This window comes from Nyctereutes procyonoides, unplaced genomic scaffold (assembly GCF_905146905.1).
Source record: "Nyctereutes procyonoides isolate TBG_1078 unplaced genomic scaffold, NYPRO_anot_genome, whole genome shotgun sequence".
Lineage (NCBI taxonomy): Eukaryota > Metazoa > Chordata > Mammalia > Carnivora > Canidae > Nyctereutes > Nyctereutes procyonoides.
This window is the reverse complement of record NW_026575125.1, coordinates 78697970-78986327: the sequence shown is the minus strand read 5'-3', so window position 1 is coordinate 78986327 and position 288358 is coordinate 78697970. Positions and strand designations below refer to the sequence as shown.

Here is a 288358-nt window from a genome sequence, read left to right as displayed (position 1 = left end):
AGCCAGCCTGGGGTAAGGTCTTGGTTCAATTTCCTCCACCACTCTGTTTACCTATGCTACAGGCTGGTCTTGTCAGAGGCCCAGCAAACTCATTTATGAATCCCTCCTTCTTGAATCACACAATTCCCTGGATCCCCAGTCCAGCTGCCTGGTGTCTTCACATTGCAAAGTTATTGATGAATTAGAAAGGTTTGAGGTGGATCATCCCCCAGAGAGCACCTGCATCTCAGTAGGGTGTTCACTGCTTTGCCTCAAAGGAGTAGCTTGAGGTCCCAGGGTAGGACAGGGCAGGTTGGGGTGGGGTGATGGTGGACTCCTGCCCGGACAGGGTATTGATTAACAGGCCCTTTCTGTGGTGGGAATAATGACAATGATGATGGGAAGAATAGTAGTTACTGGTTTTTGACTGTTTATACTGACTTTGTGCTAAACATCAACCAAGCAGTCCTGACTCCTCCAAATCATGTTGTGACAATCTTGGGTCATTGGGAAGATGAACTGAACTAAGGTATTGCAACCTGTCACCACATATTTTCTGAAGATTGCACTGGGTAGCGTGCTGTAAGCCCTGCTGCTTCTCATTGCAATGCACTGCAGATCTGCTGCTTATAGCCAGAGCTCCACATTGAAAGACTGTTTCCTCATCACCCCACTTTGTTTTAGGAGCTAGGCCTGGGAGTAAGACTTGGCAGAGGTATGCAAGATGGGGCAAATTTCCTGGGCCCTCTCCCCCATCAACAGGTAGTGGGAAACTGGGACCACATTAATGAACTGAAATTAAATTCCCTAAGCTGGATAATGCCTGCAAGGGCTCCCAGTATAGAATTAATTTGCCCAGGTGCAGTGACAGAACTTACACAAGTCCTGGCATTTTCTTCAGGCCCCAGAAACAGACCTTGTGTGCACACTGCCCACCCTGTGGCTCTTTGCTCACCATCCCTCTCCCTCACTCCTATTTCCCATTATGTGTGCGTGCACACACTCACACATGCACTCACACATAGTCACAGCCTACACACACCTCCCCTCCCACCTATGCTCCTTCCCACTCTCCAAACATAGCCACACCTTTACCCTCTACTCACCCCTCACACACACCCCACACCCTAGGGAAACTTTCTGGTGAGATCTTCCTAATAAATGGGCTGCAAGGACAAAACACAGTCCTCAAGCGTCAGGCCTCAAATAGTCACTGGCTAATAAATGGATTATTGGCCAATATTTGCATTACTTGTGGGAACACAAACAAGACTGTAAACTATTTGATCAATGTTTTTAACTGCATTTTTATCATTGCCAGCAAGAAGAAGGGTAGAAGGTATTCTCTTATTTATAGGTGAGAAAACAAGTATGCAGGGTAAGTGACTTGTCAAAATTATGCCACAAGTTAGAAACTGGACTGGAATGACAAATGTAACCTCAAAGTTCATGATTAGTTTTTTCACTTTTGAATCATTTCTGAGTTGAGAATACTTGGTTATTTGTTCTGTTGGACTAGGAAGATCCAAAAGTTACTGTAGTCTTCCATGCATCTGTCCAATTTAGATTCAAGGTTATCCATCTCTCTTCCAACTTTTTATCTCCCAATAGGGAGCAACAGCCTTCAAAATACGAGGACCAGTCATTTAAGAAATCGATTATTTTTCACAATTTAACAGTAATACAAGGGTATTGCCAATATTTTAAAAATTAAGGTAAGCAAAAACATACACAACCTGTAGTTCTAGCCATTCAAGCACAACGGCTGTAAGCATTTTGGTGCATTTCCTTTTTGTCTTTTTTCTGTCTGCATATGTGTGTTTGTATACAAAATGTGTACATATCTCATACCATATTTCTTGCATTCTAAGATACATATTCTTCATTTCTGAAATCAGAATGCATCTTATAACAGATGTAAAAAATGATGTGCAAATGGCCAGGCAAAAGAATTCACTGTGATATTGTCATCATTGCTTATGTGTGCGCAGACTTAGCTGGGCATAGAAGGCATCTGTTCATCTGATTGTCACTTCAAATGACTTATTTCTGTTGGTAGTTCATCTGATTGTCACTTCAAATGACTTATTTCTGTTGGTAGCACTGCTCGTGGCTAAATTTTTAACTTAAATTTGGCTTTCTCCCTAATTGTCACTTAAAATGTCTCCTTAAAATTACACGATGATGCATCATTGAAATGAAAAATTATTGTGTCTGCAGAAGATTGCTGTCATATGCCAGACAATGCAATTAAAGGTGGTAGAAATTGCCAAATCTCTTGGAATATATCATAAAAATTTCAAAGCTAGGAAAGGTTGGTGTGACCATCGCATGTGTTGTGAGGGACTATTACTCAGGCACTGAACATCTATCTGTCAAAAGCTTCTGAGTGACTTTCAAGAAAATTGATTGATTTCTAGCTAATGTAATTGAATTGGGGAAAAAAAGAAAAGAAAAAAGAAACTATGAGGGCTTTTAAATTTTTTTTGTTTTATTTATTTATGATAGGCACACAGTGAGAGAGAGAGAGGCAGAGACACAGGCAGAGGGAGAAGCAGGCTCCATACACCGGGAGCCCGACGTGGGATTCGATCCCGGGTCTCCAGGATCGTGCCCTGGGCCAAAGGCAGGCACCAAACCGCTGCACCACCCAGGGATCCCCTATGAGGGCTTTTAAAAAATTTTATTTTAAGTAATCTCTACACTCAACTTGGGACTTGAACTCACAACCCTGAGATCAAAATTTGCACACTCTAATGACTGAAAGAAACTATCAGTTTAACCAAACAGGAAATGTGGATGAATTCCCAGTATTCTTCTACATGCTTCAATATGATTTTCTCACATCATTACTGGCTGGAGTTATGAAAAGTAGCCGCATGTCACCACAATATGCTGCTTCACTATCAATGGCCGAAAGTAATACAGAAGAATCTTGAAACTCTGGAATGTGAAGAAAGTTTAGACTCTCCTTTTGGGGGTATTCTTGAAAAAAGAAAGTGGTATACAATTGTATGGATATACATACATTATTCGGCAGATTAAAGTTTAGGTATATTAAAGGTAGTGTTTATTTTCCCCAAAGCTATTAATGAACCAATGTCTTACAATTTATGTCATCTCTGAATTGAAAAATAATAGTTGGGGGTAGCCCGGGTGGCTCAGGGGTTTAGTGCCCAGCAGATCAGCCCAGGGTGTGATCCTGGAGTCCCCGGATCCAGTCCCACATTGGGCTCCCTGCATGGAGCCCGCTTCTCACTCTGCCTGTGTCTCTGCCTCTCTGTGTGTCTCTCATGAAAAAATAAATAAAATCTTTTAAAAAAAGAAAAATAATAGGTGGGCTCACTCTGTCTCTACAGTTTGGGATTATGCTTTTTAACTGAATATATCATAAGCATTTTCAATGTCACCAAATGTTTGAAAATGTTTTTTTAAAATGTTTAACATATGACTATACTATAATTATTTCAACCATTACCCTACTGGACATTTAATGTGATAAATAACATCAATATCATCCTTATCTTTTATCAGGAATTACTCAGTTAAAAGACAAATATTGTTAAGGCTCTTGATACATATTGGAAAACTACATCTCAGAAAGATTTTGCAAATTTACATCCCAGCCTGCAATGTATCCCCATCAAACATGTGGGGTTTTTTTTTAATTGAGAAAAGCCCATGCTAATTTGAAAGGGGAAAAGATACATCTTGTTTTTATTTACAATTCATTGATTATGACCAAGGTTAAATGCATAAAAATACAATTGTTGGCCGTTTACATTTTTTCGTTTGCCATTTACATTTTTTGTACAATTTACCAGTTCATATCCTTTGTTCATATGCCCACTAGGGTCTCAAGGTCTGATATATTTGTTTCTAATAATGCACCAGATACTGTCAGTACCACCCCATATTCCCTTTGGCCCACCTGATTTCACCTGCAGCTGCAGTTTCCAGCATCCTGACAGTCTTCTACCTCAAGTGGATTGTCTCTCTTCTCTACTGAGGCTTTCTCTAGCACAGTGAAAGCTTGCTGTGCCTCAGTCAGGTGCAACCTGAAAGTACAGGATAGTTTACACCACTGGGGCTAATCTTCAACCAGTGGGGATGGAAGTCCATGGATAAATATCACAGACTCCCTGTCTTCCAGTGGGAAGATTCTGAGACATGTTATACATGGTTTCTCAGAGAGTTCCCAGCAGAACTGAGTCCCAGCTGCCCATAGGGTAACTTGCTGATTATAACATACTCATTATTAGCTTTTCTTTCTTCTTTTCTCACTTTGCCCATTCCCTTTTTGTGGTTCCCAAAACTGCCTCCCCAATAAATCACCTGCACCCAAATCCTTTTCTGAAAGTCTGATTTTGAGAACTGAAAGTAAGAAAAAATAAAACAAGAATAGCTTCTATCCACACACTGTTTTACAGCAATGTTCCTTCTCTCAAATCAAACTCCTCAATGCAAATGACACATATGAAAACACAGAATAATGAACACTGTCCTCCTAGTAAACTTTGGAGTACATAACACAGCAATGCAGAGGACTTGGTCATCCAAGGAATGCAAGTTGCCTGCTTCCAAAAGCTTTGCAGGAGATGGCTGGACTCTCAGTGTAGAGGCAAAAATAGCTTTCTGAGTTGCATGGCTAAAGACCAGAGTCTGGACAGAGTGAATTCAAGAAGGTAAAGTCAATTTAGGAATGCTCACATGCCTTTTGGATAGATAGAGACTTCTAAAAAAACATTTGTACTTATATCTATACCTATCTGTCCCCTATATATCTCAATTCACAATGAGAAACACAATTGTTAACAGGTCAAAATGCTTGAGTAGGCAGATCAGTGTATTTTTCTCTGTGTGCAAGTTGTGTGAGGAGCCAAATAAATTATCAAAAGATTGTTTGGTGAGCATAAAATCACAATGAGGAGAGGTAGTTGATCATAAGAACCTCACAGATTAGTCAACTTGAAGCACTTTCATCAACTATAGGGCCAGCCTTGCCAATGAACCCATGCTGGATTCCCTTGGCCAAGATCATTCTTTTGGATGGAGCTGGCTTGTAACAGTAATTTCTTTGCTGCTAGCAGGCCAACCGTTTTCTATTCACTCCAAGCAATGTATAATACAATTAATTTGGTTTCCACTTACAAAATTACAATTGCATTCCAGTTCTGCTTCCTTGGGATTTGTCCTAGATCACCTTGAGCAAAGTTTTGAGAGTTTCCAAAACTTCTAGTCACACATTTCCAGATATCTCTAATCCTAACCCTTTGCAGTGAATTTTACTAATTTAACTATCAGGTGGCAATTTCATTTACTTTTTGTGGGAAGGAGTAAATGTATATAGGGAGCATTTTATAGCTGTGTTGAGATGAGAACTCAACAGATTCCAACTCAACAAATTTCTTGCTTCTTTTCCAACTTTATCTTCCACAATCACCCTGTGTTCCAATAACAGCCTTCAGCTTGCCATTCTCCAGAATGGTCAGTGCCCAGTCTCTTCTCCATATTCCACACATGCTAGAATGTACTTCTTGTCTTCATTTCCCAATGAACTAATCCATTCCTCAAGATCCAGCTCATATATCACTTCCTCTAGGATTATGTTCTTGAACCACCTCCATTCCTACTCCAGCACCAAAGATATGGACTCTTTTTCCTCAGTGTTGCCACAACATCTAATTCAAACTTCTATCCTAGCATATACATCACTGTACTACAATTATTTACATGTCCATTTCCCACACTAGATTATGAGATCTCTGAGGATAGAGGCTATAGTCTTATTAATTTTTATATTCCCAGAGCTTAACATAATGTCTAACTCTCAGTAATACTTGAATAAATGAATTACCCAAAATCCAATAGCTGAGCATCCAAGAACTGTTGTGTTTTGAGAACTTTAATCTTAAAAGACATATGAGAGAAACTCATCATGGGTCATTTAGCAAAGTTGACAGAGAGCTAGGAACTTTTATCATATGCCATATATTCATTCGTTAAATATTTTGTGCCCAGCACTGGAGATACAACAATGAACAAAACACACAAGGCCTCTATTTTGTGGGATTTACATTCTCCTGTGAAGGGAGACAAATGATAAGTACATGGGTAATTAATATAATTTCCAGATTGCAGCAACCATTGTGAAGAAAATACAACAGGATGACATGAAAGTAAGTGATCTAGAAAAAAAATGTTTGTTTGTTTGTTTGTTTGTTTGTTTGGACTGGGTGTTCAGGGAAAGCCTTTTTGAGTGAGTGACATTTGATCTGATATCTGAATAATCAGGAGTCAGCTATTCAAGGATCTGGCAAAGTATATACCAGGCAGAAGAAATGGCAAGTGCAAAGTCCCTGAGGTAGAAAGTGTTTGTGGTTATAAGAACAGAAACAAGTTCCATGGGGCTGAAGAATTTATGAGTGCTAGGGGCATGGTACAAGATGAGTTTGGAAAGGTGGGCAGAGCTTAGGTTGTGTAGAATTTTGTAAGCCACAGAAAGATGTCTGGATTCTATTTAAAGTACAATGGAGGGCAGCCCGGGTGGCTCAGCGGTTTAGCACCGCCTTCAGCACAGGACATGATCTTGGAGACCCGGGATTGAGTCCCACATCAGGCTCCCTGCATGGAGCCTGCTTCTGCCTCTCTCTCTCTCTCTCTCTCTCTCTCTCTCTCTCTCTCTCTCTCTGTCTTTCATGAATAAATAAATAAAATATTTTTTTTAAAAAATAAAGTACAATGGAAAGCCACTGAAGAGTTTTTAGTGGGAGAGTGGTATGTTTTGATTTACATTTTTAAAAGATCACTGGCCTGTTGCAGGGTAATTATACATAAAAACCACGAATCCCATCAGTGATACAAAACTGAAAGCTATCACTGAATTCTGCCATTTAGGCATCACTCAGTCTAATGATACGCTGATACATGAGAGAGAGGGTGAAAAGCCAACTTATAGCTCCAGTATATCCTCCAGAAAGTTAGTTGAGTAGCACCAATTTTACAGATAGTTGGGGAGGTCATGGAAGCCTTTAAAGAGAGATCTTTAAACTAAAGAATGCAGAATCCGGGGATCCCTGGGTGGCGCAGCGGTTTGGCGCCTGCCTTTGGCCCAGGGCGCGATCCTGGAGACCCGGGATTGAATCCCACGTCGGGCTCCCGGTGCATGAGCCTGCTTCTCCCTCTGCCTGTGTCTCTGCCTCTCTCTCTCTCTCTCTCTCTCTCTCTCTCTCTCTCTATCATAAATAAAAAAATTAAAATAAAAAAGTAAAAAAAAAAAGAATGCAGAATCCACTGCAGCTGGATACTTAAAACATGAAGAGGAAAAAAAAAGAGGAAAAAAAATAAAACATGAAGAGGAAAAAAGTGTAGTCTGCAGAATGGCCTAGAATAGGCTACAGGAAGATTCTTTGGTCTACTGGCTTATTTCAACATTAAGGTATTAAGTAGCTTTTAGCTCACTTCTAGTGGTCAATAATCTGTACTGGAAACCCCACTTAAACTCCTAAGCTAAGGGTTAGGAGCTGGAGGAGAAAAGAGCTAAAGCAGGAAGCTATCCACAAAGCTTGGGCTGGACAGAACAACTTCGCCAACTAGGGAAAAATTTTGCGAGGGCAGAGTCATGGTGGCTGTTTTAACCCTAACCTCTCCCCACAAAGAGGTAGGAGTATTGGATAAGAAAGGCAGACCCAGGGCTTATATCTTAGAAACTGTACATATAGACAGTTGAACGAAGAGATAGAGATAAGGGAGATTTAGAAGACAATAAGCAGGAAGGCTGGGTGAATCCTGCAAATTCCCAGGAATCTAAGGTAATAGATGGCCAGATGTACAAGTGATGCTAATAGACAAAGATCTTGCATGAGAAAGAAAACAAAAAGTACAAGGCATTGGGACTGCCTAGACAGAAGAAGTGGGCTGTTAATATTATTTGTTCTCCAAGCATATTTAGAATCCAGGTGTTAGGGGCACCTGGGTGGCTCAGTGGATAAGCATCTGCCTTTGACTCAGGTTGTGATCCTGGGGTCCTGGGATCAAGTCCCACATCAGGCTCTCTGAGGGGAGCCTGCTTCTCCCTCTGCCTATGCCTCTGCCTCTCTCTGTATCTCTCATGAATAAATAAATAAAATCTTAAAAAAAAAAAGAATCAAGGTGTTACAGGCAATGGGATCAAAGCCTAGCAGTCAAAGTGAGAGCAGAGTTTAAAATTATTTCCCCTACTAGGTCCACAAAAATTAAGGTAGCATCCAGGCCTTGGATACAATCAAAATGTCAGGTGGGAGAATTAAAGTTATTTCTTAAAAAATCAAGGGAATTTGGCCTTATGTAGATTAAATTCAAAATATGAGGACCTTATCAAATAACCTGGCATCTATATGGGGGCCCCAAAGAAGGAAAGGGCCTGAAATTGTAAAAGATCCCTCTTCCTGGGGAGAGGATACACTGGTCCCTTAGTGAAAAGGACCCCCAAGAAGAGAGCAGAAAGAGAATTGAATGAAGGAGCTACATGCTGTGAGTAAAATGGCCTACCCAGTGAGAGGAACCTAATAGAAGTGTGTGGGAAGGGCTGATTAATTAACTGACTTGTATGGAGGGATATAATTATAAATCCCCCACAATTCTATTACAGTGACTCCAGTAGGGGCAGCCATTTACTTCATAGCCCTTGAGTACCTGAATCAACAGTGCGTGCAGGGCTCCTTCCCCCTCCATGAGACTATAATCCAAAATTGACTAGAGAAGATTACAGATTGTAAATGAGTAGTACATAGAATTGTACTAAGCCAGGCACATGTGGGATGAAGAATGGAGGAAGAAAACAGTGACCTAGAGGTGGGGAGGCCATCTTTGAAGCTGTTGATTGGCTACTTGGGTGCCAAGGGCGTATTAAGAAATATTCATATCAATTGCAACCCACCCCTACTTTTCAACATATTACAGAGCTCCTGAAGTTCAGGAAATCTGACACCTGGTAAATTGGTGGGAAGGCAGAATGGCAATTGCATTATATGCTGTCCAGAAACTACAGGTTAGATGCAGGACATCTGGGGAAGGAGGAATTGTCATGGTTCCTATAAAGGGACATATCACAAAGGAGTCCATTTTTATCATATTGTTTGACCTGATGTGTTTGAAATATATCAAACTGTCCAACTCTATGACACTTGAAAGGTTTTGGCCTGACAGTGCCTGATCCCTTCAATATAGGTGGCATTTCATTTAGAAGAATATATGACCATTGCCAGAGGAGATATAAAGCTGTGAGAGAGATCCCAGCAGTAGTTAGCCAAAGCTCTCTTGGTCTTTTTCTCAACCTTGGGATGATCTGTCAAGTCTAATTGTATTGTGTTTTCACAGAACCTTTAGTTGTTCTTCCAAAGTGTTCACGGAGGCAATGGGCTGTAGGGGAAGAATAGTGAATTACTTTCAGACCATCTGAATTCTATCAAGTGACACAGCAAGGGATATGAGTAGCTTGACCTCTCCAAGCCTCATTTTGCCCTTCTATAAAGAGAAGTAACAATTCATCTACCTCACAAAGTTGTTTTGAAAGTCAGCAGAGAAAAAATAGATGTGCCTTGTAAACTGAAGTTCACTTATAAATGTGAGGGATTATCGTTTATCACTGCCATAGATCAAGGTCAACAATCTTTTCTTCCTTTTTTGGTAAAGAGCCATATAGTAAATATTTTCAGTTTTATGGCCACAAAAGTTTCTGTCATGTATTCTTTGTTATTGTTGCTTTTAAAAGGCCTTTAAAATTTTAAAACTATTCTGAGCTCATGGGCCTTATGAAACAGGCCAATGGCCAGCTTTGGCCTGTGTCCTATAGAAGGCCAATGTCTGTTCCAGATTATTGATATGCCTTGGGACTGATGATCATCCTCTCAGTATGTTGTAAGATTCCCCAGAAGATCTGCTATCTTGACTATAAAACTGTAAGGATTAACTGAATATTTCCATTTTTTTTATTGAGATAAGATTCACTCAACATAAAATCCTCCATTTTAAACATATTGAAGTATACAATTCAGTGGCTTTGAATACACTCACAATGATGCACAACCATCACCACTATCTAATTCTAGCTTTATATCTCCTCTGGCAATGGTCATATATTCTTCTAAATGAAATGCCACCCATATTGAAGGGATCAGGCACTGTCAGGCCAAAACCTTTCAAGTGTCATAGAGTTGGACAGTTTGATATATTTCAAACACATCAGGTCAAACAATATGATAAAAATGGACTCCTTTGTGATGCTAGCATTAAGCAGTCACTTCCCTTTCCCCCCTCCCTCCAACCCCTGGCAACCACCAATCTGCTTTCAAGGTCTATGGATTTATCTATTCTGGACATTTCATATAAATGGAATCATAATATTTGACTTTTTATGTTTGGCTTCTTTCATTTAGGTTTCAGGGTCCATCAATGTTGTAGCATGCATATATCACTACTTAATTTCTTTTAATGGCTAAATAATATTCCATTGTATGGACATTTTGTCTATCCATTCATCAACTCATGAATACTGGGGTTGTTTTCATTTTTGGTTAATAAAATCATGCTACTATGAACATTGTGTACAAGTTCTTGTGTAGATATATGTTTTAATTTCCCTTGGGTATATACTTAACAGTGGAATGGTTGGATTATATAGTAATTCTATGCTTAACTTTTTGAGGAACTCCCCAACTGTTTTCTATAGTGGCTGCACCATCTTATACTTCCACCAGCAGTGTATGAGGGTTACAATTTCTCCACATCTTCACCAACACTTGTTATTTTCTTGCTGTTTTAATAAATTATAGCCATGCTAATGAGTGTGAAATGGTCTTTCATTATGGCTTTGATTTGCATTTCTGTAATGACTAATGATGTCATGTGTTTATTGGCCATTAATATATCTTCTTTGGAGAAATGTTTACTCAAATCCTTTGCCCATTTTTTTCTGGTGAATCTTTTAATTCATATATGGATAGGTTTATCATTTTTACCAGTTAACATTCTCATTGATATAGGTCAATTTACATTAACCATTATTATATGACATGAAAGAAGCACATGGGAAAATCAAGTAGAACACAAGACTTAAACTTTAAGTCAATAGTTTGCTGTTAAGAAAGGGACACAGAACATAAAGACTCCTAACTCTGGGAAACGAACTAGGGGTGGTGGAAGGGGAGGAGGGCGGGGGGTGGGGGTGAATGGGTGATGGGCACTGAGGGGGACACTTGACGGGATGAGCACTGGGTGTTATTCTGTATGTTGGTAAATTGAACACCAATAAAAATTAATTTATTAAAAAAAGTTTGCTGTTAAGGAAACATACAAATAAATACACTTAAGCAGAAATAAAATACTGTACTCAGGATAACAGCATTGCAGAAAAAAATCTAAAGCTGAAGATAAGGATCTTAATTTTACAGTATGTATAATTACATAATTTATTAAAATTAATACAATTAATATACAAAATAGTGACACAGTAGTCATTAAATTTGATAAGCACTTTACAGAAATGTTAAGATGGCAAAACTATACTAAGCAATATCTCATATCTCTATCAATGTCTAGCTCACTAGTTCAGGCTGAACATTGACTCTCTGAAGCACTTCTTCAGGTATGCAAAAAACAGGACTAACAGGTTTAATCTGTTCTTCTCCCAAAAGTGACAATCCAGCAATTCCAAATAAAGTATGAAAAGGATCTACCATGTCTCCTGGTCGGTCTGCTAATCCTCCTGTTTCTTCATCTTGACATGCTAAAATGAAACTTCGCAGTTTCTATCAATCCAATGAAGCCTTCCAATTATCTTTAGGGAAGCCAACACCCACCACGAATAGCAGACATCTGGTAACTTCTCGGACCTTCCATTGAGTCCACCTGATGGTAACTGTCGTTCACAAAGCCACCAACCGAGTAAATCAGAATTTACTTGATGCAACTGGCTAGTAATAGCCAGAAATCCTGTGCAACAATAGATCTGCCCAGCATGGGATTCAGAACCTGGCCTGCAACCAAATCCACCATCAAAGTTCATACACGATAAAACAAATTCAATTGCCTTTTCCACATTAATAGCGTCTAGCTTCCCCAACAGAGCCAAGGTTGCCACCGCACAAAAAGAGAATCTTGTATCTATTTCTCCCCATATATCTCCAGCAAAAGAACCATCTTCTTTCTGTAGACTCTGAACATATTCCACAACTTTATTTACATCAATAACAATACTATCATACAGAGTAAGAATCTGGGCAGCACGTAGAGTGTACAAAAGATGGGGGTCATGTCTAATACTAGCACTTATTCCACCACACTCATGTTGACATGACTTAATGAAGGTCAGAATTTCTTCTCTATTCATCCGATGTAGTTGTCCCATCAGATCCATTACAGTCAGACCCCAATAGATCCCACTCATTCTCAAATATTCAGACATACAGTATTCATAATCATCTTTCTTGGAGCTATAGGATGCGATATAGTCTGCATGCTTCTCTAACAGCAGCGTGTCAGGTGCATCTGACTTGATGATAACATCCTTCTGCGGTGTGCCCATGACTGAAACCGGAAAGAGCCTTTGCCCATTTTTTAATTGAGATGTTGGTCTTTCTGGAGTTGAGTTATAAATATTCTTTTAAATATTCTGGGTACTAGACCCTTTACAGATATGATTTGCAAACTTTTTTTGCATACTGTGATTTAGTTTTAACTTTCTTGATAATGTCTTTTGATGCTCACAATCTTTAATTTGATGAAGTCCCATTTATCTGGGTTTTTTTTTTCTTTTATTGCTTTGCTTTTGATGTGATGTCAAAGAATCCATTGCCAAATCCAAGGTCACAAGAATTTACACACGTTTTTTTCTAATAGTTTTGCAGTTTGTAGTTCTACATTTAGGTCTTTGATCCATTTTGAGGGGTTTGTGGTGTGATGGTTAATTTAATTTTAATTTTTTAAAAGATTTTATTTATTTATTTATTTATTTATTTATTTATTTATTTATTTGAGACACACAGAGAGAGAGGGGGGCAGAGACACAGAGGAGAAGCAGGCTGCATGCAGGAAGCCTGATGTGGGACTCGATCCTGAGACTCCAGGATCACGCCCTGGGCCGAAGGCAGGTGCCAAACCTCTGAGCCATCCAGGGATCCCCTGGTTAATTTTATGTGTCAGCTTGGCTGAGGCTATGGGAAACCCAGATATTTGGTCATTGTTCTGGGTGTTTTTGTGAAGGTGTATTTATATAAGTTTAATATTTGAATTGGTAGGCTGAGTAAAGCAGAATGCCGTCCCTCATGTGGATGGGTGTGAATAGAACAAAAAGGCTAACCCCTACCCTAAGTGAGAATTCTTCCTGCCTTCAAATTGTGATATTGGCTTTTTCTTGCTTTGGGCATCAAACTGAAACACCTGATGACTTCAACCAGCTTAGCTAGAGCTCCTTTGTCTTCCAAGTTAACCTGTATGAAAGTGACAGTGGTGCAGGTCCTCCTGCGGACCAGATGGCCCCAGCCTGGCCTTACCCATGATAATTCAGTGGGGAACCCCCATCTTACGACACAGGACAGGCAGAAGACAACCAGCTCAATGCAATCCACATCATGTGCAATCACTACCAGCTGAGACTTCTTGTTTTCCACCAAAGTGGTGACAGTGTTAACCCCAGCTCGAAGGACAGGTGGCCTTAGTAGGGACATCCTCTTTTGCCCATAGCTTTTTTTCTGACCCCAGGTCAACAATCTCTGCTTCCTCTCTTGCTTTGTCTCTGGTCTGTACTTGTGGGCCAGCTTAAGTAGTTGAGTAGCTGTTTGGTGGTCCAAGGCCTGGGTGAACTGGTTAATTGCAGGAGGTACTTTTAGATGTTTATAGAGAATAGCCCTTTGCTGCTACAGCCGGATGTAGTGGGGGCATTTGACAAAGTGGGTGAGGTCCCTTTTGGGCTGGATGTCCTGTCCAATGCCAAAATTCTTGGGCCTTTTCTCAAACAGGGAATTGACTACCTTCTTGGCCTCCTGCTTCTTCTCAACAGCAGGGCAGGAGCCATCTTCTTCCCCTTTGCCTTCTTTCCTTTCTGCATCTTGGGTTGCTGGAGGAGAGAGTATCTTCAATCTTTTTCAACAATATTTTGTTAGTTTTAAGCTTACAAATATTGCACCTCCTTGGTTAGATTTATTCCTAAGTATTTTATTCTTTTAATGCTTTTATAAATGAAATTGTTTTCTTAATTTGCTGTTCAGAATGTTTATTTCTAGTATATAGACATACAACTGATTTTGTATGTTGTTCTTGTATCCTGCAACTTTGCTGAATTAATTTATTACTTCTAATAGTTTCTTTGTATGAGGGTTCTTTAAGATTTCTATATGTAAGAACATGTGATTTTCAAACAGAGACAGTTTTAACTATTCCTTTCTAATTTTGATGACTTTTATTTCTTCTTCTTGTCTAATTGCCCGGGTTAGAAACTTCAGTATAATATGGAATAGGACTGGTGAGAGAACACATTCTTGTGTGGTTCTTGATCTGTGAAAGACTAAAAGCTTTCACAATTAAATATGAGGTTACCTTTGGATTTTTACTAGATACTCTTTATCAGGTTGAGGAAGTTTCTATCTATTCTCTTGTTGAATTTTTTTAATCATGAAAAAATATTGGATTTATCAAACACTTGTTCTGCATTGAGATGATAATGTGCTTTTCCAACTCAATATCTTATTTTTATTTATTTTTTAAGTAGGCTCTACGCCCAACGTGGGCCTTGAACTCATGACCCCAAGATCAAGAGTCTCATGCTTTACCGGCTGAGCCAGCCAGGTGCCCCTATCCCCCATTATTTTAATCTAGTATTTTATATTGATTAATTTTCATATGTTGAACCGTGCTTGCATTCCTGGAATCAATCCCACTTGTTTATGTTGTATAATCCTTTTAATATGTTGCCAGTTTTGTTCTGCTGGCATTTTGTTAAGAATTTTTGAATTTATATTTGTAAGGGATATTTGAATTAGTTTCCTTTTTTTATGATGTCTTTGTCTAGCTTTGGTATGAGTAATGCCAGGCTTAGGATAAGGAGATGTTCTCCCCTCTTCTATTTTTTGGAAGATTTTGATGAGGATTTCTCTTAATTTTTTAAACACTTGATTGAATTTGCCAGTGAAACCATCTGGTCCTGGGCTTTTCTATTATAATTATTTCTATTTCTATACGGTGAGTAGCAATGTCCCCATTTTCTCACTTGATTTTAGTAGTGTGAATCTACCCTATTTCTTGATCTGTTTGTCAATCTTGTTGATTTTTTTCAAAGAACTAACTTCTGGATTTTTTTGTTATTTTGTTGTTCTTAATTGTTTTTCTTTTCTCTATTTCATTTACATTTACCCTAATCTTTTTATTTCTTTACTCCTATTTGTTTTACTTTGCTTTTCTTTTTATAATTCCTTATAGTGAAAGGTTATTGACAAGATCTTTCTTTTTTTAATGTAGGCATTTATAGCTATAAATTTCCCTCTGAGAACTGAGATGGGTCCATCACATAAATTTCAATGTTGTGTTTTCATTTTCATTCATCTTAAAGTATTCTTCTTTTTCTCTTGTGATTTCTTCTGTGATCTATTGGTTGTTTCAGAGTCTTTTGTTTAATTTCTGTGTATTTGTGAATTTTCTAGATTTCTTTCTGGTATTGATTTCTTTTTTTTTTCTGGTATTGATTTCTAACTTCACTCTGTTGTGGTATAAAGCATACTTTGTACGATTTAAGCATTTTAAATTTGCTGAAACTTGTTTTATGGCCTGATATATATGATCTACCTTGGAGAATGTTCCATGTACAATTGAGAAGAATGCATATTCCTCTGTTGTAGGGTGAATAGTTCTACATGTCTTTTAGGTCTGGGTTGTTGAGAGTATTTGTTAAGTCTTCTATTTCCTTCTTTATATTTTGTCTAGTTATTCTGTTATTGAAAGTGAGGTGTTGAAGGGGCACCTGGGTGGCTCAGTCGGTTAATCTACTGACTCTTGATTTTGGCTCAGGTCATGATATTAGGGTCGTGGAATTGAGCCCCATGTCAGGCTCCATGCTCAGCACAGAGTCTGCTTGTCCCTCTCCCACTCCTCATTTGTATGTGCATGCATGCTCTCTCTCTCAAATAAATAAATAAATAAATAAATAAATAAATAAATAAATATTTTTAAAAAGTGAGATTTTGAAGTCTCTAACCAATATTGTTGAACTATTTCTCCTTTTCATTCTGTCAGGTTTTGTATCATATATATTGAGACTCTATTAGCCATATATGTTTGTGTTATATCTTCTTGATTGATTGGCCCTTTTATCATTATATAATGTCCCTCTTTATGTTTTGTAACAATTTTTGTCTATTTTGTCTGATATTAGTATAACCACACCAGCTCTGCTTTGGTTACTGTTTGCATGAAATACCTTTTTCCATCCTTTTACTTTCAACCTATTTGTGTTTGGTTCTAAAGTGAATCTCTTGTCTCCAGTGTATAGCTGCATCACAGTATTTATCCATTTCTTCAATCTTTGCCTTTTAATTGGAGAGTATCATCCATTAATCTTTTTTAAAGATTTTTATTATTTATTCATGAGAGGCACACAGAGAGAGGCAGAGACATAAGCAGAGGGAGAAGCAGGCTCCCTACAGGGAGCCTGGGGATGGGGGACTCGATCCCAGGATGCCAGGATCACGACCTGAGCCAAAGGCAGATGCCCAACCACTAAGCCACCCAGGTGCCCTAATCCATTAATCTTAATGTAATTACTGATAAGGAAAAAACTTACCTATGCCATTTTAGTATTTGTTTTTCATATATCTTACATCATTTTAACTCATAAATTCCTATATTACTGCCTTCTCTACATTAGATATTTTTTAGCCTACTAAGTTGATTACATTCTTATTTCTTTTACTATATAATTTTAGTAATTTTTCCTAGGGATTACAATTAACATCTTACCTCATAACAATCTACTTCAAATTAATACCAACTTAAGTTCAATATTTCACAAAAACTTTTCTCCTGTATAGCTCTGTCCTCCCTTTATATTGTTTTGATCACAAGTTAACATCTTTATATACTTTATGCTCATTGACATAGATTTGCAATTATTGCTTTATGTAGTAGTCTTTTAAATTTTATAGGAAAAAAATTTTATGGCTAGTGGAGTTATTAGCCAAAAATACAGTAATACTGAGTTTTATATTTATTTATTTATCTTCGCCATTGCTATTTATTTCTTTATATGAGTCTGAATTATTGTTTAGTATCATCCCATTTCAGCCTGAAAGATTCCCTTTGATATTTCTTATAGGACAGGTCTACTAGCAACAAACTCTCCAGGATTTTGTTTACCTGGGGATGTCTTAATTTCTCCTTCATTTTTGAAGGATAATTTTGCCAAATATGGAATTCTTGGTTGACAGTCCCTTACCTTCAACACTTAGAATATGTCATCTCACTGTCTTCTGGTCTGCATGGTTTCTGGTGAGAAATCATCTGTTTATTGTATTGAAGATCCATTGTATGTGAGTTGTTTCTCTTTGGGTGCCTTCTAAATTATCTTTGTCTTTTTATAGTTTGGTTATAACATGTCTTGATTTCAATCTCTGATTTATCCTTCTTGGAGTTCTTGAGCTTATTGGATATGTAGATTCATATATTTTATTATATTTGTGAAGTTTTGGTCATTATTTTTTCAAATATTCCTTCTGCATCCTCCGTATCTCCTTCAGTGACTACCATTATGCATTTGATAGTATGATTAATAGTGTTCCACAGGTCTCTGAGGCACTATTAAGTTTTCTTCATGCTCCTCACACTATTTCAGTTGTCCCATCTTCACATATTCTTTTTCCTCTGATTCAAGTCTACTGTTGAATTCCTCTAGTGAATTTTTTATTTCAGTTATTAAAATTCTTAACCTGAGAATTCATATTTTTAATAATTTCCATCTCTTTATTCATATTGTCTTCATTTATTTTTAAAAGATTTTATTTGGGGATCTCTGGGGGGCTCAGTGGTTTAGAGCCTGCCTTTGGCCCAGAGTGTGATCTTGAGTCCCAGGATCAAGTCCCACGTCGGGCTTCCTGGGTGAAGCCTGCTTCTCCCTCTGCCTGTGTCTCTGCCTCTCTCTCTCTCTCTCTCTCTCTCTCTCTCTCTGTCTCTCATGAATAAATAAATAAAATCTTTTATTTTTAAATTTATTTATTTATTCACAAGAGCCAGATATCTTTTATTTATTTATTTATTTTATTCATTTGTTCACAAGAGCGAGAGAGAGAGAGACGTGGGACTCGATCCCGGGACTCAAGATCACACTCTGGGCCGAAGGCAGGCTCTAAACCACTGAGCCACCCAGGGATCCCCATATTTCTTGTTATATTTTTAAATATCTGAGTGTATTTAAATTTGTTAATTTAAAATCTTTGTCTAATAAGTCCAATGTTTGAGCTTCCCCAAGGATAGTTTCTATTAATTTCTTTTTTTCTTGTGTATAGACCCTATTGTCTTTTTTTGCATGAAATTTTTTGCTGAAAAGTAGACATTTGGTTTTTTATTGTTCTTTTTCAAAATTTTATTTATATTCAATTTGCTAACATATAGTATAACACCAGTACCCATCTCAACATATACCCCCCTTAATGTCTGTCACCCAGTTACCCTATACCCCCACCCACATCCCCTTCTGCAACCCTTTGTTTGTTTGAAAACTAGACGTTTTGAATATTATGATACGGCAACTCTGGGAATCATGTTGTCTCTCTTTCTGCATAGTTTTCAATTGCTCCTTGTTGTCTGCTCTTGTTTGTTTATTTAGTGACTTTACTTAACTAATTTTCTAAAGTATATTCCTTGTTGTGTATGGCCACTGAAGTCTCAGCTAAGTTCTCTCACTGGTCAGTTAGTGAGTAGAATGTCATGAAGCTCTCCTACAAAGATTCTGCCTCCCAACCCCATTTTCATGATTAAGCATTTGCCTGGATACTATAAACCTTTCATTAGTTTCCAGAGCTCCAATAAAGTTGATTCTGATGTTTTTTGCCCATTTACTCATTGTTTTTGTGGAGGGATGAGTAGTTAGAGTTCCCTACTCTGACATTTTCATTGATATTACCTGAAAATATAATTTTAAAAGGGTGTTATGAATCCTTAAGTGTATGCATGCAGTCCTTTGGATTGGATAAGTCATCAAATAATGGTATCATATGACAAACCTGGATTCAAATCCTAGCTCTTTTATTTAACTTGTTCATTAAATAAAAATGAACCAATTGGGATCCCTGGGTGGCGCAGCGGTTTAGCGCCTGACTTTGGCCCAGGGCGCGATCCTGGAGACCCAGGATCGAATCCCACGTCAGGCTCCCAGTGCATGGAGCCTGCTTCTCCCTCTGCCTGTGTCTCTGCCTCTCTCTCTCTGTGACTATCATTTAAAAAAAAAAAGAAAAAAAATGAACCAATTAAACTGAACAAGTTAAATTGTTCATCTCTCTGGCCTCAGTTTCTTCACCTGATAAATAGGAAGAATACAATTTACCCCACCAGATTATTTTGAAAATTAAACAGTGTAATCTAGCACAGGAGACTAGTAATGTATATTTTCCAAGATACTACTGGGAAAGAATATCACGCTAGCCATTATAGATCATTACCACCTTGGGGAGGCGGGGCAAGATGGCGGAAGAGTAGGGTCCCCAAATCACCTGTCCCCACCAAATTACCTAGATAACCTTCAAATTATCCTGAAAATCTACGAATTCGGCCTGAGATGTAAAGAGAGACCAGCTGGAATGCTGCAGTGAGAAGAGTTCGCGCTTCTATCCAGGTAGGAAGACGGGGAAAAAAAAGAAACAAAAGGCCTCCAAGCGGGAGGGGCCCCGCGAGGAGCCGGGCTAAGGCCGGGGCGAGTGTCCCCAGGACAGGAGAGCCCCGTCCCGGAGAAGCAGGAGCTGCACCAACCTTCCCGGGCGGAAAGGGGCCTGCAGGGAGTTGGAGCAGGACCCAGGAGGGCGGGGATGCCCTCGGGCTCCCTGGGACACAAACAGACACCTGTGCGCGCTGGAGAGTGCGCCGAGCTCCCTAAGGGCTGCAGCGCGCACGGCGGGACCCGGAGCAGCTCGGAGGGGCTCGGGCGGCGGCTCCGCGGAGGGGGCTGCGGGGCGGGAGCGCGAATCCAACAGCGCAGGCCCCGGAGCACAGGGCGCCGGGACACAGCCCAGGATCCGGCCTCCCCCCGGGACAGGCAGAGGCCGGGAGGATCCAGGACTGCAAGGACGCTCCTGCCCCGAGCTGAGCAGATCAGCGGCCCCGCCCCGGAGCCTCCAGGCCCTGCAGACGGAGAGCCCCGTAGTTACTGCGGGAGCTGAATCCAGGCTTCCAGAGCTGGCCACCGCCACTGGGGTTGTTCCTCCTGGGGCCTCACGGGGTAAACAACCCCCACTGAGCCCTGCACCAGGCAGGGAGCACAGCAGCTCCCCCAAGTGCTAACACCTGAAAATCAGCACAACAGGCCCCTCCCCCAGAAGACCAACTAGACGGACAAGTTCCAGGGGAAGTCAAGGGACTTAAAGTCTACAGAATCAGAAGATACTCCCCCATGGGTTTTTTTTTCTTTTTGTTTTGTTTGCTTCCCCCACCCCCTTTTTTCCTTTCTTTCTTTTTCTTTCTCTTTTTCTTCTCTTTTCTTCTTCCTTTTTTCTTTTTCTCTTTTCTTTCCTTCTTTCTCTCCTCTCTTTTTCTCCTTTTCCCAATACAACTTGTTTTTGGCCACTCTGCACTGAGCAAAATGACTAGAAGGAAAACCTCACCCCAAAAGAAAGAATCAGAAACAGTCCTCTCTCCTACAGAGTTACAAAATCTGGATTACAATTCAATGTCAGAAAGCCAATTCAGAAGCACTATTATACAGCTACTGGTGGCTCTAGAAAAAAGCATAAAGGACTCAAGAGACTTCATGACTGCAGAATTTAGATCCCATCAGGCAGAAATTAAAAATCAATTGAATGAGATGCAATCCAAACTAGAAGTCCTAATGACAAGGGTTAACGAGGTGGAAGAACGAGTGAGTGACATAGAAGACAAGTTGATGGCAAAGAGGGAAACTGAGGAAAATAGAGACAAACAATTAAAAGACCATGACGATAGATTAAGGGAAATAAACGACAGCCTGAGGAAGAAAAACCTACGTTTAATTGGGGTTCCCAAGGGCGCCGAAAGGGACAGAGGGCCAGAATATGTATTTGAACAAATCCTAGCTGAAAACTTTCCCAATCTGGGAAGGGAAACAGGCATTCAGATCCAGGAAATAGAGAGATCCCCCCTAAAATCAATAAAAACCGTTCAACACCTCGACATTTAATAAATAGTGAAGCTTGCAAATTCCAAAGATAAAGAGAAGATCCTTAAAGCAGCAAGAGACAAGAAATCCCTGACCTTTATGGGGAGGAATATTAGGGTAACAGCAGACCTCTCCACAGAGACCTGGCAGGCCAGAAAGGGCTGGCAGGATATATTCAGGGTCCTAAATGAGAAGAACAGGCAACCAAGAATACTTTATCCAGCAAGGCTCTCATTCAAAATGGAAGGAGAGATAAAGAGCTTCCAAGACAGGCAGGAACTGAAAGAATATGTGACCTCCAAACCAGCTCTGCAAGAAATTTTAAGGGGGACTCTTAAAATTCCCCTTTAAGAAGAAGTTCAGTGGAACAATCCACAAAAACAAGGACTGAATAGATATCATGATGACACTAAACTCATATCTGTCAATAGTAACTCTGAACGTGAACGGGCTTAATGACCCCATCAAAAGGCGCAGGGTTTCAGACTGGATAAAAAAGCAGAACCCATCTATTTGCTGTCTACAAGAGACTCATTTTAGACAGAAGGACACCTACAGCCTGAAAATAAAAGGTTGGAGAACCATTTACCATTCAAATGGTCCTCAAAAGAAAGCAGGGGTAGCCATCCTTATATCAGATAAACTAAAATTTACCCCAAAGACTGTAGTGAGAGATGAAGAGGGACACTAGATCATACTTAAAGGATCTATCCAACAAGAGGACTTAACAATCCTCAATATATATGCCCCGAATGTGGGAGCTGCCAAATATATCAATCAATTAATAACCAAAGTGAAGATCATTACCACCTTAGCTGTACTTGGTTTCCAAGGAGAAGGTGGATCTTGAGAAAAATGTAACATAGGACAGGTAAATTGGATTAAGCAGAGGAAAGCAACTTGGATGCTACTTCTTATCTCTCTTAAACAACCTGAGAAGTGTTAGAGCACTGCCAAGGGACAAGAGTAGAATGAGAAGGCAGAAAAGACATTTTTACTTTATAATTTTGTCCTAGATTAATCACCAGTGGTCACCACTTATAATTTAGCACCACAAAAAGTCTCTCAAGTACACAAAAAGGCAAGTAGCAAAAGCAAAAGATCCTTTACTTATTACGACCTCGTTTAATTTCCTCCCTTTTCCCTAAGACTTCCCTGAGTTGTTCAATCCACAAAGATTTCTCTATCTTTAGTCTGATTTTTATTAGTGTCACTATTTTGGCATTAAATCATAATTGCTCTATATGTTGGCAGATTGAATTTAAATTAAAAAAAAAACATAATGGAGGATCCCTGGGTGGCTCAGCAGTTTAGCACCGCCTTCAGCCCAGGGCATGATCCTGGAGTCCCGGGATCGAGTTCCATGTAGGGCTCCCTGCATGGGTCCTGCTTCTCCCTCTGCCTGTGTCTCTGCTTCTCTCTCTCTCTCTGTATCTCTCATGAATAAATAAATAAAATCTTTAAAAAAACATAATGGAAACGTAAAAAAATTCATAATTGCTTTTGTATCATTGGTGTTAACTTTCATGTAGGCCAACTCAACTCAGCCTCTACCACCCCTCCCTAAGTATATTTTCCTTGAGAGTATATTCTGACACATATTTCTTTGCATTTGTTATGGCACTCAATAAAGTGTTATGCACATAGCAGATATCCAATAGGCACTTTTTGAAATATCCAGTGTGACAAAAATGTCTATCTTAAAAACTAGATGGAATTTTTCCAGCACCTCCATGTCAAGGCAAATAATTTGAGTGATAATTAGTTTTCTGAGTTCAGCTACAAGCTTTGACATGGTTTGGCAGAAAGCAAGGGTCCTATATAAAACTCAAAATGGAGCAAAATGCTTGACCCAAATCAAAGAAATTCTCTTTCAAGGAGAACCCTTCTGTCTCCAAGTCCTACTACTATCTATTAATGCAGAGTTACCCCCTGCTATATCAAAAGCCCTAGAAACTCTTTTATTACAAACAATTCTGATTTCAAAGTCAAACTTCCCAGCACATTGTGTTGATTCTCCCTCTCAGACCTTTTCAGAAGTAACAGAAATTTTGTACTTGTCCATTCTCCCCAGCCTATCAACTCAGTTGGAGTACATCAAACTATCTTTCTAGTATCCAGATTGTCAGAAAGTGATCATAAATGATAGGGGCTTCTCCCCAGGCTGTTGATTTCCTTACCCTCTTGATTATATAGGGCAACTTGGTTCATTCTACAGAGCTTCTTCCTGCCATCATATTATTGGCCTTTAGTTATGAAAGCTTTTTCCTGGAAAGCTGTGTAAGAGGTTAATGTGACTACATTTTTTTCTCTCCGCAGATTCACTTTATTGGAAACAAACTCTTCAGAATGCTGCTTAGATAGTTATTTATCTTGATAACTTGAAAAGGCCATGTTCATGCTAGAGACTCGGTGAATCTTACCATTGTTGTTTTTCCTATGTCACCTCCCACCAATCTCACCAGCTGAAAAGATCCAAAACAGATTGTAAAAGAGAGTAGGTCAATAGGATGCAGAACTTGGCCTTCTAAAGGGCATGGCTTTTTTCCCAAAATGGTTTGTCACTGGACACTGGAAGACAAGGACATGGATGGCTCTCTAGGACTTTCCATCTTGAATTTGAATGAGCCTGGCCCAGGGTGAATCAATAATGATCTTTACTTTATGCTTTTCATCCACCCTAATATGCTTAGAGTAACATCACTATTAAAACACAGAGTGGAGGGCAGTTTCTTTGTATTGAAGGACAGTCACATTTTCTTTCTAGTTCAGTCTTCAACTCAGCATGTTACCTTAGTAGTTTCTCTGAGACTTGAAGTTTAGGGGGAGAGTGGGGGGTCCACTCTACTATTTCAGAACTCAAGATTGTAGCTTCTCTGGAGATACCTCCTTCATCTGGAAGGACCAGAATACAAAAATCTGAGCTAGGTCCTGGGCATAGGAGAGCCACAGGGCTGGATGGAAAGCAAGGACTGGGCCAGCCACAAAGCTTGGTTCAAAGGCAACCTCCTCTGGGAAGATTTAATGGTTCTTTCCTACATGTTTTCAGAGCACGTAAAAATATTTAAAATACTATTTCTTTATTTTTAATTGCTCAATTAATATACAAATACATTCTTACTTAAGAATTCAAATGATGCCCATTCCTGATCAAAACTCTTCAGAGTGTAGGGATAGAGGGAACTTTCCTCGACATCTTAAAAGCCATCTACGAAAAGCCCACAGCAAATATCATTCTCAATGGGGAAGCACTGGGAGCCTTTCCCCTAAGATCAGGAACAAGACAGGGATGTCCACTCCACCACTGCTATTCAACATAGTATTGGAAGTCCTAGCCTCAGCAATCAGACAACAAAAGGACATTAAAGGCATTCAAATTGGCAAAGAAGAAGTCAAACTCTCCCTCTTCGCCGATGACATGATACTCTACAAAGAAAACCCAAAAGCCTCCACCACAAGATTGCTAGAACTCATACAGCAATTTGGTAGCATGGCAGGATACAAAATCAATGCCCAGAAATCAATGGCATTTCTATACACTATCAATGAGACTGAAGAAAGAGAAATTAAGGAGTCAATCCCATTTACAGTTGCACCCAAAGGAATAAACCTAACCAAAGAGGTAAAGGATCTATACCCTAAAAACTATAGAACACTTCTGAAAGAAATTGAGGAAGACACAAAGAGATGGAAAAATATTCCATGCTCATGGATTGGCAGAATTAATATTGTGAAAATGTCAATGTTACCCAGGGCAATTTACACGTTTAATGCAATCCCTATCAAAATACCATGGACTTTCTTCAGAGAGTTAGAACAAATTATTTTAAGATTTGTGTGGAATCAGAAAAGACCCCGAATAGCCAGGGGAATTTTAAAAAAGAAAACCATAGCTGGGGGCATCACAATGCCCGATTTCAGGTTGTACTACAAAGCTGTGGTCATCAAGACAGTGTGGTACTGGCACAAAAACAGACACATAGATCAATGGAACAGAATAGAGAACCCAGAAGTGGACCCTGAACTTTATGGTCAACTAATATTCGATAAAGGAGGAAAGACTATCCACTGGAAGAAAGACAGTCTCTTCAATAAATGGTGCTGGGAAAATTGGATATCCACATGCAGAAGAATGAAACTAGACCACTCTCTTGCACCATACACAAAGATAAACTCAAAATGGATGAAAGATCTAAATGTGAGACAAGATTCCATCAAAATCCTAGAGGAGAACACAGGCAACACCCTTTTTGAACTCGGCCACAGTAACTTCTTGCAAGATACATCCACGAAAGCAAAAGAAACAAAAGCAAAAATGAACTATTGGGACTTCATCAAGATAAGAAGCTTTTGCACAGCAAAGGATACAGTCAACAGAACTAAAAGACAACCTACAGAATGGGAGAAGATATTTGCAAATAACATATCAGATAAAGGGCTAGTTTCCAAAATCTATAAAGAACTTCTTAAACTCAACACCAAAGAAACAAACAATCCAATCATGAAATGGGCAAAAGACATGAAGAGAAATCTCACAGAGGAAGACATAGACATGGCCAACATGCACATGAGAAAATGCTCTGCATCACTTGCCATCAGGGAAATACAAATCAAAACCACAATGAGATACCACCTCACACCAGTGAGAATGGGGAAAATTAACAAGGCAGGAAACAACAAATGTTGGAGAGGATGCGGAGAAAAGGGAACCCTCTTACACTGTTGGTGGGAATGTGAACTGGTGCAGCCACTCTGGAAAACTGTGTGGAGGTTCCTCAAAGAGTTAAAAATAGACCTGCCCTATGACCCAGCAATTGCACTGTTAGGGATTTACCCCAAAGATTCAGATGCAATGAAACACCGGGACACCTGCACCCCGATGTTTCTAGCAGCCATGTCCACAATAGCCAAACTGTGGAAGGAGCCTCGGTGTCCATCGAAAGATGAAGGGATAAAGAAGATGTGGTTTATGTATACAATGGAATATTACTCAGCCATTAGAAACGACAAATACCCACCATTTGCTTCAACGTGGATGGAACTGGAGGGTATTATGCTGAGTGAAGTAAGTCAATCAGAGAAAGACAAACAGTGTATCTTCTCATTCATTTGGGGAATATGAATAATAGTGAAAGGGAATATAAGGGAAGGGAGAAGAAATGTGTGGGAAATATCAGAAAGGGACACAGAACATAAAGACTCCTAACTCTGGGAAATGAACTAGGGGTGGTGGAAGGGGAGGAGGGCGGGGGGTGGGGGTGAATGGGTGACGGGCACGGAGGGGGACACTTGACGGGATGAGCACTGGGTGTTATTCTGTATGTTGGTAAATTGAACACCAATAAAAATTAATTTATAAAAAAAAAAAAGACTCCTAACTCTGGGAAACGAACTAGGGGTGGTGGAGGGGGAGGAGGGTGGGGGGTGGGGGTGAATGGGTGACGGGCACTGAGGGGGACACTTGACGGGATGAGCACTGGGTGTTATTCTGTATGTTGGTAAATTGAACACCAATAAAAATTAATTTATTAAAAAAAAAAGAATTCAAATGATGCAGAAAAAGATAAAAACCCACTTACCTACCTCCTTGCCCTGCAATCCTAATCCCTTCTTCAGGGTTAACCCCTATTATTACAGTTTGGTATGTCTCCTTTCAGACTTCTATGCACATACAAACACACACACACATATTAAAACATGTAGTGTTTTTAAAAATATAAATAGCATCACAGTATATATTTGATTTTGCAATTTTTTTCCCTTCTTGACCAACCAGTGGTTCTCAAATGTTAGCATACATCAGGAACACCTGGAGGGCTTGTTTAAAACAGATTTCTGGTTCCCTCCTCCAGAGTTTCTGATTCCGTAGGTCTGAATTAGAGGCCCAAGAATGAGCATTTTTCAAAAGTAAGCTTCAGTAAGCTTTTCAGGTAAGCTGAAACCGCAGGTCTGGAGACCACACTGAGAACCACTGCCTTAAACACTTATGCCTGGAGATGTTTTCATGAATACATTTCATTCTTAAAACTGCTACAGAGCATTCCACAATAGTATGTTGTGTATAGCCCTTCTATAGTGTTTATCATGTGGCATTATAGTTAACAGTCTCTTCTGTCATCATTGCCATCCCCACCCCCCACCGTACTCTCAGTAGATTGAACTCTATGAGAGAAGAAATCATATCTTTGGTCTTTACGGCCCCCGTAGCACCTGGCATATCATATATACCAAATAAATTAGTAAAAAAAAATGAATGACCAAGTGATCTGAGGGACTATTTGCAGCTGAGTGTTTATATTTGGGGGGAGGTCCAGTAGGATTTAGGAGCACTGAACATCTTGAACTCTTTCTTGGACTCTAATGAGACACTGATGTATCAGTGGGAAGGGTGTGTGTGTGTGTGTGTGTGTGTGTGTGTGTGTGTGTGTTAGGGTGAGGATAGGAAATGTACACTTGGAGAAAAAACTTGTAGGCTGATATCTATATCTCGCCCACCTCTTTTTCAGCCTTTCACCCCAACCCACCGCCCCCACTTTTCACTGTTTTTTTTAAAGCAGAGGCTATACAAGGGCAAAAGAAATGGCCTCTGTCTGTGTTCAGAAGCTAACAATTTGCTAGTTATGTGTTGCAAAAAGTAGAAATCACTCATCTTGCACTTTAGTACTCTCATCTGTAAGATGGAATGGCACTGGGAAAGGATACTCATTTCACACTTTGAATTTAGCACTTTTCATTTGAGAATCATGGCATTCTTATAGCTTTGGTCCTTATCATCTCTGCCTCGGGCTTGATAGTTTGCTATCAGAGAAACATTTACTACATCATATGCAGATATATGACATATCTCCAGAAGACCTGCTGTATGTTCTTCATTCACATTTCTTTACTAGGGTGTGAATTACAACCCTCTGTTCATTGAATGACTTAAATGAAATCACTTATTTATACTATTATCTACTAGTAGCATAGCACTGTGCTAAAACTTAAGGACCATAGAAGGATTTTAAGATGAGGTTTCTGTTCTCGAGGAGCTTATGATAGGTAGAAAGATTAGACATTTACACATGAAAAATTCAAGTAGTAATACATGATGATGTATGATTTGGTGGCAATATGTATAGTATAGTTCTGTGTTGTCCAATTCCATAGACACTACCACATGTGGTTATTGAGCAACTGAAATGTGAGTAGTCAGAATTGAGATGTGCTATGAGTGTAAAACATACACCAGATTTTGAAGACTTAGAACAAAGAATGTAAATCATCTCATTAAGAATTTTTATATTGATTATATGTTAAAATGATAATATTTTTATATGTTGGGTTAAATGAAAAATGTCATTACATTTACTTCTGTTTTTTTCACTTTTTAAAATATGGCTACACACAAAATTTTAAAAAATTAAATATATATATACTATATATAACACTATATATAAACTATATACCATAGTTTATACAAACTATATATCACTATATACTATATATAAACACTATATAACATATATATATATATATCCCATATTGTCTTTCTATTGAACAGAGCTGGTATATAGATTGTTAAATGTTGTAAAAATTCATAGAATGAAAAGACTAATGAGCTGGGGCAGCCACAGAGGAGATGGGACTCTTGGTTACAAATAATGAAAACTCAACTCAGCTTAATTAAACATGAAAGCACTCACCCACAAAAGATAGGGGTGACTTTATTGGCTCAACTAATTGGGAAATCTACAGGGTATGTTCAGACCTGTAGGATGCCACCTCATTTACTATGTGAAAAGAACAATTGAGCCTCAGACTCATAATGTCCTAGGTAAGCAATCCAAGCAGGAAAAAAAATCTCTTTTCTTTTAGTTTCAATAGACAAGTCCTGAGGAGGACCCTAAATGGCCCAGTCACACCTGTGGTTGGGGGAGGCCAGAGCTCTGTGATTGCCAGCTTTGCTAGTGTCACATTGAGAGAGGGAAGTGCTCTCCAGGAGAACCAGAAGAGAAGTAGAAAGAATGCCCAGAAGACAAAAGCCATAGTTACTATGTCCACTATAGCTAGACTATACATAGGTACATACAATTGAGATGAGAATATAAATATACTTTATATAAGCTAAAATGCTACACAATGCCAAAATCAGTCTTGTATTTTCTTTTAATTAACTTTTTTTCTTTTAATTAAAGTCAAGGAAATAATTTTTTTGTTTTGTTTTGCCTCATGACTCCTCTCTGGCATGTAGCATCTCTTCTCCTCTAGAGAGCCCATGAAATATAGAGAAAAGAGAAGGTTTGTATTGAGCTTAGACTCAAATCCAAATTAGGGGTCAGCCAGTTACTTGACGTGCAACATTGATAAAATACTGCGTCTTGAATCTGTTTCCTCATCTACAATATGAATAGAATAATACCTACCTCATAAAGTTATGAGAATTATGTGAGCTAACAAATGTAGCAGGCACTCCAACTGATATCTCTTCATCACCTGCCTCTTAATGGTAGAGAACATGTTTTGAAAAGAAATGTAGAGCATTATGATAATAAATATTTACCAACCAATCCCTGGATAAAAAGTGCTCTTATTTCTAGTGTTTACCAATTTCTGTGGTATAAATACTCTGACCATGGCAGATTTCAAGCTACCAAGTTGCTAAGCCACCAACCAAGCTAAAGTCACTGAACACAGAGTTGGGAATAGATATGCAGAATCAGCTCTCTTCACACCACCATTACAACTCAGTTTTCTCCTTCAGACAAACTGACTTGTAAACCAAGTCTACTGCCAGACCACTGCCTCTGTCGAAGGGGGAATATAGAACAAGATGTAGACATTATTATTTGCAAATATTGCCAAGGAAATTCTCTATATATATCCCTTCTCTCTGCCTGACTCTTCTGACTACTTCAGATGAATCTCCCATAGCTCTCTCAGCTTTTCTTTGGGCCTAGAAGATAAGCAATTAGTTTGTAGTTTAGGGCAACTAGGCTCCCAGATGAGTGGAAATCTTTTATTGCACAAGTTCAAAATGGCTTTCCAGGCATAACTAGTCATGATGGTTCAACTGAAACAATAAGAGATCTTATCTCAAAGGAATTCCAAAAATTTTTCTTCTCTAGTTTACCTCTTTTAAAAACAAAAGATTGGTATTTGATATTCCTACATACCCATCAAAATGACTAACACAAAAACAGTGACATCACCAAATGCTGGTGAGGATGTAGAGAACCTGGATCATTCATACATTGCTGGTGGGCATGTAAAATGGTACAGCCAGTCTGGAAAACATGTTGGCAGTTTCCTAAAAAATTAAACATGCCACTAACAAACTGTCCAGCAATTGCATTTCTGGGCATTTATCCCACAGAAATGAAAATTTATATTCACACACAAACCTGTGCACAAATGTTCGTAGCAGCTTTTTTCATACTAGTCAAAAATTGGAAACTTGAATGTCCTTTAACAGATGAATATAGTTAAATAAACTGTAGTACATTCATGCCATACAATACTACTTACCAACAAAAAGAAACAGGCTATTTATATACACAGAAACTTGAATAAATCTCCAGGGAAATTGTGCTAAGTAAAAAAAAAATGCCAATCACAAAAACTTGCAATTACATGATTTCATTTATGTAACAGTCTTCACAAATTATAGAGATAGAGAACAGGCTAGTAATGGTTGCCAGGGCTCAGGGATGGGATATGGTGGAAAGTGGAAGTAATTTGGCTATAAACAGCCATATGAGAGGTCCTTGTGGTGTTGGAACTATTTGGTGTCTTGACTATGGTGGTGGATACACAAACCTAGGTAATAAAATTCTATAGAACTTCACACACACACACACACACACACACATACACAAACAGTGAGTACAAGCAAAACTGGGAAAATCTGAATAATATTGGTGGATTATATCAATGTCAACATCCTGGCTGGGATATTACACTATAGTTTTGCAAGATGTTGCCAGTTGGAAAAACTGTGCAAAGCCTACAAGGGCTCTGCCTGTATTATTATTTCCAACTGCATATGAATATACAATTCTGAAAAATTTCAATGAAAAAGAAAGCAGAGAAAAGCTGAAAAAAAAGGAAATAAAAGAAGATCCTGGATCCCAGAATCCTCCAATGTGGTGAAGGCTTTTAATGTATTTACTTCCACCAGATGTGTCATCTTTTTTCTCCATTAATATCTTCACTTAAATGCCTTGACTTTTTGACTTGCCTATACTTTTTGACTGTTTGACTTGACTAGCAATTTGCTACTATGTATTGTGTGCATCATGCATAGCATTCCTTGGTCATCCTCTCCTGTCTCATCTCACATGCTTCTTCTCATATATAGTGTTAATGGCAAACTGCCTTTTTTTTTAATATATAAATCTGGTGACTTAAAAACAACAGTATGCAAGACACTGGCCCAAGGCATTTGTACTGTCAATCTCTGTCTGATCTGGCAGCTTCACTTAGCCCTCTAGTGCAGGCCTTCCTTAAGCTATGGCACTCTTGGGCAGCCCGGGTGGCTTCAGCCCAGGGTCTGATCCTGGAGACCTAGGATGGAGTACCATGTCAGGCTCCCTGCATGGAGCCTGCTTCTCCCTTTCTCCCTCTGCCTGTGCCTCTGCCTCTCTCTGTGTCTCTCATGAATAAATAAATAAATAAATCTTAAAAAAAGCTATGGCACTCTTCTCCGTCTTATTTATATGGAGGCAGTCTAGAAAAGTCATATTTTAGTCATTTTGGAGTGTAGTGATTAAGAACGAGAGTTTAAAAAAAAAAGAACGAGAGTTTTGGAGGGGCACCTGCGTGGCTCAGTCGGTTGAGTATCTGACTCTTAGTTTCGGCTCAGGTCATGATCTCAGGGTTGTGGGATTGAGCCCCGTGATAGGAGTTGGGGGTTGCTGAATGCAGAGTCTGCTTGTCCCTTTTCCTCTGCATATCTCCCTCAAATAAATAAATAAAATCCTTAAAAAAAAGAACAAGAACTTTGGGATTAGACTTAGATTTGAATCAAGGGGCCTTGCCACGTACTAGCTGTGACCTTAGTCTACCGGGTCAGTTTCCTTATTTGTAAAATGAGAATAATAAAACTATCCACCTCATAGGTTGTTGTGATGATGCAATGAAATAATGTATGTAAATGCCTAGCATACAGTAAATACTTGTTGGTTATTATTCCATTACTCTTCCTCTTTCTGCCCTTAGATCTCATAGCATAGCAAAGCCTGTACTCATAGGCTTTTTTGTGTATCCAAGGCCAGGATCCATTTTTCCAGTCTTTTGCTTCCTAGTGCCCTATATGCCTTTGCTACCTTTATAAAACTAAAACAGATGATTGTGGGCCACATAGTAGAAGAATGTGGTTACTGACCAGGGATATCAGAAGGTTCAGTCCCACCCTTGTTAAAGTCCTAAGCCTAGATTCCTGCAGTCTTTTTTAAAAATGTATTAATTTGATTTTGGCCTTCTCAGCCCTTAGCTGGTTTCAGCAGTGTCCCCAACTAGGCCACCATAGCTGTGGAGTAAACATCAAGGAGCTGGTAGCCTTATCCTTTTTTCTGGTCCCACCACATCCTTAAGCCCTAGAGCTCTTCTGCACTAGTCAGATATATGGTTGTTTTACTCAGATAATTCTAGAAAGGGTAGTGGGATAGCTCTTCCCCCACAACCTAAGGGAGAGTCTTTCAAAGCATTGGAGAAAAAATACAATACCAACATTATCACAAGCCTTTCTTTCTACATGAAAGGTAATATATAGTAGGGCAGTGGTTCTCAAAGGTGGTCTTCAGACCAGCAGCACCAGCATCACCTGGGAATTTGTTAGAGATATAAAATCCTGGGCCCAATCACAGAACTTCTGAATCTGAAATTCTGAAGGTAGGACCCACTCAGCAATCTGTGTGTTAACAAGATTTCCACATGATTCTGATAAACACTAAAGCTTGAGAGCCACTGGTGTAGTGGTTAGGAGCACAGACTCTGAAGTCAGATTGCTTGGGTTTAACTCCCGTGGTTCTGTCACTAACTGTGCAAACTTGGTCAAGTTACTTATACTCCCTTGCCTCAGTTTCTTTATCTGAAGAATGGAAATAATAGTACTCTCTCTCTCCTTGAAACTCCTGCTCTTTTTTTCCTCTTGGCTTCCTCAACACTACCCTTTCCTGGTTTATCTTATACATGACCAGCCCCTAAGCTTCTTTTGCTGGTTTCTTGTCCTCTGCTTGACCTCTAAATGTTGGCAGTTCCAGGGCTCAGTCCAGAGGAACCTCTTCCTCTTTTCTATTCCATTATCTCCCTAGATAATGTTATCCAATCCCAAGGTTTTAAGTAGTATCTGTGTGCTCTTACCTCCAAAATGAACTTCTATCTCTTACTCTGACAGGGCCCAGAATTCAAGACATATATATCTCCTTGACACTTCAGTTTGGAATTTTATTAAGCATCTCAACCTTTACTTGTCTAAAACTGAACTCTTGATACCTGACCAGTACCTTTTTGAGTCCTCCTTATTTTAGTAAGTGATCCCACCATTCGCCCAAATCAAGAAACCTGGAAGTGCCCTTGAGTCTTCTCTTTCCTTTTATACCCTACATTCAGACCATCACCAAAAGCTGTTGGCCCTAACTTCAAAATACATACAAAATTGTCCTTGTTTCTGGTTCCCACCACCTTACTCCAAACCTCCACCATCTCTTATGTTGTCTACCTACAATAGTCTCCTAGTTGGTTTCTCTGCTTCCACTCTCACTCTATTATGGTCCATTCTCCAAAACTATAAGAGAGATCTTTAAAACTGTAAATCTGATCACCTCACTCCTCTGCTTACGACCTTCCAATATCTTCTCTGAACAAGTATTAGAACAAGAATGAAATCCAGGCCCCTGACCCAAGGCCCACAGAGGGGCATGATCTAAACTCTGCCTGCCTCTCCATTCTCCTCTCACATGATTCTCCCTGTTGTTCATGACGCTTCTGTCACACCAGCTTTCTCTGTATTTCTCTAACATATCAAGCTCCTTCCTGCTTTCAGGCTCCTGTAGTAGCTATTTCCCCTGCCTGGAACATTTTTCCCTCAGGTCTGCGAATGGCTGGCTTTTTATCATTTAGATGGCTCCAATGTCACCTGCTCAGAGAACCATTCCTTTACCAACCAATCAAAGTAGACCTTCCATCTCAATCACATCATATAGCACTTATCAAAGCACCTGTCATTACATATGTATATTATTATATATTTATGTGTGTGTCATTATATATTTATTTGTGTCTTTATCTGTCTTTTACACTAGAATGTAAGCTCCACGAGAACAGGGACCTGTAGATCTTGTTCTCTGTTATATCCCAGCACTGTACTGGCATACAAAGGGCCCTCAATAAATATTTGCTGAATTAATGAATATTCTCAAATAGTATAGTTCTTGGAAATTGGGTATTTCTTCATCTATATGCTGATGCATGCCAGACATATGTCCCTACATGTGTGCCTATATAAGCTTAGGTTCTTTTTTTTCCTCTAAGCAACTTACAGTTCAACTTATATATTAAAAATGTGTTCAATAAATGTTCATGGAATGAATAAAATGAAAGAATGAACTTCCATTACCTCCTCCCTGTTTCACCTAGTGCATAGATACAAACAACAGTGATGATCCTGATACTTGCTTAGCCATGATATTGCCATAAAAGCACTGCCGTCCAACCGAAGTAACAGGTATAATGGAAGAAGGTAACAGTTAAAGTGGTTAGCAATAGCAGTGATAGAGTGAGACAGCTGCAGGCTAAATGTGGTCCTCAGTGGGAAGTGGAGAAGGCAGAGTGCTTTGGCCACTTCAGTGGATCTTAAACTTTTTAGTAGTTATGAGAAAGCAGTGATTCTGATTCAGTAGGTCTGGGATGAGGGCAACCACCCATCCTAGTTTACCTGAGACTTTTGCAGTTTTAGTACCGGAAATCCAGTGTCTGGAGAAAGCCTTCAATCTAGGGAAAACCTAGATGATTAGCTACCCTAGTTCTGAGTAAGTTATTTTAAAACACTCCCCGAGTGTAAGGAAAAATAAGATGAAAACAGAGATAGAAGCAAACTATAAGAGGCTCTTAACTCTAGGAAACAAACTGAGGGTTGCTGGAGGGAAAGTGGGAGGGATGGGGTAACCGGGTGATGGGCATTAAGAAGGGTGCTGGTTGGGGATCCCTGGGTGGCGCAGCGGTTTAGCGCCTGCCTTTGGCCCGGGGCGTGATCCTGGAGACCCGGGGTCGAATCCCGCGTCGGGCTCCCGGTGCATGGAGCCTGCTTCTCCCTCTGCCTGTGTCTCTGCCTCTCTCTCTCTCACTGTGTGCCTATCATAAATAAATAAATAAATAAATAAATAAATAAATAAATAAATAAATAAATAAAAAGAAGGGTGCTGGTTGCTATATGCAACTGGTAAATCACTAAACTCTACACTGAAACTAATAATACACTATATGTTGACTAACTTGAATTTAAAGAAAACATAAATAAAAATAAAACACTCCCAGGTAGTTCTAAGGCAAGTGGTCCCCAGGCCACATTTTGCAACGTAAGTAAAAGGCTTGGTGGCAGTCCAACTTGCCTTACTAGCTTTGATCTCCACTCTGATACCAAATAATAGGGTTGGCTCAGCCCTGCTGTTCTCTTTCCAACCTTAGCTAAAGGGAACACTTTGTAAGCCTTCAATTGATTCAAGAAGATTGAAAATGCATGGCTAAGTGATTAAAACTCTTAAAGATGGAATAACATTTAAATGCAAAAATTGCTTGAGTACTTTAAAAATAGGGAGAAATGGCCAAATTGTATCACTCAAAAAGTTCTAAAATAATCAACTAAAAGGAACCACTCAGAATGTGAATGGCATAGTGTCATTTCTTCCCAGGCTGCTGACCTCTTCACTTCAATGGCTATGGGCAGAGTTGTTAAGTGATCTATGAAACGTTAACCTTTCTCTCATGGCTGCAGATGCTGTCACTGGAATAAATTTGAATTCAGTCGATGAAAAAGTGTCAAAGGACACTAATCTCTCCTTCTTCAATCATCTCCAATTCTTTCAAATATTTTCTGCTCACTTGTTGCTGTGACTTAAAATCTATTTCAGTTTCTTCACCTTAGATTTAATAGTTAAAGTGTGTACAATTAAGGATACAACGTTTGGTTTCAAATAAGCCAGGATGAAGAGAGCCAACTAGGTAGTTGTAAAGGCATGTTTTCAATATAGATGCTATTTATGGTTTGTGGTATGTGTTGGCAGGCATGTGGAGAAATTGGAACCTCACCTCATTGGTAAGAATGTAAAATGGTGCAGCTGTTGTAGAAAACAGTCTGGCAGCTCCTCCAACAGTTCAACACAGAATACCGTATGACCCAGCAATGCTCCTAGCTGTATGCCCCAAAATATTGAAAACAGAGACTCAAATACTTGTATGAAAATGTTCATTCCAGCATTATGCACAGAAGTGAAAATGTGAGAACAACCCGTATGTTCATTGATGGATGAACAAACTGTGGTAGATATATGCAATGGAATATTACTTAGCCATTAAAAGAAATGAAACCCTTTCATTCAGAGTGGAAATCAGATGCTTGCTATAACATGGATGAACCTTGAAGATATCATGCTGAGACATGAAGGCAGACACAGAAGGACAAATATGATGATTCCTTTTATATGAAATGTCTACAATAGGCAAAGTCATAGAGACAGAAAGTAGATTAAAGGTTACCAGTGCCTAGGGAGGAGGGAGAAAAGAAGAGTTACTGTTTAATGGGTACAGAGTTTCTGTTTGGGGTGATGAAAATATTTTAAAAATAAATTGTTCTGGGATATCTGGCTGTCTCAGTTAGTAGAATGTGCAACTCTTGATCTTGGGGTTATGAGTTCAAGTCCCAAGTTGGGTATAGATATTACTTAAAAATAAAATCTTTTAAAAAAGGCTTTATAAAAAGTAGATTGTATGGGCGCTTCAATAGTTCAGTTGTTAGAGCATGCAACTCTTGAACTTGGAGTTGTGAGTTTGTGCTCCATGTTGTGTGTCGAGATTACTTTAAAAAAAAAACTTTTGGGAAGGAGGGGCAAGATGGCGGAAGAGTAGGGTCCCCACCAAATTACCTAGATAACCTTCAAATCATCCTGAAAATCTACGAATTCGGCCTGAGGTTTAAACAGAGACCAGCTGGAATGCTACAGTGAGAAGAGTTCACGCTTCTATCAAGGTAGGAAGACGGGGGAAAAGAAATAAAGAAACAAAAGGCCTCCGAGGGGGAGGGGCCCCGCGAGGAGCCGGGCTGAGGCCGGGGCGAGTGTCCCCAGGACAGGAGAGCCCCGTCCTGGAGAAGCAGGAGCTGCACCAACCTTCCCGGGCGGGCGGAAAGGGGCTCGCAGGGAGTTGGAGCAGGACCCAGGAGGGCGGGGATGCCCTCGGGCTCCCTGGGACACTAACAGACACCTGCGCCCAGGAGAGTGCGCCGAGCTCCCTAAGGGCTGCAGCGCGCACGGCGGGACCCGGAGCAGCTCGGAGGGGCTTGGGCGCGGCTCCGCGGAGGGGGCTGCGCAGCTCCGGGAGCAGCTCGGCGGCGGCGGCTCGGGCAGAGGAAGAGGCTCCGTGCGGAGGGGGCTGCGCGGCCGGGAGCAGCTCGGAGGGGCTCGAGCGGCTCCGCGGAGGGGGCTGCGCGACCGGGAGCGCGAATCCAACAGCGCAGGCCCCGGAGCACAGGGCGCCGGGACACAGCCCAGGATCCGGCCTCCCCCGGGACAGGCAGAGGCCGGGAGGGCCCAGGACAGCGAGGACGCTCCCACCCCGAGCTGAGCAGATCAGCGGCCCCGCCCCGGAGCCTCCAGGCCCTGCAGACGGAGAGCCCCGTAGTTACTGCGGGGGCTGAATCCAGGCTTCCAGAGTTGCCATAGCAACTGGGGCTGTTCCTCCTGGGGCCTCATGGGGTAAACAACCCCCGCTGAGCCCTGCAGCAGGCAGGGGCAGAGCAGCTCCCCCAAGTGCTAACACCTGAAAATCAGCACAGCAGGCCCCTCCCCCAGAAGACCAGCTGGACGGACCAGTTCCAGGGGAAGTCAAGGGACTTAAAGTCTACAGAATCAGAAGATACTCCCCCGTGGTTTTTGGTTTTTTTTTCTCTTTTCTTTTCTTTTTGATTTCTGATTGCTTCCCCCAACCCCCTTTTTTTCACCTTTCTTTTTCTTTCTCTTTTTCTTCTCTTTTTTCCTTCTTTTTCTTTTTTCTTTTTCTCTTTTCTTTCCTTCTCTCTCTCTCTCTTTTTCTCCTTTTCCCAATACAACTTGTTTTTGGCCACTCTGCACTGAGCAAAATGACTAGAAGGAACACCTCACCTCAAAAGAAAGAATCAGAAACAGCCCTCTCTCCCAGAGTTACAAAATCTGGATTACAATTCAATGTCAGAAAGCCAATTCAGAAGCACTATTATACAGCTACTGGTGGCTCTAGAAAAAAGCATTAAGGACTCACGAAACTTCATGACTGCAGAATTTAGATCCAATCAGGCAGAAATTAAAAATCAATTGAATGAGATGCAATCCAAACTAGAAGTCCTAATGACAAGGGTTAACGAGGTGGAAGAACGAGTGAGTGACAGAGAAGACAAGTTAATGGCAAAGAGGGAAACTGAGGAAAAAAGAGACAGACAATTAAAAGACCATGAAGACAGATTAAGGGAAATACACGACAGCCTAAGGAAGAAAAACCTACGTTTAATTGGGGTTCCCAAGGGAGCCGAAATGCCAGAGGGCCAGAATATGTATTTGAACAAATCCTAGCTGAAAACTTTCCCAATCTGGGAAGGGAAACAGGCATTCAGATCCAGGAAATAGAGAGATCCCCCACTAAAATCAATAACAACCGTTCAACACCTCGACATTTAATAGTGAAGCTTGCAAATTCCAAAGATAAAGAGAAGATCCTTAAAGCAGCAAGAGACAAGAAGTCCCTGACTTTCATGGGGAGGAATATTAGGGTAACAGCAGACCTCTCCACAGAGACCTGGCAGGCCAGAAAGGGCTGGCAGGATATATTCAGGGTCCTAAATGAGAAGAACAGGCAACCAAGAATACTTTATCCAGCAAGGCTCTCATTCAAAATGGAAGGAGAGATAAAGAGCTTCCAAGACAGGCAGGAACTGAAAGAATATGTGACCTCCAAACCAGCTCTGCAAGAAATTTTAAGGGGGACTCTTAAAATTCCCCTTTAAGAAGAAGTTCAGTGGAACAATCCACAAAAACAAGGACTGAATAGATATCATGATGACACTAAACTCATATCTGTCAATAGTAACTCTGAACGTGAACGGGCTTAATGACCCCATCAAAAAGCGCAGGGTTGCAGACTGGATAAAAAAGCAGGACCCATCTATTTGCTGTCTACAAGAGACTCATTTTAGACAGAAGGACACCTACAACCTGAAAATAAAAGGTTGGAGAACCATTTACCATTCAAATGGTCCTCAACAGAAAGCAGGGTTAGCCATCCTTATATCAGATAAACTAAAATTTATCCCGAAGACTGTAGTGAGAGATGAAGAGGGACACTATATCATACTTAAAGGATCTATCCAACAAGAGGACTTAACAATCCTCAATATATATGCCACGAATGTGGGAGCTGCCAAATACTTAAACCAATTATTAATCAAAGTGAAGAAATACTTAGATAATAATACACTTATACTTGGTGACTTCAATCTAGCGCTTTCTACACACGATAGGTCTTTGAAACACAACATCTCCAAAGAAACGAGAGCTTTAAATGATACACTGGACCAGATGGATTTCACAGATATCTACAGAACTTTATATCCAAACTCAACTGAATACACATTCTTCTCAAGTGCACATGGACCTTTCTCCAGAATAGACCACATACTGGGTCACAAATCGGGTCTGAACCGATACCAAAAGATTGGGATCGTCCCCTGCATATTCTCAGACCATAACGCCTTGAAATTAGAACTCAATCACAACAAGAAGTTTGGAAGGACCTCAAACACGTGGAGGATAAGGACCATCCTGCTAAAAGATAAAAGGGTCAACCAGGAAATTAAAGAAGAATTAAAAAGATTCATGGAAACTAATGAGAATGAAGATACAACTGTTCAAAATCTTTGGGATGCAGCAAAAGCAGCCCTGAGGGGGAAATACATCGCAATACAAGCATCCATTCAAAAACTGGAAAGAACTCAAATACAAAAGCTAACCTTACTCATAAAGGAACTAGAGAAAAAACAGGAAATAGATCCTACACCCAGTAGAGGAAGAGAGTTAATTAAAATTCGAGCAGAACTCAACGAAATTGAGACCAGAAGAACTGTGGAAGAGATCAATAGAATCAGGAGTTGGTTCTTTGAAAGAATTAATAAGATAGATAAACCATTAGCCAACCTTATTAAAAAGAAGAGAGAGAAGACTCAAATTAATAAAATCATGAACGAGAAAGGAGAGATCACTACCAACACCAAGGAAATACAAACGATTTTAAAACATATTATGAACAGCTCTATGCCAATAAATTAGGCAATCTAGAAGAAATGGATGCATTCCTGGAAAGCCACAAACTACCAAAACTGGAACAGGAAGAAATAGAAAACCTGAACAGGCCAATAACCAGGGAGGAAATTGAAGCAGTCATCAAAAACCTCCCAAGACACAAGAGTCCAGGGCCAGATGGCTTCCCAGGGGAATTCTATCAAACGTTTAAAGAAGAAACCATACCTATTCTTCTAAAGCTGTTTGGAAAGATAGAAAGAGATGGAGTACTTCCAAATTCATTCTATGAGGCCAGCATCACCTTAATTCCAAAACCAGACAAAGACCCCACCAAAAAGGAGAATTACAGACCAATATCCCTGATGAACATGGATGCAAAAATTCTCAACAAGATACTAGCCAATAGGATCCAACAACACATTAAGAAAATTATTCACCATGACCAAGTAGGATTTATCCCCGGGACACAAGGCTGGTTCAACACTCATAAAACAATCAATGTGATTCATCATATCAGCAAGAGAAAAACCAAGAACCATAGGATCCTCTCATTAGATGCAGAGAAAGCATTTGACAAAATACAGCATCCATTCCTGATCAAAACTCTTCAGAGGGTAGGGATAGAGGGAACTTTCCTCGATATCTTAAAAGCCATCTACGAAAAGCCCACAGCAAATATCATTCTCAGGGGGGAAGCACTGGGAGCCTTTCCCCTAAGATCAGGAACAAGAGAGGGATGTCCACTCTCACCACTGCTATTCAACATAGTACTGGAAGTCCTAGCCTCAGCAATCAGACAACAAAGAGACATTAAAGGCATTCAAATTGGCAAAGAAGAAGTCAAACTCTCCCTCTTCGCCGATGACATGATACTCTACATAGAAAACCCAAAAGCCTCCACCCCAAGATTGCTAGAACTCATACAGCAATTTGGTAGCGTGGCAGGATACAAAATCAATGCCCAGAAATCAATGGGCATTGAGACTTTCTATACACTCACAATGAGACTGAAGAAAGAGAAATTAAGGAGTCAATCCCATTTACAATTGCACCCAAAAGCATAAGATACCTAGGAATAAACCTAACCAAAGAGGTAAAGGATCTATACCCTAAAAACTATAGAACACTTCTGAAAGAAATTGAGGAAGACACAAAGAGATGTAAAAATATTCCATGCTCATGGATTGGCAGAATTAATATTGTGAAAATGTCAATGTGACCCAGGGCAATTTACACGTTTAATGCAATCCCTATCAAAATACCATAGACTTTCTTTAGAGAGTTAGAACAAATTATTTTAAGATTTGTGTGGAATCAGAAAAGACCCCGAATAGCCAGGGGAATTTTAAAAAAGAAAACCATAGCTGGGGGCATCACAATGCCAGATTTCAGGTTGTACTACAAAGCTGTGGTCATCAAGACAGTGTGGTACTGGCACAAAAACAGACACATAGATCAATGGAACAGAATAGAGAACCCAGAAGTGGACCCTGAACTTTATGGTCAACGAATATTCGATAAAGGAGGAAAGACTATCCACTGGAAGAAAGACAGTCTCTTCAATAAATGGTGCTGGGAAAATTGGACATCCACATGCAGAAGAATGAAACTAGACCACTCTCTTGCACCATACACAAAGATAAACTCAAAATGGATGAAAGATCTAAATGTGAGACAAGATTCCATCAAAATCCTAGAGGAGAACACAGGCAACACCCTTTTTGAACTCGGCCACAGTAACTTCTTGCAAGATACATCCACGAAAGCAAAAGAAACAAAAGCAAAAATGAACTATTGGGACTTCATCAAGATAAGAAGCTTTTGCACAGCAAAGGATACAGTCAACAGAACTAAAAGACAACCTACAGAATGGGAGAAGATATTTGCAAATAACATATCAGATAAAGGGCTAGTTTCCAAAATCTATAAAGAACTTCTTAAACTCAACACCAAAGAAACAAACAATCCAATCATGAAATGGGCAAAAGACATGAAGAGAAATCTCACAGAGGAAGACATAGACATGGCCAACATGCACATGAGAAAATGCTCTGCATCACTTGCCATCAGGGAAATACAAATCAAAACCACAGTGAGATACCACCTCACACCATTGAGAATGGGGAAAATCAACAAGGCAGGAAACAACAAATGTTGGAGAGGATGCGGAGAAAAGGGAACACTCTTACACTGTTGGTGGGAATGTGAACTGGTGCAGCCACTCTGGAAAACTGTGTGGAGGTTCCTCAAAGAGTTAAAAATAGACCTGCCCTACGACCCAGCAATTGCACTGTTAGGGGTTTACCCCAAAGATTCAGATGCAATGAAACACCAGGACACCTGCACCCCGATGTTTCTAGCATCAATGTCCACAATAGCCAAACTGTGGAAGGAGCCTCGGTGTCCATCGAAGATGAATGGATAAAGAAGATGTGGTTTATGTATACAATGGAATATTACTCAGCCATTAGAAACGACAAATACCCACCATTTGCTTCAACGTGGATGGAACTGGAGGGTATTATGCTGAGTGAAGTAAGTCAATCGGAGAAGGACAAACAGTGTATGTTCTCATTCATTTGGGGAATATGAATAATAGTGAAAGGGAATATAAGGGAAGGGAGAAGAAATGTGTGGGAAATATCAGAAAGGGAGACAGAACATAAAGACTCCTAACTCTGGGAAACGAACTAGGGGTGGTGGAAGGGGAGGAGGGCGGGGGGTGGGGGTGTATGGGTGACGGGCACTGAGGGGGACACTTGACGGGATGAGCACTGGGTGTTAAAATGTATGTTGGTAAATTGAACACCAATAAAAATTTATTAAAAAAATAAAAATAAAAATAAACTTTTTAAAGTAGATTATAGTAATCATTGTAGACAGTGTGGATGTTTGATGCCACTGGGCTGTGCGCATAAAAAGATTAATGTTTGAAGTTATATATATATTGTATGATACATATGTATGTAATAATATATGTATGTATATGCATGTACATAATATATATGTGTACATATGTATTGCATTATATGTGTATGTATATACATATGTATGCACATATTACACATATATATGTAATAGATAGACCTGATGGCAAGTAGGAAATAGTAAGTTTAGGATGACAGTGGCTTGCAGGAGAGAATGAGGAGCCCCAGTCCCTGAAGGTAGTTGCCTACTAATCTTCCAGCTTTAAAGATAAAGATTACCTGGGACTCTGCAACAAAGATACTTAAGGTGGTATACGAAATGCTGCTCAGGTGAGTCATGCAGGTGTCCTCGGATCACACTTCCATAAGCTACAGAGTACACGGATAGGTAGGTGTCCAGCATAAGTCTTGTTAAGTGGAAATTTGAGTGAACAAATATGTAGAAGCCCAGCACCACACATAACAGGTGCTCTAAAAAATTGTGTCGCCATTATTGATTGATGGGAAAATATGAGGACCTCCATAAATATTTTTGAAATAATAAAATCATACTGCAGCCTCTTTTTATAAAAAAAGATTTTATTTATAAAAAAAATAAATGAGATACACACAGAGAGAGAGGCAGAGACATAGGCAGAGGGAGAAGCAGGCTCCCCGTGGGGACTGATGGGGGACTCAATCCTAGGACCCTGGGATCATGCCCTGAGCCAAAGGCAGATGCTCAACCGCTAAACCACCCAGGCATCCCTGTGGCCTCTTTTTGAGATGGCTTTTCCCTCCATTCCTTGGGAAATCCTGCCCACATACCTTAAAACTTTGCATAAACACAGCCTCCCCTTGTGGAGCTTTTCCTGATTTCTTGTCCTTTACCCTAAATAGAAGTGGCCTCTCCTGTGACTATGAGGAGTTATGGAGAGACATTAACACTAGGGTTCAAGGGAATTAGCACTAGGAAGGACAGCTAGACTGGAAATGTCAGATCACAGGTTTGCATTTGGAATTTGTACACAGGATTTGGGGTTGCTACCGAGGAAGGAAGCTGAGAGTCAATCAACAACAAAATAAGTGAGGGCAAGCCCCCTGATTGGTCAGAAAAATGAACACAAACTAGAAATTGGAGGGAAACCAGTAAACCAATGACTAGGTAACCCAAGCCTAGCTCTCTGATTGGTCCCAGTGACAAACTAGGTAGCAACTTCCCTCTTTACCTTTACATTAATGGCCTTTCCTCTTTCTGGAGCATCCCATTTCTGCATGTGAAAATTCTGCTCTGTTCTTCAAGGTCCAGTTCAGACTAAGGCCCCTTTCATGAACCTTTCTCTGTTTTCATGTCTCCCGTCGCCCAACAGTAAGATGAGACCACTTGTATTGCAGCAAAAGAGAGATATGGGGGCACCGGACCTGGAGCATGGGTCATTGTTGGAGGTGCTGGGATTAGAGAAATGGGACAGCGCTGGAAGGAAGGACTTAGGTTTTATTTTTATTTTTTTAAATTATTTTTAAAAAAGATTTTATTTATTTATTCATGAGAGACACACACAGAGAGAGGCAGAGACACAGGCAGAGGGAGAAGCAGGCTCCATGCAGGGAGCCCAATGTGGGACTCGATCCCGGGACTCCAGAATGACGCCCTGGGCCGAAGGCAGGCGCTAAACCGCTGAGCCACCCAGGGATCCCCAGGACTTAGGTTATATATTAAGATTTTGCACCTGGGTTTATTCATTTATATTGCTCTTGCTATAAAACATGAAGTAATCAACACAGGCTTCTCGTGGTAAGAGCTAAGCTAGTGAGACAGAAGCACATGAGTGACACTTAAGAACAGAGGTAAAACTGCTAATTGGCAGAGCTGGGATTTGAACCCAGGTTTTTGTGACTCTAAAACCCACGATGCCAGCCTCTATATTAGTTGTTCTTAGCCTTCAGTATGCATCCAAATTAACCAGAGAGCTAGTTAAAATGTAGATTCCTGGTCCTAACACCTTAACATTTGATTCATTAGATGGAACCCAGAAATTGGCATTTTAATAAAATCTCCAAATGATTCTAAAGTCTGTTGTCTAAGGACCACATTCTGAGAAATTTTTTTCTATTTCTTGGTGCTAATTACCTCATTCCTTAACTTATCTTCATGAATCATGTTTAGCAATGTCATAGACATCAAATTTTATTTTTTAAAAGTTTTTTAAAGATTTTATTTATTTTGCAGGGGAGAGAGAGAGAGAATGAGAGAGAGAACACAAGCAGGGGTTGCTGAAGGCAGAAGGAGAGGGAGAAGCAGACTCCACACTGAGTAGGGAGCCTGATGCAGGGCTCGATCCCAGGATCCTGGTATCATGATCTGAGCCGAAGGCAAAGGCTTAACCAACTGAGCAACCCAGGTGCCCCAAGACATCCAATTTTAGAAAAGACTATTTCCCCCCATTTATTGGTCTTGCCACTTTTATAGAAAATCAATTGACCACAGTTGTATAGGATTATTACTGGATTCACAATTCTATCTCAATGTAAAATGCATCTCAATTATCTATATATCTATCTTTATGCTAGTACACATATCCTTTTAATATTGAGGAAAAGTTCACATCACATCATACACCATTGTAACCATCTTAAGTGTACAATTCAATGTCTTTCCCCCTAGTTCCTGGTAACCACTAATCTGCTTTCTGTGTCTACAGATTTGTCTGTCTTGAACATTTCATAAAAATGCAATCATACAGTATGGAAACTTTGTGTTTTGAAGATTTATCCATGTTGTAACATGTATCAATACTTTATTCCTTCTTACAACTGAATAATATTCCATTGAATGGATATACTCCATTTTGTTTATCCATTCATCAGTTGATAGGAAATTAGACTATTTACACTTTTTTTCCATTTTGAATAATGCTGCTATGAACAGTCATGTACAAACTTTCATGTGGACATATGTTTTTATTTTTCTAGGAGTGGAATTGCTGGGTCATATGGTAATTCTATGTTTGACTTTTTGAGGAACTGCCAAAATGTTTTCCACAATGGTTGTTTCATTTCACATTCTTTTCTGCAGTGTGTGAGGGTTCCAATTTCTCTACATCCTTGCTAACACCTGTTATTTCCTGTTGTTTTTGCTTTTTTAAAATTATAGCCATCGTAGTGGGTGGGAAGTTGCATTTAATTATGGTTTTGATTAGCTCTTCTCTAGCGACTAATGATGTTGAGCATCTTTTCATGTGCTGTAAGCCACTTGTATATTTTGTTGCATAAATGTCTATTCAACTCCTTTACCCATTCTTAAATTGAATTGTCTTTTTTGTTAAGTTGTATGGGTTCGTTATGTAATACTTATAATAAAATCATATCAGATATATAATATGTGGGACACCTGGGTGGCTCAGCGGTTGAGTGTCTGCCTTTGGCCCAGGGCGTGATCCTGGAGTCCCAGGATCGAGTCCCACATCGGGCTCCCTGCGTGGAGCCTGCTTCTCTCTCTGCCTACGTCTCTGCCCCTCTCTCTGTATCTCTCATGAATAAATAAATAATAAATAATATCTTTTAAAAAAAGATATATAATATGCAAATATTTTTTCTCATCTGTGGGTTACCTTTTCACTTCCTTGATAGTATCCTTTCACCTCCAAAAGTTTTGATTTTGTTAAAGTTGAATTTATGTTTTTTTTCCTTTGCTCTTTGTGTTTTTGTCATATCTAATAAGAATTTGTTGCCAAACTCAAAGTCATGCAGATGTAACCCGTATGTTTTCTTCTAAAAGGCTAATAATTTTAGCTCTTGCATTTAGGTCTTTGATCCATTTTGAGTCAATTTTTACATATGACATGAAGTAAGTGTCCACATTCCTTCATTTGTATGCAGATACCAAATTGTCCCAACACCATTTGTTGAAGAGACTATTTCTTCCACATTGCATGATCTTGGCACTTCTTGGAAAATCAATTGAATTTAGAGTGTATGTACCTCACACCAGTGAGAATGGTGAAAATTAACAAGACAGGAAACAGCAAATGTTGGAGACGATGTGGAGAAAAGGGAACCCTCTTGCACTGTTGGTGGGAATGTGAACTGGTACAGCCACTCTGGAAAACTGTGTGGAGATTCCTCAAAGAGTTAAAATTAGAGCTACTCTACAACCCAGCAATTGCACTGCTGAGGATTTACTCCAAAGATACAGATGCAATGAAAAAACCGAGACACCTGCACCTCAATGTTTATAGCAGTAATGTCCACAATAGCCAAACTGTGGAAGGAGCCTCGGTGTTCATCAAAAGATGAATGGATAAATATGTGGTTTATGTATACAATGGAATATTACTCAGCCATTAGAAACGGCAAATGCCCACCATTTGCTTCAACGTGGATGGAACTGGAGGGTATTATGCTGAGTGAAGTAAGTCAATCAGAAAAGGACAAACATTATATGGTCTCATTCATTTGGGGAATATGAAAAATAGTGAAAGGGAATAAAGGAGAAAAGAGAGAAAATGAGTGAAAATATCAGTGATGGTGACAGAACATGAGAGATTCCTAACTCTGGGAAATGAACAAGGGGTAGTGGAAGGGGAGGTGGGCAGGAGGATGGGGTGACTGGGTGACAGGCACTGAGGGGGGCACTTGATGGGATGAGCACTGGGTGTTATACTATGTGTTGGCAAATCAAACTCCAATAAAAAAATATACAAAAAAATTTTTTTTAATTTTAGAGTGTATGAGTTTTTATCTCTCAATTTATTTTATCGATTATAGGCCTATCCTTATACCAATACCATACTGTTTTGTTTACTATAGTTTGTAGTAAGTTTTGAAATTGAGAAGTGTAAGTCTTCCAACTTTGTTCTTTTCTAAGATTATTTTGCCTATTCAAGTTTCCTTGCATTTTCATATACATTTTTTAAAAAATCTTGTTCATCGGGACACCTGGGTGGCTCAGTGGTTAAGCGTCTGCCTTCAGCTCAGGGCATGATCCTGGAGTCCTGGGATCAAGTCGCATATTGGGCTCCCTGCATGGAGCCTGCTTTTCCCTTTATCTGTGTCTCTGCTTCTCTGTGTGTGTGTGTCTCTCATGTATAAATAAATAAAATCTTTAAAAAAGAATATGTTGTTTAATTTCCACATTTTTGTGAATTTTCTAGATTTCTTTTTGCTATTGTTTGATTTCTAAATTCATTCCCTTGTGATCTGAAAACATATTTTGTATGATGTAAAAGCTCTTTAATTTATGAAGACTTTTTTTATGGCCCAACATATCTTCTATCCTGAAGTATGTTTCATGTGCAGCTGAGAATGTATATTCTCCTGTTATTGGGTGAAATATTGTTTAGATGCTTGTCATGTCTTTTTGGTTAATAGTGTTGTACAAGTCTTCTATTTCCTTGCTGCTCTTCTAATTGTTCTATCCCTTATTGATAGTGGTATGTTAAAATATCTGACTATTTTTTGTTGAATTGTCTATTTTCCTCTTCAATTCTGCCTGTATTTGCTTCAAGTTTTTTGGATCTCTGCTGTTAGGTACATATATGTTTGTCATTGTTTTATCTTCTTTCTGGATTGATCATTTTAATCTTCTTTAACATTTTATTTAATTTTTTATCATAATAAGTGTACTTTTTAAATTCCTATCCCCCATTTCCCTCATCCCTGATGATCATTTTAGTCTTATAAAATGTTCTACTTTGTCTCTCTAAACAATTTTTATCTTCATGTCTATTTGTATATTATTAGTCTAAACTACCAATCTTTTGGTTACAGTTTGCATGATATATCTTTTTTCATACTTTTAACAGATTTATATCTTTGAATTCTAAAATGAATCTCTTAAAGACAGCATATAGTTAGATTTTGATTTTTTTAAGATTTTATTTATTTATTCATGAGAAACACAGAGAGGCAGAGGGAGAAGCAGGCTCCATGCAGGGAGCCCAACGTGGGCCTCGAGGGTCTCCAGGATCACGCCTGGGCTGAAGGCGGTGCTAAACAGCTGAGCCACCCGGGCTGCCCTAGATTTTGATTTTTATACATTCTATTAATCTCTGCCTTTGATTGATGAGTTTAATACATTTGCATTTACAGTAATAACTGATAAAATAGGGACTTATGCCTACCATTCAGCTAGTTTTTCCATGTGTCCTTTGCCTTTTTGTTTTACTAATCCTCAATTACTGCAGTTTCTTGTTAAATAGATATCTTCTAGTGTACCATTTTTTTAAAGATTTTATTTATTTATTCTTGAGAGAGAGAGAGAGAGGCAGAGACACAGGCAGAAGGAGAGAGAAGCAGGCCCCATGCATGGAGCCCCACGTGGGACTCAATCCCGGGTCTCCAGGATTAAGCCCTGGGCTGATGGCGGCGCCAAACCACTGAGCCACTGTGGCTGCCCCTAGTGTACTATTTTAATTCCTTGTCTTTTGTTTTTACTATATATTTTTGAGTATTTTTTCTTTGTGATTGCTTTATGAAGTATAATTAACCTCTTAATTTATAACAATCTAATTTAGATTAAAACTAATGGAATTTCAATAGTATAAAAAACATTGCTCTTATATTGCTTTATCTACCCCTCCTTTATCCATATAATTTTCACAAATTACATTTTTATATGTTGTATTCATTAACTTAGTTATAATTATTGCTTTATGAAGTTGTCTTTTAAGTCAGATATAAGAAAATGGAGCTGGGCAGCCCCGGTGGCCCAGCGGTTAAGCACTGCTTTCAGCCGGGGGTGTGATCCTGGAGACCTGGGATCGAGTCCCATATCGGGCTCCCTGCATGGAGCCTGCTTCTCCCTCTGCCTGTGTCTCTGCCTCTCTCTCTCTCTGTGTGTGTCTGTCATAAATAAATAAAATCTTCTAAAAAAAAAGAAAATGGAGCTACATACATACATTCATACTATTATATTTTCCTATGTAGTCATCTTTGCTAGTGCTCTTTATTGTCTCATGTTGATTCAGGTTAACATCTTATGTCCTTTTTTTTTAGTCTGAAAAACTCCCCTTAGTATTCTTGGAGAATACTTTTGCTAGAGATTAACTCCATCAGTTCTTATTTATCTGTGAGTGTCTTAGTTTCTCCTTCATTTTGAAGGCAGTTTTGCCAGATATAACATACTTCATTGACCTTTAAAAGTTTTTTTCTCGGGGAACCCTGGGTGGCTCAACAGTTTAGCGCCTGCCTTCGGCCCAGGGCGTGATCCTGGAGCCCTGGGATCGAGCCCTGGGATCGAGCCCCGGGATCGAGTCCCGCATCAGGCTCCCTGCATGGAGCCTGCTTCTCTCTCTGCCCCCCCTCCCCCGTGTGTGTGTGTGTGTGTGTGTGTGTGTGTGTGTGTGTCTCATGAATAAATAAATAAAATATTTTTTTAAGTTTTTTTCTTTTAGCACTTTAAATATGTTGCCCCTCTGCCTCCTGGCTCCCATGGTTTCTGAGGAGAAATCAGCTGCTAATCTTATTGAGGATGACTTCTTTATGTTTAGCCACTTCTTTCTTGCTGCCTTCAAAAATTTTTGTCTTTTGACTGTTTGATTATGATGTGTCCCAGTACAGATCTCTTAGTTTGTCCTTCATTGACTTCATTGAGCTTTTTATGTGTAATGTTTTTCATCAAATTTGGGACATTTTCAATCATATTTCTTCAAATATTCTTTATGTTTCCATATTTCTTCTTTCCTTCTGGAGTTCACAGTTATGTTGGTATAATTCATGATATCCCACAGCTTTCTGAGGTTCTGTTTATTTTTATTTATTCTTTTTTCTTGTGTTTCTCAGACTTAATAATTTCAACAGAGCTAGCATTATGTTCGAACTCTTCTGTCCAAATATGCTGTTGAGCCCCTCTAGTGAAATTTTCATTTCATTTATTGTACTTTTCAACTCCATCTGGTTCATTTTTATAATTTCTATCTCTTTATACTATCTGTTTAATAAGATATTGTTCTCATAATTTCCTGTAGTTTTTTTATTTTTATTTATTTTTTAAAAGATTTATTTATTTATTTTAGAGACAGATAGTGAGTGAGGGGGTAGAGGAAGATTAAGTGGGAGAGAGAGAATCTTAAGCAGACTCCCCACTGAGCATGGAGCCTGATGTGGGGCTTGATCTCACAACCCTGAGATTATGACCTGAGCTGAAATCAGGAGTCAGAGGCTTAACTAACTGGGCCACACAGATGCCCCTCCTTTAGTTTTTTTAGACATAGTTTCCTTTAAATCTTTGAGCATATTTACAATAGATGATTAAAACTATATCTAATAATTTTAATGTCTGAGCTTCCTTATGGATAGGTTCTATTGCTTGGTGTTTTTTCTGTGTCATGGCCATAGTATTTTTTTCCTTTTTTATCTTTCTCATAATCTTTCATCAAATACAGGATATTTTAAGTAATATAATTTCATAATCCTGGGAATCATACCATTCCTTCTCTCCAGGGTTTGTTGTTGGTGGTGGTTTTTCTTGTTTGCATTCGGTAAATTTCTGAACTCATTCAGTAATTCTACCTTCTTTGTCATATGTGGCCAGTAAAGTCTCTGCTCAGTTAGTTTACAGGAAAGCTAATTATTAGCAATTTCCTTAAATGCCTAGAATTAATTGTCTCCTAGTCTTTGCCAAAGGGATCTGTAAGCAAGTTGTACTCCCAGTCAGTTTAAAACTCTGCATTAGCCTGCACTCCGTGCTTGCACAGAACCTCAAAATCAGCCAGAGGTGAAAGCTTATCGATTTCTTAGGTCTTTTCTGAGTGTGTGCACAGCCCTACACATGTGTCTGGCCTTCTAGATTACAAGAAATATATAGTAGCTTTTCAAAGTCCCTACGGACAACTCATTTTCGGTTTTTCCTTTAAAGCTTTTTAGGTAATCTATTGTTTACTCCAACTGTTATCCATTACATCAGGCATCAGTGCCATTAAAACATAAGCTGAATTCTTCCCAAAATTAATTTCTCAATACTTTGAAGGAACAAACTATTTTGTTTACATTATTTCCTATAAAATCAATGAAAGATAGATTTTAGCTCAGTTCTAGCCAGGCTATTTCAAAGCAATACAATTATCTAAGCACTTCAAATGTAACAGAGGATCAGGTTAGCAAGCCTTTCCAGAGTCTTATTGCTCAATCATTCTAGGCTTAAAGAAAGAATATTTAGAACAAGCGGTATAAGTGGAAGAATGCTAGCTCAGTTAATGAGAAAAGTGACAATGATGCCTTGCCATAGCAAGATCCAGAGGTATTAACTGACTTTAAAGCTGTGAAAGAGTAAAAGTATGGTGATCATGAGGGAAATAGAGTCACAATTCAGTCCTAGGTCTGTCTGACTATAGATCCTATGCTCTTTAATTACTAGGTTACATACTGCCTTTCCTCTCTGTATCATGTCAATTATCTGATAAAAATCTGGATTTACTGGATCAAGACTAAACTCCTCTGCTGACTTTCAATCTCCTCTCTAATTTTTACTCCACCTACCTATAGCCAGATTTATTCTCTGCTAATCCCTAAAACAATCATCCAATTTAATAAGATTAGTTTCCATACTGAACTTCAAATCTGTCATATTCATTTCTTATTCTTGGCCTTCACTTACCTGGAGTGCCCAAATCTCAGCCATCCTACAAAAGCCAAATGAAGACCCATCTCTTGTATGAAGCTTTCCCCGAGCTCCCATTCCTCTAAAAATCTATAGAATTTATCATCTGTAGCAAATAATTGTTCATGATTTTTAAATTGACTTGTAATTTACATACCATAAAATTTACCCTTTTAAAGTGTACGATTCAGTGATTTTTAGTGTATTCACAAAGATGTGCAGCCATATTTCGATTGCTTGCTCTTTACCTCATTGGTGAGAGATGGAGTCTCGCTTTTAGGTTATAGGGATGGCCAGGTATATGATACCTAACACTGAACAGATGAGATTAAAAGCAGTATATTAATCACATATCCTCAAATCCCAGGGGGATGACACAGCATGTCACACAGGATCACATAGGAATTATACTAGGGAGCAGAGTGAATAAGCAGGGGCTGTAGAAGGCAGGCTTTGTAGTGTCAGGAGGGTGGAGTAATCATTGGTTCCCACAAGATGATGTGAGTGGTTTGTTTGAATAATTTCACAAACTGGCAGAGAAACTAAAACCTTTTATTTAAGGATAAGCAGGAATTTTGCCTGGTCCTCATGATAAAGAAAGTTGTTTGGCAGGAGAGGGTGACAGAACATGAGAGAGTCCTAATGCTGGGAAATGAACAAAGGGTAGTGGAAGGGGAGGTGGGCAGGGGGATGGGGTGACTGGGTGACAGGCACTGAGGGGGGCACTTGACGGGATGAGCACTGGGTATTATACTATATGTTGGCAAATCGAACTACAATAAAAAAAATATATAGACACACACACACACACACAAAAAGAAAGTTGTTTGGCTAGAGGACCTTATCCACAGGAGTAGATTTGAGAGGATGGCTTACAGTTAGGCCACTAGAGTCAATCCTCCCCTTCATTTCAGATGTCAAAGCCAAACATAATATTGAACCACAAACCATCACTACTTTCTATTTCTAAAAGAGTTTCATCACCCCCCAAAGTGGGGACATGCCCACTAGCCAATTCTTCCATATTCTGCTTTTCCCCAGATGTAGGCAACAACAAATCCACTTTCTATCTCTGTGGGTTTGCCTATTCCAAAACATTCTTGATTATGATACCTTTATAGTAAGTTTTAAAATTGGAAATTGTGAGTTCTCTAATCATTCTTCTTCAAGATTCTTTGGACTATGCTGGGTCCCTTGCATTTCTACATAAATTTCAGAATCAGTTTGCCAATTTCTGCAAATAAGCCACCTGGGATTTTAATAGGGCTCGTGTTGAATCTATAGATTAATTTGGGAGAATATTACCATCTTAACAATATAAAGTCTTCCAATCCACAACCACGGGATGTCTTTCTACTTATTTGGGTATTCTTTAATTCTTTTCAACAATATTTTGTTGTTCTCCATGTGCAAGTCTTGCAGTTCTTTTTTAAATTATTCTTCTGCATTTTATTGTTTTTGATGCTAATGGAATTATTTTCTTAATTCATTTTCAGAACTACAACTGGTTTTTGTATAGAAATACAACTGATTGATTGTTGATTATGTTTCCTACAGCTTTGATAAACTCAATTATTAGCTCTCAGAGGCCTTTTTAGGGTTATTTGGGATTTTCTATATGCAGAAATCTATAGTTTTTTTAAATATACAAAACCTTGCTATCTAAGAATTGAGTTAGTTTTATTTCTTTCTAATCAGGATGATTTTTATTTTTTTATTCATACCTAATTGCCCTGGCTAGAACCTCCAGTACAATGTTGAATAGAAGTGGTAAGAGTGGACCTCCTTGTCTTGTTCCTGATCTTAGGGGGAAAGTGTTCTGCCTTTCATCATTAAGCATGTTAGTTTTAGATTTTTCATAGACGCCTTTTATTAGAGTGGTGAAATTTCCTTCTCTTCCTAATTTATTAAGTGCTTTTGCCATGAAGGGTATTGAATTCCGTTAAATGCTTTTTTTTGTATCTATAGAGATAATTATGTTTTTGTCTTTTTTCTATTAATATGCAGTGTTACATTGATTGTTTTTCATATGTTGAAACTACTTTCCATTCCTGGGACAGAAACGACTTAATCATGGTGTATAATGTACATGGTGTACAATATATATTGCTGGATTTAGTTTGCTACTATTTTGTTGAGGATTTTTCATCTATACTCATAAAGGATATTGGCCCTAGTTTTGTTTTCTTGCAATGCCTTTTTCTTATTTAGATGTTAGAGTAATGCTGGACACGGAAGTTTGAAGGAACTCTGTATTAGAGTTCTCTAGTGAAACAGAACTAATAGGAGATATAGCTCTTTGTCTTTATGTACATATAATATATAAGATTATATATTATATATAATTATATATTACATAACTACATTACATAACATATATATAATAAGGAATTGGCTTACACAGTTATGGAGCTGAGAAGTCACATGATCTACCATCTGCAAGCAAGAGACCAGAAAAGCCAGTGCTGTAATTTAGTATGAGTCCAAAGGCTTAAGAACTGGGAGAGTTGATTATGTAGATTCCAGTCTGGGTCTGAAAGCCTGACAACCAAGAGCATAAATGGCAAGAGGAGATCAACGTTCTAGCTCAAGCAATCAGGCAGAAAGGGCCAAATTCTTCCTTCATCATCTTGTTCTATTTATGCTCTCAAGGGATTGGTTGATGCCCACCCACAATGGGGAGGGCAAACTGCTTGACTGAGTTCACAGATTCAAATACTAATTTCATCCAGAAACACTTTCACAGACTTAACCAGAAATCATGTTTAGCCAAATAACTGGACACTTTGTGACTGAGTCAAATTACACATAAATTTGACCATCACAAGCTCCAATCTCATTTTGCTCCCTCCAGTGGTTTCAAGGTTGCTTGATTTCATCATGATTGTGGCCCCCCCTAGTTTTCAAAGTTTCTATGAAGCTGGGGAGAGGCTGGAAGTAGGAATAAAGTAAGTTAAAATGCCACAAATCTTGCTGGTTTTACTCATTCAACCCCTTTACTTGAATAAACACTCCTTGAATTCTTGCATGCTTTTGGTTAATTTTCAGAGTCTTAGAAAGTTAATTCTTAAGAGTTTTTGCTAGTTTTCTCATTGCTTTTATGCAGAAGAGGATTTTCAGTGGTTCTTACTACACCATTTTCGTTAATGTCCTATGGTACACAGTTTAACATTTGTATACCATCTTATCTGTTTGCTTCTGTATTGTGTGTGACTTATGTTCCCCAAACTATAGATTTTTTTACTGCATATTTCTGTATACTACCTCCACAGCATCTAGCAAAGAAGTTCATTAATCAACCTTATTAGAATTGAGATTAAGCTCATTATTTTTTTATGTCTTTATGTTGAACAGGTTGTATTTGGGAAATAAAACCAGCTGTCATCCATAAACAGAGTCCCTGCTTGGTGGAGTATATGCAGCAAAATATGAAACACAACACAGGTGAGCATAGCAAAAACTAGAGAGTGCCAAGCTGCAAAGAAAGACAGACTAGTGATGCTATGATCATAATCCTATAGCTTTCTCCTCCAACTTTTAAAAAAGATTTATTAGAGGGAGAGAGTGTGTGTGAGCATGGGGGAGGAGGGGCAGAAGGGGAGGGAAAAAGAATCTTAGGCAGAATCTGCACTGAGCACAGAGCTCAACATTGGCGCTCAGTCCAGATACCCTGATATCATGACCTGAGCCCAAACCAAGAGTTAGATGCCTAACCAAATGTGCCACACAGGTGCCTCACTCCTCCAACTTTTTAAAGCAAACTTTTAATTTTAAAATATTTAGACTCACCAGAAGTGACAAAAATTGTATAGCATTCTCATTGTTCACCCAGCTTCCTCTAATGTTAATATCTTGCATAACCATAATACAATGATAAAAACTGAGAAATATACTAACTAAACTAGAGACTTTATTTGGATTCTTCAACTGACTTTTCAAGTCTGTAGTGCAGCAAAGATTGTAGAGGGGAAAAAATGGAGGATGCAGAGAAAGACTCCCTGAAGTTTTGTAGGGCAAAGGTATCTGAGTAAGAGGGAGTAAGTTGAGGCCAAAATTCAGCATAGGCACTGTTTAGTGCCTTTTCCTAGTTGGCCTCTGAGGAGTGTCCCTTTTTGTGTTCAGTTTCTTTGTGGAGGGTGCAGTTTGGGGGCCTTTTGTCAATGTGTAGTGGGGGAAATATTTTTCTTACCTGCAGAAAGATTCCACGTTAATCTTGGGCTTGCCTTTTCCTGTGCTCTTAGTTATCCACAAGGTAAAGTTTGGAAACAAAAAAAATTACCTTTGCCCTTACTACTCATCTGTTTAATGCTCCTCTCCTGAATGTGGGAATATTCAGACAGGATATTTAGATATAAACACTGCTTAGGTTGAAAGATGATACTCTGTCTTTTTCTGCATGGAGTAAGAAACAAACAAGCAGAGATAAAACAGATTGGCAAGATGAGGAAAACAGGTTGCCTTCTAGCTCATGTCTAGTTGGATGTTCATAAAAGAGTTCTTAAATCTGCACTGGTATAAATTCAGTGAAGACTGAATATATGTATATATGCATATATATATAGTATTTTATATACTATAAAAGTCAAATAGAAACATTTAAAAATTAGCTTGTCAGAAGAGTTGACTAAAAGTGCATGGTACTCAAATTCTGTTACCTTATAATATATTACAAATCATCAACTGCTTTTCTAACACTATAATTTATGGATGATTTCATGGTTAAAATTAAATGGAAGAAGTCAGAGTCTAGTATCAGGATGCTAAAAATTAATTGTTTTAAAATAAGTTCCAGATGGATACAGTTAAAAGTATAAGATGAAGCCTTAAAAATATCAAAATAAAAGTAAGTGGATAATTTGTTTACAAATATACTACATAAAATTAAAAACTTCCTATTAAAAATACTAGAAACAAAATTAAAAGGTAAAGAACATCCTGGGGAAAATATTTGTAAAATATATTACAGATAACCAAATTTGATATTTTTAATATATAAGAAGCTTTTACAAATAAATAAGAAAGTTAAATATTCTAATACAAAAATGATCAAAAGAAAAAAAAGTCCTCAAAACAAGAACACAAATGACTAATTAGTATATAAAATATTGTTCAACTTCACTAGCATGTCTATAGTGTAAGTACCTGACAATTAGCTTCTTTGATTGTAAGGGCCTGATATTAAACTTTTGATTGCTGAGGCATCATATCAAAGACTTCCATCTCAAATAAATACATTACCAGCTACACAAGTAGATAAAGAGACAAGCAACCCCCACCTACAAAGTTCCCATTTTATTTTATTATTTTTTAGGGGGAGGGGGAGAGGGAAAGAGAGAATCCCATACAGGTTCCACACCCAGCACAGAGCCCAACACAGGACTTGATCTCCCAACCCTGAGATCATGACCCAAGCAGAAATAAGAGTCAGATGCTTAACTGACTGGAGCCACCCAGGTGCCCCAATGAAGTTCCCCTTTTAGAAAGCTCTGGTTGATCTAGGGCAGCTGGGGTAGCTCAGAGGTTTAGCACCTGCCTTTGGCCCAGAGCATGATCCTGGAGTCCCAGGATCGAGTCCCATGTCAGGCTCCCTGCATGGAGCCCACTTCTCCTTCTGCCTGTGTTGTGTCTCTGTGTCTCTCATGAATAAATAAATAAAATATTTAAAAATAAAGAAGAAGAAGAAAGCTCTGGTTGATCTAGATAACTGACTGCTTTACCCTTCTTGTGCTTTAATTCCCACTTTTATGTTTTAAATTCACCAATGAAGAGTGAATCCAGGAAGCCCTAGGCACCTCACCTTTGACTCAATAAAATCAGAATACAAACTCCTTACCTGTGACCTCTCTGTGTAGCCCTGGCATGCTGTGTACCTTCCTGAATATGTAAATGATAATTTTTGTTTTTCCAAAGTTCCCTACTGGTTGTTATGTAGAAATTTCTTGCAATCACAGTAAAAAACATGAGAGCCAGTCCAGCCACACATTGGCTCTTGTTGGGGAAATGCCTGTGTGGCTCCAGGCATTCCTAGCTGTTAGTATCAGTATGGGTAGGCTGAGACCAACACAAAACGATGTCAATGTCAAAGAAGGTAGATTGTAAAAATAATATAATGTAATTTTTCCTTATTAAATTGGAAATGAAAAAGGATAATGATATTTGGGATTTCTCAGAGTGCAGACAAATAATTATTCATATACTTTTGGGGAAGTATACACAAGTATAAGCTTTTTGATAGGCAAGTTAGCTAAATCTATCAAAATATTTTAAAGTGCAATTACTTAGCAATTTGACTTCTAGCAAGTGCACTCTCCCATACACTCTTGCCTTACTTGGAGACTGATTTCTGGGAAATTCAATCTATAATTATGTTAAAGAATATTTATTAACATGGGGAGATATTCAAAATATTTTGTTAAGGAAGAAGACTTACCATTTCTAACAATATGGCCAACTAAATTACCTGAAAACCTTTGTTACACACTTCTGTAAGTGCAAGATAAAATATACAAACATTCTTTTAATTGCATGAATGAAAATAAATTTCATTACTGAGCTCCCAAGAAATAAAGGAAAACCCCTGGATTCTAGAAACAAAGAGGAAACTGAAAATCAAAGTTGTAATCTTGTGAGTGGAAGTTGTTGTTGCCCTGAGAAGGGAATTCCAACTTTTAAGAATCATAGGGGGAGGGGGGGAAGAAGGTGGTAGAGCAGGACCCTACGCTCACTTAATCCCATGAATACAGGTAGATAACTATCAAATCATCCTAAATACCCCATAAATCTACCTGAAGACTGGCAGAACACTTCACAACTAAAAGTAGAGAAGAGGTCACATTGAAGAAGGTAGGAAGTACAGAGACATGGTTTGGAAGAGAAATGGACTGTGGCCACTGTGGTAGTGAGGGAGCCATGGTTTCAGAGAAGGGTAAGAGAAAGTAAAGACTAGTACACAGAGAACTGCATGGGGAAAACAAGTCTCCATAGCAATTGCTTTGGAAAGCAATAGGGCCTGAATTTTGCTAGTTCTTTCAACCAGTGAGGTTAAAAGTTGGAACTTTAAAGATTAGCCGGCTTGGCTCAGATAGAGCCCAGAGGGCATTGGGGCTACTCTTGGAGAGAAGCCAGTGCAAACGGCCTGTGGAACATACAATGTGGAAACAATGATCTGAAGAGCATCTGGGGCACACAGTGGGGAGGTTAGTTGCTCCTCTTATAGTATGTCCCAGAGTGACAGCATTCATGGAGAGACACCTCTGAGAACAAAGGAACTGGCAGGCACCATTTCCCTCCCTTGCCCATCAGCAGCCAGGACAAAACAGCAGAGTACATGCAGCACACATTGGAGATACTCCTGAAAGTGCCAGAAGGGACTGGGGAAGAAGGGATACTACATGGCAGGGAACTATAGGACCTCTTCTTCATAAGGCCATTATTTTTAAGAACAGGAGATATGGGGTGCCTGGGTGGCTTAGTAGGTTAAGCATCCAACTCTTGATTTTGGCTCAGGTCATGATCTCAGGGTAATGGGATAGAGCTCTGTACTTAGTGGGAAGTCTGCTTGGGGATTCTCTCCTTCTTCCTCTGCCCCTCCCCCCACTCATGTGTGCTCTCTGTCTCTAAAATAGATAAATAAATCTTTAAAAAAGACTAGGAGACACAGTTGATTTTCTTAATACACAGAAATAGGCACAGGGACTTAGGCCAAATGAGAAGACTGAAGTTTGTCCAAAATGAAAGAACAGGACAAGGCCACAGCCAGAGATCTAAGTGAAACAAATATAAGTAACATGCCTTATAAAGAATTTAAAGTAGTGATCTTAAAGATACTCACTGAACTTCAGAAATGAGTAGAGGACATCAGTAAGACCCTTAATACAGAGATAAAAAGGAACCCATCAGAGATTAAGAGTGCAAAAGATGAGATTAGAAACACTCTTGATGCAATGAACAGCAGGCTTGAATAAGTAGAGGAATGAATGAATGACCTAGAAGACAGAGAAATGGAAAGTAATCAGGCTGAACATAAAAGAGAAAAAATAATGATGCAAAACTAAAATAGACTAAGGGAACTGAGGGACTCCATCAGATGTAATAACATTTGTATTATAGGAGTCCCAGAAAAAGGGAAAAAAGGGCAGAAATGTTATTTGAAGAAATAATACATCAATACTTCCCTAATCTGGGGAAGAAAACAGATATCCAGGTCTAGGATGCACAGAGGACCCCAAGAAAACCAACAAAAGTGTCTTAGATCCACACTAAGACATACTGCAATTAAATTGGCAAAATATGGTGACAAATAAAAATTGTAAAAGCAGCAAGACAAAAGAATACAGTAAGATACAAAGGAAACCTCGTAAAATTATCAGGGGATTTTTTAGCAGAAATTTTTCCAAGCCAGAAGGAAAGAGCATGATATATTCAAAGTGCTGAATGGGAAAAATCTATAGCAAAGAATACTCTATCCAGCAAGGCTACCAGTCAAAATAGAAGGAGAGATAAAGAGTTTCCCAGAGAAATAAAAATTAAAGGAGTTCGTGACCATAAAACCAGCCTAGCAAGAAAAATTGAAGGGTACTTTTTGAGTGGAAAGGAAAGACCCAAAATGACAGCTGAAGGTAGGAAACACAAAAGCAGTAAAAATGAATATTTCTGTAAAAAAAAATCAGTCAAGGAACTCACAAAATAAAAGTGTGTAAAATATGACAACATATACCTAAAACACAGGCAGGAATGGACTTAGATGATCATTAATGTAATGTAGACTGCTATATGCAGAAGATGTTATATACAAACCTAATGGTAACCAAAAATCAAAAACCACTAATAAATATGCAAAGAATAAAGAGAAAGAAATCCAAATATATCCCTAAATAAAACCAACAAACCATGAAAGAGAGAAAGATAAGACATGATCAGAAAAAAACCTTCAGAAACAACCACAAAACAAAAAATAAAATGGCAATAAATACATATTTATCAATAATTTTTTCATGCAAATGGACTAAATGCTCCAATCAAAAGACATAGAGGGAGAGAATGGATAAAAAAACAAGACCTATCTATATACTGCCTACAAGAGACTCATTTTATTTTTATTTTAAAAAAATATTTTATTCATTCATGAAAGACGGAGAGAGAAAGGCAGAGACATAGGCAGAGGGAGAAGCAGGCTCCATGCAGGAAGCCTGATGTGGGACTCGATCCCGGTACTCTGGGATTACACACTGAGCCAAAGGCAGATCCTCAACCGCTGAGCCACGAAGGCATCCCCAAGAGACTCATTTTAGACCTTAAGACACCTGCAGATGGAAAGTGAGGGGATGGAGAAACATGTATCATGCAAATGGATGTCAAAAGAAAGCTGAAGTAGCAATACTTATATTGGACAAAATAGACTTTAAAACAAAGACTATAACAAGAGACAAAGAAGGACACTATCACAATAAAGGGGTCAATCCAACAAGAAGATGTAACAATTGTAAATATTTTTGCACCCACATGGAGCACCCAAATACATAAAAGTTAATAGCAAACATAAAAGAGCTAATTGATAATAACACAGTAATAGTAGGAGACTTTAACACCCCACTTAAAGGGTGTTAAAGGACAAAGGACTTAGTTTAAAGGACACAAAGGACAGATTGTGTAAACAGAAATTCAACAAGGAAACAATGGCTTTGAATGACACACTAGAACAGATGGATCTAACAGATACATTCAGAATACTCCATGCTAAAACAACAGAATACACCATCTTTTCAAGTGCATTTGGAACATTCTCCATAAGAGATCACATATTAGGTCACAAAACAAATTATAAAAAATAGGACTACCCTATGACCCAGCAATTGCACTAGGTCTAGTGCAATGTACTAGGTATTTTCCTAAAGGACACAAAAATACAAATTCAAAGGGGCACAAGTACCCCGACATTTAAGCAGCATTATCAACAACAGCCAAACTATGCAAAGAGCCCAAATGTCCTTCGACTGATGAATTGGTAAAGAAGATGTGGTATATATACACAATGGGATATTCCTCAGCCATCAAAAAGAATGAAATCTTGCCATTTGCAACAATGTGGATGGAATATTATGCTAAGCCAAATAAGTCAGTCAGAGAAAGACAAATACCATATGATTTCATTCATATATGGAATTTAAGAAACAAAACAATTGATCAATGGAAAATAAAGGGAGAGAGAGACACAAACCCAGAAACAGAAACTCTTAACTCTAGAGACAAACTGATGGTTACCAGTTGGGAGGTAGGTGGGGGGATAGGTGAAATAGGTGACAGGGATGAAGAAGTGGACTTGCTGTGATGAACACTTGGTGTTGAATAGAAGTGCTGAATCACTCTCTTGTATACCTGAAATCAATATAACACTGTATGTTAACTATATGGAATTAAAATAAGAAGTTAACCAAAAAAGAACCACAGGGACAGGAGATGAAGTCTTGGGCCCAATGGTCCCATCAGTTAAGTTCCCCTGGGAGGGATGTACTCTCCATAAAAGGTTGGACTAGAAAAAAATCTACATCTTTAACAGAGGGAAAGTACAAGGAAGTTCATCTGTCTGTGTCTAAGTCCTAGATATAAAAAAATACATATATATCTGTGAATTAAAGCACAGGCCTGAAACTCATGTGGGTTTTAGATTTTAGTTTATACTATCTGAATTACCAGGAATCTTTACTCTGATGCTCTTGGCAGAAGCAAAAGTAGAACTGTTTTGAATGGATGTTCCCACAACACAGACCACAAATGTTTTCACAGATTTTTTTTTTTACAAATCCCATTAAAGAAGACATCACAATAAAAACCTGCAAGAATAAATTATCTAACATGAGTGAGAACCAGTGGACACAGACGCCAGCAAGCTCAGAATCCTGAGAACCACTGAGCTGGGGGTGGAGGTGGCTAGCTCTGAGAAAATTGTCCAGTATAAAGAACAAATAGAGATGGGAAGTATGATGGAGCGGCAAAGTGACATAGAGGAGAGAATGAAGGTTGAAACATTAATCTGAGATGCGTTCCATGAGGAAAATAGAACCAAAGAAAGGCAATATTCAAGGAGATAATGGCTAAGGATTTTCCAGGACTGATAAAAGACTCAAGAAGGGCAAGTGCCAAATAAAATAAATAAAATTAAATCTATATCCAGACATGTTAGACTCAAACTACAGAACCAAAAACAAAGAGAAAATTCTTGAAAACTCTAAGAGGAAAGACAGGTTACATCCAAAGCAACAATGATGAGATAAACAGCAGACTTTGAAATTATAAAATATAGGCTAGAAAACAGGTAAATAATACCTTCAAAGTTCTTAGGGAGAATATCTGTCAACCTAGATTTCAAAATGTAGCTAAATTATTTTTAAAAATTTTATTTTTAAGTAATCGCCACACCCAATGTGGGGCTTGAAATCACAACCCCAAGATCAAGAGTCACACACTCTACCAACTGAGCCAGGCAGGCACCTCCTCCTGCCAGCTAAATTATTATTCAAGAGTGAAAGCAGTAAAAACATTTCCAGAAATGAACCGAGAGGATCAAGAATTCATAAATCCTTGCCAAAAGTCATACTTATGTATTTACTTCTGAAAGGAAGCACTGAAGTGGGAAAGAGAATTGTGAACAAAAATATTGGTAAACATGTGGGTAGAACTAAATAAGCATTGGTTGTAAAAAAAAAACAATAATGAGGATGGTGAATAATTTGGGGCTATAAAAACAAAGTTGGAGCGGCATGGTTTGGATAAAATTGTCTAAGTCCTTGAATTGCTTTAAGGGAGGGCAGAACTATTGAGAAATTTTAGACATTTTAAGTAAAAGGAAAAGAAAGAACCAAAATGTATAACCTCCAAACCACTGGGAGGAAAAAAAATAATTTAAAAAATTGACTAATGGGGAAATAAGGCATGAAAGGAGGGGGGGGAGGATAGAAAAAAGCAGAATAAGAGAAATTCCATAAGGTGATATAGATAAATCCATATATATCGTTAATCATAATAAATGTGGCTAGACTAAAACTTGTGAGTTTAAAGACAGAATCTTGCTTGCATTTTAAAATCCAAAATTTAGGGGCGCCTGGGTGGCTCAGTTGATTAAGCCTCTTCCTTTGGCTTAGGTCATGATTCCAGTGTCCTGAGATGGAGCCCCAAAATCCTGCTCAGCGGGGAATCCCCTTCTCCCTCTCCCTCCGCTCCTCTCCCTTATGCTCTCTCTCTCAAATAAATAAATAAAATATTTTAAAAAATTTAAAAATCCAAAATTTAGCTAAATTCTTTTCAAAAAAGTCACCAAAACATAAGGGCATAAGAAATGATGGGAAAAGGCCATACAGATATTAACCAAAATTGATGTAGGTATGGTAAGGTTAAACATACAAAACATATAAAACATACAAAGTGATAAATATTAGGGATAAAGAGTGCCATAGTATATTTATAAAAGAAAGAATTCACCAGGAAGATATAACAGTTCTAAATCTGTCTGCACCTAAATATATTGCCTCAAAATACATAAGAGAAAACCTGACAGAATTACAAGGAGATACCAACAAATCTATCGTTGGAGGTAAATTTTAATGCACCTCTCCATGTTGATAGAGAAAGCAGACCAAAAACTAACAAGAATATAGAAGATTTAAAGTCCAATTAAAAAAATTCAAGATGTACGTGGAATTCTATACCAAATAATTACAGAATACTCATTCTTTAAAAATACACATAGATGTTTTATCACATTGCAATACAATTAGAATTCCAAGAAACAAAAATAAAAAAAAGTATTTACTTGGAAATTAAAAAGGAGGTAGGTAATAAACCAGTTTGTGCAATATTATCCCATCTGGGGAAAAATAACATCTACTTTATGCATTGAAAAAAAGTTTAAAAAGAGGCACTAAAAATAGTAATAGTGGTTATATATGGTTTGTTGGCTTACAGGTGATTTTTAGCTTTGCTTTGTTTATTTATTTATAGCTTTGATTTATTTTTAAAGACTTTTCTGTGTTCGTTAAATTTTCCTGCTTGGCACATGTACACACACACATATATATATATATTCTAATTTAAAAAATCAACAATGAATTGCACTTAGGATAACTTGTAGAATAACAACTTGCTTGGTTTTTGCCATAGCCTCATAACTGGTCTCCTCCTTTTCATTCTGGCCCTAATATAGTCTCTTTCCCACACCATTGAGAATAAAATCCAATTTCCTAACCTGAGACTGCAAGGTTTTGGGTGACATTGCTCCAGCCTACATTTCCTTTTTTTAAGATTTTATCTATTTATTTAAGATAGAGAGAGCATGAGCAAGGGAGGGAGAGGGAAAAGCAGAAGGAGAGGGAGAAGAAGATTCCCCACTGAGGAAAGCTCAATGTGGAGATCCATCTGGGGCTCTGGGATCATGACCTGAGCCAAAGGCAGATACTTAGTGGACTGAGCCACCCAGGTACCCCATCTAGCCTACATTTCTGACCTTACTTCCAGCCACACTCCCCAGATTCACTCTAGTCCAACAATGCTGGCTTTCATTTCCTTGAACTCTCCAAGTCCTTGCTATCTAGGTCTTCACATGTGCTATCCCTTGAACCTGGAAGTCCAGCTGCTCTCCTTCCCCCAACACTCTCTTCACCTTTCCAAGTCCCAAGTATTCTTCATGTTTCAGCTGAAGTATTAAATCCTTAGGGAAGCCTTTTCTTCTCTCACTCCCCCACACTAAGTTTGGTTTCTCTGATAGATATTTTCAAAGCACCCATTCTTTTCCTTCTTAGCAGTAAAAAGAAACTTACAAATACATGTTTATGTGTTTATTGTTTGTCTTCTTTGATAAACCATTTGCTCTAGCTCTATAAGGATGGGGACCATGGATGGTTTGCCCATTGCTATATCCCCAGCACCTAATATAGAGCCAGGCATGTGGTAAGCATTCAATGGATATTTGTTGAAAGAAAGCATAAATGGATGGATGCATGATTGAATCCTCACAAGTGCTATTGGACATTATGGAAACAAAAAATGAAGAAGTTCATAAAGCAGAAGGCTACTAAGATGCCACAATTGTGGTTATATCTTTGAGTTCTCCTGGTATGGCTAAGATTCATTGAAAAATGCTGACCAGATAAGTTTCCTTTTGTCTTCTCTTTTCTCTGTCTGCTTTACTGGACTATTCCCTTTTAAAGGGAGGAAGTCCTATGAATTAGCTTAAAAACAAAATGACAGCAAAGTTGTTATTTCTGAGGCCAAAGAGTGAAGTAGGATGATGTGCAGATGGGTATAAATTACTGGATCACATTTCATTGTCTTGAAGCTCTGTTTCATTATATAATTGATACACTACAACATAACCAAAGCCCAATTCAAGTTGGCTTGGATATGCTTTATCTTCTCTTCCAGGGACAACTTGTACACATTCAGTCAGCTTGAATAATAATGGTCTCTGTAATTAGGGCCAGTACATAGGAAAAAGAGATACATTTTCCACTGACTCACTATTGCTCTTTAGAGAAGAAAAATATTGGTTACTGCTTAGGCCTCCTCCCAGATTTACACTACAGGGTATAATCTTAAATTCTTAAAATATAGCCTTCAAAAAAGATGCTGAGGAAGCAAAGTAGGACATTTTTTTGTTCCTGCAACATCATGGACTTAAATTCACAGACACTAGTTCCTTTTAGTTAATCCTACCCTCAACTCTTGCTGCCACAGAGGAGTCATGGTGTTAATTTCAATGGCAAATTCTCTACAACTCAAGGTTTTAACACAACTACTTTGGCCCAAATCTCAATCTTTTCCTTCTATTAGATCATCACAAACTAGACACTTGGTAGTTATCTACAAAAGTAAGTCCAGAAAACATCTGCTTGAATATTTAGTCCTTTAATCATACAGAAGTGATAAATATCTTTCAATTTTTCATCTCTTCTCAAAATTTCACTGTTACCTTCACAATTCTACAGTGATGTGTGAAGCCTACTTACATGAGCTTTAAAATGTGATTTATTCATAATTATGAAATAAACAGACATACAGTCTAGAAGAGGCAGAAGACATTGACATAATTCATAAAAATAGGTATGATCAATTATGAATAAAGATAGGAAATAAGAACAAGTTTTATGAATGCACTACACTTTCTTTAAATTCCTTTTAAATGTCAAGGATTTCAATACTAAATATACACACAGTACCCCGAAAGGCATTGTTAGTAATTATTAGTGCACAAAAGGAAGACTATTTTTAACTTAACTAGATCCAAATATCAAGAGCAGGACTGGGGAAGCTAAATAATGCTGTGTGCTCTGGAGTATTGCTTATTCAAGTAAAACATGTTGTTAGTATGGTGCTCCAAACTATTTATAATCCTTTGTTATTTATATTTTCCAGAATTGTGAGAGCCTAACCAGAGAACACTGTAGATCATTTGATCAAATCAATGAAAAGGCAACCAAATAAACTTTTCTGGTGATAATAATGTCCAACTGCAATGCAACCGATTGCATCATAGTATAATTAACTGGGTTAAGTTCTTCAGACTCCTGAAATAAGTGGACCAACCATTTCATGGTCATATTTCAGTTTTTTTTAAGATTTTATTTATTTATTCATGACAGACACAGAGAGACAGAGAGAGAGGCAGAGACACAGGCAGAGGAGAAGCAGGCTCCATGCAGGGAGCTGGACGTGGGACTCGATCCTGGATCTCCAGGATCAGGCCCTGGGCCAAGGCAGCGCTAAACCGCTGAGCCACCCGGGCTGCCCAATATTTCAGTTTTTAATTGGCCATGCAGTAATCTAACTGGCTAACCTGTCAGTTTTATCCAGCTATTGCTATAAAAATGGAATAACTTATGAATATGAGAAAACAATATTTCTCACCAGAGTCATAGACATGATTGTAAATATCAGGATCTCACTTTAATTGAATTTAGACCCTTTCAGAAATATGTCAGAATAATAAGATAGAAAACATTAACCAATTTTTTCAAAGTTTTATTTTTTATCAGTGCTATTGTGCCATTTTTCCTCCTTATTCATGAAGTTTTAGAAGAAATTAATGAGATCCAGTTCTCTTTTCATAGTCATGGTGACTTCAAGAGTCTCAGTCTCCAGGATATAGAAAGCTTTGGCACTGCTGCATTCCACAGGTTGAGGAAGAGTTATCAACAGCTTCCTAAAAAACAGAACAAAACAAGACAGGATAAAAACCCAGAATCAGCTTCCTAAAGTGAAATCCAGAAGATGTCACTTTTAATAAGGTAATGGAAAGCAATACAAAGTATCAGAAGATTAGGAACCAAAGCACAATACTTAGACAGTACAAGTACTGGATCAAAAATACGCCTAAATAACATAAATTATATACCAGAGTTTTGGCCTTAAAAGTCCAAGCAGGGGTTTTGATCCCCCACTATTTTTTTTTTCAAAATTGACCTCATTTTGCATTATAGACACATAGTCTCAGGCTTGGATAATAGGCAGAAGAATACAGCCACTGCAACTTTATTTTTTTTTAAGATTTTAAAATTTTATTTATTTTTTTCAGGGAGAGACAGAGCATAAGCATGAGCAGGCGGAGGGGCAGAGGGAGAAGCAGACTCCCCACTGAGCAGGGACCTCAATGCAGGGCTTGATCCCAGGACTCTGGGATTATGACCTGAGCTGAAAATAGATGCCTAACCTACTGAGCCACCCAGGAGTCCCGAGCCACTGCAATTTTAAGTTGGTTGGATAGATCTGTTGCCAGCCATGCTTACATGTAGATGGAATGTGATTGACACAAATCTGAAAATTGGAATAGTTCTATAATAATTCTGCTAATGCAACCTTAGGCTGAGTCTCCACTACAGGTATAGTTATTGAAATTCGGCCTGGAATAATTCTAATACCAGATCAATGAAAGTGCTACTCTGGGCTTGCTTCTGGTTCTTTCTACTATACATTGAATGAAAGCCTTGTGAGAGATTTCAGGGTTTATTTTGCAGTTGTGGCTCAGTTGCTGGATAGCTGTATGCTTTAGATGCATTGCTGGGATGAGACATCCATAATTCTCTCATAGTGGAATGAATCTGTATTATGCATGGGGTCAGCACATGCTGGTAGCTGAAGAAAATTAAATGCACAAAACTCGTTACCTCACATTCTTCATAGAGAAGGCTTGAGTATGTCTATAAAAAGTGGACCAAAAAACTCTTTTAGAAGGCATAAGACCCAAATTAGTAAAGTAATCTGGTATTTTTTAGGGATACTTACTGAATACTTGTATAAATAACTAGTGTTTGAAAACAAACTCTTGAAAACCAATTGCCTCTTTACTCATTTGCAAATATTTAAGTTCAGGAAATTGGGCTCATTAAAAGTATTTATCACATGTCTCTGGAACCTAAAGGAGAAATTTTCTGTTACTCTTGTTCCATTCCAGATATTTAGAGTAGGAAAAACTCTCCCTATCAGAAGTAATGATATGGTGATGTATTTTAATATAGTCTATATTTGGCATCTCAAAAAAAGCAGGTGCAAAAAATATTTAGAGTCTATCTTTTTAAAATTGTTTATAATATAGGTTGAGCTGGAGTTAGATTTGCTTTATCCTTTATCCTACAAATGATAATATATGCACTTTAAAAATAAAGCAAAGCTCAGTGGTGGTAGCTTCATTGCACTAAGACAACTATAAATCAGCCAAAGAAGGAGTTCTAATGATAATGTACACCTCTTTGTCCAGAGAGAAATAAATTCAGAAGAGACAGTGGCCATTGTAATGATCCATCTATCCCTGCATTTCTGTCTAGTCTTTAGTAGTATGGCTTCACATACTAAAATTTTGAACAACAGAAACTGAAACTTATTTAGGATCTTAGGAGAAAGGAAGTATTTTTGTCTAGTCTGTTTTACTGCTTGATATCTGAGTTGAGATTTATATTTAAACAAAATAAAATTCTACAAATACTTTTCCATGTACAATTCATTGAAGGACAGAACTATATCTTATCTTCGTGTCCCCCCAGTGTCTAGCAGAAGACTTATAAATGTTTGTTGAGTGAATAAATAAATGGATGAAAAGCAAATAGGTCACCACAAAATAATATTTGAATACCTACTATAGATTAGCACTACCACATATGAATAAACATTTAAACCCAATCCCTCAGCCTTTATATCGATAGTGTACTTGCTTTTAAGAAGCTACAGTTTAAGCACTGATCAAATGTTTATCCAGTGTTGATTTTCATTAGCAATTATTTAAACGTGAACTATAATATGTAAAAGTAAAGACAAAAAAACTATCCATAAAATGAACTCTAGAGACTTGCATACTTACATTTATATTAGCAAAGTCAAGGTGATGTTCCTTGCAAGAGATTTAAATACAGGACAACCTTGTTCTGTGCATATTCACATAATGCAGCTTTTATTTTACATAGTTAATAAATTATTTTATCTAAATATCTGGGTTAAAATAAATATGGCTTTTTAAAGGTTTTCTATTGGAACCATAACTATTTTCAAAGTGCAGATAGCTACTGAGCTGAACTTCACTATTTCATTTTGAAAACATTTTTTCACTTTGAGTATCAGTCAATTCTCAATCGATCTGAATTAAAGGACACAGCAAAGGTGAGAATAATCTGAACAGCATTCAACCAAAAATTAACTCATACTTTTATTTACAATATGCTTTTATTTTCCCATTCAAGGAACTCATTTATGACATTCTTAGGATTCACTTCAAAAAATAATGAAACCTCTTATGAAGACAAAAGTCCTTGGGAAATTATCCAATTTCCCCTATCTTTCCTCCTTTCCATCTACTCCATGTTGGGAATTGACATGCCAAAACAACCAGTTTTTTAAAAATGAAAAATTTAAGACATTGCTTTATTTCTTAAGGTTGTATAATTCCAAAAATCTGGGTTTTATTGATAATTCTAATGCAGTTAACTATCATTTGACTGATATTACTAGTCCATTCAATTAAAAAAGGATACAGTCAACAAAACTCAAAGACAACCTACAGAATGGGAGAAGATATTTGCAAATAACATATCAGATAAAGGGCTAGTTTCCAAAATCTATAAAGAACTTATTAAACTCAACACCAAAGAAACAAACAATCCAATCATGAAATGGGCAAAAGACATGAAGAGAAATCTCACAGAGGAAGACATAGACATGGCCAACATGCACATGAGAAAATGCTCTGCATCACTTGCCATCAGGGAAATACAAATCAAAACCACAATGAGATACCACCTCACACCAGTGAGAATGGGGAAAATTAACAAGGCAGGAAACAACAAATGTTGGAGAGGATGCGGAGAAAAGGGAAGCCTCTTACACTGTTGATGGGAATGTGAACTGGTGCAGCCACTCTGGAAAACTGTGTGGAGGTTCCTCAAAGAATTAAAAATAGACCTGCCCTACGACCCAGCAATTGCACTGTTAGGGATTTACCCCAAAGATTCAGATGCAATGAAATGCCGGGACACCTGCACCCCGATGTTTCTAGCAGCCATGTCCACAATAGCCAAACTGTGGAAGGAGCCTCAGTGTCCATCGAAAGATGAATGGATAAAGAAGATGTGGTTTATGTATACAATGGAATATTGCTCAGCCATTAGAAACGACAAATACCCACCATTTGCTTCAACGTGGATGGAACTGGAGGGTATTATGCTGAGTGAAGTAAGTCAATCGGAGAAGGACAAACAGTGTATGTTCTCATTCATTTGGGGAATATGAATAATAGTGAAGGGGAATATAAGGGAAGGGAGAAGAAATGTGTGGGAGATATCAGAAAGGGAGACAGAACATAAAGACTTCTAACTCTGGGAAATGAACTAGGGGTGGTGGAAGGGGAGGAGGGCGGGGGGTGGGGGTGAATGGGTGACGGGCACTGAGGGGGACACTTGACGGGATGAGCACTGGGTGTTATTCTGCATGTTGGTAAATTGAACACCAATAAAAATTAATTTATTAAAAAAAAACAAGAGCAGAGATTGCTTTCATTTCTAAAATTTTAAAATTTGTGTTAAACTCTCACACGGTAGAAAGACAGATCAATTATTCCAAGATCAATAACCACTTCTTTTGTAAAATATACACTAGATTTGAACCATAAGGTTGGATTTGGGATAAAAGGGCGTAAACTGAACCACAGTTTTGTACTTACTGTAGTAAAACGTAAATTATGTATAAAATAGTTTCAACACAATGATAAAAAAAATAAAATAGATTCACTTGTTCTGTCTTATACATACACGAACAGCACCTCTCTGCACAGAGCATTTAATATATAAGAACAGTTTATGATGCAAAAATTCTAGTGTAGCTCACATTCTATGTGGACAGGTATCTCTGTGTGAGTCTTTCATTTAGTGGGCTCTGATAGATATCTGGAATGACAGCATAGACAGAGCAGCTGCCTAAAGATTGATGGAGAACTGCTACGGAAATGGAAATTAACTCCATGGTGTGTAGATATGTATGTGCTTTTAACAAGCACACCAATATCATGGAAGATTAACTGTTCATTTAAGCAACTTTCCATGCAGAGGTTGTATGAGAGAATAGAAGCATTTATAATATGAATTTAAAAAGTACAATAATCCTTGAAGTGAATGGTAGGAATAGTGGGTGTAATTTTTATAACATGAGACAATTTCTTGTGAGAATATATTTTGGAAATGATAAAAGTAATGAAAAATATTTTATATATATTCATCTGTAGATCATTTTGGGTTAAATCCATCTGCTGTAATGAAATCAAGGTTAAGCTATGTATATACACTGGGTTGTTTACACATAGAAGTCTTTTGTGTGAAGGATCTACTTTTTATTTTTTGAAGTCCTAAGATCAACAGGGGAGAACTATTGATACTGATAATGTAAGAAAGAAAAGGTGCCAGTAGCTGACTGCTAGCCACACCCAGTTTGAAATGTTCGTGAGTTACAGAGAAAGAACCGCTGCTATCAACCCAAGTGTGCTAACTGCTATACATTGAGATGAAAAGTGAACAAAGCAGTGAGATATTTATTTATTTATATTTTAATTTTTTTAGCAGTGAGATATTTAGATATTTTATCTAGTTCTTTACAGTTGGTTTTGAGAGACAGCACTGATTTGTCCAGGCTTCAAGATAATATTTATATCAGAATCTTACTGTATGTTGTGCTTTGGGAAGATAATTTGAACCTGTGTAACAGGACTCTTGAAAATATCAATGCTTAATTGAATTATTCCACTATTACCTGTATTCTTTTTCAATGTATTCACACTACTTGAGGAGCTAGTGATAAATTAGTTGTTAGAATTTTTGTTTTAAGTAATTGATGACAAGATTTTTCTGTTCATTTCTAGATAAGTATAATCAAATTTAACTTTAGAGCCCCACAAAAACTACAAAGTTTAAAGATATTGCTTCTTTTATGCCATCATTGTACAAAAAAACACATGAAAGACTTACATCTTAAGAGATTTTCACCTCTCATTATTTTTCCTCACAGATAAGCAAAAACTATATCTGAATGTCAAGAACTGTTTTGGTGATATCAACCTACTCCAAATGTATGGATGCAAAGCAGAAAAAAATTAGGTGTTTCCAAATACATTTATATTTATACTATGTCGATCAAACATCTGAATGACTTTCACTTTTTTTCAGACTTTAGGGGTGATGCAAAATAACAATGTACACTTTAAGAATATTGACTAAAGTTTCGTTAATATTATAACATGTTATTCTAGTTCTTTTTTGTTGTTGTTGTTATTCTAGTTCTAAGTAGTACTCACTTATTAGGAGTACGGAGGTCAATGATCAATTCCTGGATATCAATTTTAATTTCAGAAGGGTTCGTATTTGGCAGTTTAATTTTAACCTGAAAGAGAAAATGAGAAGAAAAATACTGCTGTCTTGAAGAACAGTTAATGTGAAGACTGTAGGGAAATAAGTGGAAATGAGAACTAATTTATTAAGTTCCAGCTTTGTGCAGGGCTAGGCCCTTCCCTCATAACAATCTTGAGAGGCAGGAATACCCTCATTTTATAGATGGTGAAACTGAGATATGGATAAGTTTACTGAGTGGCCCACGAGCAATTGTGTATAATTGAACTAAGGTCTGTCTGACTCCAATGCTATATAGGAACATGTTGGTTACTTGCTTGTAACTTTCATTGTCTGAAGGTATAGACTAGTGCACCTGCTAAGGTTGGGGGCTTTCAATGGACTTTACATCAGTTGACACTTTGAATAAAAAGTAGTTAGTTCTTAGGTTGGGTGTGGGTTGGTGATGCCATCTGTAGTATCCCAGTATATACTCCCATACCACAATTCCTAGAGAAGTGTAGGAACCCCTAATAGTTATTAACAGAAGACAACAACATGATCCTTACACACACACACAAATGGGACTGTTGATTGGTTTGGTAAGATTTTACTGAAAAATGTCTCATCTCAATTAGCACATGACCCAGCAATTCTACTCCTGAGTACCTACCCCAGATCATTTAAAACAGGTGTTCAAACAAAAACCAAATGTGGTATAGCCATACAATAGAATATTATTCAGCCATAAAAAGCAATGAAGTACTATTACATGGAGGAACCCTGAAACATTAAGCTAAGTGAAAGAAGCCAGGCCCATATTGTAGGACTCTATTCATATGAAACATCCAGAATATGTAAACCCATAGAGACTGAAAACAGATTGGTGGATGCCAGAGGCTGGAGATGGAGAAAAGAGGAGTGACTGTTTAGAGTACAGATTTCTTCCTGGGTTGATGGAATGTTCTGGAATTAGATATTGGTGATGGTTGCACAACATTGTCAATGTACTACATGTCACTCTCAGTAAATTTTATATTGTGTATTTTACCACAGTACAAAGCCTCATCTCTCACTCTAATTAAGTCCCCCTTTTTAAAAGATTTTATTTATTTATTCATGAGAGATATACAGAGAGAGAGAGGGAGAGAGACATAGGCAGACAGAGAAGCAGGCTCCCTGGGAGCCTGATGTGGGTGGGACTCGATCCCAGCACCTTGGGATCATGCCCTGAGCCAAAGGCAGATGCTCAACCCCTGAGCCACCCAGGTGCCCCTTAATTCTCTTTTTGATACAAGTTGCTGATCTATCTATCTATCTATCTATCTATCTATCTATCTATCTATCTATCCATCCATCTATGGTTTCTATAAACAAATGAAAACAACTTAAGTTTAAGGTAAATTATAAAGCCTTCTCTAAAATGAGCTAGAAGACTTGAAATATCAGACATCTGGTGATTTAAGAACTGGAATGGTAAGGATGAAAGCACCAGGTTATGACGGAAATACATATCAAATAAGTAATGGAGAAAATGGAATTCCTTGTAAGAAGCTTAAAGAGGGCAATAGTGTTTTTACAATATGAAATATGTGGACCATTACATGTATGTAAGTTTTATATTTTAAGTTTACTAAATATGCATATAAAAATATTTGTAAATAGAGCTCCAGAAGTCCTATTACCTAAATATATCCTATGGCTAATATTTTCATTAGGCAAAGAATTACCTCCTAATTTATATTTTGAAAATTCAAATCTTCATAATAACAGATATTTTAAGAGAAATAGAGCATTTCTTAAAGTGGTAGTTATAGGTGCTCTACATCAAAGTAAATGTCCAGAGCATTCTACTGGACAAAGAAAGACCTATTTTTATTATAATAACTTGCAGATCTGATAGTTGAGAAGTTCTTAAGTTGCAGGATGACTCATATCACCTGGACCAAGGCATATAAATATTTATTTCTTTAGTATGAAATGTTTAGATTTTTCAAGGTAAAAGATAATTTCCCCAAGGTTGAAATGACATTTGAGAAAGGAAAAAAATTATAACTTATGTGAAATTTAGATACAACTCCTGGGTAGAACTTTAAAGTGGTTCTTAAAATCACTTGCAACTCTAGTGAAGGGTAATTCAGAAACAACTCACTAATTTTTCCTCTTGAGAAAATTAAAATTGTGTACTAAAAATGGTTTCAGAAGAGGGACAGGAAGGAACAAATTAAGTGGAATCATACACATTAATATCTCATAAGGTAGAAGGTTCAATAGGAATCTTAACAGAAAAATTTCTGAAACACTAAATCAGACTTCTTTAGAAATACTTTTATTTTTTTTAAAGATTTTATTTATTTATTCATGAGAGACACAGAGAGAGAGAGATGGGGGCAGAGACACAGGCAGAGGGAGAAGCAGGCTCCATGCAGGGAGCCTGACGTGGGATTCAATTCCAGGTCTCTAGGATCTCACCCTGGGCTGCAGGCGGTGCTAAACCGCTGGGCCACCGGGGCTGCCCTAGAAATACTTTTAATGAATTCCTGGAAAATAGACATGGTTATTTATTGACTTCAAACTGATTGACAGAAGGGTTTGGACTAAAAATTTAAAACATAATCTTATTTAATTTATGGATTTGGAATATTATAAAAAAATTTTTATTTGACAGAAATACAGCAGCTACTTCCAATATATTTGATTCTTAGCAAAGAAGTTAAGACTATTTGAGTTTCCATTTGAAACTTAGTGTTAGGAAATTTTGATTAACAGAAAAAGTTTGGGTAGGTCTCATCCCAAATTGCTTCAGTATTTTAACTTCCTGTTATTTAACTATGGAAGCCCATGTCTAATTATGGAGACCCTTTTCCCATTGCAGCCATCTAAGTATTTTATAAAAATTCTCATGAGAAAAAAAATTCTCATGAGCAATAAAGATCTATAGGAAAATGAAAAATATTAAAACTGATGGATCCCTACTTTGAAATAATATAAACATTTACCTCTGAAGAATAAACATATAGAGGTATGTGTTCTCCAAAGCCAGGACACAAAACCAATAGATATCTTTTTAAATTAATGGATAAGTTTTCTATGATGTTAGCACTTGGAAAGATTCCAGTACTATACTGTCATGCCTGTCTTATGAGATCATGGAAGCATAGTACTTCTTTTTGTACCTTTTCTCTCACAGGAGTCCAGGGTAAGCTCAGCTCATTCTGGAATAAGATTTGTCTATAGGACCTCCATATCTCTACTGGCCCCCATGATCACCCTCAAACACTCACAGCCTCACTACCACTAGCTGTCTTGAGACACCAGAACTAAATACATTATACTTTTATCTCTATTTGTCAATAAACACAAGGAGCCTCAGACTCCCGAGTCCTTGTTTATAACCTAATAATGACCATCTGGATATTCATATCTCCCATTTTGTTTCCAATTCCTATGACCCACCAACTCGTGAAACACTTCCATAGGTCCTCCGGAACACACAGTCCATCATCCCTTATCACTTCAGCCTCTGAATATTCCTTTCAATTTCTTGAAATCTGAATCTCCCTTGATGACACTCCCTAGTCTTCTCAAGTGGTGCCTGTTTCTTTTTCCTCCCATTACATTTATATCCCTGGGCATGCCCCTTCCCTCTAGCTTTTAAAAATGAATCTCATGTCTTCACACTATACCACCAGTTACCCTCCTTGTTGCAATCACCTTCCAATTCTTTACTTCTCTGAGAATAATTCTTTGTTAGCTATTGATACTTCTAACATTAAATTTCTCTCTTCAGTCTTGATAATTTATATCTGTTTAGACAACTTGTCCAACCTCCTAGCCTAACTTTCGCATGTCCTTCAAGTCTTTGCACAAATATTTCTTTCATAGTGAGGCCTTCCCTGATCATACTGTTTAAAATTGCAGCTATGGGGTGCCTGGATGGTTCAGTCAGTAGAGTATGTGACTTTTGATCTCAGGTTATGAGTTCAAGCCCTGCATTGGGCATGGAGACTACTAAAAAAAAATTGCAGCTACTAACAACCTTAGTATGCCCTATCACTTCCCTTGTTATTTTCTACTTCACAGCATCTGTTGCCTTCCAATATACAATAAAATTTATGTATTTTGTTCATTTTTCTCTCACACTAGAAGGTATGTTCTGCTAGGGCAATGATAAACTTATGCTTTGTTTCTATGGTATCTTCAGTGCTTAGGATAGAACCTGGCACATGGTAAGCACTCAGTAAATAATTGTTGAATGATGAATAAATGCAAGTGTAGTTCAATATTAAGAGATTTAATAAAATTTACCATTAGATCAAAAGAAAAAGTATCATATAATCTCCACAAATTTTTCTTGTTGTTGTTTTTTTGTTTTGTTTCTGTTATAAAATAGCACTTTTAATGTGAAGAACCATGAAAATGACAATAGCAAGCCTTTAATATGACCTATATACACTTTTAAACATTCTACCTGGGACCACATCATTTAATTCCTATGAAAATAGTTTTTGTTATTTATTATATATATATTTTTTATTGGAGTTTGATTTGCCAACATATAGTATAACACCCAGTGTCCCCCTCAGTGCCTGTCACCCAGCCACCCCATCCCCCCACCCACCTCCCCTTCTACAAATCTTAAAAGGGCATTTTATCAAATTCATCACCCATTCTTACTTAGAACTCTTAATAAAATCCGAATAGATGAATAGTTCCTTAACACACAACCCCAAAGTCAGCATCTGAATGAGTAGTCAAATGGGGAAGCCCCAGAAACATTCAAATTAAAGTGAGAGGAAATAATGACCAACACTTACTACTCTAATGTAATATGGTTCTAGATGTACAGACTGATGCACTTAAACAAGAAAAAAATAGGAGGTAAAACTGTCATTATCTAAGGGAAGAGTATTCCAGGTAGAATGAGAAGCAAGGTACCAGGAAATAACCTGACACATTAAAGAATCATAAAGAAGGCCAGGATGGCTAAAACATAATGAACAAGGAAGAGAATGTGGTGTCAGATGAAACTGAAAAGTAGGTAGGTGTCAGATCATATAAGGCCTCATAGGTCAAGATACAGAGTTTGGATTTTTGTTCTAAGTGCTGTAGGAAGCCATTGAAGGTTCTGAACAAAGAAATGATGTGATGTGATTTACTTTTTAAAATGATCTCTCTGGAGACAGTGGAAAGGCTGCAAGGAAGCAACTTTTGAAGGAAGGAGGAGAGAGAGAAAGGAATCATAAAGGTCCAGATGAGAGATGATGGTGGTTTGGAACATGATAATGGAGTGGTAATGGAAAATTAGATGGATTTAGAATGTATTTTGAAAGTAGAGCCAAGAAGACTTGCAGATAGTATAAAGGAAAAAAGGAATGAGGTATGATTTACGTTTTTAGTTTGTGCAGTGAATGCTCTTGCCATTTCCTGAGATGACAAAGATCAATGAAAAAGAGGTCTGGGGAAGACAATTAAGGGCTCTCTTTTGGACATGTTAGGCTTGAGTTGCCTGCTAAAGTGAGAGATGTCAAGTAAGCAGGTGGTTACATGAATCCAAAGTTTCAGGGAGAGACCAAGACTAGTGAAATAGTATTTAAAGTCATGGGACTGGATGGAAAGAGAATAGAGAAAAAATAAATAGATTCTTTTCAGAGACCTAGAGAACTTCAGGCAGGAGAGAAAAAAAACAGTGCCTTGGGGCCAAGGAGATGAGGAATGCCCAGTGATTCTGGAGAAAAACCCGGAGAGTCTCCCTGAATCAATAATAGAGGAAGTGTGCCGGGGGAAAGCGTTGCACAAACTGTGGGCGGATCTCGGTAAAAGCCTGGGGAAAAGCCGGTGGGACAGGCAGGGGCTCTGGATGGAGGGGTCTGTGCCCTGCTGCCTTCAGGAGCCGAGGCCCTGGGAGCGCGATTCCAGCAGCACAGGCCCCAGATCCCAGAGCACCCAGCAGACAAAGCCCATGATCCTGCATTCGCCCTGGGACAGGCGGAGGCGGGGAGGGCACAGGACAGTGAGGACTCTCCTGCCGCGGGGCGCCCCCAAGCTGTGCAGATCAGTGCCCCCTGCCAGCAGGGGAGCATCCAGGCCAGTGCGGACTGGGAGACTGTGGTAGTTACTGCGGGAGTGATTCCACAGCTGGAGAGCTGGCCGCTGCCAGTGTTGTTGTCCCTCCTTCTGTCACCCTGTGCCTGGGAGAGGCAGGGCCGCCAGGGAACAGAGACCTCTGGGGGTAAACAGCTCCCACTGAGCCCGGCACCCGGCAGGAGGTGGGGCAGCTCCCTCAGGTGCACACACCAGAGAATCAGCACAGCAGGCCTCTCCCCGAGAAGATCAGCTGAAAGGACAGGGGAAGAGCGAGTTTTTGACCAAGCAGCGCTGGAAAGCTTCAAGGGAAGTCTAGAGATTTACAGTATATAGAACTAGAGGGTACCCCTCCTATTTTTTTCTTTTCTTCCTTTTTCCAGTACAACTCGTTTTTATATCAGACTGTAAATTTCCATTTTTTTCTCTTTCCCCACCTTAACTACAATATTTTACCACCTCTTCATTTTTAAGATTCAACCTTCCCCGGCGGAAAGGGGCTCGCAGGGAGTTAGAGCAGGACCCAGGAGGGCGGGGATGCCCTCGGGCTCCCTGGGACACTAACAGACACCTGCGCGCCCAGGAGAGTGCGCCGAGCTCCCTAAGGGCTGCAGCGCGCACGGCGGGACCGGAGCAGCTTGGAGGGGCTCGGGCGCGGCTCTGCGCGGAGGGTGCTGCGCGGCCGGGAGCAGCTCGGTGGCGGCGGCGGCTCGGGCAGAGGAAGAGGCTCCGTGCGGAGGGGGCTGCGCGGCCGGGAGCAGCTCGGAGGGGCTCGAGCGGCTCCGCGGAGGGGGCTGCGCGACCGGGAGCGCGAATCCAACAGCGCAGGCCCCGGAGCACAGGGCGCGGGGACACAGCCCAGGATCCGGCCTCCCCCCGGGACAGGCAGAGGCCGGGAGGGCCCAGGACAGCAAGGACGCTCCTGCCCCGAGCTGAGCAGATCAGCGGCCCCGCCCCGGAGCCTCCAGGCCCTGCAGACGGAGAGCTCCGGAGCTACTGCAGAAGCTGAATCCAGGTTTCCAGAGCTGCCATAGCCACTGTGGCTGTTCCTCCTGGGGCCTCATGGGGTAAACAACCCCCACTGAGCCCTGCAGCAGGCAGGGGCAGAGCAGCTCCCCCAAGTGCTAACACCTGAAAATCAGCACAGCAGGCCCCTCCCCCAGAAGACCAGCTAGACGGACCAGTTCCAGGGGAAGTCAAGGGACTTAAAGTCTACAGAATCAGAAGATACTCCCCCGTGGTTTTTTCTTTTTCTTTTTTTTTCTTTTTGATTTCTGATTGCTTCCCCCCCCTTTTTTTTTCTTTTCACCTTTCTTTCTTTTTCTTTCTCTTTTTCTTCTCTTTTTTCTTTTTTTTTCTTTTTCTTTTTTCTTTTTCTCTTTCTCTTTCCTTCTCTCTCTTTTTCTCCTTTTCCCAATACAACTTGTTTTTGGCCACTCAGCACTGAGCAAAATGACTAGAAGGAAAACCTCACCTCAAAAGAAAGAATCAGAAACAGTCCTCTCTCCCACAGAGTTACAAAATCTGGATTACAATTCAATGTCAGAAAGCCAATTCAGAAGCACTATTATACAGCTACTGGTGGCTCTAGAAAAAAGCATTAAGGACTCACGAGACTAATTAAAAATCAATTGAATGAGACTCATTCCAAACTAGAAGTCCTAACGACGAGGGTTAACGAGGTGGAAGAACGAGTGAGTGACATAGAAGACAAGTTAATGCCAAATTTCTTCTTGTGATTGAGTTCAAGTTTCAAAGCATTATGGTCTGAAAATATGCAGGGGACAATCCCAATCTTTTGGTCACTGATTTGTGACCCAGTATGTGGTCTATTCTGGGGAAAGTTCCATGTGCACTTAAGAAGAATGTATACTCAGTTGCATTCGGATGTGAAGTTCTGTATATATCTGTGAAATCCATCTGGTCCAATGTATCATTTAAAGCTCTTTTTTCTTTGGAGATGTGCTTTGAATTTCTGTTATTTGCAGAAAGTGCCGTGTTGAAGTCCCCCAGTATTTGTGTTTATTATCTAAGTATGTCTTTACTTTGGTTATTAATTGATTGATATACTTGGCAGCTCCCACATTAGGGGCATAAATATTCATGATTGTTAGGTCTTCTTGTTGGATAGACCCTTTGAGTATGATATAGTGTCCCTCTTCATCTCTTACTACAGTCTTTGGGATAACCTTTAATTTATCTGATATGAGGATTGCTACCCCAGCTTTCTTTTGAGGATTATTGGAATGATAAGTGGTTCTCTACCCTTTCATTTTCAGGCTGGAGGTGTCCTTAGGTCTAAGATGAGTCTCTTGTAGACAGCAAATAGATGGGTCTTGCTTTTTTATCCAGTCTGAAACCCTGTGTCTTTTGATGGTCATTTAGCCCATTCATATTCAGAGTTATTATTTAAAGGTATGAATTTAGTTTCATCGTAATACCTATTCAGTCCCTGTTTTTGTGGATTATTTCTTTGGGCTTCTGCTTTCTTTTACAGGTTCCCCCTTAATATTTCTTGCAGAGCTGGTTTGGTGGTCACATATTCTTTCAGTTTCTGCCTATCTTGGAAGCTCTTTATTTCTCCTTCTATTCTGAATAAGAGCCTTGCTGGATAAAGTATTCTTGGCTGCATGTTCTTCTCATTTAGGACCCTGAATATATCCTGCCAGCCCTTTCTGGCCTGCCAGGTCTCTGTGGAGAGGTCTTCTGTTAATCTAATAGTTCTCTCCATATAAGTTAGGGATCTCTTGTCTCTTGCTGCTTTAAGGATTTTCTCTTTATCTTTGGAATTTGCAAGTTTCACTATTAAATGTCAAGGTGTTGAATGGTGTTTATTGATGTTTTGGGGGGGACCTCTCTATCTCCTGGATCTGAATGCCTGTTTCCCTCTCCATATTAGGGATGAGAAAGAACAACAAATAAAACCTACACCAAGCAGAAGAGCTTTAATAATGATTCAAGCAGAATTCAATGAAATAAAGACCAGAAGAACTGTAGAACAGATCAACAAATCCTGGAGCTGGTTCTCTGAAAGAATTAATAAGATAGATACACCATTAGCCAGCCTTATTAAAAACAAAATAGAAAAGTCTCTAATTAATAAAATCATAAGTGAAAAAAGAGAGATCACAACCAATACCAAGGAAATACAATTTAAAGACATATTATGAGCAGCTATACGCCAATAAATTAGGCAATCTAGAAGAAATGGATGCATTTCTGGAAAACCACAAACTACCAAAACTGGAACAGGAAGAAATAGAAAACCTGAACAGGCCAATAACCAGGGAGGAAATTGAATCAGTCATCAAAAACTTCCCAAGACACAAAAGTCCAGGGCCAGAGGGCTTCCCAGGAGAATTCTATCAAACGTTTAAAGAAGAAATCATACCTATTCTACTAAAGCTGTTCAGAAAGATAGAAAGGAATGGAATACTTCCAAACTCCTCCTATGAGGCTAGCATCACCTTAATTCCAAAACCAGACAAAGATCCCACCAAAAAAGGAGAATTATAGATCAATATCCCTGATGAACACAGATGCAAAAATTCTCAACAAGATACTAGCCAATAGGATCCAACAGTACATGAAGAAGATTATTCACCATGACCAAGTGGGATTTATCCCCGGGATGCAAGTCTAGTTCAACACTCAAAAAGCAATCAACGTGATCATATCAACAAGAGAAAAAACAAGAACCCTATGATCCTCTCAATAGATGCAGAGAAAGCATTTGACAAAATACAGCATCCATTCCTGATCAAAACTCTTCAGAGTGTAGGGATAGAGGGAACATTCCTCAGCATTTTAAAAGTCATCTATGAAAAGCCCACAGCAAATATCATTCTCAATGGGGAAACACTGGGAGCCTTTCCCCTAAGATCAGGAACACGACAGGGATGTCCATTCTCACCACTGCTATTCACTATGGTACTAGGAGTCCTAGCCTCTGCAATCAGACAACAAAAAGAAATAAAAGGCATTAAAATTGGCAAAGAAGAAGTCAAACTCTCCCTCTTTGCAGATGACATGATACTGTACATAGAAAACCCAAATACTCCACCCCAAGGTTGCTAGAACTCATACAGCAACTTGGCAGTGTGGCAGAATACAAAGTCAATGCCCAGAAATCAGAGGCATTTCTATACAATAACAATGAGACCAAAGAAAGAGAAATTAAGGAGTCAATCCCATTTACAATTGCACCCAAAAGCATAAGATACCTAGGAATAAACCTAACCAAAGAGGTAAAGGATCTATACCCTAAAAAGTACAGAACATTTCTGAAAGAAATTGAGGAAGATACAAAGAGATGGAAAAATATCCATGCTCGTGAATTGGAAGAATTAATATTGTGTAAATGTCGTAGCTACTCAGAGCAATTTATATATTCAATGCAATCCCTGCCAAAATACCATAGACTTTCTTCAGAGAGTTGGAACAAACCATCTTACGATTTGTGTGGAATCAGAAAAGACCCCAAATAGACAGGGGAATATTGAAAAAGAAAACCAGAGCTGGGGGCATCACAATGCTGGATTTGAAGTTGTACTACAAAGCTGTCATCATCAAGACAGTGTGGTAGTGGCACAAAAACAGACCCCTAGATCAATGGAACAGAATAGAGACCTCAGAAATGGGCCCTCAACTCTATGAGCAACTAATATTCGACAAAGCAGGAAAGACTATCCCCTGGAAAAAGGACAGTCTCTTCAAAAAATGGTGCTGTGAAAATTGGGCAGCCACGTGCAGAAGAATGAAACTACACCATTCTCTTACACCAGACACAAAGATAAACTCAAAATGGATGAAAGATCTAAATGTGAGACAAGAATGCATCAAAATCCTAGAGGAGAACACAGGCAACACCCTTTTTGAACTTGGCTACAGTAACTTCTTGCAAGATACATCTATGAAGACAAGGGAAACAAAAGCAAAAATGAACTATTAGGACTTAATCAAGATAAAAAGCTTCTGCACAGCAAAAGAAACAGTCAACAAAACTAAAAGACAACGTACAGAATGGGAGAAGATATTTGCAAATGACCTATCAGATAAAGGGCTAGTATCCAAGATCTATAAAGAACTTATTAAACTCAACAGCAAAGAAACAAACAATCCAATCATGAAATGGGCAAAAGACATGAACAGAAATTTCACAGAGGAAGTCATAGACATGGCCAACAAGCAAATGAGAAAATGCTCTGAATCACTTGCCATCAGGGAACTACAAATCAAAACCACAATGAGATACCACCTCACACCAGTAAGAATGGGGAAAATTAACAAGACGGGAAGCAACAAATGTTGGGGAGGATGTAGAGAAAGGGGAACCCTCTTGCACTGTTGGTGGGAATGTGAACTGGTACAGCCACTCTGGAAAACTGTGTGGAGGTTCCTCAAAGAGTTAAAAATAGATCTACCTTCTGACCCAGCAATTGCACTACTGGGGATTTACCTCAAAGATACAGATGCAGTGAAAGACCGAGACACCTGTGCCCCAATGTTCATAGCAGCAATGTCCACAATAGCCAAACTGTGGAGGGAGCCTCGGTGTCCATCGAAAGATGAATGGATAAAGAAGATGTGGTCTATGTATACAATGGAATATTACTCAGCCATTAGAAACGACGAATACCCACCATTTGCTTCAACATAGATGGAACTGGAGGGTATTATGCTGAGTGAAGTAAGTCAATCAGAAAAGGACAAGCATTATATGGTTTCATTCATTTGGGGAATATAAAAAATAGTGAAAGGGTTTAAAGGGAAAGGAGAGAAAATAAGTGGGAAACATCAGAGATGGTGACAGAACATGAGAAACTCCTAACTCTGGGAAACGAACTAGGGGTAGTGGAAGGGGAGTGGAGTGGAGGGATGGGTGACTGGGTAACGGGCAGTGAGGGGCGCACTTGATGAGATGAGCACTGGGTGTTATACTATGTGTTGGCAAATCAAACTCCAATAAAAAATATACAAAAAAATAGAAAAAAAAAACAGGTGAGGGGAGTCATTAACGTACAGAAAAAACATGTTTTAAGAAGGAGGAAGTAATCAAAAGGGTAGACTACTGCTGTGTGGTCATCCTCATATCATCAAACTCTCTTTTCCTAATTTTGTGGAAGACAACTACCGGTTTTTAGGATTGTGCCTCTTATTTCAGGATTTAGAACATCTCTGGCGCCTAAGTACTAAATGTCAATAACACCTTATAACCAAAAATGCTGCCATCCATTTCTAAAAGTTTTCTGGGGGCCCATACCATGACTACTTTTTTCCTATTTGTTCACTCACTCTAATGACATGCAGTAGGCACTCAATAAATATTACATAAGCAAATGAAGGAATCTTTGTCTGAAAAGCATTCTTAATTCTCTTTTATCCTACAAAATACCCCTAAATACTGCCTCCTCCTCAACAACCATCTCTTCTGTCTCCTCTCCTTCATTGTTAAACTTCCTTGAAGAATGATCTACATTTGCTGCCTCCTCTTCCTCACTTCCTATTCCCTTCTCAGCTTTCTTTTTTTTTTCCTTCTCAGCTTTCTTCAATCTGGTGTTGGCACACACTACACCACTGAAGTTGCTGTCTTCCAAAGGTCACCAAAGATTTAACTGATGAATCTAAAAATTCCTTCTGCACTTTAATTCTGGTTTACTCCTATATAGCAGTAGATACTGTTACAGCTTTCCCCTATCTATGAATATCTTTCTCAGTTCCTCTTCCTTATCCATCCTTCAAATCTTGGCATTTTCCTAGGGTCAATCTGTCAATCTGTTAATCTGTTTGCATAGATTCAGAAGTTTCTGCCAGTTCTGGTTCAAGGATTCTGGACCATATGATTCAGATATTTTGATGAAGCCTCCTTAAAATGGCCTCATCAAAATGTAAAATTACTATTTTTTTAACCAAGTAATATGGGTAAGACACCTTTCACTCTTATTTCACACCTGACACTAAGCCCATCTCAAATTCTCCCCCCATCTCTCTCTCTCTCCCCCATATGTACTCTGCATCTATCTCTCATTATGGGAGACTTGTATTTTCAACTCTACTAATTTTGGTACTATTTAAAAATTTAAATACATCTAATGTTCATAATCACAAATATATTAAATCCATACAATTAGATTTGCTTTTAAGGAAGTATTTATCCCCTACCATCATTATGAAAGACTGTTATGATATTAACTATAAATGTACATATATTACTGAGAACTATTAGAAATTGAAATGAAAGTTTACTGTGCTGCCTTGAGCTGATAATAAGGAATTGTATTACAGCTCAAATATCCTTCTCTGTGACCACAGTCTGATATGTAACCAATCAAATAAGGTTAGCATAACCAGAAAGCCTACAAAAAATGTGTGAATTTATATGGAGAAAGATAATACATTCCATTATCAAGCAGCCAAATCTATTTATTAATTAAAAGTAAATGAATATGACTGATTTAACCTTAAGAGGGAAATCAGAGGGATCCCTGGGTGGCGCAGCGGTTTGGCGCCTGCCTTAGGCCCAGGGCGCGATCCTGGAGACCCGGGATCGAATCCCACGTCGGGCTCCCGGTGCATGGAGCCTGCTTCTCCCTCTGCCTGTGTCTCTGCCTCTCTCTCTCTCTGTGTGACTTTCATAAATAAATAAAAAAAATTAAATAAAAATAAAAAAAGAGGGAAATCAGGACCTGAGATGTAGACCACTCAAGAAATAAGTGAATTCTCAGAAGACAGGGAGACACTTTGCTCAGAATGACTGATAGCCGTTTCTAGGATGAGAATGTGTGATAAACATGTGACTCCTGGTTGTGTCTGCCAGATAGTGACTGACTCCTATCCCATCCCTGACTCTCATCGCATTTTCAGTGAGATTTAGAGATGGAGCAAGGCTCATATCCCAGTGAAGAGATGATGATGAAAAAGAAACAGGCTTAGTTTCTTGTTTTATAGGTCACATCAGAAACTCCCCTTATCAATACAGATGCATTAAAGCAGAAGAACCAAAATATGTATCCATTGCAGCTTAAAAGAGCATCAAACTACATGCAGGACGCTTTTCCCCTCCTCTAGAACAAACTATGGGTCATTTTGGCAGAATATCAATAATCGTAGGCCCATTTACTTTTGAGTTTTAGAGATAATCTGCTGTTCAACATGCAAGGGTGAAAATGGGAATCCATTGATCTACTTCTCCACTGCACCCATCCCCCTTCCTACCACAAATAATCCTATAGGGAAGACAGGATATCTTCCTACAATACTTTGATACCTAAAGTTCCTTTTCCTACAGCCCCCAACTGGCACCCAAGAGGTCAGGTACTTTGGTCAGTCCTATATCTCAGGGGTAGGCAGGTTCCTATTTTTTCCCACCTTGTTTCTATGACAGATTTTTGGCTTCCCCCATCATTATTGTTTTATCTCTATAGCCATGACACAGTCTCAACCTCACTTCACTGATCCACATCCTTTTGGTTTTCAGTACCCAGCTTGGAACTGGAGTGAGAATTTCCAATGCCTCTGTTTGAACTCTGTCTCTGAATATTGACCCCATCCCAAGGGGTATGTATTCTGTCCTCAGTCCATTTCTGTTAGTCTCCTAGTGTTCCTCTCAACACCTTGCCCTCTCCTAACATACAGGTGCTACCTAAAATCAATTCTACTTCATTCTAAGCCCAATGCAAAGCCAGCACTCAGTGGTAATATATTCTAATCCCTCAGAGAGCAAATACCAATTCTGAAAATCAACATCTCCCATCCCTGTATTTGATTTCCACATAGATTTATATTTCTAACAGCCTACTGGATGCCTCCAACAAGATTTCTTGCAGGCACTTCAAACTCAATATAACCAAAACTTAGTGTTTTTTCTCTTAGTACTTTGTCTTCTTTTGCACTTTATCTTAGCCAAAAGGCCAAGAAGCAATTGTCTTCTTTTGCATTCCATACCTGTATCCCCATACCACAAGCAAAACCACTCTTTGTTTACTCTTATTCCAGAAGCAATAGATGGTAAGTATTTTTTAAAAAGGAAGGAAAATTCAGATGAACAAAAAGAAATAGAAACCACCTCTAAGACTACCATCCAGAGACAAACCACTAACATTCCCATATCTTGATTGATGTCATCACCATTTACCCAGTCACCCAAGCTGGAACTCTTGACTCCTGTTTCTCCCTTACATATATCATTTGACAACTTTTAAAATCCTATCAATAATACCTCTGAAATGTCTACTTTGCTCTCTATTACCAATGCCACACTCCAGGCTCCTACCTTTCTTTTATTTATTTATTTGTTTATTTTTTAATTTATTTTTTTATTTATGATAGTCAGAGAGAGAGAGAGAGAGAGAGAGAGAGAGAGAGAGGCAGAGACACAGGCAGAGGGAGAAGCAGGCTCCATGCACCGGGAGCCCGATGTGGGATTTGATCCCGGGTCTCCAGGATCGAGCCCTGGGCCAAAGGCAGGCGCCAAACCACTGTGCCACCCAGGGACCCCGGCTCCTACCTTTCTTACCTGTATTAGTGCAATTGTTTATCAACTAGTTTTCCTACCACCAATCTCCCTAACTCACACTCATCTCCTACCATCATCTCTGCCAAATTCTCCACCATAATCTGCCACTAGAGTTGTTCTGAAATACACATCTAATTGTTTAACTCACCTGCTTTAGGAAATTTTGCAACTCTAATGCCCAATTTCATGGTGTCTTAGTCTGCTGGGGCTGCCATAACAAATACTACAGACTGGAATTCTGAGCATGCCAAATATGCCAGCATAGTTGGTTTCTGGTGAGAGCTCTCTTCTCAACTTTCAGAAAGCTGCCTTCTCGCTGTGAGTAAGCAGAACAAGCTCTCTGTCATCTTTGTAGAAAGGCACTAATATCAAGTGGGCCCCATCCTTGTGACCTCATCTAAACTTAATTACCTCTCAAAGATTCCATCTCCAAATACCATTACAACAGGGGTTACAGCTTCAACATATGAACTTTGGTGGGGACACAATTCGAACCACAGCTTTCAAGGGCTTTTATGACTAGCTCTAAGCTTATTCCATTTTATTTTTTGTTGCTCCATGCCAGTACCTTCTGGGGTTCCAGAACATCACAAATAGCTCTCAAAACACATCATATACTTTCAACAGCAGCAGCTTTTCCATCCTGGCAAAATATTATGTACTTCAAATGTCCAGGCCAAACGCCACCTTGTATTGTGACTCTGCTTGGATTACTTCTTTGCATCACATCATTTTATACGCACTTCTGTCAAATTCAAATTGTTTGGGTTCAAATCATAATTCTGCTTGATTCTAAGTGTGTGAACTTAAGCAAGTCATTTGACTTTTGTGCTTCAGCAACCTCCTCCATAAAATGAAATCAATAGCACCTGTTTTATAGGGTTGATGTGGGGATTAATGATTTACTATTTGCAAAGTTCTCAGAGAAATGCCTGGCATATAATCAGCATTATATACATTATTTGCTAGCATTATTATTATATCATTTTAAGTGAGAGCAATCAGGATAAAAACCTTTATTCATAGACTGTAAATTTAGGGAAATGGCTCTGCTATGGCACTCCAGTGACCCTGCACTATCCACATTGGCCACATAGGCCACATAGGCCACATAGGCAGGTCTCAACTGCAATCTGCCCCAAGTCCTGGCAGAACATCCTGTGATCCTCCTGGAACATGGGGAGATATACAATCTTGTGAGGAGTTGCCTCAAGGCTGTTTCTTTTCTGTGTTTCTACCCTGTAGGAGGCTCCCTATCTTGTAGGAGGCTACCATGAGGCGGTTTCTCACCCTACTCCCTGGTTCCAATAAGGCATAAGGGTTTTCTACCTCCCTCCTCTTGGGTACAGATGCAGGCTATGAAACAGTTTAGCTACAGTCTAGAGTTGGCTCTTCAGCAACAGACTGCCCTACTGCTCATGTCACCTGTCATCTTGTATTTTTAGTTTGATGTTGTCCTGTGGGGCAAGAGGACATGGGGTGCTGACACCATGCTGATCTTGCTTATCCTGCCTGTGTAAGTAAAACCTATATCTATTTGGGCTCACTGTTTCCTTATTGGATGGATCTATGGAAGTCTGTGCTGCTGCTTATAGACTGCTTGATCTCTTGATAGCAAGTAAGCTCCTTGTGAGAAAGAGAAACCTATCTATTTTATTTAACACTGTATACCAAGTATCTGGCCTATAGTAAGTGCTCAATAAGTATGTGAATTAAAAAGTAGAGCAAACAATGGTAAATATGTATTTGAGGATATATAGTCAAGGATATATATCAAACCCATTATAACGGGATTCTTGTGGGGAGGGTCGGAAAGTATAGAGAACAAAAGAGACAATAAAAATAATAAATTAAAATAAAGTAAAATAGAACAATACAGGGGCATTATACTCATGAAATGTAAGGAAAAACATACATGTTATACAGGAGGGAAAAAGCCCTCTAGCTCTTATTATTCTTACATTAATTTATATGAGTATTTGATACCTTATTTACCTAACCGTAATACAAGGAGAAAAGGCTAGATAAGCATCTTTTAAACCATGTTCCGAAGAGCCCCAGTTTTTCTCCTAGGAGCTGCTTCATGAGTGAGAGTACCCTTTTAACCAAGGCAGTGGTACTTTTATGTATTTTATATGTTGGGCTTTCTCATAAAATTTTGTTTGAAGAAAATGGTTGGCAGCTAAAAACAAAACAAACCTGCAAACCACTGACCTAGCTGTAGCTCTAAAATTAATGTACAGCATGATGATTATAGTTACCAATACCATATTGAATACTGGGAATCTGCTGAGAGAGTAGATTTCAAGTGCTCTCAACACACACACACACACACACACACACAATGGTAAGTGTGTGAGGAGAGGATACATTAATTAGCTTGACTGCAGTAATCATTTCACTATGTATATGTGTATCAAATCATCATGTTGTTCACAAATCATCATGTTGTACAATTTTTACCTAGAGCATAAAATGACTAAATATAGATTAAGACAAGGGAAGAATGGTAGCTACAAACTCGGGAGAGGAGCAGCAGGTAAACTTTAGATAATGAAGCTCTTTGGCTTGAGGTTAGAAGGAAAGAACAAAAGGTTTGCTGAAGACATATATATCTGTAACTGAGAATTTTGTTTAGGACAATCGCTTTAATTTAAGACTCATGAAACTTGCTCTCTTATTTAGAGTCTGGGGAGGATACAGGAAAGGGTAATCTTTGTGAATTTTTAAACCCTAAATCACTCCTTGTACTTAGACTGTGCTACTATCTTCCTCAGCTTAAACAGAGGTCTTCTTTCTTCTTAAAGTTTCTGTTTTGGATTGTTACATATACACCAGGTCAAGCCTCCAAATGACAAATTTAGCCAGTTCTAAGGTGTAATTTCCCCCACACTTTGGTATTTCTGATACTGGGGTGCTTCATGCAATCAATGTTATTCCTTTGTTATTAAATAAATGGCAATTTGATGATATCTTAGATCTGAGAAAATCCATATTATCAGCAGGAATAATAAGCTTATAAATTTGAGCAAGAAGTACTTGAAATGTGGTCAACAGCCTCTTTAGTCTGAGTCTTACCAATGGGGTTAAGCAGTGATGGTGGATATCATCATTAATATGCCCACAAGATAAAATTCAAGCTACAAATCAGGGATTTTTTTTTCTTTTTTGAGAGTCAGCTTACCAGTATGCCACTGTCCACAGCTATTCTTTACTCTTCTTATACTCACAACTTACTCAATTAGGCCATGTTATTTCATGCCTGGATACCTTCCCAAGTGCTTTACCTCTGTTTGAAATGCCCTTCTTGGAATGTTGCTGCTGGAAAAATCCTGTCTATCCAGTGTTGATCCCTTTCTGCCTTATGTCACCATGTACCTGGTTTATGCCTTTAAATATGTACTTACCATACTGAATTGCAATGATTTGTTACATGTCCACCTCTTTTACTGTAAATTCCTTGAGGGTTATGACTGTATCTTATTTATCTTTATATCCCTAGTACTTAGAACAGTGCCTCGTATGCAATTGTACTCACTAAGTATTTAAAAATTGCATATATGAAGAAAAAGCAAGAGAAAAAACATTGTACATGTGGTGAAGTGCCATAGCACCAACAGATACTTCATGTGGTTTCCATTCAGTGTTGTCCATGCCTTATCCAAACCCTCTAAACTCCTGGTAGACTTAAAACTGTCAACAGTGAGTTTAACTATTAATAAGATGATTTCATTCATGTGAGTTCTGTCTCCCCAATTAGAAGTTCATTAAAGGGAGGGATCAAGTCTTCTTCTGTATATACTTGAGTTTTTTTTAAAGATTATTTTATTTATTCATGAAAGACACAGGGAGAGAGAGGGAGAGAGAGAGAGGGTCAGAGACATAGGCAGAGGGAGAAGCAGGCTCCATGCGGGGAGCCCGACGTGGGACTCGATCCCGGGACTCCAGGATCACGCCCGGGGCCAAAGGCAGGCGCTAAACCGCTGAGCCACCCAGGGATCCCCTACTTGTTGAGTTTTACATAAATTGTATACTCCTACTCTGAGGTATAATTTGGTTTCTAATAGCCAATTATTATTAATACTAGTAGCACTTTACAGGAGAGAGACAGAAAGGCTCACAGCAGTTATTTACTTAGGGCCTAGAATTTCTCCATAGTTTATAGCAATCCTCAATCATAGATATCAAAACTGTCATTTTACAGTTATTTAAAAGATAGGAATTGGGATATTACTGGTAAAACCCTGGAAGCTAATTACTTCAAGATCACTTTAAACCTTAACTCATTAGAGTTTGAAAAATCTCCTGAGGTACTTAAACTCACTATTCCCATTGTGTTACTTGATTCAATTCAATGTCTTAAATTTTATTAGTAAGAGAAAACCTGAAGTTCATGCAAAAGAGAGACTCCATTTATCATTTGCTTAAGAAAAAAATATTAAGCAAAGCATCTCCAATGGGTACCTCAGTACTCTATACAGTGGAGTGTCGTAAAGAGGGAGGGGAAAAGATAAATGCATAGCCTCTGATCTCAGGAAAATAATTCTCTACACCAAAATTACTAGTGTAGGTTACCAAAACGAGTTGCACCCCACCTTCTTGGTTAGGTCCAGACTCTTCAATCATTCTGAGGCTCAAATAAGTAGAAGTAAGGGGATCTTATTGATCTCATTGGTATTGCTGTTGTTATTACATAGAAACAGTGTCATCCCGATAAGGGAGTTTTAGAGTTTTAAATCAGAAGTTCGGATCCAAAAAGTAAGAAAAAAGTTCCTTTTTAAGTCTCACAATGTAAGCTGAGTCATTAGAAAAAATACAGATAGAAGAGATAAGAGAGATCCAGGGAAGGGCAGTTTTCATAGGACTAGAAATAGTGTATCACATCCTATGATTCTACTATTTTTATTTGTAAATCTTATCCATATATGTAATTTAGTTTGTGTTTACAACTTAAACTGTCAATCCCATTATTCCCTTAGTACCTAAAACATAGCAACCACTATTTTTAAAGAGTTTACTGCCTTGCCTGTGGTATTATGTATACAACAGTTAGTAAACGTAGCCATCAGGGTCATAGAGAAAATAGAGAGGCTCACCACTAGATCTTCACAACATGCGGATGAAGAATCCTTTCTCGAAAATCCTAGGAATATATCCTCAGTTCCCACCTGCTGTTTGAATATAACCTCATATCTGAAAAAAAAAAAGTCAATGATACAGGGACTCAAGAGAAAGAGCAAATTTCTGTCCCAGAGGAAAAAAAAAATTAGAAAATTATGTGGACATGCTATTACAAAAAATAAAAGAACTAAATAAGTGCTGACAGTTTCTCCAGGCATGTAGCAGAACATAAAGGAATAGAAGTCTAGAAAATTCAGTCAAAAATACCTACCATTAAAAACAAATACTTGACACTGTAAAGCAGGATTTATAGTGTATGTGCTTCTTTGAATAAAATAAGTTTAATTGTTTTAGAGCTATACAAATAAAGTGGATTGAGGGAACTTCTAATAAGATTAAAAGCAGAAGAAAAAAAAAGAAGGTTTTTTTTTTTTTTTCCTGAAAAGTGATGGCTCAGAAATATAGTAGGCCCGGAACCCAGAGTTTGATGATTAGGTGGAAATTCTCATTTGCTGAATTTAAGTTACAGAGTAGAGTTAGAAAATCCAGGTATTGGAAAGCCACAAACTACCAAAACTGGAACAGGAAGAAATAGAAAACCTGAACAGGCCAATAACCAGGGAGGAAATTGAAGCAGTCATCAAAAACCTCCCAAGACACAAGAGTCCAGGGCCAGATGGCTTCCCAGGGGAATTCTATCAAACGTTTAAAGAAGAAATCATACCTATTCTACTAAAGCTGTTTGGAAAGATAGAAAGAGATGGAGTACTTCCAAATTCGTTCTATGAGGCCAGCATCACCTTAATTCCAAAACCAGACAAAGACCCCACTAAAAAGGAGAATTACAGACCAATATCCCTGATGAACATGGATGCAAAAATTCTCAACAAGATACTAGCCAATAGGATCCAACAACACATTAAGAAAATTATTCACCATGACCAAGTAGGATTTATCCCCGGGACACAAGGCTGGTTCAACACTCGTAAAACAATCAATGTGATTCATCATATCAGCAAGAGAAAAACCAAGAACGATATGATCCTCTCATTAGATGCAGAGAAAGCATTTGACAAAATACAGCATCCATTCCTGATCAAAACTCTTCAGAGTGTAGAGATAGAGGGAACTTTCCTCGACATCTTAAAAGCCATCTACGAAAAGCCCACAGCAAATATCATTCTCAATGGGGAAGCACTGGGAGCCTTCCCCCTAAGATCAGGAACAAGACAGGGATGTCCACTCTCACCACTGCTATTCAACATAGTATTGGAAGTCCTAGCCTCAGCAATCAAACAACAAAAAGACATTAAAGGCATTCAAATTGGCAAAGAAGAAGTCAAACACTCCCTCTTTGCCGATGACATGATACTCTACATAGAAAACCCAAAAGCCTCCACCCCAAGATTGCTAGAACTCATACAGCAATTTGGTAGCGTGGCAGGATACAAAATCAATGCCCAGAAGTCCGTGGCATTTCTATACACTAACAATGAGACTGAAGAAAGATAAATTAAGGAGTCAATCCCATTTACAATTGCACCCAAAAGCATAAGATACCTAGGAATAAACCTAACCAAAGAGGTAAAGGATCTATACCCTAAAAACTATAGAACACTTCTGAAAGAAATTGAGGAAGACACAAAGAGATGTAAAAATATTCCATGCTCATGGATTGGCAGAATTAATATTGTGAAAATGTCAATGTGACCCAGGGCAATTTACACGTTTAATGCAATCCCTATCAAAATACCATGGACTTTCTTCAGAGAGTTAGAACAAATTATTTTAAGATTTGTGTGGAATCAGAAAAGACCCCGAATAGCCAGGGGAATTTTAAAAAAGAAAACCATAGCTGGGGGCATCACAATGCCAGATTTCAGGTTGTACTACAAAGCTGTGGTCATCAAGACAGTGTGGTACTGGCACAAATACAGACACACAGATCAGTGGAACAGAACAGAGAACCCAGAAGTGGACCCTGAACTTTATGGTCAACTAATATTCGATAAAGGAGGAAAGACTATCCACTGGAAGAAAGACAGCCTCTTCAATAAATGGTGCTGGGAAAATTGGACATCCACATGCAGAAGAATGAAACTAGACCACTCTCTTGCACCATACACAAAGATCAACTCAAAATGGATAAAAGATCTAAATGTGAGACAAGATTCCATCAAAATCCTAGAGGAGAACACAGGCAGCACCCTTTTTGAACTTGGCCACATTAACTTCTTGCAAGATACATCCACGAAGGCAAAAGAAACAAAAGCAAAAATGAACTATTGGGACTTCATCAAGATAAGAAACTTTTGCACAGCAAAGGATACAGTCAACAAAACTAAAAGACAACCTACAGAATGGGAGAAGATATTTGCAAATGATGTATCAGATAAAGGGCTAGCTTCCAAAATCTATAAAGAACTTATTAAACTCAACAGCAAAGAAACAAACAATCCAATCATGAAATGGGCAAAAGACATGAAGAGAAATCTCACAGAGGAAGACATAGACATGGCCAACATGCACGTGAGAAAATGCTCCGCATCACTTGCCATCAGGGAAATACAAATCAAAACCACAATGAGATACCACCTCACACCAGTGAGAATGGGGAAAATTAACAAGGCAGGAAACAACAAATGTTGGAGAGGATGCGGAGAAAAGGGAAGCCTCTTACACTGTTGGTGGGAATGTGAACTGGTGCAGCCACTCTGGAAAACTGTGTGGAGGTTCCTCAAAGAGTTAAAAATAGACCTGCCCTATGACCCAGCAATTGCACTGTTGGGGATTTATCCCAAAGATTCAGATGCAATGAAACGCCGGGACACCTTCACCCTGATGTTTCTAGCAGCCATGTCCACAATAGCCAAACTGTGGAAGGAGCCTCGGTGTCCATCGAAAGATGAACGGATAAAGAAGATGTGGTTTATGTATACAATGGAATATTACTCAGCCATTAGAAACGACAAATACCCACCATTTGCTTCAACGTGGATGGAACTGGAGGGTATTATGCTGAGTGAAGTAAGTCAATCGGAGAAGGACAAACAGTGTATGTTCTCATTCATTTGGGGAATATAAATAATAGTGAAAGGGAATATAAGGAAGGGAGAAGAAATGTGTGGGAAATATCAGAAAGGGAGACAGAACATAAAGACTCCTAACTCTGGGAAATGAACTAGGGGTGGTGGAAGGGGAAGAGGGCGGGGGTGGGGGTGAATGGGTGACGGGCACTGAGGGGGACACTTGACGGGATGAGCAATGGGTGTTATTCTGTATGTTGGTAAATTGAACACCAATAAAAAATCAATTTATTAAAAAAAAAGGAAAATCCAGGTATAGATCTGTTTCTGTCATTAACCGTGTGCCCTTGGTCATGTCACAAACCAGTGGGGTTGTCTGCTTCCAGATTTGTACAATCTATGGGAGAGGGGTAGGTTTGAACTCAGTGATCTCTACAACCTTTTTTCTGGCTCTAAAATTGTACAATAGAAATACTGATAATGCATTCAGCATAACTACCTTGTAGTATTCAGAATCTAGGCCTACAGAATTCTTAGTCCAATGAAAGATTTTTCTGGTATTTCACCTCACACATGAACAATTCACAAATCTTTCCTTGCCCCCAAATTTGGATCCCTAGGGACATAATGGTTTATAGAAAGAAACACTCAGCCATAATGTGCCCCATCTTTTTAGGTGGAATGAAGTGAGCAAACATTTACAAATGATCTTTTCCATTTAATTCTCCCCTAATGAAGAGATGCTAAATCTCTGGATAGGAGGACTAAAAGACTACCTCGACCTTCTGACCACTTCCAAATAGGATTGCCCAAGAATTAAAAAGGGATTTTTCTGAGTTTGAACAAGACACACAATAAGTAGCTATTTTATATGAGGCACTTTTTTCTTAATAGACTATAACATTTAACTGATATTTACAAAGGTGAAGCCAGGTTAAAGCAAAACAGAAAGGTATTGATCCATATGCCCATGACTCCCAAATGGATTTGTTCTAGCTGCTGCTCTTCTCTCCATCTCCAGATGCATTTTTCCAACTGTCTACTATATATATTTGTCTGGATGTCCCAAAGGCACCTCAGAATCCACACGTCCAAAACCAAACTCACTGCTTCCCCTCTACCTTCATTCCTAATCACAATTAAGGGCCTCACTATTCACCTGCTCACCCAAGTCAGTACCTTCAGCATAGTTTCTGAGGCTTTCCTCTCACTTATTATGTCTAATTAAATACCATAGATTCCTTTAAGAATCTTTCAAATAAGGGCCCTCATACTTCTCGCCAAGACCAGTGACTTAGCTCAGGCCCTTATTACTTTTTTTTTGGCCACTCATGATTCTTCCTTTGTAAGCTGCCTATTCACTTTCTTTACTCATTTTCATCTTTACCTACTGGGATGTTTTGAAATGTACTTGTGTAAGATAGAAAAGAAATTTTAAAAATGTAATTTTTTTCATGTCCTTATTGGAGTTCTCATTCATTTAAAGATTTCATGAATGTTCTTTCTGCAGAATATCAAACATCAGGATGAGAAGTGAAAATTTACTCAAATTTGGAACTTGCCACATATGGATGTTTGACATTCATCAGACAATATGACAAATGTGTGGCTTACCTCTTACCTTTCACACGGATGTGTGGGTACTGTATAAACATAACCTGAGATATACTCTCTTCATTTTTAAGATACACACAGAAATGTTTTAAAACCCCTTTTGATCTTTTTTATGAGGTTTATGGGGTTTTTTGACATTGTTTATTTGAAAGCTGGATACATTTTTCCAGTTAATTATCTGCAGTCTCCCACTGCTTCTATTTTCAGAACTGATGTAGAAGATAAAAGCATAGGGTTGTTTTCTTTAAAAAAAAAAACATTGGACACAATTTTATAGTCAGAATTACAAAAGTTGTCAGATCACTTACCATAGAAGTCTTCAAAAATTTATAAAGTACATTATAATTTAGTAAGTACTGCCTTGGTTTTTCAAGCTATACCAAATAATCAAGATTTTATTTTAGAATACATATATTTAAAGTCTAGTGTATCTAACCATTAATTTAAATTATGGATGTGAACACACTTTCAGTTCCTTGAAATTGTGGGTGATTTATTTCATCAGAGTGAAGGGCTATTCATGATAATAAACCTAAATTTCATATTTACAATTCATATTCACAATTCCTATTGAAAAGGCTACAAAGTGAGGCTTTAAGCCTGCCTGCAAAATATATTAAACATAATCCTAAAATAACTAGTAAATAGGTCCAGGTAATAATAGATAATTGGAGAGAGAACACAGCCTTTTACCAAAATTGTGGAGCATTGAGTAATTAAAATCAGGTCTTTGACACATAAACATGGTATAATAATTTAGCTTGTATGAATGCTTGGAACTCAATGGGTTTTCCCAGTCTTAGTTCCCCATTAAACAACTGGCCAATATTAAATATAAATTTGTCACGGAAATGACTGTATTTTTCAGTTTTTGTTTGATAATAACTGAAAGGAAGGTGTCATGTTTTATTATTTGTTTCTGCTCCAGGAGGGAAAAAATTATCAATTACACATGCCTTCTGTGCACTGTCACCATAGTTTTCTCTTTTATGTGGTAGAGGTTACTTTACCAATCTTGTCAAAAGTAGAATGGTATCAGATGACACATCTACCTTAAGCCCCCAAACACTTTGCTGGCATCATCTGACTTACTCAGGCATTTCTCTAACATCCCACATGTCATCGTGCTCTGCTCCCTCTGGAACCTCTTCTGGATTCCAGATCTCCTCGGCATTTTCATCACTGCTCTGAGGGATGACTGTGGAGAAAGGGAAGATAAAGCTGAGGCTGTTGTCTGTTCTTCACGCTCAGTTTGGGATCATCAAAGTAAAACATTTTCTATTTGTAATCACTAGTTTATGTTTTAGTCCAAACAAGCTAAATTAATAGAAGTGTGAAATTTTTAAATGAATCCACAACTAATACACTGTAAAATTGTAATAATAGTAGAAAATTTGGAAATGACATATAAGGAAAAAGAAGAAAATAAAATCATCTATAATCCAACTACCCAGAGATAGCATTCTGGTCTGGATCTTTGTAGCCTATCTGTGCATGTGCATGCATGTGTGTACATATATAATGTATAATATATACTTAATATGTGAAATAACATTTTATTTGAAAAAATATATAACATATATATGCAAAGAAATATTGCACATTTTTTCCAGAAACATTGATAGGATCATATGTAAAACATTTATGTAAAAGAACCAATCAAACATACAATCACTCTGATTTGGGGAGCCAATGTCTTATCTTGCATTGGGTATTACTATCTAAAAGTTCTTTGATACCTTTGCCATGCAAGCATGACATAACTCTTTATAAAATACTATCAGTTAAAGAAACTGAAAGCAGTGGATACAATGATCATTTTTTTACCTTTTTAAAAGATTTTATTTATTTATTTGACAGAGAGAGAGAAAGAGAGAGAGAGAGAGAGAGAGAGAGAGAGCACAAGCAGGGAAGAGCGGCAGGCAGAGGGAGAGGGAGAAGCAGGACCCTGGATCATGACCTGAATGGAAGGCAGAAGCTTAACCCACTGAGCCACCCAAGCGCCCCCAGGATCATTTGTTTTATTTTTTTTTAATTTTTTTAAATTTTTATTTATTTTATGATAGTCACACACACACACACACACAGAGAGAGAGAGAGAGAGAGAGAGAGAGAGGCGGAGACACAGGCAGAGGGAGAAGCAGGCTCCATGCTTCCGGGAGCCCGACGTGGGATTCGATCCGGGGTCTCCAGAATCGCGCCCTGGGCCAAAGGCAGGCGCCAAACCGCTGGGCCACCCAGGGATCCCAGGATAATTTGTTTTAATTCACTATTTTCCTCATGTAGATGTGTGAGCCTTCAAGAAAATCTTTATTACTTGTCCTTTATGTTGGACTGAACATGTACCTGGGCATCTACATGTCATCTTTAAATATTTAAAAGTAAATAAGGCATGCAAAAGATCTGCTTATATTTGTTCAACATTAAGTGCAGTACATTATTTTGAGTTCTCCTTTTAAGCATCCCCAAAATGCACCTGATTACCAGGTTTTCAATACTGCTAACTCTTTTAAAATTATCTGCTTCTGTCTAACATGGGCTTTGTAAAGCCTAATTACAGATGTAAGTAAAAGTGTTTACATATGACTCATTGTTCTCAGAATTTAGAAGATATTAGGCAGATGCTATCAGAAATTCAGGCAGCATAGAAATACATCAAAATTTGAACTAGTCTTCCAACATCTTGTGAATGAGGCAAAGAGACTCTTGAGTATGTAGAGTATAATCACTGAAATATTAAAATCATCCTCTCAGACCTCATGTTAGCCATTATTTTAAACAATTTTCCAGATAAAATCTTTTATAATCAGCTAAATTGATGAAGGAACTTCACTTCCTTTCCCTGTCCACCCTCTGGTAACTGTCATTTTGACAGAATTAGAGACTTCCATATTTTTAGAGATGTGTAAGATGTTCAACTCTGTGAAAATGTATAGGCCAAAATACTGGGAAAACCTCCCCCCAAATATTTATTCTAATTTATTGGACCCATCAATATATATGTCCCCCCATGGGCCTTAATTTACAAGCATTTTGATGCAAGATAAAATTATGTGGCTATTTGTTTTATTGTTTTCTCTAAAAGACTATTAAATTAGCTCAATGGGGGCAGAGACTTTTCTATTTTGATCATCATACCCCAGGGATGTTCATACTACCTGGTACATAAAAGGCTCTCAATAAATATTTGTTGAATGAATTAATGAATTCTGTGAAATTGCCAGAATATAGCAGGGTAGAAGGTGAAGAAACTAAGCATCTTGGTAACTAGACCTCAAATAATAAAACAGTTATTTAACCACACATGACTTTCTTGGTTTTACATCTCAGGAAATATGCCAAAAAATGAATGTGAATAATTCAAGGCAAATTAATTTCCATTAATATAAAAATGACTTACCTACAACAATAGAGTAAAACAACATCTTTATATGTAAATGGCTGTCCATCATTTCCATGATTATTTGAGTTCCTCTTTGACAAATCCTAGTGTTAGTACTACTCTCCCTATAATTTTGCTCCCAAAGAAAAGGTTGTACTGATTATATTGATCTATATGCTTGTTAAATAATTTACCTCTGAGCTCTTCAGTGTTTGGAGGTCCAATATTCCCAGGCCCCATGGCTCCAAAAGCAGATGAACAATTTGGCTGGGAGAGAAGAAAAAAAAGTCCAACATTCTGTAATTACTACTTGTGTAACTTAAATTTGACAAGCTTTCCATCTAAAATTTCATAGAGCTTGTCATTTAATCATCATTGTTATACAACAGAGAGATAGATGCCAAGTATTATTTAGAATGTGTTTTCCTTTTCCTTTCAAAAAGTATTTAGTTTAATAGACCCTAAGGCAGAACTGATCTTTGATCAGACTAAATCCCTGGTTTTAGCCCAATGAATCCTGTATCCCTGCGGATAGGGGAATGAGCCATATTCATCTCTTTGAAGGTCAGAACCACGTATTAGTATTAAGAGCATCGACACTTTTGGGTTTTTGCCGTATCTCACCATAGTTGGATGGGGGATGGAAAAGGATGGGAAAGTTCTATAGAAACCAAGACAAACAAAAAAAAATAAACCAAAACAAGCCACTAACTCAGATCTTAAGTGTTTGGATAGCAAAGAACTCATTCGAAACTCCCGATAACAGATTTTCCTTCTTTCCACAGTGGGCCTGAGACACTTCCTTGTCACACTACCTCATGACACAGAACTAATGGATTTATTTATTTTTGTTTTTATTTTTAAAAAGATTTTTATTTATTTATTCATGAGAGACAGAGAGAGACAGAGACATAGTCAGAGGGAGAAGCAGGCTCCCCACAGGGATCCCCATGTGAGACTCCATCCCAGGACCCCAGGATCACAACCTGAGCCAAAGGCAGATAGACAGTCAACCACTAAGCCACCCAGGTGCCCCAAACTAATGGATTTAAGCAGCGACCCCAAATTAACAGTGTCAGATACATGCTGGACCACTTTAGTCCATGTAAGTTCATTTCGCCATCTTCTTTGCACGCCCCCACAGGACTGCCCTTCTCCTCACCAGTACAAGAACAATTTTACTTTTATAAGTACGTATAACATATTTTACACTATCAAAGAGTGGCAACCACTTCATTGATCCCTCTCAGGGGTCTTTGGATATTTCAAGAAAATCTCAATATTTTATTAAAATGTTTTTGCTGATGCCAGACTCTGCCGCTCCAATTTACCATTGCTGGAAGTCAACGACTTCGTCTCTCCCTGGATCCTGGCAAACTAGCATATCTAGCTCTTTTTGCTCAGGCCCCTGCCTCGATCTCCCAAGACTTCAGACATGCACAGGAGTTACAATGTCCTGTTTGGGGCAAGAGGAATAGTGTCTGTCCTTGAAAGCCGGTGAAAAAGCTCACCTGTGTCTTTATTATACTAAACTATTCCAACAGCTATAAATCAGAAATTAATCTGTAACATCTCACCGGTTTCTAAGATAGTAACCATTCCTTTCCAAAAGGTGCTTCAAAAGTGCTAGGTCTGCAGTTAAGGTGTTACAGGCATTTTTATATGAAAAATCCCAAGACAGTGTTCTGTACAGTTTTTTTCACCACTCAGGTCATATAAACTTATAGTGCTTTTCTTAAGTTATTAATCGCCAGAATACTAATAGTAAATCAGGGCAAAGCGTTTCTTGGAACATGAGGGCCTCTTGTTTTGTTGAGTGACTCCTTCTGTGGAAAATTAAAATCTTTAGAAAGAAAAACTTGAACATTGCTGACCAAAATTAGTATGCTCTCCATGCACAGTGATGATTGGATCACTACATCACAACAGAAGGGGAGTTGTGGTTTATTAACTTCATGAAAATAAATGATTAAAAACAAAAATTTCAGGTGAAAAAATGAACCAGGATAATAAAAACGTTAAAAACCATCTTGCAAATGTTTTCTCTAAGAAAATAATTTCAGCCTTTAGCGTGGACCCACACCCAATTATCTAAGAAATTTATCATTGCAACTCATGCCACTTTGCAATATGGGAGAGAGTTGGAACAACTTTGTTACTATTATCTGTGGAGTGATGAACCTTATTTCAAACAGATGTTAAGATCCCCTTGTGAGTTTAAAAAAAACCACTCTCTTCCCAACCTCCCAGATTCTTAGCAATTCATGGTGGGGATGGGGTAAATAAGCCAACTCATTTGCAATAGTTCTGATGCTGTTTTCAGAGAGAGCATTTTCCAAAAACCATCATTCTTGTAATCATTGTACAGTTCCCAAGATTAATGCATGTTAAAAAATGAAAAGCCATTTCTCTCCTGGAAAATTTAAGAGTTCATTAGAAACATTAATTATTCTCCCACTGTTCTGATACTCCAATTCTATATCCTCTAATGATATCTGTACTGCAGTGTCTGAATGACCAATTACCTCAAAATTGCTTATAACCCAGATATACAGAATCATACATTATTACAGTAATTTTCCTCTATGAATTGTACCATTTGATAAAATAATCTTCATCTCTCTGTTCTCATAATCACTCATCTTTCTCCTAGAATCACCTCTAAATGCAAATAAACTTCTCCATATGTAAACACCAAAGAGAACAGGCTGTTTTACCAGGGTAAATCTTTATCTCTGAATCTGTCCTAGTGAGAAGATCCACTTACCTCTTTTCAACGTTGCTGTGTCTCAAATATTTAATATACTTTTTGTACATGACATAGCCCTACCCTTCCCAGGATGTAGCCTTCTATTTCAGCTTAACGTGGCAAAAAATGGACTTACCTTCCTAACCTCATTGATACGTTGCTCCTAAATTTTTCTCCAGGGTGCTGCTTGTTGTATATATTATTAATCTCTTGATTTTTGTTTAGCCTTTACTACATTTTCCCTGATTAGCCCTTCTTGGATCCTATCTCAAAATTGCTTCAGCTACCATCTACAAATTTTATTTCCTTTGCACATCTTCCTTCATTCTACACCTTCCACCTAAACTCTTCCTGGAGGGTGAAAGTTGCATCCAGTATTGATCTGAGCCCCTGTATTTACATTTGTTTCCCTACACAATGGCAGAAAAGAATTTGGCGGGGGGTGGGGGGGAGGAACAAACTGATATGCATGCTCACTGGAGATGATTTTTTCATGGCAGATTGGTCATCATAACAACTTCACTAAGATCATTTAAAGCAATATGACATATTCTGCAAGAGTAGGAGATCTCTGCCCCAAATTTTGTTTGCCTTCATGTAGATAGTCTGACAGCCAAGGTTTGCTGATACTGAAGGAGCAGGGGAATGGAGAGAGCAGAGGGTTACCTAAAAGCATTTTGATTATTTTGGGAATACCAGCAGTGATTGTGAAGGGGCGAAGGTCAGTTCATGGAACTCTCCTACCCAAAATGAAGCGTCTCTTGCTGCTTGCAAGCCTCCCTGGGGTTACCTACCCTGATCCCAAATGCTATCCAACAAATTAGATTCCACAGCTCTGTGTGAGCCGGTATCCAGAAGTCAATTCTTGTAAGCTAAAGGTAGTTTGTCTCATTATCTGGCTCAAATGATTCTCTGTTCTGTTTTCATGTGTCGACAAAAATTTTTTAAAGATTTTATTTATTTATTCATGAGAGACACACACAGAGAGAGAGGCAGAAACACAGGCAGAGGGAGCAGCAGACTCCATGCAGGGAGCCCGATGCGGGACTCGATCCCAGGACTCCAGGATCACACCCTGCGCTGAAGGCAGGCACTAAACCACTGAGCCACCCAGGGATCCCCTGTTGACAAATTTTTAAAAATTAAGGGAACTGGACTATGGGGGCCTAATTAATACTGTCTAGTTGAAGTTATTTGTTTTATAGGAATACTGTCTAGGCTTAAAAACCCAAGCTACCTCTCTTTGCAGTGGTTGTCAAGCATTATTTGGCCATAAATATAAATGACAAACATTTTGAAATGTGGCTATTGCTACCATAGTTACAGAACTATTTTCCTATTCAGTGCTCAGGTAGTTTAGAAAAAATATAATTGTGTTTGCTAGAAATGTACCAGAGGTTACACTCTCATGCATAATCAGTCCTGCAACCTCCTGTGAATATATCGAATGACATAGCCCTGCTCCCCACAACAAGGTTGGGACAAGATGTTCAAATACAGTTTAACAACTTAGTGTGAATAGAACTAATTCATCTGTAAGTCTATGACCACCTGTCCAGGCTCAAAATCATCCTCTTCTTCAGGATAAAGTAGCTTCGAGAGAGCTTGCAGAGCTGAAACCGAAGAAATGGTTTCGATCTCCATATTTTCAGACTCTGGATTTTTGGTTTCCATATTTTCGGTTTCTGCATTTTCCGATTCCATATTTTCAGGTTCCATGTTCTGAGGAAGAAGATAATCAGAAAGAGATAGTTTGGTATTCTGTTTCACTGACAACCAAAGATTAAATCAACCTTCAGCCTTTTTTTTTAAATTTTTTAAAAAATTTATTTATTTATGATAGTCACAGAGAGAGAGAGGCAGAGAGAGAAGCAGGCTCCATGCACCAGGAGCCCGATGTGGGATTCGATCCCGGGTCTCCAGGATCGCTCCCTGAGCCAAAGGCAGGCACTAAACCACTGCGCCACCCAGGGACCCCCAACCTTCAGCCTTTAAAGTAATCCTTACAGTTACATTTAGGGTAGGAATTCAGAGTCTTTAAACATCTTGGAAGTGTCACAGACTTTAATGAATAGCCTGAGTAAAGACTATTGTTAATTATTTGGGCATAAATATAATAGGAATCTGTTCTATACCTCTGCTAATATTTTTTAAACATGAATTTTATAAAATTAAGTCACAGGGAACACTTCTTTAGCACTGTTATTAAATGATCCACTACAATTCCTGCATTGTGCCTAGAACAGTAATACAAAGAGACTCTCAAATGTGTGCTGGTACAAAATCACTTGTCAAAATCAATCTGCATACGGATGGTGTTTTACAAACCTTCTGTTTTATTATGTTTTACTATTATTTTGACTTTCTTTTTTCAATGAAAAACCTATCTTATTGCCTATAGGAGATGTCAAGGGTATGAAACAAATGTGAAATTGCCTTATACATCTAGCATAGAGGCAGTGTATCACAGTGGTTTAGAGTAAGGTGTCTGGAGTCATGCTAACTAGATTTGTATCTATTATTTACTTCCCAGCTCTTTGATGTTGGGCACATCATTTAAACTCTATACACCCCATTTTCCTCACCTGTAAAACAGGAATAATAGTGCTACCTCATAGGGTTGTTATAAGGATTAAGAAGCTTCATACACGTCAAAGAGCTGGGAACAGTGTCTGGCACATAGTAAGCGTGCAACATGTGTTAGCTATTATTGGTCCTTTAAAATTTTAATTTTACTGGGCATGAATATCACTTCTAATAATGATGTCAAATAAGTTAATGATAAAATTCATTATTACATTGGAAACTCATTAAATTGGAAAAGGTGAAATAAGTGGTGATAAAACAATCTTCTCTCATGGTATGACCTGATAGTCTGTTATGGAAATAAATAATTGACAAATTAAACACAAAGGCTCTTGTTTATATTTCAAAAGTTCTAGTTGATTATCTGTTCATTAAATATTTACTGAACACTAAAAGCAAAAAGCTTATTGACACATTTTCTACCTTTGAAAACAAAAGGGGAAATGGATCCAGGTCTCAGATGCAGTGATATGAACAATATTTTGAGTTGAGATTGCACAAACAATGAGGCTTTTATAAAACAAATATAGCAGAAACTGTTTTATTACTCCAGCATTTCCCACCTTACACAATTGTTGTGATGGCCTTATTATGCAACGCAGGTGAAAGAGTTTACTAAAATCTGAAAAGCTGTATAAAATTGTCATTGTTATTTGGCACATAGGGCCTGCACACACAGATACTTGATGATGAGGCTTGTGAGAGCTTAATGGTGGGCTGGTGAGAGGGGAATAAACTGGAACCAGCAAAGCTAACCCAGAAGAAGGGTATTCAGAAGTCCCAAATACAGTGTCTGAGGTAGCGATCGGAATTGCTATTCATATATTTTCATCATTCATATTTTCATTTTCATGTCAGGGGCATGACAGCGGGAGTTTGGGGACATGAGCAATGTTTCAGGGCAGAAAGATTGAATAATCATGGTTACATGGAGGTCTGTTTAGGTAATCGGTGCCTAGAAGTGGCACATCGGGGGGGGGTTTAGGAAGTCTGTTTAGGTGAACAGTACCTAGAACCCTGGTCCATAGGTGGGAGTGTATAGGAGGCAGGGCCAATTGATTCTTGAGGATTACTGGGGAGTTGGCAGCTAGATGAAGGTTCAGAGTAGGGCAGGGCTCAATGTTACAATTGGAAAAGAGAACTAGGCACTGAATCAAAGGCTTTCTCATGTTACTGGGTAGCTACATTATGAAGCAAGGCTGTTGTTCAGTGGGTACAGTGGATACTGGATTGAGGGAAAGCAGATTTATCCTAAATCCCTACCAGTTGGGAAGTAGCTCTGGTCTGGTTATCTGGTGAGAGGCAGGGCATGGGCAGTGGGAAGCCATCCCTGTAAGCTGAGAGTCTCAAAAGCCAGAGCTGGCATATAGTCAACAGTTTATGAATACCAAATGAAGCAGGATTAAATTCACACGAATATTGTATTTCAAAGTAGTCACTTTGTAAATTATAATATCAGTGTTCAAAATATTTTGGAGTTGCCTTCATATGTATCACCAAGAAAATAGGTATCATTATGGCATCACTCAGTTTGATTATACAACAGATTTGTCCCCAAGTGATTTCTAGATGTATTTAGATATTACATCTACTTTCAAAATATGAAGATTTGCTACATTGAGGAGATTCAAGAGAATGTGCTATAGGCCTGAAAGCTATTCTAAAAGAGTATTTTGAAAAATAATTTGAGCAATAGCAAGAGCAAGTGGATAGACTCCCAAAGTGACTGCTTTAAAGGGGATGCCACTTCTTGGGATGTATGTTTGATCATATAACAAATCATCCACAATAATTTATAGTAACACTCTACATATCTAAAGCACATTAGGAATTAGACTTCTTAAATTCTAAATTATGCTGGCATAAAATGGCATAGATTCTTCTGTAGCTAAAGGGGCATAGACATGTCATAATGAAATTGGCACGTTAGCAAAAATATTTTTTACCATATCAACTCTAACAATAACCTGCACACACAAAATAATAAATCAAAACATTCTTGTTGATATTATATTTTGAGAAATGAATCACCAGTACTTTGTGAATAACTAATTATTTGAAAGGATCAAAAGAGAAAAACAGTGATGTGAATTTTTGGAAAAAAATATTATAAATTTAATGGAAATGCAGAGTCTATCACCTTTTTTAGAAGTCTAACAAATTAAGAATAATTTATTAAACTTTATTGAAAACATTAAAGCTTACTTGACAGAAACATCACATTGTAAAAACTAAAGCAAGATGCCTTTTTACAAACCATGCAGTATTATTCATTTATAAGGCTATCTTTTACCTGTAAATTTGAGATACATTAGGTTCATCTTAAACCTGGCAACCAAGGTCATTTATGATGTCACCCTAACCTAATTTTCTGCCACTCCTTATTCTCCTACATGCAATCTGTGTTCTGTTAAAAACTGAATTGCTTATTAAACATACCCCATGGGGCGCCTGCTTAGCTCAGACGGTTAAGCATGTCTGGGCCTTTATTTCCACTCCGGTCATGATCTCAGGTTGTGAGATTGAATGCCAGCTCCAGGCTCCCCACCTCAGCGAGGAGTCTGCTTTGGATTCTTTCTCCCTCTTCCTCTGCCCCTCCTCCCCAAATAAGTAAAATCTTAAAAAAATACTCTATAATCTCCTGCCTTTGTACCTTAGAATGTATTCTTCCTTTTGCCTAGACTACCCAGTGTAGTGATATTTTTTTTTTTTTAAAAAAAAGAACATTCTAGAGCCCCAGTGCCTGAATCCGGCATTGCCACATAATCAGGCCAAGAATAAATTGAAATTAAAGAAAATTTCAGTAATAGTTTCATTAAAAACAAAATATATTGCTAGATAAATTTGAGATTTGGTTATTAGAAAATAGATTTTCTAGGCCCTTTGATTTTATTTCTCGCACTCTCCTTTGCTAGGCTAATACCAAAGGCAGAATTTTCCAGATAAAGCCTATGATTTTCCCACATCAACTTGAGCCATTGGGGCCTTCATACATAAAGGTATGTATGATTGGGGGAATCTCTCTTGGTACTAGCCACAAAGAGCTAAGAAGACAGACACTTCAGAAAGGGCTCATTACAGAAACATAGAAACCAGTTAGGGAATAAACAAGCTCAACCAGGATGGCTCCAGACCCATGGCACTGAAGCAGTATCAGTAACCAGGGATTAAGTCTGACTCTGGTTGTGAGGGCTGGGGTCATTCCTTCTATTTTATTTGCATCCATCCACAGTGTCAGTAGAGATGGTTCTTTGACTTGAACTAAATGGAGAAAAATCTAAGTGAAATTAGTAAAAACCTTGAATAACAGACTACTCAAAGGCAAATGTTATATTAATTCAAGTATATATAGTAAATAAAACCAGGGAAATAAAGAATCATAGCTAGTATCCTTTGGGAACTTGTTTAATAGGTAAACACATACCCCTATGTAAAGCACTGTTTATAGTTGAATGATCTCAAAGAATTCAAAATCCATTTACTCTCTTAAATTTGGCATTTCTCTGGCAACTTTATTCACATAATTCTTATTTAGCAATTTCTGAATTAAAATTCTTCTGAAAATGCAAAAGTAAACATCATCTCTGCCTATGTCTGAATTAAATTACAGTATGTTGGCTAATTTCTTTTTTTACATTTTTGACAGCTATACATATCAATGATTATTAAAAATAATTCATTTTTTAATTTGTCTTTACAATACCAAGAATGATTTCCTTTTTTAGGTCTCAAATTTTCACTGCCATAAAATGTATCAAGTCATAAGTAACTATGAAGACTTAACAGGGTTTTTCTTATAAATTTATTTATTTTTCTTATAAATTTAAAATATATTTAATAGGAAGATGATTTTTGAAAGTACTTGGAATATTTCATAAATGAGCCTCTTTTAATACTTCCTCTATTACACTTTATTTTAGACAAACTTAATACACTTGGCATTTTTTTTTCTCTTTAATCCTCATTCTCTACCTCTATCTAAAAAGGACCTGAGACAGCAAATTTTCCTTCAGTGCTTTGAAATTTTCTCCCTAAGTCAACAGGCCAGTGCTTAATTTCTTTGGGAAACAGTCTCTGTTCTGAATCCTTGTCAGAACAGGAAGCTCTTAGGAGAAATGACCCCTACCACTCTGGTCAAATTCTGTTCTCTCCCCTTTGATTTTATTTTATTTTTGACACTGTTTCTTACCTTTTGACAGGTATAGTCCAACGACTATAATACTCGCCTGATCCACCCTCGGTGAGCCTGGGTGAGTAGCAGGCTCACAAGTAGTCTTCGCACACGGCGCTTCAGCCCACTTAAGTGCTGTCTGTCTGTCTGCTTCTCGGTCCTCAACGGATCTGACCAACGTCCGTTGGAACCCTCAGGCCACAGTGTTCAGGTTTGCGCAAACAGGCCATTGTCCATGTAGAAAGTGGCACGGGCCAATATTCTTTAAATTTGAACAGAGTCGTACTATATATATATATATATATATATACACACACACATATATATATGACAGATTTGTATATTTAATATATAAATACAGATATATATATATATATATATATATTTATCTCTATATATCTCAGATATATATATATATAATCTCCCAACCAAGCCCCTCTGGTAAATGATGCCTGTGTATGTAAAACACAAGGAACAGTGGGTTATCTGGAGCACCCAGATCTACCTATAAGAGCACAGTTTTCACTCTCAAATTAGTGTTACAAGCATATGTATGTGTGAGTTGACAAAGGGCATTGAGAAGCCTTCATGTGTTCATTTTGGCCTTCAGACGGTCGAACAGCATCTATCCCCTTGTATTGTAAAACCGTCCCACCTCTCACAACCTGAATAGATTTGAGTTTTATTAAAGCTGCCTCCGGCTTCTAGTGTCTAGGTCAGGGGAATTTAGGGAAAAGGTCTGTTCTACTTGTTACTTGTGGCTTTGGGGGGTATCTTTTCAGAGTTAGAAGTACTCTAGAGTTCTCCTTAGTATTTCCGATAGACAGGGTGTTTGTGGACCCTTTCTTTCCCCTTCCTAAGGTTCAGGTTTTCTCACCTGGGTCAGTTTTCGGTCGCTGGCTGGGCGGAAAATAGCGGAGAGCTCTGCGTCTCTCTGTTGCCTAGGTAACAGTTTTGTTGCCCCCTCCACTCACCACCTCCCAGGTTCCCGCTTGACTTTCCTGGCCAATCACAGAAGAGTTTCCTTTGAAACAACACCAGAACCAACCAATCCGAGCGCGCGCCAGTCAGGGTCAATGGCCGCCCTCTCGGTTTAACTAGGTGGACCCCAGTGAAGTGTCTCTCAGCGTCACTCCAGCAGCAACCTGCTTGCTGTAGAGGCCGGTTTTTTTTTTATTTTTTCTGGTGGGATTAGGCCCAGGCCCGCCTCTCTGACCGCTTAAGACAGTCTCGGAGGTCCTCCCCATTTCTTTTGGATTCCTGACTGCGAGCGGCGCAGCGGCGGCAGGCAACAGGGTAAATTTGCGGGGTTTTCGTTTGTCCCAATCCTCAGCGGGCTCGCTCATCTTTGCACTTTTCCCGCAAGTGAATTCCAGACTGGACAACTGATCCCGTGGATCCGGGACATTGGTGGTGGAATGAGAGGCTCGGTGGCCCGGGGGTTGAGAAGGTTTTGCTGCAGCTCTGCACGCGCTCCCCACGCGCCCTCCCCGCCCCGCGACTGAGGCACGTGTTGTGGTTCCGTCCAAGCTCAGCGTCTCTCTGTGTGTGCATGCATGTATGTGTATACACCCGCGCGCGCAGGTAAGGGGGTACCGCGCTTCTTTGCCTCAGCTCAGCTTGTGTGTGAGGGGAGGTGCGTAGGATAGGATCGCGCTTCTCCTCAGCTTTGCGCGCGCGCACGCGGGGCGTGTTTGTGTGTAAGGTGGGATCGCGCTTCTTTTCCTCCGCTCAGCGTGTGTGTGTGTGTGTGTGTGTGTGTGTGTGTGTGTGTGTGTGTACGGTAGGGTAAGGTAGGGTGGGATCTAACTTATTTTCCTCTGCTGTGGTGGGCAAGACTTCTGGCGCCTGAAGGGGGAGAGCATCCCTGCTGCCCCTAGAACTACGGTCCCACTCCCAGTAACAGAGGGGACCCGGCGCCCTGCTTTTCCCGCCTTGGAGCGGAGAAACGCAGGCGCGCCGCCGGCTTGCCACTGCTTGGCAATCTGAATGTCTTCACTTCACGTAGAAGTACAGTTGTGACACGGGTTCCACGTAAATTCCGTGGTTTGGTTTTGAGCAAAAGGGGCAAAAGGGGATGACATAATAAGCATTTGGACTTTTCGGAACTGATTAGTTGCGTTGGATTGTGGGGCCCCTAATTTGTTATTTGAGCGTTGTGGGCAAAGAGCGATAGAATGGCTTTAATGGATGGTTACATTTGGTTAGCCAGCGATTGGAATTCGATTAATGAGTTCACTAAATTGCTTTCCTTCTTTTGGCTATCATGTTTTTCCAGCTTCCATCTTATCTGGTGAAGGCGACAGTGAAGCCTGAATAATTGGTCCATTCTACTTGTTATTACCACAGCGAACAAAATAAATCGAGGTATAATGTTTAAGTTATTAGCTAAAAGTAAAGTTACTGGCTTTTTGGCCAAATTAATTATACCACAATACCCCTTATGACTATAGATGATTGGAGTTTGTCTTAAATTTTGTTATTTCCCTAGAAATTTGTGGAACTTAGGTTTATATGCTCTTTTTTTATTGCTTTTTTGTTACTATTCTGCCTCATTGTGCAGTATTCTAAGTAATGCCTAGCTAGTACTTTTCAGACCTTTTTGCTGTAACCACAGTAAGAAATTAATTTTATGTTGTGACCTAGTATATACATATACAATATATAATTGACAGTCATTTCACAAAAACAATACTTAACTACATGCAATTTACTCTGATGATATCCATTATATATATGTGTGTGTGTGTGTGTGTATTTTAATGTAGACCACAACCCACTAATGAATTTTCATTCAGTTTGAAAAATATTGGCTTTCTATCTTTGGTTTTCAAACGTGTGTGTTTAGGAATCACACAGGATGTTTGTCACTCTTGGAGAGGAAGAAAATTTTTCTCTGTCCCTAAAGATTCTTCTAGGTGGACTAAGACTTAAATTGACATGAGACAGATTAAGAGGAGAAAATCAATGTAATTTTGTACGTAAGGGGAATCTACAGATGAAATTCCAGACAAGCAAAAGGAGGTATATATGTCATCCTGAACTAAGGAGAAAAAGTGGTCTGGGATTTCAAAGGGAAGGAACACAACTCGCCAGCAGATGAAAAAGAGTAAATGTTTGGTAAATAAAGGTTTGTTGGGCTATTCAGAAATCATAGGACATAGAGAGGACTTTAACCAAACAGGCTTTGCTAGGTTCCTTCCTGTCTACTTTGCCTAGTTCATATTATAATGTTATCTGTGCTGATAGCTCTCTTGCTGGAACAGGTCCTTTATCTAAAATCTTTCAGGCAGCTGTGTGTGTGCATGGGGGTGGGGGGTGGAGTTAGTTTCTTCCTGAGTCTTTGGGCTTTGTTTTCTGCTCAGCATAATCTTTGGTCCAAGTCGCTCATCTTGAGGATGCCTGCCTTTGGCCCCTAAATTGCAAATGCAGTTTTCCCTGGCTCCAGGTTCTGTGTGTCTGTGGTGGGGAAGGTGGTTCATAGAATATATTTGAAGGGCTTGGTACAGTGCCAGATGTACAAATATTCAATAAATAATAGTTTACTTCTTGGGAAACAAATGCTATTCATCTTTGGGGATACAATTGCCCCTAGCAAGGTGGAATCCAGTGCTAAGCACTGTTTTCCCCAGGATTTAAGAGGTAGGCAAGTAGGGGATGAGCCCTGGATCTGAGGTGAATCTTAGAGTACTTGAATTCCATGGAGAATTTTGTAAATACAGAAACTTAGGGATAGAACACAAACATTACAGCATTTCCGTGATTAGCCCAGGATCACATTGTCAGTAAATGGATCTCAGCAATAGAACTCACTTAATCAAGTCTAATATTCTTGATAGCAGGTCAGATCTAGAGGCAGAAGTTTAAACAGGAAGAGAACTCTGACTTGCAGAGGCTATAGAATTTCTGGCTTTCGACTACTGACTTGAGTGATCTAAAAAATAAAAAATACACCTAAAAGTTTATAGCTATGAAAAAGAGATTTAGTTTAGCTAATTCTTCTATAATATATAGAACAACTGTTTGAAAACACTAAGTACGTAATTTTTAAGCCAGCATTAAAAGAAATTAAAGATGAAAAATTTCCTCCAATTCTACAGCAAAAATATAACTGTTATTTCTGTTCCCTCCTATTTTATTCATATGTACCCATATTTTAAAAAAAAGATTTTATTTATTTATTTGAGAGAGAGAGTGAGTGAGTGAGAGAGTACAAGCAGGCATAGGGGCAAAGGGAGAGGGAGAAGCAGACTCGCCACTGAGCAGAGAGCCTGAGGACATGGGCTCCATCCCAGGACAAAGGCAGATGCTTAACTGACTGAGCCACCCAGTGGCCCCATATGTACCCATATTTTTAAATTCTCTTAATCCTTGCTTATATAGATAGGTTTTGTTCCTTTTATTTAATACTGTTCTGGGAATTTTTTTCTATGTGGTCGATTGTTTTCCTTTTTTAAGATTTGTTTATTCATGAGAGACAGAGAAGCAGAGACATAGGCAGAGGGAGAAGGAGCCTTCTCGTGTGGAGCCCAATGCCGGACTCGATCCTAGTACCCTGGAATCATGATCTGAGCCAAAGGCAGACACTCAAACACTGAGCGACCCAGGTGCCCAGGTGGATAGTTTCCAAATTTTTTATTAGTAAAAGCATACTAATGTTCCATAGGAGTGAGATGGCCATAATTTACTCAGTCTAACCACAGAAAATTCATTTCCAGTAATTTCATGTTATCAGTAACATTAGGGGATCCCTGGGTGGCTCAGCGGTTTGGCCCCTGCCTTTGGCTTGGGGCGTGATCTTGGGGTCTCGGGATCTAGTCCCTGCATCGGGCTCCCTGCATGGAGCCTGCTTCTCCCTCTGCCTGTGTCTCTGCCTCTCTCTCTCTCTGTCTCTTATGAATAAATAAATAAAATATTTTTTTAAAATAGCACTATAAAGTTTGGGTTATTTAAAATCATTTATATAATTTTTACCTTCCATGAAACTCAAGAGGAATCCTAACAGGAAGGCCAGGGATCTAGACCTGAGATGCTAGATTTTGTCCCCAATTAGATGTATGAATTTACCCGTCTAGCTTTCTGTTGCCAGAGCAGCAGTGATCAACCATAATATCTATTGTACATATGAATTAGACTGGATGCATTTTTTAACTAATAAGTGTAGACATTTTCAAAATGATTTACTTTACAAGATATGTGAACCATAGCAGATTTGAGCAGATTCAAGTGCCATAATAACACTCAGGCTGATTAGCTTTCCTTATGAATATATTTTCCAAAGATTGTATGAGTGCATATTCATTTGTAATTAAAAAACTTTTTTATAAAGGAGCCAATTAAATTGGGAGAATAAAAGCTATAATTGGCCTTTATTAGTGCATCTCCCTTTTCAAAGCACACATATTGTCTTATTTTCTGCCATTCTAAAACATTAACTAGTCCTTCTTTTTTTAAAATTATAAAGTATTTCAGACAAAAGTACAGGGACTATTCTACACCATCATCCATGTACCAACCAAAGATGTAATGGTTGTTAAGATTTTGCCATATTTTCTTTAGGTTATGTTTTTTAAAGAAGTAAAACATTATGGCTAACTCTTTGTACCCCTTCCCAGTCTCATTTCCTTCCTATCCTGGGGAAAATTGTTCTTCTGAAGTTGTTATATATTTTTCTATGTATGTTTTTATGTGCATTCAAATGTGAATGGCCATAAATGATTTGTAATCTATTCTTTTGTATGCCCTTTAATATTTACATACAGTGTACCATATTTGTCTTCTGCAACTTACTCTTCTGCAACTTTTTTGGGTCACCATTGTTTTTGAGATTTATCCAAAAGGCTAAATATAGATAAAGTTTGCTTTTATTGCTGTATTCTATCATATATTAAGAAAAATCTCCCTATTGTTATTGAACATTTAGGTAGTTTTGAGTATACAAATATATTCATATAAGTCATACAAATACTGTATGATTCTAATATGAAGTTACTAGAATTGACAAATTCATAGAGACAGAAAATAAAATAGAGATTACCAGAGGCTGTGGGAGTGGGGAATGGGGAGTTATTTTTCAGTGCCAAACTCTGTATTGGCATTGAAAAGGTTTTGTAAGTGGATAGTGGTGATAGTTGAACAACATTGTGAACGTACTAAATGCCACTGAACTGTATGCCTAAGATGGTTAAAATGATAAAATATACAATATGTTACCACAGTCAAAAATGGCAAGCATAAGAATTATGCTTATTCTTCAAAGGCATATACTTGATGCCATGGTTTTGGTGGAATGAAGCACTGAGAAAAGTGAGATTTATTTTTTAAAATAAACTTTAAGTTATATTAGCCAGATCTATTTTTCCTTGTAAAATGATAGTTTTTGAAATTTTTAAATGACTACTATTATTTACATGCTTGTGTAAGGTTTTTTTGCATACTGTGCTTCAGAAGTCTCTGGGGTCTTTTTGTTTGTGTTTTGCTCTACTTCTCCAGTGTTTTGGGGAGGATTCATTTGGGTACGCCTTTGAGGCTTTCTTTTTGCATTTGAATGCCGGTTTTCCTTTGTTTCTTTGATTAGCTCTCAAGTGTTTTACTCTCTTTCTTCTCCCCTTAACACTGTTCTTCCCCTTTCTCCCAACCCCCATCCCCACTCAATGCTCTGCCATCTTGGGTCATCTCTGCCCAGATGCCCAGTTTACGAATAGCCATGCCTTCTATTTGGGTCTCTGTCTTCCACGTCTGCCCACTCATAAGTTTCCCTCCTGCACACATACACCCTGCTTGCTCTTTCGTCTTTCTCAGGGCTTCCAAGATTCTTCCTCTCTCCAGTCCTTCTGCCCACCTTCCCCCTTTGATCCCACCTCTAGTCTCTTCCCTTTTCCAATTTTGTAAGAGGCATTTACTAAGAAAGAGACCTGTTTCATGGCAATTTATAGTCTTCTACAATGTTGTACTTTTCATATTTGGAAAGTTGGTCTTAATTTTGGGATTTTTTTTAAAGAAAATTTTTTTCTGACTCTTAAAAAAATAGGATTCTGACCTTATAGCTTTGATATATTATTGGATGAAGGAAGAGAAAAGCACTTAATGTGAAAGAAAATTGGTAAGTTATACTGCTTAAGATGTTTAATATGAACTCATAGCTAATGTACCATTTTCAGTAACCCTGTATTTTATTGTGGAATAAAATAAAATGATCATCATTACAATTTTGACCCCTTCCTATTTCCCTTAAAAATGGCTGGGCAAATTTTACCTGTCCCTCTCCATTTCTCTTCTGGGACTCAAACATTTAGAATAAAACATTAGTAACTTAGTTTCTAATTCTAGAGTTGGCATCCATAACTATTCAGTGGCAAGTAAAGCACCTACTATACTTGGAGGCTTACATTTTTCTACTTTCTGGGAGGCTTTCATGGTGGAACAAGGAGTTTCTTCAGTGAATTTGTATTTTCATTTGCTTTTCTGCCTCTCTCTTTAGGTTTTGGTAATTAATGATATGTTAAAGAATCATACGTGTTATCAGACATTGCTATTTATAGAGATGGCTTTATAATGTGACTAATCATGCCAGATCACTTAGTCATGAATTTTTAAAAGATTTTATTTATTTATTCATAAAAGACAAACAGAGAGAGGTAAAGACATAGGCAGAGCAAGAAGCAGGCTCACTGTGGGGAGTCTGATGCAGGACTCAATCCCAGGACCCTTGGGATCACGACCTGAGCCAAAGGCACAATCAACCACTGAGCCACCCAGGTACCCCTAGTCATGATGTTCTTGAGGTGAAGTGAATTAGTGGAACTTGATGGTTGTCAAGTAACCAGACAGGTTAGGGGGAATGTTGCCTCCAAGGAAGAATAGTCTATTTGCTTCTGAGAAGGTAGGAAACAGTTTTAACAAATTTCATGGTTGAGCTTCTATGCTAGTCACTGCTTGACCATCATTTCTTCAAGTGATATCGGGGAATAATGGCATGAATGATTCCCCCAAATCATTTATACTTTATGGGACAGAAGCCTCTAAACATTTGTGCCGAAATAGCTTATTATAGGTACTCAAGCTTGAGTTTATTTTGTTTCTGTCATTGAGATAGACTCCTTTCTTTTTTTTTTTTTAAATCTTTTTTCTTTTTTTTAATTAATTAATTAATTAATTAATTTATGATAGTCACAGAGAGAGAGGCAGAGACACAGGCAGAGGGAGAAGCAGGCTCCATGCACCGGGAACCCGATGTGGGACTCGATCCCGGGTCTCCAGGATCGCGCCCTGGGCCAAAGGCAGGCGCCAAACCGCTGCGCCACCCAGGGATCCCAAGATAGACTCCTTTCTAATAATGCATTGCTTATGCTAATATCAAAATGGAAGTATTGTGACCATTTCCTTCACTTGGCCTTGGGGAAGTGACTTTGTATTTCAGAGACTCAGTTTCCTTAACTATAGAATGGAGATCAAAATGCCTTCATGATTTGTTGTGGGTAATTGGAAGATAAGGAGTTTCTGATTTGATAAATGCTATCTTTTATCTTTTCCCCCTTTATATTACATAAGAGATTCAAGAACTTAAGTGGTAAAAGATGTGTCCTAAAATGACCTACCATAATTTGTTGGTCCCCATTCAGTTTTTCTACGACCCAGAATACTCCTAGGACCAATAAATGATGATAGGTAATACATAGGATAATCTCCATGCTGATAAATTAGATAGATGTATGGTAATTTTTTGAATTGTAATTTGAAATCCAATTTATGTTCACTCCCTGGGCCAGCTACGAGAGGGCTGATATCTCTGATTTGCTGATTCTTCACTGACAGTGAGGAGAACCCCAGCATTACATACTGGAAAGCTTTCATACAGCACTTTACATTAAATTAAATCAGACAAGGAGGGCCCTTTATAAACTTATTGTTAAAAAACATTTTGGTTACTCATTTAGCAGAACTGCCCGAATTGTAGAGGTGAGCACACCGAGGTTCCAGTGCATTTAAGTGACTAGTACAGTCTGATGGGCAGGACTCATTGAATGTTTTTTTTTCCTATCCAATTGTTGAGTTAATTCAGTAAGCCCTATTGAGATTGGACTGTCCTGGTAGGGAGCATCTGCCCATTTCTAGGAACTTTTTCAATGAGCTCTAATGATTTATGGGGGCCTAGTAGGTTTTCTGCAGAAATCCTTTACCAACCAGTATTTCTTTCTTAGAACATGTGTGCTTGTGTTTAAGGCATCCAAGATAGAACTGTAACCTGGGCTCAACATAAAAAGCTGTAGTTTTGTCAACTTTAAAGCTCCTATAGTCAGGCAGTGTGGATGAAGAGAAATTGAGGTTGGCTGGAGGAACTCATCATGACAGAGACAGCTATTTCTACTCATAGCCATGTATAGGGAGTATAGACTTGTTTTCCACTTTTTCTTTTTCTTTTTAATTTTTAAAAGATTTTATTTATTTATTCATGAGACACAGAGAGAGAAGCAGAGTACACAGGCAGGGGGAGAAGCAGGCTTCATGCAGAGAGCCTGACATGGGACTCGATTCGGGGATTCCAGGATCACGCCTGGGCCAAAGGCATTCACCAAACCGCTGAGCCACCCAGGCGTCCATGTTTTCCACTTTTTAATAAAGCAGTGATATACATAGGGAAGCTAAAGTGTGCTAAGGTCTTGTTTGTTAAAAAAAAATTGGGAATACGGATTAATTTCAGACTGTTAGAAAAACATGAATGTAGATCTGTATGTTACAAAGAAGAATTCAAGAAAAAAACTCATACAAATTAATAGAATATGCAACTTACAAGCATGGGAAAAATAAAAGGAATAGGGAAAATTCCATCAATTCAAATATGCAGACAAAGATAAAAGATGTATACTCTGGCAAATAAAAAACACAAAATAAGATGGAAGAAGTAAGTCTAAGTATATGGGTAGTACAATAAATGTAAATAAATGAAGCTCACTTATTAAGAGACCCTTAGATTGGATTTAAAATTTTGCAGTTTTGCTATTTACAAAAACTATACTTAAAATGACTCAGAAAGTTTGAAAACAAAGGGATGGAAAAATATACATGAGGCAAATACCAACCAAAAGAAAAATTGTGAGGCAGCCTTAATGTCATACAAAATATGATTTAAGGCAGTTTAGTAATAAACAGACATTTCACAGTAACTAAAGGAAAAAAATCTTCAAAGAGGCTATTGACTATGAACCTATGCCGTAACCACATAGTCTTGAAATATATAAAAAACAAAAAGCAATGGGATTATAAAGAGAAATTGACAATCCCTAATAATAAAGGAAGACTTTTAAAACACTTTTGTCAGAAAATGGTTAAGGAAAACATATTGAAAAATGAAAAAGCATAATATGAAAGATTTAAGATCTAAATGGAATGGAAGGGAGAGAATCTTTGATGCCAAATTCTTAATGACAAAAATGCATTTTTTAGTTCAAATGTGAATTTTTTTTTCAAATTTTTTAGGTAGGAAAAATTTTAAGCTACATGCTACATTCATATGTGTGTGTGTGTGCGTGTGTGCGTGTGTGTGTTGGCGGTGGGGAGGGGTTGTCTGCTTGCACCTGGTGGCCTTTTTAATCTGAGGACTCATTTTTCTTCAGTTCTAGCAAACTCTTTTATTAACTCTTTCAGTATTGTCTTTGCCATTCTATATATTTCCTTCTGATATTCTTTCTGGATATATATTGAAGATGTTCTTTTGTTTTCTTCTTATCTCTTAATTTCTCTCTTCTTTCCCATAACTTTCTTTGGTCTGTATTCTGGTGGATATCTTCTGTTCTCTCTTCCAGTTCATTGATTTTTTTTTCCTCATCAATTGTGTCTAATTTATTTAGATCTCTCTTGAGTTTTTTATTTCTAATAGTGATATCTATTTCTTGGATACTCCTTGGTTCTTTTTCACATTCACTTGTTTGTTTTATGGATATTATTTCTTTCCTTTTTTAAAAAGATTATTTATTTATTTATTCATGAGAGACACACAGAGAGAGAGGCAGAGACATAGGCAGAGGGAGAAGCAGGCTCCATGCAGGGAGCCCGATGTGGGACTCCATCCCGGGACTCTAGGATCATGCCCTGGGCTGAGGGCAGGCTCTAAAACGCTGAGCCACCCAGGGATCCCTGATATTATTTCTTTCTTGAGCTCTTTTTTTTTAAGATTTTATTTATTTATTCATGAGAGAGACAGAGAGAGAGAAGCAGAGACACAGGCAGAGGGAGAAGCAGGCTCCATGCAGGGAGCCCGACGTGGGACTTGATCCCGGGTCTCCAGGATCATGCCCTGGGCTGAAAGTGGCGCTAAACCACTGAGCCACACAGGCTGCCCTCTTGAGCTCTTTAGACATATTAAATATATACTTCTTTTTTTAAAAGATTTTACTTATTTATTCATGAGAGACACACACACAGAGGGAGGCAGAGACATAGGCAGAGGGAGAAGCAGGCTCCTCACAGGGAGCCCAATGTGGGACCCGATCCTGAAACTCCGAGATCATGCTCTGAGCCAAAGGCAGGCACTCAACCATTAAGCCACCCAGGCATCCCTAAATATATACTTCAATGTGGCATTCATTTTGCTCTGTTATCTCTAATTCCTTGAATGAGAATTTTCTTTTTTTAGGGCTATAGACTGCTTACTTTGATGTTTTATAATTCTTATCAATGAGTTAATTCTCCCGGGGCTTTTTCTGACCTTGTGTGACCTAGGAAGTGGAGGAGGCACCTCCATTACATGATGTCCTGAGCAACTTACTTGAGCCTTGAAGGTTTCATCAGATCCTAATCAGTTTTAATGTTAGCATTTTAGCTTGAAGTTTCTATTCCATACAGATGAATGGAATTTGAGCCATCTGTGCTTATCTTCTTCACCAGCTTGGAGTTCCTACATGTTTCCATTGCCTTTTCCATTCTCCCATAGATCTTTCTCAGATTTAAGCTTCATTAGGCCTCTGCTGATTGAGGAGCCCTGCCCTATGGCCTCAGATCATACCCGTAACCCAGCATATTTCCAGCTGTTAGGGACACATACCTCATTTATGTCTCCCCCTTGGGCTAAGCAGCTTTAGCTTCTGCATAGAAATACGAATTCCTTCTCTGTTTGGCCCCTGAAAAATTGTCTTCTGTCTCCAAAAACTCTGCTTTGTACTTTCAAGAATGTTTTTTTTTTCAAGAATGTTTTTATGAAGTACTTTTATTTATTTATTTTTTATGAAGTACTTTTAAACTGATATTTCTAGGAGTTTGGAGTATGGGGAGTGATTCCAGTGTGGCTTTCTCCGCCATCTTGACTTGTAGCTCTCACTGAGATTTCTAAAGTGTGTTTTCTTCCATTCCTCTCTTGCCCCCATTGAGGGCTTGGAGTCATAAGTGGGTTTAATTTTGGAGAAACTGGTACCCCTTCAGGTGGGTTCACTTTTGACCCTGCAAAGACAGTAACCACCACTTCAGCTATCGGGTTTACATTCTCTACACCTGGTGCAAGAGGGTTTAAGTTTAGGACTCTACCCCAACCAGTAAATAAGTAAGTACCTCTTCTACTGCCCTGTTCTCATTCAGTAACGCAGCTCCAGCTTCACAGACCAAACCATTCAGCTTTGGAATACGAGTTGTTATCACCTCCTGCCACAGAAGAAACTGGGTTTTCTGTTAGGGTAAGAGCAGTACAGTTTGATTCTTTTAGTGGTGACAAAGGTCATCATCTCAAAGATAAACTTTCCATTTAGAGTATGGAAGGGCTAAAGAAATGGTATGGTATTTCTAAGTCAACTATTTGGAATTATACCCCTCATTTCCAAGATAGTCTTATAAATTGAAGCCATATAAGATTTAAGGCACAAGGCACATTGAATTCTGATCTGTGATTTCCCTTCATTTTGTGTGAGCCATAGGAGGAGTGCTCACTGAGTTTTGGACATAAATCATCTTGAAATCAGGCTACTTGATTAAGTGTCTCTCTCTCTCTCTTGGGAGATCATTATAATATACATTCTTCCCTCTTGCGTTTCAGAATTTGAAAGGGAGCACTCTTCATGCCTTTATTTTTTTTATTTTTTTAAATTTTTTTTTAATTTTTTTAAATTTTTATTTATTTATGATAGTCACACAGAGAGGGAGAGAGAGGCAGAGACATAGGCAGAGGGAGAAGCAGGCTCCATGCACCAGGAGCCCGACGTGGGATTTGATCCCGGGTCTCCAGGATCACGCCCTGGGCCAAAGGCAGGCGCCAAACCGCTGCGCCACCCAGGGATCCCTCTTCATGCCTTTAAATGTAAATCCAGATGGATCCAGCCATTTCTTTTGGTAGTACCTGGTGGTCCAATGAAAAGCTGGAGTATTCTCTCTGGAATTCTCCCTGATTCTGTTAGTATCTAATAGCTTGTAATATCTGGTTATCTTCCCTTCCATATTGAGATGAAAACCTATAGAACAAAATCTCACAAACTGTTCATATTTGAAACTTAATTTGTTGTGACTATGTTATCTAGCTGTCGTTTAATGTGTCAGAACTATTATATTGATTTTTTTTTACCTTTTTTCTATTTAGAATAAGTGCACCAAAATTAAACTTGGGCAATACTTGCTCTCTCATACAACCTGCAGTGATTACAGGGGCTTCAAGGCTGAGTACCAGCACTCTTACCAACACCTTAACATGCAGTGTCCCATCATACTGGGTGACAGCGTCCAGCCTTTTGTTTTTGGCTCTGCTATCACCTCTGCTACTGAGTCTGCAACTGCCACAGGGTTCTCATTCATCAGTGGAAGTGCAATTTCAGTGCTGTCTCTGCAGTGGAGAACACAGCATTTGTAGCGTTACCCCTCACTCCTGCTACTGAGCCTCTAGTGGCACAACTGCCACACAACCAATGGTTTTCTTCAGTTTTGGTGGGTAGCCCGCACATGTGGTTGGAACTCTGCTCCCCAGTGGAGAAGCACAGTATTCAAGACTGATTTTGAGATTCTTTTTTAGATTGCTTCAAATTCAAATATGACTCACTTCTCTTGCTGGAGTTTAATGTAATTGATAAATGTGATAGATATTAAGTCCAAACTGCTCCTTCTGGTGTTGCAGTTTTAGGTTTAGAACCAAAAAATGTTTATAGATCTTGGAAACTAACCCTTTATCTGATATTGCCCTACGACCCAGCAATTGTACTGCTGGGGATTTACCCCAAAGATACAGATGCAATGAACCGCTGGGACACCTGCACCCCGATGTTTATAGCAGCAATGTCCACAATAGCCAAACTGTGGAAGGAGCCTCGGTGTCCATCGAAAGATGACTGGATAAAGAAGATGTGGTCTGTGTATACAATGGCATGTTACTCAGCCATTAGAAACGACAAATACCCACCATTTGCTTCGACGTGGATGGAACTGGAGGGTATTATGCTGAGTGAAATAAGTCAATCGGAGAAGGACAAACATTATATGGTCTCATTCATTTGGGGAATATAAAAAATAGTGAAAGGGAATGAAGGGGAAAGGAGAAAAAAATGGGAAATATCAGAAAGGGTGACAGAACATGAAAGACTCCTAACTCCGGGAAACGAACTAGGGGTAATGGAAGGGGAGGTGGGTGGGGGGTGGGGGTGACTGGGTGACAGGCACTGAGGGGGGCACTTGACGGGATGAGCACTGGGTGTTATTCTATATGTTGGCAAATTGAACACCAATAAAAAATAAATTTATATAAAAAAAAGAACCAAAGAATGTTTGTTTTGAAAAAAGTTACAACCTTTTGAGAACCAGCAGTCGAGACAAATCTGCATTTAGTAACAAGAGTTATACTGAAATGTTTTGATCAATTGTTTAATGCTCATTTTTAGCAAGTTTATTCTTATTCACAGTCTGTTGATATGTTCTGTTTTCCGTTTTGAAAATAAAACTTCTGAAATGTAATTTATCAGGAGGTACAAGAGAACAGGAAAGTGGTTTTAGAGTGATGTAAAATTTTAGAGAATATTAATAATGCAATAAGTCACTTCTATGGCATGATTGGAGAATGATAAAATATTTTGGCTGGTAGAAACATCTTACACAGGTGGGTTACCAGTTTCTAAATAATTATGATTCAATAAAATACATTTGACCTATATTGAACATTAATGAGAAGGCATTTAAGGTCTTACTAAACGAAAATGCAGTTAATAGAGTTCTGGTTTATAAGCCATGTAAACTTGATTTTATTGTAGATATTTTAGAACTTGGGAAATGTGCTAAGATGCTAATACATTTATTAACACATAATTTATTAATAAATTAATACATGTATCAATAAATTAATACACATTAATACATTTTATATTATAGTGTATTTTATTAAATTAGATATTCATAGTAATAATTTCAGAGCTTTTGGGAACAACCAAAATGAAAAAAAATTTTAAGATTATAGATAATATAGAACTAAGTTATTTATAAATCATAGTTGTGATAGAACCAATTTTCATTGGTATAGCATTGTAGGACATGAAGAGATGAAGTGGAACATTGAAATAATTATGCTAGAATATTTTGTTACTGCCTTGGGAAGGGCATCATTTTAATTGTATACAAATGAATTTTTGGTGTTAGAAATAATACACTCACTCTCAAATAAATTTAAAAAATAGAAATAATGCATATCTGTTATTTTAAAAAATCTAGGAAATAAGTGTTTGAGTCTTGGCTCTGTTCATTAGTAGTTCTGTGACCTTGGGCAAGTTATTTTAGCCTCTCAGTGATTGGTTTATTCATCTGTAAGTGCTCAGCACATACCTCAACAATCCTACCTCATAGGATTCTATAAGTTAATATAGGTGAAATGCGTAGAACCTTGTCTGACATGTAATAGGCTCTCAGAGGTAGCTGTCATTTTTATGAAAATGTGCATTTCCCTACAGTGTTAAATATGTTGGATATTATCCTTTTTGTGTGTTTGTTTTTTAATTTGATAGCTTAACAGTGGAAATAATATCAGCATTATCTTGGTTTACATTTCTTTACTAATAAGATTACTTCTTTTTGAATTATTTATTGAGTAATTATATTTGTGTGTGTGTGTGAGAGAGAATTGAATAAATTCCTTGTTTGTATTTTTTGCTCAGTTTTCCAATATGGTATTTATTTTTTCTTATTGATAATGCAGCTACAGTATTTTAACCCTTTGATATTTGTACTTGAAGTATTTTCCTAGTTTATTTACATTTTATTTTTCTAAGAGTTTTTATAGATATTAAAATATCCTAATTTTTTTAATTAAGCTTTTTATTTTGCCATAATTGTGGATTCTCATGCCGTTTTAAGAGGTAATAAAGATTCCACATACCCTTTGTCCATTTTCTTCCAGTAGTAACATCTTGCATAACTATCACACAGTATCACAGACTGGATGTTGATATTGATCATCGAGATATAGACTAGTCCTATCACTACAGGGATGCTCCATTTTGCCCCTTCAGAGCAACTGTTACTATAATTTTGTAATTTTTAAAATGTTATATAAATGAAATCAATATGAGATATTTTAGGAATAGCTTTTTTCACTCAGCATAATTTTCCATAGATTCATCCAGATTGTTGTATCAGTTGTTTGTTTTATTGATGCATAGTATTCCATGGTGTGGATGTACTGCAGTTTATGTAACTATTTTCCCATGGATGGCTATTTGTGTTGTTTCTACTTTTTGGCCATTATGAGTAAAGCTGCTATGAACATTTATGTACAGGTTTTTTTGTGAACATAAGTCTTCATTTCTCTTGGATAAATGCCCAGGAGTACAATTGCTGGATCATATGGTAGTTGTATATTCAATCTTATAAGAAATTGCCGAACTGTCTTCCATAATGGCTGTACCATTTTACATACCCATCAGCAAGTATGTGTAATCCACTTTCTCTGCTCTTTCACTATCATTTGGTATTATCACTATTTTTCATTTTAGCCATTCTTGCAAATAGTGATATCATATTGTGGTTTTTATTTATATTTCTCTAAGGGCTAATGATGTTGAACATCTTTTCCTGTGCTTATTTGTCATCTGTATATCCAATCTGTCCATGTCTTTTAGAGTCTGAAAAAAAGCATTAAAAAATAGTGAAGTATTATATGGGTCCTTTTTACAAAGGGACTTGGGAAATGTCAGTGGATAATAGGGTTTTACAAAAGACAGAGTGCTGATCAACTGGGATTTTTTTCTCTGGTTAGATTTACACCTGAGTATATCTCTTTTTTTAAAGTGATTGTAAATGGTACTGTATTTTTAATCTCATATTCACTTATTTATTGCTAGTATGTAGAAATATAATTGATTTTGTTTTGTTTTTTTTTAATTTTTTTAAATTTTTATTTATTTATGATAGTCACACAGAGAGAAAGAGAGAGGCAGAGACACAGGCAGAGGGAGAAGCAGGCTCCATGCACCGGGAGCCCGACATGGGACTCGATCCCGGGTCTCCAGGATCACGCCCCGGGCCAAAGGCAGGCGCCAAACTGCTGCGCCACCCAGGGATCCCAGAAATATAATTGATTTGTATGTTTATCTTGTATCCTATGACCTTGCTGAACTCATTTATTCTAGGAAGGGTTTTTTTTTTTTTTTGGAGATGTCATCTGAAAATAGGGAAAATTTCACTTCTTCCTTTCCAGTTTAGATTTTTCCCCCCTTGCTTTAATGTAGTAGCTGAAAGTCCTAATACTATATTGGATAAGAGTGATGAGAGCAGGCATCTTTCCTCTTTTCCAATCTTAGGGAGAAACATCTAGTTTCTCATTAAGTATGGTGTTAGCTGTAGTTTTTTTTATAGATGCCCTTAATCAAGTTGACGATGTTCCCATCTATTCCTAGCTTTTTGAGACTTTTACCATAACGGAGTATTTAATTTTATAAAAGCTTTTTCTTCATTAGGTAATATGGTCATGTGGATCACACTGATTGCTTTTTCAAATATTATACCAACCTTGCATCCCTAGAATAAATCCCACTTGGTTGTGGTCTATAACCCTTTTATACATTGCCAAATTCTATTTTCTTGTATTTTGTTTGATTTTTTATTCTTTCATTCATATTCATAAGAGATACTGGTCTGCAGCTTTCTTTTTTATTTTGTCTGTTTTTTAATCAAACAATGATACTGGTTTCATAAATTAAGTTGGGAAGTGTTTCTCCTGTTTTATTTTCTGAAAGAAATTCTTTAAACATTTGGTAGAATTCTCCAGTGAACCCATCTAGACCTCAAGATTTGTTTTTTTAAGAATTTTAAAATTATGAGTAAATTCTTAACAGTTATAGGATTACTCAAATTATCTATTCCGTATTAGTGACTTATGGTAGTTTGTATGTTTTGAGTTGGACCATTTCTTTTGCATTTTCATTTTTTAAACTTTTTAAAAAATATTTTATTTATTTATCCATGAGAGACACAGAGAGAGAAGCAGAGACACAGGCAGAGGGAGAAGCAGGCTCCAAGCAGGGAGCCCAATGTGGGACTCAATCCCAGATCTGGGGATCATGCCCTGAACCAAAGGCAGATGCTCAACCGCTGAGCCACCCAGGCGTCCCTTCTTTACATTTTCAAATTTGTGGTCATAGTATTATTCTTTGGACGTCCACATGGTGTGTCATGATCTCTTGTTTCATTACTGATATTGGTAATTGTATCTTTCCTCTGTTTTCTTTTTCAACCTTAGAGGTTTGTTAATTTTATTGATGTTTCAGGGGTCAACTCTTTGTATCATTGATTTTTTTCTATTTTTTTGTTTTCCATTTCATTGATATTTGCTCTTTATTATTTCCTCCTGCTTGCTTTGCATTTATTTTGCTCTTTTACTAGATTTTTAGGTGAGAGTTTGGATGATTGATTAGAAATTTTTCTTCTGTTTTTAATTTTTAAAATTGAGAGATAATTGACATTATATTAGTTTCAGGTGTAGAACATAATGATTCACTATATGTATATATTATGAAATGATCAAATAAGTCTAGTTAACATCCATCACCACACAGTTACAATTTTTTTTCTTGTGAATAGAGCTTTTAAGATCTATTTACTCTCTTAGAAACTTTCAAATATACACTAGTATTAACTATTGTCACCATGCTGTACATCTTCTTTTATAATGTGTACATTTACTGCTATAAATTTCCCTGCCAGCAGTGCTTTAACTACATCCCACAAATTATGGTATGATGTATTTTCTTTTTTTTGTATGATGTATTTTCATTTTCATTCAATTCAATGTATTTTTAAATTTTTTGTTGAAAAAAAAAAGAAAAAAATTTTGTTGAGACTTCCTCTTTGATCCATGGGTTATTTCAGTGTGTGTTTAGTTTCCAAATGTTTGGAGATTTTCCTATTGTTTTTTGCTTTTGATTTCTAGTTCGATTCTATTGTAGTTGAAGAATACACTGAATCATTTCTAGTCTTTTAAATTAGTTGAAGTTTGTTTTATGGCCCCAAATAAGGTCTATCTTGGTATATGTTCTGGGGCACTTGGAAATAATGTATTCTGCTTTATAGGATGAAGTGTTTTATAAAGGACAATTAGATTCTGATGTTTAATGGTTTTGATGAGGTCTATATCCTTGTTGAGTTTCTGTCTAGTTGTTCTATCAATTGGAAAGAGAAGGGTGTTGGAATTTCTAACTGGGATAGTGGATTTATCTATTTCTCCTTTCACTTTTATCAGTTTTTGATTCACATATTTTGAAGCTCTGTTGTTTAGTACATATATACAATTGCTAAGATTTATTGGGGAATTAGGCCTGTATGTAATAACATTATGTAATATGCCCCTCTGGTAAGTTTTTGCTCTGCAGTCTACTTTGTCTGATAATAATATATCCATTCCTACTTAATATTGTATAGTATTTCTTTTCCATCTTTTTATTCTTGACTTGCCTCTATCATTTTTGAAGTGAGTTTCTTATAAACAACATAGAATTGGGTCATAGTTTTTTAATACCCTCTGTCAATCTCACTTTTTTAAAAGATTTTATTTTTTATTCATGAGAGACACACTGAGAGAGGCAGAGACATAGGCAGAGGGAGAAGCAGGCTCCCTGAAGGGATTTGATCCTGGGACTCTGAGATCATGCCCTGAGCTGAAGGCAGACACTCAACGACTGAACCACCCAGACGTCCCTGTCAATCTCACTTTTAATTGGATTATTTAGACCATTTACATTTTCTGTTATTATTGCTATGTTAGGACTTACATCTGCCACTTAATTTTTTTTGTTTTGTTTATATTTTTCATTCTTCTATTTTCTGTTTCCTGCTTTCCTATTGATTACTTGAACATGTTTTAGAATTCCATTTTGGTTTAATTATAGTATTTGTGAGAATACCTCTTTGTACGGCTTTTTTTAGTGGTACACGCATATATAGTCTACTTGTCATTTTACCTGTTTTGTGAGATATAAAAGCCTTCCTCAGGGTGCCTGGGTGGCTCAGTCAGTTAAGTGTCCTACTTTTGGTAGCAGCTAAGGTCTTGATCTCAGGGTCATGAATTCAAGCTCTGAGTTGGACTCTATGCAGGGCATGGAGCCTACTTTAAAAAAAACCTTTCTTCCTGTATATCCCTTAACCCACCCTTATTTGTAATGTAATTGTCTTAAATTATTTTATCTACATACATTTAGAACCATATCAGACTGGGTTATAATTTTTGTTTAAACCATCAAACATAATTTTAAAAACTTAAGACAAACAGGAAAATCTATTGTATTTACCCATATTTTTGCTTTTCTATTTGTTGTTTCTTCCTCCCTGAGGTTCCAAGATTCCTTCTTTTGTCATTTCCTTTCTGTTTAGAGAATTTCCTTTAGCTGTCCATTTAAGGTGGTCCGTTGGCAACAAATTCTCGGAGTTTTCCTTTTCAGTATCTTAATTTCCTCTTCATTCCTGGAGGATATTTTCACTAGCTATAGGATTCTGGGTTGGCAGTTCTTTTCAGTACTTGAAAAATACAGTGATACTTTGTTCTTGCCATGATGTATCATCATGGTTTCTGATGATAAATCTGTCACTTAAGTAGTTTTCCCCCTATAAGTTAGATGCTATGTTTCTCTTGCTGCTTTTCAAGATTTTTTTAAAATATCTTGGTGTAGACATCTATTGTTCTATCATCCGTTTCAGTGATTCTTATCTATCTGCTCTGTTCTCCCTAATCTTTTCACTTAGCTTTACATTTTGGTTATTTTTTTTTTCCAGTTCTCAAATTTCCATTTGGTTCCTCTTCATATCTTCTGTTTCCTTGCTGACGTTTTCTATAAATTTCTTTTCTTTTTTTACCCCCCATTAAGGCTATTTTTTCATGTTTCAAGCGTGTTTAGTTTCTTGTTGATGCATTATTATCACAGATGCTTTCGGTCTTTGCCAGTTAATTCTAATATTTCTGTCATCTTTGTATTCTCATTTTTCACTCAGTTTGAGGCCTTCCTGGTTCTCGGTAGGATGAGTGTTTAATTGAAACCTGGACATTTTCATATTATATTATGAAACTCTGAATCTGATTTACACTTTTTTTTTTGCTTTAGCTGGTTTAATTTGACATTGCTTTAGCAGCAGAAGAAAAGGGTGCTGCTTTGTTACTCTAAGGTGGGAGTAGAACTTCATTTCTCCCTTGTGTCTCCATTGCTACCCAAGGCATGGGTCTCCTAGTTACTGGTGGGTGAGGATGGAAATTTCTGCTCCCAGTGTGGTTTTCAGTGTCACTGTAAGGAAAGGATTCATACACTGCTGTCAGGGATGAAAAACCTGGCTCCCTACTTGACCTTCTCTGATACCACTCTGGTGGGGTATTAGGACACCTCATTCCAGTCTCATATGGGTAGAAAAGTTTAGGCTCCTTGCTTAGTGTTTAGTAATTAGGAAATGGGGCCACAGTGTTTTGTGTGGTGTTTGGTTGTACTAGAGTGGTTATTGTCTAAAAGTTTTCTGTCTTATTTGTCTGCTCCTTTCCTTGTCTTTCGTCTACAGAGCAGGCTTTTATTAGGGCTTTTATGGGTAGGATCTATATCCATTGTTATATCAACGTTGCTAGCCTATTCAACTCCAAGCCTGGGAAAGACAGCGCAAAAAGAAAGCCTGTATCATTCCTTGGGTCTCAAGATCTCTGTTTGCCTTCTTCTCACCCTTTCTTAGAGTCTTCTTATGTTTGTTTTATATATAACGTTTTAGTTAAACAGGGGTTTTATTTGAATAAGGAAAAGTACATGTATCCTATTTTCCTGGAAGTCCTTAATTTAATTTTTATATTTTAACATCTCTTAATTTCCTGAGTTTCTCTCTCTGGCCAAATAGACCTTTTCATCTCGAGATCCTTAATTCTTTTTTTTTTTTTTAAGATTTTATTTGTTTGTTTATTTATTTATTTATTTATTTGTTTATTTATGAGAGACACACAGAGAGAGAGAGGCAGAGACATAGGCAGAGGGAGAAGCAGGCTCCATGCAGGAAGCCCTATGTGGGACTCCATTCTGGGACTCCAGGATCATGCACTGAGCCAAAGGCAGGCGCTCAACCACTGAGCCACCTGGGTGTCCCCCTTAGTTCTTTTTATACTTTTATTATGGTTTATATTTTTAAGGAATCATTTTTTTCATAAATGATTAGTGAGTAAAACCATTATATTTCATTAAATAGCAATTCTTTTCTATTGATTTGAGATGCTGTCTTCCACATACAGCAAATTATATATGATTAGTTCTACTTCCAGACTTCCTATTCTCTTCTATTGATCTGCCCTTTATAGTTCTAATATCACCATTTTAGTTATTGTAGCATGCCCCACTATCTTGTAGCATAGGGCCACCTTTCCCAGTCCTGTTAAGAAAAATTCTTGATTATTTTCTAGGGCCAACAATTTATTAAAATAGTTGGTTGGCAGCCTGGGTGGCTCAATCAGTTAAGCATCTGACTTTTTTTTGTTTGTTTTGTTTTTTAAATTGAAGTTCAATTTGCCAACATATAGTATAATACCTCAGTGCCCATTACCCAGTTACCCCATACCCCTGCCTGCCTCCCCTTCCACTATCCTTTGTTCGTTTCCCAGAGTTAGGAGTGTCTCATGGTTTGTCACCCTCTCTAATTTTTCTCACTTATTTTCCCTCCTTTCCCTTATAATCCCTTTCACTATTTCTTATATTCCCCATATGAGTGAAACCATATGATGATTGTCCTTCTCCAATTGACTTATTTCACCGAGCATGATACCCTCCAGTTCCATCCACATTGAACCAAATAGTGGATATTCATCCTTTCTAATGGCTAGGTAATATTCCTTTGTGTATGTGTATATATATACACAATGAAGGACATCGAGGCTCCTTCCACAGTTTGGCTATTGTGGACATTGCTGCTATAAACATTGGGGTGCTAGTGTCCTAGCATTTCACTGCCTCTGTATCTTTGGGGTAAATACTCAGTAGAAGCATCTGACTTTAGCTCAGCTCGTGATCTCAGGGTCCTGGGATTGAGCCCCATGTAGGGCTCCCCAGTCAGTGGGGAGTCTGCTTGTCCCTCTGCCCCTCCCACCACTCATGTTTTTCTCTCTCTCTCTCAAATAAATAAAATATGTAAAATAGTTGGCAGTTTCTAATGTTCTTAAACATCAAGGAATTAAGGGTGATTTGGGTATCCTTAGTACTAGATGGAGAAAATTATATAAACCCTTCCTCTAGTCCAGTGGTTCTCAACTGGAGATGATTTTGCCCCCCTGTCCTATTTTTGGTTGTTGAGACTGGGGAGGTGCTACTGGCAGTAGTGGGTAGAGTCCAGGGATGCTGTTGACCTTGAAAATAAAACAGCCACTTATTTTGCCAGCAAGATATGTTTGAATAGCAGAGGAATTGCAATTTGGGACAAGCAGTGTATGGCAAAACTGCAGGCAAGTCTGGAGAACAAAGGAGGAGAAAGCCCTTTTCTAGAGGAAAGGGGGGAGTTGGGAGGGGCTGTTGTAAACCAAAAGTCCATTGGAGTTAATTGGGAGATTGAAGTGTGTGGCTTTTCATTCACTGAGTTTTGGAAGTCTCTCATTGGCTGGGCTGTTGTTGAGCAAGGAGAAACTCTTCCTCCTGCTGGAGTAGTAAAATAGGTTTGTTTTATTGTTTTCCTTTTGGACCTGCAACCGGCTGCAATAAGTGGTATGATATGAGAGCTCCCTCTCCTGGTCTTCCAACCCCATTTTATTTTTTTATTTTTATTTTTTTAAATTTTTATTTATTTATGATAGTCACAGAGAGAGAGAGAGAGAGAGAGAGGCAGAAACACAGGCAGAGGGAGAAGCAGGCTCCATGCACCGGGAGCCCGACGTGGGATTCGATCCCGGGTCTCCAGGATTGCGCCCCAGGCCAAAGGCAGGCACTAAACCGCTGCGCCACCCAGGGATCCCTCCAACCCCATTTTAAATGAAGTTTCTTTTATTCAGTTTCACACTGCAAAATATCCTGCAGTGCACATAAAAGAAAACCTTGTGTCCCCTATACTCAGTACCTCTGACACCAGATAGGAGAGGTTCTTCCCACACTAATCAATTCTCCAATTCTGGACACCAGCTGGGTTTCCTACATTTAGTACACATTTTAAGGTCTCAGTTCCACAACTGTCTACTACTTCAGAAAACAATTGTGAGCTCCAGGTTATATCATTTGTACTTCTCACCAACTTCTTAGAAGTTGGGGGTTCCCATGACCCCCTCCTTGGGTCACTAATGTGCTAGAACAACTCACAGAACTCTAGAAAATCCTTTACTTACAATTACTGGTTTATTATAAATGTTACAACTTAGGAACAACCAAATAGAAGAGATACACAAGGCAAGGTATGGGGGAGCGGCCTAGATCTTCCATGTCTTTTCCAGGTGTTGTCACTGTTTTAGCACCTCCATGTGTTCACCAACCCAGAAGCCCTCCAAACCCCTTCATTTAGGGTATTGATGGAGGTTCTATTAAGTAGGCATGATTGATTAAATCATTGGCCAGTGGTGACTGAACTCAATCTTTAGCACCTCCCATTTCCAGAGGTTAGAGGGTGGGGTAAAAGTTCTAACCCTCTCATCACTTGGTTGGTTCCTCTGGTAACCAGGGCTCATCCTTAAGGGCTCCTTAAACTTCACCTTATTAACATAAATCAGATTTGGTTGTTAAGGGCTTGTTATAAATAACCAGAGGCTCCTTTCACCTTTATTGCTTCTGGAGCTATTTCAGGAACAGGGGACAAAAGCCAAATATTATAACAAAAGATGTCCCTAACACTTTTGTCACTTAGGAAATTACAAGGGTTTCAGGACCTGTCCAGGAAAGGGAATACAGAGTAAATATACATTTCTTATTATATCCCAGCATGGGCTAGTCCTCTACAACAAAGAATTACCTGGCCCCAAATGTCAGTAGTGCCATGTTGAATAACCTTGCTCTAGTTCTATGATTAGGAAAACAAAACCATCTCTTAAATCCTTTCTTATTTCAGAGAAAGATTCCTCTAACTTAAAAGCAAATCATATTAAATGGCATTTGCTTCCTTAGTTACCTCTGGGTATATGATTTAAGGTCAGGCCCTGAAATTATGCCAGTACCCAAGACAAATGATCAGGATTTAAAACATGGGCATAAATCAAGTGCAAATTCAATTAGCTCTAGTGAAGAAGTTTCAATAATATGGCCAGTTATAAATACAAACATCAATAGTGTACCCATGTTTAAGCAATAGTAGTTGGTAAATATATATAATGAGAAAAGGTCCATCAACAATTTCAACCAAAAATTCAAAGTGCCTAGCAATAAACTTTTAAAATCTGCATGACCTATATAAAGATAACTCCAAAATTCTACTGAGGAATATAATAGAAGACATTAATAAATGAAGACACCCACTGAAGGCATAGACTTGATATACAAGATTGTCATTTATCTCCACATTAACCTACACATTTAATGTAATTCTTAAAAAACCATAATGGGAATTGTTAAAAAACAAAATTCAATCAAGTAAATTTGAAGATCCACTTGGCTTTTTAAGCAATTCATGAATTGGGCAGCATCCCATCTAGCAAGAAGAGTGATGCTCTGAGAAATTGTACAAAATGAAAGGTCTTTGTGGGAATGAGGGTCGGGCAAGAAGTTACTAGTAAAAGAAAAGAAAGGTTTCTGGCCAGATGTCTTTTGGGTGGAAGGAAACAGCAGGGTTGTTTTTTTTTTTTTTAGGGTTTTTTTTTATCATGCAGATTACCTCCCTTAGTGCTGATCAGGAAATTTCAGATTGAGTTTTGAAAGGTCACATTTCTGGAAAAGATTGAAACTATAATTAAGTTGAGTGGTTTCCTGTGGTGGTGAACAAATCACTCCCAAATTGGGCTTTTTTTTTTTTTTTTTTTGAGGAAGGAAGGGAAAAGTGGGACTTGACTATAGTTGAATCTAAAGTTTAAATGGGGAAATAAATACATGAGACTAGTCAACTCCCCCACCTTTTTTTGAAAGTGCACATACACTTTGGGGGCAGGGGGAGGGTCAGAGGGAGAGGGAGAAAGAGAAATCTTTTTTTTAAGATTTTATTTATTTATTCATGAGACACACACACACACACACACACACACATACACACACACACACAGGCAGAGACACAGGCAGAGAGAGAAGCAGGCTCCACGCAGGGAGCCCGACATGGGACTCCATCCCAGGTCTCCAGGATCAGGCCCTGGGCTGAAGGTGGCGCTAAACTGCTGAGCCATGCCACCTGGGCTGCCCAAGAGAAAGAAAAATCTTAAGCAGGCTCCTCGCCCAGCCCAGCACAGCGCCCAGTGTTGGGGCTCAATCTCAGGACCCTGAGATCATGACCTGAGCTGAAATCAAGAGTTGGTTGTTCAACCAACTGAGCCACCCAGGCACCCCTCAACTCTTGTTTTTTGAGGAAGTAATGATGGAGTACTTGTAGGAAAATACATGAAAATGTATGTTAACTTTATTCTCTTCCTATAAATTTAAAATATTGTGTAACAAAATAAATAAATAAATAAAATACTGTGTAACATAAGAGCACATGAATTCTAGTGCTGTAATAATTGAAACTTTCTTGTAGAACATTGATAGAAAAATTAATGAAAAAATTTAAAGTACAGAAATAAACCTGGGTCTATGAAGATGGCATTTCAAATTTGTGGGGAGAGGATGCAGTAGTGAGTAAATGAATTTCAGTAGCTGGCTAAACAGCTGATTTGGGGCAAAGGGGATTAATTTTTGCCTAAGAAGATCATCAAAAAGAAAACCACAGGGCCAAAATGGTATCACTTAGGTGAAGGCCCCAAGTCAATAAAACAGGCCTTAACACCTAATCCAACTGCAGTTTCAACCTCCCCCAGAAATCTAAGTCTTAACTAGCCAATCAGGAATTTTCTGATAAGCACCAATGAGGTAATCTGTCAGTGGGCCCTCTCCATCTCCTGAAAGAAGATGAGGTCATCTGCATCATAACATTCCCTGCCCTTTCCCCTAAGAGAAGGTTATCTTGCCTGAAACAATTCTTTTCTTTGCTTATCATTTTCTTGCCCCACCTTCCTTCCTATAAAAACCTTCCATTTTGTACAATTCCTTTGAGTGCCTCTCTACCTGCTAGATGAGATACTGCCAGATTCATGAATTAATAAAGCCAGTTAGTAGATCTTCAAATTTACTCCACTGAATTTTGTTTTTTTAAGAAGAGCAACCAAAAGAAATACTGGGTGAATTAAAGATAGAAAATGAAACAATAAATATTTTTTTAAAAAAGCACAGGTAAATATGAAAATATGTAAATAATATGTCTTGGGTTGGGGAAAGGACCTTTATATATAATTTAAAAATATGTAATATATTCAGTCAGATGGTTCAAAAATAAGACTGTACATAGTACACCTAGATATACTATGTCCCATCTACCTGGTATTACCCCTACCCCCTCCACTCCCTCCATTCAACTGACCACTGTAATTGTATGTGTCCTTGTATATATCTTTCCAGTTTCTTCATGGATTTGCTAGCAAATAAAAAAATATTCTTAAGCCCTCTACCTTTATTTTTGTTTACATAAATGATGCATACACAGTACTCTGTACCTTGCCTTTTTAATCTTACAAACTTTATACACTTACTTTAAACATTTTGAAGATCTTTTCACATCCGTCAGTATATAGACAGCGCCCTCAGTATTTTTTGTAGCAACATAGAATCCCATGGCCTAGACGTGCTATAATTTAGCTAGTCCTTTGCTGCTAGGCATTTAGGTTGTTTCCTCATTTACTAATACAAACAGTGATGTCATGGCTCTCATTTTACATGTCTTTTTATTTTTTATTCTTTTTAAAGATTTTATTTATTCATGACAGAGAGAGACAGACAGACAGACACAGGCAGAGGAAGAAGCAGGCTCCATGCAGGGAGCCTGACATGGGACTCGATCCCGGGTCTCCAGGATCACACCCCGGGCTGAAGGCGGCCCTAAACCACTGGGCCACCAGGGCTGCCCTACATGTCATTTTATAGGTGTGCAAGTGCATCTTCACTGATACATTTTGAGAAGAAATATTAGTGGCTCAAAAGATAGGTTCATTTAGAATTTTTCGAACATTGGCCACTTGTTTTCCAGAGGGATTATACCAATGTACGTTCCTGTTAGGACCCTCAGAAGCTGTTTGTTTGTTCACAGTGTCTTTAACACAGTGTGTTACTAGTTTTTTATTTCTTACCATCTGTTTGGTGAAATTGTTCTCAATATAGTTATAATTTGTGATTTTCTCCTAAAAACTAGGTTAAACACCTTTTATATCTTTAAGAGGGGAAGGCATTAGAAACATAATACGGAGACATAAACCAGAAAGGAAAAAATGATGGAAAGATTTGACTACATAAAACATAAAACCGAAATAAAAACACAAATGACAAACGGGTTGGGAAATTTTTGCAACATTTTTTTAGAGGGGGAAGGGGCAAAAGGAGAGGGAGAGAGAGAGATTCTTAAGCAGGCTCCACACCCAGCATGAGATGGATGCAGGGCTCTATCTCACAGCCCTGAGCTGAAATCAAGAGTCAGTCGCTCAAACTGACTGAGCCACTCAGGCATCCTACAACATTTGACTAAGTAGCCTTGATATATGTTTCGATAATAAGACAATACTCTAATGAGAAAATCAGAAGATGACATGAATAGCCAATTTTGAATGAGGAAATTAAAGTAGGCATTAAACCCATAATAAAAATGTAGCCTCACTACTTGGTAATGAATTATAAATATTAGAACATCTTTTCTGTAAAACTGGCCATCTCTTTAAAAGTACACTACACGTTTCTAGATGAAACAGGGATACTCTACAATACACATTTTAAATGGTTGAAGGTATGTGGTAATGTTTCCAATTCCTTCCCAGCATCTCTCTGTCCCCTTCACCATCAGTGACCCTAGATCTTTTGGATAGCAGAGTCTTGTTATGTATTGCCATGAGTTGTTCAGCAGTTGGATGTAGGCAGCAACAGATTCAAGTGCAGTTCCTTATTAAGTACTTTTTCCTTTTGAAGAGGAAATAAAATGTAATTATATATTGGAGTCTGGAAAAAATGGGTTCAATTCAGCGGCGACTTTCATTGGGCACTTACTACCATGTGCCATGTACAATGGTCTAGAAAGGGGATGAAAAGATAAACTTCATTTTTAGTTAACCAGTGAATCTCATTTGTGTCTTTATATACTTCATTTCTCTAGCTCTATTTTTTTATACATTTTCCTTGAAATTTTAAAGAGGCGGGTAATCTGTTCTTGAAACTTTATCCCAGACTTCTATTTATTCCTTTTTTCAGAGTTTTATTATTATGTAATTCATATGCCCATCTAATTACCCATTGAAAACATACAATTAATTGGTTTTTAGTATATTCACCAAGTTGTGCAGTCATTACTGCAGTCAATTTTAGAATATTTTCATCTCCCTTAGAGGAAACTCCATACCCATTAGTAGTCACTGTCTATTCTTCACTCCCCCCAGTCCCTGACAACCATTCATCTGCTTTCTGGCTCTAAATTCCCCTATTCTGGACATGTCATCTAAAAGGAATCATAAAATATGTGCTCTTTTGTGATTAACTTCTCTCACTCAGCATAATGTTTTTAAGAGCTCATCTGTGTTTTAGCATATCACAGTGTTGCTTTTCCTTTTTGTGGCCAAATAAAATTCTGTTGTATGGATATACCACATTTTATTTATCCATTCGTCAGTTGATATTCATTTGGGCTATTTCTATCTTTTATCAGTAAGGAGTAATGCTGCTATGAACATTCATGCACATGTTGTGTGGATATATGTTTTCATTTCTCTTGTGTAGATACCCAGGAGTAGCATTACTAGGTCATATGACAATTCTATATTTAACACATTGAGGAAATGCTAGACAGTTTTCCAAAGTGGCTGTACCATCTTACATTCCCATCAGCATTGTGTGAGGTTCCCAATTTCTCCACGTCCTCACCAACACTTGATATTTGACTTTTTGATTATAGACATCTTAGTTGGTATGAAGTAGACTCTCATTGTGGTTTTGATTTTTAATTTCCTAATGACTAATGACCTCGAGTTTGTTTTCATGTGTTAGATAGATGGCCATTTACATCAGCAACTTGGCATCTTTTCAACCGTTCTTTTGTAGTCCCATCTCCCTCTGGCCACAGCCTGGAAAGAATCTCGACTTTTAAGGATTTGCGTCATTAGATTTTGCTTACCTGGATAATCCAGGATAATCTCCCTATCTCAAGGTACTGAACCTTAATCACATCTGTAAAGGCCTTTTTGTGAAGTAAGGTAATATGTTGCAGGCTCTGGGTATTAGGAGGCAGCTATCTTTGGGGACCATTTTTCTGTCTACCATACCATCTTAAAAATACTAAATCTTCTGATCCACAAACACGATATATTTCCATTTATTTAGGATGTCTTTAATTTCTTGCAGTGATGTTTTCTATTTTCCCGGGTATAAGCCTTGCACTTCTCTTGCTAGATTTGCTCCTAAGTATTTTTGAGAAATTATTAGTGGAATGATATTCTTAATTTCATTTGTGGATTATTTATTGCCAGTATATAGAATTGTAATTCATTTTATTTGTGTTGGTCTTGAATCCTGCAAATTTACTGAGCTTGTTTGATGTTCTAATAGATTTTTTTGTGGCTGCCATAGAATTTTCTATATTCATGATCAAGTCACCTGTGAATAGAAATAGGTTTATTTCTTCCTTTTTGACCTAGATGCCATTTATTTTTGTTTTCTTATCTAATTGTTCTCTCTAGAACTTCTGATGTATTGTTTGGAAGAGCAGACATCTTTGGTTCATTCTTAATAATAGTGGGAAAGTATGCAGTTTTTTATCATTAAATGTGATGTTAGCTGTGGGTTTTTCGTTAAGTGCCCTTTATCATGTTGGAGAAGTTCCCTTCTCTTTGTAGTTTGTTAAGCATTTTCATCATGAAGCTGTGTTCAATTTTCTCAAATGCTTTTTCTACTTCTATTGAGATGATCCTGCTTTTTAAAAATAATAGCATAATAGAGGTATAATTCACATATTTTAAAATTCACCCTTTTAAAGTGTGCAATTCAGTCTTTTAAAAAAAAACATTCACAGAGAGTAACCATCATCATGGTGCAATTCCAAAATATTGTTATTACCCCAAAAAGAAACCTGGTACCCATTAGCAGTCACTCCCCCCATTACCCACTCCCAGCTCCTAGCATGTACTAATCTATGTCTTTTGATTTGCCTATTTTGGACATTTCTTATAAATGGAATCATACAATATGTAGCCTTTTGTGCCTGACTTCTTTCATTTAGGGTGATATTTTCAAGATTCATCCAAGGTGAGTACTTGGTTCTTCTGATCTCAGGCAGAGGACTATTCAGCTTTTTCTTTCCCTCATTGCCCCTGGTAAACTAGCTGGCCTACAGCCTCAACTGTTACTCTTATGAAGCTACTTGTTTCCTCTAAATTGCTTAGCACCAAAAAAAAATTGCTTAGCACCAAAATCTCCACTTTCTTTGAGATAGAGTCCTTTGGCTTTAATTTCCTCATACTCCTTTTCAAATAAAGTCAATTCTTTTGGGTATAGCTTGGGAGCTCTCTGTTTTTAGGGGCCTCCTTTTACCTACCCCTGGGCAAAATCTTTGAAATAGTGCTTTGGGCACTGTGCAGGGCCAGTTTCCTCTGACCCTCTTGCTTATCACTTCAGGCATGGAAACTCAGTGCTATAAGGCAGTCAGAGTAGGGGTGATGGGCCTCCCGTATTCTTAACCTGTTGTGCCTGGTGTAGGGCCTCTGTCCTATGAATGAGGGCTGACTAAAGGAAGGGAGTCCCTCAACTTTTGGCTGTACTCACCAGGAATTTCAACCCATTAAATCTTTGTTGGAGGTGATTTGCTGGATGCTTGCCTTGCCCAATGAAATATTATATCCCTTAGTTGGGATCTGGGGCCACTATTGTTGGCCATTCCTGCCTGGAGTGTGACTTTCTTCAAGGTCGGGGGGGGGGCAGTATAGAGGGAAGGTAGGGAGTGGGTTGTGGTTCATATTCTAGACTCCCACTGGTATAACTGAATCTTAGCAGATTTTCTTGAATAAATGTTCTTTATTTGCTGTGTATCTTTAGGATGATTTCCTGAGATTTCAAATTGTTTTTATTATTGTTGTTGTTTTTTATTATTATTATTACCAGTTATGGTTGTTTCACTGAGGAATAGGTCCCCAGGACTTCTTATGTTGCAGTTCTAGAAGTGGATCCGATCCCCCACTTAAATTTACTTTTTCAGTAAAGTAGAATTTCTTATGATGGTGCTAGAAGGCTGGCTGTGCTAAGCAGTACTGATAAAGTATTTTTTTTAAATCAGGCTTTTATTATGTTTTATTTATTAGATTTCAGAGTATCTGATTTTCCTTGATTTGTTTCAGTTTCTCCATATAAATGTACCTTGTTATAATGGTGTTTTATATTTGAAAAATTATTCTTTGGTGACATATTTTTCTGCTTGTTACTTAGATTTTTAGGTTTGGCTTCAGCATCGACTGCTGACGCCACTACTTGTTCAGGCACCATGCTGTTTACTTCAACGTCAAATGCTTCTACTTCTGCTGCTGCTACTGGGCTCTCTTGTAAGTTACTGGTTGCAAAGAAAATATTGTTATTTCGCATCAAGCCATTTAACTCACTTTGCCAATATAAGCTATGGAACTCTTGGATCTCATAAATTATCATTAAGCTCCAACCCATCTGTAATTGCTAATATCAATAGTAGTTTTGCTTCAGAACCTAATTGTCATGGCTTTAGCTGTGAATTTTGTGTTAACATGATTATTCCAGCTTAAAGTGACAATTTTAAGCATATAATTAATTAACATTGTAATGTTTTGAAACAACTTCTTGAAGCTAATGGGAATAGGAATTGTGGGAGTTTTGCCAAGTATGTCTGAAGGGAAGAAGTCTTATTATCCATGTGAATAAGATAAAATGGGAATTAAATGTTGGAGCCTTGCTATCATGTGTTTTTCTAGATAGAGCAGGTTTGTGGTCCTTACATTTTATCTATCAGAAGTGATGGATGACAGAAGGACTAGTTTTGGGTTTTAATTGACAGTGTGTGTTGCTTTGTGGCTTCTCTCCATGAAGAGGAACATCTGGATGCTTTGAGCTGAGAAGTGGGATATTAATTTTCTTGTAATCCCAATTTCTTTGCTATATATCTTACATTAGTACAATAACAGATGTTGAGCAATTCTTTCTTACAGGTCCATATAAGCTGACTCTGCTTTTGAGATATCTTCACAGTACCATGACATTTATCATTAGACTTTGTTATTTTAATTCTAGCTGTAATATGATCCCCCCCACAGCCCTATTACAGCGAGATTGTCACATTCCTGGGAATAAAACTTTCTGGGAATTGCTCATGCCTAGTTCAGGGTGAAAAATAATGGTCTGTCATCCCTATCCTCTTGTGAAATTGGCATAGTTACACTTGGGTTGTATTTTCTACCTAATAGACTTCCAATTTTGAGACACAATTAACCTTTTGGTACATGTAAGCAATATCCTTGTCCACCACAACAGATTTTGTGAATATGACCATGCCTGAGGCTGAAAGTTATAATTGTTGAATGCATTCCATTTTCAGCCAAAGACTTGCCCTCTGACCTCTGGCAGGCTTGTTTTCATTCCTGTCTTTGAGGTCCTTGCCAAATGAAAAGAATTCTCAACCATAGTATATGTAACCTCAATTAGGTAAAACATATATAAAGTTAACTTATTTTAAGTGTACAATTCAGTGATCTTAATAACTATATATCTTACATTAGTACAATAACAGCAAATGTTGAGCAATTCTTTCTTACAGGTCCATATAAGCTGACTCTGCTTTTGAGATATCTTCACAGTACCATGACATTCTAGTTTTAGAATATTTCTGTCATCCAAATAAGATCTCTCAGTCTCAGATGACTACTAATGTATCTTCTGTCTCTGTAGATTTGCCTTTTCTGCACATTTCTTATAAATGGATTTACCATAGGTTTTTGGAGTTTAGCCAGAAGTTTCTAAAAGGCTCTTCAGATGAAAAAGACTCTATAAATTATTCACTGTTTTTAAATTAAAGTGTAATGGGTAATATTATGTTATTCTCTGCAGTTGGTGCTCCAGCAACTTCAATGGGCACATTTGGTGGCATAACTTTGGGATTTGGATTAAAATTCCCTGGAGCAGGTGGAGCAGCTCATACTGCATCTAGTAAGATTTTAGAATTACTGGGGTGTATGCTGTGTTTGGATACTCATTGGAAATGTGCTGTGTAACAAGCAGTAAGTAAGTTGTATTCCATAGTTTTTAGGACTAAGTAAGTTTTGATCATTTCATCATAGTATGCAAAAGGTACACCAATAGTGATGATTGCCAAAGTGTAGTGAGACATTTGATACCAATGATGCTACTTTCTTTGAGATGACCATAATTAATGCTGCTATCAAATTCTTGTCAACTTTTAAATTTAAGAATTTTTATTATTGAGCTTAGTGTTTACATTGACCCAGTATATTAGGATTGATAGTTCTTTTTCCCTTATGCTTAATTTAATTTTGACCTGTGTTAAAGTTGACCTTCTGCAAAATTGATTACAAGAGTTTCCATCCTAAATTTGTTTCTGCCAGTTAGGAGATAGGTTGTCGGTTGAAGAGAACTTGGATAGTCGTAGCCTTATAGTTTATGGTGAGCTGCGTGGTCAGGGGTCAGTTCTTACTTAAACCTACCACTTAAGTCAGACTCCATCCTAGGAAAGTATTTTTTATTTGAAAAGTTTATGTAAGGCTGAATAAATCTTTCCTCAAACCTGGCATAAATGAAAAGTCACTCTCTTTTAAATTTAAATTATTTCTAAACAGAGATGTCCACCATCTATGTATTCTTTTGCATGATTGATACTTAACTGTGTTTCTGCTATGTACTAGGCAACTGGGCAACCCATGAGAGTTGTGAAGAGTGTGTCTTGAAAACTTTATAGGTTACTGTATTTACAAATAGCATAACCCATAATTTCCCCCGTAAAATGCTGAACAAAGAACTGATTCTTTCAGCCATGGGTTGTCACTGAAATATGAATTGGCAGGCTCTTCAGTGACTCTGCCATAACCCATCATCCCCTCCCTAGCTAGGTCTCAGATTCTGTCCTGTAAACTGGTACCTTTGCTACTAACCTATCCTTCCTGGCCATTCCATCCACCATTTCCTCATATACCCATCTCCCCATCAGACATATCTCAATTTGACACCCTTACCTCAGAGTTGGTTTTTTCCCCCTGCTCACTTTTCCTTTTCCCCAAGCATATTTACTAGCTCAGACTCTTTTCCTCACAAATCAGCCCTGTAGGGCAGTTTTCAAGGGGCTGTGTCTGCAAATTTATTGTCATTTGGGATTATTCTCTGCCCTAGGTATAATCAGCAAGTTTTAAGAGAAGCTTGCTTGTTATCAGTTTTATCTTTTGTATGGAAAATGTTTGGATAGGAAAATTGGATAGTAGGGTATTAAAGGATGTTTTCACTATTTTATATAACAATCTTTAAGACCATCAGAATGAGATTTATTTAAATGCAAATGTGTGCTTCCCTTTTACTACATGGATAATATACAGTTGACTGTATTTAGTTTAGACCAAAGTCATAACTTGCAAAATCAAACTGTGATGGAACCTTCATTCTCAAATCCATTGCTTTTTTTGTATTAATTGAAATACTATTGTTATTTGAGTATTATCTCCTATGCCAGAGCTAATTTACACCTTTTTTAAATGCCATAAAAGATAAGGAACAAAGATAAATACTGTTTAAAAAGGTTAAAATAATCATACCATTTTTTATGACTCAAGATTCTTTTTTTTTTTTGACTCAAGATTCTTTTATGTTTAGGCTGACAGGTATTAATTTCCTGAAGATATTATTCATCATCTTTGTGGAGATGTTTTGGTAGTGATGGTAGTTGCTTTTTTTATTATAAAAATCATACACACATGTATATATATATATGTATATACATATAACACTGTCTCTAGAGTGAACAGTTTGGTGTTTATCTTTCCAGCCTTTTTTTAAACACATACAAACATACATTGATTTGTTTTACAAAAATGAGATCATTATACATACACACATACACATAATCCTAGAATCTGCTACTTTCTTATGTATCATCTTTGCACATCTGTCCATGCTAGGAAGTCCAGATTGCTAAAAAAAACACAGCTTTGGGTGAAAAAAGCTTCCTAAGAAGAACTTTTTCTTTTTCTTAATTGTTTTTTTGTCTAGCATGTAGTAGTTACACAGTGTTTGAACGAATTAAATCAATAAAGGAGGGGTCTCTATCGTGTGATTAAGTTTCAGTATTTCTGGGGGAAGTTTCTTTTCAGATAAGATTTTTATCTCAGATGAAGATTTCAATGACATAGGATTGTAAGAATGCCCCGGGGGATCCAATCTGTCATCTTCCCTATCTATCACTTGAGTGATAAGTGACCCCAGGGATCCTTTGTGACTGGGTACCCTCTTTCCCGGTAGTGTTGATTCCACCCTTAAGAAGGTTAACCCAAAGAATGGAGGGCTTTCTTGTAAGCATTTTTGTGGCCAAAAGGGAAATGGAATCTCTTAAAAATCTAACCCAGGTATTGTAATGGCACTGAACTTTAAAGAAACTGGAATTTAAGAGTTCTAAAGGCAGCTTTAGGGACCTAAATCTATTGCATAAACATAATTCAGCTCTTCTCCCTTATTCTTCTCTTTTCTAACTTCTCATTTGTTTCCTTATCTCTTTTTCTGCTGTACTATTTTAGCTTATTCTTTTTTTAAAGTTTATTTTATTATTATTTTTAAGTTTTATTTATTTATTTTTATGACAGAGAATGAGAATGAGCAGGGGGAGGGGCAGATGGAGAAGCGGAGAAGCAGACTCCCTGATGAGCTGGGAGCCTGATATGGGACTCGATCCTAGGACCTTGGTACCATGACCCAAGCTGAAGGTAGAAGGCACATGCTTAACTGACTGAGCCACTCAGGTGCCACTTACCTTATTCTTAATTTTGACTTCCTCAGACTCCTTAATTCTACTTCTTTTCTGTCCTCTGTTGGTTCTTTCAACCCCCCTGCCTATAGTCTGATTCTTTTCAGACTTTTGGAAATATTTCCAAATTTCTGCTTACAGTTTGATTCTTTCCATATTTCTGAAATATTTCTATGTTTCTACTTATAGTCTCATTCTTTCCATAATTCTAAATTTTTGAAAATGAGATTCTGACCTATTTTATCCCTGCTTGGCTAGAGCTTTCTATGCCAGACCCTTGTATAGGCTGCCAGTAGTATATGGGAGGAATACTGTACTTCAGATGCCCACTCTTGTCCCAGTCAAATGTGAACCAGGAGGAAAGGACAGAATTAATGGTATAAAAAAAAAGAGTATCTGAGCTTGATCCCTCAGTAAGAATGGAGTGGTCCAGTTTCGGTCAATATAGTTCCATGCATATTTTGGCAGGCAACATTATTTATGTATTTATCTAGTATGGCCATTAACCTGAAAATTTTGCTAATTGGGAAAGCAAGGCTATTGTAAAACAAACAATTGTGTACATGTTATAATGTATTTTTATAATAAATTTCTTGTTACAGAGGCAGCATCTATTAATTACCAAGAACATTTGCAAACACAGAGAACCAAAAAGAAGAAAAGAAAACATTCACAGTCCCCATCAGCCACAGTTTTCTGTGAATTGTTCTTTTAAGTGCTCAGTGTGTAGGAAAAACCAAAAGTGCTATAGAAGTTCTGAAAACCAAGGGATAATGATGGAGTTGAAGAGAAGTGGGTGACAGATATAGGGGATGGAAGAGTTTGAGTTAGGCCATGAAGTATATTCAGGATTTCATCTAGAGAGGGCTAGGTATTCTAGTAGGGGTATGATGAAAAAAGACACATAAGAGAGAAGTTTGGGCTGTAGATGAAACTTTTAGAGGCTTTTACCTATTAGACTGGTGAAGATATATTGCCTGGTATGGGCTATAATTTAGAGAAACAAGCCCTCTCCCCTACTGATAGAAATGTAAATTGGCAAAATCTTTTTGATTGGGCACTTTGGCAAGATATATTAAAATATACAGGGCAGCCCCGGTGGTGCAGCGGTTTAGCGCCGCCTGCAGCCCAGGGCGTGATCCTGGAGGCCCTGGATCAAGTCCCACCTCAGGCTCTCTGATGCCTGCTTCTCCCTCTGCCTGTGTCTCTGCCTCTCTCTCTCTGTCTCTATGAATAAATAAAAATCTTAAAAAAATAAATAAAATAAGATATATAGCGTGCTGATCCTTTGATCTAGAGATTTCATTTTGAGGAATTAATTACACAGATATATTCATGTAAGTATGCAAAGATACAGATGTACAGAGAGTTTGTATAAGATTGCAATTATTCTTTCCTTGGAAGTTTAGTAGAATTTGTTAGTGACGTTATCTAGGTCTGAAGGTTTTTTTATAGGAAGAATTTTGAGGATTAATTCAATTTCTTTAATGATTATAGGCCTGGTTAAGTTGTAAATTTGCTTTCTCGACACACATATCCAAAATTTTAATTTTTAGCAGAAAGGTTAACCCAGGTATCTGGCCTGCTGTATGTCACTTCATATTATTTCATATTACAACAATGTTGAGTGCAAACCCACACAACTTTGAGTTCAATTTCACATTTTAAAAAATGCTTCTTGCTTCTCTACCTTTTATCCTGAATGATCAAGGACTAAATAAAATAAGCCTTTAATTTCTTACTAACATGCATTTTTATTTTCCAGCTACAGCATCAACAACAACTACTACCACTGTTACCATGACCACCACTACTACAACCACTACTGGCTTTACCTTGAACCTAAGGTCACTGACATCAGCTGGGATTAATAACATTGTTCCAGTCGGTATTAATTCTCTACCTTTTACTTCGACTGTTAAGTAAGCCTGTTTATTTGAAAATTTGTGTGAATTTATTTTTATTTATCATGTACAAGGTATGATTTGCTTGTATAGCTTTAGAATAGTGTTTGAAAATTAGGCAAATTACTCAAAGGAGTAGATGAAGGATTTCTATAGCTTAGGAAGTTGAACACTTAATACCACACCTATGTTTTATTACCATTATATTATTTCTATTACTAAGAATAGCTGACATTCACTGTGCAGTTATTATGTTTAATGATGTGACAGTGCTTTGCAAACATCATAGCATTTATTCCTCACAATAACTTCATGAGGTAGTCAATGTTTTTTGTTCCCATTTTATAGATGAGAAAACTGGAGTGCATAGAAATTTTATTATCTGCCTCTGGTAACTCTTGAGCCAGGATTACAATTCAGGCAGTTGAGCTCCAGAGACTGTATTCTTAGAATCTATGCCATGTTCCTCTCTAATTGTTTTTTAAATTAAACTTTTTATTTTGAGACCATTGTAGATTCACATGTGCTTCTAAGAAATGATTCAAAAAATTCTGTGTGTCCTTTACCTAATATCCCCAGTAATAACATCCTGCAATGCTAGAGTACAGTGATACAATCAAGATACAGGACAGTTCCATCAGCACAAGGATCCTTCCTGTTGCCCTTTTATAGCCATACTCACTACCAACTCCTCCTTTCCCTGACCCTGGGCAACAATGAATTGGGTCATGACCTGAGCTGAAGGCAGACGGTTAACCGACCGATGTATAATTTTTTTATACATTTTTGAATTAGTTTGGAAGTATTTTGCTTGAGGACTTTTATATTTAAGTTCATGAGAGCTATTAGTCTGTAGTTTTGTTTTTTTTCGTTTTTTATTCTGTCTTTGGTTTGGTATGTGGATAATACTAGCCTATAAAATGATCTGAGAAGTATTGTCTTCTCTTCTGTTTTATAGAATAAATTGTATAAAATTGTGTATAAAATTGTATTTCTTAAATATATGGCAGAATTCTCCAGTGAAAACTTTGGGCCTGGATATTTCTTTTTTTTGGAGGTTTTAAGTTACAAATCAATTTCTTTAATGGTTCTAGGACTATTTAGGTTATCTGTTTCGTCTTTCATGAATTTTTATAGTGTATGGTATTCAAGGAATTAGTTTGATTTTCTAAGTTGCTGAACTTATGAATATAAAGTTGTTTGTAGTTTTCCTTTTTGCACTTTTTAAAAAAGATTTTATTTGTTCATGAGAGTGAGAGAAAGAGGCAGAGACACAGGAAGAGGGAGAAGCAGGCTCCATGCAGGGAGCCCAATGCAGGACTAGATCCCATGACTCCAGGAACATGCCCTGGGCCAAAGGGAGGCACTAAACCTCTGAGCTACCCAGCCGTCCCTCTTTTTACACTTTTATTTTTTTTTATTTTTACACTTTTAATAGCTGTTTCATTTCTTATGTTGGTATTCTGTACCTTTCTTTTATCAATTTTATTCATCCTTTCCGAAAGAAGTAGCTTTTATTTCAATGATTATTCTGTTTTTCATTTTCAGTTGCATTGATATCTACGATTTATTATTTCTTTCTCTCTGTGTTGGGTTCATTTTGCTCTTTTTCTAAGTTCTTGAGGTATGAACTGAGATTGTTGTTTTGAGACCTTTCACTTTTCCTAATGTAAACATTTAATACTATAAATATCCTCACCATTGCATTAGCTGTATACTGCATACTCTTTTTTTTTTAAAGAAAAGATTGATTTCTAGTTTGAGTCCATTGTGATTGGAGAGCATGCTCTATATGACTTCAGTCCTTTTATATTTGTTCAGGTTCATTTTAGGATGAAGATAGAGTTCTTGGTGGATGTTCCACAGGTACCTGGAAGTTGTGTTTTCTGCTATTGGGTGGAATGTTTTATTTATGATGATGAGTTCCTACTTCCTTGTATTTTCAGATCTGTAACCTTGCATCTTTTGTCTCTATCGCTTCTTTCAGATGTGGAGAGCAGCAGTTTGAAATCCCCAACTAGAATTGTGGATTCTTCTGTTTCTCCTTTTAGCTCTACCAGTTTTGCTTTTTATATTTTTAAGGTTCTGCTGTTTGGTTTGGTTGCTTACACATTTAAGATTGTTGGCCTTCCCTGGTGCTTTGATTCCTTTATCATTATGCAGTGTCCCTCTTTGGTAATTTTCTTTGCTCTAAAATTGACTTTATCCATCTCTTTTAAAAAATTAATCTTGCATGTATATCTTTTTCCATTGTTTTACTTTCAACCTATTTGTGTCTTTGTATTTGAAGTGAGTTTCTTATAGATAGCATATGGATGGATCATAATTTTTATCCACTCTGCCAATTTCTGCCTTTTAATTGGTATATTTTGCACATTTACATATAAGCTATTGATATGTTAGGGCTCAAGTCTGCTATTTTATTACTTGCCATTCGTTTGTTACCTCTGTTTTTGTTTTTCCTTTTTTTTTTTAATTTTCCTGTGTGGAAAAAAACTTTGGTAATTCCATTTAGCTCTCTTTACTCTTCTTACCTTTTAAGTTTGTCTCAAGTATTTCTTCCATGTACATTATGTGGTGTTATACTTTTTGCTTCAACCATCAAATATGACTTAAAAATTCATGAGAAGTAGGATAGTCTATTATATTTACCCTTTTTGTTCATTTTGACTTTTTCCTTTATGAAGTTCCAAGCCATCTTCTGTTTTCATTTTTTTTTCTGATTAGGTAATTTTTGAGGGTAGATTTGCCAGCAACAAAAAAATCTTGCAAGAGAATAGCTTTATTTTCCTTTCATTTCTGAAGGACATTTTCACCAATTAGAGAAGTTGTGGTCAACAGTTTTTCTTTTTTTTACAGCACTCGAAAAATGTTGTGACACTTCCTTTTATGGTTTAAGATGAGAAAACTGCTGTCGTTTGAATTGGTATTACCTTTTAATTAATGTGTTGTTTCTCTCTGGCTACCTACAAGATTCTTCTCTTTCTTTATCTTTAGTTTTCAGAAATTTAAGTATTATGTGTCTTAGTGCAGATTTCTCTGAGTTATTCTTTTGGGGTTTGCTCAGCATCTTAAATTTGTAGATTTATATCATTTGCCAAATTTGAGTTTTCACCTTTATTTTTCAGAGTACTTTTTCAGTACCATTCTCTCTTTTCCTCTCTAATCTATCATCCTCCAATGATATGAATGTTATCTCTTATTATCATCCTCTAGGTTCTTTAGATTTTTTTCATTTTTTGTGTTTTTTATCCCTGTGCTGTTCTGAAATTCTATTGATCTACTCTCAAGTTCACTGATTCTATCCTTTGTCATCTTCACTCTAGTATCAAACCCACTAAGCAAGTTTTTTCTTACAGTTATTTTAAGTTTCAGTTCTATCATTTCCATTTGATTGTTTTCCATAACTTCGGTTTCTTTGCTGAGATTTTCTAGTTTTCATTTGTTTCTAGATAATTCGTAATTGCTTGTTGGAGCATTCTTTGATGATTGCTTTAAAATTCTTTTCAGAGAATTCCAACATCTGCTACCTCTCCTTGTCAGTGCCTTTAATTGTGTTTTCTCTTTTGAGTTGTGATATTTCTGGTTCTTGATAGGGCAGGTAATTTTCAGTTGTATCCTGGACATTAAGTCTATTACGTTAGGAGAGTCTGGGCCCTGTTTCATTTTTTTTTAAATCAGGAACCCCTCAGTCCTCTGACCCTTTCCTCATGAAAGTGGGGCAATGGGTCACGCCACTTCTTTGCGTCAAGTTGGGATGTTGGCTTAGCTTGCAGCTGGGTGTCTGGGACCCCAGAACAAGAGGAAGTGGGGGACCACTCATACTGCTTAGTTGCTGAAAGGTGGAGGCAGAATTTCAGCTTCCTTTCGGGCACCGCTGGCACAGAAGGAGTGAGGAAGCAGGATAGCAATGTTCTGTCTCTTATTACTTCATTTAGCCTTTTGATGCTGGTTTGGTATAGAAGCTTGGCTCCCTACTGGGGCCTCCCTGACACAGGCTCTGTAGAGAAGGGGGTCAGAGTGCTGACTAGCCCTGCTTTGCTCTACCTCCTTCAGTCTTGATTTTCCCCAGTAGGTTGCAGAGGTTAAGCCCTGCACCAAGCCCTGCTGACACCAGGGTGGTGGGATGTGGAGTCCTGACTAGCTCCAGTTTGCCTCACTTTGTTCAGTCTCAGTCATGCCAGGTGGGCACAGAGGTTAGCTCCCCATTGGGTCCCACTGACACCGAAGACAAGTGGTGAAGCCCAGTAGGAACTAACCCTTTCTCACTGATTGATTAAGTTGTGTTGCCCCTGGGTGGTTATTTAGATTCACTTTGTCACTTGCCAGTGCCAACACAACCCTGGTAGAGGGAAATAGAACACTACCTGCCACTGCTGAGCAGAGAATCGATGACTACCTCTCTGTTCAGCCCTGCTGACACTGCCCCAGCAAAGCAATCAGAGCATCGCCTGGTTCTGCCAGTCATTGGATGGAAAATCAGCTACCTGCTTAGCCTATTTGATACCACCTGGAAGGGGAGTCCGAGTTCTGCTTGGTTCTGCCCAAGTGGAGGATGGAAGATCAGCTGCTCACTGTTTTGTGGCCACTACTTAGACTGGGAACGGATCATTTTGACAAAGAGCTATGGGGAGAGGGAGTCCTGTCTCTGGCCATGTGCACCCAGAATGGAACTTGCATCGTGCTGAGCTGAGGGTTAAGGAAGCGAGCAAGTGTGGCACAGACTTTAGTTGTTCTTACTGGAATTTAGTAGATTTATTAATAGATCTTTTAAAAAAACTTGCTATATCCCTTTAGGATAATTTCCACAGCTTTTGAAATGATTGTTTTTGAAATAATCTTTACCACCTGTGCTGGTTTTGTTGGGGAGCAGGTCTGAAAAATTCATGTGATATTTTCTTCTCTAAATCCTCCTATGTTATTCATTTCAGAAATATAGTTATACTTTTAAAAGTATGATCATATGATCTTACTGTATCCTTTTTTTTTAGTGCAATTGTAACTCCTGTGATGACATATGGTCAGCTAGAGGGTCTGATAAACAAATGGAGCCTTGATTTAGAAGATCAAGAGAAGTACTTTCTTCACCAGGCCACTCAGGTCAATGCTTGGGACCGTACATTGATTGAGAATGGTGAGAAGGTAAGACGATAGTCACATTAATCTACCTGCATTGCACAAGAGCACAGATATGTTTTGTGGTTAATTTTCTATCCCAATATTGGTGATCAACTGAAAAATATTTTCAATATGTAATGAGTGTCCTGAATTAGGAAATTGTTCATATTTGAAGTGTATATGAGAAAATTAATATTAAAATTACAACATAAATTCAAAGATTTACATTATTATATTCTTTTTTTCCTTTTTAGATTACTACTTTACATGGAGAAGTGGAAAAAGTGAAACTGGATCAACAGAGGTAGAATGTTAGACTCCCTAGGTTGAAAGATTAAAGATCTATTTCTTGTCCTTTTTTTTTTCCTTGTTGTAGTTTTTGACATTTATTTTGCACTCCAAATTCCTTTCATTGGCTCTTCCGTTGACTTGTTTTTTTTTCAGGCTGGAACAAGAATTAGATTTTATTCTGTCACAGCAGAAGGAACTAGAAGATCTCTTGACCCCTTTAGAGGAGTTTGTGAAGGACCAGAGTGGGTCTGTGTATCTGCAGCATGCAGATGCGGTGCATGGAAAGACGTAAGTAACTGGATAAAGATCAAGAATGAGGTAAAACTTAGCTACTTAAAAAAGGGGGGGAAATAAAATTGAAAGGCAGGGAAATTTTTAGAAAAGGACAAATTCTTGTAGTTGCATTTATCAACTTACGTGGCTCTTTTCCATTTATCTTTTCAGAGTGCTTGAAAATGAAGTAATCATTCTGGCAGTTTTGTTTTATAGCGTTTTGTACAGTTAATAATCTCAAGCTTATACATGACCACTGTAAAGTTTTTATATTTGTCAAATTTGTTCTTAAATTAGAAATACAAGTTTCATGTGTGTGGTGTCATAGTATCATGGGATATTTATGGTCTCCTATTTATATTGACTCTTTTAAACCTAATGTTAATGCAATTGCTTCAATGATAAATCATTGGCTGTTTTAAAGGCAATTTGTTAACCTGGGGGCAGACTGCATAGCTTTCAAAATTGAATGATTTTGTCAATGTCTTGGGCTGAATATATTTTTTATGTGTGTGATTCAGTCTTTTTGTTGAGAACATTACCAGTGTCCCCATAGTAACTATCTCTCCATAACTGAAATTTGGTAATCCGGCCATATAATAAAGTGTTGTTAGAAAAACTTGTCTGAATGTGCTACATAAACCAGGCTGAGACCAAATCAGACTCCCTTTAGTAATAGGTTATTAGTGAGTTAAGATGGAGCTTATTTTCTAAAGCCTTGCAAATTAATTCTTCTGTAAGTACGTTAAATATGGTAAGTACAGCTAATCTGTATGGACATTAGTTCTATTTCTGCTTTTGTATTTCAGCCTTTGTGAATCTTTTTTTTTCTTTGCATTGCTTTCTAAGCATTCTATCATTTTTTTGAAACAGAGAGTTACATTTTTGGCCATGAGTTCCTAATTGTAATTTGAAGGAATAATTGAAACATTAGTTCTTTCCAATTGTTTTTATGTAGGCAGATTTATATTGTGATGGGATCCCTAGTAGGATCTTCAGCAATCGAGGTAATCAATTACCTTTAAATACTTTGGGACAGAAAGGCGATAGATAGTTATCAATAAATCTCATTGAATCCTTTAATCTTTATAGACATTAAGGTTGAAAAACTCTGATCACTTTAATTGATAAACATTGACTAGGTTAAATATGTATTTATGTATATATGTAAATACTTTGGGTGGAAATCTGAGAATTTAGCCAATTAATATTTGCTGTGAACTTAGCAGATTTACCTAATTTTGATTATTGTTAATCTCATTTCTCAAAACATCTTTTGTTGGATGATGGGGTATATTTATATAACACTTTACTTTGAAGATGTGCATATTTAAAAACATTGAAGACATCTGAGCACTTACCGAATACTGCTTAATATCCGATAACTTCTCATGTATTTAAATGTCTTATGAGTTCATTGTAAGAGCTAAAAAGAGATTCATTGCTTCAGAGCTCCCTGGAACATTATCCAGAGGGTAAATAGGTGACTGCAAAAATGGCAAGATGGGTGAAATCCTTCACCTTTGGTGTCTTTGTAGAAGATGGTAATAATAAGGTCATGAATGCTGCCTACATAAAAATGTGCCATTTGTCATAACTGAAAATTACTTAGAAGGTAGGGGAAATTGGTGCAAATCAACTGGCAGTATCCTCTTTCTATGTCAGTAACAAGACATAGTGGAGAAAGCATTTCTTATTAATAATCATTTTATTTTACTTGCTTTTTCAGTTACAGATTAGCAGAAAATATAGATGCTCAGCTAAAACGAATGGCACAAGATCTCAAGGACATTATTGAGCACCTGAATACATTTGGAAGTCCTACTGACACTACTGACCCGGTGTGTGAACTGCTTTATCTATTTAGACAGCCAAGATTTAATATGAAATTAGTATTCTGTGAGTTCCTTTAGCTACTCACCTTCTCCTGTCCTCTTGTGCTCCTTATCTGCCTTTACAGATACAAACTTTGGGATATAGTTAAATAGGGCAGGAGATATTTAGGAACAGAAAAGGTTATGAGTTTTTTGTGACTATCCCCAGGAGGATTAAAAAAATGACTTTCCTCCCTAAATTTTCAGGGTTTTCTCCCTGTTTTTCACATAGCTAAATATGTCCCTGTACTTATTTTTCTATTCCCTTACTCACTGGCTAATTCATTCTTCTTTTTATATATTTATCTCTGTGTTCATTCAATTGTGAGTATATATGTTTGTGTTTAATAGGTATATCCACGGGCAGCCCGGGTGGCTCAGTGGTTTAGCGCAGCCTTCAGCCCAGGGCCTGATCCTGGAGACCTGGAATCGAGTCCCACGTCGGGCTCCTTGCATGGAGCCTGCTTCTCCCTCTGCTTGTGTCTCTGCCTCTCTCTCTCTCTCTCTCTCTGTGTGTGTGTCTTTCATGGGTAAATAAATAAAATCTTAAGAAAAATAGGTATATCCAGGCAATCCTTAATTTATGACTAGGTTATATCTTAAAATTTTGATAAGGCAACTATTTGAGTCTTAAAGTATATTTTTCTTAATATAATTTCTGAGTCTTAATATATATTTTGTATATATAGAAACTTTGTTAGATGTGGTTATTAGGTTTCCACCTGCCTTGTAGAGGCTACCTATCTCATAATGTAAGTGTATTTTAGCATTGAAAAATAAAGCTGAGGCTCCAGTTACAGAGTTGAGATGTTTTGAATTAATTTGGCCATAAGAAAGGATTTGGGTTTTTTTCCTTTATCTATGCTCTAATTAAAGAACCTATTTCCTCTACCTTTCCCTATTGTCTTAGCAACTAAATGGAGTTCTTCTTTTCCCTCTCTCACTCTGTGGTAGTAATGGTAAGAGGAATCTCCCATTGTGGGAACTTCCACTGTACTTTCTGTCTGTTGATTGTAATTCAGAGTGAGGCTGGGATCTGGGTAGGTGAGGACAAAGGATATATATCGTGATTATTCTTTAGTAAGCTCTTTGTCCAATCATACAGACAGTTCTTTATCTCTGTACACACTACTAGCTTTTTTAATCATAAAGAGACAGCATAGTATAGTTGAGAAAGCATTAGAGTTTTATTTAAGTCACTTAATCTCTCTGGATCTTAGCTCCTTCTTTTGCAAAATGTCAAGGGTAGTAGACTAAATGATCTTGAAGTCCCCTCTAGCTATAAAAATTATGCCATTCTCTACTTTGGGCAAATCTAAAATTGAACAAAGACAAATATAAATTAGTCTGGGATTATCTATGCTACCATCTCCTGTGTTCACATAGATGATCAAGAGTTGACAGAATATAAGTTTTCCTTTTATGAAATATTAGCTCACCATTGTGACTATAAAATCTAAACTTATTTTATAAAAGAATTTTTATGAATAAATACATGTAGATTTAGATATGAGGCAGAGCTGATGTCTAGTCTCTCTGTGTTTGAATTAAAATAAGAGAAGTTTCTGAACAGAGTTAGTAAAAGAGGACTGTAATCCTATCTTTATCCTTTTTCTCTACTTAGCCTTAAACTGTTTTATTTTATTTTGGTAGTGGGGAGTAAATGGTGTGTCTTTTGTTTTTGTTTTTCCTCACAAGAGTGATTGAGATATTTAAGATGAGTCAATTAAAGATAATTGCAGCTCAGTAGCAGGACAAAAGAAGCAAGAGATCAGCAACAATTCATCTTTTTTTCTCAGATAGCATAAATCATTGGGTGGGAAGCAGAGAGAAACATTTGCTGAACAATAATATTCTTGTAGATAATTTATTATAACCAGATCAACAAACCTTCTTTACTGTGGGCCATACACCAGGGTAGGAAAATAGCAATGATATTTAATGATATTCACAATGATGGGATTTACCTGTTTGTTTTTACTGTTTCCATGCAGAGGAGGGGTGTGGGTGAGATAGGAGAGTCTACCTAACACCTAAATTTTTTATTAAGCAGATCCATATTATGGCATATGGTCTTCAGTTACATTTTCTTTCAAAAACTCATTGTTCCTACCACAAGTTGTATTTCTATTTGTTATGTTAAAATATGCTAAATTTCTATTTTCATTACATACTGTTCTTTTAAGTGTGGTAACATTTTCATGTCCTCCTACTTTCTTTATTATACTAGACTTTACTAGAATAGTCATCAAAAGTATTCTAAAAACATTCTTAAATGTCCAGTATATCTCATTACAGAATTAATACATATACTTACTCAATGTATTATGCTTAGAAAATATGGAAATCTGTGAAGAAAGTTAAATCATCTCTATTATCAATACCTTTCTAATATATTGCTATATTTTTTCCAAGTCTTTTTGCTATGCTGGTAAAAATTCTTTTGTTTTAAATAGCATTGGAATCATAAGGATATAGAGTTTTGTATTCTGTCTTCATTTCATATTCTTTCACAGTGTTTTCTCAAAATTTTAAGCATTCTTTTTTTAATTTATTTATTCATGAGAGACAGAGAGAGAGAGAGAGAGAGAGAGAGAGAGAGAGAGAAAGGCAGAGACACAGGCAGAGGGAGAAGCAGTCTCCATGCAGGGAGCCTGATGTGGGACTCGATCCCGGGTCTCCAGGATCAGGCCCTGGGCCGAAGGCGGCATTAAACCACTGAGCCACCCGGACTGCCCAATTTTAAGCATTCTTTGAAAACTTTGGAAATTTTTTAAAAGTATTAATGACTATAATGTTTCATTAGAAGTGACTTTACCATAATATATTATATTACTTTTTTAAATTGGTGGAGATAGTTTCCAATTTTTTGCCATTATAAAATTGTTCTGTAATGACCAGTTATGCTTAGATTTTATTTCCTCTGGATAGGTTCCTAGAAGTAGAATATATTGAGTTAAAAGTCATAAATATTTTAAGACTGTTGATATATATTGTAAAAATTTACATTTTGAAGGGTTGGGTCAATTTTTATTACTATAGGCTGTATAGGAATGTACCTATTTTCTCCACACACTTGACAACTGAGTATTACCATTTATTAAAACTTGCTGACTTGGAAATCTTGCTATTTGCAACAATATGGTTGGACCTTGAGGGCATTATGCTAAGTGAAATAAGTAAGACAGAGAAAGACAGATACCATATGATCTCACTTATGTGTGGAATTTAAAAACACCAACACCAAAGAAACAAGCTCATAGAGAGAATAGATTGGTGGTTGTAGAGGCAGGGGTGGATAGTGGGTGAAATGGGTAAAGGTGGTCAAAAGGTATAAGTTTCCAGGTATAAAATGAGTTTTGGGGATGTAATGTACAGCATGGTGACTATTATTCATAATACTGTATTGCATATTTGAAAATTGCTAAGTGATTAGATCTTTAAATATCATGAGAAAAAATGTTTTTAACTACATTCGGTCATGGATGTTAACAAGACATATTGTGGTGATCATTTTGCAATATATACAAATAACAAATCATTAAGTTATATGCCTGAAACTAGTAGAATGTAAAATATTGCTGATTTGGTTGAAAAACATAATTTTTAAAATTATTATATGAATTTCTTGTCTTGTGAAACATCTTTCAATGTTTTTTACTTATTTTTGTACTGTGGTAGTCAGTGTCTTATTGAATTATAGGAATCACATTCTTCACAGTTACAAAATAGATTGAAGTAATATAAAGATGTAATGAACATTACAAATATGAAATAGCAAAAAAAATGTCATTAATATTTTATATATCCTCAGTCCATTTCTTACCAAAAGAAATGAAAAGTCACTTCTTAATTTCAATTTTTTGTTTGTTTTGTTTACCATATCAGAATAATCTTAATGTAAAAAATTTGTATATGTTTTTAGCTCCAGCAGATCTGCAAAATTCTGAATGCTCATATGGACTCTCTGCAGTGGATTAATCAGAATTCAGGTGGGAGTTTATTTGTACATGAAAATATCCATTATTGCAATTAGACAATGGATGTAAGTCAGGTTTTGTGCACCATGACCACATTTAAATGAGAACTTGGTTCTAGGGGTATTACTTAATTTACAGTATGTATATTAATTCTGAAGAACTATAATTGCTTGTTTTTATAAAGTGTAACACAGGAAGAATAAATTAGAAACTAATGAAAATAGGGGCTGTATAGGAATGAGGTAGAGGAGATAGGGACAGTAATAGGACTTCTCCAAGTGTATCTTTGTATGTAGTTTTGATTTTGGGCCCATATAAAAGTTTAAACACTCAAAAATTAGACTTAAGCCAAAAATAATGGAAAGAAAGACAAATGCTAAAATTGAATACATACAAACTGAAACCAAACAAACCTATGTAACTATAACATAATCATGCAGCTCAGATGACTTTTGAACGCGTTATTCTTGATAGTACATTCGTACTAGGATGTAATCTTAAGGATGAAAAGAACTGTAAAGAAATCTTAGACTTTCGGGGGATCCCTGAGTGGCTCAGCAGTTTAACGCCTGCCTTCAGCCCAGGGTGTGATCCTGGAGTCCCGGGATCGAGTCCCATGTTGGGCTCCCTGCATGGAGCCTGCTTCTCCCTCTGCCTGTGTCTGCCTCTCTCTGTGTGTCTCTCATGAATAAATAAATAAAATCTTTTAAGAAAAATCTTAGACTTTCTTAATAGGTTATTGTTAGTTTGAGAATTATACTATATTATGTTATATGTGTTCTAATATAACAATATTATTGCTATCTTATATATGATAGAATAAAGCAGAGGCATAAGGGTAGTAATGATAATGGAAACCAAGATTTTCATTGAAAGTAAAAGAGAAGATATTTTCTGTTCATTCTTTTATATTTGTATCATAAATTTGATGCAAATATTAGTGTGACTTCCTATTACCTTGTTCTTTTTATAGAAAGGGCCAGGAAGCAATGACAAACCCCACTAGCAATAAACAGCCCATCAAGGACCTAAATCTTTGTTTCTAAATACCATTCCCATTAAAAGTAACTAAGGCTTCTTGGGGAAATAGCTGATCTCAGGTTTTAGGGAATATACAGGGTGAGTTTGGAACTTTTTTCTTTTTTCTTTTTTTAATTTTTTTACAGGGAGAGTGAGAACATGAATGGAGGGGGAGAGGCAAAGAGATAGGGAGAGTGAGAGAATCTTAAGCAGGCTCCTTACTCAGTGTAGAGCCTGACCTGGGGCTAGATCTCATGACCCTGAGATCATGACCTGAGCTGGAATGAAGGGTCAGAGGCTTCACTGACTGAGCCACACAGGTGCCCCTAGGAACTTTTTATGCAAGAAAATAGATTGTTCAAAACTCATGGGGTTATTTTAGGACATGAGATTGTGTTTGAATGGATTCCATTGGCCAAATTAGGATGGTTTGAACATCAAAAAGAGTATCAGTAATGGATTATTATAATACATTGAGGGGGAAAAATCCATGAATCTTGAGTGATGAGAGAGGGGGAGAAAGAGAGAGAGATTGAGAAATAGGAGGTACAGGGGGAGAAGTCTTAATAGAAGTGGGCCAGCTAATAATTGTAGAAGGAATGATAGAATTAGAGAACAACAATTAAAAAAATTTCAACAGAGCATTTATATTAAGTTTACCCTGATCTTGAATAACTTGCCTCATTTATAAAATGTTTCAACTGTCAGTCATTTCTTGGCAGAAAAAATATGCTAGAAGGAATGGACACAATACAGATTGCATGTTACTGAGTTAATTTTTAAAAAGCAGTTTTATTGAAGTAGAATTTATATACCATAAGTTTCACCCACTTTAATTGTACAGTTTGGTGAGAAAGTCACCATTTTGCATCCCCAGCATCATGATGATTCAGGCAAGGCTCATCAGTGAATTCTAGTACCACTGAGTTTAAGATTGTTGGGGAACAGGGTATTTACATGGTCTCAGAAGTATCACTCCACACATTACTTAAAAATTATAAAGAAGAAAATGTGCCTTTACAACAGAACTCTCTGACAAGTACCATTTTAATCAAGTGATAAAACTTAATATCACTAATAGTGGGATAACTTGATGATGTGCCTCTTGATCTGACATGATAGGAAATACACAATATCACATATGTAATATTCTTTTTTTTAATAAATTAATTTTTATTGGTGTTCAATTTACCAACATACAGAATAACACCCAGTGCTCATCCCGTCAAGTGTCCCCCTCCGTGCCCCTCACCCATTCACCCCCACCCCCCGCCCTCCTCCCCTTCCACCACCCCTAGTTCATTTCCCAGAGTTAGAAGTCTTTATGTTCTGTGTCCCTTTCTGATATCTCCCACACATTTCTTCTCCCTTCCCTTATATTCCCCTTCACTATTATTCATATTCCCCAAATGAATGAGAACATACACTGTTTGTCCTTCTCCGATTGACTTACTTCACTCAGCATAATACCCTCCAGTTCCATCCACGTTGAAGCAAATGGTGGGTATTTGTCGTTTCTAATGGCTGAGGAATATTCCATTGTATACATAAACCACATCTTCTTTATCCATTCATCTTTCGATGGACACCGAGGCTCCTTCCACAGTTTGGCTATTGTGGACATTGCTGCTAGAAACATCGGGGTGCAGGTGTCCCGGCGTTTCATTGCATCTGAATCTTTGGGGTAAATCCCTAACAGTGCAATTGCTGGGTCGTAGGGCAGGTCTATTTTTAACTCTTTGAGGAACCTCCACACAGTTTTCCAGAGTGGCTGCACCAGTTCACATTCCCACCAACAGTGTAAGAGGGTTCCCTTTTCTCCGCATCCTCTCCAACATTTGTGGTTTCCTGCCTTGTTAATTTTCCCCATTCTCACTGGTGTGAGGTGGTATCTCATTGTGGTTTTGATTTGTATTTCCCTGATGGCAAGTGATGCGGAGCATTTTCTCACGTGCATGTTGGCCATGTCTATGTCTTCCTCTGTGAGATTTCTCTTCATGTCTTTTGCCCATTTCATGATTGGATTGTTTGTTTCTTTGGTGTTGAGTTTAAGAAGTTCTTTATAGATTTTGGAAACTAGCCCTTTATCTGATATGTTATTTGCAAATATCTTCTCCCATTCTGTAGGTTGTCTTTGAGTTTTGTTGACTGTATCCTTTGCTGTGCAAAAGCTTCTTATCTTGATGAAGTCCCAATAGTTCATTTTTGCTTTTGTTTCTTTTGCTTTAGTGGATGTATCTTGCAAGAAGTTACTGTAGCCAAGTTCAAAAAGGGTGTTGCCTGTGTTCTCCTCTAGGATTTTGATGGAGTCTTGTCTCACATTTAAATCTTTCATCCATTTTGAGTTTATCTTTGTGTATGGTGCAAGAGAGTGGTCTAGTTTCATTCTTCTGCATGTGGATGACCAATTTTCCCAGCACCATTTATTGAAGAGACTGTCTTTCTTCCAGTGGATCGTCTTTCCTCCTTTGTCGAATATTAGTTGACCATAAAGTTCAGGGTCCATTTCTGGGTTCTCTATTCTGTTTCATTGGTCTATGTGTCTGTTTTTGTGCCAGTACCACACTGTCTTGATGACCACAGCTTTGTAGTACAACCTGAAATCTGGCATTGTGATGCCCCCAGATATGGTTTTCCTTTTTAAAATTCCCCTGGCTATTCGGGGTCTTTTCTGATTCCACACAAGTCTTAAAATAATTTGTTCTAAGTCTCTGAAGAAAGTCCATGGTATTTTGATAGGGATTGCATTGAACGTGTAAATTGCCCTGGGTAACATTGACATTTTCACAATATTAATTCTGCCAATCCGTGAGCATGGAATATTTTTCCATCTCTTTGTGTCATCCTCAATTTCTTTCAGAAGTGTTCTATAGTTTTTAGGGTATAGATCCTTGACCTCTTTGGTTAGGTTTATTCCTAGGTATCTTATGCTTTTGGGTGCAATTGTAAATGGGATTGACTCCTTAATTTCTCCTTCTTCAGTCTCATTGTTAGTGCATAGAAGTGCCATTGATTTCTGGGCATTGATTTTGTATCCTGCCACGCTACCAAATTGCTGTATGAGTTCTAACAATCTTGGGGTGGAGGCTTTTGGGTTTTCTATGTAGAGTATCATGTCATCGGTGAAGAGGGAGAGTTTGACTTCTTCTTTGCCAATTTGAATGCCTTTAATGTCTTTTTGTTGTCTTATTGCTGAGGCTAGGACTTCCAGTACTAAGTTGAATGGCAGTGGTGAGAGTGGACATCCCTGTCTTGTTCCTGATCTTAGGGGAAAGGCTCCCAGTGCTTCCCCATTGAGAATGATATTTGCTGTGGGCTTTTCGTAGATGGCTTTTAAGATGTCGAGGAAAGTTCCCTCTATCCCTACACTCTGAAGAGTTTAGATCAGGAATGGATGCTGTTATTTTGTCAAATGCTTTCTCTGCATCTAATGAGAGGATCATATGGTTCTTGGTTTTTCTCTTGCTGATATGATGAATCACATTGATTGTTTTACGAGTGTTGAACCAGCCTTGTGTCCCGGGGATAAATCCTACTTGGTCATGGTGAATAATTTTCTTAATGTGTTGTTGGATCCTATTGGCTAGTATCTTGTTGAGAATTTTTGCATCCATGTTCATCAGGGATATTGGTCTGTAATTCTCCTTTTTGGTGGGGTCTTTGTCTGGTTTTGGAATTAAGGTGATGCTGGCCTCATAGAATGAATTTGGAAGTACTCCATCTCTTTCTATCTTTCCAAACAGCTTTAGTAGAATAGGTATGATTTCTTCTTTAAACGTTTGATAGAATTCCCCTGGGAAGCCATCTGGCCCTGGACTCTTGTGTCTTGGGAGGTTTTTGATGACTGCTTCAATTTCCTCCCTGGTTATTGGCCTGTTCAGGTTTTCTATTTCTTCCTGCTCCAGTTTTGGTAGTTTGTGGCTTTCCAGGAATGCGTCCATTTCTTCTAGATTGCCTAATTTATTGGCGTAGAGCTGTTCATAATATGTTTTTAAAATCGTTTGTATTTCCTTGGTGTTGGTAGTGATCTCTCCTTTCTCATTCATGATTTTATTAATTTGAGTCTTCTCTCTCTTCTTTTTAATAAGGTTGGCTAATGGTTTATCTATCTTATTAATTCTTTCAAAGAACCAACTCCTGGTTCTATTGATCTGTTCCACAGTTCTTCTGGTCTCAATTTCGTTGATTTCTGCTCGAATTTTAATTAACTCTCTTCGTCTGCTGGGCGTCGGGTCGTTTGCTGTTTCTTCTCTAGCTCCTTTATGTGTAAGGTTAGCTTTTGTATTTGAGTTCTTTCCAGTTTTTGAATGGATGCTTGTATTGCGATGTATTTCCCCCTCAGGACTGCTTTAGCTGCATCCCAAAGATTTTGAACAGTTGTATCTTCATTCTCATTAGTTTCCGCGAATCTTTTTAATTCTTCCTTAATTTCCTGGTTGACCCTTTTATCTTTTAGCAGGATGGTCCTTAACCTCCACGTGTTTGAGGTCCTTCCAAACTTCTTCTTGTGATTGAGTTCTAATTTCAAGGCGTTATGGTCTGAGAATATGCAGGGGACGATCCCAATCTTTTGGTATCGGTTCAGACCCGATTTGTGACCCAGTATGTGGTCTATTCTGGAAAAAGTTCCATGTGCACTTGAGAAGAATGTGTATTCAGTTGAGTTTGGATGTAAAGTTCTGTAGATATCTGTGAAATCTATCTGGTCCAGTGTATCATTTAAAGCTCTCGTTTCTTTGGAGATGTTGTGTTTAGAAGACCTATCAAGGGTAGAAAGAGCTAGATTGAAGTCACCAAGTATAAGTGTATTATTATCTAAGTATTTCTTCACTTTGGTTAATAATTCGTTTAAGTATTTGGCAGCTCCCACATTCGGGGCATATATATTGAGGATTCTTAAGTCCTCTTGTTGGATAGATCCTTTAAGTATGATATAGTGTCCCTCTTCGTCTCTCACTACTGTCTTCGGAGTGAATTTTAGTTTATCTGATATAAGGATGGCTACCCCTGCTTTCTTTTGAGAACCATTTGAATGGTAAATGGTTCTCCAACCTTTTATTTTCAGGTTGTAGGTGTCCTTCTGTCTAAAATGAGTCTCTTGTAGACAGCAAATAGATGGGTCCTGCTTTTTTATCCAGTCTGAAACCCTGCGCCTTTTGATGGGGTCATTAAGCCCGTTCACGTTCAGAGTTACTATTGACAGATATGAGTTTAGTGTCATCATGATATCTATTTAGTCCTTGTTTTTGTGGATTGTTCCACTGAACTTCTTCTTAAAGGGGAATTTTAAGAGTCCCCCTTAAAATTTCTTGCAGAGCTGGTTTGGAGGTCACATATTCTTTCAGTTCCTGCCTGTCTTGGAAGCTCTTTATCTCTCCTTCCATTTTGAATGAGAGCCTTGCTGGATAAAGTATTCTTGGTTGCATGTTCTTCTCATTTAGGACCCTGAATATATCCTGCCAGCCCTTTCTGGCCTGCCACGTCTCTGTGGAGAGGTCTGCTGTTACCCTAATATTCCTCCCCATGAAAGTCAGGGACTTCTTGTCTCTTGCTGCTTTAAGGATCTTCTCTTTTCTTTGGAATTTGCAAGCTTCACTATTAGATGTCGAGGTGTTGAACGGTTTTTATTGATTTTAGAGGGGGGGATCTCTCTATTTCCTGGATCTGAATGCCTGTTTCCCTTCCCAGATTGGGAAAGTTTTCAGCTAGGATTTGTTCAAATACATATTCTGGCCCTCTGTCCCTTTCGGCGCCCTCGGGAACCCCAATTAAACGTAGGTTTTTCTTCCTTAGGGTGTCATTTAATTCCCTTAATCTGTCTTCATGGTCCTTTAATTGTTTGTCTCTTTTTTCCTCAGTTTCCCTCTTTGCCATTAACTTGTCTTCTATGTCACTCACTCGTTCTTCCACCTCGTTAACCCTCGTCGTTAGGATTTCTAGTTTGGATTGCATCTCATTCAGTTGATTTTTAATTTCTGCCTGATTGGATCTAAATTCTGCAGTCATGAAGTCTCGTGAGTCCTTAATGCTTTTTTCTAGAGCCACCAGTAGCTGTATAATAGTGCTTCTGAATTGGCTTTCTGACATTGAATTGTAATCCAGATTTTGTAGCTCTGTGGGAGAGAGGGCTGTTTCTGATTCTTTCTTTTGAGGTGAGGTTTTCCTTCTAGTCATTTTGCTCAGTGCGGAGTGGCCAAAAACAAGTTGTATTGGGAAAAGGAGAGAAAGAGAGAGAAGGAAAGAAAAGAGAAAAAGAAAAAAGAAAAAGAAAAGAAAAAGGAAAGAAGAGAAGAAAAGGGGAAAGAAAAAGAAAGAAAGGTGAAAAAAAGGGGGTGGGGGAAGCAATCAGAAATCAAAAAGAAAAGAAAAAAGAAAAAAAGAAAAAAAAAACACGGGGGAGTATTTCTGTAGACTTTAAGTCCCTTGACTTCCCCTGGAACTGGTCCGTCCAGCTGGTCTTCTGGGGGAGGGGCCTGTTGCGCTGATTTTCAGGTGTTAGCACTTGGGGGAGCTGCTCTGTCCCTGCCTGCTGCAGGGCTTAGCGGGGGTTGTTTACCCCGTGAGGTCTCAGGAGGAACAGTTGCAGTTGCTATGGCAACTCTGGAAGCCTGGATTCAGCCTCCACAGGAACTACGGGGCTCTCCGTCTGCAGGGCCTGGAGGCTCCGGGGCGGGGCCGCTGATCTGCTCAGCTCGGGGCAGGAGCGTCCTTGCTGTCCTGGGCCCTCCCGGCCTCTGCCTGTCCCGGGGGGAGGCCGGATCCTGGGCTGTGTCCCCGCGCCCTGTGCTCCGGGGCCTGCGCTGTTGGATTCGCGCTCCCGCCCCGCAGCTCCCTCCCTGGAGCCGCTCCCGAGTCCCTCCGAACTGCTCTGGTGCATGCTGCAGCCCTTAGGGAGCTCGGAGCACTCCCCTGCGCTCGCAGGTGTCTGTTAGTGTCCCCAGGGAGCCCGAGGGCATCCCCGCCCTCCTGGGTCCTGCTCTAACTCCCTGCGAGCCCCTTTCCGCCCGGGAAGGTTGGTGCAGCTCCTGCTCCTCCGGGACGGGGCTCTCCTGTCCTGGGGACACTCGCCCCGGCCTCAGCCCGGCTCCTCGCGGGCCCCTCCCCCTCGGAGGCCTTTTGTTTCTTTATTTCTTTTTCCCCGTCTTCCTACCTTGATAGAAGCGCGAACTCTTCTCACTGTAGCATTCCAGCTGTTCTCTCTTTAAATCTCAGGCCGAATTCGTAGATTTTCAGGATGATTTGAAGGTTATCTAGGTAATTTGTTGGGGACAGGTGATTTGGGGACCCTACTCTTCCGCCATCTTGCCCCTCCTCCCCACATATGTAATATTCTTATCAAAAATGGCTCATGTGAATCTAATCGTAAGAAAACAATCAGACATTCTATGGGTGAGACATTATTCTTATCAAAAATGTTTATTGGATAAAATCACAAAATAATCAGACACTATGTGTAACATATTGTGAAACATAATTGGCTTGGGACTTTTCAAAAAGTCAGTCATGGGATTTAAAACCAAGTTAAGGGGATTGCCTTAGACTAAAAGAAACATAACAATTAAGTCTACTATGTTGATTTTGGATACTGAATCAAAACCAGACTTTCTTCTCTTCTTGCCTTTCTTTCTTTTGTTCTTTGATTCTTTTGTTCTTTCATTCTTTCTTTCGTTCTTGTTCTTGTTCTCTGTCTCTTCCCCCTTTCTTTCCTTGCCTGCCTTCCTTTTTTATTTTTTATTGAGGTATAATTTATCTATAACATTATATTAGTTTTAAGTGTACAACATGATGATTTGACATTTATATATGCTATGAAATGATTATCACAGTAAGTCTAGTTACCAACCATCACCATACAGTATTACAAAAATTTTTTTTTCTTGGGATGAGAACTTTCAGTATTTACTCTTTTGGCAACTTTCAAATATGCAGTACAGTATTATTGACTAGAGTCACTATGCTGTACATTACATCCCCATGACTTATTTATTTTATTTTTTATTTTTATTTTTTTAAATTTTTATTTATTTATGATAGTCACAGAGAGATAGAGAGAGAGAGAGTCAGAGACACAGTCAGAGGGAGAAGCAGGTTTCATGCACTGGGAGCCTGACGTGGGATTCGATCCCGGGTCTCCAGGATCGCGCCCTGGGCCAAAGGCAAGCGCCAAACCGCTGCGCCACCCAGGGATCCCGACTTATTTATTTTATAATTGAAGTTTGTACCTCTTGGCCCCCTTCACCATTTCGCCTTCTCCCCTCTAGCAATCACCATGCTGTTCTCTTTTTTTATGAGTTTTGTTTTGTTTTGTTTGTTCATTTGTTTTTTAGATTCCACATATAAGTGAAATCATACGGTATTTTTCTTTGTCTGACTTATTTCACATAGCATAATGCCCTCTAGTTCCATCTATGTTATCACAAATGGGAAGATTTGATTTTTTTATGGGTGAGTAGTATCCCATTTTGTGTGTGTGTGTGTGTGTGTGTGTGTGTACCAAATCTTTTTCTAAAAAAACTTTTAATTCTAGTCTAATTAATGATGTATTAGTTTCAGGTGTATAACATAGTGATTGAACAATTTCTATACATTGCTCAGTGCTCATCATGATAACTGTACTCTTAATCCTCTTCACCTATTTCACCCATCCCCCCACACATACCCTCTCTGTACACCAAATCTTCTTTATTCATTTATCCAACAATGGACACTAAAGATTGTGGCCTTATCTTGGCAATTGTAAATAATGATTCAATTAACATAAGGGTGTGTATATCTTTTCAAATTAGTGTTCTCATTTTCTTCAGATAAATACATGGCACTGGAATTGCTGGATCATTGGTAGTTCTATTTTTAATTTTTTGAGGAACCTCCATAATGTTTTTCATAGTAACTGTACCAACTTACATCCCCACTGATAGTGTATGAGCGTCCTTGTTTTTCCACATCCTCTCCAACACTTGTTATTTCTTATCTTTTTGATAATTGGCATTCTGACAGGTGTGAGGTGGTATCTCATTGTGACTTTGATTTGCATTTCCCTGATACTGAGCAATGTTGAGCATCTTTTCATATGTCTGTTGTCCATTTGTGTGTCTTGTTTGGAAAAATGTCTATTCATGTCTTCCCATTTTTAGTTGGATTGTTTTTCTGGTATTGAGTAGTATAAGTTCTTTATATATTTTGGATATTAATTCCTTATTGGAAATATCATTTGCAAATATCTTCTCCCATTCAGTGGGTTGTATTTTCATTCTGTTAATGGTTTCCTTGCTCCAGGTTTTTTAGTTTGATATAGTCCTATTTGTTTTTGATTTTGTCACCTTTGCTTTTGAAGTCAGATCCAAAAAATCATCATGAAGGCCAACCTCAAGGAGTTTATCACCTGTTTTCTCAAGAAGACATTATTTAGAATTAGGGAAACTGAATAAGAAGTGTATATTAAATGATATTAATGAATTTTTTATTTTTTACATGTGTTTTTGTGGCTGTGTAGGAAAATATTTTTATTCTTAGAAGCTGTGTGCTACATTATAGAAGTGTCATGTCTATTTTTCCTTCAGGTGGTTCAACCAAAATCTTGTGAAGAGAAAGAGAGCAATTTGAGGCAAAATAGTAACAGTGGGTTAATCTATATGGAGGATATACAAGCTTGTGATTTTTACTATTCTCTCAACTTTCTATAGATTTAAAATAAAAATATGGGGGGAAAATCATTTTTATAGCTTTTGTGTAAATTATGGAATATAGTGAGACCTCAGTAATTGAGATAAATGGGGGCTAGTTAGGCAATCAGAATAGTTATTCTTTAAAGATATAGTATGAAAACAATACAAATTTTCTCATTTCTCACTTCCAGATTCCTCATTCTCTTCATTAATAGAGGTCATCAACCATGAACTTTATCACCTTTTTCCCTTTCCAGACATACCTGTATCATCCACCTTTACTTCTCTCAGAGGAAGAAGTGTCCTATCCCTTTCTAAACTCTTTTGAATCATCAGGGATGTTAAATTCTATATTGCTTTAGTATGAGTTACCTGATGAGGAGAAGTTTCTGAATCTAATAGGTATGGGTTCAAGTCAAGACATTACCACTTAATAGTTGTGTGACCTAAACTGTTACTTAATCTATCTGAGCCTGTATCCTCATTTGAAAAATGAGAGACTTTATTTACCTTTCAGGGTTTGGGTTTTTGTTGTTGTTGTTGTTGTTGTTCGTTTGTTTTATAAGGACTAAAAGAAACAATGTTGAACTTTCCTTGAACAGTGAATGGCCCAGGTTAGCAGTCAGTAAATGAAAGTGGCAGAACTGGTTATCAGAGATCACTGTGTATAGGAGAGAGGGAGAGGGGGAAAGACAACAAAGCCATTGGATTCAAAATATAGCTATTAAATTGGTCTAGAGAAGGTAGTTCCAGGAAATTTATCACTAAAAATTACTTACCTTGGAGAAGTTGTGAGAATGGCTGAGATGTGGGAGAATGTCAGTGACTTAGAAAACACTAAGGAATAAGATAATGCAAAGTTTGACTCAATTGTCTTCCTGTGTGTTGCATATTTTCTTATAATGAGCAATGCTTCTTGGGTGGAGTTAGGGGGGTGTCAAATTATAAATACGCTGTAAAGAAAGATTACAGTAATTTTTTTCTCTTGGCTGGGATCTTCTTTGTCAAAAGTGAAGTATCAAGACTCTCAGCCAATGTTTTCCTACTAATAAAATTAAGGTTGCTATTGCTGCAGAGGACTTACTTTATATAAATGAAGAAACTGTGGCCCAGACAGGTTAAATGACTTCCCTAAGAACACACAACTAGTTACTGGCAAAGCTAGGACCAGAATCCAAATTTCCAGATTATCAGAAGAGTATTCTTTTTCCTGGTATGCTCTCAAAGCAATTTTTCAAATATTTTATTTATTTATTCATGAGAGAGAGTGGGGGAGCAGAGGCAGAGGAAGAAGCAGGCTCCCCACAGAGCAGGGAACCTGATGTGGGGCTTGATCCCAGGACCCTGGGATCATGACCTGAGCTGAAGGTAGACGCTTAACTGACTGAGCCACCCAGGTGCCCCTCAAAGCAATTGTAATGTTGGCATCACTGGATGGAAAAACAGATCTTTATCATGTCCTCTACCAACAGTAGAGGACAAGGGTCTTCAAAGTATGATAATGGTAGTACTTTGTGTGGGACATATGTTCTAAATGTCTGGGTAAATTTCTCAGACCACACAGGGTAAAAAGAGTAAGACTATGGATAGTAATGATGACTGACTGGGAGTTGACTTTCTTGCTTAAAATTCAATTGAGCGGGAAACACAATAAGGTCAGTAGATTCTCAACTGAGACAGTGGAGGTCATGATGAAGAGTAGGGGGAAAGCCCAGTAATTCATGATACTGTGGGCTCCTTTTTGCTGTTCCCACCCAAGGAACCTTTCCTTTTCATATCAGGAAATGACATGATCAAGTAATGGAGAGTAGCAGGCTTCAATTATGCTAAGAATGGGGTTTTTTTGTTGTTTGTGGTTTATTTTGCTTTTTAATAGTTAATGAGATCACATTTACTGAAATGGTCTATGGACTGAGAAGTTAAAGGTTAAACTTCTCAATAAGTCCATTTATTCACATTCAAATAATAATTATAGAAAAATTAATGCATGTGTTTTTAATGGGAATAATATATATTTTTCAATAATATATTTTCTTTTTTTAATAATATATTTTCTACTGAAGAAAAATCTGTATAGTTTTTTAAATTTTTTAAAATATTTTATTTATTTATTCATGAGAAACAGAGAGAGGCAGAGACATAGGCAGAGGGAGAAGCAGGCTCCCTGCCAGGAGCCTGATACAGGATTCGATCCCAGGACCTGGAGATCAGGACTTGAGCCAAAGGCAGATACTCAACCACTGAGCCACCCAGGTTTCCCCTAGTTTTGGGTTTTTAAAGATTTTATTTGAGAGAGAGAAAGAGCGTGCCAGCAGGGTGGCAGGGGCAGGGTGGGGGTGGAGGTGGGACGCGGGTAGAAGAGGAAGAAGCAGACTCTCCACTGAGCAAGGAGCCCAAGGCAGAGCTCAATCCCTGGACCCTGATGATCATGACCTAAGCTGCAGGCAGATGTTTAACTGCCTGAGCCACCCAGGTGCCCCTAAACTGTATAGGTTTTTTTAAAAATGATTTTAATGTCAAAATCTGTATTTTAAAAGATTTCTGGGAAATGTTTTTGTGATTTAATATCCTTAACATTAGTATGATTTTTTTCCTATTATGAAACATAGCAACCATAATGCTAATAGGATCATGTATTTAACTTAAGAATCAGCTTATCTTTAAAAGTGAAACCACCCAGTATACTTGAAATATGTTAAAAGATGGTACTGTCGAATCAATTGTTCAATACTCATGAGTAAGTTATAGAGAAGCAGGCCCCTTTTTTCCTCTAACCTCCGTAGAACTGTCTGTGATGAGACTGAGCTGGAAAGTATCTGAGATAAGTATGAGAGCATTGAATTAGAGAATGTCTGACCATGTGCTGATATTGACCAGTTTGCAAATTTGATATTCATCCATTGCTTAACATTATCTCTACCTCTTTTCCTCCTGATTAGTATAGATAATTGAAAATTGAAGGTTAATAGTAGAGATAGTCAAATATCACTTTCCTCTCTTGTCTTTCTCTGTAAAAATTACAGCCTTATTTCAAGGTTTGCTTGATAGCAATGCGGTCATACATCTGTCTTCTGAGTTGGCAGTCACTGAAACTGCAGCAGCTCCAGCTCTTCTGGGACCACTTAGGACAAAGTTGCCAATCAATCTGAGCTAATTTGCTATTTATTTAAATATGTGGAGCTACTTCTCTTAGAGAGAGAGGGAAATAAAGATTTTATTTATTCATGAGAGACAGAAAGGCAGAGGCATAGGCAGAGGTAGAAGCAGGCTCCCTGTGGGGAGCCCAATGTAGGACTTGATCCCTCAACCCCAGGATCATGCCCTGAGCATAAAGCAGATGCTCAACCACTGAGCCACCCAGTTGTCCCAAAACCTTTTTTTAAAAATTGAGGTATATTTGACATATAACATATTATTTTCAGGTACACAATGCCATGATTCAGTATTTGTATATATTGTAAATTATTACCACAATAAGTCAGGTTAACACCTGTCATCTTATATAGTTACAAAAAAAGTTTTTTTGTGTGTTTTTTCTTGTGACAACAATTTTTAATATCTACGTTTTTTTGGCAACTTTCAAATATGCAATATGGTATTAATGATGTCAATGTGCCATATTTTTTAAAGAAGCTTGGTCAGATAGATGCTTTAAAAATATTTTTATTCATTGACTTTCATCTCTCTTATATCTGAAGAACATCGAATGCTGAAATGCCAAAAGATGTCTTTGAATTCCAAAAAAAATGTCTTCTTTCTCTCTATCCTCTAAAACAAAATCTGACTTACTGATTAAGGTGTTTTGTTTTACCTTCTCTCTTTCTTAGATTCTTTGGGAAATCTTGGTGATCAGCAAGGTCACCTGTTGTATCCTGAAGTATCATGTTTCACTTCAGATACTTGAGAAGCAAATGCTCTGGATCTGCCAGAGATGTGGCAACTCACTTTATTTTTTATTTATTTTTTTTTAGTCTTTATTTTTTTGTATATATTTTTTATTGGAGTTCAGTTTGCCAACATATAGCATAACATCCAGTGCTCATCTCGTCAAGTGCCCCCCTCAGAGCCCATCACCCAGTCACCCCATCCCCCCGCCCACATCCCCTTCCACTACCCCTTGTTTGTTTCCCGGAGTTAGGAGTCTCTCATGCTCTGTCACCTTCACTGATATTTCCCACTCATTTTCTCTCCTTTCTCCTTTATTCCATTTCACTATTTTTTATATTCCCCAAATGAATGAGACCATATAATGTTTGTGCTTCTCCGATTGACTTATTTCACTCAGCATAATACCCTCCGGTTCCATCCACGTCAAAGCAAATAGTGGGTATTTGTCATTTCTAATGGCTGAGTAATATTCCATTGTATACATAGACCACATCTTCTTTATTCATTCATCTTTCGATGGACACCGAGGCTCCTTCCACAGTTTGGCTATTGTGGACATTGCTGCTATAAAGGTCTTGTAAGCTCAACAGAGACAGGTGCCCATGTGCTTCTTCCCATTGCAGTTAACTGAAACGTATTTTATGTCTTTCCATTGTTTAATGAGCTACTTCCTTATCTCTGCTCTCCTTTGCAGACAAGATAGATTTACCATCATGTTACTGTTCCTTGATTCTAAAGAATCTTTTTTAGGTTAGATTAGGATATGAAGGTTAAAAATGATGAAGTCTTCAGCTCCTGTTAGGAAATAGTGCATGATGGTTAACATTCTCGGAGCTCCACTTCTAAAATTCCTTTTCTATATGTAAATCCAGATTTGAAATACACTCAATGCATCTGCAAAATTAGATTTCTCACTAATCCTGCTTATGTACATTTTGTGCCCAAGTGAATTTCCTCAAGCTGGAGAGCCTCCCCAGATGAATTATATGTAACATGATTTAAATCACTCCCAAATAGCAGGATTTATATTGTTTGTGAGATACACAGATTTTTCTCCAAAGCAATTTTCTTCCTGTTAGTAACTAAAAACTATAAATATGCTGGAGTCTTTCTCTAATGCTGTTTTGGGGCCCATGCTCAATGGCCATTTCATAGATGAAATGCCCTGATAGTATTTCACCGATGAAATCTCCCCAGATGGGGTTCAGATAGGGCTGCCTTATTTTGAGCACTTCAGGGTTTGACTGGATAACAAATATCATTATGCTGTGGTGGCAATTACTAGCTCAGCATAGTACTTTTTCTTTAAAATCTTCACAGCATTTGACAAACAGGCACACTGTAATAGAAAAAGCACTCATAGATGGGAGTCTGAAGATATGAATCCTGGTATCATTTTTCATTAGCTTTGGCCTTTGGGAAGCTACTGAACCTTACCTTCTTGAGTTTTTAATTTTCTCTATCCTGATTGATATTGTGGGACTTAAATAAGGTAATATGTATAGCCATTTTGGATACTGAAGTACTGTATAATAGGAATGTGTCCTTTTAGATGCAAGTCAGAACCACATAGTTATGACTCTTAAATACTAAACACCTACTATGGGCCAAGACACTGTTAATTGGTGTAGGAGATAACAGACATCAGCAGCACACTCTCTTAACAGGTTCAAAGTGTGGGAGTTGGGGGACAAAGAAAGAAACCTAATCTTTAGTTGATTTCCTGGAAGAGGTAGAATTAAGATGAGACTTGAATAGTAAGTGATATTTCAACAGGATGACTGTCTGAACACCACTTAGGATGTAATGTAATAATAATTCTACTACCTCGTTTCTGCCATGTCACCTCCAAAAATTCAGGATACTTTCACATCTTTTCTTTTTATGCCTTACCTTGAAATGTATATTTTATTAATTTTGTGTGAAGGGTAATGCACAAGCAGAGTAATCTTCACATCACCAATTTAAAAAGTAGCTAAGACAAATAGGACAGTGCCCTCTCTTTCCTCTTTTCTTGCCCCCTTCCTATCTTTCTTCCCCTTTCTGAATGAGACATAAACCTAAATTATATTCAGCTCCTGAGATTTCAAGGGTGCTTTTAAACAGCAGCCTAACCAAATACAGACATATGTACTACAGTAACTAAAACCTTAAAATATGACTTTAGCTTAACAGGCATGCAACAATGAGGAAACCTATATTGAAAGCTGAAAAGATGGCCAACCATATTAAGTAGTGAGAAGAGATTTGTGAAAACTGTTACATCATGTAAATTGAGGGTTATATTATGTGACTATTGAGCAGGCACTTCTAGGAAAAGAGGTTGGGAATCCAGTCCTTATTTGTGTTAGTCTTCATCATTGAAATTTTTATTGAGTTAATTGTACATTCACATATACTTTTAAAAAATAATATAGAGGTCCTGAAGAAATAATACAGAGATCCTATTTATTCTTAACCTAGTTTTCCCCAGTGGTAATATTTTGTAAAACTGTAGTACAGTAACACAACCAGTATATTGACATTGGTGTAATCTGTCTTCAGATTTTTCCGGTTTTTACTTGTATTGTGTTTGTGTGCATTTAGTTATACCAATTTTATCACATATGTAGGTTTGTATATCCATTACTGTAGTCAAAATACAGAACAGTTCCATTACTGTAAGAATCCCTCATATCCCCCTTTTATTGCCACACCCACTGTCTTCCCACATCCCTAACCAGTTCTTAATTCTTAGAAACCACCGATCTATATTCTCCCATTTCTAAAATTGCATCATTTCAAAATACTATATAAATGGAATCATACTGCATATAACCATTTGGGGTTGGCTTTTTCTTTTTTTCTCCTTGTAAATTCCCCTGAGATCCATCTAAATTACGTGTCAAGAGTTTGATCCTTTTTGTTGCTAATACTTGGTAACATATATGCACCACAGTTTACACATTTAAGGTTGTAGGACATGTGGGATGTTTCCAGTTTTTGGCTACTCATGAGTAAAGCTTCTGTGAACATTTATGTACATATTTCTTGTATGAACAGAAGTTTCCATTTCTCTAGGATAAATGTCCAAGAGTGCAATTCCAGGTCATATGGTAGTTGCATGTTTAGTTTTATGAGGAGCTGCTGCACTTTCTTCCAAAGTGGATGTACCATTTTACATATCCACCCGTGATGTATGATACATCTAATTTGACTGGATCTTCAATAGCATTTGGTATTTTCACAATTTTTTTTCATTTTAGTCATACTGATAGATATGTATCTATATCATTGCAGTTTTAATTTACATTTCCCTGATGGCTAATGATGTTGAACATCTTTTTTATTATGCTTTTTTGCCATCAGTATATCATCTTTGGTGAAATGTCTGTTCTTGTCTTCTGTCCATTTGTTAATTGGCTTGTTTTTTTTTAAAGATTTTATTTATTTATTTGAGAGAGAGAGAGAGAGAGAGAGAAAGAATGAGACAAAAGGACAGAAGGATGAGCAGACTCCCCATCTAGCAGGGAGCCCCACACAGGGCTCAGTCCCAGGGCCATGAGATCATGACCTAAGCCTCAAAACAGGTGTTTAACCAACTGAGCCACCAAGGTGTCCCTTTGTTTTAATGTTTTGAGAGTTTATTATATATTCTAGGAAATATACTAGTCCTTTGTTGGCTATGTGGTTTGCAGATATTTTCTCCTGGCTTGTCATTTGTCTATTCCTCTTAACAGAGCTATTCACAGGACAAAAGTTTATAATTCTGAATTTCTCTATTTTTATATGGATTATGCTTTTGATGTCAAATCTAAGAACTTTTTGCCTAGTACTATATACCAAAGATTTTATCATATTTTTTTCTACAAATTTTATTGTTTCACATTTTACATTTAAGGCTGTGATCCATTTTGAGTTAATTTTTCTATAAGATGTGAGGTTTACATCAAGGTTCTTTTTTCCTTTTTTTGCCTATGCATATCTAGTTGTTTCAGCACCAGTTGTTGAAAAGACTATTCTTCCTCAATTGAATTGCTTTTACACCTTTGTCAAACATCAGTTTGGCATATGGATCTTTTCCTGGGCTCTCTATCCCATAGATCAATATGTGTTTCCCTCTGCTAATATCACACTGTCTTCATTACTGTAGCTGTATAATAAACCTTAATATCTGGTAGAGGGATTCCTGTCATGTTATTATTTTTTTTTAATTTTTTTTATTTATTTATGATAGTCACACAGAATGAGAGAGAGAGGCAGAGACACAGGCAGAGGGAGAAGCAGGCTCCATGCACTGGGAGGCTGACATGGGATTTGATCCTGGGTCTCCAGGATCGTGCCCTGGGCCAAAGGCAGGCGCTAAACCGCTGCGCCACCCAGGGATCCCTCATGTTATTATTTTTGCCATCAAGATTGTTTTGGCCATTTTAATTCCTTTGCCCTAGCATAAAAATTTGCTGGAATTTGAGAGGAATTACATTAAGCCTGTGGATCAGTTTGAGGGAGAATTGACATTTTTTACTATGTTGAATCTTCCCATCCATGAATGTGGCGTGACCCAACATTTATTTAGGGTTTCTTTTATTTTTTTCATCAACATTTTGTAATTTTCAGCACCGACATTATATACATTTTGGTTTTGTTAGATTTCTTTTTTTTAGAGTTATTTATTTATTATTTATTTATTTATTATTTATTTATTTATGATAGAGAGATATTATTATGATAGAGAGATAGAGAGAGAGAGAGAGAGAGAGAGAGAGAGGCAGAGGCACAGGAGGAGGGAGAAGCAGGCTCCATGCCGGGAGCCCAACGTGGGACTCGATCCCGGGACTCCAGGATCGTGCCCTGGGCCAAAGGCAGGAGCTAAACCGCTGAGCCACCCAGGGATCCCCCGGTTTTGTTAGATTTCTAGCTAACTATTTCATTTTAATTTATTGTGATTGTAAATGGAATTATGTTTTACATTTTGGTTTCCATATGTTCATTGCTAGCACATAAAAATACAACTAGTTTTTATATGTTGATCTTGTTTGTATGCTTGCTGAACTCACTTGTTCTAGGAATTTTTGTTTTGTTTTGTTTTTTGATTTCTTGAGATTTTCTATGTAGGTCATTATATCATCTGCAAATAGGGAGTTTTATTTCTTCCTTTCCAATCTGTATGCCATTTATTTCTTTTCCTCACATTGCACTGGCTAGAACTTCCTGTACTGTGCTGAATAAGAGTTATGAGAGCAGACATCCTTGTCATGTTCCTGAGTTTGCATGGAAAGCTTCATTCTTTCACTTTAAGTATTGATGTTAGCAGTAGGCTTTTTGTAGATGCTCTTTATATCAAGTTTAGATATTTCCACTCTGTTCCTGACTTGCTGACAATTTTTATCATGAATGGGTAGTGGATTTTGTCTAATGCTTTTTCTATCAGTTGATATAATTATATGTTTTTTCTTTTTTAACTTGTTGATATGGTAGATTTGCATTGATACTTATTTAAATTTACATTTTGTTAGTTAACATATAGTACAATATTGGTTTCTGGAGTAGAATTCAGTGATTCATCACTTCTATACAACACCCAGTGTTCATCATAAGTGCCCTCCTTAATGCCCATCCCCCACCCACATCCCTCCATCAACCCTCAGTTTGTTCTCTGTCTCTAAGAGTCACTTATGGCTTGTTTCCCTCTCTACCCCACCCATATGTTCATCTGTTTTCTTTTTTAAATTTCACATAGGAGTGAGATCATATGGTATTTGTCTTTCAATTACTGACATATTTCACTTAACATAATACACTCTAGGGCAGCCCCAGTGGTGCAGCGGTTTAGCGCTGCCTGGAGCCCAGGGCGTGATCCTGGAGACCCTGGATCGAGTCCCACATCAGGCTCTCTGTATGATGCCTGCTTCTCCCTCTGCCTGTATTCCTGCCTCTCTCTCTCTCTATCTCTCTGACTCTAAGAATAAATAAATAAAATCTTAAAAAAATACACTCTAGCTCCATCCACGTCATTGCAAATGGCAAGATTGCATTCTTTTTTATGGCTGAGTAATATTCCATTGTATTTATAATATATATAGCACATCCTCTTTATCCATTCATCAGTTGATGGACATTTGGTCTCTCTCCACAGTTTGGCTATTGTTGATAATGCTGGTAAACATTGGGGTGCATGTACACCTTCAAATCTGTATTTTTGTATCCTTTGGGTAAATACCTAGTAAGAAATGGGCAGAAGACATGAATAGACACTTGTCTAAAGAAGACATCCAGATGGCTGACAGACACATGAAAAGATGCTCAACATCACTCATCATCAGGGAAATACAAATCAATACCACAATGAGATACCACCTCACATCTGTCAGAATGACTGAAATGAAGAACACAAAAAACAACAGGTATTGGCGAGGATGTGGAGAAAGGGAGAACTCTCTTCCACTGTTGATGGGAATACAAACTGTTGCAGCCATTCTGGAGAACAGTACGGAGTTTCCTCAAAAATCTGAAAATAGATCTACCCTATGATCAAACAATTACACTACTGGGTATTTACTCAAAGGCTACATTGACACATTTTAAATGTTGAGTCAGCCTTTTTTTTAAAAAATCTTATTTATTCATGAGAGACAGAGAGAGAGAAGAGAAAGAGAGAGACAGAGACACAGTCAGAGGGAGAAGCAGGCTCCCCACAAGGAGCCTGATGTGGGACTCGATCCCAGATCCCGGGATCAGGACCTGAGCCGAAGGCAGACGCTCAACCCCTGAGCCATCCTGGCGTCCCAATGTTGAGTCAGCCTTAAATTTGTGGAATAACTTCTACTTCATCATGGTTTATGGTTTCTTTTGTACAATGTTGGATGGTTTGCTAGAATTTTATGGATGATTTTTACGTGAGAGATTTTAAATGTTCATGAGAGATATTGGTCTGTAGTTTTCTCTTTTTGTATACTATCATTTCTTGATTTGTTAGTAGGGTAATGCTGGCCTCTTTTTAGAAGAGTATGAAGAATTGTATTGATTCTTATCTAAGTATTTGGTAGAATTCTCCAGTGAAACCACATGGGCCTGGATATTTCTTTTTTTGGGCAGGGGAGCTTTTTAATTACAAATTAAATTTCTATAATGCTTCCAGGACTATTCAGATTATCTTGGTTGAATTTCATAATTTGTGGTTTTCTAGGAGTTGGTACAATTCTGCTAAGTTACTGAATTTATGAGCATAAAGTTGTTCTTAGGATTTCCTTTTGACACTTTTAATGGCTGCAGGATCTGTGGTGATCTTCCATGTTTCATTCCTTATATTGGTGATTTGCGTTTTCTCTATTTTTTCTGTCTTGGTAGAAGTTAATCAATTTTACTGATTTTTTTTTCCTCCAAAGAATCAGCTTTTTGTTTCATTGATTTTTCTCTATAGTGTTCCTGTTTTCAATTTCATTGATAACCAGTCTTATTATTTCCTTCCTTCTGCTTGCTTTCAGTTCATTTTGCTTGTCTTCTATTTTCTTAAGGTAGGAACTTAGATTATTGATTTGAGACCTCTCCTTGTCTCTAATACTGTTCTCTTTTAAGGCCTTTTTGAAAATCAGCAGTTTTTAAACCTCAGTTGTCATCTTTGACCATAAATTTTACTAATGGTTCTTTTACTTTCCATTTTAAAGCTCTGTGTTAACAAACATATGCACATAGTTACCCCAAAGTCACCTCAAATTAAACTTGTGTAAAACTAAACACATTATCTTCACTCTCTTCTGAGCTTCCCAGATCAGTACAACTATTCTTTTTCTCAGCTACAGTTGCTATTATTTACTCAGGGACTTAAGGTAGACTATTTCTATTTCTTCAGTAAATGATGATGATGATACTTCTTAATAGCTCCTGATTCTTTTCTTTTCAGTAGATTCCTATCACTGCCTTATTTCAGGTCTTCTTTATCTCTTACCTTGGAAGTAGAGTATAATGCTTTTTAATACGGTCTCTGAGAAATATCAGCTCCCCTATCCACACCCCATTTCCCACCTACTAGAAACAATTACTTTGAATTATTTCAGCTGGTTTTTAAAAAATATTTCTATATCTCTAAATACCATGTATACTGTTACTTTTTGGTTTTTCCATTTTAGGCCTTCTGTACTGGCTTCTCCAAATGGGAAATAAGGATTTAATTCTTTTAGATCACCCTCATTTTGTGTGTGTGTGTGTGTGTGTGTGTGTACACGCAATACATAAGTATGTATGTATAATGTACTACTATACTGCTCCCTAATATATATACATATTACATACAGAGAAGTATATAAATACATGTGTGTAAGCACACTTTTCTGTCATCTTACCAAGATAGCCATGTCATCAATTACACATAGAACAATATTTATTGTTTGAGTTATGATTGCATAAATGTCACTCACAGTCCAGCTGTTAGCATATTATATTATGTCTTCTTTCTTTTTTAAAAAAGATTTATTTATTTTAGAGAGAGAGAGAGAGCAAAAGAGAGCAGGGAGAGGGGCAGAGAGAATCTCCAGCAGACTGCCCGCTGAGTATGGAGCCTGATGTGGGGCTCAATCCCAGGACCCTGAGATCATGACCTGAGCCAAGATCAAGAGCTAGACCCTTAACCAACTGAGCCACCCAGGCATCCCCTGTCTTATTTCTTTTACAAGTTTTTGTTTTCCTTTGAATTTTATTTCATCATTTGCTAAATTATCTACATTCTTACCAGTAGTTCATTCTCTGATTCCATGCTTTTTCTTTAAGTCTGTAAATTTTACCTTCTTGGATTCCTTCTCCCAGAGCCTTCTGATTTCTAATCTATTATCTGGCATTGTTGCTCTCTTGGTTTACTACTCAGCTAGGTTCTTCCCTCTAAAGCAATCTTGTATTCCATCTATTTCTTTTTTTGTTGACTCTCCTGTTTTGTGGCTCTTATACTTCCTGTTTTATGGCTTATTCCCTTGTTTTAATATAACATGTATTCCATCAGCTTCCTAAGAGAGTGCATGGGAAGTAAGTTTTTTGAGATGTTGCATGTCTGAAAAGGTCCTTTTTTATTCAAGGATAATAATATATAGTGTATTAATTCTAGGTGTACAATATAATGATTCCATAATTCTATACATTTCTAAGTGCTCATCAACATAAGTATCCCCTTTGTCTATTTCACCCATTCCCCTGGCAATCCACCTTCCTTCTGGCAACCACCTGTTTGTTCTCTGTAGTTGAGGTTAGTTTTTTGTTTGTCTCTTGTTTTGTTTCTTAAATCCCACATATTGAGTGAAATCATACAGGATTTGTCTTCTCTGACTGACTGATTTCACTTAGCATATACTCTCTAGGATCATCCATGTTGTCACAGATGGCAAGATTTCATTCTTTTTTATGGCTGAGTAATATTCCATAGTATATATACACCATATTTTCTTTATCCATTCATCTATCAATGGATACTAGGGTTGTTTCCACAACTGATTGGCTATTGTAAACAATGCTACAATAAACATAATGATGCATGTATCCTTTCAAATTACTGTTTTTATTTTTTTTGAGAATAGGTCTTTATTCTACCCTCACAATTGATTGATATAATTGGCTATCAAAATCTAGCTTGAAAATAACAATAATAATTTTTCTTTTAAACATTTGACAGATTTGAGGTCCCATCCTTCTCATGTTTTTTTTTTTTCTGTATGGAAGTTTTGGGGATCTTCCCCACAATGCTGAAATTTCAGATGATGTGCCTCTGTGTAGGTTTGTTTAATTCATCCATTGAGAGGGTATTCACTGAGCTTTTCCAATCAAGAAACTAGTTTCTATCAGTTTGGGGGAATTTTCTGGAATTAGGTTTCTGTTGTATTTTTGTTAAACTTTCTCAAATAAGTACTCAGCTTTTTATTCTAGTCTTTATATTGATCTTTGCATCTGTCATAATTTTTAGTTTGTAAGAGCTTTTTCTATTGTTTTATGATTTGTGTATATGTGTTTTAAATAGCATCCATTTCTTATTTCATGGATTCAGTATCCTCTCTCTGACATTATTAATGATTTTTTAAAATATTTTATTTTTCCTGGGATGCCTGGGTGGCTCAGTTGGTGAAGCATCTGCCTTTGGCTTGAGTCATGGTCTCAGGGTCCTGGGATTGAGTCCCACGTTGGGCTCCCTGCTCGGTGGGGAGTTTGCTTCTCTTTCTCCCTCTGCCACTCCCCGCTGCTCATGCTTGCACACACACAACACACACTCTCTCTCTCTCTCAAATAAATAAATAAAATCTTTGAAAAATGTTTTATTCTTCCTGGATTGTTTCTTCCAGCTTTGTGTATCTTTCTGTTTTGTTTAGGTCAGTTACTTATTTATTTATAACGTTGGGGCTTTTCTAATTGGCTGAAGAAAATTAAGGTATATTGTTTCATGTTTTTAGTTTTTCTCTTGTAAAGTTTGTTTTTAAATCTTTCACACCAGCTATTGCCTATTGATGAAGTAAGCACTAATGAACACTAAAACAAATGACCAACTGCACATTAATAGAAAAAAACTAGATTATCATGCTTATTTTGACAGCTTATTTTTACTACAGAATGTTGCTGTTTTTATATGGTAAAATTAGTGGTATTTTGTGTTGCTCTGCCCCTGAGCAGATTGAGGACCACCAAGTTAAGTTAAATCATTAGAAAGGGACAGAAATGTGAATATACTATGTGTACTAATTTGCATATAGACAGCAAAGACCTCTACCGAAATCTATACCCTCAATTTAATGACCACCTTGTATAGCATTTTTAAGCTATAATGAGTAAAAAGCAGTTCTCACTTCTCTTCAACAAAACATAAATGTCAAGTAGACAGTTATTTACCAGAAAACTAGAGAGAGCAAATCAAGAACAGTTTTGTCCACTGTGTTCATAGTTTCTAAACAGATAGATGATTTTTCCTGCATATTCTAATACTTCAAGCTATTAAATAAAATTGGTGTTTTATAAATCTTGTGTTGAAATCCAAATGTAAGTTATTATGTTCCTGGGACATTTTGACCTCAGATTAATGATGCATGGTTTTTCCTCCTGTAGGCATGCTGCAAAGGAAAGTAGAAGAGGTAACACAGGTTTTCGAGGATCATCGTCGCACGGAGCAGGAAAACCATATCAGAATTGCCTTTGATTGAATGACCATATCTTCAGCATCTTGTTCTGGGATTATACATTACCTAAAAATTGTGATGATGTGAAATAGAGTAGTATTCACAATTATTACTTAATTTTGGTTGCAATAGAGTGTACATGTGGTTGGTTTGGGTTTTTTTCATTTATATATTGTGCTGTTGAGAATTATACTGTAGTTTGGCTCTTAATATTAGCAAATCAGAACTATATTAGCCCTCTTGTCTCTAGGCAGCAACCTAATAGATGTTGACTCTGTGTGTGTAATTTGTATCTTAAACTCTCCTAGATTCCATATTCTACCAGCAGCACACATTGTCCTTCTTGCTCTGACCAGATCATCAAGAAATGTTGGCCAAGAAACAGATGCCAACCAGTCTTTACTGAGTGCCTGTTAACTTTCAACATATAGTGCAAGATACTGTGGTCTTTTTCCTCAAAAGAACTTACTGTCTAGTTTGGGATATAGTTAGTGCCTGTCTGTATGATAACAATATAGAAAAAACAAAGGAATGTGTTATAAATTACAGAAAGTATTCTATAGAAATTTGGAGAAGAAGAAATGTTAGGGTGGATTTCAGTCTTGAATTAGGTTATTTTTAAAAGGGTAAGGTTCAGGCAATTCATTTATTTTTGATGTATAAATAACCTACTATTTTATTTGGTTTTAGCCTATGATTTAGTCGTTGGTTTTGTGTATTTTGTTTTTTCAAGAAAAAGCCTTGTTCTTAGCTTGGGAACAGTCTGATCTCTTGTGTTGCATGTTTTACCTAAGTCATAAATAAAGGTGATATTCTAAAAAATAAAAGTGTAACATGAAAGCAAACTTCCTTAAAAGTATTTGAGTGACTAGATCTTAGTTGCCTATAAATACTGAGCTAAATTTCTGTAATACTGACTGTACATGACTATCCTGAGGGGTAATACTACAGGAAGGAAATATTTTTGAAATGAGTATCAGTGATTTTTACCACCTTATAGGTAAACATCGGAACTTACGTGGCCTTTCCATTCCTACCCATACTTCTCAAAGTAACAGGTTTATCAGGTAAGCTTTTGTTACCACTCAAAACTTTAGAATATGAAAATAATCCAGAAACCATTTAATTTTGTGGATGATTTCTACAGGTAAAGAGCTTTTTTTTTTAATTTTTTATTTATTTATTTATGATAGTCACAGAGAAAGAGAGAGAGAGAGAGAGAGAGAGAGAGAGAGAGAGGCAGAGACACAGGCAGAGGGAGAAGCAGGCTCCATGCACTGGGAGCCTGATATGGGATTCGATCCGGGGTCTCCAGGATCGCGCCCTGGGCCAAAGGCAGGCGCCAAACCGCTGCGCCACCCAGGGATCCCCAGTAAAGAGCTTTTGACTAAGATTTTGAGCCATCTCTAATTTTTGAGCCCAGTGTTGTTTCTGTTACACCCTAGATAAAGACATTTTCCGTATTGTTTTTGTAGATTTAATTCTTATAAAGTAGTTGGTTTATGAATTAAGTTCTACATTCAGTACAATGTACATAGTATATTAGAGGAAACACTGGATTTAGTCTTGTCCCTACTTAATTAATTGGACGAATAATTTCATTTTGAGCATTATCTTTTATCTATCCCATGAAAGTGTTTAACCATATTAATAAGGGTTTCCCAAGTAAAATAAACTAGTTTTCATTTCTCTGAAGTTTTGTGATTCCTTTATGTCCTTTCACTAATGGTATGTGTTTACTCTAAAGTTCCTCAGTAAAACAAGAGGCTAAAGCACTCCTATTGAATTTTCACTGGGAGTTCGAGGGTTTTTTCCCAGGACATAGAAGAAGCCAGTGGATGGAGAATGGCTTCCAGATCAATACAGTTAACAATGTAAAATTTATTGGCAGATCTCTGTACTGTCTGGAATCTGGAGCCTGGGACTAATTCATCTCTAAGTTTGCTTCTGACTCTGGGTCTAATCGGTGTCTAAAAGACATGACATTGTTGAACAAATATTAATTAAAAGATTACAAATAACCCATTTTCAGGCAACATTTTTGTTAGGTACTGGAGTCTTGAGCCTCTCCTAACCATTGTTAAAGATCAGCTAAAATATTAGCTGGAAGGAAGAGTTCTTAAATCTGCCGTGTTCTTAAATTTGACACTTTTTCAGTGCTTATCTACTTTTCTTTGTCCTTTGAAAAAGATGCTATATTTATTTTCTCTATAACAGCTTTTATGCTATCTCATTTGGGGAATTTGAAAGACACGCACAGTTGATTACTCTTAATATTGGATGAGTGATGCCATCCCTCTTCTAGAGAAGATTTTTGGTTTTAGCATCTTCTTCCAAATCTGGAAATTATAATTGCTTCATAATGTATTCATCAGAAGTGTTCTGTGAACAAAACATCTAAAAAGGACAAACACTGAAAATATGTCTATGTTAAGGAAGAACTTCTGGCGTAATTAAACGAACCTTATTAAATTGTCAGAAAGACAAATGAGGCATATTTTTCAGTTTGTCATAAATTCTTCTGGGGCGAAATTACCTCATGGTAAGATCTCTGAGCCCCCATGAATAACATCTAGAACTCTCAAATCTTTTTATAAACTGTCTCAAATCTTTTATTAGACACTGTGTCCCTTTTAAAGCAGGGAAAAGCATACTGTGGGAAATGGAATAGCTATTATTCCACAGTTAATAAGTTTGGCAAAGCCAGAAATAGCCTGTTTTTCCTTCTAGTGCAATTTTCTGAATGTTTGTCCCTTGGTACCTACCACTAGGACTGGCTACAGTTATACACAGGTAAAGAGAGAACTTCCTTGTGACCTTGTTTTTGAGTGGCAATTCAACCCTACTTGTCTTTCTAGCCATTTATTCTCCACTTATCCCACCTAGTGGATTCATAATGTAGTGAGTATCACTTCTGTACCAATAGGATGTATGTATTATTAGAAGTTGTATACATTTCTGGTATGATGGTCAATGTTCCACCCTTTGGCACTTTCCCAGGGGGCAAACTCACCAGCAACTTCGGCAAATTTTTCTATCTATGTATTGATCGATGTATCAATTGGACAGTTTGGTTGAGCAGCAGAATCCAGCCCTACCACCATATAGTATTTACCTGGGACAGACTTTGGTATGACCTACACTTAGTCCATGCTTAACATTCTGTCTATGCTCTGTGCCACAGCCACAAAATAGTGCATGTTATATCAGCATTCATTCACCCGCGTACCTCAAGGTCTTCCAGTAGCTGTTCTTTGGTCTTATCCTCTAACTTAAGCATGGAAGTACAGAAAGTTTGAATAAGTCCTACCGGATAATAATATTCATTCATAGATGACCACCTATCAAATGACTTTAAAACCATATTTTTATAGAGCACTTTATAGTCATCCTATTTCAAGGTAATATCCCAATTTTACAGATGAGGAAACTGGCCTAGGCCAGTTAAAGAAACTTATTGACATTCACATAGACTTGTAACTTGCCAAAACAAAAATTGAAGTCCGTACTACTTACTATGTTGTATTGTCTCTAACTCTGGGAACTGAGAAATCCACACAGTGTGCCCCCCACCACCACCACCGCCAAACACACGATCTTTTTCTTTTTTGATTCTTTGTGGTATAGGAAGGGTTCTCTTTAATAAAAAAAATTATTATTGACTAGGTAACCTAATCATGTGGTTCAAAATTCAAAAGGTACAAAAAGTGAAGATTCCCCCCACTCTTGCTAAACATCCAGCTCCCCTACATGGAAGCATTCACTTCTCACTGGTTTATACATGTTTTTCCAGAGATATTTGATGCATGCACAAGCAAATACATAGGTATACCCCCTCCTTTTACTCAAATGGAAGCATACTGTAGATACTGTTCTCTATCTTGCTATTGTACTAAATATAGTTTATATTGTTCAGTAGCAATCCATAGAAAACTTTGTCATCTTTGAGACTGCTGCATAGTTTTCCATTGAATGGACTTACTACATTTGTGGGTATTTAAGTCATGTATATGCACACATACATACATACACATACTTGAGGATACATAGTATTAAGGATACTATTCACAGAGATTGAATTTCTGCTCTAAAAGGAATGAGTATTTATGGTTTTAATTGTATCCTCACATTACCTTTCATGGAGATGGTACCAATTTATGTTCCTACGAGCAGTGTAATTAGAGTGCTTATTTTGCCACAATCTCAATAAAAATAATGTGTCCTCAAACTTATATATCTTTACTGATCTTGTAGGTGAAAATGTTATTTTAGTGTACTTTTTAAAAATAAACTTTTTTTAGAACAGTTTTAGATATACAGAAAAGTTGAACAGCACTGAGTTCTGTATATCTCCACTCCAGTAACCTTTAGTGTTAACATCTTACATAGCTCGTATATTTGTCACATCTAACGAATCTTATTATTAACTAAAGTGCATAGTTCATTTATATTTTTTGTTTTTACCTAGGGCCCTTTTTCTGTTCCAGAGTCCCAAGAAGGATACCACATTACATTTAGTCATTATGTCTGTTGGTTCCTTTGGCTGACAGATTCTCAGACTTTCCACATTTTTGATGACCTGGACAGTTTTGAGGAGTACAAGTCATGTATTTTATAGTCAGTGTACTTCAAAATTTCCATCACACTTATGAGATTAGACATCTTTCCTTTCATATACTTAGGGACATTTATACTTCCATCTCTGAGAACTCAGAGCCCATGCTCTTAACCACTATGCTATACCTCTCTCTTGATTCAATGTAATTACGAACAAAAACATTCATACAGACTTCTGAATCTCAGGATAAGAAATACAATGCTTCATAAGCTTCTATTACAGATAGAGGAGAACCGTTAATGCAGGTTATGTGGTCAAACTTGTGTCTGATCACTCGCTACACTGTAGAGGATGGATCAGGAGCCCAGTGGGAAACAGCAGCCTGGAAAAAAAGTCCTTGAAAATAGAAGCGGGGTTGATAGGCATATGTTGGATGAAAAGAGGAGCCAGGATTCGGCGATATTGGATGACACAGTCAAGTCTCAGGTGACCCCTAGCTTTATGAGCTGGATATATTGAGTGTTGCCATTAACCCGCAGGTGAAATATTTGAACAAATTAAAAACATACCCGTTACTCTGTAGGTACTCTCTTTCCGGTTTTTAAGCTGGGCGCGACTACAATTCCCAGAGCCCCGCACTCCACCATAATCCCCTTAGAGTCAGCCGCGCAGAGTTCTGGGACTTGAAGTCCGCGGCCTTTTCACCCAAGTTAGAGATAGGGGCCTGTGGAAACATGAAGAGGTAAGGGCTTGTCTGAGAGCAGGCGGCGAAGGGAGCTCTCTTCTACCTTTTAACTTTGAAAATGACTTTTATGACTTTGTGTTTGGGCTATGTCACGTCTCGGAATGCGTATTCGTGTGAGCGGGAAGACAAAGGAGGAGGGAGGAGGGGAGACGGGCTAGACAGGCCTACGGGGCGAAGTTCAGGAAGGGCCGCCGCCGCTGGTTCCCATAGGAATGCCTTGCCTGCACCGGCATCTAGGCCACGGCGCCGGCTCCAGGAGCTGCACCGAGGCCTTGGCTTCTTACAGCTTCAGACGGACTCACCCAGGTAAAAGGGTTTTGGCCGACTAATGCCCAGCGCGAGGGACACCAGGCCAGCTCCTCCTCGTCCCGCCCTACCTCCACCTCATCCTCCGAAAGGGGCACAGGGTGGGCGCCTTTCTTTTTCTTCTTCAGTATTTGTGTGCTAAGGAAAGCTTCCTCGGGCCCCGAGAGCAGGTAGAGCTTTCAGATCTTAACCTAAGCTACTGATAGTTTGTTTCTAAAAATTTAGAAGGTACGAAACCGGCTGTACGTATCATAGGAAAAGAAAAGCACTGCTGTAAGCAGTTCCCCCTACTGGTTCTGCAGGAAATGGCAGCTTTAACTTGGCCGGTCTTTGTAGAAAGCCTGAGCTTCTAAGTTGTTGACAGTACACAATAGCTTTTTAAAGGATCCTCATTAAATTAGTTTTGGATTCCCTGCAAAGTAGACTAATCACTCCGGAAGAGGGCGGTGCGTTTCAGGTTCTGATGTTATGCTCTCCTGTACAGTCAGTTTCTGCATTTTTTGAAAAACCGTTTCTGATTTTCCCTGCCTCAAAATGACTTTTAAAGGGATCCCTGGGTGGCGCAGCGGTTTGGCGCCTGCCTTTGGCCCAGGGCGCGATCCTGGAGACCGGGATCGAATCCCACGTCGGGCTTCCGGTGCATGGAGCCTGCTTCTCCCTCTGCCTGTGTCTCTACCTCTCTCTCTCTGTGACTATCATAAATAAATAAAAAAAAAGAAAAAATGACTTTTAAAAAAATGCTCATTATTATATATTTCAAAATAATGTATATATACAGTTTAAAGATAAGAATAAACTCATACCCACTACAGGCTTTAGAAATAGAACATTAGCAGTGTTGTAGAAGTCCCCTGTGTGCCCTTCCCTGATTGCTTCTCCTCCCTCCTTTATCCCTGAAGGGACCATGGTCCAGAATTTGGTGTTAATCATTCCCTTGCTTTTTTTTTTAAAATAGTTTCACCACAGATGAATTTATCCCTAAGCAAAATGTCGCTCGTTTTAGCCATTTTTGAACTCTATATGAATGGACACATATTGTATGACTTTTTCTTTCACTTGCCTTTTTGTTTCACTCAACTTTTCTTTTTGAAATTAGTGTGTACTGATGTAGTTAGCTATGGTTTTTCACTTCAAAGCTACATTAAACTTAGCAAGAACGTTCAGAATTTTATTTTTTTAATATTTTTAAAGATTCTGTTCATTCATTCATTCATAGAGAGAGAGAGAGGCAGAGACATGAGCAGAGGGAGAAGCAGGCTCCCCACGGGGAGCTGGATGCGGGACTCAATCCCAGGACCCCAGGATCATGACCTGAGCCGAAGGCAGAGATTCAACTGCTGAGCCACCCAGGCATCCCAAGAACGTTCAGAATTTTAAATAATAAATACACACTAAGATACTTAAAAGGAAGTTTTGAAAAACGCTGGGCCTAAGGATATTTTAAAATCTAAAATAGATCTCAGTCTTTCTAGAGCATGAGAATCTTGCTTATAATTATGAGAGATATATCATAACCCAAATATCAAAGGATTATCATATAAAGAAGGTATTTCATATTTATTTTTCTCATGGAATTAATTAATTTTGTTCTTGTCTATTATCACCTATTGTTGCATGCTCTACGGGTCCTGCTATTTACACTCTAAGAGTTTTCAGTTATTTAGGGTTGGCCAGCTAATAGCATTCCTAGATTTCTACAGAGTAGTGCCTTTGCTATAAAGTGTTATGACCCCTTTGTGTTTCCTTCTATACTCTCTTCTTTGAGTATCTCCTCCTCTTTCACAGCTCCAGATCCTGCCAATACAGATGACTCGATATTTTCATGTTCAGCTTCAGACTCTCATCTATACAATTCTCCCATCTCTCGCTTTCCTATTAGCCAATATCACTTATTCTGTCACCTCAGACTCAATATGTCTTTGAAGTATTCCTGCTACTTCAAGCTAGTGTTTCAGTTGTAAAAGGTAGTTGTAAATAGCCACTCAACATGGCTAAGACAATACTGAATTTCCCATTCCTAAATCATTTATTCCATCTGGATCTTTGTCTTTCCTTCATTGGTACTATTGTTCTCATAGTCACACAGCTTAAAATTTAAGGCTTATCTTTGATTTCTTCCTTACCCCTACCTACAAAAGGCCTCACTCATCTAACTCTTCCTTTCTGTTTCCACTGGTACCACTCCAGTTTGAATTTTCATTGCATTATTCTCAATAAATTTAAAGAGTTTCCCAACTTGTGCTTCTGGTTTCTTTCCTGTGAATCCACAAACCATTTTATAACCACATCCATTTTCCTAAATCATCATTTCTACTATGTCACTTAACTGCCTAATAAGTTGCTTTTCTAATACCTATACATGAAGGCCCAGGCCCCTTAGTTGAAGTATTTAAGTCCATTCATAATCTTTGTCTAATTACCCCCTCCAAGATTATCTCATAGTGCTCTCCTATGTGAATGCCAACTAAAGTGAGCTTATTATCCCCAGAACATATTTCTGTCTCTTCATACTCATTCTCCCCGTTCTTTTCCTTCATCATACCTAGTCCTTCAAATGCCAGTGTAGTAATTACCTTTCCAAAGTCTTCATTTACCACTCTAGCTCTCAATTATCTCTTTCTTCTCTCTCTCCCTCTCTCCCCTTCCCTCCCCGCCCCCCAGAGGCACACAACACAACACCACATACACACATACCCTAAATAAATTGCAAGCTTCTTGAGGACTATGTCTTGAATGTCTTTGACTCCATCAGTACCTAGCACAGTGCTTTATGTGTAAGTATTTAGTAAATGTTTGTGGGTTGAATGATAAAGAGCAACAAATAGAAAAGTGTCTTCAAACAAATGGAGTCACTACTGGTAGATAATATAAAGAGTATGTTTTGAGATTGACTGACTCTTCTACTTTCTGTATATATTCTTATATCTGCTCCAGGGTAAACAGCTGTGTGAAGAGTGGTGAGCATGTCCTGGAGGAGTTGGAAACAGAAGGGGAGAGGCAGCTGAAAAGCCTCCTTCAGCATCAACTTGATACCTCTGTCTCCATTGAGGAGTAGGTATTGATTTTGCAAACAGGTAGAATATCATAGACCCTCACCTCCAGGTGGCCAACCCCTCGTCTCGTAAAGCCTGGATGGAACACTACTCTCCCACTCCCCTTTCCTTGGCCCACTAATACTTATTTTTTAAAAAAAAATTTTTAAAATGTATTTATTTATGATAGTCACAGAGAGAGAGAGGCAGAGACACAGGCAGAGGGAGAAGCAGGCTCCATGCACTGGGAGCCCGACGTGGGATTCGATCCTGGGTCTCCAAGATCGCGCCCTGGGCCAAAGGCAGGCGCCAAACCGCTGCGCCACCCAGGGATCCCCCACTTCTACTTATTAAGCAACATTTTGCTTCTGTGTCTCTTCCTCTGAGAAGTCTCCTATATCCCACCAGGTCTGGGCTAAGTACCTTTCTTATGTCTTCCCTTAACATATGTAGCACTTGTAACCCAATATGACCGTTGTCTTGTTTACTTGCTTCTCTTCCACTCTTCTTCCACGCAAGCAGAAACCATTTTTATCTTCTTTAATGTTAAATCCTCAGTACCCAGCACAGTATCTGGTGCATAGTAGATATTCAGTAAATAAATATTTGATTCAGTCCTTTATTGGCCCTGGGTGAGGGGACTATTGATGGAGTTCCATGTCATTGCAGAGGTGCTTCAGCCTAGAAATTGATCATGAGAGAGAAATTGCCAGTGAGTTTCACTGTGCCTCTTTTAATGGTGAGCCTCCCATTTCTGTAAATTTTGTAACCTGAAGATATTCTTACTTTCTTCCTGCTTGTTTTGCAGATGTGTGTCTAAGAAAGAGAGCTTTGCTCCTGGTACTATGTACAAGCCCTTTGGGAAGGAAGCAGCTGGGACTATGACTTTGTCCCAATTCCAGACACTGCATCAGAAGGACCAGGAAACTGCTTCTCTTAGGGAACTAGGGCTCAATGAAACAGAAATCTTGATCTGGAAGAGCCACGTTTCAGGTGAAAAGGTGAGTGAGGCCATTTTTTTTCCTGAAGAATAAAGAATGAGATCGCTTCCTTTGACACTGAGAACCTTTTTGTTTTTCATTCTTAAAAAATTGAGCTTTGGTATCTGAATCTTCTTTGGTTTCTGTGATAGGGACCTTGGTCAAGAGACACTCTTCCTTGACTTTTTAGCTAACACATCTATGAATGGTCTCTTCGGGCCTTTCATCATCTTTTTTCTTGTCTGAGGCATTAGATCATCACTTTCAGGGTGTGTCCTCTATGATCCATGTTCCCCATTTCTTTGGTTTCAGAGGACAAGACTGAGGGCAACCCCAGAAGCAATACAGAACCGTCTTCAAGATATTGAAGAAAGGATCTCAGAGCGTCAGCGCATCCTTTGCCTGCCACAGAGATTTGCCAAGAGCAAGCAGTTGACCCGACGAGAAATGGAAATAGAAAAGTCTTTATTTCAGGGAGCTGATAGGCACTCCTTCCTCAAGGCTCTTTATTACCAAGGTATGTAATCACCACTGACTCTGATGTGCTCTTCACTGTGAGAGAGCAATTTAACAGCAAGGCATTAAATAATGAAGAGTTAGTAAAGGGAGTAGGGGAAAGACAAACAATCACTCTCCTTGAGGAATGTATATAGCCCCATGACAGAGACGAATACATACACAACAGTTGTGATGCCACATGGAAATCACTGTTACAGAGATATGAATACAATGCTAGGGGAGCACAGAACATAGAACATCTGAGTTGAGTTGGGGGGAGTCAGGAGTTGACATTTGTACTAAGTCTTGCCAGAGCAACAGTCGTTTGTCAGGTAAATAAGGGGGAGAGGGCATTACAGATGGTAGGTGAACAGGAACAGGTTTGTGAAAGGACCTGGTGCATGTAGGGAATGATGAGAAGTTCGTTGTGACAGGAAGTATAGGGCACAGCACGGGGAGGAAAGGGGGTATCATTGGAGAGGAAGGTGAAGCAGGATTATGGAGGGTCTTTGGGCTGAACTGTAATTGAGCAAAAAGTATATAGATAAGTGGTATGTATCTTAACCAGAAAGTGTCAGTTTAACAGATAAGTTTGGCTAGGCACTGAGGGAGGTGCACAGAAGTTTAAGAAATCATTCTGGACTTGGTAGCAATTACAGTCTGGTTGGAGACAGAACCAGGTAACACTTAGTAACAAGGCTAGATATAGTTGTCAAGTGCTGTAGGAGTTCCAAGGAGGGAAAGGCCACTGTGCGTTGGCATGACTAAAGTAGGTCTTTCAGAGGAGTAAGATTTCAATGTTCTTTTAATACTTCCTATTCTATAGTAAGGAGAAGGGAAAGGCAGTTCATTTGCAGCAGATGGCATGGTTGGGGCTGTTGTGAAAGACAAGATTAGAAAGATAGCTAAAAATCTTGAACTCGATTTGGCGGGTAGTATAGACCTCTATAGAGTTAGTTATTCAGCTAATTATTTTCGATATGGTGAGAGGATTTTGAGCCAGGAGTAACCTGATAAAAGCAGTATTTGAAAATGATTAATCTGGGGGTCAATAAATAGGATGAGAGAGAGAAAAGAACTGGAAACAGGGAGAATGATGTAGGAAGCATATTACAGTCATATAGGGACCAAGATCTAGACTAGAATGATGGTAGTGGTATCAGAAAGAGAGGTAGGTATGGTTATAAGACACCTCACAAAGTTAAACTTATTGCCTGAGAACGAAAGAGGAAGATCAAAGGAGAGGTCAAAGGCAACCTAGGTGTTTCATGTCTGTGTGACTTTAACGATTGGCAAAGTTAAGAGTCTTTATGGGGAAATTCTGACGAAAGATGATGAGTTTGATTTTAAACATGTTGGATTGGTGAGCATGGCAGGATCATTAAATGCACATATCGAGGAGGCAGTTGGAAATGCAGCAGTGAAGCTCAGGGAAGAGGTCAGAGTTGGATATGTAGAATTGGGAATCATGTACACTCAAGTGATAGGTAAAGCCGTAAGTATGAATGAATGCTTTGTTAGAGACGGAGAGACCACAGACATGGAAGAGCAGTGTTGAAGGAAGGAATGAAAGAACAAGTGAGCAGCCTCTTGTGGAGAGACCTAGCATGCTGATTAAGAACATGGGCTCTAGAGGCAGACTGCTGGAAAAATCCTGGCTCCCCCTCTTAACTAGCTTGTTAGGAGATGTTGGGCAAGTTACCGCCTTACACTTCAGTTTTTTCACTTTGTAAAATGAGAATATTAGTAGTACCTATATTATAGGGTTGTTAGGAGGATTAAGTGAGGTAATACATGTAAACCACTTAGAGCAGTACCTGGTATTTGGGGTGGGTGGGTGGTGTATGAATCTTTTCTGTTTCCTATCTTTGAAACTCCTTGCTTTAAACCTTCACAGCATACCACAAAAAGACAAGTGCAGACACGTACATGACCTCAATGAAGAGGAAGATAAAATTAGGCACAAAAGGCAAGTCGAGAGTTTTCTTACAGTGTTAGATTTAGGAATGTAACATAGGGTCCCAGACTTCTGAGTCGAGTACTTATTTAATTCCATATTCAGTATATGACAATGTGTATAGGAAATGATCCTGAGGAAGCAATTTATCCTGATAAAGAATGTTAAAGAGAGGAGTTAGTACTAAGTTGTAAAACTTTTACATTTAGTGTTGTTGATTTTTTTTCTCTTTATGTTACTGTACCAGACATAAAATGACCTTAATGAATTTTGGATCCTATTTCACAACTAATTCTGAATATTTTTATTAATCACTAAAATATAACTGTTGATGATGATGATGATATAGCAGTATTTTATTTTAAAAATGAATTTACAATACAATTGCCTGTTTTTCTTTTTTTGGTGTACAATTTTACAAATTGTAAATCATATAAATCATGTAGATTCATGTGACTTCCACCACAATCAGGATAGAGAATACCTTCATCACCCTAAAAATCCCCCATACCATCCATTGACAGTCACCCCCAACTTTACTCATAATCTGGCAATCCCTGAACTGTTCTCCATCACTGTAGTTTTGTCTTTTAAAGAAAGTCATAAAGACAGAATCGTACACTGTGTCATTTTTTTGAGAGTGATTTCTTTCATTTAGTGTAATGCCTTTGAGAGTCATCTAAGTTGTATGTATCGATAATTCATTCATTTTGCTGAATAGCATTCCATTGTATGGAATATTCCAAAGTTTGTTTATCCATCAACCCATTGAAGTGCATTTGGGTTGTTTCCAGGTTATGATGACTATGAATAATACTGATATGAACATTTTTGTACAAGTTTTTGTGTGAACATAAATTTTTATTTCTCTAAGGTAAATATCTAGAAGTGGGATTACTGGGTCATATGGTAAGTGTTTAACTTTATAAGAAACTGCCAAAGCATTTTCCAGAGTGGCTGAACCATTTTGCATCCCCACCAGCAATGTATGAGAGTTCCAGTTGCTCTACATTTTTGTCAGTATTTGGTACTGTTGGTATTTATTTTAGTTCTTCTGATAGTTGTGAAGTGGTATCTCATTGTAGTTTTAATTTGCTTTTCCTTAATAGCTAATGATGTTGAATATCTTTTCATGTGCTTATTTGCCATCCTTATATCCTGTTTACTGAAGTGTCTGTTCAAATCTTTTGCTGTTTTTTAATTGGGTTGTTTATTTTCTTTATGATACTTGAGAGTTCTTTATATATTTTAAATGCAATTCTATATTGGATATATGATTCATAAATATTTTATCCCAGTCTGTAGCTTATCTTTTCATTCTCTTAACAGTGTCCTTTGTAGAGAAAACTTTTTTTTATTGTTGCAAAATATACCTAACATAAAATTGACCATTTTAACCATGTTTTCAGTGTACAATTCTTTGGCATCAAGTATATTACCATTGTTCTGCAACCATCATCACTATCCATCTCCAGAACTTTTTCGTCTTCCCAAACTGAAACTCTGCACCATTTCCCATTATACTCCTCTTTGTTCCTGGCAACCACCATTCCTCTGTCTCTGAATTTGACTGTTCTAGATGCCTCATATAAGTGGAATCAAACAGTATTTATCCTTCTGTGTCTGGCTTATTTCACTTAGCATAATGTCTTCTAGGTCATCTATGTGACAGAATTTCCTTCCTTCTTAAGGCTGAATAATATTCCATTCCAATAATATTCCAATACAGTCCATATATCTACCACATTTTGTTTATCCCTTCATCTGTCTGTAGACACTTGTGTTGCTTCTACTTTTTGGCTGTTGTAAATAATGCTATGAAACTGGATGTACAAGTGTCTGTTCAAGTCCTTGCTTTTAGTTTTTCTGAGTATATATCTGGAAGTGGAATTGCAGGATCGTATGGTAATTCTGTGTTTAATCTTTTGAGGAACCACCATACTGTTTTCCATAGAGGCTGTATCATTTTACATTCCCACAAGCCATGAAGAAGGATTCCAATTTCCCCACATCCTTGTTGACACTTAATTTCTTCTTTTTTGTGATAGCCATCCTAAGAGGTGTGAAGTGGTACTTCATTTTGGTTTTGATTTCATTTCCCTAATGACTATTGATATTGTGCATCTTTTTCATGTGCTTTTTGGCCATTTGTGTATCTTCTCTGGAGAAATGGCAATTTAAGTCCTTTGCCCATTATTTAAATTGTTTATTTACTTATCATTTAGTTGTAGGATTTTTTTGTATATTTTAAATATTGATTCCCTTATCAGATAAATAATTTGCAAGTATTTACCTTCATTTCATGAATTGCCTTCTCACTCTGTTGATAGTATCCTTTGATGCACAAAAGTTTATATTTTTGACAAAGTCTAGTTTGTCAGTTTTTCTTTTGTTAACTGTGCTTTTGGTTCATTGCCAAATCTAATGTCATAAAGGTTTTCTCCTATGTTATCTTCTAAGTGTGTTATAGTTTTAGCTCTTATATTTAGGTCTTTGGTCCATATTGAGTTATTTTTTTTGTATATGTTATAAGGTAAGGATCCAACTTTATTTTGTGCATGTTGATATCCTGTTTTCCCAATATTACTTCTTGAAAAGACTGTCCTTTACCTATTTATTGTTCTTAGCACTCTCTCCAAAACTCATTTGACCATAAATACAAGACTCTGTTCCTAGACTTTCCATTCTATTCTGTTGGTATATATGTCTGTCTTTATGCCATTGCCACACTGTTTTAATTACTGTAGATTTGTAGTAAGTTTTGAAATCAGGAAGTGTGAAACCTCCAACTTTGTTCTTCCTTTTCAAGATTTTCACTATTTAGGAACCCTTGAGATACTATATGAATTTTAAGGTGGATTTTTCTATTTCTGGAAAAAACGTCATTGGGATTTTGAGAGGGATTACACTGAATACACTAGATCACTTTGGGCAGCATTGACATCTTAACAATATAGTAAGTCTTCAGTTCATGAACCTGGGATGTCTTTGCATTTATTTGTATCTTTAATTCTTTCAGAAACATTTTGTAGTTTTTAGTATACCAGTTTTTTTGCCTCAAAGCAAATGTTTTAAATTTTGACACAATACAGTTGTCTGGTTGTCAGGGTTTTCTTTCATGGATTATGCTTTCTTTTTTCCATGTCTAAGGACTCTTTGACAGCAGATCATGGATAAGATTTTTTCTTTAAACATTTTTATAGTTGTATAATTTATGTTTATATGATATTTTGACTTGGTACTTATATGAAGTGTGGATTTTAGGTTAAGGTTCACTTTTTTGCCTACGAATTTCCAATTGTTCAGCACCATATGTTGAAGAGAGTATTTTTTTCTCCATTTTATTGCCTTTGCATTTTTATCAGAAATAAATTGGCATATGTTTGTGTTAATAATTAACTTCATAATAAATGGTGAAAAATTGAAGTATTTCCCCTAGTATCAGCAATAAGACAAAGATGTGCACTCTTGCCACTTCCATTCACAGCTGAATGAAATTAGAAATCAGTAGTAGAAGGACATTTAGAAAGTATACAAATATGCAGAAATTAAACAGCATTCTACTGAATAACCAACGAATCAAAAAGGAGTCACAAGGGACTTTAGAAAATACTTTGAGATGAATGAAAACAAATCTTAACATACCAAAACTTAGGTAATGCAGTAAAACAGTATTCAGGGGGATATTTATAGTTATAAATGCCCATATTAATATAGAAGGTCTGAAATTAATAACCAAAACATTTCACTTTAAGAACTACAATTTTTTTTAAACTACAAAAATTGGTCCAAATCCTTAGAATGTGTGATACCAAGAATGAGCTGTAATGTAAACTATAAACTTTAGGTAATCATAATGGGTTGATGTAGATTCATTAGTTGTAACATGTGTACCACTCTGATGGAGGATATTGATAATGGGGTAGGCTGTACATGTGTAGGGATGGGGTTATGTGGGAAATCTGTACCTTCCCTCATTTCTGCTATGAATCTATAACTGCTCTAAACACATAAAGTCTTAATAAAAAAAAGAATCTACAAAAAGAAAAGCAACCTAAACCCACATCAAACTGAAGGAAGAAAATAATAAAGATTAGAGCAAAAATAATTAAATAGAAAATTAAGGAAATATAGAAAATCAGCAAAACCAAAAGTCCTTCAGAAAGATCAACAAAATTCATAATCCTTTAGCTAGACTTACCAAGGAAATAAGAAAAAGGAAATTTTTCTTATAACCTGCCCTACTTTGATTCTTGTTTGCATGGAACATCTTTTTCCATCCTTTTACTTTCAACTTTTTAAAAAATCTAAATTGTATTTCTTGTAGACAGCAAATAGGTTGTGTTTTCCTTTTTTACTTTTCTGAAGATTTTATTTATTTATTTGACAGAGAGCAAGTAAGCACAAGCAGGGGGAGGGACAGAGGAGAAGAAGGAGAAGCAGGATCCCTGGGGCTTGATTCCAGGATCCTGAGATCATTCCCCGAGCTGAAGGTAGATACTTAGCTGACTGATCCACCCAGCCACCCCGTGTTTTCCTTTTTAAATCCACTCTTCCAATTGAATGCTTATTAGTTCATTTATATTTAATATATGTAATTGGAGTCTTTTGATAAGATAGGATTTGGTCTGCCGTTTTGCTATTTGTTTCTGAATGTCTTGTATCTTTTTTGTTCCTGTTACTCCATTTATTCCTTCATATTAAATAGGTTTTTCCAATATATAATTTTAATCAACTTGTTGTTTCTTTTATTACTTTTTAGTTGCTTTCTTAATAGTTGTCCAGGATATTCTAATTAACAGCTTAAACAAACTAGCTTGTATTAATACTGACTTCATTTCAAAAATACTCAAAAACTTAGTCCTGTTTATCTGTTTTCTCCTTCCTCCTTTGTACTACTACTGTCATGCAAATTACATCTTTATATATATTTTAAGCTCATCAGTATAGTTTTATAATTATTGCATTATGTAATTATCTCTTAAGTCAGGACACGAAAAAGAGTTACAAAGACAAATACATTTATACTGTATTTTTATGTTTACTTATATAATCAACTTTACTAGTGTTCTTTCTTTGAGTTGCTGAAGAGTGTCCATTTATTTCAGCCTGAAGTATTCCCTATAGTATTTGTCAGAGGGTAGGTCTTATAGTGATGAATTCTTTCAACCTATGCTTAGATTGCTCCCTGTGGGGAGTCTGATACGGGACTCGATCCCAGGACCTTGGGATCACGACCTGAGCCAGAGGTAGGTGCTCAACTACTGAGCCACCCAAGTGTTCCTCTTACTTTCTCCTTTAGTTTGAAAGTATAGTTTTTTGCCAGTGAAGTTTTTGGTTGGCAATCTTTTTCTTTTAGCACATCAAATATGTCATCTTACTGCCTTTTAGCCTCTGTAGTTTCTGTTGAGCAGTCAACTGTTGATCTTATTTAGGACTCCTTATCCGTGATGAGTCACTTCTCTCTTGCTATAGTCAGGATTCAATCTTCATCTTTTGCTTTTGAGCTTTTGACAATTTGGCTACATTTCTAAATGTCTTTTGGACGGACTCCAAGTAGGTCCCTTTGAGTTTGTCCTACTTGGATTCTGTCGAGTTCTGTAATGTGTAGATTAATGCTTTTCATCAATTTGAAGAAGTTTTCAGACATTAATTCTTCAGATATTCTTTGTGCTCCTTCTTCTTCTGAGATTTCCATTATGCATATGTTGGTATGCTTGATGTTTGTACATAGGTCTCTGAGGCTCTGTTATTTTTTCTTTAGTCTTTCTTCTTTTTGTTCCTCAGATTGAGTAATCTTCCTTAGATGATTTCAAGTTTACTGATTCTTCTGTCAGCCTAGATCTTCTCTTTAGCCCCTCCAGTATATTTTTCATTTCAGTTATTGTACTTTTTAACTCCAGAATTTCTTTTTTTAAGATTTTATTTATTTTTTCATGAGAGACACACACAGAGAGAGGCAGAGACATAGGCAGAGAGAGGAGCAGGCTCCATGCAGGGAGCCTGATGTGGGACTCGATCTCGGGACTCTAGGATCATGCCCTGGGCCAAAGGCAGTCACTCTACTGCTGAGCCACCCAGGCATCCCAACTCCAGAATTTCTATTTGGTTCTTTATTATGATTTCTGTCTCTTTATTTTTATTCCCTATTTAGTAAGGCATTCTGAAACATTCTTTTAGTACTTTATACATGGTTTCCTTTAATTTTTTGAAGGACTTACTTTTTTTTCAATTGTTTATCCATTATCTATTTTTTTGTATATTTTTTTAATTGGAGTTCGATTTGCCAACATATAGTATAACACCCAGTGCTCATCCCGTCAAGTGCCCCCCTCAGTGCCCATCACCCAATCACCCCTACCCCCCACCCACCTCCCCTTTCACCATCCTTGTTCATTTCCCAGAGTTAGGAGTCTCTCATGTTTTGCGACCCTCTCTGATATTTCCCACTCATTTTCTCTCCTTTCCCCTTTAATCCCCTTCACTATTTTTTTATATTCCCCGAATGAATGAGACCATATAATGTTTGTCCTTCTCCGACTGACTTACTTCACTCAGCATAATACCCTCCAGTTCCATGCACGTTGAAGCAAATGGTGGTATTCGTCGTTTCTAATGGCTGAGTAATATTCCATTGTGTGTGTGTGTGTGTGTGTGTGTGTGTGTGTATATCACATCTATTTGAAGAACTTAAAATAACTGAATAAAAGTTTTGTCTGGGAAGCCCAATGTGCTTTCTCAGAAAAGTTTCTATTAACTATTTCTTTTTTCCTGTGTATCAAAGTACAATCATTTGGGTAGCTTATAAACAACAGATTTCTCACAGTTCTGGAGGCTGGAAGTCTGAGATCAGGGTTCCAGTATGATCAGGTTCTGATGAGTGCCCTCTTTTAGGTTGCAGACTGCTAACTTCTTGTTGGATCCTCACATGTCAGAGAGCAGGGAGAGGAAGCAAGCTCTCTCAAGACTTCTGTAAGGGTACTGATCCCATTTATGAGGGCTCCACCCTCATGATGTCATCTAATCCCATTACCTCCCAAAGGTCCTCACTTCCTATTACCATCACATAACCAGTAGGGTTTCAACATACAAATTGGTGCAGGGGGAGCACAAATACTCAGTCCATAACAGTCTTAGAATTTTTTTGTTGCAGATGAGACATTTAAAATAATGTCATGTGACAACTCTGAAAATCATTCTCCCACACACACCCCAGGGTCTGTTGTTATTGCTATTTGTATAGTGATTTTCCTAGACTAATTCTGTAAATTTGAAAGCTTTGTCATGTACAGCCACTGAAGTCTGTTCACTCAGCATAGTGGCCCACTAATTATTGGAGAAAGTTTTCCTTAAATACCTTGAACCAAAAAGTTCTACAAGCCTTTGTGTGTGTGTGTGTGTGTGTGTGTGTGTGTGTGTGTGTGTCTGTCTGTGTTGAGTCACTCCTTCCATGCCCAGGCAGACAGTTTGCAATTCTTAGACTTCACTTCCTGCTTGTACAGACCCTCAAGGTCAGCCAGAGGTGAGAGTTTAATGACTTCTCAGGTCCTAACTTTCCCGGGCGTACACATAACCCAGCACATGTTTGTTACCTTCTAGAGTCCCAGGAGTATATCTGAACTTTTCAAAGACCCTTATGGACATTTCATTCCCTATTTTGCTTTTCTTTTTTTAAGAACATTTAACATGAGATATACCCAATCAACAAATTTTTTTGGTGTAAAATACCGTGTTGTTAACTACAGGCACTCTATTGTACAGTAGGTCTCTACAACTTAGTCATTTTGCGTAGCTGAAACTTTATAACCTTTGAATAATGACTCCCCATTTTCCTCTTCCCCTAGTCCCTGGCAACCACCATTATATTCTGCTTCTATGTGTTTATTTTATATACCTTATGTAAGTTGTTTCATGTAGTATTTGTCCTTTTGTGACTGGCTTATTTCACTTAGCATGGTATCTTCAAGGTTCATTTGTGTTGTCACATGGCAGGATTTTCTTTTTTTTAGGCTGAATAATATTCCATTGTATGCATGATACTACATTTTCTTTATTCATTCACTGATGGACATTTAGGTTGTTTCCACATCTTGGCTATCATGAATAGTGCTGCCAGGAATATAGGAAGTTCAGATATCTCTTACAGACTCTGATTTCAGTTCTTTGAATACTCATAAATAGAGTTGCTTTATTGTATGGTATTTCTATTTTTAATCTTTTGCAGAAACTCCATACTGTTCTCGGTAGTAGTTACACCATTTTACATTCCCACCAAAAGTGTACAAAGATTCCAGTTTTTCAAGACCCTCACCAATGCTTGTTATATTTTGGGTTTTTGATGTTAGCTGTCCTAACCTAACAGTTGTGAGGTGATATGTCATTGTGGTTTTGATTTGCATTTCCCTGATAATTAATGCTGTTAAGCACCTTTTCATATACCTGTTTGGCCATCTGCGTATCTTCTTTGGAGAAATGTCTATACAAATACTTTGCACAGTTTTTAATCAGATTTTTTTAATTTTAAAATTACTTTTTAAAATTTGAATTCCAAGGTGCCTGGATGGCCCAGTTGATTAAGTGTCCAACCCTTGGTTTTGATTTAGGTCATGATCTCATGGGTTGTGAGATCCAGCCTGCACTGGGCTCTGTGTTCAGGGTGGGGAAGGGGGTCTGCTTAAAGATTCTCTTCCTCTACCCCTCCCCTTACCCACACTTTCTCTCTGTCAAACAAATAAATCTTAAAAATGTTGAATTCCAGTATAGTTAACATACAGTGTTATATTAGTTTCATAGATTTTGTTTCTTTGGCATTGAGTTGTAGTTCCCTATATGTTTTGAATATTAATCTCTTATTGGATATATGGTCTACAAATATTTTCTCCCATTGTATATGTTGCCTTTTCGCTCTGTTAATTGTGTCTTCTGCTATGCAGAAGCTTTGTAATTTGATATAGTTCCACTTTCTATTCTTGCTTTTGTTGCTTGTGCTTTTGGAGTTATAAAGAAATCATTGCCAATATCAGTGTCAAGAGGATTTTTCTCCATGTTTTCTTATAGGAGTTTTAGAGTTTCAGGTCTTATTTTTAAGCCTTTAATCTATTTTTAATTGATTTTTGTGAATGGTATAAAATACGGGTCCCTTTTCATTCTTTTGCAAGTGGAGATTCAGTTTTCTAGCATCTTTTGTTGAAGAAACTATCCTTTCCCCATTGTATATTCCTGCCAGTCTTACCAAAGATCAGTTGACCATGTATGTGAGGATTTATTTCTGGGTTTTCTCTTCAGTTCCACTGGTCTGTATGTCTGTCTGTATTTTAGTACCATAGTATTTTGATTGCTATAGCTTTGTAGTATATTTTGAAACCCATAAATGTGATTCTCATTCCCTATGTCTTTTAATTTTTTTGTCATCTTCTTGTTAGCCCCACCTGGTAATGCTGTCTCAAGCAGCTACATGTTAAACAACCTTCACCAATTGGTTTTGACAAATGCCCTAGGGCTGGGCTGTTCCTACAGAGTGAGATATGAACCAAGTCAAAAACAAAATACAAAACACTGGGTGTTATTCTGTATGTTGGTAAATTGAACACCAATAAAAATTAATTTATTAAAAAAACAATATAGAAGATAAAGATTGGTTTATCTTTACAGGAGATAAAGATTGGATTAGTGGGTTATTAAAAAAATAAAACAAAACAAAACAAAAAAAAACAAAAACAAATCTTCATTCAGGGAAAGCATTTCTGTGAGAGTTAAATTAAGATAAACTAAGCTGTTTACATTCTAAAAAAAAAAACAAAAAACAAACAAACAAACAAAAACCAAGCCCTCGGAATGTAGCTTCAGCAAAGTACTAGGCTGGTCAAACAGCGACAGCTCTCTGAGGATGGCGCTTCTGGTGAACTTCAGAACTGCTCTACTTCCTGTAGTATCAGCTAGACTGCTGTTTTATTTACAACCACTGTAGTTGCAAGATTGTTGGTTTTCAAAGCTACTGCAAAGTTGGGGAGAGGGAAATGTGATTTCAGAAAGTTGAAATCTTATATTCTCATTGAGCCTCAGCTGTTTTTCTTGAACAACTATTCCTCCTATTATTGTATGCATTTATTTAATTTCCAGACTTATCAAAAGTTTAATTTTTTATGGAAGAGTGGATTTTCAAGGTCCTTACTCCAACATTCTAGAAGAAATTTCTCTCCATCTTATTTTTATCCTATCTATACTATTATATTTAAAAGTGAGTTTCATGTTTTTTAAAAAATAAGTTTCTTTTTTTTTATAAATTTTTTATTGGTGTTCAATTTACCAACATACAGAATAACACCCAGTGCTCATCCCGTCAAGTGTCCCCCTCAGTGCCCGTCACCCATTCACCCCCACCCCCCGCCCTCCTCCCCCTCCACCACCCCTAGTTCATTTCCCAGAGTTAGAAGTCTTTATGTTCTGTCTCCCTTTCTGATATTTCTCACACATTTCTTCTCCCTTCCCTTATATTCCCTTTCACTATTATTCATATTCCCCAAATGAATGAGAACATATACTGTTTGTCCTTCTTATGGAATGTAGTTGGGTCATTTTTTCCCACTTTTTATTGTGTTATGATTTACATAGTATTAAACTCACTCATTTAAGTGTATAATTCAGTGACTTGTAGTAAATTTACAGAGTTGGTCAACCATCATCATATTCTAGTTTTAGAACATTTCCAATAACTCAAAGATGGCTCTCAGTCCCTTTTTCTTCTCCCAGCCCAGACAGTGACTAATCTATTATCCCTCTATATGGGGATTTGCCTATTCTGGACATTTTGTTATAAGTGGGACCTTATAACATGTGACCTTCTTTAACTTAATGCAGTGTTTTAACTATGCCTAGAACTAGTACTTTTCCCAGTCCTGAGGGATTTCCTAGCACTGAGGGATTTGTATGCAAGCTAAGCACATCTTCCACAGGCAGCTAAGCAGTATATAACTCCATCTTAGCCCTCATTTCCTGCTTGTGCAGAGACTTGAGATTAGTCAGAGGTAAGAGCTTAGGGTTTTTTCTAGTCTTTTCTGAGCATGCATACAGCTCTAGCCATGTGGACAGGCCCGTGCACATGTGTGGCCTTCTAGATTCCTGGGAGTATGTTGGAGCTTTTCAGTGTCCTTTAAGGACATTTCATCCCTCGAGATTTCCTTCTAAGCTTTTTTGTTAACCTATTGATTATTCCAACTCCACCACCTCAGGCAGGGGAAGAATTCACCAACTGCCTCTGATCATTTTCCACGAAAGTTCTGGGGAAGTCTCTTAGCACTGGGTGGTGAGCTTTGGGTTACATTAAGGAGAGTATTGCCTGTCACTAGAAAGACCACATAATGACTGTTATCTGATAATGGTGCTTTGAATGAGTTCCAGCCCTGTTTTTTCCTCTCCAGTGGCTGCCAGGCTCCTGGTTTTTGCTGCAATTTCAGGTTGTTGGTTTTCTTTCTTTTTTTTTTTTTTTTTTTTGAGGTTGTTGGTTTTCAAGGTTACCACAGATCTGGGAGAAAAAGACAAGAAAAGGGCAAGTTAAAATGCCACGAAATGTATTATTCATACTGAGATTTGACTATTTTTATTGAATAAATATTTCTGAGATTGCTGCAGGCCCTTGGTTAATTTCCAGAGTCCTGGAGAAGCTGATTCTGACCATTTTGGTCAGTGTTCTCATTGCTTGTTGGAGGAGAGAATTTCAGGAGGTCCATACTCTGCCATTTTCACTGATGTTACCTCTCTTAACAGTATCTCCTAAAGTTTGTGAATTTGACAAAGTCAAATTTACTTTTTTTTTTTCATAACTTCTGCTTTTGGTCCTATAGCTAAGATTTCTTTCTAACCCAAGATTGCAAAGTTTTTGTCATATGGATTCTTTTGCAGAACATAGAAGTTTAGCTTGTACATGTATGCCTATGAACCATTTGCTTTCTGCCTGACTCTGCTAACTTCCATACCCTCACTCTTATTTTCTTCCATCCCAACTCAGTGGTAGGTACATCCTTCATGCCTGAAGTTAATCATTACACTTTTGTGCTGGATCCTAGCCTTCTTATCTCCTCAGATACCTTGCTCAGTTATCCCAAGTATTGCATTTTTCCTTTCAGGATCTTAACATGCTTTGTATTACTTGCCAGTTTCCATAGTGTACAGACTCCTACCATGAATTCTCTTTAAAAAATGATAAAAACAAAAAGTTCCCTTCAGTTGTTAGCTACTTGAGCAAAGAATATGTTTTGATTCTCTCCATTTACTGTGATCACAATAAGTAGCACTTGGTTTAAAAATGAAATATCAAAATGGAATCAAAATGATAGAATTAAGTACATATGTTAATATTTTTGATATCCATACAGGACAGGAAATGATGTTTCTCCAGTCTTTAATGCGAATTTTCAAACACACAGAAATGTTGAAAGATTTTTATCACAAACATCTATTACATCACCAACTAGACTCTACCGTTAATATTTTATTTTATCACATATCTATCCCTCTACTCATTTATCGATCCATCTTACTTTCTTGATGTATTTATTTTTTTTCTCTTGATGTATTTAAAATAAATTGCCAATGTAAATGCATACCCTCCTAAATACTTCAGTATGCATATTGTTAGCTAGAATTAAATATTTAAATTTTTTCTTTTGATGCAAAATTTATGTGCAATGAAATACACAAATTTTAAGTGTTTATTTGCTAACTTTTGACCAGTGTATACGTTTTTGTAGTTATGTGTTGGTAAATGTTTAACAGCTGGCTCTCCGGAAAGTAAAAGGACCCTGATTTCTACCATTTGCCAGTTTCCATGGTGTACATACTTGCACCATGGAAAATTTCAAACTACCAAAGTTATCACTGAACATGGAATCTGAAAGATATGTGTATAATCATTGGACCATTTCTAGCATACCACTGCATCTGTGTAACTTAATCCATAGAAGATTACCACCATTCCAGAAAGTTTTATCATACTTCTTGTAATTTCCCAAGAGGCAACTAGTGTTTTGACTTTTTTTCACTATAGATTCATTTTTCCTGTTCTAGAACTTCATCTAACTGAAACGATATACTTTGTTTTCTTTCTGTAAGGCTTCCTTACCTGAGCATGTTTTTGAGATTCATTCATATTGTTTATGTCAATCATTTTTCCTTCGCTTTGCAACAGAATTTCTTAGAAGGATTTTCTTTAATCACTGTATTCTTTTTCTAGGACTGCCATAACAAATGACAACAAATGTAGTGGCTTAGAACAACAGAAATTTATCCTCTCACAGTAGCGAGAAGTCTAAAATCAAGGTGTTGGCAGGGCCATGCTCTTTCTGAAGGCTTCCTTGTATCTTCTACCTTTTGGCATTTGCCAAAAAATCCTTGGTGTTATACCCGCATTATTCCAGTCTCTGCCTCCATCATCACATGACAGTCTCAGTGTGTGTCTGTGTCTCTGTGCTTTCACATGGCCTTCTTATAAGCACATTAGGCATTTTATTTAGGGCCCACCCCAATTCAGTGTAATGTCATCCTAACTAATGACATCTACCAAGACCCTATTTCCAAAATAAGTCATGTCTGAGGCTTGGGATAGACATGAGTTTTGAGGGTACACTATTCAACCTAGTACAGTCTGGCCTCCAAATAATCATATCCATCTCACACACAAAATACATTCACCCCATTGTAACATCCACAAAAGTCTTAACCTATTCCAGCATCAAGTTTAAGTTCCAAAGCTCATCTAAATATCAACTCAAAAAGTCTCAGGTGGCATTTAAATAATCAAAACCAGGTGTCAGTGAGGCTCTGAGTATGCTCCACCCTAGGGCGAAATTCCTCTCTGTCCAGAGACCTGTGAAACTAGACAAATTATCTGCTTCCATAGACAATGTGAGACAGGCATAGGATAGGCATTCCCATTCTGAAAGGGCAGAAAGGAAGGAATAAAGGGGTTACTGGTCTAAAGCAAGTTAACAGCCCAGGAGGGCAAATTCTCTTAGGTCTCAGAGCCTGAGAGTGATGCTCCGGGCTCAGTGCTCTGTCCTCTGTCCTCCAGAGGTAGTCTTGTTCTCTGGGTCTTCTGGGATAGCCCCACCTTTTCAGCCTACCAGGGTAGCTGCAGCCCCACCTCACTGGCTTTTGTATCTGTGGCTTTACCTTTGCAATCATCCTTCATTTTGTCCTGTTTTTCACTTTCACACCAGGCTGGCACTGTTTCTGCTGGTATACAATTCTCTGAAACCTTATTTGTCTCATGCATGTCAAGAGATCCCTATAATCAGTTATAAGGGTTTTCCACAAATCCTTTCTGGATGATAACCCCTCCTCTCTTCCTGGCTTTTGCTGAGATGGTTGATTGCATTCATGAATCACACACCTAATCTCTTCAGTGAAGGTCTGTCCAGCCATACCATTAGCCCTGTTTCCAGAGCACATTGTTTAGATACACTGAGAATTCTTTTTTTTTTATTTATGATAGTCACAGAGAGAGAGAGAGAGAGAGAGAGGGAGAGACACAGGCAGAGGGAGAAGCAGGCTCCATGCACCGGGAGCCCTACGTGGGATTCGATCCTGGGTCTCCAGGATCGCGCCCTGGGCCAAAGGCAGGCGCCAAACCGCTGCGCCACCCAGGGATCCCCACTGAGAATTCTATAGATCATCAAGTGCTGGTTTCTTTTTTCACAGATCTTTCCTTAATTTATCTCTCTTTTCTCTTCATTTTATTGTAAGCAGCAAAGAGAAATCAGGCTGCATCTTCCACACTTTGCTTGGAAATATCCAGGTTCAACTAAATATCCAGGTTCATCACTTATAAGTTATACTTTCTACCCAACAGCCAAACTTAATTCAGCCAAGTTTCTGCCACTTGATGACCAAGATTGTCTTTCTTCCAGCATCCAATAACATGTTCATCATTTCCTTCTGATGCCTCACCAGAAATATATTTTCTAATGTTCATATCTCTAGCAGTATTCTATTCATGATGATAAATGTATTCTGTAACATGATGGAAGCTTTCTCTACTGGCCTCTTCTGAGCACTCACCAGAACTACTATTTACATCTGTATTTCTACTAACAGTCTCTTCAAGGCAACCAACCTTTTGCTGTCAGGCAATTCAGAAATTCTTCCAGCCTCTACGCATTTCCCAATTCCAAAGTCACTTACACCTTTTAAAGTATTTGTTACAGCAGCACCCTGATTCCCAGTACAAAATCTGTATTAGTTTCCTAGGGCTGCTGTTAACAAAGTGCCACAAACAAGGTGAGTGAAAACAACAGAAATGTATTCTCTCACAGTTCTGGAGGCTAGAAGTTCAAATCGAGATGTTGACAGGCTTGGTTTTTATGGAGACTCTGAGGAAGAATCTGTTCAATGCCCTAGCTTCTAGCTTCTAGTGGTTGCTGGCAATCCTTGCCTTGTAGAGACATCACTCCAATCTTTGCTTCTGTCATTATGTGATGTGTGTGTCTGTGTGCCTGTGTCTCTACGTGACCTCCTTAAAAAGACATCAGGCATTGGATTTAGGACCCGCACCAATCCAGTGCGACCTTATCTTACCTAACTGTATCTGTAAATATGCTATTTCCAAATAAGTTACGTTCTGAGGTTCTGGGTGGACATGAATTTTAGGGGGATACTATTCAACCCAGTATATTGAGTTCTCTCTTCTTCTTTCCCTCTTACTTTTTAAAAAATATTTTTAATAATGAAATGGATCACACTAGAGAGTGCTTAACACATGTGTTCAGTCAAGTCAAGAAATCAAACTTTGCCAATACTCCAAAGTCTCTGTATGCTCTTCAGAAATCACATCCCCCTGACTACCAGATATAACCAGTCTCCTGACTGGTGATAATAATTTATTTGCTTTTCTTTATATTTTTACCACCCATACATACATCACTAGACAGTTGGTTAGTTTTGCTTGTTTTTAGGCATTATATCAGTGAATTGGATTGTGTGTAATCTCTTGGGCCTTCCTTTTCTATGTAACATTATATTTGTGAGATTCATCCACATTACAATGCATAGCCATAGTTTGTTCACTTTCACTGTAGTATAGTATTCCTTTATGTGGACATATCAGTATTTATTTATCCATTTTACTGTAGTTGGACATGTGGGTTGTTTCCATTTGTGGGGGCTACAAGTATCAGTCCTACTACTGTTAGCATTCTTGTACATGTATCCTGGGACATGGGCAGGAGTTTCTCAGGGTATATAACTAGGAGTGGAATTGAGGGGTGAAAAATTAATACCAGATCAACTTTATAGATCTCAACTCTTTTGTGAAGGGATTGTCCCAAGTTAAAAACCCACCAACCACATGTGAAGAAGGTTCAGGTTGTTCCATATCTTTGTCCACACTGGGTATTGTCAGACTCCCATCTGATGGGTATTTAGTTATATTTCACTATATTATTTTCCCCTTTCTTAATAATTAGGATTCATTTATGTTATTTCTTATTTTTCAAGGGTTAGGAAAGTCTTATTTTCCTCAACCTTCTATTTTGAAAAATTTCAAACATGGAGAAAAATTGAAAGAATAGTACACCCACACCCTTCAAGTACATTTACCAACCATATTTTGCCACATTTGCTCTACCTCTGTTTTTCTCTACACTGGAATCTGTGTGTAGTTTGTTTATTGCTACACAATTTGAAAATAAATTTCAGACATTAAGAGGTTTTACTCTTAAATACTTCATTATGTTTCTTCTAAGAACATAGAAATTTTCCTGTATAATCATAGTATTATGATCATTCTTAAGATATTTAGCATTATTGCACTAATATTATCTAATATAGAGTTTCTAATTAGATTTCTCAATTTTAAATCCAGAATGTAATCAGGGATCAAACATTGCATTTAGTTTGCTTTATAAAAGTTCTCCTGTGTGTGTGTGTGTGTGTGTGTGTGTGTGTGTGTCTGTCTATCTATCTTGCAGGCATTGATATTTTTCAGGAGTCCATGTTGTTTTGTTTGTTTCATTGTGGTTTTAACTCCTTTTCTTGGTATCTAATGAGGTTGGAAACCCTCTTGCACATAATTGGCCATTTGGATATCTTTCTTTGTGAAATGGCTGTTCAGTTCTTTTGCCTATTTAGCAAATGTGGAAATGTCTATTTCCTACCTGAATATCTTTTCAACTGCTTATATGTGTCCAGATGCAGTCTTGGTTCGGAGGTCACTTTAGGCATGTATCAAAGAAGTACCTCAGCCCCCAAACCCTAGGATATGGCAGATCTCAATGATCACTACTTACCTTCAGTACTGCTATGGAGAGGAGGGAACTAGGAAAGTGTTGTGGTTATATGTCCTGAATATTCTATCTATTCTATCTCCAAATTTCATCTCTCATCTTAATATGCATTTCTTATAAATTTGTACAAGTTCTTTATTATTGTGGATACTTGCTCTTTGTTGGCTATATAAAAATGCCTATTCCCATTTTGTGGTTTATCATTTTACTCCCTTTATAGCATCTTTTGATGAATAAAAGTTCATTTTTATGTAACAAAATCTATTAATTTTTCTTTCTACTTTGTGATTTTTGTACTTTGATTAATGAATCCTACCCTACATGAGCTCAGGAAGATATTGTTCTTTATTCTGAAGGCTTTATGTTTTTGCCTTTCACATTTAAGTCTTTGATCCAACTGGAATTGATTTCTGTATATGGTGTAAAGTAGGATTTCAGGTTTGTTTGTTTGTTTTTACAATATAAATAACCCTCTATCCCAAAACTATGTTTTGAAAATGTCCCTGTACTGTTATTGTATTGCTAGCTCTGTCATATATCAGGTGTTCATGTATGCATGGGTGTTTTTATGGGTTCTCTTTGATTCCTTTGATCTTTTTGGCTATCAGTTTATCAGAATCAGTATCACAGTTTAGCTTTTTAATGTCTTGATATCCAGTACAATAAAAAACATTCCTTCCACCTTGTTCTTTTTCAAAAGTATTTTATTTACTTTTGATACTTTGCTTTTCCATGGAAATCTTAGAATCAGTTTGTCAGGTTACACACACGCATACTCACACACATACTTTCTCTTATGTGATTTCAACTGAAATTCCATCAAGTATTTAAATGAATTGAGGACAGTTGACATATTTACAGTATGAATCTTCAGATCTTCAAGTGTGAATATGCTGTATCTTCTCATTCATTTAATTATTCTTTAGTGTCTTTGAATACATTTCCCCTATTTTCTGTTCTAACATTGTGTGAGACTGAATAGTGTTAAAATTCCCCTATTTTAAATGTTCAATTAGGTGACTTTTAGTAAATTTATTGAATTATGCAATCATCAATACAATTCAGTCTTAGGGCATTTCCATCCCTCTGCAAAATTCCCATGAGTTTATTTGCAATAAATCACTCCCACTTCTACTCCAAGCCTCTGTCTCTATAAATTTGTTGAATCTAGGTGTTTCATATAAATGGAGTCTTAACAATATGTGGTCTTTGGAATTTGGCTTCTGTCAGATAGCATGTTTGCAGAGTTTGTTCATATTGTAGCCTGTATCAGCAATTCATTCCTTTTTATTTCTAAATAATTTTCCATTGTATGGATATACCACATTTTATTTATCCTTTCATCACTGATGGCTTTTGGGTTGTTTCCACTTCTTGTCTACTGTGAATAATACTATTAACATTCATGTCCAAGTTTTTGTGTGGACGTGTTTTCATATCTCTTGAGTGACTGGACTTTCTAGATCATATGATAACTCTGTATAACCACTTGAGGGATGGCCAAACTGTTTTCCAATGTGGTTGCATCATTTTACTTTCTCATCAGTAATGTTTGAGTGTTCCTACTTCTTTACATCCTTTCCAACACTTTTTGTACCCCTCCTTTTTTTTTACAGCCATACTAGTAGGTGTGTACTAATACCTCATCGTGGTTTTAATTTGAATTTTTATAATAAAAAATAACCTGAATATTTTTCATGTGTTTATTAGCCATTCTTATATCTTCTTTGATGAGTTGTCTATTCAAGTCTTTTACCCATTTTTTGGTTGGATTGTTTTCTTAGTATTGAGTGGTAAGAGTTCTTTATGTATTCTGAATACAAGCACTTTATTATAAGTTTTATGACTTGAAAATATTTTCTTCCAGTCTGTATCTTATCTTTTTATCTTCTTAATGGTATCTTTTGAAGCACAAAAGTTTTTAATTTTAATGATGTTCCATTTATTAATTTGTTCCTTTATGGAACCTTTATGGAAGCTTTTTGGTATCATATCTGAGAAATCATTACTGAACTCAAGGTAGGAAAGATACTACTCTCCTGTGTTTTCTTCTAGAATGTGTATAGTTTGAGCTCTTACAATTAGATCTCTTATCCGTTTTGGGTTCATTTTTGTGAGTGAGATAAAGGTTCTAAGTTCATATTTTTAAATATTCATATCTAACTGTCCCAGAAATATTTATTATAAAGGTTATTATTTCCCCCAATGAATTGTTTTGGTTCTATTGATGTATATGCCTATCCTTATACTCTGAATGTCTTTACTTTTATATAAATTTTGAAATCAGGTAGTGTAATTCCTCCAATTTTCCTCCTGTTTTTCAAAATAGCTTTGGTTATTCTAGGCCCTTTGTATTTCTATGTAAATTTTAGAACAAGCTTGTCAATTTTTCTATTAAAAAAAAAGCCTGCTGATATTTGATAAGGATTGTGTTGAATTTGTAGTTCAATTTGGGGAAAACTGCCATTTTAATAATATTGAATATTCTAGTCCATGAACATAGAATGTCTCTTCCTTTATATAGCTCTTCTGTAATTTATTTCAGCATGTTTTATAGTTTTAAGTTTACAAATATTATATTTTTTTACTAATTATTTTTCATTTTGATGCTCTTGTGAACAGAATTGTTCTATTTCATTTTCTTTTTTTAAATTTTATTTATTTCTTCATGAGAGACACAGAGAGACAGAGACAGAGACATAGACAGAAAGAGAAGCAGGTTCCATGCAGGGAGCCTGATGTGGGACTTGATCCCCGGGCCCCAGAATCACGCCCTAGGCCGAAGGCAGGCACTCAACCACTGAGCCACCCAGGTGTACCATTATTTTATTTTCTGATTATTACATACATGTATATAGAAATACAATTGATTATTGTATATCTGTCTTGCATTCTTGATCTTGTAATTTACTTAATTCAAGTAGTTTTATTGTGGATACCTTCAGATTTTCTACTTAGACAATTATGTCGCCTACGAATAAGGCAGTTTTAACTTCTTTCTTTCCAATCTGGATGTCTATTTATGTATGTATGTATGTACGTTTCCTTGCACAATCTAGAATTCAGTACAGTGTCAAATTGAAGTGGTGTGGGCCACCCGGGTGGCTCAGTGGTTGAGCATCAACCTTCAGTTCAGGGCGCGATCCCAGGGATCACGTCCCACATCGGGCTCCCTGTGGGAAGCCTGCTTCTCCCTTGGCCTGTCTCTGCCTCTCTCTCTGTGTCTCTCATGAATAAATAAATAAATAAAATCTTCCAAAAAGAAGTGGTGAGAACAAGCATCTTTGCCTTTTCCCAGTCTTAAGGGGAAAACATTCAGTTTTTAACTATTAACTATGATCTTAGCTCTAGGTTTTTTGTACATGATCTTTAGAATCATAGTACATTACTTTCCTGTGGGTGCTGTAACTAATTATTATAAACTTAGTGGCTTAAAGCAACTAATTTCTTCTCTTACAGTTCTAGAGGTCAGAAGTTGTTAAATCAGTTGTGCATAAGGTTGCCTTCCTTCTGGAGTTCTCTAGGGGAGCCTTTTCCAATGTCTAGAATCCACCTGTAATTCCTTGGCTCATGGCCCTTTCCTCACATTACTTCAACTTCTACTTCCATCTATTACTCTGTCTCTGACCCTCCTGCCTCCTTCTGGTAAGGATCCTTGTAATTATATTGGGCCTACCTGCATAATCCAAGATAATCTCCCTAACTCAAGATCTGTAACTTAATCACATCTGTAGAGTCTCGTTTGTCATGTAACATTTTCATAGATTCCAGGAATTAGGATGTGGACATTTTTGAGATATCATTCAGCAGGCTGAAGTTGTTCCCTTCTATTCCTAGTTAATTGAAGTTTTTAAAAAAATCATGGATGAGTGTCGGATTTTGTTTAATGCTTTTGCTGCATTTACTATAGGGCTCATGTGATTTAATGTTTTAATCTATTAATATGATGTATTCATTGATTTCTTAGATGTTAAACCAATCTCATTTCTGAGATAAATTCCACTTATATGTGTATAATCATTTCTATATATTGAGAATGCCTGAATTGGGCAGACTTGCTAATTTTTTGTTAAGGATTTTTTTGTCTGTTCATGAGGGATATCTGTAGTTTTCCCTGCTTGTGATGTCTTTGTTTAGCTTTGGTTTCAGTATACTATTGACATCATAGACCAACATCATAGAATAAGTTGGAAAAGATTCCCTCCTCTATTTTCTGAGAGTGTTTGCACATGATTGACATTATTTCTTTAAATATTTGGTAGAATTCACCAATGAAGGTATCTGGACCTGAACTTTTCTTTGTGGGTAGATTGTTGATTGCTGATTGAACTAATTTACTTATTATAGGTTTATTCAGCTATTCTCTTTATATTTGAATCTGCTTGGTAATTTGTATCTTTCTATGAATTTGCCCATTCATCTAAGGTTTCTAATTTGTTGGCCTAAAGTTATTCATAATATTCCCTTATAATCATTTCCAGTTCTATTGTGTCAGTAATGATGCCTCATCTTTAATTCTTGATTTTAGTCATTTTTGTCTTCTCTCTTATTTTCTTGTCTGGCCTAGCTAAGGGTTCACCATTTTGTTAAACTTTTCAAAGAAACAGGTTTTGGTTTCATTGATTTTCTCTAATTTTCTGTTTTATGTCACATTGATTTATTCCTTAATTTTTATTATTTTCTTTTTCCTTGCTTTGGGTTAAGTTTGCTCTGTTTCTAGTTTCCTTAGTTTGGAAGCTCAGATTATAGGTTAAAAACATTCTTCTTTTTTTTTTTTTATATTTCATATGTGCGCAGAGGCATCTTTTATTGGTATCCCAACTTCATCTCTAGAGCTATTAATGTCAGTTGTTTTTTTTTTGTTTGTTTGTTTTATTTTATTTTATAAATTAATTTTTATTGGTGTTCAATTTACCAACATACAGAATAACACCCAGTGCTCATCCCGTCAAGTGTACCCCTCAGTGCCCGTCACCCATTCACCCCCACCCCCCGCCCTCCTCCCCCTCCACCACCCCTAGTTCATTTCCCAGAGTTAGAAGTCTTTATGTTCTGTCTCCCTTTCTGATATTTCTCACACATTTCTTCTCCCTTCCCTTATATTCCCTTTCACTATTATTCATATTCCCCAAATGAATGAGAACATACACTGTTTGTCCTTCTCCGGTTACTATGGCCAAGTTCAAAAAGGGTGTTGCCTGAGTTCTCCTCTGGGATTTTGATGGAATCTTGTCTCACATTTAGATCTTTCATCTATTTTGAGTTTATCTTTGTGTATGGTGCAAGAGAGTGGTCCAGTTTCATTCTTCTGCATGTGGATGTCCAATTTTCCAGCACCATTTATTGAAGAGAGTGTCTTTCTTCCAGTGGATCGTCTTTCCTCCTTTATCGAATATTAGTTGACCATAAAGTTCAGGGTCCACTTCTGGGTTCTCTATTCTGTTCCATTGATCTATGTGTCTGTTTTTGTGCCAGTACCACACTGTCTTGATGAACACAGCTTTGTAGTACAACCTGAAATCTGGCATTGTGATGCCCCCAGATATGGTTTTCTTTTTTTAAAATTCCCCTGGCTGTTTGGGGTCTTTTCTGATTCCACACAAATCTTAAAATAATTTGTTCTAAGTCTCTGAAGAAAGTCCATGGTATTTTGATAGGGATTGCATTATACGTGTAAATTGCCCTGGGTAACATTGACATTTTCACAATATTAATTCTGCCAATCCATGAGCATGGAATATTTTTCCATCTCTTTGTGTCTTCCTCAATTTCTTTCAGAAGTGTTCTATAGTTTTTAGGGTATATTTTGAGAACCATTTGAATGGTAAATGGTTCTCCAACCTTTTATTTTCAGGTTGTAGGTGTCCTTCTGTCTAAAATGAGTCTCTTGTAGACAGCAAATAGATGGGTCCTGCTTTTTTATCCAGTCTGAAACCCTGCGCCTTTTGATGGGGTCATTAAGCCCGTTCACGTTCAGAGTTACTATTGACAGATATGAGTTTAGTGTCATCATGATATCTATTTAGTCCTTGTTTTTGTGGATTGTTCCACTGAACTTCTTCTTAAAGGGGAATTTTAAGAGTCCCCCTTAAAATTTCTTGCAGAGCTGGTTTGGAGGTCACATATTCTTTCAGTTCCTGCCTGTCTTGGAAGCTCTTTATCTCTCCTTCCATTTTGAATGAGAGCCTTGCTGGATAAAGTATTCTTGGTTGCATGTTCTTCTCATTTAGGACCCTGAATATATCCTGCCAGCCCTTTCTGGCCTGCCAGGTCTCTGTGGAGAGGTCTGCTGTTACCCTAATACTCCTCCCCATAAAAGTCAGGGATTTCTTGTCTCTTGCTGCTTTAAGGATCTTCTCTTTATCTTTGGAATTTGCAAGCTTCACTATTAGATGTCGAGGTGTTGAACGGTTTTTATTGATTTTAGGGGGGGATCTCTCTATTTCCTGGATCTGAATGCCTGTTTCCCTTCCCAGATTGGGAAAGTTTTCAGCTAGGATTTGTTCAAATACATATTCTGGCCCTCTGTCCCTTTCGGCGCCCTCGGGAACCCCAATTAAACGTAGGTTTTTCTTCCTTAGACTGTCATTTATTTGCCTTAATCTGTCTTCATGGTCCCTTAATTGATTGTCTCTTTTTTCCTCAGTTTCCCTCTTTGCCATTAACTTGTCTTCTATGTCACTCACTCGTTCTTCCACCTCGTTAACCCTCGTCGTTAGGACTTCTAGTTTGGATTGCATCTCATTCAATTGATTTTTAATTTCTGCCTGATTGGATCTAAATTCTGCAGTCATGAAGTCTCGTGAGTCCTTAATGCTTTTTTCTAGAGCCACCAGTAGCTGTAGAATAGTGCTTCTGAATTGGCTTTCTGACATTGAAGTGTAATCCAGATTTTGTAACTCTGTGGGAGAGAGGGCTGTTTCTGATTCTTTCTTTTGAGGTGAGGTTTTCCTTCTAGTCATTTTGCTCAGTGCAGAGTGGCCAAAAACAAGTTGTATTGGAACACGGGGGAGTATCACTGGTCCGTCCAGCTGGTCTTCTGGGGGAGGGGCCTGCTGTGCTGATTTTCAGGTGTTAGCACTTGGGGGAGCTGCTCTGCCCCTGCCTGCTGCCGGGCTCAGCGGGGGTTGTTTACCCCCGTGGGGCCCCTGGAGGAACAGCAGCAGTTGCTATGGCAACTCTGGAAGCCTGGATTTAGCCTCAGCAAGAATGCCTGTCCCGGGGGAGGCCGGATCCTGGGCTGTGTCCCGGCGCCCTGTGCTCCGGGGCCTGCGCTGGTGGATTCGCGCTCCCGCCCTGCAGCTCCCTCCCTGGAGCCGCCGCCCGAGCCCCTCCGAGCTGCTCCGGTAGGTCCCGCCGTGCGCGCTGCAGCCCTTAGGGAGCTCGGCGCACTCTCCCGGGGCGCAGGTGTCTGTTAGTGTCCCCGGGAGCCCGAGGGCATCCCCGCCCTCCTGGGTCCTGCTCCAACTCCCTGCGAGCCCCTTTCCGCCCGCCCGGGAAGGTTGGTGCAGCTCCTGCTCCTCCGGGACGGGGCTCTCCCGTCCTGGGGACACTCGCCCCGGCCTCAGCCCGGCTCCTCGCGGGGCCCCTCCCCCTCGGAGGCCTTTTGTTCCTTTATTTCTTTTCCCCCGTCTTCCTACCTTGATAGAAGCGCGGACTCTTCTCACTGTAGCATTCCAGCTGGTCTCTCTTTACATCTCAGGCCGAATTCGTAAATTTTCAGGATGGTTTGAAGGTTATCTAGGTAATTTGGTGGGGACAGGTGATTTGGGGACCCTGCTCTTCCGCCATCTTGCCCCTCCCCTCCATTCTCTTTTTTTATGTAGATGTTTAAAGCTGCAGATTTCTCTCTTAACATTTTTTTTTTTAATTTATGATAGTCACAGAGAGAGAGAGAGAGAGAGGCAGAGACATAGGCAGAGGGAGAAGCAGGCTCCATGCACTGGGAGCCCGACGTGGGATTCAATCCCGGGTCTCCAAGATCGCGCCCTGGGCCAAAGGCAGGCACCAAACCGCTGCGCCACCCAGGGATCCCTCTTAACATTGTTTTAGTTGCATCTATAAATTTAGATATGTTGTGTTTTCCCTTTAATTTAGTTGAAAATATTTTTTAAATTTCATTTTTGAGTTCTTTGACTTAGGAGTTATTTAGAAGTATATCGTTTAATTTCTGAATATTTGTGTTTTCTAAGATTTCTTCTAGCAATGGATCTCTTTTTTTTAAAGATTTATTTATTTATTATTCATAGAGACAGAGGGAGAGAGAGAGAGAGGCAGAGAGGCAGAGACACAGGCAAAGGGAGAAGCAGGCTCCATGCAGGGAGCCCAATGTGGGACTTGACCCCGGGTCTCCAGGATAACACCCTGGGCCGAAGGCTCTTGCCAAACCACTGAGCCACCCAGGGATCCCTAGCAATGGATCTCTAATGTGATTCCATTGTGATCAGATATGTGTATGATTTCAGACTTTTTAAATTTTTTGAGACATATTCCCCACTTTGGAGCCCTCGCTCTACCATCAGCATGATAGATTCCCTCACTTTCTTTAAGTCATATCTCTCAAATATCACTTTCTCAATGAGACTTACCAAGACCAACATTAAAATTGCAACTACCACTACTATAACCCCCTAGCACTTCCAATCACCCATTACATTGCTGTATTTTTTTATAGCAGTCATAACCTTCTGATATACTATATAATTCACTGAGCTCTATGAAGATAGGGACTTTGTTTTATTTATTGATATATCCCAAAAAAGAATAGTACCTGAATCATAATAGTCACTGAATATTTATTTTTGAAGGTATACATTAGAATATTTATCCACTTGGTCATATGTAGCTGAAATTTGTTCATTTTCATTAGAATATAGTATTTCATTATATAAACTGACTACAGTTTTGCAATTGATTCTTAGATGGACATTTATATTTTTGCTAGTTTCATGCTATTATAAATAGCACTGATCTAAACATTATTATTGTATCCTGGTACACATATGCCTAAATTTCTCTAGGGTATATATGTAGGAGTGGAACTGATTAGTCATATTATGAGCAAATCTTCAACATCAGTAGATAACATTATAGTGATTTTCACTATGGGTGCACATTACTACCAGCAATGTATGAGGCTCTACAATTTCTACAATTTTGGTGTTCTTTTTAATTTTTGCCAGTATGGCAGTTTTCTATTAATATCCCAACCCTTCTTAATTAGCATTTCCCTGAATTCTAATATGGTTGAGCACTTTTGCATATATTTATTAGCCCTGTATATTTCCTCTTTTGTGAGGCCTCTTTTCAGTTGTCTACCGCTTTTCTTAATGGTTCTTTACGAGTTATTTGTGCAGCAAACATCTTTTTCCATTCTATGACTTTTCCCTTTATATTTTCAATGAACAGAAGTTTTAAATTTAGTTGAATCTGTCAATATTTTCCTTAATGATTAGTGTTTTTTGGGTCTTAAGAAATCCTTCTATAAATATTCTTATACCTTGCTGGTGGAAATGCAGAATAATACAACTCCTACAGAGTAGAATTTAGCAATATGTGGAAAAATTGCATACACATTCACCCTTTGTCTCAGCAATGCCACCTCTTGCAGTCTGCTTCAAAGATATACTGGAAGAATACAAAATGCTGTGTGCACAAGGCTATTTGTCAGACTATTATTCATAAAAGCAAAAAATACTGGATACAGCACTAATGTGCATCAGTAGGAGAGTAGTTAAACTAGTACATTCACACAATAGAGTACTGTGCAGATATCAAGAGGAAGGGGAAGAACTCTACACATTAATAAGTTATTTCTGATATATTGTTAAGTACAAAAAAGTAAATTGTAGAACAGTATTTATAGTAAGTTACCTTTTATATAGGAAAGGGGTGTAACTGATGAATTATGTAGATACACACATATATGTGTTGTGTGAGCCTGCCTATTTGCTTATATTTTCAAAAAAGAAACAATGGAACCATAATGTCAAAACCTAAGTAAAATTATTATTTATGGAGAAGGAAAGGAATGGGATGAAGGGGACAGAGATGGGGGTGAGACTTTTGTGAAGGTACTGTATAACAGTTTTCATTTTAGATTCATGTAAATGTTCTGCATAATTTAAAAAATAATCAAAAAGGAAAAATCAATTCTTAAAATTCTTGAAGTAAATCAATTCCTTAAATAACCTGAGGTAAATGAATATAACTATGAATAAAGTTGGTAACATAACCATACAGAAAAAGTAATTATGTAAAGTAACTTTAAAACAACATTTGTATATAACTGCAAAGACATATAAAACTGTATTCAGTAGTTTTGTCATTAATAGTTATATTAGTATTGTTACTAACATTTTAAAATTCTTTTTTTTTTAAATATATTTTTTAAATTTTTATTTATTTATGATAGTCACAGAGAGAGAGAGAGAGAGAGAGGCAGAGACACAGGCAGAGGGAGAAGCAGGCTCCGGGAGCCCGACGTGGGATTCGATCCCGGGTCTCCAGGATCGTGCCCTGGGCCAAAGGCAGGCGCTAAACCGCTGCGCCACCCAAGGATCCCATTTTAAAATTCTATAAACATATTATTGGAAAAGGCTAATATCATTGAGCCAATATTTTAACCATATGTGAAAAGAGATACAAGTCTAAGATCAAAGAATTTGAGTAAAAACCTTGTAATCTTAAATTTAAAGTGGAAATACCAATAGGAACTCATGATTTATTTTTCTTTTGAAAGAATTTCCTAGCTTTGTCCACTGAAAAGCCTCAGAAGCAAAAACAACAACTATCAACACACCTAACAACAAACACATTGTGGTTTCTAAACACTATTTACCATTAAAAGGAGCTAGGGTTCCTTGGAGAGATAATCTAGGTTTGAGTCAGGAAATATTCAAAATGAGCTTGTGACATCTTGCTGTGCCAAAAAACTAGAAAGCAACACAAGGAGCCAATCTGAAGGGACTTACTGTCCCAAGTAGGATAATTTGATGACTAAAAAGAATAAAGATTACATTTAAGTGAAACACGTCAAACGTGAAAATGATCTCACGATTATACTAAAAATAATCGTTGGTCACCATTGGACATTTCTAAGGTACTAACTCATTACTTTCATAGTTGGTAAATATGGGGGGGGGGGAAGTCAAGCATTTGTCCGGCCTTTGCTGTATGAACTGTATATGGGGAAACCCAAATAGTTGACGGTAAGTTCATTTTAGAATTTCAGATAATAAATGCAGAAGAAATAATAGAATTAATAAGTACAGAAGAACTAATATCATTAGGGGAGCTCCATTTTGCAACTTCTTAATTAACAGATCGAGGTAATGGTCATCAATGGGTGCAAAACCCATTAGGTGAATGGGGAAACTTCGTAATGGAGCAATCAGACTAATATCTTCTAAATCTGCTGATCAACTTTAGCATCAGTAAAGTGGGACCACCAAACATTATATGCCCTATGATGTGATGTCATAGGAAGTACACATCTATCTATGGATGATTGTTACCTTAAATATTGAACCTGAATCTAGTCAAGCCTCTAGATCAGCACTATCTTAATGCAACTTTCCACAATGATGCAAATGGTTTCTATCTCTTCTGCCCATTATGGTATCCATTAGCCACATATGGCTGTTGATCATTTGAAATGTGACTCGGTTAACTGGGGAACCAATATCTAAAACATTACTTTAAATAAATTTGTATGGCCAGTGACTATTGTATTAGATAGCACAGATCTAGATTTAACTGCCAGTTTGTAAGAGATAGAGGGGTTTGAGGAAAAAGTTAAACAATAACATGAGGAATAATCAGCCAAATTTCATTTGTTCTCTGAACAAATGATGTGGTTCCTCTAATCATTCAATAGGATGGAGAAAAAAACGAGTTGGAGAGATGGAAAAGAGGGGCACTGTTTTAAGACAGAAGAGAGAGAACAGCCATAGCCTGGTTTAGATTCTGCATTGAACAGCCAGGTGTCAGAAGTGACCTTTGAGATAATCAGAGCCATTTGAATCTGAACTCAGGAATTATTATTAATTTTGTGAAGTGGGATAATGCTGTACTGGTTACATTTTTTTAATGTCCTTATCACTTAGGTGCATGTACTTGCATGACTCTGAGAGTGAGTACCTCCTTAAATTTTGTGCCTGAGGTGCCTTGCTTGCCTCACCATAGTTCCAGCATTGCTTGAGATGCACTGCATTAAAACAGGTGTATACTATTGTCATTTGTCAAGCTTATCCCCACAGAGTTTCTATATCTGAGAGCCAAGATTTAATTTTTATTATTTGTGAAAGGTTGTATTGGTAGGCTTTGTAGAACTTCCCTATCTCTTTGTCTTGATCTAGATGAACCCCAAAAGAAGAACAAAGGTGATCCCATGAACAACCTGGAAAGTTTTTACCAAGAGATGATAATGAAAAAACGTCTTGAAGAGTTCCAACTTATGAGAGGTGAACCCTTTGCTTCCCACTCACTGGTCTCAGCTACATCAGTGGGAGATAGTGACACAGCTGAGAACCCGTCATTACTCCAGGACAAGGGAAAACAGGCAGCACAGGGTAAAGGTCCCAGTCTCCATGTGGCAAAAGTTATTGATAATTCACCTGAGCAGTGTTGGACTGGGCCTAAGAAGCTGACGCAGCCAATAGAATTTGTCCCAGAAGATGAGATCCAGAGAAATCGTTTGTCAGAGGAAGAGATCCGAAAAATTCCTATGTTTTCTTCATATAATCCAGGGGAGCCAAACAAGGTATAGGCCAAACCAAGAAAAAAAAACATGGGTTGTTTTCATTTTTCTTTACCTCTACCTAAACTAATACTTTGAAATTAGCTTTGATTATACCAAGGAATCATGACATAGGTACTGTGATTGTGTTTTTCCTTGACTTGGACTATTAATCTCTCCATACTATATAAGTAGTGTATTTCCTATGATGTTCTTTGTGGTTTCCTAAGGTCTGAAGCTACCCTAGAGTTTTAAAGAAATCATGATGAAACTAGTTCATATCCATTAGAGGCCCTGAATTGAAGGAAAAGCAACCTCCAGTTTCCTAGGCTAGTAATAAATCAAGTAATACTCATAGGACCACCATATCAGGTAGCCGAAGTTCCTCTGCAAGTAGTCCATAAATAATTGGCCACCTGGTTTTGAGTAGAGTTATTACGTGAGTTTTTTTTTTTTAGAATACTCCACCTGACTCTCATGTGACATATGACTTTAAATTGCTGATACTAAGTAGCAAAGTGAAAGTGTAGGGCCTCTAAATCTTGAGAAATTGACAAATAGATAAGTAGAGTTCTAAACAATCCTTGTTTTATTGATCACATCATTATTTCACATTATTGGTATATGTTACATCCAGAATGGCAAATTTTATTGTAATGTCACTCAAAGAGGCAACACAAGCCCCTGGAACATATGCTTGGTTGTGTTTAATTTAAAAAACAAAACCAAAAAAATAATATTAGGTTCTGGCTGTCCCTGAATTTTAAAAAAAGGCAGTGTGGATGAGGGATATTAAAGCAATTTCCTTTGAGTGATTGCATTTCTAATATATTTTTACTGTTAGTTCAAGGGCAGCTTGATTTGTGTTTTTTATTATAAAATAATACTAATATACAAAAAGTTATAGAGAATAATATAGCAAATACCACTATACCTAGCCAGCCATCTTTATCAATACATAATAATTTCCATATTTGCTTAGTTAGAAAAATAATAGAGCCTTATGGATATACCCGAAGACTTCCAAGTATCCCTCACCAATCCCATTTCCCTATCTCCCCTCCAGAGGTAACTATTATCCTGAATTTGTTATTTATCATTCTGATGCATGTTTTTATATTTTTACTACATATTTATATATTCATAATATATTTTTACATATTTAAAACTACAGATATTATACTCTACATATCCTTCTACAACTTGCTTTTTTTACTCAATATACATGTTTTTGAAACTTATTTTAATACTATAAGGAACTATGTAGTATTCCATTGTAGAAATATATTATAATTTATCCATTTTCCTGAAGATATTTTCTTTTTATTTTTGCTATTACGGGCAATTCTGCAACGAACATTGTACTTATCTCCTGTTGCATATGTACAAGAGTTTCTCTAGGACACTTTTTCAAACTTCAGGTTACAATTAGGTCACAACAAGCAATTTTTTTAATGAAACAAAATGGAATAGAATAGAAAATATCAAAGTATATTCTGTAGAGTAAGGGTGATTACTGTTTCTGGAAGCTTTTGGTTTGCGTGTGTGTGTGTGTGTGTGTGTGTGTGTGTGTGTGTACGTGATATGTGATATGTATGTGGGCCAGAATGTAAAATGCATTTGTTCCTATAGATCTCAGTCAAAAAAGTTGGAAAAATATTGCTCTATTGCAGTGATTCTCAAATGTTAGTATTCACCAGCATCATCTGGAAGGCTTGTTAAAAGACAGATTTCTGGGCTCCACCCTCAGAATCTCTTACTCAGCAGACCTGGAGTAGGGCCTGAGAATTTGCATTTCCAACAAGTTCCTATGAGGTGGTGATGCTGCTGGTCTAAGAGTGACATTTTAAGAATTATTGTTCTAGATTACATTCCTAGGAGTGGAATTACTATGATATAGGATATGTATATATTCAACTCCATGAGCAGGTTTTCAGAAATCTCTTTCATATCCTTGCCAAGATTCTTTAGTATTGGACTTTTTATTTGCCAGTCTAAAATGTTTGAAGGTATATCATTGATTTAATTTGCATGTTTTTGATTTGCAATCAAGTTAAGCTTGTAATTATGCATTTGTTAGCTTTTCAGTAACCTTGTGTGCTTTGCCTGTTGCATTTCTTTGCCCATTATTTGATTGTTTAGTTTTTCATATTATTTATAGAAAAAAAATTTTAAGTAGGCTCCATGGTCCAGCATGAAACCCCCAACACAGGGCTTGAACTCATGAGCCTGAGAGCAAGACTTGAGCTGAGATCACGAATCAGACACTTAACCAACTGAGCCATCCAGCTGCCTAGAAATTATTTTTAAATTTCGGATACAAACATGTGTTGCTTATCTAGTAAATATATTCGTCTAGTAGGTGGCTTTTAAACATTTCTGATGTCTTTTGTTAAGCAGAAGTCTTTCATCTTAATGTTATCAAACCATCAGTATTTTATTTGATGGTTTGTGCTTTTTGAGTCATTTTAAGGAAATCTTTCTCTACAAACCAATAATAAATAAATAAATAGCCAGATGATGTGAACAGGCAATTCACAGGGGCGAAAACTTGAATAGCCAATTAATTATAACATCTTAATAGTAATCAAAGAAATGCAAAATATAACTACAGTGAAAAGCTATTTAACACCCAGGAAGTTGGCATTCCTTTAAAGGCCTGTCAATGCCAAGTATTGGTGAACATATGAGACAGTAAGAACTCTAATATACTGCTGGGTGAATATAAGTGAGGACAATAACTTTTATGAATATTGTGGCAATATCTAGTAAAATATAAGATGCTCATACACCATAAGTCAGCAGTCCCACTCCTAGGTATCTATCCTAGAGGAACTCCTACACATGCACATTAGGAAATGTTATAAAGATACTCACTGTAGCATTATTTATAAACAACACACTTGTTCATCAGCAGGAGAATGGATAAAGCATGGTATATTCATAGAATACTATACGGTATAGAAAATGAATAAAATAGAACTACAGGTATCAACATGCATGAATCTCACAATATTGAATGAAAAAAGCTCCTTGGTTTCAGCTCCAACATGTAAAGTGCTTGGAAGGTGTCACTCATGACTTATAACAAGAAAAACAGCTGAAAAAAGGAAACAGCAATGACTTTTCTTTGACCCATCAGAGAACTGAAGTCACAGAGTAAACTGTGACCCCAAAATCTAGAGAGAAAGGCAATTACAGAGAATCACAGCCCAGACCTGCTTATCAGTAGCAAAAAGCATTGGAGCCATAAACTGGTAGGGACCTTTACGTGGTAACCTTGACAAATTTCTGGAAGTAGAATGTAGATTGTTTGAGTGACAAATTCTAGGTCTATGATGACCCTCACATTTTCATGACTTTTAACTCTAGGAACCCCACTAGGTTCTCAAGGGGAAAGGCCAAGAAACAATCTCCTGTTCCTGGCATGCAGAAGGAAAGAGTAATCATTTTGAAATACATCCAGAGCTTCTGTCTAACAAAGGGATACCCAGCAAGTGAAACAACTTTATGAAAGCCTTTGCCAGCTAGCAAGAAGGGAAATTCTCCAACTCCAGATGCCTCTAACTTTCCTGTCTCATCTAAGAGAGAAAGAAAAAAAAGCTATGAAACACTTACGAAGGTTACAAGCTAGGGACACGGGCACACTAAAAGAGTTGAGACTTAATTATGAGATTATAGAATGTTTCCCTTGCCACACACTTTACTGCCCCATCAATAGGGCCTCAGTACAGTAACTATGGATGATAGCTGAAAGACTTACAAGGCTGACTCCATTTAAGGAGTTTTTAAGGAACCCCCCCAAAAAAAAAACAGAGAAAAAACAAGGACATTAGAGGAAATTGAAACCTCTAACATCTACAACTAGAATAAACACCAAACACAGCCAACTCCTGGCCACATTAACATAAAACCTCATACTAATGCCCTATTTACCTTAGTTCCTCTTAATTTATACATCATGTCCAGCTTTCAACAACAACAAAAAATCACAGGGTGTGCTGAAAGGAAAAACAGTTTGAAGAGACAAAGCCAGCATCAGAACCAAACTTAGATATACAAGTTTTGGAATTACCAGATATATGGAATTTAAAGTAACTATGATCAATATACTACAGAATCTATTAGAGAAAATATACAATATGCAAGCACAGATGAGTAATGTAAGCAGATAGATAGAAACTCAGAATCAGAAGAAGATGCAAGAAATCAAAAACACTAAAAAGAAATGAAATGATTTGGGTACACTCATCATTAGATGGGAAGTGACCGAGGAAAGAATCAGTATGCTTGAAGACATGCCAGTAGAAACTTCCCAAACTGAAATGCAAAGAGTAAGAGGACTGTAAAAAAAAAATGGAAAATAATATCCAAGAACTATGGGATAATTTCAAATGGTATAACATACATGCTATTGGAATGCCAGAAGGAGAATAAATAGTTGAAGTAGGAATAACTGAGAATTTTCCAAGATTAATGACAGACACTAGATCACAGATCCAGGATCTGGGAAAACAATACTAACCAGGATAAATACTCCCAAAATACACCTAAGCATATCATATTCAAACACAGAAAACTGAGACAAAGAGAAAATCTTGAAAACACCCAGGGAAAACACATTATCTATAGAGGAACAATAAGAATTACATTGGATTTCTTGTCAGAAATTCAAGAAAGCAAGAAGAGAAAAGTGAAATATTGTAAGTATTGAAAGAAAAAAACACTCGCCTAGGAGTCTGTATCCAGCAAAACAATCCTTCAAAAATGAAACAAAAAATAAAAAAGACTTTCTCAGACAAACAAATACTGAGGGAATTTGTCAGTAGTAAATCTGCTTTGTGAGAAATATTTCTTTTTCAAAAAAGATTTTCCAGAGTGAAGGAAAATGATAGAGTTCAGAAAATTAGGTCTCTATAAAGAAAAGAAGAGCATAGGAGACAGAATACATAAAGGTAAAATAAAATCTTATTTTTAAGTTATTTAAAAGATAACTGTTCAAAGTAATAACAACAATGTGTTAGGCAATTATAGCATATGGGTAAATGTTATAAAACAGGAATGTTATAAGGGATAAGAGGGGAGGAATTAGTATTTGGTGTATATAACTGTTAATAAGTTATCTGCACTACCTGTGAAGTGGTATAATGTTGAGAGTGGACTTAGATTAGTTGTAAATTAATATTGTAAAGTAAGGCAACCACTAAAAATTATAAAATGAAATATAATTGATACGTTGAGAAGGGCAAAAATGGAATCATAAAATGACACCTAATCTCTACAATCTTTTCTATAAAATGGAAACAGAGGGAACACTTTCTTACTGATTTTATGAAACCAGCATTAGCTTAATACCAAAACCAGATAAAATCATCAATTAAAGCAAAACTACACACAAATATCGCTCGTGATCATAGATGCAAAAATCCTAAATTTTAGGAAAATAAAAATATTTGATTAAAATATTTTGAAGTCAAAATATTAGGAAATCACATCCAACAATGTATCAAAATAATTATATACCATGATCAGATAGGATTTATTCTAGGTATCTATGGCTGATTCAACATTTGAAATCTATACATCAACAAACTAAAGAAGAAAAATTATATCATTATTTCAATTGATGTAGAAAAGGCATTTAACGAAATCCAAAACCCATTCATAACAAAAAACTCTCAGCAAACTAGGAATAGGAGGAAACATTCCCAACTTGATAAAGAGTATCTACAAAACCCTACAGCTAACAATGTACTTAATGGTGAGAAACTGCATGCTCTCCCCTTTGATCAGGAATAAGGCAAGGAAGGACATCACCTTTCTGTACTTCTTTTCAGTGTTGTACTAAAAATGCTAGCTAGTGCAATAAAATTAAAAAAGAAAAAACAAAAAGCACACAGATTGAGAAAGAGAAAATAAAATTGTCTTTTTTTCTCACAGACCTATGTCTATGTAGAAAATCCCAAAGAATCAACAACAATGTGAATAACTACTGGAAATAATAAGTGGAATATAGCAGGTTGTAGGATACAAGGTTTATATACAAAAACCAATTGCTTTTCTGTATACTAAGGAATGAACAATTATAATTGAGATTTAAAACTCAATACTGTTTTATAAAAAGCACCAAAAAAGTAAAATACTTAGGTACAAGTCTATCAAAATATGTACAGAATCTGGGCAGCTCGGGTGGCTCAGCGGTTTAGCGTCGCCTTCAGCCCAGGGAGTGATCCTGGAGACCCAGGACTGAGTCCCACATCGGGCTCCCTGCATGGAGCCTGCTTCTCCCTCTGCCTGTGTCTCTGCCTCTCTCTGTCTCTCATGAATAAATAAATAGAATCTTAAAAAAATAAAAAAATATGTACAGGATCTATACACAGAAAACTATAAAACTGCTAAAAATTTAAAGAAGATCATCAATAAATGCAGAGATAACCTATGTTCATGGATTGGAAGATCTAATATTGTTAAGATGTCAGTTCTTCCCAAATTGACACGTAGATTCCACACAATCCCAATAAAATCTTGTCAAGCTACTTTGTGGATATAGACTGACTGGTTATGTTTACATGGAAAAACAAAAGACCCAGAATATCTGACACAATACTGAAGAACAAAGTTGGAGAATTGATACTACCCAACTTTAAGATTTACTGTAATCAAGAAAGGTATTGGTGAAAAAAGAAAGATACATAGATCAGTGGAGCAGAATAGAGACTCCAGAAATAGACTCACACAAATATGATGAACTAATCTTTGATGAGGGAGCAAAGGCAATTCAATGAAGGAAAGATACTCTTTTCAGGAAATCGTGCTAAAATAACTAACTGCTTATCCACATGCAGAATAAGAATCTAAATACAGATTTTACATCCTGTAAAACAACTCAAAATTAATCATAGATCTAAATGTAAAACACAATACTATAATACTACTAGAAGAAAATCCTAAATGACTTTGTGTTTGGTGATACATTTATAGATACAATACCGAAAGTATGATTTGTGAAAGAAAAAAAAATGGTTAAATCAGACTTTATTAAATTTATAAACTTCTGCTATATGAAATACACTTCTAAGAAAATCAAAAGATAAGCCATAGACTAGAAAAAATATTTATAAAACATGTCTAATAAAGGACTTGTATCTAAAATATACAAAGACCTGTTAAAACTCAACAGTAGTAAAACAAACAACCCAATGAAATAATGGGCAAAATGTAAGAATAGATAACCTCAACAAGGAAGTTATATACATGTCAAAGAAGCATATGAAAAGGAGCTCATCATCATTTGTCATCTGGGAATTACAAAATAAAACAACAGTGAGATGCCATTACCAACCTATTAGAATGGCTAAAATTCACAATAAAACTGACAATACCAAATGCTATTGAGAATGCTAAGCAACAGGAATTCTTATTCATTGCTATTGAAAATCCAAAATAGTACAACGTCTTTGAAGTCAGTTTGGCAGTCTCACAAAGCTAAACATTGTTTTGCCATATAATCCATAAATTATACTTTTAGTTATGTGCCCAATTGATTTTAAAACTGATATTTATACAAAAACCATCATGTGAATGTTTGTAACAGTTTTACTCATAATTGCCAAAAACTGGAAGCAATCAGGATGTCCTTTGATAGATGAATGGATACATTCTCCTGTGCTGCATCTGTACAGTGGAATATAATCCATCAATAAAGAGAAATGATCTGGCAAGCCACAGAAAGACATAGAGAAACTGTTAATATATTAATAAGTGAAAACCAGTATGAAAAGGCTATATTTTGTATAATTCAAATTATGTGACATTCCAGAAATTCAAAAACGTAGAGATAGTAAATGATCAATGGTTGCCAGTTTAGGGGGGTGGGAAAGAGGAATAGGTGAAGCACAGGGAATTTTTAAGGTAGTAAAGTTATTCTATATGATAAGGTAATGGTCGGTGCAAGATATGCATTTATCAAAATCCATAAAACTGTACAGCATGAAGAGCGACCCTTAATGTACACAAATATTAAAGAATCATTTGAGAGGTAGGGGAACCCCAGGAAAGAATGCAGACTATAATAAGAGAATCTGTGTTATAAATATGTGAAACAACCTGAGCGAAGGTATGGGGGGGTGAAAGGTACTGACTTCAGTATTTTTGGAAATATGTGGAATCTAGAAGACTAAAAACAGCTGCATATAATCACTGTACCCTAGTTAATAAGTTTGTATCTCATGGGGGTATTGGTTAGCAATCTTGATACTGATACATATGTATAATGAGTGGAGCAGTTAAGTAAATGGATGGCAGATGGTGGGAACCAGATTTTTCACTGGTGTAATATACAGATAAGCAATGAAAAGAAGCTAGAATGATTCATAATGGTTTAGAGTTGGAGACATCAGAATGAAATCATGTTTAACTTAATATGAAGATGGGTACATATAAAATATTTATAGGTGTGTATATACACACAAGTTAGTATAGACATATAAGTTTTTCTCTATCAGCTGAGGAGATCTAAATGAAGTGATACTCCAGTAGCAACGAGCACATTCAGTACCCAAATCTTAGTTTGTAAATACCATTCTCTAATGAAAGGAACCAATGATGTGTCTGGGTGGCTCAGTTGGTTAAGTGTCCAACTTTTGATTTCAGCTCGGGTCATGATCTCAGGGTTGTGAAATTGAGCCCTGCATTGGGCTCTGTGCTGAGCGTGTGGAGCCTTATTAGGATTGTCTCTCCCTCTACTTCTGCTCCACCCTCCCCCTGCTCACACTCTTTTTATATATAAAAAAAAAGTAACCAGACCTGCTTAGAGAACTGACTGATTCTAGTACTGAGGCAGGGAATATACAAGATGAGACTTGAGCATATTGTAGTGACAGAAAGTAGGAAAGTGCTGAAAATCCCAACATAAAAACGTTGAGTATATGTCAAAGGAGTACAGGAGCCAACTGAAAGAGTTTCTAATGACCAAAACTGGAACAATTTGTACAACAAACTAGATAAATTAATAATGGATTATAACCTAAAGTATAGGATAAATTGCTATGACTCCATACTGATGATAAATAAAATGATTGAGTAAATCAAATAACTGGGAGAGAAGACAAATATCTCACACAGAAGAATTCTAAATAATTTATATAGATGCTCCACCTCAAACTAGGGGAACATAACTTTCCACTACTTAGTTTTGAGTTCTTAAGTGACTTCTTTCCAAAGAGTACAGTATGGAAAGGCAGGAAAAAAGTAATATTGCAGTGTAGAAAACAACACTGAGGTAGGTAATTAAGGCCAACATCAATAGTCATTAATTGTGTTGACCCTATGCATGCTTGATATGTTGTGATCAAAATTGCACTTTCGTCTCTGGTCTTCCTTCTCATAATCCACAATCCCAATCTAACCACTAGAAAACAAAAAAAAAAATTCTAGTAGTGGGCCATCCTACAAAATACTTGACTAGTATGCCTCAAAACTATCAAGATCATTAAAACCAAGGAAAGTCTGAGAAACTGCCACAACCAAAGAAGAGCCTAAAGACACGTGAAAACTAAATATGCTGTAGTATCCTGGATGAAGTCCTGGAACAAAAAATGGACATTAGGGAAAAACTAAGAAAATCTAAATAAACTATGGGCTTTGGTTAATAATAAGGTATCAATATTAATTCATTTTAACAAATGCACCATAGTAATGTAAGATGTTAATAATAATTGAAACTGGGTATGGAGTATATGGGAACTATTCTATCTTCTCAGTTCTGTAATTCTAAAACTGTACTAAAAAATAGTCTCTAAAACTTTAAAACAGATACTTGCAAAAAAATACAATATAATACTATTTATACAAAGTTGAAAACATGCAAAATAATACTGTATATTGCAGAAGGATGCCAGGAAGTTTGATCCTGTGTTATTACTTGGCGTATCTGTTTTTCTGTTTCACAGAAATGTTTATCTTGTTTTCGAGCCTAGCTGCTTCTGTGTGTACAATTATATTCATATATATGAATATATATATGTGTTGATATATCCATCGATACATACACATGTATATGGATGTGTGTGTGTTTGTGCATGCACGTGCACACATGTGTGTTTGGAACAGAGAAGATGCATCCAAGCAAGAAATGACCAAGCTACCTTGACCAGAAGTCTTCTTGATTTTTAAAAGTGTTCATATCAAAGGGAATAATTTTAGTATGGATCTTTCCTACTTGGTGAGAAACTTGCAGTATGTTTCACATACTCCTTTCTATGGTTATTTAATTTGACGATACTTTTATCTTAGGTATTTCAGAGCCAGAACTCTAGATCACCTGAATTTATTTAAGTGAATCACAAGTCAGTTAATCTGTGCCTTTGCCTTTAAGATAGAAGTATATTTAAATACTAAATATGCAAATATCCAGCTTCTAAAGTCTTTGAGACATAGAGTCTCTTGCTTATTACAGTGTTTAATACATTTATCCATGCTTCAGTGGTTAAGTTTTTTAAGTGGGCTCTATTTTCTAGATCTTTTTTTGTGCTGCTTCTGTCTGAATTATTCTCAAGTTCCATTAAATTATAAAGGATATAATTTATTCCAGCTAAAATACATAGATTTTTTCCTCCATCTTTTTTTATGGTAGTAAAACACATAACTTGAGATCTACCCTCTTAACCAAATTTTAAGTATATATTACAGTATTGTTAACTGTAAGCACAGTGCTGTACAGTAGATCTCTAGAACTTTTTCATTCTATGTGACTGAATTTTATAAATATGGAACAACAGCTTCCCATTTCCCTCTCCCCTCAGCCCCTGACAACCACCATTCTACCTTTTGCTTCAATGAATTTGACTACTGTAGATACCATATAAGTGAAGTCCTACAGTATTTGTCTTTCTGTTACTGGCTTATTTCACTTAGCATAGTGCACTCAAGATTCGTCCATGTTGTAGCATATGACCAGATTTACTTCCTTTTCCTGGCTGAGTAATATTCCATTGTGTGTATATTCCACATCTTCTTTATCCATGATGAACATTTCCACCTCTTGACTATCATGAACAGTGTTGCAATGAACATATGTGTTCAGCTATCTCTTTGATATTCTGATCTTAATTCTTTTGGATAAGTATCTGGAAGTGGGGTTGCTGGACCATGTGGTAGTTCTATTTTTAATTTTTTGAGGGACCTTTATACTTTTCTCCATAGTGGTTGTACCATTTGACATTCTGCCAACAGTGTACAAGAATTCCAGTTTTTCTCCATCCTTACCAACTTATTTCCTACATGTGTTCTTTGGAGAAATGTCTATTTAGGTCTTTTGCCCATTTTAAAAATTTGGGTTACTTGTTTTTTTGCTATTGGGTTGTAGGAGTTCCTCGTATATGTTAGATATTAACCTTTAATAAGATATATGATTTCTAAATATTTTCTGCCATTCTGTAGGTTACCTTTTCACTTTGCTGATTGTTCCCTTGCCATACAGTGCTTCAGTTGATGTAGTTCTACTTGATTTTTGCTTTTCCTACCTGTGCTTCTGATGTAACATTCAAGAAATCATTGTCAAGGCAATGTCATAAAGCTTTTCCCCTAAGTTTTCTTCTGGGAGTTTTAGAGTTTCAGGTCTTATGTTTAAGACTTTGACACATTTTGAGTTGATTTTTATGTGTGTGATATAAAATGAGTCCAGTTTTATTATTTTGCATGTGGATACCAACTTTTCCCAACACCATTTACTGAAGGAACTATCTTTTCCCCATTGTGTTTCTTACCCTTGACATATAAAAAGCTGTACATTTTTTTCGTTTCGTTGGGTTTTTTAGTATCAGTTTTTTTAAAAGCTTTTTATTCATTAGAGACAGAGACAGAGATAGTGACAGAGAACATGAATGGAGGAGAGAGAGAAGCAGGATCCCTGCTGAGGCCCTGGGATCATGACTTGAGCCAAAGACAGATGCTTAACCAACTGAGCCACCCAGGCGCCCCAATTTTTTATTTACATTTTAGTTAACATATAGTGAAATGTTGGTTTCAAGAGTAGAATTTAGTGATTCATCACTTACATATAACACCCAGTAAAGCTGTACATATTAATGTATGCATCTTGGTGAGTTTGAAAATAAGTGTATACCATTAAACCATCACCATATACAATGCCCTAAACTTAAAGCATCACCTCTAGAAACTTCCTTCCTCCTTTTTTCTTTTGATAATATTTAACATAAGATCCCCTCAATAAATTTTATCTAATATAGTATTGATAACTATGTGTGCTCTGTTGTACAGTAGATGTTTAGGACTTATTCATCTTGCATTAGTGAAACTGTGTACACTTGATGAACATCTCCCCAGTTACTCTACCTCTGAGCCTCCTGGTAAACGTGATTCTACCCTCCTTTTATGAGTTTGACTATGTTAGGTACCTGATACAAATTCCCATTTAGTATTCTACAAATTCTCATGTGGTTTTTGTTCTTCTGTATTTGGTTTATTTCACTTAGCATAGTGTCTTCCAAGTTTTTGTTGTAGCAAATGACAAGATTTTCTTCTTTTTTAAGGCCAAATAACATTCCATTGTATTTATACACATATTCTTTATCCATGCATCAGGTTGATCCCAGTTCTTTTGGGTATATACTCAGAAGTGGGATTCCTGGATTCTATTTTAGTTCTATTTTTAATTTTTTGAGGAAGCTCCATACTGTTTTCCATAGTGGTTACACCCATTTACATTCCAACAAGCAGTGTACAAAGGTTAGAATTTCTCCATATCCTCACCAACACTTGTTTTTGTTGTTGTTGTTATTAATAGCCATCCTAGCAGGTGTGAAGTGATATATCATTGAAGTTTTGATTTGCATTTTCTTGATGATTAGTGATATTGAGAATCATTTTATATACCTGTTGGCCACTTATATGTCTTTTTGAAGAAATGCCTATGCAGGCCTTTTACTCATTTTTAAAATTGTGTTATATGGAGTTTTTTGTTATCGTATTTTAAGAGCCTCATTTATTTTAGATATAATCCTTTTTCAGATACATGATCCGCAAATATTTTTTCCTATTCTGTGTTTTGCCTTTTCATTTTGGTGATATTTTTTTTTGCTCCTAAGTTTTGTATGTTGACTTTGTGTCCTACAACTTGACTGAATTTATTAGTTTAACCTGTGTTAAAATAGTTAATTGTGGATTCTTTAGGGCTTTCTTATTTTATTTTATTTTATTTTTTGATTGAAATTTGATTTGCCAACATATAGTACAACACCCAGTGCTCATCCCGTCAAGTACCCTCCTCAGTGCCCATCACCCAGTCACCCCATCCCCCCACCCACCTCCCCTTCACTACCCCTTGTTCATTTCCCAGAGTTAGGAGTCTCTCATGTTTTGTTACCCTCTCTAATTTTTCCCACTCATTTTCTCTCCTTTCCTCTGTAATTCCTTTCACGGTTTTTTATATTCCCTGTATGACTGAAACCATTTAATGATTGTCCTTCTCCATTTGACTTATTTCATTCAGCACAATACCCTCCAGTTCCATCCATGTAGAAGCAGATGGTGGGTATTCGTCCTTTCTAATGGCTGAGTAATATTCCATTGTGTGTATACATGTATGTATATATGTACATATATACCACATCTTCTTTATCCATTCATCTGTTGATGGACATCAAGGCTTCTTCCACAGTTTGGCTATTGTGGACTCTTTAGGGTTTTCTACACATAGGATCTTGTCATATACAAACAGAGATAATTTTACTTTTTCCTTTCCATTTTGGATGCCTTTATTTCTTTTTTCTTTTCTAATTGCTCTGGCTAGGACTTCCAGAACTAGGTTAAATAGAAGTGACAAGAGTGGGCATCCTGGACTTGTTCCTGATCTTAGAGGGAAAGCTTTCAGTTTTTTACTGTTGAGCATGACATTAGCTCTGGGCCTTCCATATTTGGCCTATATTATGTTGAAATAAATTCCTTCTATTCCTAATTTCTTAAGCATTTTTATCATGAAAGTGTGTTGGATTTTGCCAAGTGCTTTGTCTGCATCTATTGAGATGACCATGTGATTTTTATCTTTTATTCTGTTAAGGTGATATATTACATTAATTTTTATACATGGAAACATCCTTATATTCCAGAGATAATTCACTTGGTCATGGTATATGATCCTTTTAATGTGCTTTTGAATTCATTTTACTACTTTTCTGTTGAGAATTTTTGCCTCTGTATTCATCAGGGATATTGGCGTGTAGTTTCCTTATAATGTCCTTTTTTTTCTTTTGGTATCAGAGTAATGCTGGCCTCATAAAATTAGTTTGGGAGTGTTTCCTCCTCTTCAGTTTTTTGGAAGAGTTTGAGAAGGATTGGCAGTAATTCTTTAAATGTTTGGTAGAATTCACTCATGAACCCATCTGATCCTGGGCTTTCCTTTGCTGGGAGGTTTTTGATTACTGATTAAATCTCACAGCTTTTCTAAAACTCTTTAGATTTTCTATTTTTTCATGATTTAGTCTTGGTAGGTTGTATGTTTCCAAGAATTTATCTTTCTAGATTGACATATAGTTGTTCATAGTAGTTTCTTGCAATCCTTTTTATTTCTGTGGCATCAGTTGTACCATCTCATTTATTTCTGATTTTACTTGAGTCTTCTTTTTTCTCAGTCTTGCTAGAAGTAGTCAATTTTGTTGATCTTTTAAAAAAAACAGCTATTAGTTGTTTTTCTTCTATTGTTTTTCTAATCTTTTTTATTTATGCTTTAATATTTCTTTCCTTCTACTAACTCTGGATTTAGTTTGTTCCTTTTTCTAGTTCCTTAAGTTGTAGAGTTGTTTATTTAAGATCTTTTTCTCTTCTTTTTTAAGTAGGCTCCAATGCCCAAGGTGGAACTTGAACTCAAGACCCGATATCTTTTTTTAATGTAGGCATTTATTATTATAAAATTCCTGGGACGCCTGGGTGGCTCAGTGGTTGAGCACCTGCCTTCCGCCCAGGGCGTGATCCTGGAGTTCCGGGATTGAGTCCCACATGGGGCCCCCTGCATGGAGCCTGCTTCTCCCTCTGCCTGTGTCTCTGCCTCTCTCTCTTTCTCTCATAAATGATGAATGAATGAATGAATGAATAAATAAATAAATAATCTTAAAAAAAAATCCTTCCCAGTTCTCACTGCATCCCATAAATGTTATGTTGTGGTTTCGTTTTCATTTGCCTCAAGATATTTTCTAACTTCCCTTGTTATTTCTTCTTTCACCCATTGGTTGTTCAAGAATATGACTTTTAATTTCTACATATTTGTGAATTTTCTAGTTTTCCGTATGCTATTGGAAGTGAAGTATATTGAAATCTAATATTATTGTGTTGCTGTTTTTCCTTTCAGTTCTCTGTTTGCTTCATATATTTAGATGCTCTGACATTGCATGCATATGTATAGTTGTTATATCTTCTCAGTGAATTGACCCTTTTGTTATTATATAATGTCCATTTTTGTCTCTTTTGACAGTTTTGACTTAAAATCTATTTTGCTTGATAAAAGCATGGTCACCCATGCTTTCTTTTGGTTATCATTTGCATGGAATATCTTTCTCTATCCTTTCATTTTTAGCTTATATGTAGCCTTAAAATATAAAGTCAGTTTCTTGTAGACAGCTATAGTTGGATCTTGATTTTTTATTCACTCAGACACTCTGTGTCTTTGATTAGAGAATTTAAAATACTTAGATGTGATATAATTATTGATAGGGAGGGACTTACTATCACCATTTATTATTTGTTTTCTGTCTTGTAGTTCCTTTGTCCCTCTTTTCCTCTCCTAATATTTCCTTTTGTTTCATTGATTTTTTTGTAGTGATGTGATTTTTCCTTTCTTACTTTCTTTTGTTTATCTTACATAGGTATTTTCTTTGGGGTTACAATGGGGCTTACTTAAAACATAACAGTCTATCTTAAGCTGATAAGAACTTAAGTTTAATAGCATCGGAGGGTTCTTTGTTTTCTTGAATGTTCTTATTTTTCTAGTATTCCATTCCTAATAGAATATTGTCTCATTTTTCTGAGAGTATTAGTGACGGGTTTTTTTTTTTGAAGTTTTCTTCACCTTGATGGTCTGTTTTTTTCATTTGCTTTCATTTCTGTTTGTTCTGTTCTCTCTTTAACATAAGAGGCTTTCCTCAGATGCCTGGTATTCTGTGCCATATTTATGAGTAATGGCCAAAAAGCAGATTGGAAGTTCTCGGCACATGAGTGGGCCATGTTGACTTTTAGCTTCATGTTAAAGCCATCTGGCTGGTTCATTTGTTGAAGAAATTCCCAATGCCAAATCAGTATTTTTTAAAAAAAAATCTTTTCTCTTAGAGCTAATCATATTTAGTGTGTCTTATTTATCTTAATCTCCTTATATTCAGATATAGTATTTACACCTTCATCTGTGTCTGGCATTCCCCATATTCAGAAAATGAACCACTGGTATTCACCAGAATTGGGATTGATCTTTACTAAATAGCTAATTTCAGGGGAGAATATTTCAAAGTCTAGGTGGATTTTAAACAACTTTCAATCTAGCCACCTTATCCCTTTACATTCATTGTTTAAGGTACCTGAAGCTTTCAGCTCCTAAATTGTTTGAGGATTCTTAGGTGTACATTGGGTTGGTTCCTGGCTTTCCCCATTGCTGGTTTAAGATTCAGCTTTCTTGAGTACATTTATCTAATTATTTTTCAGCTTCCAGAATATTGGTGCTATTGCCTCCTTTCCTTGTTCTTTCTGATCTTGTGGGTTTGTATTTTTTTTAAATGCCCCTATAGTTTTAGAGAGTTTTCTGGAGGGAGTGAAATTAGATGCCTATATTCAATCTGCCATCTTTTTCTGAAACAAATTTAACCAAAGTGAAATAGTTGCCTTACCTCCCTTATGTGATATTTCTGTTGATACTCGGTTTATACCTTTAGGTGTTATACCTGAAGAACCTTAGCCCTCGGGTGACCGAAAGAGATCTTGTCTCATTGTTCGCCCGGTTCCAGGAGAAAAAAGGACCGCCAATTCAGTTCCGAATCATGACTGGACGAATGAGGGGGCAGGCTTTTATCACCTTTCCCAGTAAGTAGCTTCATCTGGACAATTAATTGTAGCATCAGTTTATTGGAGACTATTTATATATACCTTCTCTAATTTAGATCTAGCCCTTTGATTTCTCCATAGCACATGAAAAGCATGTGCTTGAACAAGCACAAGGGAGGAAAGAAAGAGAAGTAAGGAAAATATGTTTTCAGTGTTCCTCTATCCTCCCTTCTGTGCTTCCTCTTTTCCATTGACAGTGCATGTTTGGCCACTTTATCCCATTGTCCTCAGTTGTCCCCAATCTTGACACTTCCTTCTCTGTATCAAAATTTACCTTCCCTTTGCTGATGACAGTATTTCTAGTTCAAGTTATAATTGTATTACTTACTAATATATTGGTATTCTGGTCAGAATACTTATACTTGCCTTATGCCCTATTCCTTTGGGACAATGAGACGATATAAGTGAATATGCTGATTCACTAGTAACTTATAATTAAGTAGTGGATGATAATAAATTCTTTTAACTATTGTTTCTTCTTAATACATAACTTCAGTATCCTAATTAAAAGACAACAATAATCTAGGAAATCCATTTTCTATAACAGACCAGACTATCTCTTTTTTTGGAAGCTGGGTAGGAGATATAGCTTTCATTATCCCTAATCTATCATTACTGATAAACGACCTAGTAATCTACATATAGGCAAGTGCTTTTACACATAAGCAGTACCAAACTCCCCTCCACTTTTTTCATACATTCTTATATCATCTTTCCTATCATGTTGAAGGTTTGTGGATCTTCCATACTAGTGATTTTCAATCTTATCAGGAATAAGGGCCCTTTTTAAACTTAAAATATATTTCATTGACCTCAAGCTAATATGATCCACTAATTGAAAAAGATATATAATAAAAAGGTTTTTATAAACTAAGTACTTTAAAGTAGATAGTTGTTTTACTAAAAACAGCAGTATAACATTTGAAAATTGGTAGTGTATACATATGTGAGACATAAATTGGTTTAGTCTAAAGACATTGCTTGTCTACCTATGATTTCACATACTCTGGGCAATGATTCCACTTCCAAATTTTTTTACATCTAGGCTCTGAGACCCATAAATTGAAAACTCCTGCTATACACTGTATACTCTTACACCTCAGGCATCCATATGCTTATAAGAATTCTTAAACTTATTTATCCCAAGGAGGGCTCCCACTCTGCCATCAAAAGAAAAAAGTAACAAAATGTCCTCAGTACCATGATAACATCTTTTATTCATGTCATCCATTTTGAAAATGATTTTATTATCACAATACCTGTAATCTGTTATCTAAGATAGAGGTTCGTATCTTATTAGTCATAGCTTAACTTTCTTTGACACACTGTCTATATTCTTGTTTCTTTACCCTTATCTTTGAATTAGGAGACACTCTCAAACATCCATTTTAAGTTTTATTGTTATTATTCTTAACCTTGCTGAGTTATACAAATTTGAGATTATGGAAAAGATAATAAAATTAAATAACTATGTAGCATTATGGCCTATATTTAACTCCAAGGCAAAACAACATAAACTAGACTTGGAATAGAATTATTAAGCCCTATGTAAATTGATGTTTTCTTCTTTCTCTTTTAGATAAGGAGATAGCATGGCAAGCATTACATCTAGTAAATGGATATAAACTACGTGGGAAAATATTGGTGATAGAATTTGGAAAGAACAGAAAGCAACGGTCAGATCTCCAGGCTACTTCTCTCATATCATCTGCTACAGATAACACTCCAGAAATCAGTGGTAGCTAAAAGATATATAGATGGTGAGTCACAGGAGGTCTTTCTTGGATCAGAATCTTGGATCTAGGATTTGTGTATAGATAACAATTTGTTTGGATTTGAAGAAGAGAAACTAACTGGGGGAGAGAAAACTCTAAGATAATCCCTCTCAGTTTCAGAATGAATTGGTAGAAAACATTTTTTATAATCAAAGACTATATAGGACAGACATATGCAAAGTATGAAGTATAGGGTACAAAGAGTATCATTTTCTCAGGATAAATTACAAAGGATTATTTCTAAGGATTTTTTAAGTCTTTATAATTTATCTGGGGTCTTAAATATTTGTCCCTGAAGATAACATTATTTCCAAGATTGCCTCCTATATGCAGAACTAAAAAACTAATTAAATGTTGAAATATTTTATTCACTAGAGCTCATTTATCCCTAATTATATCCATCTAGTAAATAAATGACCAAGACCCCAGGCCTAAACATCAACAAATGCTGTTGAATGAGAACTATCATCAGTGACAATATGTATTTTCATAAGTCAGTCCACATAGTTAATGAGTGCTTCCCCATAAAGTTATCAGTGTCTTCAAAAAGCTATATATTTTTCTAATGAAAGCATTTAGGCCAAAATGTTGATGTTCTCATAGTCATTTAAGATATCTTCCATTGAGTAATCATTGAATTCAAAGCAATAAACATTGAATGAATATCTAATATATTAGATATATTAATTTTAGAAGACGAACATACTAGCAAACAATACTAAAGGAGAGTGGGAAGAAAGCATTCTCTAGAAGAGAGCCACTCATTCCCAAATCCATCAGTTGTTCGTTTGTAGTTGCTGTAGAATAGAAAGAAAGTATGATATAGAGGAAGTAGTACAAACTTTGGAATCAGATCTGTGTGAACTTCACACCACACTTACCACTTTGTGACCTTGGCAAGTCGCTTAATCTGAGCCTCAGTTTTCTATAAAATGAGGATAACAATACTACTTACCTCATTGGGGTGTAAGTATTAAGTGAGAGGATATTATTTTGGCTGAAGAACAGGAAGAAAAAAAATGAAGAAAGTTGAACACAGAGTGGGACCATTAAGCACTCCAACATACTTGTAATGAGAAGACCAGAAAAAGAGAAGAGAAAGAAAGAAGCAGAAAAAATATTCCAATAAATAATGGATGTAAATGTTCTATATTTGATGAGAAACATTACCTGCACATTCAAGAATTTCAACAAACCCCCAGTAGGATAAAGAAGAAATCCACAGATACATCATAACAAAAATGAAAAATATAAAACTCAAAGACAAAGGGAAACTCTTGAAAGTGACAGGAGAAAAAAGAAGCATCACTTACAAGAGAACCCCAATGAGATTAACAGCTGACTTCTCATCAGAAACAACGGAGGTGGCAGTGTAATAACACATTCAAAGTGCTCAAAGAAAACAACTGTCAATATAGAATCCTACATCCAATAAAGCTGTGTTTTTAAAAATGAAGATAAGATACAAGCTTTCCCACATAGTCATAAACTGTTGTTGCTGACAGACCTAATAGGAATATTAATGTAAATTCTTCAGTAAGAAAGAAGTGACCTAAAAAAAAAAAGAATGAAGTGACCTCAGATAATAATTTAAATCTACACATAGGGAAACAACACGGGTAAAAGTAATTACATAATTAGAATAAACTGTCTAATGCATTTTTCCTTCTCTTAATAATTTAAAAAGCAATTTTATAAAGCAATATGTACATAGTTGCATTGTTGGATTTATAATATATAAAATGCAGTTTGTTTGCTAATCATAGGACATAGGAGATGGGTGGAAGCAAAGCTGTGTTGGACTATAGAAATGACTCCAGATGGTAACTCAAATCTATAGGAACAAGTGAAAGCAAGAAATGGGAAACAAAATTAATATATAAAAGTATCAAATATTTATTTCCTCTTCTTTCTTCTTTGAGCTTCTTTAAAAGGCATAAAATTATATCAAGTAATAATTGTAACAGTGTATTGTTGGGTTAATATGTAGAAGTAATATGTATAATAATACTACAAAAAATGGAGAGAGAAATAGGTTCATATAGGAATAAAGTGTTCATATAATTGGAATTTAGTTTATATGTCTGAAGCCAATTCAGTTAAGATTTGTATGGTAAACCCTAGAGCAACCACTATGGAACTAACTGAAAATATATAGTGAAAATATTATTAAAGAAATTTTTCATTAGAAAATATTCAATGCAAAAGGATGAATAGAGAAAGACAAAAACAAACCCAGAGACATACAGGAAACAAACACTAAAATGGCAGTCTTAAGTCCACCTGTATTAATAATAACAATAAATATGAATGGATTAAACTGAGAAAATGGATCAGACTGGGAAAAACAAACAAGATTCACCTCTATGCTATCTGTTGGTGGAGGCACACTTTATATTCAAAGATACAAACAGTTTGAAGGTAAAAGAATAGAAAGAAATATCAGGCAAATGGCAACTGTAAGAAAACTGGAGTGGCTATATTAATATCAGATAAAATAGACTTTAAAACAAAAAATATCATTAGACATATAAACTGACATAATTATAAAAGAGTCAACCCATCAGAAAGAGCAAAATTATATATATATACCTAACAACAGAGCACCAAAATACATGAATCAAAAACTGAACTAAACGAAGGGAGAAATACACAAGTCTACAATAAGAGTTGGTGTATTCAGCCCATTTTCAATAATAGAACAATTAGATGATAAACAAGGAAATAAAAGACTTGAACAGTGCCATAATGAACTAGACCTTAAAGTGATTTATAAAACACTTAACCCAGGATCCCTGGGTGGTGCAGCGGTTTAGCGCCTGCCTTTGGCCCAGGGCGCGATCCTGGAGACCTGGGATCGAATCCCACGTGGGGCTCCCGGTGCATGGAGCCTGCTTCTCCCTCTGCCTGTCTCTGCCTCTCTCTCTCTCTCTCTCTCTCTCTCTCTCTCTCTCTCTCTCTCTCATAAATAATAAAAATTAAAAAAAAACAACTTAAAGCACTTAACCCAGCACAAACAGATTCATACATTCTTCTCAAGGGCACATGAAATATCTCCAGGTTCATGTCATAGAACATAAAAAAAAATTTCAGTAAATTTAAGTGGACTGAAATCATGTTTTATGACTTCATGGAATAGAGTTAGAAATCAATAACAGGGATCTCTGGGTGGCGCAGCGGTTTGGCGCCTGCTTTTGGCCCAGGGCGCGATCTGGAGACCCGGGATCGAATCCCACGTCGGGCTTCCGGTGCATGGAGCCTGCTTCTCCCTCTGCCTGTGTCTCTGCCTCTCTCTCTCTCTCTCTGTGTGACTATCATAAATAAATAAAAATTTAAAAAAAGAAATCAATAACAGAAAGTTGAGGAACTTATAAACATGAATTAGACACACTATTACATGCCCAATGGGTCAAATAAAAAAATCACAAAGGAAATTAGGAAATCCCCTGGGATGAATGAAAAGACACAACATACCAAAATGTTGGATGCACCAAAAGCAGTGCTTGGAAAGAAATTTATAAATACAAATGCCTTATATTTAACAAGAAAGATCACATATCAATATGTCTTATGCCTAAGACACTGGGAAAAGAAGAGCAAACTAAACTTAGAGCAAGGAGAAGGAAATAAATAAAAAAGATTAGATAAATAAATGACAGAGAATATAACAACAATAGAGAATGTCAATGAAGCTAATAGTTGGTTCTATAAAAAATATCAACAAAAGTGACAAACCTTTTGTTAGATTGACCAGGAAAAAAAGAAGACTCAAATTACTGGAATCAGAAGTGAAGGAGGGAACATTACTACCACCCTTTTAGAAATAAAAAAGTATGAAGGAAAACTATGCACATTTATATATCAATAAGTTAGATAACTTAGATGAAATAGAAAAATTCCTAGAAACACACAAACTACTGAAACCAATGGAAAACAGAATCCATAAAAGTCTATAATAAGCATAGAGATCAATTAATAATTTTTCAAAATGCCCACAAGAAAAAGCTTAGGCTCAAATGGCTTCTCAGATAAATTCTAGCAAACATTAAAGAATTAATACAAATTCTTTACATACTCTTCCAAAAAGGAGAAGGAGCACTTCTAATAATATACTACAAACATGGAAGAACCCTGAAAGCATGCTAAATAAAAAAAAGCCAGTTACAAAAGACTATATAATTATATGATTCCATATATATGAAGTGTCTAGAATTGCTAAATATATAGAGACAGTGAATTAGTGGTTGCTCAGGGCTGGGGTAATAGCAGAATTGTATGAGGTTTCTTTAGAGGTTGATTAAAGTGTTCTAAAATTGATTATGGTGATAATTGTAAAACTCTATGAATATACTATAAATAATGAATTGTGTACCTTAAATAGGTGAATTGTATGTATATGAATTATATCTCAAAGTCACCAAAAAAGAAATTGGATACAACCCAACTGTCCATCAATAGGTAAATGAAAAATAAATTATGACACATTCATTTCATGGAATATTATACATCCATTAAAATAATGGGGTATATCTATGAATACATTCTGATCTGTATGGTATGCAGAATTTTGTATTTATTTACAAAGTAAGAAATGATATAATATGAATGCATTTTTATAAACAAAAACATTTGTATATGTATGATACATGTGTATATAGGTATTTCTGAATAAATTTAGGAAAAAGCTGGGAAATATATGTACCAAATTGTAAACCTTTTAGAAGTGGGATTACATAGGCTGAAAGGAGACTTTTGCTTTATAAAATTTTTAAAGTCGTGTTATTTGGGGTGATTTTTACTTTTTCAGTTTTTTTTTAATTAAAAAGAATTTTGATACTCTACAAATGACTTGGCTTCCAGAATATTTGTCAGGCCTGCTCTGAGGATATCATCTAACTATACTCAGGACAAACTCCTATTCCTTTGATATACTGCTCACTTAATATTAACTCTTCAATTTTAAGTATAGTATAAGGGGAAGAAGTAAGTTATCCTGGTATAACCTCTTGCACATGTTACCCAAGGACATACTTCTAAGCTGGACTTTTCAGAAGAAACTTACTCCTGTTGAATGGAAAATCTCACCTCTTCCCTTTGCTAGACCTGCAGGTCACTAACAATAGAGGAAAATAAAAATGGAGGATCTCCCTCAACTGGTGCATAAACTGTGGGATAGCCATATAATGGAATCCTACTCAGCAATAAAAACTATGATGAACTGCAATACATGCAACAACTTAGATGAATCTCAAATGCATTTTGCTAAGTAAAAGAAGCCAAACTCAAAAGGCTACTTACTGTTCGATTCCATTTATATGACATCATGGAAAAGGCAAAACTATAGGAACAGAGAACAAATCAGTGGATGTCAGGGGTTAAAAATGGCAGACTGATTACAAAATGGTAGCACAAGGAATTTGTTTTAATAATGGAAAGTTTCTGTCTTGATTATAGTTATTTGACTGTATGCATTTGTCAAAACAAATTATATTCAAGAAAGGATTAATTTTACTATATGTGAATTTTTAAATAAATATAATTTTTGATGGAGAGAAGAACAAGTTTCGTAAAGTCATTTTCATAAAGTACTGTTTCTATTCTATGGTCTTTTGATTACATGGAAGACTTAAAGTCACTTAGCTACTCTTCCTTATTTTCTGCACATAGGTCAGGAGAAATCATCGGTTAAAAACATCTATGTATACATACACATATAAACCCACCATAAAAAAGTCAAAAGACAAACTAGAAAATAATTTGCCATCCACAGGGATCCCTGGGTGGCGCAGCGGTTTGGCGCCTGCCTTTGGCTCAGGGCGCGATCCTGGAGACCCGGGATCGAATCCCATATCGGGCTCCCGGTGCATGGAGCCTGCTTCTCCCTCTGCCTATGTCTCTGCCTCTCTCTCTCTCTCTGTGACTATCATAAATAAATAAATTTAAAAAAAATTAAAAAAAATTTGCCATCCACAAAGAGCTAATTTCCTTATTATACAATAATATATAATTTTCTTAATGTAAAAAAGTCAATAATGCAATAAAAATGGGTAAATAAGTTATAGAAACATAAATGACAAAAAAATTGAGATATATAGAAAAATCACAAAAATAGCAAGAGTTACCATATATCCTTCACCAAGCCTCTCCTAATGTTAACACTTTATATAACCATAATATAATTATCAAAAAGCAGGAAAATAATATCAATACAGTATTAGTTTAGACTTTATTTTTTTTCCATTTGTCCCACTAATTTCTTTCTTTTTTTTTTTTTGGATCCAGGTTCAAATCCAGTATCCCACATGGCATTTATTATTTCTTGCAGTTATTTTGTAGAATGTCCCTAATTAGGGCTTGTCTGATAATTTCCTGTTTTAGACTGAGATTATATGTTTTTGTTAAGAATACCACAGAACTGATGTGCCCTTTTTAAAAAAAAAAAAAGTTTCAGAGCTAGAGTTTAGAGATTCAGCAGTTGGCATATAACACCCAGTACACATTACATCAAGTGCCCTCCTTAATGCCCATCACCCAGTTACCCCATTGCCCCTGCCCACCTCCCCACCAGCAAACCTGTTTGCTAGAGTTGAGCATCTTTTATGGTTTGCCTCACTCTCAGTTTTCATCTTATTTTATTTTTCCTTCCCTTCCCCTATGTTCATCTGTTTTGTTTCTTAAATTCCACCTTTGAGTGAAATATTTGTCTTTCTCTGACTTATTTCGCTTTGCATAATACCCTCTAGTTCTATGTCTTTGCAAATGGCAATATTTCATTCTTATTGATGGCTGAGTAATATTCCATTATATATATGTTAATATTCCACCCACTTCTTCACTATCCATTCATCTGTCAATGGATAGCTAGATTATTTCCAAATTTTAACTGTTGTGGACATTGCTGCTATAAACATTGGGGTGCATGGGCCTCTTTGAATCACTATGTTTGTATCCTTTGGATAAATACCTAATAGTGCAATTACTGGGTCATAGGGTAGCTCTATTTTGAACTTTTTGAGGAACTTGCATACTGTTTACATTCCCACCAACAGTGTAAGAGGGTTACCTTTCTCTACATCCTCACCAATATCTGTTGTTTCCTGAGTTGTTTATTTCTAACAGGTGTGAGATAGTATCTCATTGTGGTTTTGATTTAGATTTCCCTGACGCCTAGTGATGTTGAGCATTTTTTCTTGTGTCTGTTGGCCATTTGTATATCTTCTTCAGAGAAATGTCTGTTTATGTCTTCTGCCCAATTCCTGACTGGAGTTTTATTGGGGGGTGTTGAGTTTGATAAGTTCTTTATAGATTTTAGATACTAGCCTTTTATCTGATAAGACATTTGAAAATATCTTTTCTCATTTCATAGGTTACCTTTTAGTTTTGTTGACTGTTGTCTTTGCTATGCAGAAGCTTTTTATCTTGATGAAGTCCCAGTAGTTCATTTTTGCTTTTGTTTCCCTTGTCTCCAGACACATGTTTAGCAAGAAGTTACTGCAGCCAAGGTCGAAGAGGTCGCTGCCTGTGTTCTGTAGGATTTTGGTGGTTTCCTGTCTCATATTTAGGTCTTTCATCCATTTTGAGTTTATTTTTGTGTATGGTGTAAGAAAGTGGTCCAGTTTCATTCTTCTGCATGTGACTGTCCAATTTTCCCAACATCATTTGTTGAAGAGACTTTTTTCCATTGGATTTTCTTCCCTGTTTTGTCAAAGATTAGTTGACCATAGAGTTAGGGGTCCATTTCTGGGTTCTTTGTTCTGTTTCATTGATCTATGTGTCTGTTTTTGTGCTAATACCATACTATCTTGATTATGACAGCTTTGTAATACAGCTTGAAATCTGGAATTGTGATGCCTCCAGCTTTGGTTTTCTTTTACAACATTCTTTTGGCTACTCCAGGTCTTTGATTCCATACAAATTTTAAAATCCTTTGTTCCAGCTCTGTGAAAAATGTTGATAGTGTTTTGATAGGGATTGCATTGAATGTGTAGATTGCTTTGGGTAGCATAGACCTTTTAACAATATTTGTTATTCCAATCCATGAGCATGGAATGTTTTTCCCATTTATTTACCTTCCTCAATTTCTTTCACAAGTGTTCTATAGTTTTCAGAGTACAGATCTTTTACCTCTTTGGTTAGGTTTATTCCTAGGTATCTTATAGGTTTGGATGCAATTGTAAATGGGATTAGTTCCTTTATTTCTTTCTTCTGCTTCATTGTTAGTGTTAGAAATGCAACTGATTTCTGTGCATTGATTTTGTATCCCGCAACTTTGCTGAATTCCTGCACCAGTTCTGACAATTTTTTGATGGAGTCATTTGGACTTTCTACATAGAGTATCATGTCATATGTGAAGAGTGAAAGTTTGACTTCTTCTCTGCCAATTTGTATGTCTTTTATTTCTTTTTGTTGTCTGATTGCTGAGGCTGGGACTTCCAGTACTGTGTTTAACAACAGTGGTGAGAGTGGACATCTCTGTCATATTCCTGACCTTAGGGGAAAAGCTCTTAGTTTTTCCCCATTGAGAGTGATATTTGCTGTGCGTTTTTCTTATGTGGTTTTATGATATTGAAGTATGTTCCCTCTGTCCCTACGCTGTGGAGAGTTTTAATCAAGAAAGGATGCTGTATTTTGTCAAATGATTTTTCTGCATCAATTGAGAGGATCATAGAGTTCTTATCCTTTCTTTTATTAATGTGGCATATCACATTGATTCATTTGTGGATGTTGAACCACACTTGCAGCACAGGAATAAATCCCACTTGGTCATCGTGAATAATTTTTTAATGTACTGTTAGATCCTATTAGCTAGTATCTTGGTGAGAATTTTTACATCCATGTTCATCAGGGATATTGGTTTGTAATTCTTTTTGTTGGGGTCTTTGGTTTTGGGATCTACGTAATGCTAGCCTCATTGAATGAGTTTGGAAGTTTTCCTTCCATTGCTATTTTTTGAAATGGTTTCAGAATAGGTATTAATTCTTCTTTAAATGTCACAATTCCACTGGGAGGCACCCAGCTCTGAACTCTTGTTGGGAGATTTTTGATTACTGATTCAATTCCCTTGCTGGTTATGTGTCTCTTTAGGTTTTCTATTTCTTCCTGTTTCAGTTTTGGTCATTTTTTAAATGTTTCTAGGAATGCATCCATTTCTTCCAGATTGCCTAATTTGTTGACATATAATTGTTCATAATATCCTCTTATAATTGTATTTTTGTAGTGTTGGTCATGATCTCTCCTCTTTCATTTGTGATTTTATTTATTTGGGTACTTTCTCTTTTTGATAAGTCTGGCTAAAGGGTTTATTGATTTTATTAATTATTTTGAAGAACCATCTCCTAGATTTGTTGATCTGTTTTATTGGGGGTTTTTTGTTTCTGTATCATTGATTTCTGCTCTAATCTTAATTATTTCCCTTCTTCTGCTAGTTTTAGGCTTTATTTGCTATTCTTTTTCTAGCTTCTTTAGGTGTAAGGTTAGGTTTTGTATTTGAGACTTTTCTTGTTTTTTGAGAAAGGCCTATATTACTGTATACTTCCCTCCGAATGCCTTTGTTGCATCCGAAAGGTTCTGAACTGTCGTGTTTTCATTTTCACTTGCTTCCATGTATCTTTAAAATTCTTTTATTTCCTGGTTGACCCATTCACTCTTTAGTAGGATGCTCTTTAACCTTCATGTATTTGTGTTCCTTCCAAATTTTTCTTGTGTTTGACTTGAGGTTTCAAAGCATTTTTTTTCCTGAAACTATTCATGGTAAAATCTTAATCTTTTGCTACTGTTTGAGACCTGATTTGTGACCCAGTATGTCATCTATTCTGCAGAACATTCCATGTGCACTCAAAAAGAATGTGTATTCTACTGCTTTAGGATAAATGCTCTGAATATATCTGTTACTCCATCTGGTCCAGTGTATCATTCAAAGCCCTTGTTTCCTTGTTGATACTCTGCTTAGGTGATCTTTCTATTTCTGTGAGTGCAGTGTTAGGGTCTACTATTATTGTATTATTATCAATGAGTTTCTTTAATTTTGTTATTAATTCCTTTATATATTTGGCTCCTTCCAAGTTGGGTGCATAGATATTTCCAATTGTTAGATCTTCTTGCTGGCTAGACCCTTTTATTATGACATAGTGTCCTTCTTCGTCTCTTATTACAGTCTTTGGTTTAAAATCTAGTTTGTCTGATATTAGTATGGATACTCCAGCTTTTTCTTGATTTCCATTAGCATGATAAATGGCTCTCCTTACTTTCTTTTTTTTAAGGTTTTATTTATTTTTTTGTGAGAGACACCGAGAGAGAGGCAGAGACATAGGCAGAGGGAGAAGCAGGCCCCTTGAGGGGAGCCTGATGTGGGACTCGATCTTGGGACTCTAGGACCATGCCCTGAGCTGAAGGCAGATGCCCAACCACTGAGCCACCCAGGCATCCCTCCACCCCTTACTTTCAATCTGGAGGTGCCTTTGCGTTGAAGATGAATCTCTTGTAAACAGTATAGGGATGGGTCTTTTTTTTTTTAATCCATTCTGATACCCTATGCCTTTTGACTGGAGTATTTAGTCCATTTACATTCAGAGTAATTATTGATAGATATGAATTTAGTGTCATCGTATTACCTGTAAAATCGCTGTTTCTGTAGATTGTCTCTGTTCCTTTCTAGAGTTTGTTACTTCTGGACTCTCTCTTTGCTCAAGGGATCCCCTTTAATATTTCTTGCAGGGCTGATTTAGTGTTCATAAAGTCCTTTAGTTTTTGTCCCAGAAACTCTTTATCTTTCTATTATGAACGGCAGCCTTGCTGGATAAAGTATTCTCGACTATGTATTTTTGCCATTTAGCATATTGAATATATCATGCCAATTCTTTCTGGGTTCCAGGTCTCTGTGGATAGCTTTGCTGCCAGACTTACGTTTTTACGTTTTTAGGTTAAGAACCTCGTCCTGAGCTGCTTTCAGGATTTTCTCTTTATCTTTGAAATTTGCAAGCTTCACTATTATATGTGGAGGTGTTGACCAATTTTTATTGATTTTGATGGGGGTTCTCTATTCATCCTAGACTTGAATACCTGTCTTGTTTTCTTCCCCAGATAAGGGAAGTTCTCAGCTATAATTTGTTCAAATAAACCTACCCCTCTTTCCCCCTCTTCATCTTCTGGGACCCCTATTATCTGGATATTATTTTGCTTTATGGGATCACTGAGTTCTCTAAGCCTCCCTTCCTGATCCAGTAGTTGTCTTTGTTTCTTCTTTTTAGCTTCCTTATTCTCCATCATTTTATCTTTTATATCACTGACCCTCTCTACTGCATCATTTATCCTTGCTTTTAGAGCCTCCATTTGTGACTGCATCTGGGTAATAGCATTTTTAATTTCTACCTGACTTGATTTTAGTTTTTATTTCTACAGTAAGGAATTCTCTAGTCTCTTCTATGCCTTTTTCAAGCCCAGTTGGTATCTTTATAATTGCTGTTTTAAATTCTAGTTCAGGGGGTCCCTGGGTGGCTCGGTGGTTTAGCACCTGCCTTTGGCCCAGGGCATGATCCTGGAGTCCCAGGATCGAGTCCCACATCGGGCTCCCTGCATGGAGGCTGCTTCTCCCTCTGCCTGTGTCTCTGCCTCTCTCTCTCTCTGTCTGTGTATCTCATGAATAAATAAATAAAATCTTAAAAAAATAAATTCTAGTTCAGACATCTTACTTACATCCATATTGATTATATCCCTGGCAGTGAGTACTACCTCCTGTTCCTTCTCTTGGGCTGAATTTTTCCATCTTGTCATTTTGTCCAGAAAAGAAGAAAGAAAGAGAAAAGACTACAATAACAACAACAGAAAAAAACAAAACAAAATAAGAAAAAAATCAAACAAGAAACAGAACAAGAAAAACTAGATCCTGTGTGTGTTTCGGTCTGCTTGTTAAAAAACTAGATCCTCAAATAGGAAAGAAAAAATAACTTACGTAGAGAGAAAAATAAAATACAATGAAAGGAAACCAAAATAAAAAAATATTTGTATATAACATATATATATAAATTAAAAATTTAAAAGGAATTGAAAAATAAAATAGCTGAAAAAATAACGCTGAAAGGAAGACTAAAGAATAAAGAGAATCATGAATGCTATATACTGTTTTTCCCAAGAGCTGAAGCTTTGCAGCTCTTTATGATCAGTAAACTTGGTACTAGCCAGTTGTTCCTGCTGGTCTTCTGGAAGAGAGGCCTGTTGCACTGATTCTCAGGTGCTCTTGATCTTGTGGAAATAGGCCTCCCTTGCCACGGGGCCTGGCTCAGTGTAAGTAGCCCTAGATTCCACTATGTGGTGTCGTTTTGCTCCCTGAAGGCTTTCAGCACTGATGGGTGGGATGAAAATGGCAGCACCCCTTTCTCTAACCCTAGAGCTGAATGCTTGTGCCCCCCACTCTTCAGTGAACCCTCATAGGAAAACAATCACTCTTGTCTCCCCAGTTTCTATCCGAACTCTATGTTTACCCAACCTGTGACCAAGCATTTTTATCTCAGGCACATGACTGAGTTTCAAGACTCCAAATGTTAAGGACTCCTGCGTTACACACCCTCACTGTTCTTCCCAGAGGAAGGAGGGGATCTAACCAGGCTTCTGCCTTTTGCTGAGCTCCTGCCAGGAGAGCGGTCTTGTGACCATGCAGTGGTTTGCATTTTATGGCAACACCAGCAGAAAGCCTGCACCTAGACTCACTGCTTTCAACTGGCTTCCCTGCTCTGGTGCCTGGAAACTCTGCTGCACCCCTGTTCTTCTTGTGACCCTGGGGATCCTGAGATCACACTGTCCCACCTGGGATTCCACCTCGTTTCACCACCTGAACATCTTATGCCAGGGATGTACCCCACTGTAGCAGACTTCTAAAACTTCTGATTTTATGATCCGTTGTTCATATTACTTTACCATAGGGTACTTAAGCTGGCTCCCTCCCTTCCACCATATCCTCTGACATATCACCTCAGATTCAAGTCTGTGTACCTCTTACCTTCCAAAAAGTGGTCACTTTTCTATTTGTAGAATTGCAGCATTTCTTTTCTCAGATCTGATTGACTTTGCAGGTATTCAGAACGATTTGCTAAGTATGTAGCAGAATTCCAGGGACCAGATGAACTTAGGATCCCCTACTTCTCTGCCATGTTAACTCCTCCCCATGATTTGTACTTTCTGCATCATGTCAGAAGATAGCTGATGCTGATATGTCTTAATACTGGTGATATTTAACCTTGATCACTTGGTTAGGGTGGTATCTGCTAAACTTCACCATAAAGTTATTATTTTCCCCTTTATAATGAATAAATATCTTGTAGGAAGATACATTGAGACTTCAAATATTATGTTTCTCACCATATTTTTGCCCACTAATTTTAGCATTCATCAGCTGTCCTTGCTAATGACAGTTACTACTGTGGTGTTTACCTAATGTTGATTTAAATTTTTTTCCATTTCTTCTATATGTATTAAATTGAAATTCTATAAGGAAGATATCCCATCTCCCCCATTTCTTTGTTCATTTATTTATATCAGTTAGGACTAATGTTTATTTTATCTGACTTATAACGTAATACTATCATTTTTTTGGTTCAAGTTGTTTCAACTTTTGCCATTGAGAGCTCCTATGTCATTTTGACAGGGCCCCGTTTTTTGACTTGTTCCAGATTCTCTTGTTTTTCCTATCCCAGTGCTGGAATCGGCCATTTCTACATGGGGCCCAAGTTTATTTAAATGGAAAAAATAGTACTTAGAAACTAAGACCTGGGCCCTAGATGTTCATTTTATAACCTATCAGTGTCAAATATTAAAAAGGTGGATAACAGCAAATGTTTCCAAGGGTATGGAAAATAGACACATTTATATATTTTGGATAAAAGTATAAATAAGTGTGTAACCTTTTGGGAGAACAATTTGGCCATTTCTATTAAAAATTTAATTGTGAAGATCTAGAAAATCTTCTAGAAATCCATCATACAGAAACATGTGCTCAAAGATATATGCACAGGAATATTCATTGCAGCATTGTAATAGCAAAAACCTGGAAACAAAAGTTCATCAATAGGGAACTGGCTAGTTAAATAACTAAATTATGGTACAACTATATGATAAAGTCTCATGTTGGCATTAAAAGGAATGAGACAGATCTATAAATATGGTTATGGATCTTCATATTTCACTGAGAAAAGCAATCAGATAAGAACTTCCTCATCTTTTTCTTTAATATTTTATTTTATTGTTTTTTTAAAGGTTTTATTTATTTATTCATGAGAGATACAGAGAGAGGCAGAGGCCAAGGCATAGGCAGAGGGAGAAGCAGGTTCCTCGGGGAACCCAATGCGGGACTTGATCCTGGGACTCTGGGATCACGCACTGAGCCAAAGGCAGACCCTCAAGCACTGAGCCACCCAGGCATCCCTTTTTTTAAAGATTTTATTTATTTGTTCATGAGGTCCACACAAAGAGAGGCAGAGACACAGGCAGAGGGAGAAGCAGGCTCCTAGTGGGGAGCCCGATGCAGGACTTAATCCCGGGACCCTAAGTGGAAGACTGATGCTCAACCACTGAGCCGCCCAAGCACCCCTCATCTTTTTATAACTAAATCTAACATTTACTTAATTTGTGTCTACACTCTAGCTTTCTCTATATACTATATAGAATAGCGGTTAAGGATTTGGAATCTAATGCCATACTCCCAGTGTTCAAGTCATGACTCTACCATTTACTAGCTGTGTGAACTTAAGTTATTTATTTTTTTTAAAATTTTTTTTAATTTTTATTTATTTCTGATAGAGAGAGAGAAAGAGAGAGAGAGAGAGAGAGAGAGGCAGAGACATAGGCAGAGGGAGAAGCAGGCTCCATGCACCAGGAGCCCGACGTGGGATTCGATCCTGGGTCTCCAGGATCGCGCCCTGGGCCAAAGGCAGGCGCCAAACCGCTGCGCCACCCAGGGGTCCCAAGTTATTTAAACATAATATGCTATAGTTTGTTTTTTTTTTAAATGAATGAGGGCAGTAAAAGTATCTACCTAACAGTCTTTTTGTATTAAATGAATATGTGTAAAGTGTTTTAAATAGTACCTAGTACATAGTAAGATCTCAATAAATATTAGATTATCATTACAATGGATGAAGTATCCTTGTCCCTATCAAAGGCCATCCCCTTCATTTATGCTTTGGATATCAGTCCTTTTTCAAGGACGTAACACATATAAATGTACTCTCTGTATCACCAACCTGTCATTTCTATCAGCATATAAACCTTCTTGTACATCCCATTTATATTTTAAAAACTTCCATGACTTCACATTCCCATCAAGCTATTGTTCCATTTCTCTATTCTTTACACCAAAATTTCTTAAAGTTTTCTATAGTCATTGTATCCATATTTCCCATTTTCTCCTAATATTTTTCAATAAGGCACTGCTCCTGGCAAGGTCTTTTATAACATCCTCCACCCCATATTGCCAAATCAATGGTAATCTCTCTGTCTTCATTATATCTCAACTTCTTAGCTGCATTCAATGCAGTTTATCACTTTCTCTTTCTTGAAACATTCTCTTGGCTTCTGTAACACCAAAATCCTGGTTTTATTCCTACTTAGCTGATAAATACCCAGTTGTCTTATGGCTCCTTCTCTGCTTGTCTAAATGTTATAGTGCCCCAGGGCTCCTTCCCCACGCTGCTCTTTTCTGCTCTTACTTTCTCCCTAACAGTTCTCATCTAGTTTCATGACTTTATATTAATGCTTATTAATGCCTATAGGCTTATGACTACCAATTCTGTTTCCAGCTCAGATCTTTCTATTAAACTCTAGATTCTTATACCAATTGACTTCCTGACAAGACCAGTTGGATTTCTAAGCCATCTCAAATGTAACATGTTCAAAAAGACTTGAATATTTACCTCCCCAACCCATCAATTTTTTAGTCTCCCTCATCAGTAGAATGGCACTATCATCCAAGTATGTTCTTCATTCCTTTTTTCCTCTTACTTTCCACATATATCCATAAGCAATCCTGGAGATTACCTAGAGGTAATCTCTAAAATTATACCAAGAATCACCCATTTTTAATTTTATTATAATTTTTATTTAAATTCAATTTAGTTAACATATAGTGTATTATTAGTTTCAAGGGTAGAATTTAGTGATTCGTCAGTTGCATATAATGCCTGGTGTTCATTCCATCAAGTGCCCTCGTTAATGCCCATCACCTGATTATCCCATCCCCCTGCCAACCTCCCCTCCAGCAACCCTCAGTTTGTTTCCTAGAGTTAATTAATCTCTTATGGTTTGCCTCACTCTCAATTGTCATTTTATTTTTCCTTCGCTTCCCCTATGTTCATCTGTTTTGTTTTTCAAATTCCACGTGAGTGAAGTGGTATTTGGTATTTGTCTTTCTCTGACTGACTTATTTCACTTTGCATAATACCCTGTAGTTCCATCCATGTCTTTGCAAATGGAAACATTTCATTCTTATTGATAGCTGAGTAATATATATATATATATATATATATATATATATATATACACACACATATATATCACCATTCATCTGTCCATTCATCTATCAAAGGATAGCTGGATTCTTTCCAAATTTTGACTATTGTAGACATTGCTCCTATAAACATTGGGGTGCATGTGCCCCCTTTGAATCACTATGTTTGTATCCTTTGGATAAATACTTAATAGTGCAATTACTGGTTATAGGGTACCTCTATTCTGAACTTTGTGAGGAACTTCCATACTGTTTTCCAGAGTGGCTGCACCAATCTACATTCCCACCAAAAATGAGTGTAAGAGGATTCCCCTTTCTCTGCATCCTCACCAACATCAGTTGTTTCCCGAGTTGTTAATTTTACTCATTCTGACTGAAGAATCACCATTTTTTAAAACTTTACTACTAATCCAATCCATCCTAGAACCCATAATTGGATGGACTACCACTTAAGCTTCCCAACTGGTGTCCTTTCTTCCACTCTTGCCTCATTGCACTCCATTCTCCAAAGAGCATAAAAAGGAATCTTTTAAAAATATAAATTGTAATCCTGTAACTAGTTGGCTTAAAGCCGTTTAACAACTTTCCACATTGGTAAGAAAGAAAACCGAACTCCTGAGATCGACGTCACTGAAAATGGAGGAATAGGGAAAGCCAGGGAATTAACCTTGCACTAATGCAATGCTTAAACTAGAAAAAAACCTGTCAGAATCAAGTTTTTTGGACCTCTGAAATTAAAAAAAAAAAAACTTATAACAACCAGTGTAGTGCTTATGATGAAAGAGTCTCCTGAGTTTCGGTAAGAGAGCATTATGGCATTTTTACTTAACTACCTACCATCCCCCAATCAATAGCTCAATGACAGGCAGAGCTTATAGTTGCCAAAGGAAGCAATGCAGGCTTTGTTCTCAAAGAGTTGTAGTTTTGCATTTTGACCTACCTGGTGGCTCCAAAAGTGATGAGCTCAGGAATTTGCTTTTGTTTTTATCACCCCCCGCCCCCTAATTCAGAGTGGCCTCCTGGGCAGCATTTTTCTCCAATTTTTTAAATTGTGATAAAATACACATAACAAAATTTGCCATCTTAATGATTTTTAAACATACAGTTAAGTGGTATTAAATACATTTATATTGTGGGACCATGACCACAAACTCATATCCAGAAGTCTTTTCATCTTGCAAAATCGAAACTCTATAAGCAAAAATTCCCCATTCCTCTTTCCACCCAACCCCTGGCAACCACTGTTCTACCATCTATCTCTATGAATTTAACTACTCTAAGTACATCATATAAGTGGAATCATACAATATTTGTCTTTTTGTTACTTATTTCACTTAGTGTAATGTCCTCAAACTTCATCTATATTATGGCATGTGTCAGAATCCCCTTCCTTTTTAAAGGCTGAATAATATTCCATTGTATGTATATACCACAGTATGTTTATCCATTCATCCATCAATGGACATTTGAATAGTCTCCACTTTTCAGCTATTGTGAATAATGCTGTTGTGAACATGAGTGTACAAATATCTCTTCAAGAAAATACTTTAAATTTTGGAGAATGTACCCAGAAGGGGAATTGCTGGACCACATGTGATAATTCATTTTTAAATTTTGAGGAACCAGAAAACTATTCCACAGTGGCTGTACCATTTTACATTCCTACCAACAATATCCTTAGGGTTTCATTTTCTCCACTTCCTTACCAAAACTTTTCTTTTTTATTTCTTTTTTTTTAATGGTAGTCCACCTAATGGGCGGGAGGTGGTATCTCATTGTGGTTTTTGTTTTGGGCAGCAATTTTTGAAAGTATTTAAAGGTTGCAGTTGCTTGAGGAAGGAGTGAATGGACAGTATAATTAGCAGACAGACTGAAAAGACTAAGAAGAGGCTTGGGAATGAGGTACAAACAGGTAATAAGAACTTTGAAAAGTTCCTGCATATATTGAAGGATCTAGAAGACCAAATGAATGCTCAGAGCTTAACTCATGCTCAGAAAAGACTTCAGAGACCCTAACTTTCCATGTTTGACTAGGCTTTTAGCCTCTGTGCAAATGGGAAATATAGGCTAAGGCAGAATTATAAATGGCCAGGCTAAACATTGAAAGAATGCTCCAATTTAAAGCCAATCTACAAAGAACCAAAACAGTATTTTTGAGAGTTATTTGCTTTGGTTTATTTGGCTCTAGACATTTAAAGAAATCCCTATGGTAACAGAACAAAGAACATAGTCATTATAAAAATAGCTTAGAAAAATCATTAAATAAACAACACACAATAAACAGCATCAATGAACTGATGTGTGTGTGGAGGAAATGTCTACAAGGTTATCATGTTATAGTTTAAAATATATCCAATTTTTATTATAAGACATTCAAAGAAACAAGAAAGTGTGGGGGAAAAAAATGATACAAACTGCCCCGAGGAAGCCAAGACACTAAACTTATGACAAAGAATTTTGTTTTGTTTTGTTTTTGTTTTTTTTATGACAAATAATTTAAAGCAACCATCTTAAATATGCTCAAAGATCTAAAGCAAGCAAAAAGAGTCAAAGGAAACAAGTAGAACAAAGTCTCATCCGATAGAGAATATCAATAAAGAGGATAAATTCTACAGTCTGAGCTGATCCTGAGCTGATACAGTCTGAGGATCAACTCAGACTGTAGGATTTGAACCATTCTGTCTTGAAGTTCACCGATTCTTCTGCTTGTTCATTTATGCTGTTGAATCCTTCTAGTGATTGTACTCTTTAGTTCTTGAATTTCTATGCTGAGTGAAATAAGTCAATCGGAGAAGGACAAACATTATATGTTATCATTAATTTGGGGAATATAAATAATAGTGAAAGGGAATAGAAGGGAGGGAGAAGAAATGGGTAGGAAATATCAGAAAGGGAGACAGAACATAAAGACTCCTAACTCTGGGAAATGAACTAGGGGTGGTGGAAGGGGAGGAGGGCGGGGGGTGGGGATGAATGGGTGACAGGCACTGAGGGGGGGCACTTGACGGGATGAGCACTGGGTGTTATTCTGTATGTTGGCAAATTGAACACCAATAAAAAATAAATTTATTATAAAAAAATTAAAAAAAGAAAGAATGGATAAAAATGTACAGAGCCTAAAGGACCCGTGGGATACCACAAAGTGGAAAACATGCATTATAGGAGTCCTAGAAGGTAAAGAAAGGGCAGAAAGAATATTTGAAGATCAATTGCACTTGAAAACTTCTCACATTTGATGATATGAATCTACACATCAAGGATGCTCAACAAACATCAGGTAGGATGAACTCAAAGAGATCCACAATGAAACATATTATAATCAAACAATTATATATTATATTCAAACATATTATAATTCAAAAAAAGAGAATCTTGTAAACAACATGGGAAGCAACTCATCAAGTGCAAGTGTTTTTCAACAAGATTGATGGCTGATTACTTATCAGAAATCATGTAGAGCAGAAGGTATGGGATTATTTATTCAAGGCGCTGAAAGGAAAACCCTGTCAATCAAGAATTCTAGTTCTAACAAAACAACCCTTCAAAATTGATGGTGAAATGGAGGCATTTCCAGATAAACATTCTCCCTCTCTCTCTTCCCCCCCATTTGTGCTCTCTCAAGTAAATAAGTAAAATCTTTAAAAAAGAGAAAATCAATCAATGTGATACACCACTGTAATAGAATGAAGGAAAAATAATACATGATTATCTCAATTTATGCCAAAAAAAATCATTTGACAAAATCCAATACACTTTCATGATGAAAACCTTCAGGAAACTAGGAATAAAAGGGAACTTCCTTAACATAATACAGGGCATCATAAAAAACCCACAGCTACCATCATGCTCAATGATGAAAGACTGAAAGCTTTTTCTGTAAGATCAGAAACAAGACAAAGATGCCTGTTTCTGCCACTTCTATTTAACAATGTATTGGAAGTTCTGGCCAAAACAATTGGACAAGAAATAAAAGGCTTTCCAAGTGGAACAGAAGTTAAACTATCTCTATAAAAGAGGTATAAAACTATATCTCTACAGATGGGGTATGATATATGTAGAAAACCCTAAAGAATCTACATACAAAATAATTATTATAATGAACAAGTGAATTAGCAAAGTTGCTGAATATAAAATCAACACACAGAAAAATTCATTGTATTTCTATATATCAGCAATGAACAATCCAAAAACAAAATCAAAGGGCACATGGGTGGCTCATTAGGTTAAGCATCTGTCTTTGGCTCAGGTCATGATCCCGGGTCATGGGACTGAGCCCTACATCGGGCTCCGTGCTTAATGGAGAGGCTGCTTCTCCCTCTTCTTTTGCCGCTCTTATCTGATTGTTCTCACTCTCTTTCTCTCTCTCACTTCCTCCCCTCAAATAAATAAATATCTTAAAATGATGAAGTTAAGAAAACAATTTATTATAGCACCAAAAAGAATAAACTACTTAGAAATAAATTTAACCAAAGAGGCACAATACTTGTAAAATTTAAACTATAAAACATTGCTGAAATAAATAAAAGGCCTAAATAAATAGAAACACATCCTGTGTTTATGGATTGAAAGACATAATATCGGTAAGGTAGCTATGCTCCCCAAAGCAATCTACAAATTTAATGCAATCCATGTAAAACCACAAACAGCCCTTTTTGAAGTAATATAAAAGTTGATGCTCAAATTTATATGGAATTGTAAGGCACTCAGAATAGCTAAAACAATCTTGGAAAAGAGTAATAAAGTCGGAGGACTCACATTTTCCAACTTCAAAACTTGCAACAGCTGCAGTAATAAAAACTGTTTTACTGGCATAAGGATAGACATATAGATACATGGACTAGAACTGAAGACTAATGCACACATCTATTGTCATTGGATTTTTTAGAAATATACAAAGACAATTCGATTTTTTTGTATAGTTTTTATTGGAGTTCAATTTGCCAATATATACTATAACTCCCAGTGCTCATCCCATCAAATGCCCCCCTCAGTGACCGTCACCCAGGCACCCCATCCCCCTCCCATCTCCCCTCATTACACCTTGTTCATTTCCCAGAGTTAGGGGTCTCTCATGTTCTGTCACCCTCACTGATATTTCCCACTCATTTGTCTCTCCTTTCCCCTCTATTCCTTTTCACTATTTTTATATTCTCCAAATGAATGAGACCATATAATGTTTGTCATCTCCAATTGACTTACTTCACTCAACATAATACCCTCCAGTTCCAACCATGTTGAAGCAAATGGTGGGTATTTGTCGTTTCTAATGGCTGAGTAATATTCCATTGTATACATAGACCACATCTTCTTTATCCATTCATTTTTCAATGGACACCGAGGCTCCTTCCACAGTTTGGCTATTGTGGACATTGCTGCTATAAACATTGGGATGCAGGTAGTCCTGCCATTTCACTGCATCTGTATCTTTGGGGTAAATCCCCAGCAGTGCAATAGCGAGGTCGTAGGGTAGCTCCATTTTGAACTATTTGAAAAACCTCCACAGTTTTCCAGAGTGGCTGTACCAGTTCACATTCCCAACAACAGTCCAAGAGGGTTCCCCTTTCACCACATCCCCTCCAACATTTGTTGTTTCCTGTCTTGTTAATGTTCACCATTCTCACTGGGGTGAGGTGGTATCTCATTGTGGTTTTGATTTGTAGTTCCCTGATGGCAACTGATGCGGAGCATTTTTTCATGTGCTTGTTGGACATGTGTATGTCTTCCTCTGTGAGATTTCTGTTCATGTCTTCTGCCCATTTCATGATTGGATTGTTTCTTGGGTGTTGAGTTTAATAAGCTCTTTATAGATATTGGATACTAGCCCTTTATCTAATATGTCATTTGCAAATATCTTCTTCTATTCTGTAGGTAGTCTTTTAGTTTTGTTGACCTTTTCTTTTGTGCAGAAGCTTTTTATCTTGATTAAGTCTCAATAGTTCGTTTTTGCTTCTGATTTCCTTGCCTTCATAGATGTATCTTGCAAGAATTTGCTGTAGCCAAGCTCAAAAATGGTGTTGCCTGTGTTCTCCTCTAGGATTTTGATGGATTCTTGTCTCACATTAGATCTTTCAACCATTTTGAGTTTATCTTTGTGTATAGTGTGAGAGAATGGTCTAGTTTCATTCTTCTGCATGTGGCTGACCAATTTTCCAAATGGCATTTATTGAAGAGACTGTCCTTTTCCCAGGGGATAGTCTTCCCTGCTTTGTGGAACATTAGTTGCCCATAGAGTTGAGGGCCCATTTCTGGGTTCTCTATTCTGTTCCATTGATCTAGGTGTCTGTTTTTTGCCAGTGCCACACTATCTTGATGATCACAGCTTTGTAGTACAACCTGAAATCTGGCATTGTGATGCCCCCGGCTCTGGTTTTCTTTTTCAATATTCCCCTGGCTATTCGGGGTCTTCTCTGATTCCACACAAATCTTAAGATGATTTGTTCCAACTCTCTGAAGAAAGTCCATAGTATTTTGATAGGGATTGCATTGAATGTGTAAATTGCCCTGGGTAACATTGACATTTTCACAATATTAATTCTGCCAATCCATGAGCATGGAATATTTTTCCATCTCTTTGTGTGTCTTCCTCAATTTCCTTCAGGAGTGTTCTGTAGTTTTTAGGATATATATCCTTTATCTCTTTGGTTAGGTTTATTCCTAGGTATCTTATGCTTTTGGGTGCCATTGTATGTGGGATTGACTCCTTAATTTCTCTTTCTTCCGTCTCATTGTTAGAGTATAGAAATGCCACTAATTTCTGGGCATTGATTTTGTATCCTGCCACACTGCCAAATTGCTATATGGGTTCTAGCAATCGTGGGGTGGAATCTTTTGGGTTTTCTAAGTACAGTATAGTGTCATCTATGAAGGGGGAGAGTTTGATTTCTTCTTCACCAATTTGAATGCCTGTTATTTCTTTTTGTTGTCTGATTGTTGAGGCTAGGACTTCTAGATATTGAATAGCAGTGGTGAAAGTGGATATCCCTGTCATGTTCCTGATCTTAGGGGAAAGGCTCCCAGTGTTTCCCCATTGAGAATGATATTTTCTGTGGGCTTTTCATAGATGGCTTTTAAGATGCTGAGGAATGTTCCCCCTACCCCTACACTTTGAAGAGTTTTAATCAGGAATGGATGCTGTATTTTGTCAAATGCTTTCTCTGCATCTATTGAGAGGATCATAGGGTTCTTGTTTTTTCTCTTGTTGATATGATCACGTTGATTGCTTTACAACTGTTGAACCAGCCTTGCATCCTGGGGATAAATCCCACTTTGTCATGGTGAATAATCATCTTCATGTCCTGTTGGATCCTATTGGCTAGTATCTTGTTGAGAATTTTTGCATCTGTGTTCATCAGGGATATTGATCTATAATTCTCCTTTTTGGTGGGGTCTTTGTCTGGTTTGGAATTAAGGTGATGCTGCCCTCATAAAACGAGTTTGGAAGTATTCCGTCCCTTTCTATCTTTTGGAACAGCTTAGTAGAATAGGTATTGTTTCTTCTTTAAATGTTTCATAGAATTCCCCTGGGAAGCCATCTGGCCCTGGGCTTTTGTGTCTTGGGAGGTTTTTGATGACAGCTTCAATTTGCTCCCTGGTTATTGGCCTGTTCAGGTTTTCTATTTCTTCCTGTTCCAGTTTTGGTAGTTTGTGGTTTTCCAGAAATGTGTCCTTTTTTTCTAGATTGCCTAATTAATTGGCATATAGCTGCTCATAATATGTTTTTAAAATCATTTGTATTTCCTTGGTGTTGGTGGTGATCTCTCCTTTCTCATTCATGATTTTATTAATTTGAGTCTTTTCTCTTTGTTTTTAATAAGGCTGGCTAATGGTTTACCTATCTTATTAATTCTTTCAAAGAACCAACTCCTGGTTTTGTTGATCTGTTCTACAGTTCTTCTGGTCTCTATTTCATTGAGTTCTGCTCGAATCTTTATGAACTCTCTTCTTCTGTGTGGTGTATGTTTTATTTGTTGTTCTTTCTCCAGTTCCTTTAGGTGCGAGGTTAGCTTGTGTATTTGAGATTTTTCCAATTTTTTGAGGGATGCTTGTATTGTCATGTATTTCCCTCTTAGGACTGCTTTTGCAGTATCCCAAAGATTTTGAACAGTTGTATCTTCATTCTCATTAGTTTCCATGAATCCTTTTAATTCTTCTCTAATTTCCTGGTTGACCCTTTCATATTTTAGTAGGATGCTCTCTAACCTCCATGTGTTTGAATTTCTTCAAATTTCTTCTTGTGATTGAATTCAAATTTCAAAGCATTATGGTCTGAGAATATGCAGGGGATGATCCCAATCTTTTGGTATCAGTTGAGACCTGACTTGTGACACAGTATGTGGTGTATTCTGGAGAAAGTTCCATGTGCACTTGAGAAGAATGTGTATTCAGTTGCATTTGGATGTAAAGTTCTGTAAATATCTGTGACATCCATCTGGTCCAGTGTACCATTTAAAGTTCTTGTTTCTTTGGAGATGTTGTGCTTGGAATATCTGTCATTTGCAGAAAGTGCCATATTGAAGTCTCCCAGTATTAGTGTATTATTATCTAAGTATGTCTTTACTTTGGTTATTAATTGATTGATATACTTGGCAGCTCCCACATTAGGGCCATAAATATTCATGATTGTTAGTCCGTCTTGTTGAATAGATACTTTAAGTATGATATAGTGTCCCTCTTCATCTCTTACTACAGTCTTTGGGATAAACTTTAATTTATCTGATATGAAGATTGGTACCCCAGCTTTCTTTTTTAGGAGGATTGGAATGGTAAATGGTTCCCCAGCCTTTCAGTTTCAGGCTGGAGGTGCCCTTAGGTCTAAAATGAGTCTCTTGTAGACAGCAAATAGATGGGTATTGCTTTTTTATCCAGTCTGAAATCCTGCATCTTTTGATGGGATCATTAAGCCCATTCATGTTCAGAGTTACTATTGAAAGATATGAATTTAGTTTCATCATAATACCTATTTAGTCCCTGTTTTGTGGATTATTTCTTTGGGTGTCCTCTTTCTTTTACAGAGTCTCCCTTGATATTTCTTGCAGAGCTGGTTTGGTGGTCACATATTCTTTCAGTTTCTGCCTATTCTGGAAGCTCTTTATCTCTCCTTCTATTCTGAATGAGAGCCTTGCTGCATAAAGTATTCTTGGCTGCATGTTCTTCTCATTTAGGACCCTGAATATATCCTGCCAGCCCTTTCTGGCCTGCCAGTTCTCTGTGGAGAGGTCTGCAGTTAATCTTTCTCCCCATATAAGTTAGGAATCTCTTATCTCTTGCTACTTTAAGGATTTTCTCTTTATCTTTGGAATTTGCAAGTTTCACTATTAAATGTCAAGTTGTTGAAGAGTTTTTACTGATTTTAGTGGGGGGACCTCTCTATCTCCTGGATCTGAATGCCTGTTTCCCTCCACAAATTAGGGAAGTTCTCAGCTATGATTTGTTCAAATATGCTTTCTGGCCCTCTTGCCCTCTTGGCGCCCTCTGGAACCCCAGTTAAAGATAGATTTTTTCCTTCTGAGGCTGTCATTCATTTCCCTTAACATTTCCCCATGGTCTTTTAATTATTTTTCTTTTTTCCTCAGCTCCCTTCCTTGCCATCAACTTGTCTTCTATGTCACTCACTCTTTCTTCTACCTCATTAACCCTCATCTTTAGGACCTCCAGCTTGGATTGCATCTCATTTAATTGATTTTTAATTTTGGCCTGATTAGATCTAAATTCTGCAGTCATGAAGTCTCTTGAATCCTTTATGCTTTTTTTCAGAGCCACCAGTAGCTTTCTAATTGTGCTTCTGAATTGGCTTTCTGACATTGAATTGTAATCCAAATTCTGTAACTCTGCAGCGGAGAGTACTGTTTCTGATTCTTTCTTTTGTGGTGAGTTCTTCTTTCTAGTCATTTTGCTCAGTGCAGAGTGGCTAAAAACGAGTTGTACTTGTTAGAAGTGCAACCTCTTCTCCCTATCATTCCAGCTATTCTCTCTTTAAATCTCAGGTCGAATCCATAGGTGTTCAGTATGATTTGAAAGTTATCTAGGTAAGTTAGTGAAGACAGGTGACTTGGGGCCCCTACTCCTCTGCCATCTTGCCCTGCCTCCCCATTCAATTTTTTTATCAACAAATTTTGCTGAATCAACTGGATATCTACATGCAAAGCAATGAATTTGGACTCTTATGTTGAATTACATATATACTACATTTTTTTCCATTCATCTGTTGATGGAAACTTGGGTTGCTTCCTTATCTTGACTATTGTAAATAATGCTTCAATAAACATAGGAGTGCATATATCTTTTTAAATAATGTTTTTGTTTTATTTGGGTAAATACCCAGTAGTGGAATTACTGGATCATATGATATTTCTATTATTGACTTTTTCAAGGAACCTCCATAGTTGTCTACAGTGTTTGCACCAATTTACAACCTCAACATGAGTGCATGAGTGTTGCAACAACATGGATGGACCTAGAAGGTATTTTACTAAGTGAAATAAGTCAAACAATGACAAATACCATATGACTTTACTTATATGTGTAATCTAATAAACAAAACAAATAAACAACCCCCCCAAAAAAAACCCCAGACTCTTAAATACAGAGAACAAACTGGTAGTTGTCAGAGGAGGCAGGTTCGGGGATGGGCAAAATAGATAAGACAAATTAAGAGGTACATACGTCCAGTTATAAATAAGTCACAGAGATAAAAAGTGCAGCATAGGGAATATAGTTGATAATATTGTAATAATGTATGATGACAGATGGTGACTACACTTATTGTGGTAAGCATTGAGTAAGGTAAATTGTCAAATCAATATGCTGTACACCTGGGATCCCTGGGTGGCACAGCGGTTTAGCGCCTGCTTTTGGCCCAGGGCACGATCCTGGAGACCCGGGATCGAATCCCACGTCGGGCTCCCGATGCATGGAGCCTGCTTCTCCCTCTGCCTATGTCTCTGCCTCTCTCTCTCTCTCTTTCTCTCTCTGTGACTATCATAAATAATAAATAAAAATTTTAAAAAAATATGCTGTATACCTAAAACCAATATAACATATCAATTATACTTCAATAATTTAAAAAAACTCACAATATGATATTCTAAATCATACCCACTAGGATGGATATAAAAGTAATAATAGCTATTAATATTTTTAATAGCTATTAATATTAAAGGAAAATAAATGTAACTAATAAATAAGCAAAGAAAATAATTAAAGGAAAACAAGGATATGTGAAAATTGAAATCCTCATACATGGCTGAAAGGAATGTAAAATAGTTCAACCACTGTAAAAAATTGTTTAACTATTGTTAAAACATGGAATTACCATGGGCTGCAACAAATGAAGATTTGTTCAAACAAAATTTATACCATACTGGTTTTACTAGTCTATTATAATAGACAAATGATGAGAAGAGCCTAAATAGCCAACTGATGAATAAAGAAACAAATATAGTATATCTATACAATAGGATATTATTCAGCCATGAAAAGGAACAAATCCTGATACATGCTATATAACATGGATGAACTTTGAAAACATTATGCTAAATGAAATAAACTAGACACAAAAAGCCACATATTGTGATTCCATTTATATGAAATATCCAGAATAGGCAAATCTATAGTGACAAAAAAGATTTGTTGTTTCCAGGGGTTGAGAGAGAGAGGGAATAGAGAGTTCCTGCTTAATCATTAGAGTTTCTTTTTGGCTTACTGAAAATGTTCTGGAACTAGATAGAGGTAATTATTGCATAACAATGTGAATATACTAAATGCCACTATATTGTACACTTCAAAATTCTTAAAATGTTAAATTTTATGTTATGTTTTATTTTTCACAATTTTTGAAAAAACAAACTCCTTACTATTATCTACAAAGCCTATACCATATCTGGTTATTGGCCACCTGACTCTTCATACCATTGTTCTTGCTCATTATATAGCAGATGTACCAGCCTTCTTTCTGTTCTACTTACAACTGAAGCTTCACCTTACCTTGGGATCTTTGTTTCCTTTGCCTAGAAAATTGCTCCCTCCCCATGCTTGCACATAGCTGCTTCCTTTACCAGACCAAATGCTACTTCCTGAGAGCAGCTTCCTTCGATTACCTTATTTAAGTAGAATTTCACCCATCCTACTCCTAGTAACTTCTTTTCTCTTTACTCTGTATATAGTCTTCATACCACACATAATATGAAATTCTCTTACGAATTATTTGCATACCTGTTTAGCTATTCCCCCCTCCATCAAAATATAACCTTGAAGAGAGTAGAAGTTTTTTGTGTTTTTTTTTAATTGCAGTGCTCCAAGCATCTGGAATAGTATCTGGCACACAATTGTTTAATAAATAATTATTAAATTTGTGAATAAAAAGATATAATTGACATATTAGCTAATTCTCAGAGTTTGTCTCTTTACTATAGTGATTCTAGTGTGAAAGTCACACACCAAAAATTATGTCTCCTATAATACCTGGGCAGCTATGGATGTCTTCTGTTCTGGTGGGATGAGCTTATGTGTAGTGAGTAGGGTGGTCTGTCACCACAAGTATGCTCATAAAATTCTGAGTTTCTTGTTCTGAGGATTTGACTTTCCTTTTTGTTCCAAACTTAAAGAATCAGAACATGAATAATAAAAGTCCTAAAATTATCTAGATTAGTAAAGAAAAATTCAAGGGATTCTCATACTGACGTAATAATAAATATAATTTACTTACCCACTACTATGCTAAATAGTTTATATTAGTAATTTATATACTCTCATCTTTTTTAAAAAGATGTTATTCATTTATTCATGAGAAACACAAAGAGAGAGAGAGAGAGAATGAGAGAGAGAGAGAGAGAGAAAGGCAGAGACACAGGCAGAGGGAGAAGCAGGCTCCATGCAGGGAGCCTGATTTGGGACTCGATCCCTGGGCTCCAGGATCACACCCTGAGCCAAAAGCAGACACTCAATCGCTGAGCCACTCAGGCATCCCTATAATCTCATCTTTAAAAATAAACCCTCTCTTGACTTCTTGATGTCCTCCTAGCTATGATCCCATTTCTACACTCCCCTTAACAGTAAAATTCATACAAATTTGTTTATACTTTTCTATTTCCAATTTTTCTCCTTAATCCACTTTAGCAAGGATTTAGGCCCTGTTACTCTACTGAATCAGCTCTTGTTAAGTTCACCAATTGCCAAATGCAATGGTCCTATTTTTGTCTCCATGTTCATTTACCTCTCAGCATCATTCAACATAATTGATCATTCCCACCTCTTAAAATTTTATCTTCACTTGGCTTCTGTGATACCTTACTTTTAGTTTCCTTCCTTCCTCACTGGCTCCTCCTTCATTGTTTCCTTTGCTGACTGACTTTTATTCCTCTTCCCACATCTCTAAATATTGTATTTCCCCAGTTATAGGTACTATAGAACTCTTCTTAATAGGCACTCATTCTTAGCTGATCTCATTCAGACCCATGGCTTTGAATCTCATCTATATGCTGATGGCCTCAAAATTTATAACTCCAGGTTGACTCTCTCCCTTGAATTCTAGAATTGTGCATATATCTGTTTATATGATATCTCTACTTGGATGTTTAATAGGAATCTCAAACTAAGTTTATACAAAACAGAACTCTTGATACACTTCATATCCAAAAACTGGTTCCATTACCACAGTATATACCCCTAAATGCTATAATATTTATGCAACTGCTAAAGCTAAGTACATTAAAATACATCTGGGGCACTTGACTGGCTAAGTCAGTTAAGCACCCAAATTTTGTTTATTTATTTATTTTTGTATTTTTTATTGGAATTTGAGTTGCCAACATACAGTATAACACCCAGTTCTCATCCTGTCAAGTGCCCCCCTCAGTGCCTGAGCACCCGAATTTTTATTTCAGCTCAGGTCATGATCTCAGGATCATGAGATGGAGCCCCGTGTTGGGCTCTGCACTCAGCAGGGAGTCTGCTTGAGATTCTCCCTCTCCCTTTGCCCCTCCTCCTGCTCTCCCGCATGCTCTCTCTCTCTCTCTCTCTCTCTAATACATAAATAAATCTTTAAAATATATCTAGAGCCTAGAACAATACATAGCACATAGAAAAGGAACAATAAATATTAGTTGAATAAATTAATAGAATAAATTAATATAATTCTCATAAATTCTTCTGCACCTGATGTGATGGGGCTCAACCCTACAGGATATAGAAGGAAGGAACAGATCTCCTTCTCATTGTAACAACTAGGAAAAAAGGAGACATCTATCTGTCTCCATCTATATATCCCAACAAGGTAACACCCACTGCTCATCCCGGTCAAGTGTCCCCTCAGTGCCCGTCACCCATTCACCCCCACCCCCCGCCCTCCTCCCCTTCCACCACCCCTACTTCGTTTCCCAGAGTTAGGAGTCTTTAGGTTCTGTCTCCCTTTCTGATATTTCCCACACATTTCTTCTCCCGTCCCTTATATTCCCTTTCACTATTATTCATATTCCCCAAATGAATGAGAACATACACTGTTTGTCCTTCTCCGATTGACTTACTTCACTCAGCATAATACCCTCCAGTTCCATCCACGTTGAAGCAAATGGTGGGTATTTGTCGTTTCTAATGGCTGAGTAATATTCCATTGTATACATAAACCACATCTTCTTTATCCATTCATCTTTCGATGGACACCGAGGCTCCTTCCACAGTTTGGCTATTGTGGACATGGCTGCTAGAAACATCGGGGTGCAGGTGTCCCGGCGTTTCATTGCATCTGAATCTTGGGGTAAATCCCTAACAGTGCAATTGCTGGGTCGTAGGGCAGGTCTATTTTTAACTCTTTGAGGAACCTCCACACAGTTTTCCAGAGTGGCTGCACCAGTTCACATTCCCACCAACAGTGTAAGAGGGTTCCCTTTTCTCCGCATCCTCTCCAACATTTGTTGTTTCCTGCCTTGTTAATTTTCCCCATTCTCACTGGTGTGAGGTGGTATCTCATTGTGGTTTTGATTTGTATTTCCCTGATGGCAAGTGATGCAGAGCATTTTCTCATGTGCATGTTGGCCATGTCTATGTCTTCCTCTGTGAGATTTCTCTTCATGTCTTTTGCCCATTTCATGATTGGATTGTTTGTTTCTTTGCTGTTGAGTTTAATAAGTTCTTTATAGATTTTGGAAACTAGCCCTTTATCTGATATGTCATTTGCAAATATCTTCTCCCATTCTGTAGGTTGTCTTTGAGTTTTGTTGACTGTATCCTTTGCTGTGCAAAAGCTTCTTATCTTGATGAAGTCCCAATAGTTCATTTTTGCTTTTGTTTCTTTTGCTTTCGTGGATGTATCTTGCAAGAAGTTACTGTGGCCAAGTTCAAAAAGGGTGTTGCCTGTGTTCTCCTCTAGGATTTTGATGGAATCTTGTCTCACATTTAGATCTTTCATCCATTTTGAGTTTATCTTTGTGTATGGTGCAAGAGAGTGGTCTAGTTTCATTCTTCTGCATGTGGATGTCCAATTTTCCCAGCACCATTTATTGAAGAGACTGTCTTTCTTCCAGTGGATCGTCTTTCCTCCTTTATCGAATATTAGTTGACCATAAAGTTCAGGGTCCACTTCTGGGTTCTCTATTCTGTTCCATTGATCTATGTGTCTGTTTTTGTGCCAGTACCACACTGTCTTGATGACCACAGCTTTGTAGTACAACCTGAAATCTGGCATTGTGATGCCCCCAGCTATGGTTTTCTTTTTTAAAATTCCCCTGGCTATTCGGGGTCTTTTCTGATTCCACACAAATCTTAAAATAATTTGTTCTAATCTCTGAAGAAAGTCCATGGTATTTTGATAGGGATTGCATTAAACGTGTAAATTGCCCTGGGTAACATTGACATTTTCACAATATTAATTCTGCCAATCCATGAGCATGGAATATTTTTCCATCTCTTTGTGTCTTCCTCAATTTCTTTCAGAAGTGTTCTATAGTTTTTAGGGTATAGATCCTTTACCTCTTTGGTTAGGTTTATTCCTAGGTATCTTATGCTTTTGGGTGCAATTGTAAATGGGATTGACTCCTTAATTTCTCTTTCTTCAGTCTCATTGTTAGTGTATAGGAATGCCATTGATTTCTGGGCATTGATTTTGTATCCTGCCACGCTACCAAATTGCTGTATGAGTTCTAGCAATCTTGGGGTGGAGGCTTTTGGGTTTTCTATGTAGAGTATCATGTCATCGGCGAAGAGGGAGAGTTTGACTTCTTCTTTGCCAATTTGAATGCCTTTAATGTCTTTTTGTTGTCTGATTGCTGAGGCTAGGACTTCCAATACTATGTTGAATAGCAGTGGTGAGAGTGGACATCCCTGTCTTGTTCCTGATCTTAGGGGAAAGGCTCCCAGTGCTTCCCCATTGAGAATGATATTTGCTGTGGGCTTTTCGTAGATGGCTTTTAAGATGTCGAGGAAAGTTCCCTCTATCCCTACACTCTGAAGAGTTTTAGATCAGGAATGGATGCTGTATTTTGTCAAATGCTTTCTCTGCATCTAATGAGAGGATCATATGGTTCTTGGTTTTTCTCTTGCTGATATGATGAATCACATTGATTGTTTTACGAGTGTTGAACCAGCCTTGTGTCCCGGGGATAAATCCTACTTGGTCATGGTGAATAATTTTCTTAATGTGTTGTTGGATCCTATTGGCTAGTATCTTGTTGAGAATTTTTGCATCCATGTTCATCAGGGATATTGGTCTGTAATTCTCCTTTTTGGTGGGGTCTTTGTCTGGTTTTGGAATTAAGGTGATGCTGGCCTCATAGAATGAATTTGGAAGTACTCCATCTCTTTCTATCTTTCCAAACAGCTTTAGTAGAATAGGTATGATTTCTTCTTTAAACGTTTGATAGAATTCCCCTGGGAAGCCATCTGGCCCTGGACTCTTGTGTCTTGGGAGGTTTTTGATGACTGCTTCAATTTCCTCCCTGGTTATTGGCCTGTTCAGGTTTTCTATTTCTTCCTGATCCAGTTTTGGTAGTTTGTGGCTTTCCAGGAATGCGTCCATTTCTTCTAGATTGCCTAATTTATTGGCGTAGAGCTGTTCATAATATGTTTTTAAAATCGTTTGTATTTCCTTGGTGTTGGTAGTGATCTCTCCTTTCTCATTCATGATTTTATTAATTTGAGTCTTCTCTCTCTTCTTTTTAATAAGGTTGGCTAATGGTTTATCTATCTTATTAATTCTTTCAAAGAACCAACTCCTGATTCTATTGATCTGTTCCACAGTTCTTCTGGTCTCAATTTCGTTGATTTCTGCTCGAATTTTAATTAACTCTCTTCTTCTGCTGGGCGTCGGGTCGATTTGCTGCTTCTTCTCTAGCTCCTTTATGTGTAAGGTTAGCTTTTGTATTTGAGTTCTTTCCAGTTTTTGAATGGATGCTTGTATTGCGATGTATTTCCCCCTCAGGACTGCTTTTGCTGCATCCCAAAGATTTTGAACGGTTGTATCTTCATTCTCATTAGTTTCCATGAATCATTTTAATTCTTCCTTAATTTACTGGATGACCCTTTTATCTTTTAGCAGGATGGTCCTTAACCTCCAAGTGTTTGAGGTCCTTCTAAACTTCTTCTTGTGATTGAGTTCTAATTTCAAGGCGTTACGGTCTGAGAATATGCAGGGGACGATCCCAATCTTTTGGTATCGGTTCAGACCCGATTTGTGACCCAGTATGTGGTCTATTCTGGAAAAAGTTCCATGTGCACTTGAGAAGAATGTGTATTCAGTTGAGTTTGGATGTAAAGTTCTGTAGATATCTGTGAAATCTATCTGGTCCAGTGTATCATTTAAAGCTCTCGTTTCTTTGGAGATGTTGTGCTTAGAAGACCTATCGAGGGTACAAAGAGCTAGATTGAAGTCACCAAGTATAAGTGTATTATTATCTAAGTATTTCTTCACTTTGGTTAATAATTGCTTTAAGTATTTGGCAGCTCCCACATTCGGGGCTTATATATTGAGGATTGTTAAGTCCTCTTGTTGGATAGATCCTTTAAGTATGATATAGTGTCCCTCTTCATCTCTCACTACAGTCTTCGGGGTAAATTTTAGTTTATCTGATATAAGGATGGCTACCCCTGCTTTCTTTTGAGGACCATTTGAATGGTAAATGGTTCTCCAACCTTTTATTTTCAGGCTGTAGGTGTCCTTCTGTCTAAAATGAGTCTCTTGTAGACAGCAAATAGATGGGTCCTGCTTTTTTATCCAGTCTGAAACCCTGCGCCTTTTGATGGGGTCATTAAGCCCGTTGACGTTCAGAGTTACTATTGACAGATATGAGTTTAGTGTCATCATGATATCTATTTAGTCCTTGTTTTTGTGGATTGTTCCACTGAACTTCTTCTTAAAGGGGAATTTTAAGAGTCCCCCTTAAAATTTCTTGCAGAGCTGGTTTGGAGGTCACATATTCTTTCAGTTCCTGCCTGTCTTGGAAGCTCTTTATCTCTCCTTCCATTTTGAATGAGAGCCTTGCTGGATAAAGTATTCTTGGTTGCATGTTCTTCTCATTTAGGACCCTGAATATATCCTGCCAGCCCTTTCTGGCCTGCCAGGTCTCTGTGGAGATGTCTGCTGTTACCCTAATATTCCTCCCCACGAAAGTCAGGGACTTCTTGTCTCTTGCTGCTTTAAGGATCTTCTCTTTATCTTTGGAATTTGCAAGCTTCACTATTAAATGTCGAGGCGTTGAACGGTTTTTATTGATTTTAGGGGGGGATCTCTCTATTTCCTGGATCTGAATGCCTGTTTCCCTTCCCAGATTAGGAAAGTTTTCAGCTAGTATTTGTTCAAATACATATTCTGGCCCTCTGTCCCTTTCGGCGCCCTCGGGAACCCCAATTAAACGTAGGTTTTTCTTCCTTAGGCTGTCATTTATTTCCCTTAATCTGTCTTCATTTTCTTTTAATTGTCTGTCTCTTTTTTCCTCAGTTTCCCTCTTTGCCATTAACTTGTCTTCTCTGTCACTCACTCGTTCTTCCACCTCGCTAACCCTCGTCGTTAGGACTTCTAGTTTGGATTGCATCTCATTCAATTGATTTTTAATTTCTGCCTGATTGGATCTAAATTCTGCCGTCATGAAGTCTTGTGAGTCCTTAATGCTTTTTTCTAGAGCCACCGGTAGCTGTATAATAGTGCTTCTGAATTGGCTTTCTGACATTGAATTGTAATCCAGATTTTGTAACTCTGTGGGAGAGAGGACTGTTTCTGATTCTTTCTTTTGAGGTGAGGTTTTCCGTCTAGTCATTTTGCTCAGTGCGGAGTGGCCAAAAACAAGTTGTATTGGGAAAAGGAGAAAAAGAGAGAGAAGGAAAGAAAAGAGAAAAAGAAAAAAGAAAAAGAAGAAAAAGAGAAAGAAAAAGAAAGAAAGGTGAAAAAAAAGGGGGGTGGGGGAAGCGATCAGAAATCAAAAAGAAAAAAAAAGAAAAAAACAAAAACACGGGGAAGTATCTTCTGATTTTGTATACTTTAAGTCCCTTGACTTCCCCTGGAACTGGTCCGTCTAGCTGGTCTTCTGGGGGAGGGGCCTGCTGTGCTGATTTTCAGGTGTTAGCACTTGGGGGAGCTGCTCTGCCCCTGCCTGCTGCAGGGCTCAGTGGGGGTTGTTTACCCCGTGAGGCCCCAGGAGGAACAGCCACAGTGGCTATGGCAGCTCTGGAAACCTGGATTCAGCCCCCACAGTAACTATTGAGCTCTCTGTCTGCAGGGCCTGGAGGCTCCGGGGCGGGGCCGCTGATTTGCTCAGCTCGGGGCAGGAGCGTCCTTGCTGTCCTGGGCCCTCCCGGCCTCTGCCTGTCCCGGGGGGAGGCCGGATCCTGGGCTGTGTCCCGGCGCCTTGTGCTCCGGGGCCTGCGCTGTTGGATTCGCGCTCCCGGTCGCGCAGCCGCCGCTCTGCGGAGCCGCCCGAGCCCCTCCGAGCTGCTCCAGGCCGCGCAGCCCCCTCCGCACGGAGCCTCTTCCTCTGCCCGAGCCGCCGCCGCCGCCGAGCTGCTCCCGGAGCCGCGCAGCCCCCTCCGCGGAGCCGCCGCCCGAGCCCCTCCGAGCTGCTCCGGGTCCCGCCGTGCGCGCTGCAGCCCTTAGGGAGCTCGGCGCACTCTCCTGCGCGCAGGTGTCTGTTAGTGTCCCAGGGAGCCCGAGGGCATCCCCGCCCTCCTGGGGTCCTACTCTAACTCTCCTCGGGCGCAGGTGTCTGTAGTGTCCCAGGAGCCCAAGGGCATCCCCGCCCTCCTGGGGTCCTACTCTAACTCTCCCCGGGGCGCAGGTGTCTGTTAGTGTCCCAGGGAGCCCGAGGGCATCCTCGCCCTCCTGGGTCCTGTTCCAACTCCCTGCGGGTCCCTTTCCGCCCGGGAAGGTTGGTGCAGCTCCTGCTTCTCGGGGACAGGCTCTCCTGTTCTGGGGACACTCGCCCCGGCCTCAGCCCGGATCCTCGCGGGGCCCCTCCCCCTTGGAGGCCTTTTGCTTCTTTATTTCTTTTCCCCCCCCCGTCTTCCTATCTTGATAGAAGCGCGAACTCTTCTCATTGTAGCATTCCAGCTGGTCTCTCTTTAAATCTCTGGCCGAATTCGTAGATTTTCAGGATGGTTTGAAGGTAATCTAGGTAATTTGGCGGGGACAGGTGATTTGGGGACCCTACTCTCGCCATCTTGCCCCTCCCTCGACATTAAAATTTATAGTCACTTTATACACAATTCAAGATACAAAGATTATGAGACATGGAGAAACAGGGAACCGTGACTCAATCAATAGGAAAA

General features: G+C 37.5%; 4 protein-coding genes and 1 pseudogene across 11 annotated transcripts; 2 read left to right on the top strand and 3 right to left on the bottom strand.

Moving 5' to 3' along the window:
* Positions 1-11551: 11551 nt before the first annotated feature.
* LOC129518304 (geranylgeranyl transferase type-2 subunit beta-like) lies at positions 11552-12541 on the bottom strand. The gene is given in 2 exon segments (XM_055338400.1): positions 11552-11767; positions 11770-12541. Coding segments are annotated over 2 exon segments (987 nt in total). The 3' UTR covers position 11552.
* A 781-nt stretch (positions 12542-13322) lies between these two features.
* Positions 13323-14068, bottom strand: LOC129518018 (60S ribosomal protein L7a-like; annotated as a pseudogene).
* Positions 14069-69413: 55345 nt separating this feature from the next.
* Positions 69414-114333, bottom strand: DNAAF6 (dynein axonemal assembly factor 6). The gene is made up of 7 exons (XM_055337401.1): positions 114325-114333; positions 108242-108412; positions 104136-104208; positions 101652-101757; positions 95895-95991; positions 75170-75255; positions 69414-69550 (listed from the first exon to the last, which is right to left on the bottom strand). Exons 2-7 carry the CDS (start codon positions 108407-108409, stop codon positions 69421-69423), a joined length of 660 nt encoding a protein of 219 aa, XP_055193376.1. The 5' UTR covers positions 108410-108412; positions 114325-114333; the 3' UTR covers positions 69414-69420.
* On the top strand, positions 92278-190975 carry NUP62CL (nucleoporin 62 C-terminal like). 6 transcript variants are annotated; one of them, XM_055337398.1, is made up of 12 exons: positions 114560-115031; positions 115726-115814; positions 120478-120549; positions 146480-146592; positions 148121-148219; positions 152797-152953; positions 157927-158077; positions 158308-158357; positions 158498-158632; positions 160347-160458; positions 164417-164483; positions 190091-190975. In XM_055337398.1, exons 4-12 carry the CDS (start codon positions 146535-146537, stop codon positions 190183-190185), a joined length of 924 nt encoding a protein of 307 aa, XP_055193373.1. In that variant the 5' UTR covers positions 114560-115031; positions 115726-115814; positions 120478-120549; positions 146480-146534; the 3' UTR covers positions 190186-190975. The 6 variants fall into 6 exon arrangements, with proteins under 6 accessions (XP_055193370.1, XP_055193375.1, XP_055193374.1 ...); XM_055337397.1 differs by lacking the exon at positions 120478-120549 and having other exon boundaries at positions 114560-114743; XM_055337396.1 differs by lacking the exon at positions 120478-120549.
* A 4448-nt stretch (positions 190976-195423) lies between these two features.
* RBM41 (RNA binding motif protein 41) lies at positions 195424-256671 on the top strand. Of its 3 annotated transcripts, none has more exons than XM_055338459.1 (8): positions 195424-195461; positions 198705-198821; positions 199611-199803; positions 200095-200299; positions 202178-202249; positions 231873-232276; positions 249181-249328; positions 250929-256671. In XM_055338459.1, exons 1-8 carry the CDS (start codon positions 195454-195456, stop codon positions 251093-251095), a joined length of 1314 nt encoding a protein of 437 aa, XP_055194434.1. In that variant the 5' UTR covers positions 195424-195453; the 3' UTR covers positions 251096-256671. The 3 variants fall into 3 exon arrangements, with proteins under 3 accessions (XP_055194434.1, XP_055194432.1, XP_055194433.1); XM_055338457.1 differs by lacking the exon at positions 195424-195461 and adding an exon at positions 195480-195770; XM_055338458.1 differs by lacking the exons at positions 195424-195461; positions 202178-202249 and adding an exon at positions 195480-195770.
* Positions 256672-288358: the final 31687 nt, after the last annotated feature.

What these genes read in the sequence shown, in the direction of transcription:
- NUP62CL (XM_055337395.1), top strand. Translation starts at nt 92,289, where the DNA reads ATGCTGATCTTGCTTATCCTGCCTGT. An exon ending in CCTTTTACTTCGACTGTTAA is followed by an intron (nt 152,954 to 157,926) that starts GTAAGCCTGTTT and finishes CTTTTTTTTTAG; the next exon opens with TGCAATTGTAACTCCTGTGA. An exon ending in GTGAAACTGGATCAACAGAG is followed by an intron (nt 158,358 to 158,497) that starts GTAGAATGTTAG and finishes TTTTTTTTTCAG; the next exon opens with GCTGGAACAAGAATTAGATT.
- DNAAF6 (XM_055337401.1), bottom strand. Translation starts at nt 108,409, where the DNA reads ATGGAACCTGAAAATATGGAATCGGAAAATGCAGAAACCGAAAATATG. An exon ending in AAACACTGAAGAGCTCAGAG is followed by an intron (nt 101,758 to 104,135) that starts GTAAATTATTTA and finishes CTTTCTCCACAG; the next exon opens with TCATCCCTCAGAGCAGTGAT. An exon ending in CATGTTGTGAAGATCTAGTG is followed by an intron (nt 75,256 to 95,894) that starts GTGAGCCTCTCT and finishes TTTCTCTTTCAG; the next exon opens with GTTAAAATTAAACTGCCAAA.
- RBM41 (XM_055338457.1), top strand. Translation starts at nt 195,523, where the DNA reads ATGACTTTTATGACTTTGTGTTTGGGCTATGTCACGTCTCGGAATGCG. An exon ending in CAAGGCTCTTTATTACCAAG is followed by an intron (nt 200,300 to 202,177) that starts GTATGTAATCAC and finishes AAACCTTCACAG; the next exon opens with CATACCACAAAAAGACAAGT. An exon ending in ATCCAGGGGAGCCAAACAAG is followed by an intron (nt 232,277 to 249,180) that starts GTATAGGCCAAA and finishes TTATACCTTTAG; the next exon opens with GTGTTATACCTGAAGAACCT.